The sequence below is a fragment of the Gymnoscopelus braueri genome (genome assembly GCF_963280865.1).
Source record: "Gymnoscopelus braueri genome assembly, chromosome: 17".
In the NCBI taxonomy this organism is placed as follows: Eukaryota; Metazoa; Chordata; class Actinopteri; order Myctophiformes; family Myctophidae; genus Gymnoscopelus; species Gymnoscopelus braueri.
The window spans coordinates 14,915,522-15,140,501 of record NC_137617.1 but is presented as its reverse complement, the minus strand read 5'-3'; the positions used below and the strand labels follow the sequence as shown (position 1 = coordinate 15,140,501).

The window sequence follows — 224,980 nt, the reverse complement described above, 5'->3', positions numbered from 1 at the left end:
TGTCTTTTTTGTGTTAAATATTTCTATATTTTGATAGGCAAGGCGATTTTATTTGTTTAGCACATTTCAGCAACAAGGAAATTCAATGTGCTTTACACAGAACATCAAGCAAAGGAAACACAATTATACAATGACATTAGGATGCGTATAATTAGGACATTAGGATGCGAAGGAACAAAAGAAGTAAAAATAACAGATACTGTACAATTAACAGTGCAGAAGAGAAAGAAAAAGGAAAAACAAAAGTAACTTGTACTTAGTACTTAGTTGTGTTTGTAAGGAAATAGTGGCAGCAGAGCTGCAGTTTTCTGGGAGTTTGTTCCAGCATAAAAAACTGCATACAAACTAATTGCTGCTTCCCCATGTTTATTGTTGGTCTTAGGAACAGAAAGCAGACCTTTCCCAGATGACCTGAGAGATCTGGATGGTTCATGATATCGCACTCTATTGATATTAATCAATGAGAGTGTTTGTTCAGTAACAGGGGTCTTCCTGTTTCTCCAGCTCTTTAGTAACTGTTACTTGACCTTATGAGCCTATATACAATGCGTATAATCTGTTTTGATTATTGTTATAAAGCATTATGGGTTTTTATGCATGCTTAACTATATATATTTGTTCATATTTATTCAGTTGTCCCCGATATCTTGAAATGGATTTGAATTGTTCCTTCCCAAAATAAATTGGACCGTCTGAGGTCAAATTTATCACCTGCGTGGTACAAATCACTATTAGTCAATTTTCACAAATGGTTTCTTATAGGAATTATGATGAGATAATAAATCTATAGCTACTCTGCGTGCATGGTACTCAATTCACTTTTCCAACTTACTAAAGATCAGACTGACAGTGATTTGTTGCCGTTAGCTAATCAACTACGAGGTACTCATGATGCCAAAGGGTTATGGGCCATTTTTGTTGCATCATACTGGGATAATGTTGTTCCCTTTAGTTGTTGTTGGGGGTTTTATCTCTTTACATTTGCACATACCTGTACGTGAAATAAGTCCACCGTTACGAATTAGTCTTGCTCAGGGACACATTGACTCATAGAGGGGGAGGCGGGGGGGACCAGGGACCTTCTGATTCCCAGGCAGCCTCTGCGTTTTGTGTGTGTGTGTGTGTGTGAGTGCGTGCGTGTGTGTGTGTGTGTGCGAACTATTTGGATATTTGAAATTATCTTATATATTTTGTTTGCAAACCTTATGCCACAACAATTCAAAGCACACCGCTTTTTATTATTTTGAAATAATATGATGGGAAGGGAATGGATCTACTGCTCACCCAAAAATGAAGGTGTTGAGAGTAAATTAGGTGAGACAATGTTGTCCTTGTCCTCCCACTGAGTTACATCAGGCTCAAGCCTGATTTATACTTTGTCTTATGTTGTGTGCCACAAATAGCTGATGTACAAGCTCACAATGCATTGTGTCGCAACGCGCTGTGAGCTTGTAGATTGGCCATTTTCTTTGGATCAATAGACCTTCATTCGAGCATGTCTTTGATGAAGGTCTATTGATCCAAAGCGAGGTATATTGACCCATAGCTAGGTAAGATATATTGACCCACAGTTAGGTAAGTAAATTAATTTACCGACAGGTGAGATATATTGACCCATAGCTATGTAACATTTATTGACCCACAGTTAGGTCATATATATTGGCCTACAGTTAAGTAAGATAATTAACCTACAGTTAGGTAAGATATATTGACCTGGCTGCAGTTAGGTAAGATATATTTATACACGGCTAGTTAACCCATTCAATCTGGGAACGATTCTACAAATGTCTTCTAAATCCTAACTGGTTTCTGAAAAACGTATGTTGCTATGTCAGTGGTGCTCAAACTTTTTCATGTCAAGGACCCCCAAAATGATATGTATTTGGCCGTGGACCCCCATCTCAAAATATTTTGTTCCATGGACCCCCCCCCCCCCCCCAGAAGCAAAGATTTGAGTTGCACAAATGTTTGCTTTAAAAAATATATATATTCAAAGGTTTGCAAAAATGTTCATGAAAAAAAAAATAGCCAAAGAAATCTAAAATTACACAGGTTAAGAAATATTGACCCACAGCTATGGTAAATGGACTGCATTAATATAGAGCCTTTCTGACCCTTCAAAGCTCCTCACATTCACCCGATCACACAACCGATGCCGGAGGAAACCATGCAATGCACAAACCTACTCATCGGGGGGGGGCAGTTAGGGGTTCAGTGGCTTGCTCAAGGACACTTCGACACGTAGATTGGTCCATAGATTTATTTTTAATTGACAGCAAGCATAATATGCACAAAATAAATGATTGCACTTTTTTGTCAAAAGGATAACACAAAAAAGCCTGAAGGCCACCTTTGGATTCGGATTCTTAGACGGCCGCCCTACCTCCTGAGCCACTGCCGCTCCTAGGTAAGGTATACTGACCCAAAGATAGGTCTATTAACCCAACACGTTGCATCGTGATGCGCTTTGAGCCTATATTTTTCTTTAGGTCAGTAGACCTTCTTCAAAGCATGTCTCTGATGGAGGTCTATTGACCCATTGGTCAATGGGCCAAACCCATTACCTGGAATTTAGCATTTGATGGAACTCTGCAGACAGCATCACATTTTTCCTTTCTGCAAGACCTTGACTGACTAAGATGGAGGTTTTTCATGCAAAGCTTGCATTACAAAAAAAACAGAGGAGAGCAGCCAGAGGTCAGGGCGGGTCAGGGTCCATAAAGGCCGAAGCTCGGTATAACCAGCCCCTAGGGTGATCCATGGCAAATTAATGGATTGCGTTTATAATATCATATATAATTGATATGCTATGGAACGCAAAAAAGGAAAAACAGGTCCCAAAAAAGGACTTGAAGGATTTTGACTGACACTTGGAATTAAATATTTAGATTTTGGTGGAATTTATGGGAAAGGCTGTTCTTTTCTTCTCTTCTCTTCTCTTCTTTATAATGTTCATAAATAATGTATTATTATTATTATTATTTATTCATACTCACGTCTCAGGAAATATCATGCGTTGTGTGTGATGTTCTTAGGTCTTATGTCTGTAAGTTGTTATCGTTCAGCTTTTATGATTATTATTTATTATTTGCGTCTTTTGTGTGACAGTTTATGTCAGTATGTTTGTCATTATGTGTGTTGGTTTGTACTATACTTTTTAGAAAAAGAAAAACATGCAAAGAAAACATATATTCAAGAAAATATAGAGCCTGTAATGAAGGCGTAAGAAGTCCAGGATAGACAATAATTAAAGTAGATACAAGGTTTATAAGGGCAAAAACTAAACCGCAAACATGTTTTCATTAGTTTCGAGAACATAGTGTAGTGCTTGTTTTTTTGCAGCGTGGGATGGCATTTAGTACATACAGTATGTACGTGTATACGGTCAAAGAGAATGGCTCCCTAAAGCTTATGGAAATGCATTTTCCTGCTTTCTTTTCATATTACCCCCCCTCCCCACACACACACACACACACACACACACACACACACACACACACACACACACACACACACACACACACACACACACACACACACACACACACACACATACACACACATATGATAGATGGTCATGAAAAACTATCAAGAAATAATTCTCACAATCTTTCGTCAAAAGGTGGCGCTATAGCAAAATGCCAACTTTGAACAGGTACAACTCATGCCCTGTTTGACCTACAGCCATGAAACTTCAATACACACATGCGTCTACTCATGATGAACAACTTTCACACTCTGACTTTTGACCTCTGACCTTTAGATCTCCCACCATTTTGAATTATATGAAAAACAGTTAAAACCTATCTCCTCCTGGGATTTTTGAGTAATCTGCACGAAACGTTTTACACATGAACTTTGGACCTATGCCGACAAACAAGCAGCAAAAGATTTTCCATAAGTGAAAAAATGAAGCTTTAATGAGCCAATGAATATTGCAGTTTTATGACAATTATTCATCTGCCCCTAACACATACATGCAGACTCACATTTCTTTGAAACTTTGCGGTAATGTTGAGGGTCATTCCAAATATCACTGAAACCAATCTTACTCCAATTGGTCAAAGGGGGGCGCTATTGAAAATGCAAACTTTAAACAGGCAAAAGTCATGCCTCGTTTGGCCGACAGCCATTAAACCTGCTTACACATGTGCCTTGACTCATGAGGAACACATGTATCACGTTGACCAGTAAGCTCCGCCCTTAGATTGTCCGCAATTTTGAGCAGTTTGAAAAACACTTAAACCCAGGATTTTTCAGCTATTTGCGTGAAACTGTATCATCTGTGTGATCTCCTTTTTCACAGGTTATTGTCTGTTGGTCCAATGGCTTCTCCCTTAAGTGAGTGCCTCATGACTGCAAGGTTGCCGGTTCAAGCCTCACTTGATGCAGACTCATTTAAGTTGAATTGCAAAAAACATGAATGTATCAATGAATACATGTGCAAAGGGTAAAGATAACATGAAATGCTTATTTGAGAGGGTATGTTTTTGCAATGTATGACATACTTCATTCTGAAAATAGCCGATCTACAATCTCAAAACTTTTCAGATAGCAACGTGTTTCTGAGCTTGTAGATCGGCTGCTTTCACTGGTTCACTTTTATCTTCAACAGACAACCTCAGCCTGGACAAAGCTATAGCACTATAGGTAGTGTTTTATTACATTGCTCTCTCACTGTTCACATATGGGATCAGCGCCCCCTGGCGATGATATTACAGAAGCTTCACATTAACTCCCTCGGGCCAATTCCTATTGGCCCGGTGGGCCGTCAGTTGCTTTCCGGAAATCCCTACCCACCGAGGGTACAAAGGACTCGGAAAGCGGAAGTTACGTTCTCTTTCGCTTCTTCTGCCTCGATGAACACAGAGCTACTACAAATCACATTCTACAAACAGTACGAGCCTGCGGGGAATTCGACGATCTCGACAGCGACGAGTCGGTTTCTCAGTCCACCAAGAGTCCCCGGAGCTCGCTACTCTCCCTTTTCTCCTTCCACGGAGTGGAAGACGATTTCTTCGTTTGCAAACAGCGGACGGACGCTACGGCTAGCTTAGCTTAGCCTAGCTTACTCAACACCATGTCTCGGCGTGCTCTTCCCGCCGCTGCTGTTCGCCACGACCGGGGTCCCACCCTGGATTTCCCCCCCCCGTCGACGATGCAGCACCCGTCCTTGTGCCCAGGTACTGGACGAGTGGGACACCCACGACTACTGCATTATTTGTTTGGGTTTCGCCCACGCGGACGTCGCGGCCTACGAGCAGCCCCCGAGGTGCACTGACTGTGCTAGCCTCCACCCTTCGGAGCTCCAGAACCGCCTGATCAAAGCCCAGAGGTTCTACCTCCCCCCGTACCATGTACGAAGATTCCGAGGAGCTCGACGCGGCTCCCAGCCACTACTCGCGCAGACAGCCCGCCGGTTTTACAGCCGGAGAGGAAGTTTTCTCTCGCCGGGCCCGTCCGTCTGCAGCAGCCGGCCCCACCCGGGCCGCGGACCCATCGGATCAGCTTCGCTCTCTCCACGGAGGGGACGGACGCAGACCTGCATTAAAACAACTCGGTCCTCGCTCCCGCTCTCCCGCGAGGGGAGACCAAACAGCGGAACACGGTGGCGGCCATCACCATGCTGGCTCCCACTACTCCTCTCCAGCGAGGAGTGGTTTCTCAGGCGGAGACGAGGGTGAGGACGAGACCCTCACTTCCTACCAGGTACAACATTACGATGACGGTGATTACCAGGTCGTCGACGAGATCGAGGGGGACGGAGAAGTCGTCATCCTGGAAACCACGGACCACGACCTTCCTCTCCCGGCCATCGGCCCACCGCTACCTGCGATCGCCGATGCCGTACCTGCGGTAAGGGAGGAGACGGTTACAACCCAGCCTGAAGGCGCACCTCCCCCACCTGAAAGGAGCGAGGCTACTTTGCTGGAAGTTTACAAGCTAGCCACCGCTAGATGCGGCCTCAGATGGCCCGCGGACGAAGCCGAGGAAGCCCCCTCCAGCGCTTCCGAGTGGCAGGGACTAGGCTCCGTGGAGGAGAAGGTCCCGAAAAAGTGTAAACTTCCCCTGGCAAAGGGCTTCGCTGCTGGCCTCACGGCGTCTTGGAGCTCTCCACTGGCTCCTGACTCCGACCCAAGAAAGCTGCTTTTCGATATTGACTGCGCGGGTGCAGGCGAACTCGGCCTCTCGGCCTTCCCGCCCATGGACCGTAGTTTGGCCACCTTCATGCTACACAGCAATCCGCGTGGCCAGAAAGCCCCCTTCTCTACAGCCAAAGAAATACCGTGCCTCAGCAGCGAAAAGGACGTGGCTGGTTCCGCTGCTACCAGGGCGGTCTACAAAGCAACAACTTCGGGCGCCAGAGCCCTCAACGCTGCTGCTCTGCTGCAGACTCATTTAAGTTGAATTGCAAAAAACATGAATGTATCAATGAATACATGTGCAAAGGGTAAAGATAACATGAAATGCTTATTTGAGAGGGTATGTTTTTGCAATGTATGACATACTTCATTCTGAAAATAGCCGATCTACAATCTCAAAACTTTTCAGATAGCAACGTGTTTCTGAGCTTGTAGATCGGCTGCTTTCACTGGTTCACTTTTATCTTCAACAGACAACCTCAGCCTGGACAAAGCTATAGCACTATAGGTAGTGTTTTATTACATTGCTCTCTCACTGTTCACATATGGGATCAGCGCCCCCTGGCGATGATATTACAGAAGCTTCACATTAACTCCCTCGGGCCAATTCCTATTGGCCCGGTCGGCCGTCAGTTGCTTTCCGGAAATCCCTACCCACCGAGGGTACAAAGGACTCGGAAAGCGGAAGTTACGTTCTCTTTCGCTTCTTCTGCCTCGATGAACACAGAGCTACTACAAATCACATTCTACAAACAGTACAAGCCTGCGGGGAATTCGACGATCTCGACAGCGACGAGTCGGTTTCTCAGTCCACCAAGAGTCCCCGGAGCTCGCTACTCTCCCTTTTCCCCTTCCACGGAGTGGAAGACGATTTCTTCGTTTGCAAACAGCGGACGGACGCTACGGCTAGCTTAGCTTAGCCTAGCTTACTCAACACCATGTCTCGGCGTGCTCTTCCCGCCGCTGCTGTTCGCCACGACCGGGGTCCCACCCTGGATTTCCCCCCCGTCGACGATGCAGCACCCGTCCTTGTGCCCAGGTACTGGACGAGTGGCACACCCACGACTACTGCATTATTTGTTTGGGTTTCGCCCACGCGGACGTCGCGGCCTACGAGCAGCCCCCGAGGTGCACTGACTGTGCTAGCCTCCACCCTTCGGAGCTCCAGAACCGCCTGATCAAAGCCCAGAGGTTCTACCTCCCCCCGTACCATGTACGAAGATTCCGAGGAGCTCGACGCGGCTCCCCGCCACTACTCGCGCAGACAGCCCGCCGGTTTTACAGCCGGAGAGGAAGTTTTCTCTCGCCGGGCCCGTCCGTCTGCAGCAGCCGGCCCCACCCGGGCCGCGGACCCATCGGATCAGCTTCGCTCTCTCCACGGAGGGGACGGACGCAGACCTGCATTAAAACAACTCGGTCCTCGCTCCCGCTCTCCCGCGAGGGGAGACCAAACAGCGGAACACGGTGGCGGCCATCACCATGCTGGCTCCCACTACTCCTCTCCAGCGAGGAGTGGTTTCTCAGGCGGAGACGAGGGTGAGGACGAGACCCTCACTTCCTACCAGGTACAACAGTACGATGACGGTGATTACCAGGTCGTCGACGAGATCGAGGGGGACGGAGAAGTCGTCATCCTGGAAACCACGGACCACGAACTTCCTCTCCCGGCCATCGGCCCACCGCTACCTGCGATCGCCGATGCCGTACCTGCGGTAAGGGAGGAGACGGTTACAACCCAGCCTGAAGGCGCACCTCCCCCACCTGAAAGGAGCGAGGCTACTTTGCTGGAAGTTTACAAGCTAGCCACCGCTAGATGCGGCCTCAGATGGCCCGCGGACGAAGCCGAGGAAGCCCCCTCCAGCGCTTCCGAGTGGCAGGGACTAGGCTCCGTGGAGGAGAAGGTCCCGAAAACGTGTAAACTTCCCCTGGCAAAGGGCTTCGCTGCTGGCCTCACGGCGTCTTGGAGCTCTCCACTGGCTCCTGACTCCGACCCAAGAAAGCTGCTTATCGATATTGACTGCGCGGGTGCAGGCGAACTCGGCCTCTCGGCCTTCCCGCCCATGGACCGTAGTTTGGCCACCTTCATGCTACACAGCAATCCGCGTGGCCAGAAAGCCCCCTTCTCTACAGCCAAAGAAATACCGTGCCTCAGCAGCGAAAAGGACGTGGCTGGTTCCGCTGCTACCAGGGCGGTCTACAAAGCAACAACTTCGGGCGCCAGAGCCCTCAACGCTGCTGCTCTGCTGCAGGGGTCCCTGATGGCTCTCATGACGGAGGTAGGAGACGCCGCCACACCACAACAACTGGCCGAAATGCGGCGCCTCCAACGGGAGATAATGCTCCTTAATAAAAATACTACCGAATGGAACGGTAGAGTCCTGGGGATGTGCGTCATCCACGAGAGAGGACGCTGGCTGGATCACGTCTCTTTCAAAGGCCCGGACGATAAAAAGTACCTCCAGAACCTCAAGGTAACCGCTGGCAACCTCTTCCAAGGCGCCATGGTTTATTTACAGGAAAGCACCGCGACACGCAAAGCCCAGGACGAGGCGGCCCTGTCCTGTTTACAGGCTCCGTCTGGACCATCTCCCTCTAAACCCCAGACCCGTCCCTCGCGGCAGCCAGTGAGAGGCAGACCACAGGTCCGACAGGTTAGTGCGGCTCGCCAGAACCAGTCCCAATCCGCCCCACCCGCTGCTGGCAGAGGCGAACAGCGCGACCGTCGGGACGATGACCGCGAACGCGCTCGCCCCCCCAACACCAGGCCCCAGCAGAGAGGTGCCAACAAGGGTCGCTACTTCAAGCAGGGTAAATGACATTGTCTCGCCCTGCCTAGTGAGCAGGGACAGTTTCTCCCCCGGTTCCCTCTCCCCCCAGACGGGGGATTTTCGCCTGGATTTAATGGCCCGAGGCCCCGATCCACGCTCACCGAGGAAGAGGAGGAGGTCTTCGACGGCGCTAGTGGAGACGGCGTTCGATCGCTCCCGAAGCTCCGCAAAGAAGCACAGACACCCACACCCACATTTTGCAGAACACGATTTTGTGAATGTTTCTGTGTCACCTGTTGTATTTGTTGTTCCAAATGTTGTTGTTATAAAAACAGATTCTGTATTAAACAGCCCAAATATGCAACAAAGCACAACCAATGTACAAATGAGCCACCGCTCACGAGGGACCCCTCACGAGGGGTCCCTGGTGAGCAGTGGACAAGGCAAGATAGCGGGCCTAAACCGTCATCTCTTACACGGGTCACGCCAAAATTTTCCTTGGTCCAAAAATCGCCCCAAGTTAAGACTAGGCCCCAGTGTTACTCTGTCACCAGAGGCGGCCATTTTGGGGCAACACGTGTTGGCACACACAATGGCCGGGAGCAAACACGTGACGCCTTCCAAGATGGCGGCGCACATGAGCCCTCATGTAGCACCAAGCATGCTAACCAGGCTAACAAGCACAGCCAAGCCGAAGGCTCTCAAAATGGCCGCGCATGCGCACTCAAAGGTAACAACAAAAAGTGTTGCCGGGCCAACGAACACAACAAAGATGGCGGCGCCCGTGCGCCCGACACAAATAACAACCCCTCCAAATCCCTTGTCGCTCCGCTTCGAGCGATGGAAAGAATGCGACGCCAACCCTTGGGTGCTTCGTACAATAGCACGGGGGTACAGGCTACAGTTTTCCAGGAAACCACCCATGTCCAACAAAGTATTGTTGTCACAAGCGAGTGGCCAAGCGGCCGTAACGTTACGAGAGGAGATTGCATAACTCTTGCTAAAGAACGCCGTACGGGAAGTACTACCGGGAGAAAGCCGTCTGGGTTTCTACTCAAGATACTTCCTCGTCAAGAAGAAAGGAGGGGGACTACGTCCCATCATGGATCTAAGAGCTCTCAACAGGTATTTGAAAACTTTTCAGTTCAAAATGTTGACGGTAGCGGCGTTGCTACGCACGGTCCGCCAGGGCGACTGGTGGAGCTCAGTAGATCTCAAGGACGCTTATTTTCACATCCCTATCTATCCTCCGCACAGAAAATTTCTGCGCTTCATGTTCGAGGGTCGTGTGTACGAGTACCTGGTCCTCCCTTTCGGGATGTCTCTGAGTCCCAGGGTGTTTGTGAAATGCACTCAGGCAGCGTTAGCTCCCTTGAGGAGGAGGGGTGTCCGCATCGCAACCTACATAGACGACTGGTTGTTGAGCGTGGACTCGCGCCAGGAAGCATGCCACCACACCAATCTGGTGGTGTCGCACCTGACCTCCCTGGGGTTCACGCTGAACCTAGCAAAGTGCGTGCTCACTCCGTCCCATCGGGCTACTTTCATAGGTATCGAGCTAGACGCGATTTCTCTCAGAGCTCGCCTGTCTCAGGAGAGGATAACTTCCTTCCTGAGGTGTCTAGCCATTTTTCAACTGGGCCACAAGGTCCAGTACAGGGTCTGCATGAGGGCGGCGGGACTTATGGCTTCGGCCATCTCCCTAGTACGCCTAGGCAGGCTACACATGAGACCTTTTCAGAGATGGATGGGCTCCCTCAGGATCCCGGCCACTCAGGGCTCTCGCCGCGTGACGGTGTCCGCGGAATGCATGCGGTCCCTCCAGCAATGGAAGGTAGCTTCTTTTCTGTCGGAGGGCGTCCCGGTGGGGAGGGTCATCTCGAGAAAGACGATCACCACCGATGCCAGCCTGACCGGCTGGGGCGCAACATGCGAGGGCCGTACGGCCAGGGGTCTGTGGGACCACAATACGAGGACCGCCCACATCAACTATTTGGAGTTGATGGCAGTTTTTCTGGCAGTGAAACACTTCAAGCCCCACATCGGGGGGTGTCACGTTCTGATCAGGACGGACAATACCACGACCATGGCTTACATCAACAAGCAGGGAGGTTTGAAATCTCCTCCTTTAGATGGTCTGGCGCGGAGGCTGATACTGTGGTGCGACACGCACCTGAAATCAATCAGCGCCTCTCATGTACCTGGACTTCTGAACAGAGGAGCCGATCTTCTGTCCAGGGGCAAGCTTCGCTATTCGGACTGGTCACTGCACCCCGCGGTGGCGGGCCAAATCTGGATCAGATTTGGACGGCCTCAGGTAGACCTTTTTGCATCGAAGGAGAACGCGAAGTGCTCGCTGTTCTTCTCGATGAGCGGTCAGGCCCCGTTGGGCCTGGACGCCCTGGCGCACGAATGGCCAGGGGGGCTGCTGTATGCGTTCCCTCCACTGGAGCTGATCCATCCCACTCTGGAACGGGTCAGGCTCCAGGGCCTGACGGTGTTGCTGGTGGCTCCGGCAGGGGGCACGTGGAGGTCGGAAATAGCTCCCCTGCTATACGAGCAGCCTTGGCCCCTCCCGCTGCGAGAGGACCTGCTACAGCAGGCGGGGGGCGAGATTCATCATCACAGGCCTGCAGACCTAGATCTGTGGGTCTGGCCCGTGAGAGGGAAAATCTGACTGCGACAGGACTGCCACCTAGGGTGGTGGCCACTATTCAGGCCGCTAGGGCACTCTCCACTAGAAACGCTTATGGGGCTAAGTGGAGTGTGTTCGAGGAGTGGTGTCTGGGACGGTCCCCGGTTGTGGTTCCGTTCCAGGCCTCGGTCTATGACGTTTTGATTTTCTTGCAGGATAGATTGGATCTCGGAAATGCTTTCTCCACGATCAAAGTGTACTTGGCGGCCATCTCAGCCAGCCATGCTGGTTTTGATGGGAAAACTGTGGGGAAACAGCCCATGGTGTGCCAGTTCATGAAGGGCGCGTTGCGTGAACATCCTGTCTCACGGTCCTTGTTTCCCACATGGGACTTGGTCCTGGTGCTCGACTCACTCTCTCGTCCTCCTTTTGAACCGTTGGAGACGGTGGAACCAAAGTTCCTCACGTTCAAGACGGTACTCCTGGTTGCGCTGACAACAGCGAAACGGGTGAGCGATATGCATGCTCTTTCGGTGGTTCCGGAGTGCATGAGGTTCGATGGTGATGGCAGTAGGGTTATTCTCAAACCTAACCCGACTTTCGTTCCCAAAAACCACCTAGCGGTGGTTATGCCAACTGAGCTGGTGGCCTTTCATCCGCCTCCTTTTGCCTCAGAAGAGGACAGGAGATTACACTGTCTTTGTCCAGTAAGAGCCCTGCGGCTGTATGTCCAGAGGACTGCGGCCCTGAACCGTCCCAGCCAGCTTTTCGTCTCCCTGGGCCCTGGGGGACTGGCGGTGACTAAGTCCACGCTTTCCCGTTGGATTGTGGAGGCTATTCGCCTGGCGTATGTTAGTAAGGGAGCCCCAGTGCCTGAAGGCCTGAGGGCGCACTCTACTAGGAGTGTATCGACGTCCTGGGCTCTCCTCAAAGGGGTGTCTATTCAGGACATCTGCACAGCAGCGAGTTGGTCGTCTCCATCGACTTTCGCTGTTTTCTACAGCCTGGACGTGGCGTCATCTTCTATGGCGCACGCAGTCCTGGGCGTGGCTTCTACCTGAGGGTGGTTAGGTGCTTAGAACGGACATAGGATCTGTTCATGCCCCCTTGCCTTAGTGTTTGATAGGCCGACCTTTGGGCCTTAGATTAATAAGGCGGACTTCGGTCTGTCAGGGCCCTCCACTAACTAGACAGGCTGTGCCTGGTTTTTAGTTTATGAGGCAGACTACGGTCTGTCAGGGCCCCACTAAAATGTCTTGATCTCTGCCTCAGACCCGGTGGGTCTGTTGGCGCCTGGGTGCCGTGGGCCCCGTCCCCTTAGGGGGCGGGGCCCTGGTACAGGTTGTGGGTATCTTGATTTGCGGTTACATTCAGGGGGTTTATGACTCCCATATGTGAACAGTGAGAGAGCAATGTAATAAAACTATAGGTTACTTGCGTAACCCCGGTTTTATAAATTGCGAACGAGCTGTTCACAAAAACGCCCTTCTTTTTGTTCGGCAGAAGGAAGCTGGTGTGAAAGAGAACGTAACTTCCGCTTTCCGAGTCCTTTGTACCCTCGGTGGGTAGGGATTTCCGGAAAGCGACTGACGGCCCACCGGGCCAATAGGAATTGGCCCGAGGGAGTTAATGTGAAGCTTCTGTAATATCATCGCCAGGGGGGCGCTGATCCCATATGTGAACAGCTCGTTCGCAATTTATCCAATCCAATCCAATCCACTTTATTTATAAAGCACATTTTAAAACTTGTTCAGGGTTAACAAAGTGCTGTACAGAGAAAACCAAATACACTGGGAAAGTTAAAAAAACACAGAGACAAAGCTAAACACAGAAGCAAAAACATAAACAAACGAAGCAAAATAAACACCAGAAAGAAACACATCACTGAAAATATGACGCAGACGTGTCAACAGACAGTGAGACAAAACATAGAGACAAAACGTAGACCACCGAAACACTCAAACAGGGTCAAACGCCGAAGCATAAAGGTGGGACTTAAGGCGAGATTTATAAAACCGGGGTTACGCAAGTAACCTATAGTTGCAGCCTGTCAATCCGAAGGTTGAGGGTTTGATTCCTGTTAATGGCAATAGTTTGAGACGTCCAATCAATCCATTCTGCTTCCATCTCTCTCTCTCTTCAATCTATTCCGTTTCCATGTCTCTCTCTCTCTCATTCACTCGCTTGCAGCTATATTTTATTTTATTATTGACATTTTATACTTACATTTTAGACATTTAGGCTGATGTTCCGATGAGAGCAATTTGGAATTGAAAGTGGTTCTGTTGGGTTTTTATCGTTTTTCATCAATTTAGTCAACAATAGTCCAATATGAGGTTCATGATGATCATGCATGAATTACTTACAGTAGAAGCCTGTAAAGAAATGTGATATTTTGATATTGATCATTCTCTTTGTTCTCTTGTTACTCCAGTCAACATCCCTTCAAATCATTTGATCTATTACATTTAATTTAAAGGTAGGGTAAGTGATATTTATTTTTATTTTTTTGTTAAAAAGGTTAAAGTACTATATTGTGATAGTAATCATTGCTACAGAGCGTTAGTTCGGTCACATGGGTCTCTGCAGCTCTTTAGTAAACAGAATATAATACATTTTCAGGTAGGTGACACATTTTAAGCCAATCAGGAGAGAGCACTGAAAATGTATTTTCTGTTTAATAAAGAGCTGGAGAGACAAGGGAGACTCCTTTAACTGAACAAACACTCTATAGCAATGAGTACATTGAGTACTATCAGAATATAGAGCTATTTAACACTTATTTTAACCAAAGCAAATCACTTACCCTACCTTTAACAAAACAATGTTGGATTATTGGTCAATTATTGTTATAATTTTTTTTCTAGATATCTAGGACATTTCTAGAAATCTCACTTGTTACTGCCTGCTTGCTGTGGACAAAAAGTCCTTGATATCGTTCCTACTGTAAGAAAAGCCTTCATCGCTGAAATGCCACACGATTCATTTTCTTATCAGAAGAGATTGCATTGTTGACATATGGAAACATGTCAAATTATTGCTCGACCCGAGGAGGAAATGTCTGTCCCTTGTTACAGATAACAAGTATAATCTAGTCAGCTGAGAAAGATACATTCTGTGGTATGTTAATTTTACATAAGTGTATAAAATAATCTGTTCCTGCAGTACGAGCCATGGATTCAGGATTTACCTACTGTATGATAACTCCCAATATACTTTTCCAATACTGTATTAAAGTCTGTCATCTGCCTATTCTCCAGGAATGTTTATTTAACCGGACACAAGGAAATGGTACAATCCATGGGTGGTTTAAGGTTAGCCATAAGGTAATTCTCTAACTTGACAGAGCGGACTTGTGTGTTTATTGTATGTTACTTAACTGTACGTCCATAACACTAACTCCAACTCTAATGTGCCAGCTCCACCACTTACATGTTCACCACTTGTCGTTTTACATTGCGACACATGTTCTTAGCAATAATAACAATTACAAAAGAAAGAATTAAGAATAACAAGTGGTAAGGTAAATTATGTGCATTAATTATAGCACACTTTGATTTGCTTTGAAGTTGCTGTGTGTATGGGTCCTACTTCTAAATATTATATACATGTGTGCGCAGTAAGCATCCATTTACATTTACTGCATATTGCATTTGTGTATTTTCCAAATGCAATACACGTATAGAAAATATCAATTTTAAACGCTTATGGTGAATCATATTCTGCACAGGTTCATGTATAATACTGTAGCCTACCTCTGTCCATGAATTATTACTGTGTGAATTAATGCTGTGCTGATGTGTGGAAATATAAGCACACGCTAAGCTCACTGTTTTCAAGAGGAAGAGTCACACATGAAGGAACATGGGGTGTCAGTGTTCAATTTAAAACACAGCACCCCTTGAGTGCTCCAATGTCAAACTTTGGAACAAACATATGTCTGGAAAATGCATTGGCTTTGCGGCACAAGCTTTACATAATGTGTACGTCCGATCCACATGAGTGAAGATGTACAAATCCTTTTGTATTCCCTAAATTCTCCTCTCGTCTCTTCTCATCTTGTCTTCTCTCGTCTCGTCTCCTCTCATCTCCTTGTGTCTCCTCTCCTCCCCATTTCTCCCCTCCCCTTTTCTCCTCTCCTTTTCTCTCCTCAGATATCTTCCTGGACTATGCCTTTTGGCCACCATGAGCCTCAACTCCAGCTCTGAGCCCGGCCTTTTCCTCTCCAACAGCTCTCCTGGAATGAGAGTTCACCCTGACACTGCCATCTTAGCTGTGGGCAACCACCCGGAGTCTGCCATCATAGGTACAATTAAAGGCAATCTTCAATTATGTTAAGAGAAGTGCTACACAGTAAAATCATCAGTATTCATTTAACATTGACAGGTCCATTTGTTTCCATTAACACATTCTGAGTTACAAATGGATAAATAAAATGTTGTATAGACAGTGTATAAGACAGTACACTTAAAACACACTTTTTTTTTTGCACGTTAAACACGTTTAATCTAATCAGAACACAATTACCATTATTTTAGTACATCTTATTAAAGGTGGTTGATTTTCCTGTTTCATGTTCACAATTTTAGGCAGCCCATTCCAGGAGTCCGCCATTTTATCCAGTAGTTCGGGTGGATGGCAGCAGTACAATGACAGCCATGTACCAGGGCAGCGAGGGAACTTCACAATATCGCCAGTCAACGGGACTCTGATGCCCCCAACAAAAGAGTACGACCCTTTAGGAGGGCACACTATATGGCAGGTAACAGTAAGACTACCATGCTGCTTTGAAACAGCTTCATCAGAAAGTGCTTTAAAGATTAAATCCATGATTTTTATGTCCTATCCGGTGTGATTTGAACCTGAGCCTCCCACCAAATTTCATCCACTCAGTCAAGACATTCCCTGCTTGATCAGGGACGATATTGCACTTACATTTTGACCATACTGTAAGTCTTAAAATATTGAACATATGACCACCATACTGATTGATTCAAATTATGTTTTATTTTGTGCTTTTTTGTGTTATCCTGTTCCCCTAAATATTTCACTGTACCTACAGTACATGCCATTTAAATTGTTTTACTAATAAAGTATTCAATCAATTAAAATTGTTTTAACAGAGAACAAGCATTGCACATTTTCTAATCCGTGTGTGTGCATGCATGTTTAATTCTCTACATTGCTTTGCATTTAAAAAATATCTAGACTGTCCCAACATCCCATCTGCAGATACTGCATATGATACTTTCTTTTTCTTCCTCCCTCAGGTGATAATCATCATCTTCCTCACCGGCTCTCTCTCCCTGGTCACCGTTGTGGGCAACATCCTGGTCTTGGTGTCGTTCAAGGTCAACAAGGCGCTGAAAACCGTCAACAACTACTACCTGCTCAGCCTGGCGTTTGCCGACCTGACCATCGGCACGCTGTCCATGAACCTGTACACCACCTACATCATCATGGACCAGTGGGCCCTGGGCCCGGTGGTGTGTGACCTGTGGCTGGCTATCGATTATGTGGCCAGCAACGCCTCGGTGATGAACCTGCTGGTCATCAGCTTCGACAGGTATTTGACTTTACTGCGGGTCGACTATTAGACTGTGGAGCCGCTATGCATCAGACAGCACAGCACCATTGTTTGTTCTGTAACAGTGATTCAGTGGTGGGAGAAGTCCTCAGATATTTTACTTAAATAAGTAAAATAGTAAGTTAAAAGTAAAAGTAGCAATACCACAATATAAAAATACTCTGTTACAAGTAAAAGGCCTGTGTTCAAAATGTTACTTGAGTAAAAGTGCAAAAGTAGGCATCAAAATATACTTAAAGTGCCAAAAGTAAAAGTACTAAAATGTTTGAAAATAGCAGATCTACAAGCTCACAACGAGCTTGTAGATCGGCTATTTTCAAATAGCCTATAAAATAGGGCTGAATTGGTTAATGTATGTTTTATAATATAATAATTTATATCTGCAAACTAGTAACTATTAAAAAAAATAAGTTTTCAAATAATTGTAGTGGAGTAAAAGTACCATATTTGCCTCTGAGATGTAGTGGAGTAGAAGTAAAAGTATTGAAAATTGGAAATACTCCAGTAAAGTAAAAATACCTCAAACTTGTACTTAAGTACAGTACTTGAGTAAATGTACTTAGTTACTTTACACCACTGCAGTGATTTTCAACCTTTATCATTTCAAGCATTAGCCACGGACCAAAACTACACTGTAAAATCCTCAGTGTTTATTCAACTCGGAGAGTGACAAATAAGATAAGAGTCCATTTGGTTCCATTTGTACTCTCTCCGAGGTACAGACCCTGTAAGGGAACCAGTGCTCTTTAAGACAAAAGTTAGTAACCTTTTTAATGTATACAAATTCATAATTAATGTATTAATGAATTAGTGTCTTTGCCATCTGCTGGTTTTAACTCTTTTATTTTGGGTGGCTTATCTGCAATATAAGTGCCATCAGCAGTAACATTGGTGTTATGTATGGGTTTTCAGACCTGCTCATCTCATCTCTGTCTTGTCTCCTTAGATACTTCTCTGTGACCAGGCCGTTGACCTACCGTGCCAAACGGACAACCAAGCGGGCCATGACCATGATCGCTTTGGCCTGGTCCATCTGGGCCCCCGCCATCCTGTTCTGGCAGTACTTTGTGGGCAAGCGGACGGTGCCCCCCGACGACTGCTACATCCAGTTCCTGTCGGAGCCCATCATCACGTTCTGCACAGCCATCGCCGCCTTCTACCTGCCGGTGACCATCATGACCGTCTTGTACTGGAAGATATACCAGGAGACGGAGAACCGCTCCAAAGACTTGGCGGGACTCCGGGGATCCGGGTCGGGCAACCGACACCAGTGTCAGAACCAGGCCAGCGGCGGTAGCCAGGCGGAGTCTTCGGCCATGCTCCCCCAGGCCGCCAGCCCCCGCCGCTGCAGCAGCTATGAACTGAGCCAGGCGGCCGCGGGGAAGAGCCACAAGTCCAAGGCGGAGCTGGTGGGCGGAGGTGGCGGCGGGGGAAGGTGGGGAGGTCTCTGGCTCCGCCTCTCGTCGCTGCTGCCGGGCCGGCATTCGTCCAAGAGGTCCGTCGCCACGATGACGACGACGGTCGGGGAGGCGGAGCACAGCAGCAGCGACAGCTGGAACAACAATGAGACGGGCGCCTCCCTGGACCAGCTGGACTCGGAGGATGAAGCCGAGGGGTCCACCAAGGCCATCTACTCGATCGGCGGGAAGAGTCAAATGTCAGGGGACGAGCCACAGCTGACCTCACCGGGGGACCGGGATGTAGCAGAAGAAGACCTGTTACGGCCGTCTATAGGTTGAAATAATAATACAAATGACAATGCCCTGTCTGTGTAGTATTGTGTGCAGTAGGTCATACTGTATGTCAGTGGTTCTCAAACTTTTTAATTTCAAGGACCCCCAGTTTGACATGCATTAGGCCACAGACCCCCATTTGACACCATTTGTATCTATGGAACCCCAATCTACATTGTAAAATCCTTAGTGTTATTTTAATTCTGGGAGTGTAATGGAACCAAATGGACACCTAAGGGTCCATTTGGTTCCATTTTTACACTCTCACAGTTAAAGGCCTGTAAGGGTCCATTTGGTTCCTAACGATGAATAATTTAACCGGGGACCCCCTGGAACAACCTCAAGGACCCCTGGGGGTCTTTGAGAACCACAGTGATATGTAATAAAATACCTATCTATACGTCTGTTTCTTTTTGTCTAGATGGGAAGAGGTCCGGAAAGGTGAAGAGAAAACGGGACAAAGCCTCGTCGCCGTCCAGCAGAACTCCAACGGGGTCCAAATTGAACACCACCGCCTCTTCAGCCTCCTCCTCCTGGTCCGCCGAGGCCGCCGCGGCGGCCACCGCGGACACCGCCGCGGCCAAGCGCCTCGCCTACAAGACCAAGACGCACACCGTCAACAAGCGCAAGAACGAGAAGAAGGTGAACGAGAAGAAGGCGGCGCAGACGCTCAGCGCCATCCTGCTGGCGTTCATCATCACGTGGACGCCATACAACATCATGGTGCTGGTGAACGCCTTCTGCCAGAACTGCATACCCGCCAAGCTGTGGATGCTGGGCTACTGGCTGTGCTACGTCAACAGCACCATCAACCCCATGTGCTACGCCCTGTGCAACCAGAACTTCCGCACCACCTTCAGGGACATCCTGATGTGCCAGTGGGACAAGAACAAGAAGAAGAACCACAACGTTCAGTTCCATTTACACACTAAATGACTTAAATAACTTTGCGTTTCTAAAGGCAAGTTCAGTTTGTATTGGTTTATCACATATACCTTAGCTGACTGACACAGACTGCATGATGGATTTGAGGGAATTATGATTTTACTGTTGACAGAACAAAGGGAGTTTTTAGAAGTGTTGTGTATTAAAGGAGGAATAAATAAATGTCAAATTGTGAAGTCTCATTCGATATTATTCCTGTGTGGTGTTTCAACTGGCTATTTGGCATCTCTCTATAGTATCTCTTTTTCAATCTCTCACTCTTTCAACACAAGACACGTGGTTCCAATAAGTGGTCCTGCTGATTTACCTCCAAAATAAAGATGTAACTTTCACTGATGTCCTACCAGAAATTCAAATCCAGGTCCACCACTTTAGTGGTCAGATGCTATCACAGGATCTAGCCTAAATGTCTCAGTAGAAGAGCAGGGAGGGAGACCAAATACAACCATTGCATGATTTGTGGTAGTTATATTAACATACTCTACCATACAGATTGGTCAAAATAACAATTTATTCACTCAAAAAAGTTACATAGTGTAGCTTTAAATTGATAGTCACTTGACAGCAGGTTGTAATTTGAAGTTTGAACAGCTATGTCAAACCTGTCATCATGTCAACCAATTCATGGAAGATGTAAAATATCTATAATTTCCTATTATTTCATAAAAATGCCTGTTATCTAGAGACTTTCTAAAAAGAAAAAGAAGAAGAAGCAATTCAGACTCAGATATTGTAAATCCGTTACCATGGTTACCACCACTGATCCAGTAGTGTGGATAATGTGGCTCAGACAGAATGCATTCTGTCTAACCGTCGCTAGATGTCACTGTTCTTTAAAAAATGATGAGCATTATCGTTCTGATTTAGCAAGTAATTTCTCTTGGAACTGTGTTACTGCGACCATATTCATTTACAGCCAAAATCAAATTGTAATTAGACAACACACATACTATTTCAGGTTAATAACCTGTCAGACTAAACGATATATCCAGTGTAATATGGATAAATAAACAAACTACCGAGTTGATAATACATTGAATATTCAAGATGTTAGACACAGGGTTCAAAGTTTGGTACATAGAGCTACAGTAATACCTGGCCATGACATACTTTGTTGCGTGAAAATAGCAAATCTACAGGCTCACACACGTGGTGTGTATGTGTATAACCAGTGGTGTGGTGTAAAGTAACTAAGTAAATGTACTCAAGTACTGTACTTGAGTAAACATTTTAGGTACTTTTACTCTACTGGAGTATTTCCAATTTTCAGTACTTTTACTTGTACTCCACTACATCTCAGAGGCAAATATTGTACTTACTCTACAACAATAATTTGAGAACTTTAGCAGTTACTTAGATTTTGATTATCATTACAAACCATACATTAACCACTTTAGTCCTAAATACATTTCGGCCATTTGAAAATAGCCGATCTACAAGCTCACAATGAGTCACATTTTTCTTTTAAAAAAATTACATTTGAAAACTTGAGAAATGGGATGCATAATAACTTTTGGTACTTTAAAGGGATATTTCACTTTCAAAAAAACTTTTGGTCATTTTATCGTCTACTCAGGCCTTTGTGAGCCCCCCAGACAGTTTTTAAGTTGCTCAATTCAGTATTTAGACAAAAACACCCGTCCTTGGTTCTGGTGACTCACCCTGCCCCCCTAATATGCGAGGGGGCCGTGTTTTTTCAATACATTTTTTCATTTATTAAAAAAAATAAAAAATAAAATTGAAAAAATAAAATACAATAAAAAAATAAAATAAATGAAAAAAATAATAGGAAAAACACGGCCCCCTCACGCATTAGGAGGGCAGGGTGAGTCACCAGAACCAAGGACGGGTGTTTTCGACGATTCTAACATGGTTAAAATGGAGTTTGAAGTTACAATGGGTTTGTATAGGAAGGGGGCGTGTCTGATAAAATGAATATCAAATATATAAATACTGAATCGAGCAACTTAAAAACTGTCTGGGGGGCTCACAAAGGCCTGAGTAGACGATAAAATGACCAAAAGTTTTTTTGAAAGTGAAATATCCCTTTAAGTACATTTTGATGCCAATCCTTTTGTACTTTTACTTAAGTACATTTTGAATTCCGGACTCCCAAATCCGCACAAAACCGCCCAAAAAATCGCGCGCGCGCGCGCCCACCCACAAATGCCCAGGCCCAGCTGCTGCCAGCGTTCTGGCTACGCCCCTGCTCACAACATATAAGGTGCAACACACCGTGTGAAGCTGAACATACATATTTACACATTTTTCTACTAGTTTAATGCGATGCGATCTATGGGTGTGTGACACAACGCTCTGGTCCATCGCGTTATCAGGTGCGGTTTGGCCTTTAGAAGGAGTTCTCCTTAACGCCATGTTACATTCGAGCCGTTGCCGCACACCCCTGGTAGCGCAGGCTTCGTAGCTTCTCGTCTGTAGTCAAAATAAAAAATACACTTTCGCTAATCACCAAAACAAAGACGGTTTTAAGATTTTGAAAGCCTACTTCTCTTAGTGGGAACACTCTGACCCCCCCACGGCCCCACCTCACGTTTAAAATACACTTTTTGGCCAGAAAAGAAAATATTTCACCGGATGGAAAAAAGAATTAGTTACTCCACTGCGCCCCCTACAGATCTGGTCAATGGATTTTTTTTTCTAACGCTATGGACCAGAGGTAGTCCTGTCTTCCCAGTGAGGCCGGAAATGCGAGTGTGTATGCGTGTGTGCGTGGTACTAGCTCTGGTCCATAGCGTTAGAAAAAAAAATCCATTGACCAGATCTGTAGGGGGCACAGTGGAGTAACTAAAATTGTTTTTCCATCCAGTGAAATATTTTCTTTTCTGGCCAAAAAGTGTATTTTAGACGTAAGGTGGGGGGGTCAGAGGGCTCCCACTAAGAGAAGTAGGTTTTCAAAATCTTAAAACCGTCTTTGTTTTGGTGAGTAGCGAAAGTGTATTTTTTATTTTGACTACAGACGAGAAGCTGCGCAGCCTGCGCTACCGGGGGTGTGCGGCAACGGCTCGAAAGTAACATAGCGTTAAGGAGAACTCCTTCTAAAGGCCAAGCCGCACCTGATAACGCGATGGACCAGAGCGATCGCATCGCATTGCATTAAATTAGTAGAAAAAATTGCAGATATGTACATTCTGCTTAGTTCACACGGCGCTGCACCTTCACATGTTGTGACTGAGCTTGTAGATGATTTGCTATTTTTGCGCAACAAAGTATATCCAGTGGTGGAAAAAGTACTCAAATGTTTTACTTAAGTAAAAGTATCAATACTGTCTGCAATGTAGAAATAATATTGTAGGCTACAAGGAAAAGTCCGGAATTCAAAATGCACTTCAGTAAAAGTACAAAAGTATTGGCATCAAAATGTAGCCTACTTAATGTACCAAAAGTTATTATGCATCCCATTTCTGAACCTTTCAAATGTAAAAAAAAAAAAAAAGTGAGGCATTGTGAGCTTGCAGATCGGCTATTTTCAAATGCATGGCTGATTGACTAAAGTGGTTAATGTATGGTTTAATGATAATAAAAATAAGTAACTACTAAAGTTCTCAAATAATTGTTGTAGAGTAAGTACAATATTTGCCTCTGAGATGTAGTGGAGTAGAAGTAAAAGTACTGAAAATTGGAAATACTCCAGGCAGTAAAGTAAAAGTATCTCAACGGTTTACTCAAGTACAGTACTTGTCTTGAGTACATGTACTTAGTTACTTTACACCACTGGTTATACACACATACACACCACGTGTGCGCCTGTAGATTTGCTATTTTCACGCAACATTGGGTGCGTTCGAAAATACAGCACTGAGCGCACTGGCCAATACAAACTAATAGGCGAGTGTGCTCCGGTGCGTAATTTCCGAACGCACCCTAAGTATGTCATGCCCAGCTATTACTGTAGGCTACAGTAGCTCTATGCGGGCGGCCATAGCTGAGTGGCCAGCATATGTGTCGATGAAATGAAATTTGTCCCTGAGCAAGACTCTTAACCCCTAATTGCTCACAGGTTCTCATTGGAAACAAGACCGCAAGGACTTTCATGAACGACCTGTTAAAAGGAATTATCTTATCTTATCTTATGTACCAAACTTTGAACCCTGTGTCTAACATCTTGAATATTCAATGTAGCCTATTATCAACTCGGTGGTTTGTTTATTTATCCATATTACACTGGACATATCGTTTAGTCTGACAGGTTATTAACCTGAAATAGTATTTCAGGTTAATAAGTTCCAAGAGAAATCACTTGCTAAATCAGAACGATAATGCTCATCATTTTTGAAAGAACAGTGACATCTAGCGACAGTTAGGCAGAATGCATTCTGTCTGAACCATATTGTCCATCCTACTGGATCAGTGGTGGTAACCATGGTAACGGATCTACAAACTCTTAGCCTGAATTGCTTCTTCTTCTTGAAATAAAATAAAATACTGCAGTCTCTAGATAACAGGCATTTTTTAAAATGATAGGACATTATAGACATTTTACATCTTCCATGAATTGGTTGACATGACAGGTTTGAAATAGCTGTTCAAACTTCAAATTACAACCTGCTGTCAAGTGACTATCAATTTAAAGCTACACCATGTAACTTTTTTGAGTGAATAAATTGTTATTTTGACCAATCTGTATGGTAGAGTATGTTAATTTAACTACCACAAATCATGCAATGGTTGTATTTGGTCTCCCTCCCTGCTCTTCTACTGAGACATTTAGGCTAGATCCTGTGATAGCATCTGACCACTAAAGTGGTGGACCTGGATTTGAATTTCAGGTAGGACATCAGTGAAAGTTACATCTTTATTTTGGAGGTAAATCAGCAGGACCACTTATTGGAACCACGTGTCTTGTGTTGAAAGAGTGAGAGATTGAAAAAGAGATACTATAGAGATATGCCAAATAGCCAGTTAAAACACCACACAGGAATAATATCGAATGAGACTTCACAATTTGACATTTATTTATTCCTCCTTTAATACACAACACTTCTAAAAACTCCCTTTGTTCTGTCAACAGTAAAATCATAATTCCCTCAAATCCATCATGCAGTCTGTGTCAGTCAGCTAAGGTATGTGATAAACCAATACAAACTGAACTTGCCTTTAGAAACGCAAAGTTAACCATACATGTGTTAAAAATGTAAAAGACGTTGGAAATAAAACGGGCTAATGCCAATCTCAAAGCTGAGGAGGCTGAGAGCTATGTCCAGTTTATGAGAATGTGTGACCTATGTTGGAAATCAGTATTGTGTTTATAACCTACAGTATGTCATTTAAGCCGTGTGTGTGTGTGTGTGTGTGTGTGTGTGTGTGTGTGTGTGTGTGTGTGTGTGTGTGTGTGTGTGTGTGTGTGTGTGTGTGTGTGTGTGTGTGTGTGTGTGTGTGTGTGTCTGTGTGTGTGTGACACCTTTGTGCATATTTGTTCTGGACCCAAATCATATCAATGCACTTCATAGGTTGTCGTGTTTCAAAAATGTAAATAAACCACCAGGTTCTCATAAGTCATTGAAATACCTGAATAAAGAAATATCAGAAATCTATCTGAGTGTGCACTTTTATTTTGTTGCCACTTGATGGCGCTATCATACCATCACTGTTTCCACAGAGCAGAGCTCTGTTTAATTGATCTCAATATTAGATTCAAATTTTTTTCTTGTTTCAACATTTCAACATGATACCTTCATCCCTGGATAAAATGATATTCAAGGCTATACATTTTATTGCAATTCAACTCATCTGCATGTGAAACTTTCAAAGACACAATTGATTTTAAAAAATGACAATAACTTTCTATTGAAACACTGAGTCGCACGCATGATAAACACATCAATTCAAAGTGCACACACTTTATTAAACATCTTTAATAACATGTACTATACTTATAAGTACAAACTCCCTCTGTCAAAGGATAGAATTGGTTCTCATCACAATGTCAGTGCTCACAACGCCATCTAGCAGTAGATGAGCATTCATTTTTCAAAATTGTTCTAAAATAGCAAAAAAAAAATAGCAGCTCTACAAGCGAACAGCCGAGCTTGTAAACCTGCTACTTTCATGTGACGCCATCGTATCTAACAAAGTAGAAAATAGGGGCTGTGGTCACCGGTCATGGTTATATGGACAGTTGTGTTTGATGTCACATGGCAGCAGAGCCATCCAGGTTGAGTTATCTACTACTGCATGAGGGATTTTTGCCTTTTGTTCAATTAGGCAAAATCAGCAGAGCACGAAAATGGAAAGGACTTAAAGAAGCACTAGGGACCTGTAGCTGCAAAGACCGTATAAGACCATTATGATGGTCCTTGTGTGTAAAAAATAACTGCACATGGGCCCTTTATGTGTGCCGACCTATACACACATGCACCCCCCACACGACAGCTATGCAACAAATTCATATTTAACAAACTGGGCTTAATAACACAAATGTACCATACTTTCAATAGCCCTTTCATCTCTGATCATAAACTTAACGAAATACTATAAGTCCATAGGGATAAATCGTTGTTTTTCATCCGTTTTGTCCCTTCATCACTGTCTGGGATTACAGTATGTAACATAGGCCTAAGGAAAGGGCTGAATCATCTGTGGGGTTTTAAAAGTGGAATCCCTGACCTTTAGAGCAGTGCTTCTTAACCTACAGACCATAAGAGACTTAATCCTCTCCCTCTGTATGCCTTGTAGAAAAAGTTGGAGAACCACTGCTCCACTGTGTAATCCTCAGATCAGAAACCGAGCAGAGCAGATCTGCACCACGTCGACAGTATAATGATATTCTCATGTGTTAGGAGACTCCCCACTTTCCATTGATTTCATGCGGGTGGCGTTCTTCTTTTAAATAGTGGATGTGTAGCAACGGTAACAACAGTTCTCACAGAAATTTAACCTCACTGATGTGTTGAAATGACAGAAGAAATTCAGGCTTGCTTTTTTTTTGTTTCAACTGTCCTAATGACTTACAATACCAGCATTACACAGATACAATACGATTTGTTCATAGTTCTGTAGAAACACAAAGAAACACTTTTAGACAAATTCAGATAGCATTCTTCTTATAGTGCTATAATACCAACCCCGACCTGCACTGAAGTGCTGCCAGAAAATTCTTTATTCACCACGAGAGATTTTCTTTAGTTCCGTCGCAGTCATCTCAGTTCATGTCCACTTGACATTTAAGGTGAGCCTGGATCAAATCAGTTCCGCAAGCTCAGCTCATTTAAAAAATCCCCAGGAGTCACAGCGTTTGTGTAACGTGGGATTGTGTGAACTCAACTGAATACGCCGTAGTTGAAGTCGACGCATTCACTTTCAGTGTAGATCAGTTTGATTACGTTTTAGTGTCATATTATAACATGATAAGGCTCCTGTAAGTGTAAAGACAGTCATTTTCACTGACTGACAAAAGGCTACTGCAGCACCCTATTATAAGACCTTTCAAGACAAGGACAAGACAAGAGGCTGAAACACGATGGGTGACACCAAACTCGGACTAATAAAAGCTCTGCCCAAGCCCCTTATTTGTCCTCCTGAAAGGCTATCACACTATTTAGGGGTGCTTTCCATTCACTGCAGCTCAGCATCCTTTTCCTGAATAAACATACAGTATACTGTACTTCCAGCATTTCCTGCAAACGAGCATACAACAAGCTCCACACAGTTCTGATCAGGACATAATCCACCTTTTAAAGCATAAATCCATCCCGTGATCTCCCCTCTCTCTCCACTACAGCGGGTCCTTCTTGCGGAAGGCCACGGCCTGCCTCTGCTGGAACTGAACGTTGTGGTTCTTCTTCTTGTTCTTGTCCCACTGGCACATCAGGATGTCCCTGAAGGTGGTGCGGAAGTTCTGGTTGCACAGGGCGTAGCACATGGGGTTGATGGTGCTGTTGACGTAGCACAGCCAGTAGCCCAGCATCCACAGCTTGGCGGGTATGCAGTTCTGGCAGAAGGCGTTCACCAGCACCATGATGTTGTACGGCGTCCACGTGATGATGAACGCCAGCAGGATGGCGCTGAGCGTCTGCGCCGCCTTCTTCTCGTTCACCTTCTTCTCGTTCTTGCGCTTGTTGACGGCGTGCGTCTTGGTCTTGTAGGCGAGGCGCTTGGCCGCGGCGGTGTCCGCGGTGGCCGCCGCGGCGGCCTCGGTGGACCAGGAGGAGGAGGCTGAAGAGGCGGTGGTGTTCAATTTGGACCCCGTTGGAGTTCTGCTGGACGGCGACGAGGCTTTGTCCCGGTTTCTCTTCACCTTTCCGGACCTCTTCCCATCTAGACAAAAAGAAACAGGCGTATAGATAGGTATTTTATTACATATCACTGTGGTTCTCAAAGACCCCCAGGGGTCCTTGAGGTTGTTCCAGGGGGTCCCCGGTTAAATTATTCATCGTTAGGAACCAAATGGACCCTTACAGGCCTTTAACTGTGAGAGTGTACAAATGGAACCAAATGGACCCTTAGGTGTCCATTTGGTTCCAATTATACACTCCCAGAATTAAAATAACACTAAGGATTTTACAATGTAGATTGGGGTTCCAAATGGTACAAATGGTGTCAAATGGGGGTCTGTGGCCTAATGCATGTCAAACTGGGGGTCCTTGAAATTAAAAAGTTTGAGAACCACTGACATACAGTATGACCTACTGCACACAATACTACACAGACAGGGCATTGTTATTTGTATTATTATTTCAACCTATAGACGGCCGTAACAGGTCTTCTTCTGCTACATCCCGGTCCCCCGGTGAGGTCAGCTGTGGCTCGTCCCCTGACATTTGACTCTTCCCGCCGATCGAGTAGATGGCCTTGGTGGACCCCTCGGCTTCATCCTCCGAGTCCAGCTGGTCCAGGGAGGCGCCCGTCTCATTGTTGTTCCAGCTGTCGCTGCTGCTGTGCTCCGCCTCCCCGACCGTCGTCGTCATCGTGGCGACGGACCTCTTGGACGAATGCCGGCCCGGCAGCAGCGACGAGAGGCGGAGCCAGAGACCTCCCCACCTTCCCCCGCCGCCACCTCCGCCCACCAGCTCCGCCTTGGACTTGTGGCTCTTCCCCGCGGCCGCCTGGCTCAGTTCATAGCTGCTGCAGCGGCGGGGGCTGGCGGCCTGGGGGAGCATGGCCGAAGACTCCGCCTGGCTACCGCCGCTGGCCTGGTTCTGACACTGGTGTCGGTTGCCCGACCCGGATCCCCGGAGTCCCGCCAAGTCTTTGGAGCGGTTCTCCGTCTCCTGGTATATCTTCCAGTACAGGACGGTCATGATGGTCACCGGCAGGTAGAAGGCGGCGATGGCTGTGCAGAACGTGATGATGGGCTCCGACAGGAACTGGATGTAGCAGTCGTCGGGCGGCACCGTCCGCTTGCCCACAAAGTACTGCCAGAACAGGATGGCGGGGGCCCAGAGGATGAACGAGATGGACCAGGCCAAAGCGATCATGGTCATGGCCCGCTTGGTTGTCCGTTTGGCACGGTAGGTCAACGGCCTGGTCACAGAGAAGTATCTAAGGAGACAAGACAGAGATGAGATGAGCAGGTCTGAAAACCCATACATAACACCAATGTTACTGCTGATGGCACTTATATTGCAGATAAGGGGATTGAACTGTCCTGGGGCCACCCAAAATAAAAGAGTTAAAACCAGCAGATGGCAAAGACACTAATTCATTAATACATTAATTATTAATTTGTATACATTAAAAAGGTTACTAACTTTTGTCTTAAAGAGCACTGGTTCCCTTACAGGTTCTGTAACTCGGAGAGAGTACAAATGGAACCAAATGGACTCTTATCTTCTCCGAGTTGAATAAACACTGAGGATTTTACAGTGTAGTTTTGTGTCTATTGCTTGAAATGAAAACGGTTGAGAATTCCTTACAGAACAAACAATGATGCTGTGCTGTCTGATGCGTAGCGGCTCCACAGTCTAACAGTCGACAAGCAGCAAAGTAAAATACCTGTCGAAGCTGATGACCAGCAGGTTCATCACCGAGGCGTTGCTGGCCACATAATCGATAGCCAGCCACAGGTCACACACCACCGGGCCCAGAGCCCACTGGTCCATGATGATGTAGGTGGTGTACAGGTTCATGGACAGCGTGCCGATGGTCAGGTCGGCAAACGCCAGGCTGAGCAGGTAGTAGTTGTTGACGGTTTTCAGCGCCTTGTTGACCTTGAACGACACCAAGACCAGGATGTTGCCCACGACGGTGACCAGGGAGAGAGATCCGGTGAGGAAGATGATGATTATCACCTGAGGGAGGAAGAAAAAGAAAGTATCATATGCAGTATCTGCAGATGGGATGTTGGGACAGTCTAGATATTTTTAAATGCAAAGCAATGTAGAGAATTAAACATGTATGCACACACACAGATTAGAAAATGTGCAATGCTTGTTCTCTGTTAAAACAATTTTAATTGATTGAATACTTTATTAGTAAAACAATTTAAATGGCATGTACTGTAGGTACAGTGAAATATTTAGGGGAACAGGATAACACAAAAAAGTACTAAATAAAACATAATTTGAATCAATCAGTATGATGGTCATATGTTCAATATTTTAAGACTTACAGTATGGTCAAAATGTAAGTGCAATATCGTCCCTGATCAAGCAGGGAATGTCTTGACTGAGTGGATGAAAGTTGGTGGGAGGCTCAGGTTCAAATCACACCGGATAGGACATCAAAATTATGGATTTAATCTTTAAAGCACTTTCTGATGAAGCTGTTTCAAAGCAGCATGGTAGTCTTACTGTTACCTGCCATATAGTGTGCCCTCCTAAAGGGTCGTACTCTTTTGTTGGTGGCATCAGAGTCCCGTTGACTGGCGATATTGTGAAGTTCCCTCGCTGCCCTGGTACATGGCTGTCATTGTACTGCTGCCATCCACCCGAACTACTGGATAAAATGGCGGACTCCTGGAATGGGCTGCCTAAAATTGTTAACAAAATCATGTTCAGATAAGAAATGAAACAGGGAAATCAACCACCTTTAATAAGATGTACTGAAATAATGGTAATTGTGTTCTGATTAGATTAAACGTGTTTAACATGCAAAAAAAAAGTGTGTTTTAAGTGTACTGTCTATACACTGTCTATACAACATTTTATTTATCCATTTGTAACTCAGAATGTGTTAATGGAAACAAATGGACCTGTCAATGTTAAATGAATACTGATGATTTTACTGTGTAGCACTTTTCTTAACATAATTGAAGATTTCCTTTAATTGTACCTATGATGGCAGACTCCGGGTGGTTGCCCACAGCTAAGATGGCAGTGTCAGGGTGAACTCTCATTCCAGGAGAGCTGTTGGAGAGGAAAAGGCCGGGCTCAGAGCTGGAGTTGAGGCTCATGGTGGCCAAAAGGCATAGTCCAAGAAGATATCTGAGGAGAGAAAAGGAGAAGAGAGAAAAGGGGGAGGAGAGAAAAGGGGAGGAGAGGAGACACAAGGAGATGAGAGGAGAGAAGACAAGATGAGAAGAGACGAGAGGAGAATTTAGGGAATACAAAAGGATTTGTACATCTTCACTCATGTGGATCGGACGTACACATTATGTAAAGCTTGTGCCGCAAAGCCAATGCATTTTCCAGACATATGTTTGTTCCAAAGTTTGACATTGGAGCACTCAAGGGGTGCTGTGTTTTAAATTGAACACTGACACCCCGTGTTCCTTCATGTGTGACTCTTCCTCTTGAAAACAGTGAGCTTAGTGTGTGCTTATATTTCCACACATCAGCACAGCATTAATTCACACAGTAATAATTCATGGACAGAGGTAGGCTACAGTATTATACATGAACCTGTGCAGAATATGATTCACCATAAGCGTTTAAAATTGATATTTTCTATACATCTGTGTATCGCATTTGGAAAATACACAAATGCAATATGCATACTGCGCACACATGTATATAATATTTAGAAGTAGGACCCATACACACAGCAACTTCAAAGCAAATCAAAGTGTGCTATGATTAATGCACATAATTTCCCTTACCACTTGTTATTCTTAATTATTTCTTTTGTAATTGTTATTATTGCTTCTGCTGTACAACGTACAGTAGAAGAACATGTGTCGCAATGTAAAACGACAAGTGGTGAACATGTAAGTGGTGGAGCTGACACATTAGAGTTGGAGTTAGTGTTATGGACGTACAGTTAAGTAACATACAATAAACACACAAGTCCGCTCTGTCAAGTTAGAGAATTACCTTATGGCTAACCTTAAACCACCCATGGATTGTACCATTTCCTTGTGTCCGGTTAAATAAACATTCCTGGAGAATAGGCAGATGACAGACTTTAATACAGTATTGGAAAAGTATATTGGGAGTTATCATACAGTAGGTAAATCCTGAATCCACGGCTCGTACTGCAGGAACAGATTATTTTATGCACTTGCACTGTAAAATTAACATACCACAGAACATATCTCTCTCAGCTGACTAGATTATACTTGTTATCTGTAACAAGGGACAGACATTTCCTACTCAGGTCGAGCAATAGTTTGACATGTTTCCATATGTCAACAATGCAATCTCTTCTGATAAGAAAATGAATTGTGTGGCATTTCAGCGAGGCTTTTCTCACAGTGGGAACGATATCAAGGACTGTATTATGTCCACAGCAAGCAGGCAGTAACAAGTGAGATTTCTAGAAATGTCCTAGATATCTAGAAACATTATAATAATAATAATTTACCAATAATCCAACATTGTTTTGTTAAATTAAATGGAACAGATCAAATGATTTGAAGGGATGATGACTGGATTAACAAGAGAACAAAGAGAATGATCAATATCAAAATATCACATTTCTTTACAGGCTTCTAGGTAATTCATGCATGATCATCATGAACCTCATATTGGACTATGGTTGACTAAATTGATGAAAAACGATAAAAACCCAACAAAACCACTTTCAATTCCAAATTGCTCTCATTGGAACATCAGCCTAAATGTAAGTATAAAATGTCAATAATAAAATAAATAAAAACCCTCCTCATTGAATGACCTTTCACAAAAGGTTTAGTATTTGGCCGGGAATGAGTCCATGGTCAGTCTCACAGCATATCCTCTCTTCTGGTGAGACTGCTGACTCTGAAGCCGCGGGGCTGCCAAATGGAACTATAAATAGAAGGAGCATATACGCCAAGTGACAGGGCTCAGGTGAAGTGTGCCAGGTTTACATAAAAGATATCAAAGTCATACACTTTCATTCCTCTATTGTGCAGGGGGGTTGGGGTGGGGGGGGGGGGCAGAGTGAGGGAGTTAGGCAGAGGGAGGGGGGAGAGAGAGAGAGAGAGAGAGAGAGACAGAGACAGAGAGAGAAAGGGAAATGGGCTTGGAATGCACTGACTGGAGAGCAAGAGAAAGGGAGTGAGATGTGTGTGTGTGTGTGTGTGTGTGTGTGTGTGTGTGTGTGTGTGTGTGATGGGGGGTTAAAGATGAATGAATAAATAAAAGCAGTGTGGGTGATGGAAGGCAGAATGGAGGCAGAAGTTTCCTTTCATAGTGGATGAGACAAGTGAAAGTGTGTGTGTGTGTGTGTGTGGGGGGGGGGTAATATGAAAAGAAAGCAGGAAAATGCATTTCCATAAGCTTTAGGGAGCCATTCTCTTTGACCGTATACACGTACATACTGTATGTACTAAATGCCATCCCACGCTGCAACAAAACAAGCACTACACTATGTTCTCGAAACTAATGAAAACAGGTTTGCGGTTTAGTTTTTTCCCTTATAAACCTTGTATCTACTTTAATTCTTGTCTATCCTGGACTTCTTACGCCTTCATTACAGGCTCTATATTTTCTTGAATATATGTTTTCTTTGCATATTTTTCTTTTTCTAAAAAGTATAGTACAAACCAACACACATAATGACAAACATACTGACATAAACTGTCACACAAAAGACGCAAATAATAAATAATAATCATAAAAGCTGAACGATAACAACTTACAGACATAAGACCTAAGAACATCACACACAACGCATGATATTACCTGAGAGTGAGTATGAATAAATAATAATAATAATAATAATACATTATTTATGAACATTATAAAGAAGATAAGAGAAGAAAAGAAAAGAACAGCCTTTCCCATAAATTCAACCAAAATCTAAATATTTAATTCCAAGTGTCAGTCAAAATCCTTCAAGTCCTTTTTTGGGACCTGGTTTTCCTTTTTTTGCGTTCCATAGCATATCAATTATATATGATATTATAAACGCAATCCATTAATTTGCCATGGATCACCCTAGGGGCTGGTTATACCAAGCTTCAGCCTTTATGGACCCTGACCCGCCTTGACCTCTGGCTGCTCTCCTCTGTTTTTTTTAATGCAAGCTTTGCATGAAAAACCTCCATCTTAGTCAGTCAAGGTCTTGCAGAAAGGAAAAATGTGATGCTGTCTGCAGAGTTCCATCAAATGCTAAATTCCAGGTAATGGGTTTGGCCCATTGACCAATGGGTCAATAGACCTCCATCAGAGACATGCTTTGAAGAAGGTCTACTGACCTAAAGAAAAATAGAGGCTCAAAGCGCATCACGATGCAACGTGTTGGATTAATAGACCTATCTTTGGGTCAGTATACCTTACCTAGGAGCGGCAGTGGCTCAGGAGGTAGGTCGGCCGTCTAGGAATCCGAATCCAAAGGTGGCCTTCAGGCTTTTTTGTGTTATCCTTTTGACAAAAAAGTGCAATCATTTATTTTGTGCATATTATGCTTGTTGTCAATAAATGTGTATAAATATATCTTACCTAACTGCAGCCAGGTCAATATATATTACCTAACTGTAGGTTAATTATCTTACTTAACTGTAGGCCAATATATATGACCTAACTGTGGGTCAATAAATGTTACATAGCTATGGGTCAATATATCTTACCTGTCTGTGAATTCATTTACTTACCTAACTGTGGGTCAATGTATCTTACCTAACTGTGGGTCAATGTGTCTTACCTAACTGTGGGTCAATATATCTTACCTAGCTATGGGTCAATATACCTCGCTTTGGATCAATAGACCTTCATCAAAGACATGCTCGAATGAAGGTCTATTGATCCAAAGAAAATGGCCAATCTACAAGCTCACAGCACGCTGCGACACAATGCATTGTGAGCTTGTACATCAGCTATTTGTGGCACACAACATAAGACAAAGTATAAATCAGGCTTGAGCCTGATGTAACTCAGTGGGAGGACAAGGACAACATTGTCTCACCTAATTTACTCTCAACACCTTCATTTTTGGGTGAGCGGTAGATCCATTCCCATCATATTATTTATAGAATCCAAAATAATAAAAAGTAGTGTACTTTGAATTGTTGTGGCATAAGGTTTGCAAACAAAATATATAATTAAAAAATATTTCAAATATCCAAATACTTCGCACACACACACACGCACGCACTCACTCACACACACACACACACACACACACACACACACACACACACACACACACACACACACACACAAAACACAAAACGCAGAGGCTGCCTGGAAATCAGAAGGTCCCTGGTCCCCCCCGCCTCCCCCTCTATGTGTCAATGTGTCCCTGAGCAAGACTAATTCGTAACGGTGGACTTATTTCACGTACAGGTATGTGCAAACTTACAGAGATAAAACCCCCAACAACAACTAAAAGGAACAACATTAGTTATCCCAGTATGATGCAACAAAAATGGCCCATAACCCTTTGGCATCATGAATACCTCGTAGTTGATTAGCTAACGGCAACAAATCACTGTCAGTCTGATCTTTAGTAAGTTGGAAAAGTTAATTGAGTACCATGCACGCAGAGTAGCTATAGACATTGTATATAGGCTCATAAGGTCACGTAACAGTTACTAAAGAGCTGGAGAAACAGGAAGACCCCTGTTACTGAACAAACACTCTTATTGATTAATATCAATAGAGTGTGATATCATGAACCATCCAGATCTCTCAGGTCATCTGGGAAAGGTCTGCTTTCTGTTCCTAAGACCAACAATAAACATGGGGAAGCAGCAATTAGTTTTATGCACCACATATCTGGAACAAACTCCCAGAAAACTGCAGCTCTGTTGCCACTATTTCCTTACAAACACAACTAAGTACTAAGTACAAGTTACTTTTGTTTTTCCTTTTTCTTTCTCTTCTGCACTGTTAATTGTACAGTATCTGTTATTTTTACTTCTTTTGTTCCTTCGCATCCTAATGTCCTAATTATACGCATCCTAATGTCATTGTATAATTGTGTTTCCTTTGCTTGATGTTCTGTGTAAAGCACATTGAATTGCCTTGTTGCTGAAATGTGCTATACAAATAAAATCGCCTTGCCTATCAAAATATAGAGATATTTAACACAAAAAAGGCAGCGTCTTACCTGCTTCAATGTGTAAATCCTAACGTAGGTCTACAGAGACAAGAAGAGGTATGAAGACAGAAAAAAGACAGACTATGTCGCTTCTTCAACGAGGACTGAGACACTTCTGGGTGCAAACCTTCACTTTTATACCAAATGTATGTAAAATCCACAGTGTAAGTTGGACCCTTACTGGGCTTGGACATTATCCTACCTACACTCTTAAATTAACAGCATTGATTTTTACTTTGCGCACACACACCCACCCCCGCCCCACACACACACACACACACCCACCCCCACCCCCACCCACACACACATGCGATCATCCAATCACCAACAGGCACAAACACGTAGGGGTCCTTGAGGGGGTCCCCAGCCAAAGTAGTTAAAGTTGTACAATGCAAATTCACAACTAACGATTTTTAGCAACCTCTGCTGGTCACTACCGTCACTGCATACAATTTCCGTTGTCCTCGATTACCCAGAATTCCATTCGTTTTCACCGGAAGCCGGAAGCGTTTCAAAAAGCGATCTTTTAATTGTTTTATACTATCTACGGATCGTTTCTCTTAGCCAGTGGAGCATTAGTTACCATGAGCTGTGCTTTCTTTTTCTGTTCTTTTTCGATCTTCCAATCCTACATTCTCTTAAAATCAGCGTGAGGTTCCTTTTTGTTATTAGCGCGATAGTTCCTGGCCAAACAGGAAACCGTTGCGGTAGTTCCTGGCCAAACAGGAAACCAGTGCATTTCCACCTCCGTTTTCCGGCCAGATGACGTCATTTCCCCGGGAAAGTCCCCCCAGTCCACGTTCAATATAAAATATATAAATAAAAGGCTTCCGGGGGTGAAATTCATGGAGTGGGTGTTGTGAAACTTTTGCCACTCACAAAAGATATACAATTTAACTTTAGTTTTGTTGAAAACGTTACCTAGTATGCCTTTAACATAGCATCACAATCCTTTTAACCACTTTGTCCATATTGTTCCTGGCACAAAACCTTTTCATTGCTCATAGCACGGCACAAAGTTATAGCTTGTAAATCTGCAATTTCTGAATAGCCAAAGTTAAATTTATGGTTAAAGTGGTTAAAATGATTGTTACGCTATTATCACATACGCACAAACCTACACACAACGGTGCCGGAGGAAAACCATGCAAGGCACCGACCTGCTCATCGGGTGCATTTAGGGGTTCAGTGTCTTGCTCAAGGACACTTCAACACTAATCCATAAGGCAGCCGCTCTACCTCCTTAGGCTGATAAATAAATAAGTTCAACCAAACTGATGTCTCCACAACAAGTATCTCCACAGCAGCCACTATAACGTGGTATACAGTACTGTATGTGTGTATGTACTGTACGTACGTACTGTATGATTGTTAATGGTTGACATCTCTGCAACGGTGCAACCAATATAAAGTTGTGTATTTTCGGTACGTATTCTGATACATACCCACTTAAACACTTTATACTAATAATGAATAATGGTCTGCTAATAATGAATAATGGTTACAAGCTCTTTTTCCCCCCGACCTACGAGCTTGTAGGTCTGCAATGTTTGCCGTGCGACACCATCGTGCCACGTAACATAAATTAGGCTGCAGCTGCACAAGTACTTCTGTCCCTCTTTCAACAGCTGCATTTTAATTGCGGTTAAAAAATTACGTTTTACTGCAGACAGTGGCTGTTGAACAATTCACATCTTCTGCCTAATTTAACACCATAAGTATTAAACAATGGCTGTAGAACATCACTCTAAAACTGGCAGATGCTGCTATAACCATATCAAGGGCTTTATGCTCCCTGCGGTGTCCTAAACTCTACAAAATGTTGGGTTGGTGGCGGGAAGAAAGCAAATCCTGGGGAAATGTGGGTGGGGAAACAAGACTAGGCATCTAAAAGTCCCGTTAGCAACCCCTAGAGGCCGTGCTGTTCCTTACACCCAGCTGGAAATGTTGGCCAAAGGGTGACGCTAGAGCAATGGTTCTCAAGCTTTTTGGGGGACGAGGACCCCCCCTATCCAATATCCAGATCCATAAACGCCCCCTATACGGCCCCCAATTAAAGGTTTCAGCTGTGTCTTGAACATCCTCAAATCCTCAAAATAATTGTATCCATCTATTCGACATTGGTTCTCGAAGTGGGGTCCGGGGACCCCCAGGGGTCCTTGGGGGGATTTCAGGGGGTCCCCAGCAAAAGCAGTTACTGTAGCATCACAAACATTGTAACCACTTTATCCATTTATATGTTGGCTATTCAAAAATAGCAGATATACAAGCTCACAGCGCGTCACTTTGTGCCTTGCTGCAAGCTTGTACATCTGCTATTTTTGAGCAGTTTCGAAAAACCTTGAAAGCGTTTGAATAATCTTGAACAATTTTGCATTTCTCAGATATCTTCTCTTCTTAGGGTCCCTCACACAAACTCTTTTTCAGATGGGGGTCCGTGGCCAAATACATATCAATTTGGGGGTCCCTGACATGAAAAAGGTTGAGAACCACTGGTCTACAACATAGAGACAGAGAAAGAGACAGACAGTACTAGCCGACTAAATATTTAGACTCCATGTGTGATGATAGTGTTGAGTACATACATTCACAGAATGTACAGACATACAGCACAGTGTATTTAAATTGACCTAGCTCAGTGGTTCTCAAACTTAACATTTTCAAGGACCTGTCTGTAACTCTGACAGTGTACAAATGGAACCAAATGGGTCCATTTGGTTCCATTTGCACACTGTCAGAGTTACAGACTTGTAAGGGTCAAATTAGAACCCCTCCTCAAGGAATCTTGTGAGTCCTTGGATCCCACTTTGAGAACCACAGACTTAGCTAGATTTCTAAAATGTTTTAGAGTGAGACTTTTCTGCAGTCAGCGGGGGGGGGAGAGGAATTCAACGTCTGGCAATGTTAAGTAAATATATTAGCACAGCTGAGTACAGTATGACAACCTGCTAATGTTTGTCCTTGCTTCTGAAAATGAATTGATACTTGAATTAATACTTTATATGGCGATTTGCATACTGAGAGCCGAGCTGGTGCAGACAGAGCGGCGCACGTCTGGTCAGCAGAGCCCTTTTGGAGCCTTTTAAGCTTGATGAAAATAAGCCATTCTGTGTGAAAAAGCATTGATGATTTGGCATTCAGAGGCCCATGTGGACCCCCGTGGTTCAGCCAATCTGGAATAGATCAAACCAGATAACATTTTGAAAATTATGGAACAATTTGGAACCAAAAAAAACATTTGGCTTAGATAGAAGACTTGGCTGTAAAATATGTGACTCTATGTGACATTATCCTCTGTAATAACTGCCATGGTGCAATGCCAAACTCTCCAAAAGGCAGCTGGCATACCATTAAAACATTTTATTACAAAAGCCAATATTGCAGGATTACATAATGGCTAGTGTACTGTACCATAGGTGCTATAAAAATAGCTATATCTCATTTATTTTTGATGAGTAGTGTGGGGGCAATACTTTGTTATTCTTAGAAAACAGCACGATTGATTTGATTCGATTTTGGTAAAAGATGTACAAGTATATCAATATATAACAATACAACTTAAACTCAGGACAATGCATTAGCATCGTGGAACACTCGTTACCAATGGGGTCCTCAGCCCCTCATGCATGTACTACATAAGGGGGTGAAACGTACGTACGTCAAGGTGTAGCGAATATGACCACGTTCTCAAGAGTGAATTAGTACCCAACCTCTGGTCCCGGGACCACCAGGGGTCCAAATCGACCCATAGGTCTGAACTCTGAGAGTGTACAAATGAATGTAGTGTACATTTGTAAACTCTCAGAATTTAATAAACACTGAAGATTTTACATTGTAGATTGGGGTCCGAGAGATATATATGTTACAGTATACATATACCGTATATGCATATCAAACTGGGGGTCCTTGAAATTAAAAGGGCTGAGGATCACTGAATTAGTAAATCATCAACTGCTCTGTCATCAAGGGAGATGGTGGGTAACTAAAGAGATAATTTCCCCCTATTGTTCATAATGGCCTTGCCATCTGCCTTAATGCATCTTCACTTTGCCCTGAATGCCCACTGCAGACAAGGATCTCTATAAGACAAAATCATAGTTTGAGAGAAACTATCTCTTTTTATGCAGACTCTAATAATGGCGTGTCTTTAATGTGGATCTCTGACTTCATGTTGATGATGTCATGTTGATGACGTCAGACTTGCCAAAATATGGCAGGATTGCGGTAAGGTGGATCTGAGATTATGAATTCCCAATATGTAAAAAATATTCAGGCCAGAGATTAGTATATCCCAGGTTGGTCTACTGGCAGCATGCAGAAGAAATAAGGTGTTGATGGGTCCAGACTAGAGGTTTGTGAGATTAGTGCCACAAACACACACACAGGCTACCTCTCATTCCATATTCCCTCGAATACACTTTCTTTTCTCTTGTTATTCATTCCATTGTGTTCCTCTCTGCCACATTTTCATCGCCCTCTTTCACTCTGTATTCCAACAATAATAATATCCATCCATGGATCCAGACTTTGTGAGATTAGACAGACAGACACGCACAAATACACACGCACGCACAGCTTGCACCCCATTGGCACCCTATGAAAAATATTTAATTGAACCTTCATTGATCCCCTATATTGAAATTCACTTTTCACCCGATACTTTTAAACACATAGGCCCCAAACACAGACATGCACACAAAGCGTCCCGTCGGTTCACCCCCCCCCCCCCCCCCGCCCCCAGGTGATCACCTGTCATCTGGCCAGGTCGGTCGGTTACCATGGGGACCACAGTGGTGCCACGTCATTGGAATATCAGAAAGTGACAGAAGCACAGCACCTCTGACCCCAGGCTATTTAGATGTCGAAACCTTCCTCGCTTGACCTTATCTTTCTCTCTATGTCTGTCTGTCTCTTTTCTCTCGATAACAGAGAAGTGAAAGCTGACAACACAAGCCAAGTCCTGGTGTAGTCATGGACCTGAATTTCAACAGCGACATTGAGACAACTTTAAGAAGATATCAAGGATTAAAGGAGTTACGTCTCAGCAGGATTTGGAAAACGTATCCATGCATTCATCTTCAGTAAATGAGACTGCTGTAACTGTGTCTATGTAAATACAGCATCGCAGCCTTTGCCCACACCGTTACTTGTATTAATGTACATACATTAGGCTATCTGCGGCGAATGCATTTATAGATGTGTAATACAGTACCTTACTGCACATTCTACTGCATCATTACAGATACACCCATATTCTGCAAATTCACCATTGCTGCTTAAGTGATTTTACCTACAGTAGCCTGGCTCCAGACTATAGACCGCGCCCACTCCACTGAGTCTGATAATCAGGGTTTTACCTGTACTATTGCCAACATAATTTTTTAACTGCTAAAGCGGTTTTACCTGTAGGCTACATGGTGTCAACTTTATCATTTTATTCTCCTTATTTTATTACATCCAGTATTATCACTATTATGATCTATTAATATCGTTGTTATATTGTAATGTTGTTGCACAGTCTTGTGGAAAACGCCACAGCAACATTTCACTTCTTCCTTTTTGTATGACAATTGTCATACATATCAAATAAACCCTCTTGAATCTTGAATCTTTACAGGTCTCCCTAAAAAACTGATCAGACAGCTGCAATGGATTCCAAATCGGGTCCTCACTAATACCAAGAAAGTGAATCATATCAATTCAGTTCTCAGGTCTTTACACTGGCTTCCTATTTTGTCAAATAATAGATTTTCAAAATACTACTGCTGGTTTATAAAGCACTGAATGGGTTTGGGCCAAAGTACATTTCTGATCTTCTGGGGCAGGTCTGCTTTCTGTACCCAGAGTCAAGACTCAAGCGTAAGGTCCAGTTCTTATGCACTGCATACCTGGAAGTAGAAAGGGGCGATCAGTAGAGCGCTAAACTCTCCACCAGGAGACATGCCCTCTCTCCCTCCATCTTACGGTCTGTGTGGTACATGTGATGACAATGTTTTGGGGTTGTGCACGACTATGAAAAGGCATGGGGAGATGGGGGGAATGGATATAATAAATTAAAGGACTGTCATTCCATTATTATAGAGCAGACAGGCTGTATGGAGACAAATCTGTGGACAGAAACCCCTCCAACAGTAGTGTAGAAATGTTGTCATGGCATGTAGAATGAGATGTACACAGCTATGATGTACAGTGGTGGACAGTAACGGAGTAAATGTACTTGAGTACTGTACTTGAGTACAGATTCTGGGGATCTGTACTTTTACTTCTGTACTTTAGTATTCTTTTTAAAAAAAAATACTTATTACTCTTACTTGAGTACATTTCCAAGACAAATATTTAACTTTTACTCAAGTACATTTCTAGGAAGGCTGTAAAGTACTGAGCACTTTTAAGCCCACTCCACATCCATACCAATGATTCGCCATGCAACTCCTTGCAACATGGAACTACGTGCAACTACTTGCAACCATTACCCCCAATGGCAGTTGCAAGGAGTTGCATTGGAGCGGTTGACCTTGAAACGGTTTTGTTGCAAGGAGTTGCGACTAATTGCATTGTTGCGGTTTGGTCTTTAGGGTGGCTGTTTTCTTGTCTTCCCTAAAATGCAATTTGCCACACTTCTGCTCTCACACTGGCCGTGTTTCTGGCTTCCCCCTCTGCTCGCCTCTTTGTTACTTCTTGTATGGGTGTATAGGAGTAAAAGTATTTAGTTCTGGTTCCTCAGTCATTTCTATGTTTTTATAGGTGTTTCTGCAGGCTTTGTATAATGTAGTGGTTCTACAAGCACATCAGGTGGTTTCAGAGAGTTACAAGGTCCTATAAATTCATTGTGAAAACATTACAGCAAAAAAAAATTAAGAAATGTACTTCTACTTTTACTTGTACTTTAAGTATTTTTCAAAGCATGTACTTTGGAATACTTAAGTATATTTAAAAGCAATGACTTTTTTACTCTTACTTGAGTAACATTTTGACTGAGCTACTTTTACTTATAGTGGAGTAAATTTGACCAAGGAGTATCTGTACTCTTACTCAAGTACAGGGGTCGAGTACTTTGTCCACTTCTGATGATGTACAGAATCAGAAAGGTGGCAGACCATGCCATCATGGTGTCAGGAAAGAGCTCTCAGACCTGTGAGAGAAGACAGACAGATTGGTCTCTCAACCCATATGTAACGTTAGATTCAGATCAAATCACCCAAAATATGTTCTTTTCAAATCCAGCATGCTCGTTTGGCAGCTTAACTATGATTTCAAGATGGTGCTACTGTATCAATTTTGGTGCATGCGTTGGTGAATGTTGGCACTCTAAACTGTGTCAAGAGGCTAAAGACTGATTTAAGACAGCTCGGAGACCGGACTGACTTGAATATGCAAAGAAATTAAGACTTGTGATTTGGGGTTTGTTGTCATGTTAATACATTTTGGTGTTAATCTAATTACTGTATTTTTCGTTATCGTATTTGCATGTCTGTGTTTGGCTAGTACCGGTAATTCCCATAAGCCGGAGGTACAGGCGTGTTGTAATTGGGAAATTAGTAGTAGATCCCAGACAGGCAACCGATTGACGTCATGAAGATATGACGCAGATTGGCCTAGTAGTCTGTAAGATTAAAGGCCTTTGCAGACAGGGTGCGATTTTTCGCACGGACAATATCATTTTTTAAATGAACACATGGTTATCAATGACCTCATGCACACCGGCTCCGAATTTACCGTGCGGCGATGCGTTTTTTTCCAATCGAACCGGACGGAATGAATCGAATGTAGCCCTACTTCTGCACACGCACACACACACACACACACACACACACACAATCATCTCTTTAATAACTATTTTCAATTGTATTTAATTTTAAATGTGTTGTTTCTTTTGAAGTTTGTCTTAATGCTTTTAATGTTTTATGTACAGCACTTTGCATTGCCATGTTGTTGAAATGTGCTATAATGTACAAATAAACCAGCCATTCTCCCCTTTCGCCTGTAATGACTTAGTTTTCCCCTTTTATCCAGAGCTACACACACACACACACCGCTCACAACACACAGCTTACCACACATCGCAAGCTTGTAGATGCCGAAAGTTTTCCGAAGGTTTCGCCTATTTATGCCAAATGTTTGCCTATTATGACATGCCCACAATACGGATGCTAGGGTTCATGGGGTTCAAATTCTTCCTAGATGTCAAGTACACAAGACTCTGATTCAAGTACAGAAGTACAGAAGAGTCTCGACTCTACAGAAAAGTCTCGACTCCCACATCCATATAAGCCTGAGGCATTGTTTCTTTGTGTTGAAACTCTAACAAGCAAGGCTACAGCTCACATACAGGGTTACTTATCATGCACACAGCTCTGAGCCTACAGTATCGTTGCTGTCAGGCAGAAACATCTCAACTAACTTTTAAGTTTTTTTCCCCTGTAAATTAATACCCTTCATCATACAAGGGTGTCACGCAAAAATGGCACATCTTTGCTATTTTTAAAAATATTTTCAAAGTGTAAGTGTATGTGTGTGTATGTGGGTTTTATAAATATTTAACCAATGAAATGTATTTAGTCACAAGGCCTTGGACAAGGTTTCCTCCCGACAGCAACTACACTCTCCCACTAGTGGCAACTCTCAAACCCTCAGTATGTTGACACCGTAGTCGAGTCGTTCTTCAAACTTCAAGTTCAACACATTCCTATCCCTAATGGGAAATCAAGTTTGCAGCTGGCATCATGCAACACAACACAAGCAATAAACAAAATATACAGTGCAGGGAATTACACATTGAAATGAGACAACATAATGCGCAGTAGATTTAATATGCCCAGATAGTTGTGTTTAGGCGTGTGTGTGTGTGTGTGTGCGGGCCAGCGTATGTGTGTACTTGTACTGCCATTTGTGTGAGAACTAAATGTCCTCTCAAGGATAGAAAGATGATTAAAATGACAGAAAGTGAGGACATTTTGAAAGCTTGGCATGGGGCCCAAGGTTCTACAGGCCTTCTACAGAGGCATCAGGGAGAGCATCACTGGTTGCATCACTGGGAATTGGACTGACCTCAACCACAAAGCTTTGCAGAAGGTCATGAAAACATCAGTGGATGTGCGTATGTGCCCTCCATCCAGGACACATACGACGAATATCAATATCACCATTGAGTCAAACTTTTGCCTCGATTATGATTAATGAACGATTATAAAAAGAAAGTGATAATAGCAGATCTACAAGCTCACAACGCGTCGCATGACAACTATTTTCACTATTTTTGTACACCACCATTGTACAACGTGAGTGATTATTCATATATTCATACAATTAGATTTTTTTTTATGTTGATTTGAAAAAAATATATATAAAGAGAGAACCCTGCTTCTCGATTATTTGATTAACCTAGATGAGCTAGATGAAGTCGGGTTTATTGGTTCTAAATATCAGTTTCAATATATTTTCGGTTAATTGAACAGCCCTATGTTGTGTGAAGTGAACACAGCCTGTAGGCTTATCAGGCTACATAAATAGCCACAAGGCCACTGGCAGGATCTAAAAAGCTACTTCCCCCGGACAATCAGGCTTATGAACAAACAGACCAGGGAAAAACTTAAGTGGCGGAGTTAACCCTGAAGCAAGCCACTTTGAATATCAAAAACATATGCACACAAGGTTAATGTCCACGTACATACAGTACATACAGAGATAAATGCATAGATATTCATACATACATACTGCGCAATGTGCACATGCACATAGGGTTAACATCTCGATGTAGGAACCAAGCACACAGCACCTACAAGTACCTCAAAGATGCTGTGACCAATGTGATCTATGTTTATTATTATTATAAAAGTGTAGCTCAAAAGACGGCACACATTAAACTGTATACAACAGTGGACAACTGAGAACACATTCTCTAGGGACAAAATAAATATCCACAGACAACAGGACGATAAATCAACAATTCTGATAAACAAACTCACTCATTATAAGCACAACCGCAGCACTTCACTCTCACTGCACCCCACGCTCTCACAGAAGAAGTCGCCCACCTATCACTGTCTACCACAGTTGTTCTTCCTCTCTCTCCCTCTCTCTCTCTTTCTCTCTCTCTCATCTACCCATCTACATGTATCTGTCTCTGACTCACAACTTGCCTCCAACTTGCCTAAATTAAAGGTGTAGGAGTAGGAGACACCAAAAACCTTTTTTTAAGCTGTTAACGGATGTAGAGTTGTTGCTTGTGATAAGACACGTTCTTCATATTATTGCGCATTTGTGGACTGCTACTCTTTTGGATAAATCTGCTTGTTTTCCTTTTCCGGGGGTTGAAAATAAAACAATCTGCACACCTCATTGGATATTTGCCAACTCCTTACTTTTGGTCCCAAGCTACCGTACTGTTTAATGGACACAGTCTCTCCCGTTCATTTTCGAATCTAAAAGAGTATAGACATTCACTCAATTATTGGTTGAGGATGAGGGAGTCGTTGGACTGGGGGCTGTAGTTTAGCTGTCATGGATGATGATTTGCAGACATCCGATACCGATTTAAGTAAACATTTCGGGAGATTTACACTCCTCTCCCGGAGTGTGAGAGATGATGTTCAAATCCGGGACACTTGGGCTCCTGTCCACTTGGAAAACTTCAGGGTAGACATTCCGCTCCCCCACCCACCTCCACTGCTGATCGACCATCTTGCAACGCATCGTCATGTGGTGCATTGAGAGCTTGTCAGCCTCACGAGGCCAGGCCTCCAATCAAAGAAATTAATGGAAAAAGTGAATAGAATGAGCAAGCTACTCACTCGCTAGAATTGTGCCTCACACCGGGTGCAGCTCGTTCTTAAAAAGGTGATGGCAGCCGACACTCTGATTAATGGGCGTGTTGAGCCAGCCGCCATCACATCGCACCCACATAATGCGCCCTGTAAATTGTAAAATTGGCGCGGACACACCCCCAAGGCACAAGTTAAGAGACCCTGCATCATGACGCAACGTTCCGCCATTAAAACAGAGCCTAGAGGATTTAGCTTTCACCCCCCCCCACCACCTCCTCACACACACCTCACACCCACACAGTTCCTCATTCTTCCTTTCTCCTCTCTCGTTGTTATTATGTCTTCCTGTGGCACCTCTCTCTCTATAAATGGTCACAATCAGACGTGATGGCAAATGCAGACAGAAAGAACTGATGGGTAATTTCCTTGGTGTCATCAACCCCCTGAGGAGAGAGCGCGCGCGCGCGCACACACACACACACACACACACACACACACACACACACACACACACACACACACACACACACACACACACACACACACACACACACACACACACACACACACACACACACACACACACACACACACACACACACACACACACACACACACACACACACACACACACACACACACACACACACACACGTTAGGATCCGATATAGTAGCTATTTAAGTTAGGTGAAAATTCTCTCTCTCCCACACGCAGTGTTAAAAAGCTTAGTGCACAATGCACATCATGTACTGTGACAATAGCCTAGGTGTTGGCACCTGCAACAAAAACCATTAATGTGAGCAGACATGATAAAAGAGTTTCTCTAAGTGCATCGTCAGGTTCATTAAAGATTCATCACTCACAGCGAAACACCTCAGTCATGCTGTCTTGCACTAAAGATCCCTTTTTTAACACAAAATGATTTGGTACTGCGGTTACTTGGCCAGTATATTATGTTGGGTGACGTTATATCGGATTCTTTATGCCAGCCGACAACAAATTTCGTCAGCAGATAGAAGTCTGAAACTCCAGCTTCAAGTATGGAGATTATTATTGTTGGAATGCAGAGTGAAAGAGAGAGATGATAATGTGGAGGAGAGGGAAAACAAAGGAATGAATAAAAAGTGGAAAAAGTGTATTCGATCAAATACTGAATGAGAGAGGTAGGTACTGTGTGTTTGTGTTTGTACTGTGTGTTTGTGTGTGTGTGTGTGTGTGTGTGTGTGTGTGTGTGTGTGTGTGTGTGTGCGTGTGTGTGTGTGTGTGTGTGTGTGTGTGTGTGTGTGTGTGTGTGCGCAGCTTCATTTTATGCCTTTACTTAAAATATAAAAAGTTGCAATATATGATTTGCAAGTGAATGTGAAGGAGAACTTCCTAAAAACCCTCCATGAGATTGAAAAGTGACATTCTACAGCCAGAATAAATAACAGGAAAGAATCCAATTCTACAGTAATGTAAAATAGACAACTGAATATATGCAAGGGATAATGAAAGGTGAGCGGGTCATTGTTGAGAAATTGCTGAGGAAATAGTCAGCTATTCATAGTCATTCACTCCACCACAAACCTCAGCGAAAACGTTGAACTTTCCTCAACTTTTTCCACGCGCTCACTCCACCTTCGGCACCGCATAGAGTAGACAATGCACGAAACCTCGAGATTTTCTCAGAACGCGTAACCGGAATTCCGGACATGGTGTGAATTTGGCATAGTCATAATACACACATACGCGCACACACACACACACACACCAAGAATACTCACTCAAATGCCTCAGAACTCGGCTCTCAGTCCTGAATACTAGACCCCGCCAACTCGGCATCATCTGGCTGGATCTCTGCTGTTTATTTTCATCAGTCTCTGACGCGCTTTGACATAATCTGTCTCTGAATTTCTGGCGACAGATACAGTGGTCAAAGTGTGTGCTATCCCTCTCCATTAATTACTTGGCCATCTGGTTCAGTGTTTGTTGTCATTTATGTATTATGTAATAACGACACAGATGAGAAGAGTACACCGTTTATTTTCTGATTGTGTAACAACGGTGCGGAAGAGCAATGAGGGACAGTTACAGACACATCTGTATGTGTACGGATGCTCAATACAAAAAGCAAAACCACATAACGTGACCATTCGTGGCTGTCGGGCGGATACCTCCTATGCCCAAAAGCGTTACTTTTCAGGAAATGGAAAATGGAAGTGTTCTGATGGATCAAATGTAGTTTTTACTTAGTCCCAAGCTCTTGTTAATAGCATCGGTTCAATATTTATAAAACCCACAGCACCCTTAAACACTTTTGTTTACAAAATATTTCAAAAATAGCAAAAATGGCCAATCTACAAGCTCAAAACGCTGTCGCACAGCGACAGCGTTTTGAACTTGTAGATCGACTATTTTTGCTAGATTTGTGTGACACTGTAGTATGACAAGTAGGGCATTAATTTACGAAATAATACAACGAAAACAACAATTTGCAGTCACACAGAAGGACTATCCTCAGCCAGACAGCCAACCATTCTTCAAAACAGTAAATGGTACGTTGCTGACAAGACTGCAGAAATAAAACAATATAAATCACAAGCGCATCGAGTGTCCGATCGATCACACACAATGTTCTGTCTGAACTTGGTTCGGCTAGGTAGAACATCTTGGAGGTGCAGGAACTACGGAACAAAGTAAGGTACTGCATGCCGAAATTCTGAATGACGTCATTTTGTCCTTATTGACCTGCCCTAGCCGAACAAAGTTCATGTTCGGTGAGAGAGAGAGAGAGAGAGAGAGAGAGAGAGAGAGAGAGAGAGAGAGAGAGAGAGAGAGAGAGAGAGAGAGAGAGAGAGAGAGAGAGAGAGAGAGCGAGAGCGAGAGCGAGAGAGTGTGTGTGTGCAGAAACGCTACGAGCTTGAGTACGAAAGCGAGTAAGGGGTTTCTGGGTAGTTCTGATGTGTATAAATAGCGCCAGGTAGATTGGTAAGGGGGCGGAGTAAAGGTGTGTATCCCCGCCTCCTGAACATCTGTTGTTCCAACGCCATTGTGTGTGTGTGTGTGTGTGTGTGTGTGTGTGTGTGTGTGTGTGTGTGTGTGTGTGTGTGCAAAGGCATTTTTAATGGAGTAAAAGTATTTGTATCAAAATGTACTTAAAGTACCAAAAGTAGAAAGTACTCACCATGCAGCATGTCCAATTTCATAAGTTTTCAAATGAATTAAAAACTTTTGAAAATAGCAGATCTACTGTAGATCGCATTGTAGATTTTCAAATGGCCGAAATATAAGGCTGAAGTGGTTAATATGTTTTGTAATAATAATCAAAATCTACGAAGTAACTAGTAACTAAAGCGTTTAAATAATTGTAGTGGAGTAAAAGTATAATATTTGCATCTGAGATGCAGTAGAGTAGAAGTAAATGTACTGAAAATTGGAAATACTCCAGTAAAGTAAAAATACCTCAAAATGTACTGAGTAAATTAACTTTACGTTTTAGTTTTTAACATGACTTTACACCACTGAATGTGAGACGACAAACCAAATAAAAGAGGAAGATCGATCGAGGCACAGAAATAATAAAAGAAAGAGCACAGCGTCAGAACACTTCTCTTTTCTTCAGTGTGCTGTGAAGACGTGAGCCTTAATCAAACACTTTAACCAGATACTGTACATTAAAGTCATAAAGGTAGAAATGGCCGTGGCTTTTCATTCTGAAAGCATTGAGATCCAAGAGGAAGAGGATTACGATGATATCGAGGACAAGACTACTGAAGATGATGTAAAGTATGAGAACGTTGAGACCAAGACTTCAGCTCAGAAACATCCACGGAAGAGGCTGCAGTCTGGTAAGAGAGTAGTAGGCCTTAAATTATATTTGTCTGTGAGGCGCCTAATTGCTTTCTTAAAAGTTTAAATGAGACCAGAGAGACTGGCATTAAATCATTAAGACCTGAGGCCGATTCTACAAATGCCTTCTAAATCGGTAGTTCTCAAACGTTCAAGATTTTTTCAAAAATGTTCAAAAATAGCAGATGTACAAGCTCGCAGCGCGGCACAAAGTGACACGCTGTGAGCTTGTATATCTGCATTTTTTTAATAGCCAACTATAAAATCTAAAATAACATACTTTCCCGGTTTCAATGGGTTAAGTCACACAAGTTGGTATAGAGGAGAGATCAGTTTTAGTATTAGTATTTATACAGCCACAACTACAACTACAAAAAGGCCTAACTAATGAATAGACAACGCCTTTTTACATTAAACGTTACAAAAGGTGACTACATATAGCGGCCGCTTTTACTAAGGCACTTATCAGAGCACTTCTTTTGGCCAAGCAGAGTGCTTTTAAAAGTTGAGAAATTACAATAGTTTAACTTTTTGAGAAATGGGCGTATGACTTGTACCACCTTTTTATCCAGCTGTTTGTGTACATGACGGTACACAAATGCTGCTCGTCTGAGCCAGTGGTTCTCAACCTTTTCAGGCCACGACCCCCCAAAATAATCATATTTGAACTGGGGACCCCCCAAAATAATTATATTTGAACTGGGGACCCCCCACCCTGACAAGCACCCTGACACAGCAGAAGAGTTGAGGTATTAAATTTAGTTTGACTCGGTTCCACAGATAAATATTGTGAAAATAGCCATAAAATAGTCACATGTTTTGCCTATTTCTTATATTATTTTACAATTTGGCCAATGTTTGACCAGTTTTTATAGTAGCCTATAGTTTTTTGTGCAGTAATGGTATTTTTTCTTTTTTTTTGTGCTTAAATTGTCACTTTACTATCAGCTGGGACCCCCCACCCCCCCCCAATCATGTACGTACCCCCCTGGGGGTCCCAACCCACAGGTTGAGAACCACTAGTCCAAGCTGATGGTATCTCTGTGGTCCGCTGTCAGCCACGGAGGCACCCACACCAAACTACCACCATCATCCCTCCTCTTCTTCTGTTCTTTATAACCAGTGGTGGACAGTAATGGAGTAAATGTACTTGAGTACAGATTCTGAGGATCTGTACTTTACATGAGTATTAGTATTTTTGGGCGGTGAAACCGCCCCTATAAGTGAGATTTGGAAAAATGTACAAATATCTTGGGCAGTGAAACCGGCCCTAAAAGTGAGGTTTGGAAATTTGTACAATTATCCTGCGCTGTGATTGGCCAATCACAATCTATTCAGGACTGTGATTGGTCAGTGTCACATGACACATGTGCATAGCCCTATATAAGCAACCATAACTTAAAAAAAACCAAATTATTGTTTTTTTTAAGTTATGGTTTTGTCCATCATAAAGTGTGTTTTACAAAAGATAAATGTATTTATCTTTTGTACATGATTGATCGACTCCATTCAGTATTGTGATTAGCTAGCAAGACACATGCTGACACTAAGTGGCTCTTTCAGATCAAAGCATATATATTGGTTGACTCCATTCAGTATTGTGGTTAGCTAGGAAGACACCGCCCACTTCACACAGGGTGTGATTTTTTTATACTTATTACTCTTACTTGAGTACATTTCCAAGACAAATATTTTACTTTACTTTACTTGCAACTACTTGCAACCATTACCCCCAATGGCAGTTGCAAGGAGTTGCATTGGAGCGGTTGACCTTGAAACGGTTTTGTTGCAAGGAGACTAATTGCATTGTTGCGGTTTGGTCTTTAGGGTGGCTGTTTTCTTGTCTTCCCTAAAATGCAATTGGCCACACTTCTGCTCTCACACTGGCCGTGTTTCTGGCTTCCCCCTCCGCTCGCCTCTTTGATACATCTTGTATGGGTGTATAGAGGAGTAAAAGTATTTAGTTCTGGTTCCTCAGTCATTTCTATGTTTTTATAGGTGTTTCTGCAGGCTTTGTATAATGTAGTGGTTCTACAAGCACATCAGGTGGTTTCAGAGAGTTACAAGGTCCTATAAATTTATTGTGAAAACATTACAGTAATTAATTGATATAAAAATTAAGAAATGTACTTCTACTTTTACTTGTACTTTAAGTATTTTTCAAAGCATGTACTTTGGAATACTTAAGTATATTTAAAAGCAATGACTTTTTTACTCTTACTTGAGTAACATTTTGACTGAGCTACTTTTACTTATAGTGGAGTAAATTTGACCAAGGAGTATCTGTACTCTTACTCAAGTACTGGGGTCGAGTACTTTGTCCACTTCTGTTTATAACAAAAATATATACATAATAAATCTATTATTACCGAATATACAGTAATTACATCATATTTACTATTCATCATGGAGTTGTATTTTCTTAAAGGCAGACCAGACCTATTCATAAATCGGTAATTCATTCACCATTAATACGTTCGTTGTGGTCTGTTCGTTTGACAGTTTGACCATAAAAGATCGCTAAATAATATGCCATGTATGTTGCTCAGTCTTGAATAATCTCACATCTACACCTACTAGTTTAAAACTGTATACATATTCTGTACTTTCCTTATGCTTCTGGCGATCACACAAGACACAACGGCCCTCACACACCCGCTCCCTTCTTCTTCTTTTTTTCATTCTCCCCCCAGCAGAATAAAGCTAAGGCTATAGATATAAATGTGTCTAAACCCATTTAGACCTGAGGCCAATTTTAAATCTAAATCCTAACCTAAGTTTTCTGGAAAAAAAATCAAAAAACTATTTTTGGGTTAGGGTTAAACCATGTTGCTATTGTTGTTGTCGGGTGGAAACCTTGAATGATATATTGCACTTTTACCTTAGCGCTAGGTATACTCTTAGTTGCTTGTTTTAGAAGAGAATGCACTTAAGACTTCTGGTGATCAGTAGCTTCGTTCCCTACCTACTGTATGCTGTATTTACTTATTGTAAGTTTTGGATAAAAGCGTCTGCAAAATGACTAATGTAATGTAATGTATGTCCAAATCCGTTCCTTTTTTATTATTATTTTAAAGCACACATCGTCTTGCATCACGAGGCGTTGTGCACTTGTAGATCTGCAATTTTCACTATTTTTAATTGTTATATACTTTTGTAAGACACTCTTGTATGATGAAGTAGGGCTTTAATTTATGAAAATAATATTCAAATTTGAAACTGACCTTTATGTGCACTCATTTTTGTTATTTTTATATTAGCACATTGCATTCACTTCATCTGCTGTAGTTAAACCATACAATATATTAATATCATATAAACATCACATGTCGCTATCTTCCTTTGGCGTTTTATTTCTAAGATTTACAAAGAATAAAAAAAAACATAAGCCATATATTGCAGCAATATCACTCAGATTATAAACACATCATTGGGGATTCTTAATGCTGTAGTTTTATCTCTAACACTAAAATAGAAATCCTAAACAACTTTCTAACTTTTCAAACAAGATATTAACTGATATTCCTCCCTCCTATTTCTCACGTGTGTGTGTGTGTGTGTGTGTGTGTGTGTGTGTGTGTGTGTGTGTGTGTGTGTGTGTGTGTGTGTGTGTGTGTGTGTGTGTGTGTGTGTGTGTGTGTGTGTGTGTGTGTGTGTGTGTGTGTGTGTGTGTGTGTGTGTGCGCGCGCGCGCGTGCGTGTGTCTCCAGTCAGAAGACGGTACAGACTGGTTGGATTGGGTTTTGGATTGCTTTGTGGTGTTCAAGCTCTGCTCAACATTGGTCTCAGACTCTCTCTCTGTAAGTCAAGTTTCAGAACAGTGTGTTTTATTTCAATGTTCTATATTTCTATGATTCAAAATGTATTCATTTTATTTTCAATATTAGCAAATATGATACCCCATAAAATAAATTAATAGTAGCTGTAGATTTAGTAGTTTGACCCCACTAGGCAGCCATTTGGCTTATAGTTTTCTTTGAGTGAGCCTAAACTCCAACATAATTCAAATGAACTACACAAACCAGAAAACCAGCTGTCATGTCAAAGCTGCCTACAGCCCTGCAAGATAGCATGGGAAATGGATGCGTCTGATGTGTCTCGGCTTGTGTTGGCTACAACAAAAATAGCAGATCTACAAGCTCGCAGCGCAGCACGAAGTAACGGGCTGCGAGCTTGTAGATCTGCTATTTTTGAATAGTCAACGCAAAAATATAAAATGACACAGATGCTTTCCCAGTTTTAATAGGTTAAGAAGGTCAGTTCAGAACAAAGTTGTAAATAAAACTTATCAGTTTGTTTGATTCTCCTTCTTACAGATTCTGAACTGATTAAAGAGAACAACAACCTGGTCAAAGACCTGGACCAGATACAGTCCAGATACAACAACGGAACTGAACAGAAGGACCAGTGTGGTCTAGACCTAGACCACCTACAGTCCAGTTTTGACCATCTACAGTCCAGATACAACAAACTAATTCAACGAAACGACATCAAGAAGATTCTTTGTGGTCAGTGAGACATCAAAGTCGTTGTTTTTTTGTTTAATTGTTATACCATGTTGTTCATCATTTATCATTAATCTAAGCGAATGACAAAAAAGTGACTACGTTTGTTATTTTGTAATTAGAACCACATGGATTTACATTTGCTGGTGGTGTGTGTTATTACATCTCTACTCGGACGACAACCTGGGAGCAGAGCAGACAAAACTGTAGAGACAGACGATCAGACCTGATGGTCATAAACAGCAAAGAAAAGCAGGTGTGTGTGTGTGTGTGTGTGTGTGTGTGTGTGTGTGTGTGTGTGTGTGTGTGTGTGTGTGTGTGTGTGGTAACCTATCTATTGTATAGTTCGTACTTCAGTAACCAGCAGCTTTTCTGTCCAGGACCTTGTGACTGCTGTGAACAGACGTAATTTGTGGCTGGGTTTGACTGACAGAGAGGAGGAAGGAGTGTGGAAATGGGTAGATGGAACGACACTGACCACACCAACGTAAGACTTTACATTCATTATTTTATTATTCATTTAAACTCATCATTATAAACCCATTTCACATACAGGGATTTCATCTTCGTAATACTTTTTTCTTAATGGCATTACATCTTACAATACAATACCAGCCAACCACACTGTCAACACAAGTATACATGTTGTTTATTTCACTATTATGTTAATTTGCATCTAATATCTAGAACATAATTTGAGGTCATGGTTAAATGTAATGTAAATGTTTTGTAATTAATTAAATGTTCCTAGGTACTGGCGCCCTGATGAGCCTAATAACAGTGGAGATGAAGACTGTGTTGAGCTTCAAGGTGGGGGATGGGTCGACAGGTCATGTTTTGCCCTGAACCTTTGCATCTGTGAAATAGTTTTCTAGTGAAATGTTGGTACAACTACAAGATGTCAAATTTGGACAAATTGTACTTTGTACCAATTGAAATGTTATCTTTATTCAGAGGCACCTGCAGGAGGATACCTGCCCTTTTGCACCTGATGCCCAAAGTGCCCTTTAAAATTGTTTAATTAAGACCTGCCCAACACCCATTACATTTTTTAAATAATGCATTTTCTATAATAATCATCATTTATAATTACATTATAAAATACATGAGGTGGCTGCCATCAGTCAGGTTTCAGTTCCAGTTTTCACTGAAGCAGTGACATCATGTTCCCTCCCACCTCGTTATGCTTTACAACTGCAACCACCATGAGACAGACCATGAGACACAGTAAGGAGTTCTATTGTACGTTTAATTGTACGATTCACTGATTTATACTCCCTACCCCATCCATAAATTGTTGCTTTTATACTTAAATGTTTGTGCAGATTACACAAATGACATACAGTATATTCATAAGTGAGTTTTTGTGAGCTTTTCAGAGATGGAATTGTCTCTGTAATTGCTTTCCCCTACTTCCAATCAATGTGATTATTATCTGTCTCCTGGTTGTAGCTGCAAAGTTTAAGACTACATTTTTTTATGTAGCTTATAATATTTCTGCTTTGTCTGCTCAGTGTTGAACTAAACTTATACTTTCTATCAGCACCATACTGGATGAGAAATATAGGCTTTTCTGTAAATGTCCTCTATTCACCTGTTTCCTAGGCTGTGTGTTTTCCACTTCCTGTCGATTTCATTGGATATCATTGGTCATCTGACCAGTTTCATTGGATTAAATTGACAGGAAGTGGAAAACACACAGCCTAGGAAACAGGTGAATAGCCTATTATTGTGTAGATGTAATTGTATTTCACAATGTTGGATCATTCATGCACTGTATTATTTTTCCTATTTTTGTGGTTATTTTCTTTTCTAGCTATTCGATTGTATTGACATATGTATTGGATCTGTTATAATTTCATGTGACATTATGAACTTGAATTGATGTAAATCTGAGTCTTCACCTGTTCTCCATTCCACTCTGTAAGTTCGACCAGTAGAACCGGTCCCAATTCTGGTTGATTGAGTGGTTACACCCTGCTGATCTGCAATGGGTCTCATCTGTGAAACGTTGGTGTTGTCTGTCTCCGTGTCCAAAATAAAATATTGGCATCGGCAGCTACGAATGTGCTAGACACTGCTTGATTTTTCAGTAGTTAGGAATTATGCCATCTACAGTATAACTCTGATGACATCACTGAAACTCACCTGAGCGTGTCAGGTGAGGTGTTAAGCCCTGCCCAGAAAAAAAACTGCTCTCAGCAGGAAATGCCCAAAACAAGGCATTTCCTTCTCTTTAATGCTATTACATTGGCTATTGAAAATAGCAGATCTAAAAAGTTCAAAATGTGTTGTGATGTGATGCATTTTGAGCTTTGAGATCTGCTATTTTCAAAAAATCGTGTGTATGGGGGTCCCTGCCTGGCACGAAATATTTTCAGATCGGGGTCCATGGTCAAATACATACAGTATTAAGTTAGGGTCCTTTAAGGTGGCGCAAAAGTAATGGCGGATTCGGCCAAGCCCCGAAATACCGGTATGTGTGTCTCAAAGAATAGCAAACGACAAGATCAATGATGTCACGACTCAATAAAGAACTGGGAGCAGCAATGGCCGACAGGACCCAGTGGAAAGACGTGGCATCTCGATGAACTAATGTTGCTGGGGACCCCCTGTAACCCCCTCAAGGACCCCTGGGCATTCTCCTAAATAAATAAATAAATAACAAGCAAAGTTGGTTCAGTATGGTACAGTATGCTTCCCTACAGTCTAAAGAGACTCCATCTTTAATAATAAATAACTATGACTATGAATGTTGTTTTATCTTAAGAACTATATTGATATAAAAGTATAATCAATGGTGAGTTATAACAGCATAATGATACTCTAGCTGATGTCCGTGTGAGAATAAAAACCACATGTTCAGACCTGCAGTATAAGACAGACCACATCCTGTTGAAGATGACTCTTAGAATTATTTTTTAAAGTTCCTCTGTTTCTCTGTACTTTTTCTTCTTAGAAACCCAGAGAGAGAGAGAGTGAGAGAGAGAAAGAAAGAGTTTGGAGCAAATCTCACAAACTGCTGGATCGTTTTTTGCACGCTGTCAGTATAGGCCAAGGATATATATTTTTTTTAAATCGGCTTCATGTTCGCCCTATATCAGGGACCCCCAGAAGCAAAGATTTGCGCAAATTGTCACAATTATTTTCAAAAATAGCAGATCTACAAGCCTGTGCGTGCTATGAGCTTATTATCTGCTAATTTTGAATAGCCAAAGAAATCTAAAGTGACGCAGATGCGTTCCCGGTCTTAATGGGTTAAGAAATAATACAAATAACAAAAGATACAAATATTTTACACAGAAGTTTATCTCACTATGTGAGACTGAAAGTGGTCAAGAGGGTGGAGGGTGTGTGGTGGTGTGGGTGGAGGATGGGGTTGAGGAGGGGGAGGGGGAGGAGGTGAATGCACTGCCTCTGCTAAGAGGAAACAACGGGAGGAAGGAGGGGGAGGGGGGTGGATGATATGACAACTCATAATTTCATAAATTAAAGAGCACCCTTCTCTATTGTTAATTCTGTTGCTAAGAGGTGAACCATAACAAATACCTGCAAGATGAATTCAAGTCATGAAGGTAGAAATGGCTGTCGCTTTACATTCTGAAAACATTGAGATCCAAGAGGAAGATGATGATGATGAGGAAGAAGATGACATAATCTATGCAAATGTTGAGACCAAGACTACAGCTCAGCAGAAACATCCACGGAAGATAAGATCTGGTAAGAGATGTTACTACAAATCACAAAAAATATACTGCTAAACTTTTTAAGCAAGAGGTTGAAATACTTTAACTGATCTTTAACTACCTCTTTATTCTCTCTCTGTGTGTGTGTGTGTGTGTGTGTGTGTGTGTGTGCGTGTGCGTGTGCGCACGAGAATCAGAAAAGTGGGCATCTGTCCTTCCAGGACACACTGTCTGCTCTCTGTTCAAGGATGATTTATACCTAGTTGCACACCTGTGTCACACACCGCAAATAGCAGATCTACAAACGCACAACACGTCGCAGCGCGAGGCGTCGTGAGCTTACAGATCTGCCATTTGCGGTGTGTGTGTGACACGACGCGCAGTCAAGTATAAATCACCCTTGAACAGAGAGCTCTGATCGAGACACACGCAGGCCCATTATGCTGTTTATCTGACTGCAACAGAGAGTGTACTCAAGAGACACCGCTTCATGTCTGGTGTGTGTGTGTGTGTGTGTGTGTGTGTGTGTGTGTGTGTGTGTGTGTGTGTGTGTGTGTGTGCCGCGTAATGAAAACAATACTGTGCCATCAACTAATCCAGCAGGCACCTTTCATTATCGGTTTACTGAAACCATCTGCTATATGGAAAGGTGTTTGCCATGTCATTATTGTTAAATAGAATAGGGAATAGTGGCACCTGCGGAACCGGCGTGTGTGCACACATGTACACACACACATAAATGTGCTCGCAGCCGTGCACACACAAACACATTTTAATGTATTAGCTGAGCGGCACAAAGCTCATGCAAAGCGATTGTAATGAGGTCTGCATTTCTATAGTACATTTATCCAAAGTGCTACACAATGCGCGTCACACACACACACACACACACACCCCCCCCCCACACCCCCCCCCCCCCCCCCCCACACACACCCCCCCCCCCCCACACACACACACACACACACACACACACACACACACACACACACACACACACACACACACACACACACACACACACACACACACACACACACACACACACACACACACACACACACACACACACACACGTTGAAGTGGACAGAATATGTAAGCTATCCTCCCAGCCCCTCTATGCTGAGCAGTGGGGTGGGGTTTAAACCAGATGGCTAGAAAAGTGCAGAATGAGTGGGCATGCGAGTCACGAGCCAGAACATAAATAATACATAAAATAAGCAAATGTCGTAATCTTTTAATTAACATCCGGACATCAACGTAACAGGGGCCAGCTCCTGGTTAATTAATTGCCGTAATCGATTTCATTTTCCTCATTATATTCACTGTAGATTGACTGTAAATATGTTCCATACTCCCACTGTGGTGCTGGCTGACACTATACATATATCAGCCTCACATCATTATTAACCATATGTCCATATTACTGGTGATCGATTGTACACTGATACAGTAATTATGCCTATATTTAACGTGGTGGTGGTACACAGACAGACAGATGGACGAACAAACACAGCGGCAATGGGAAAATAATCGATCAGGGTGAATTCCTTTTGTTAAAAGTTCTTTGTTCAAAAGTTCAAGCTCTATAATCATTAACCCATTAAGACCTGAGGCCGATTCTACAAAGGTCTTCTAAATCCCAACAGTTTTCTATATCAGTGGTGCTCAAACTTTTTCATGTCAAGGACCCCCAAAATGATTTGTATTTGGCCGCCAACCCCCATCTTAAAAAAAAATAATCAGGGACCCCCCAGAAGCAAATATTTGAGTTAAAATGTTTGCTTTAAAACAATATAAATTCAAAGATTTGCACACATTTTCACGATTTTTCAAAAATAGCAGATCTACAAGCTCGTAGCGCGGCACTCGGTGATGCGCTATGAGCTTGTAGATCTGCTATTTTTGAATAGCCAAAGTGTAAAATCATGCTTTTTAGCTCAAATCTAAAAATGATCTTGCTGGGTTAGTCTTTTGTTAAAAAAGTCAAAACTCTATAATTATTGCTATAGAGTGTTTGTTCAGTAACAGAGGTCTCCCCAGCTCCATCCACCCACCCGTCCATCCACCTGCTCCACGGGAGAGTTAGGGGTTCAGAATCCTGCTAAAAGACTTTCGCATGAAACAATGAGGAGCCAGGGATCAATCCGTTTCCCACAGCTGAGCCACTGCCGCCCCCTTTGTTTGTCTATCCATCTGTTTGTGTACTGTATTTGTATGTACTTAACGTCACTCTTACACTGGATGACAGCATCACACATTTTTACAAACAAACAATACACACACAATTGCCTTTAGCAGAGTATCCTGTATGCCAGTGGTTTTCAAAGTGGGGTCTGGGGACATTTGAATGGGTCCCCGAACAAAGTTAATTTCACTACAATTCAGTTCAGGTGAAATCACACACACACACATGTGACAGAAAGGAAAAACGATTACAAAAAGAGAGCGAGAGACAGAGAGGGAAGGGGGAAGCAAAAGAGACGAGAGAGCGAAAAAGGAGGGGACAGGAAAACACAGCAGAGAAGAGATGAAGTGAGTGATTTAATGTAAGGGGAGGAAGTAAGGGAAGGATATACGGTACATGTAGAAACCGATAGAGATAGAAAGAGAGAGCGAGAGAGACCAAGATAGAGTGAGTGAAAGAGATAGAGTGAGTGAAAGAGATAGAGAACAGACAGAGAAATTGAGAGAGAAAGAGAGAGAGAGCGAGAGCGAGAGCGAGAGAGAGGGAGAGAGAGAGAGAGAGAGGCAAGGAGGGCCATCAGAACAAAGATACAGAGAGAGAGAGAGAGTCAGAAAGAGAAAAAACAAGAGACAAGAAGAAAAGAGCAAAATGTGCTCTGAGGTTAAGAAACACCTCAGAGATCATTATGAAGGACAGTCGTTAATAAACACGAGACACATCCTATCTGTCACTGTTCTATAAATTCACAAAATCTCTGTGAGTGAGTGAATGTGTCTGTCCTTCACACATCTCGACAACCGCCCGACCGATCAGCTTCAAACTCAGCCCACGTATCGCCAAGGACCTGAGGGAGTACGGTGACCGCCGCAAAGTCAGTCTGATCAGCCATACATGCCCATATATAGGCATATATGGAGAACCAGTTTGTCCAGAACCACCGATCCGACTGATGTGCCCATTATGGGCATGTACCGATGACATCAGGGATCTTTGTATATGGACATAAAAGGGACACGGACAAACAGCGATACAAAGAGCTCCATATGTGGGCATAAAAGTCACACAGGCACTCAGGCAGACAGACGGACAGATACAGAGATCTCCATAATATGCAGTATGGAAATAAAATCTGACAGTGGTTTACTGGTACAAGGGGTATTTCATAACCGGGTGGGGCATGCATTCCCAACTTGCATCGTATTAACCCATTAAGACCAGGAACGCATCTGTCATTTTTTGATTTCTTTGGCTATTCAAAAATAGCAGATCTACAAGCTCATAGCGCGGCACTCTATGAGCTTATAGATCTGCTTTTTTTTTTTTTTTTTTCGTGAAAATGTGCGCAAATATTTGAATATACACTTTTTAAAGCGAACATTTGGAACTCAAATCTTTGCTTCTGGGGGTCCCTGGGACAAAAGGCTTTTGCAAATGTTTGTTTAAAAAATATATATATTCAAAGATTTGCACAAATTTTCACGATAAAAAAAAAATAGCAGATCTACAAGCTCATGGCACGGCACTCGGTGCAGCGCTATTAGCTTGTATATCAGCTATTTTTGAATAGCCAAAGAAATCTTAAAAGTGACACAGATGCGTTCCCGGTCTTCATGGATTAATTATAATAAAACAGCTGGCTGACTTTGTCCATGTGGCTCTCTCCTAGCGTTTGTGCAGAAACAATGGAACTCTTCTGAGCCGCGGGGCCTCTCAACGCTCAATGGCTCTCAAAGGGCCATTCACACAGAGCACTATAACTATAAAAAATATAGTTTTAAAAAAGTAGATTTTTTTATTTGAATCCTGAAAGTGGTGAACGATATTAAAGTTATCTTTATAGTTATAGTTATCATTATAGTTACAGTCCTCAGTGGTGTAATCGACACGGTGATAACAGCGAGAGACGTTGCGGACAAGCCGTAAAATCCAGACTGCTCACCAAAGAGCTGTGTGGAATTTCCCATTATCTCTCCCCCATCCTGACATCAAAGATGAAGACAACAGATCAGGAAAAGGGGGGGGAGAAAGCCAGGCCAACCAAATGGCCACATACACACACACACACACACAACTTCCCCCCTCTCTCTCTCTCACACTCTTTCTCCCTCTTTTTGAGCGCATGGAAAATTATGTTTTCACCACAAAGAAGACATTACACGTGACCTCATGGAGAGACATGTGGACAATAATGGACAATAATGTGAAAATGTAGTACTATGCTGTATTTCCAAATGTATGCCTGGTGTTTAGAAGTGACCGGGGCCTGACCCAAGGGGGGCCCATGGCTGACCTGGGTCATAAAACCACACGGAAGGGTTCTGCTTCCCCTCCCGGTGACTCAGAGTCAGCAAATCCCACAGCAGATAAGGATTTAGCATAGTAATGACATTTGACCACACTTCAAAGACATTTTAGGGTATATAGATCCCACACGAACAACACTCTTTGCTCAAAGCCGCCAAGGGATGAACCACCCCCTGGTTCTCCCATCACCAACCAACCAGCCTTCCTAGGGCTCTTTCAACACGGAACCACCAAGGAGGAGGTCGAGGTCCAGGCCACTGCAACCCGCAGCCGCGGCAAGAGCAGAGACGGATCAGAAGGCCTCCGCTCCACTCATCTCCATCGCACACGCACCCGAGCCGTGAAATGCGCCCTTCTCCAAGAGGACATCACCGCGGTCAACTCGGCGACCCGGCCTCCGCCACCGTCGACGCCAACTCAGTATTACCTTTACACTGAGATTCCCGAACTCTGAGACCACTCGCTAGAACCAGTGCCAAGTTGGGCTTAGAGCGCGACTGTGTACCTTTCTCCCGAAATCCAGAGTCTCCGGACTCAGGCCCCTATCCAGGGTCTAAAGGTGTGTTGAACCATTTTGATTTGTGCATTAATCTTAAGGCGACGTTACTGTGTTTACCAGAGAATATCTGTTATAGTTGAGCATAGCTCAGAAGGTTTTACAATAATGCATCTCCAATACGATTCCTTCTTTTACTCTCTGTGACTTTTTCTCTCTCCTGTTTTCTTATCTCCCCACATTAACTCCATACACAACATAAGTTTCTGTTTCCCAAGCGTTGCTTTATAAATACTTGTAACGGTGAAGTCTGAATAAACCCAATTTTATTGTGACAAGGAAAGTAATGATGTGTGGTGTCTTTTGTCCGACCAGTTAAAATGTATCTCTCTCTGATTAAACAGACATTTATATAAACCTGTCCAAGAACTCACGTTACATTACAGTGACGTAAGATTCAATAATAATAATATATATATATATACCTATATGTATGTATTATTATATTGTAATTGATTCATAAATTATATTTATATGGTTTATGAGCTAATTACGTCCTGTGTTCATATGCTGCGATCTCATCCAGTGTCATGATCATTACAGGTGGTGCCCCGTTATACGAGGCAGGTTTTTGTCTTTAAGCAGAGAGAATACTAGACTGTGTTGACAAATGATACCAAACATCTACGTTTGAAAACAAACGTGGGGAGCAGTAAGAGAAAAAAACCAACAGAACGCGCACCGCGCTTGGATAGGATGTATGTCAGCAAAATTACCGTGCCCTCTTTTTAACTAAACCCTGAGTCCCACTGCAGGCAGTGTGTGCGTCAGGCAATAGAAAAAAAATAGAGTGTTATTTCCCCCCGGAGATAATAAAAGAAAAAGTATTCTTTTAATGTGAGTCCAGCACTCAAAAGGTTGAAAAATATTCTTTTTAAACTAGCTACTTAGAAAGAGCCTTTCCCTTTTAAATTCTGACAAAGTTTTTACCAATGGCCAATTTATGAATAAACACCGACACTCGATGGTAATTAACTCGAGCCGGTAATTATAATAAGAAGAGAAAGCGAGATTAGTTAACACAAATCTAGGCTAAACCAAGGTAAAATTACGTCAAAACTGGACTGAGATTTATTAACTTTTGTAAGCTTGTTATAATCTCTAGTATCCTCTTAGACCGTTTATTAAATCGTCTAGGAGACGAGGATCTCCAAAAGTGAACCGCTACTGTAATGCTTCAGCTCACTTAGAATCCTAAAAAGCTAACAGATCAGATAAAGAAAAAGAAAAATACTCGTACTTTTATTTTTCAAACTGGTCCGTAATTTAACTGGTTTCGTGACGATTGCTGAGTGAAAGACTGGGATCGTGTTTGGCCACAGATAGACTAAGAAGCAAAAGACAGCGACAGAGCTGTGTGTTTTTTTTTCTCTCTGGTCAGAATGCACAGAGCTCATTCACAAATTCTCCAGCAAACGCCATTTTGAATTACGTAAGCAGACCCCGCCCGTTGGCAACGTGACAGCACGTACCACGGACACTAGCAGCTTAGGACTCCTCCTCCACCAACTCTGAGCTCCACAGAGCCAGGGAATTGAGGGAAAGTGGGCTTCCTTTGTGCGGGTACTTCTTGGAGTAACGCTCCAAGTATCACTCACGCTGCACTGTCAATCAAGCGACAGACACCCTTATGAGTTAATAACTATAAGTAAGCCGTTGTTAATTTTGGTATCCTCTGAGACAGTTTAATACAGTCTCATGAGAAGGGGAAATTCGAGTGAATCACTATTATAGCGCTTAATAGTCACTTAGAATCCCAGTAAAAGGCTTACAGATCAGACGAAGAGAAAGAGAATAGCCAAAGTCGTATCTTTCTTCTCTTAAAACTGATCCGTGATTTAACTTGTGCCAAGATTGCTGTCTGAAGGAAATTCGTGTTTCTAACACAAACAGCCACGGGCCCGTACAGCCTGCTGACTGACCCTCTCGTGACAATTCAGTTGGCGCCATTTTGGATTGCGTAAACACACCCCTCCCCCGTTGATAACGTCACAGCACGGGCAGAGGCTTTGTGGAGCTAAGAACTCCACCCCCACTACAGCCGAGCTCCAGTGAGACATTCACTTGAGATAAAGATCTGTTGTGGTGACGTTGTGTGAAGACAGACTGGTATCCAGTGTTATATTTAGAGGTTGTAGCTATGAACGGTGCGTTCGAATCGGCGAGAGTTTGACTGTGAGTTGACAAACAAAACCGGAGTGACAAAAGTTTCATCTGGGTCATTTGATTGACAAATCACAGACAGAGCCTGGTTGATCCAAACCCAACGGACCATATTAATTTTCTGAGTTAAAGTTTGAGCTCGTTTTAAAGTAAAGGGTTAATAAGTTAACTGCTTGATTCGGAAAGTTAATCTTAGTTCAGAATTGGAAACAGATTATTAATTTTTGTTCCTTTGTAAGAAGAAACACAATAAGTCTGAAGATTGCAGAGTATTTTCGGCTATAATTCCCGGAAATTTTTCAATGTTCCGGTTTCTAAAGATACTCTGCAGATTGTTCACGTTTATTCTGAAATTTCTATAAATGGATAGAATTATTTTTTTTAAAAAAAAAATAAAAAAAAAAATTGATTTTTTTTTTTTTTTTTTTTTTTTTTTAGAATTTGGATTAAACAATATTTTTTTTTTTGGATTAATTTTTAGAGATTGAATTTAGTTAAAGTTTAAAAAAAAAAAAAACTTTTTCTCACTTCTCTCTGATTAGTTTTTTCCAGATTTTAAAGAAAGGTTTTGTTTCCTCTCTTCTAATCTCGGTTATTTTGGGGAAAACCCAAAGGAACCTTCAAAGACTTTTCTCTCAATCAAAGATACTTTACTATTCGAACCGAATAAACGTTTATTTAAAAAAATAAAATAAACTAAACTAAGGAACCTGGGATTAATAATCCCTCTTAAATTTGTAGGTCTCAAACAAAGCTAAACACCTCAAAATAATTATCAGGGAAACCTTGTCTCATCTTCACACGGCCTACTAAGTACAATTCCACTGTTACTTCACCAGTATTGCTGCATGTACCACTCCTTCTAGTTTTGTCCAAAGTAATAGCTAACACTAGCTGAACATATTTGGACCAAATACCGAACCCTAGTAGTCGCTCCTTTCGCCCTGTCCATTAAGATGGCCTCTGTGAAACAGGTCGATGAGCTACAGGACAAGGTAAAGGATTTGGAAAGTAAAGCTGCTTTGCTGACAACAGCTGAGCAGGAAATAGTACAGCTAAAAAACCAAATTGCCACGATGGAATTAGCCGTAAAACAAACTCCACCTTCCCCCAGCGCAGGGACTGGACAATCAGGTCCCGCTGACGCGAGGATAATTCAGCTAGAAACAGAGGCGCTCGACCTTCAAGACCGCCTCTCTGAAGGACAATTAGTGAAAACTAGACTAACCCAAGCACTCCTGGATGTTCAAACTGATAACACTGACTTTCAAAGTCAAATTAGCGACCTGCGGAATGACGTAAACGTCGCCCAGGGTACGGTAACTGTCAGAGAACGCCTCATGGGGTCCTTAAGGGCGGAAATACATGGTTTTACACAGGAAAGGCAGGCATGGCATAAATACATCTCAGAAACGGACACTCTAATTGCAAAATTGAGACATGATCTGGAAGTCTCCACACACCAGGTCACTAGCCTAAAAATTGAAAGCCAAATTGCCAGCCATGACTTGACTAGACTAGCACATAGGGACACTGTTCTCCCGCCAGGGAGAGAAGTACTTCCCCCGTCAGGCGGAGCCCCGGCTTCCCTACCGGGGATACACCCTATGTACACTAGCCCAGGTCACGCTCTGCTAAATGGTAGTCAAACCTTTCCAAATACGGGGAGCCACCCTCCACCCTCTGTAACACCAACTGTCCAAAGGTATGAGGCGCCTCTCCCCTCCGGGCAAGCCGGCCTGAGCCTGCCGGGGCAAACCCAGCCAGTGCCACACGGTACAGGTACTCCCCCAAGGTCAGGAAACGGAACGGTGTCACCACGCGCTAACCCAGCCGGTCAACACCTAACCACTGACGATCTGAAAAAACTTGCTAAATTTATCCCACGCTTTAACCCCACAACAGATGGGGACGTGGATACCTACACCTATTTGGAGGACATTGACTACCATTTAGAAGAATATGCCCCTGTCACGTCTGAAACCAAATTAAGACTCATTACGCTAACCTCCAACCGAGAGGTCAGCAGTTTTGTTAGACGGCAGACAGAACAAACCCGCCAAGACTGGCAGGCTATACGTGCGGCAATTATCGAGGAATTTGCCGACCACCAAAGCAAGAGTGGTATTACCGCCGCCATAGGAGTTCACCACTCAAAGGACGAACCTATTAACGTATACTATGCAAAACTGCGTAGAGCGTACTTTGGCGATCAAAATCTACCCAATATGGAAGAAAACGAATACTTTAAAGCCTTGTTCTTAAGTAATTTGCATCCTTCCATTAAAAAGCAAATTCCCCTTGGGGTCGAACCGAGACATACGCAAGCTAACAAGCTCCGCAACCTGGCCCGAGAAGCGTTCGATAGAGATCGCACTAAACCCCAAGCCCATACGGTATGCCCAATAGAAAGCCTTGAACTTGAGGGGGGGCACCCTCGCACAGACAGGTCCAACAACGGACCGAGTGACTACCCCTCACATCAAGAGCAAAACGATTGGGAACAATATGAAACGCAAGACGACCGTGGTCAGTATAGGAGAAGCGACCGCCAGTCTCCCTCCTGGAGCCGACCTCGCTCCCCCTCATACGACCGCGATCGTCCCTCCTCCCAAGATCGTAGTCCAGACCGCGGTCGCTCGCTCTCACGGTATAACTCTGGGACAAGACCTGGATTCCCTGAGTTGGTACAACAGCTCCCAGCTGAAGTCCCCAGAGAATCACGATGGCAAAGCCCAGCCCGTGACGACAAGAATTTGAGAGAACCTAATCACTTTGTTCCAACGTATGCTTCATATGACACCACTTCACAATAGTTCGTGTTTCATCTAAAACATAAGGGGGGTCCGGTATATTTTTAACTTTTTGCGCATAGGTTTCTCAAACTTTGTGTCAAATGTTGAAAAATGGTTTACATTATCATTCATAAAACGTGACCAACCTAAGGGGGGGGCACGATGATACATACGTCAGGGTTACCACGCCAGACGTGGTGGCCCACAATGACAGCAACCCCGACCTGTATCTTGACACCAACACGGCCCAAGCCTGTTGGAAGTAGGACTACCTTCCCACCACAAGGTGGGATGACCGCCGTGTGTGTTGTATTTTGTTTTGAAAAAAAAAAAAAAAAAACCTTTATATACATTTTGCTTTGGCATTTTATTCTTACACTTTTATAGACATTTTTCTTTTGCATTTTAGTTTACTTTAAGTCAAAGGTAATTTTGGGTGCAATACCCGCCCAAACGGGCTCTTGTTTTACTGTTATAAAAATCCCAGCATGCGATCTTCCCCTTTCCTCCGGAAAGGCAAGCAAACTAAAACTTTAGCGCATACTGAGTGTGGCCCTACTCAAAACCACCTGTTAGGTTTCAAAGAAAACCCTGTAGGTTCAGTTAGATGTTGGGCTAATGTCTCATTGGCACTATGTTTTTGTTTTTTTATTCTTTCTCTGTTTTTCTCTTCTACTGGGCCCCCATAGAGATTCAGAACCCCATGTAATACCCTGTAAACACTGGCCTTGGCCAGAGTTAACTCCCCCGGTTCTAGGACACAGACGGTCCTGATATCAGCATGGTTTTATTGATTTCTTTTTGGCCCCATTAGAACCTTCTTAGCCAACAGCCAAGCCCGGCGGGCTAAGAACCCCATAGAGAAAGAACACCTTCTTTTCCCTCTCTCTCTCTCTGTCCTTTCACCTCTGTGCCTTTACGTAGGATGCATGCCACTAGACTATAGCAGTGTCGCCTTAGGGTTATTGCCAAGTCTAATGGTGGCCGCCCTAGAAGGCCAGATGGAATGTGTGCCACGCTGTGTGTTCTCTCCCTGTTATCCAGTCGCTGAAATTCTGGTACGCCAGCAGAAGACCCTGGACCTGCGGTCCGACCTTCGCTGGCCTAAATGGGGGTTTGTAATCGACACGGTGATAACAGCGAGAGACGTTGCGGACAAGCCGTAAAATCCAGACTGCTCACCAAAGAGCTGTGTGGAATTTCCCATTATCTCTCCCCCATCCTGACATCAAAGATGAAGACAACAGATCAGGAAAAGGGGGGGGAGAAAGCCAGGCCAACCAAATGGCCACATACACACACACACACACACAACTTCCCCCCTCTCTCTCTCTCACACTCTTTCTCCCTCTTTTTGAGCGCATGGAAAATTATGTTTTCACCACAAAGAAGACATTACACGTGACCTCATGGAGAGACATGTGGACAATAATGGACAATAATGTGAAAATGTAGTACTATGCTGTATTTCCAAATGTATGCCTGGTGTTTAGAAGTGACCGGGGCCTGACCCAAGGGGGGCCCATGGCTGACCTGGGTCATAAAACCACACGGAAGGGTTCTGCTTCCCCTCCCGGTGACTCAGAGTCAGCAAATCCCACAGCAGATAAGGATTTAGCATAGTAATGACATTTGACCACACTTCAAAGACATTTTAGGGTATATAGATCCCACACGAACAACACTCTTTGCTCAAAGCCGCCAAGGGATGAACCACCCCCTGGTTCTCCCATCACCAACCAACCAGCCTTCCTAGGGCTCTTTCAACACGGAACCACCAAGGAGGAGGTCGAGGTCCAGGCCACTGCAACCCGCAGCCGCGGCAAGAGCAGAGACGGATCAGAAGGCCTCCGCTCCACTCATCTCCATCGCACACGCACCCGAGCCGTGAAATGCGCCCTTCTCCAAGAGGACATCACCGCGGTCAACTCGGCGACCCGGCCTCCGCCACCGTCGACGCCAACTCAGTATTACCTTTACACTGAGATTCCCGAACTCTGAGACCACTCGCTAGAACCAGTGCCAAGTTGGGCTTAGAGCGCGACTGTGTACCTTTCTCCCGAAATCCAGAGTCTCCGGACTCAGGCCCCTATCCAGGGTCTAAAGGTGTGTTGAACCATTTTGATTTGTGCATTAATCTTAAGGCGACGTTACTGTGTTTACCAGAGAATATCTGTTATAGTTGAGCATAGCTCAGAAGGTTTTACAATAATGCATCTCCAATACGATTCCTTCTTTTACTCTCTGTGACTTTTTCTCTCTCCTGTTTTCTTATCTCCCCACATTAACTCCATACACAACATAAGTTTCTGTTTCCCAAGCGTTGCTTTATAAATACTTGTAACGGTGAAGTCTGAATAAACCCAATTTTATTGTGACAAGGAAAGTAATGATGTGTGGTGTCTTTTGTCCGACCAGTTAAAATGTATCTCTCTCTGATTAAACAGACATTTATATAAACCTGTCCAAGAACTCACGTTACATTACAGTGACGTAAGATTCAATAATAATAATATATATATATATACCTATATGTATGTATTATTATATTGTAATTGATTCATAAATTATATTTATATGGTTTATGAGCTAATTACGTCCTGTGTTCATATGCTGCGATCTCATCCAGTGTCATGATCATTACAGTGGGAACGGCTCCCTTTACTCTTCTGAGTGAATTGATGGGGATTACAACAGCTGGTCTTTCATCATGGTACACGCAGAGGCCCCGCTGTGTAGCAGCAGTCTGCTCCACAAAGTCATGAGTGCACACATCCCGGGCACTGCAAGGCAAGGCACCAGTGGTGGAAAAAGTACTCAAATTAGACCTGGAACCCTGTTACGTAACTATACCTTTCAAGCCGGGAACCCCTTTTGGGGTTGTTGTTGCTATGTACAGTATATAGCAATATTTTATATATATATATATATATATATATATATATATATATATATATATATATATATATATATATATATATATATATATATATTTAATAAATATTAAAAGTTTTTCAGAAGGTCAGGATTTAGAAAGTGTTTTTAGAATCGGCCTCAGGTCTAAATGGATTAAGTAAAAGTACAGCAATGAAATACTCTGTTACAAGTAAAAGTTCGGAATTCAAAATGCACTTGAGTAAAACTGCAAAAGTATTGGTATCAAAATGTACTTAAAGTACCAAAAGTAGAACATTTCACAACTTTTCAAATGTAGAAAATGTATACAAATCTTTTGAAAATAGCCGATCTGCAAGCTCACAATGTGTCACAATTGTAGATCGGCTATTTTCAAATGGCCGAAATGAATAGGGCTGAAGTGGTTAATGTATGTTTTGTAATAATCATAAAAATCTACAAAGTAACTAGTAACTACAGTTTTCAAATAATTGTATTGGACTAAAAGTATAATATTTGCCTCTGAGGTGTAGTGGAGTAGAAGTAAAAGTGCAGAAAATTGGAAATACTCCAGCAAAGTAAAAATACCTCAAAATTGTAAGTACAGTACTTGAGTAAATGTACTTTACACCACTGAAGCCAAGGCACACATATTTTCCCTGTCTTGGAAATAAAAGTCTCGCGCTTGAAAGGAAAAACCTCAACTAAATCAGATAAAAAACAAAATTGACCATTCTGTCAGCAGATTTGTTACATGGCTTTATTTATGATAAACACTGCTATCCATCTATCTATCTATCCTACAAAAGTCAAATCCTCTTCATTTAACTCCGGAGTGGACCCGAAGGGGGGGCCATGACCATCTATCAATCTATCTATCATTCATCCATCTATCATCCGTCTGGAGAGTCGGAGAGAGAGAGAGAGAGATGAGGGCATGTCTGACGCCCCAGACAGCAGACAGGAAACAAAGTGGAGCGGAGGGAATCAAGTGATGAAGGTTAAGAGTCTGTACTGATTGCTCAACATCACTGGCATTCAGTTCATCCAAGCCCCAGGCATCCCGCCGGCACCCATTAAGGCCTGAGGCTTTCAGTAGTTCTCAAACTTTTTCGTGCCAAGGACCCCCAAATTGATGTATATTTGGCCGCGGACCCCCATCTGAAAATGTTTTGTGCCAGGGACCCCCAGAAGGGAAGATTTGTGTTGAAACTAAATCTAAATTATTCAAAACTTTTCAAACACTTTCAAAATTTGGCAAATTCTTTTAAAAAATAGCAGATTTACAAGCTCGCTGCATGGCATAAAGTGACGCGCTGTGAGCTTGTATATCTGCTATTTTTGGACAGCCAATGCTAAAATCTAAAATGACACCGATGTGTTCATGGTTTTAATGGGTTAACCATATGAAGCTATTCAAAAATAGCAGATATACACGCTCATTAAAGCGAACATTTGCAAAATATTTTGTTCCAGGGACCCCAGGAGCAAAGATTTGAGTTACAAATGCTCGCTTTAAAAAATATATATTCAAATATTTGCACACATTTTCAAAAATAGATCTATAAGCTCATAGCGCGGCACTCAGAACTCTGCCACTGTCATCTCTAAAAAGCTTTAAAACATTTGCATTCTGAGTTGGCATTAACTTAGACAAACAGATCTTGAAAGCCAATACACAGTTAGGATAAAAACGCAACAAAGCCAGAGGATTTTCAAGTATTTGCAAATAGCGAGTACAACATCTGATTGATAAGATGGTAGAGCCAAACGTTGTCACGTTTATCAAGGAGCATGATTGCCTCAAAATCAGCCCCACAAACACACCACAGGTACAGGTCCCATAACTGATACAGAAACACAAACAAACACTGAAGTTAGTTTCACAAATGATCAAATGATTATGCTATTGCGCACAATGCAAAAGTAATCATAACAAGATGACAAAGTCTTAGATGACACAAACCTAAGCAAGCAAATACACACATCATTGTAACCTGCTGCAACAAACAGTTCCAAATTGTGCACAGCAAGTCATTGCATTTCATTTCTTTGCCACAAAAGTATAAAAATCTGTGTGATTAAAAAAAGATGAATATCAAACTGAATATCAAACTGCTCGGCGGTAGCTTATATTCAATTCAATACTTTATTTCAGACCATGGGGAGATCCATATCACAATAAAAAAAACAGCACAATAAAAAAGAACATATAAATCTATTATATATGCAATAGAAGGAACTCAATTTATTATTTCAAAAGTTTAAAAGCATGAAAATTAGATCTCATTTCAAAGCATTTCCCCTTTGTAAAAGCCCTTGTTTGTTCCAACCTTTCACAGATCTAATGAGAGTATGCCCCTTGACCACCTACAAAGCCGTTTGTGCAGACTGGAAGTAATTAAATGGGTGACAGAGTCAGGACCTATAAGCCTCTCCCAATTCCAGTCTAGGTTCTTATGGCTGACGTTGATGTCATGCCAGTCATAGAAGCCTGTGACATTTCCAAAGTGTGAAAATGCTGTTCTTATGAGAACGACAGCGTAGGTAGGGCGTGTCAACCTGACATGATAGCTGAGTTTCCCCGCTGTTATTCGGGACTAAAGATACCTATTCATTCACTCTTCTAAATGGCAAAGCACTTTACAAGTGTGTGTTACATTCACGCAACACCATTCACGCGCACATTCACAGACTGACAGGGGAGGAAACCATGTAAGGCACCAACCTGCTCATCAAGAGGAGCAGTTATGGGTCGAAGAGCCGCAAACACCTTCCGATTTCAAGGACAGCCAACTCCTGAGACACTGCCGGCTCTTTTGTCCTTACGCGAACCATACACACACTTTCCGGCTCTTCTGTCCTCATGTGAACCGGCATATACAAAACAGAGGCAAGTGCAGAGACCGCGTTGCACGTACGCACGTCTCTCAGTGTGCCTATTAGCAAGGAGGCAGGTCCGCCTTGTCCCGCAGCGAGCTGGCCGTTACGGGTGACTACGTGACGACGTGCACAGAGACGGGGGATTTTTATATTAATGTGTTGAGGCAGAGGGGTGCTGGGGGGACAAGGAGGACGCGAGGCACAAAGGGAAACGGAATGAAAGGCCATAATCGCCTCCTGTGCAACAACTAACCCAACAGTAATTGCGACCAGCATGACAAATCTGCTGCCTGTTGCCTGTGTGCGTGTGTGTGTGTGTGTGTGTATGTGTGTGCATGTGTGTCATTGCGTTTTTCTTTCATCATTTGAATGATTAATGTGCATTTGAAAAATCCAGAGATAGCACTGCATGGTCCCAAAGGCCATTACACGGCTACATTCAAGGGGTTTATTCCTGAGTGACAATAACACTCAGGAATTTGTTGTTGTGTTCCGTATGTAATGTGTCCACTCGCTTTGGACAGCGGCCGTTCAGGCAAAACAGGCGATGGAGGGAAGTGAGGACAGAGGAGGGCAACAGACAGTAGGAAAGGCCAGAGAGGGGCAACATGGTGGTGCAGTGGTCAGCACTGTTTGTCTCACAGCAAGAAGGTCCCAGGTTCAAACCCTGGCAGGTGGGTCATTTCTGTGGGCAGTTTGCATGTTCTCACCATGTTTGTGTTGGGTTCCTGCTAGTCTCGCGTAGCCAGACAACTATTCCACAATCTCCGAATGCTATATAGAGTCTGGAACTACACCTCCCGAAATCCGAGAGAGGAAGCTGGCACAAAATACATTTTAAAATATATTTACATTTCTGCTTAGCTGAAAGCTATATATGCTGAGAGAGAGAGAGAGAGAGAGAGAGAGAGAGAGAGAGAGAGAGAGAGAGAGAGAGAGAGAGAGAGAGAGAGAGAGAGAGAGAGAGAGAGAGAGAGAAGCGGAGGTAAGGAAGCGGAGGTAAGGAAGCAGAGGAGGATTTAGGAGGGTATAAACAGAGGTTGAGGAGCCAGGAAAGGTAGAGAAGTGAAGAAGAAAAAGAGGGAGGTAAGGGAGTAAGGAACACTTGGCACCAATTTGACCATACTTTATTCTTTTATAATAGGAATGCTAATCTGTGATTGGCAGACTATTTTGCATATATGCAAAAAGCTTTTTGTTTTGATGAACTGTGAAAAGAATTTATTTCCTATTATGTTTTAATGTTGGTATGGTGCTAATTAATCCAATTATGGCTTGCTGTTAATGTTTTCTAAGCTTTCTGTCAAGATGTAATTGTGTATAAAGACTGGTTTATTAAAATTAAAATAATCTTTTATATCACATTTCTGCAAGTCCATGTGTAATAGAACCTCTTGATTAATCTTCATTGATCCTCCATTAAAGATAAAACCAAATGGGCAAACGGCACAATACAGACACACACGTGTGAGCCTGAATTTCCCTCCGGGGATCATCAAAGGTTTATCTTATCTTATTAGATCTTAAAGTTCAATTCAGCCCCACTGGGAAAATGTTAATAATGAATTAAAACAGTGGAGCATGGACTTAAAATCACATGATTAACCTTTTAAATGTAGAAATGGGTCTTTAATGAATATGGACTATAAAAGGCAGATTAGCAGGCATTATTCAACATAATCTTCATATAATTTGTCCTCAATAAAGCTCATTATAAGATGTCTACTCGCTCTGTGTCTCAGAGGTGGGGTATGGACAGTCCAGAAAAACATGCTTACCACGCTACCAGTGACATCATTGGTAGGCAGGTTTGGTCTTTAAAAAAAATATATACTCTTTTATTTGCATTTTACATGAATACAAGAACAACAGCTTCTATTTAAGGTTCCATGTTAGCTTTCCTGGGAAGGCAAAGCCGTATAGTTTCCATTAGTTTGGAATCCCCATCGGTGATACATTTATTTCAGTAAGTAACACTTTATTGCTGCTAGAATATGTTCAAATACCTCTTGTGTCATGTAAAATGTCATGAATCTATAGCCTTCTGGCATTCTTTATCTGTCTCTGCTCAATGGACAGCAGTGACAGTTGTCAAGATCCATTTTGGAGGATGCAGCGTCTCTGTCATGCTATAATAGGTGATTTAAATAAAGAACATAACTGAGAATGAGCATGTGAAGTTGTGGCTTGGACATTCATGAGGAGACATTGCTGAAGGAAGATGTGATTATTTTTATGCCCAAAATGGCAGTTTCATCCATCAAATCTCATTTGATCACATTATTAATGCTGCTAATGGTCATACACTGTCCCGCACACTTTTCCTCAGCAGAAGATTGTTTACGTCTCCTCTAAATGAATCATTTGAACAACAACGCGTCTAGCTGAAGCACATCTTGCTCAGAGAGAGACAGAGAAATCGAAAAGCCCCCGACACACTGGAGGCATCAGTTGAACGCGTCAAAACCATAGAGTTATAAAAGAACTAGAGTGGTAACCGGAAGTTCCCAGCCCATTCACTTCTATGGAGTTGCTCGCCCAGCGCATACTCCCATTTCCCCCCCTCTTCCGTGTTTCTGGACGATGAAGTCGTGGGATCCTTTCGCTTCATATAGTTATGTCTCGCATGTGCAGTGGTGTCACCTGCGTGCGCAACTCTGTGAGAAAGCTCGTGAGTCGAGCCCATTGGTCGAAACCGTTTTCATTCGTTCATGGATAGGGCCCCAGCTGCACTTCCAGAGTCGGCCACCAGGAGACTCGAGCTTCCCTTTTCCCCCTCAGGCTTGGTCAAAACCAGTTGACAGAGCGCCTCTCAGAGCTCCGTTCTATTTTGGAGGGTCGACGCGTGACACAGACCCTCTGAAATAAGTTGGAGCAACGCAGAAAGGTAACCTCTTTTTATTTTTTCTCTTGATGCGTGTCAGCGACGCTTGGATGCGAGGTGTCAATGATGCTTAAGGGTGTAACAGCCTGAAGACAGACAAAGAGAGTGCGACAGAGTGAGACACAGAAAGCAGATGTCAGACACAGCTTTTGAGCTCATCCTCCATTTCCTGTAAAGGACACATCGACACAGACAGGAATAAAATGTCAACTAAGCCACACAATGTTTTCTCTCCGATGTCACCTTGCCCTTTTTAAAACCAATGTCATGTCTTTTCCATTTCAACACTTAGCTCGAGACAACACGCAGTTCTTATTATCTCAATAGGGGTTGAAGCGACTCTGGCACACAAACCCCAGTGAGCATTTCAAACGTGCGTGCCCAATCTATATCTGCTGCCAGTAATACATTTAATGCATGCTCCGCAGCCAAATGCATTTTAAGAGTGTAATAGAGTGTGAGCACAAATTGGAGTTCTCTAATTAGAGCAAGTGACTTTAAGGTGGGAAGGGCAGCCCAAGTACTTCAATCAATAGTATTTTAGTCTGCAGGATAAGGCTGAGCACAATGGACAACCTTTGTCTATAGGTTAAAGAGTGCTTAGAGTGGTTAAATACCAATTACCCAAATATCGATGTTGTGACAATATTGTAGGGATGAGTATTGTCACTTTCACAAAAGAATTACACAAGAGATTACATTTTTGGAGATTTTTTATTCTTACATTTTTATCCCACGATTTTTGTAACCCTATTTTTTACACCCAGTGCCAATTGTCTATGTAATCCTGGGCACTACCTTCCCTCTGCAAACCTAGGGAGGCCAGGGCCAAGCTCATGCCTCCTTCAATGCATGAGAGCCAACTGACCTTCTTGTCACCTGACAGGGGAGAGTTTCCCTGGTTGGACGTAGCGCGTGGAAGGAACACGTTATTCCAACCAGTTCCCTTCCCCTCCATCAGGCGCCCCGGCTGGCCAGGGGGAGGCAGTATAGTGACCAGGATTACTGCATGTTTTTGTGAGGGTACCTACCCTAGGAGACACGGGGAGAACATGCAAACTCCACACAGAAAGGCCCTTTCGCCAACCCCACCTAGGGTATGGGCACTGATGATGCGGAGGAGAGAACACACCCCCAGCGCCCACAGCGTCCCCTGCGGGAATCGAACCCAGGACCTTCTAGCTGTGAGGCGACAGCACTACCGACTGTGCCACCGTGCCCCCTTGAGATTGGGAGATTTTTTATGAATTATCATCAGAATTGCCTCTATAATGGCATGGGTAAAGGCAAATAACAAAACAGCAAGAACAGAACAGCAAGAAGATCAAATTGCATCACTTTACTGTAATTCAGCCTTTAATTCAACCTGCCGCATCACGGTATTACAATATCCAAAATCCCAGAACGATATCATCTCATGATACCGATAATATTGTGACCTGCCCCACTGCAGGGCACACATATGACCCCTGCAACAACCAGCGAGAGATAAAGCATGTCCCAGGTCAGTGTTTTTGAGCAACAGATTTTGAACTCCTGCCTGCTCTTTGATCCATCTATAAATTCTACAAATATCTGTACAGTATGTGTGTGTGCGTGCGTACCCGTCTGTGGCTGCAGCTTTAGCCTACACATATGGTATGACTCATATTCATATTGATATTCATATTGATGACATTGTTGCCCACGAATGACCGGTTCTGTACTGCACTAGTGGACTGCAGTGTCAGTTAAATCGTCTCTGTTGGGGGGAAACATCATATGTCCAACTTTTCAGGATTTAAATTCAAAAATAGCAAAAGTAACAGATCTACAAGCTCATACTTTTGTGTGACGCTGTAGTATGATCAAGTAGGGCATTAATTTACGAAAAAAAACACAAAAAGTTAAAGGTATCATGACATTCATTTTCACTTTTTTTATTTTCAATGTTTTATTTGGGGTTTTATGACCTCAATTACACCCAAAAAACCTGAACTTAGAACATTCAGTGGATTTTCTGTGGTCTGGGGTTTTCTGAATAATTAGGCTGAAAAGTAATCTGAGCTTGGCCCTTCGACAGTGAGGTCACAGTCGATTAATCCCGCCCACTCTCCTCCTCGCCCCTACCCTCCCCTATTCTTTCCTTTGGGGGGGGGGCGGAGCAGAGGCGATGATTGACAGGCAAAATCCCTCACCAGCGACACCCGCAGGCAAAGATTTCTTTTTTCATTGCAGTTGAAAAGGCTTTAGAAATGTGAGAGAAAAACACCTGCCATGGATCACTGGAATGGAATTTTGATTGATGACATTGTTGCCCACGAATGACCGGTTCTGTACTGCACTAGTGGACTGCAGTGTCAGTTAAATCGTCTCTGTTGGGGGGAAACATCATATGTCCAACTTTTCAGGATTTAAATTCAAAAATAGCAAAAGTAACAGATCTACAAGCTCATACTTTTGTGTGACGCTGTAGTATGATCAAGTAGGGCATTAATTTACGAAAAAAAACACAAAAAGTTAAAGGTATCATGACATTCATTTTCACTTTTTTTATTTTCAATGTTTTATTTGGGGTTTTATGACCTCAATTACACCCAAAAAACCTGAACTTAGAACATTCAGTGGATTTTCTGTGGTCTGGGGTTTTCTGAATAATTAGGCTGAAAAGTAATCTGAGCTTGGCCCTTCGACAGTGAGGTCACAGTCGATTAATCCCGCCCACTCTCCTCCTCGCCCCTACCCTCCCCTATTCTTTCCTTTGGGGGGGGGGCGGAGCAGAGGCGATGATTGACAGGCAAAATCCCTCACCAGCGATACCCGCAGGCAAAGATTTCTTTTTTCATTGCAGTTGAAAAGGCTTTAGAAATGTGAGAGAAAAACACCTGCCATGGATCACTGGAATGGAATTTTCACTTAAAACTTTTTGTACACTTTTGAAGGACCAGGACAAAGACTTTGAATGTGGTGTAAAAGTGAATGTCATTAAACCTTTAAAATATGGAGATGAGGTTTCTGCCCGACAGCAAGATGGAGAGCAAAGATACTTTGGTTTTGGGGTATTTGTCACTGCACATAAGTTGAAATGTGTCCTCTGCCTTTCCCCATCCTAACTAGTAGGAGCAGTGGGTGCCATTAATGAATACAGTGCCCTGTACATTCATTACTCTCAACCTGGCGTCCCTATTTTGAGCATGTAATTATATCCCATTTCAAACATATTCAAAACATTTCCCGAAAATAGCAGATCTACAAGCTCAACCACACTCAGCATGACAACATATTGTGAGCTTGTAGATCAAGCTTAAGAGGTTATGGCTACTGTCCCGCATCAAGTAGGAACAAGCAGTGACGTGTATGGCGTTCAACCTCTCTCTGAAAGTGCTTCAAGTGGGCTGAAGGCACATTTTGACATAATACTGTAAATTCAGCAAGTGAAATATAAGTGTTCCAGACCGGGACAGCCTCCATTCTCTGCAGATATTCCAAAGAGACTACCCTGTATATTAACAACGTCAGCAATCTTTCTTTCTTTGTGTAAGCACGGGAGCGTTGGGGAGCTTCTCGAGAGGAAGAATTGTGCAGTCGTGAGATGAAGCACATTTCCCCGTTGCCAGTGGTGTAAAGTAAATAAGTACATTTACTCAAGTACTGTACTTAAGTTCACTTTTGAGATTTTTTTTACTTTACTGGAGGATTTCCCATTTTCAATACTTTTACTACTACTCCACTACATCTCAGAGGCAAATATTATACTTTTACTCCACTATAATTATTTGAAAACTTTAGTTACTAGTTACTTTGCAGATATACATTATTATATTATAAAACACACATTAACCACTTTAGCCCTATTTTATACATAGGCTATTTGAAAATAGCCGATCTACAAGCTCACAACGCGTTGTGCGCTTGTAAATCTGCTATTTTCAAACATTTTAGTACTTTTACTTTTGGTACTTTAAGTATATTTTGATGCCAATACTTCTGTACCTTTCCTTTAACTTGTAACAGAGTACTTCTACATTGTGGTATTGATACTTTTACTTGAAATGTCAGTACTTTTTCCTCCACTGCCCGTTGCTCAAACCTGCAGAGGCACTCCAGAAAACAAATTATTTCCCGGTGCTCCGTCTTTTTTTTGTAATTTAATTTCGGAAGGCATTTATTATTGCGTTGTTGTGCATGTATTATTTCAGTTGTGGAATACTTTGTCCACAAAGCATCATCAGTATCACCTATTAAATCTCTTCATACATCATTCAGTTCTCATTTTATCATCATCTGTCCATTGTTTTGGCTGACTTGATTACACTGTTTATCCATGTTATTATTTGATCTTTAGTTTTTCCACCAGCATCCAGTCTTTATCTTAATTGTCTTGTTTCCCATATTGTTTCATCTATTCTCTTTTCAGTTCTTAATCTTATAGTTAGTTGCATTTTAAACCCCGCTAACGGCAGGGCTATAATTATGGTGAAGTTGGTCGACCTGTCCAACCCTTTGATCCAAACACGATACTGTATCTCTGAAACTACTGGCTGGATTAACATGGAATTTGATGTGGCTGGATTAAAAACGTTCCGGGCACCTAGGCTACAATGTAGCCTGACAGTGTGCCGCGGCGCGGGTTCGACTCCCGATCCCGACGGCCTTTGCTGCGTGTCACTCCCCATCTCACTCTCCCAATTTCCTGTCAGCCTACTGTCCTATCGATAATAAAGGCCTTTTTGGGCAAAAAGCCCCAAAATAAATCTAAAAAGTAAATAAAAAAATAAGCACTGCAATTAGTCCCCAAAATGTGCAACGCCAAGGATCCCTGTCCCGTTCGGGTGATTATAAAAAGAAACGACTTTGTTGACACAATGATAGGTTTAACGTGTTCAGTAAAAGTGAAGTAAAGTGAAAAGTGAAATTTAAACACTGAAAGACTCTCTCAGCTTCAGTCTCGGCAGGCTCTCTCTCGCCCAGCGACCTCTGACATCACTCAGACATAACCGTAAACAAACCCGATACGCCCATATATAGGCAGGACCACGGCCACGTCACTCTGACTCAGATATAACCATAAACAAACCCGATACACCCATATATAGGCAGGACCACACGTCACTATGACTCAGACATAACCATAACGTAGGTGTGAGGGCCGCGTAGCAGCCCGAACCTCTAGTACACACACACACACACACACACACACACACACACACACACACACACACACACACACACACACACACACACACACACACACACACACACACACACACACACACACACACACACACACACACACAGTGTGTCTGCCTTTGTTTCCCTAGTCTGTAACTGTGCCTCCGCCTGTCTGTCTGTCTCTATCTGTCTGTACCATAAGGTGTACATTTAGAAGCACGCATGCACACACACATACACACGGTGCCATTCAACAACAAGCAGGAGTGATTATTGATGATTCCATCAGCAACTCTGATCCTGCTGCGCTCGCGTGTGTGTGCGTGTGCGTTTCTGTGTGACTGTGTGTGTGCGTGTGCGTTTCTGTGTGACTGTGTGTGTGTGTGTGTGTGTGTGTGTGTGTGTGTGTGTGTGTGCGTGCGTGCGTGCGTGCGTGCGTGCGTGCGTGCGTGCGTGCGTGCGTGCGTGCGTGAGTAAGTGTGTGCCCGTTTGTCTGCCTGTGCATACAAACGGAGAAATCATCAATCACAGTCTGGCACAATTGAATCGCACGCGTGCAAACGCACGCACACACACCTGATCACATGACATTCACGCCTGTCCAGACAGTTTGATTGTCAGGTGTTATTTCAGTTTTCACATTTTGTCCTTTGTCAGGCATTTAAATGAAGCTCTTATCCGGTGGGAGCGTGCAGTGACTGAGCGAGCGTGGCATGGTCCAGCGGGCGGGGCACATTTTGACAGAAGAGATCACGCCAACCTGGCGAAGATGGCTCTCAAGCCGTGACGGTTTTGTGAGACACTTGAACAAGGTGTTATGTGGGTATTATTGGACAGATGGTGGACTGTAAAATATTGAAAATAATAATCATATGAGATTCCATTTGCTCAGCATCCACTGTTGCGAGTAGCCAGAAGCACTACTCGTTGCGAATGCGACATGTTGTGGCCTTCTATATCTGCTATTTTTGGCAAAGAGATTTGGTGTAGAGGGAAACAAGGAGGGGACGAAGTATAGACCCATGGGGGTCAATGCAAACCCTAACATACGTTAGGGTTTAAGTGGTTAATTTGACCCACAGCTGTAGACAGTAAAATCTGGAGTGTTAAGTTGACCCACTAGTACCCAAAAGGGTACATTTTTACACTTTCAGAGCTAAACTAACACTCTGGATTTTACCGTCTACACAGAGCTTCACAGGCCAAGGTCTTATCCAAGGTAAGTGAAAGAGGGAAAGTGAATGGGATATGTATTCAAAGGAGAGGGAGAGAGAGTTATAGAACGAGGGGGCACAAAAAAAATCAAATTAAGCAGTGCAAACTGTGCTAAATAGAAGACTATTCAACAGCAATGAGAGCTGGAAGTCATCTGTTCTCCTGGGAGATAGAGAGAGAGCGAGAGAGAGAGAGGGAGAGAGAGAGAGAGGGGGGAGCTTACCTTGAAGGAGTGGACAAGATAAGTGGAAGATAACGAAAGACAAAGAGAGGCAAGTGAAAACTGTAAGACAGATAAAATGGAAGAGAGATAAAGTCATAAAGGGTGAAGGGATAGATACGCTTTCTTATTTCTCCAACGTCACCCTTCACCCATTGTTCACATTTCATGAGGAGGGGAAAGAAGAGAGAGGAGAGAGGAGAGAGAGAGAGAGTTCACATTCCATGTGAACAATGAAATCCCGATTCACTTAATGGAAGACACGCTAGCATGACTGCAGGGAGAAGAGAGACAACACATAATCTTACATCTTATCTTATCTTACATCAGTCAATGGAGAGCTCTATTTGTGTGTTGGTGCGTTTGGGTTCCACAGCACACCAGTTGTCCAACTGCCTACAAACAAACAGGGCACACATATTGCTCATGGCTCTGGGCTTTGAACTAGCTACTATTATCCCTTTTGATTTGCATGCAATTTGTACACTTTGCAATAAAACAGTCAATATTGGTGGGGTGTAGGGGTGTGTGGTTATGGGGGGCCGGTCAGGTAGGAAGGAGATGGGAAGATGTGGGGTATGCACTTTGGTATGATCTTGAATGTGCATGTTAGCGAAGGTGCAGGCCGAAGGACAGAACACTCAGCAAAACAGATTTGTAGAACATCTGGAGGATATGAGCAATCGTTGCTTGTTCAGTAACAGGTGTCTCTCCATCTCTTTAGTAAACAGGAAACACATTTTCATGTCGGGATATTTGATCCCGATTTGATCAATTTGAGAGATGGGGAGATCTCTGTTTCCGAACAAACACTCTTATCTCTTAAAGGGATGGTAAGTGATATTTTTTGGTAAACATTTGTTCTTGTTAAAAAGGTTAAAGTACTATATTCGGATAGTAATCATTGCTACAGAGCGTTTGTTCGGTCACATGGGTCTCTCCAGCTCTTTACTAAACAGAATATAGTACATTTTCAGGTCGGTGACAACATTTAAACCAATCAGGAGAGAGTACTGAAAATGCATTTTCTGTTTAATAAATAGCTGGAGAGACATGGGAGACTCCTTTTTACTGAACAAACACTCTATAGCCATGAGTACTATCAGAATATAGAGCTATTTAACACTTATTTTAACCAAAGTAAATCACTTACCCTACCTTTAAGCTATAGCAATGACTACTATCAGAATATCCTATTAGAGAAACCTCTGTCAGTCAGTCAGTCACAGACACGACAGACCGCCTGTCCCCCGCACGGTTCTCCTCATTGGGTTGAGCAATTGATCTAAACTTGCACACAGGCATGCTCCATTAGCATATGCACAAAATGACGATGCCCGTTTTTCACTTTCCCAAAATGTAAGCTGTTTATTAGCGTTTGTTCAGCCTATGGGATCTGTCGCCATGGTTACAGCCCGCAAGATATGTGATGATCATCTCTAGCCGCTGGCTACACACTGCCGTTGGCTACACACTGCCAGTCTGCCACACAGAGAGAACGCTGGAACACACGCTGCACACTTTAATTTAGGGCCCGTGTCCACACACGCTGCGTTTTATGAGCGGGAGGACGCTTTGGATATCATCTTCAGATCACTAAAACGCAGATTGACACGAGCGATGTTCGAATCCAGGTTGCGTTATTAGCATATAGCTTAGCTCAAACAGCTTAAACATCAACTTCTCACGGTTGTACGTGGCAACGATTCCACATCGGGTCGCGAATGACCGGGTTGTCACACACACACACACACACACACACACACACACACACACACACACACACACACACACACACACACACACACACACACACACACACACACACACACACACACACACACACACACACACACACACACACACACACACACACACACACACACACACACACACACACACACACACACACGCATTTGCTGGGGGTCCGCGACGACCTGCCTCACGGTGCGGCACCATGTGCTGCACCGTGTGTGTGTGTGTGTCGGAGCTACTGTATAGGCAGAGATTGAGTCATAGGAACACACGCCTTGCCCATCCGTTACTCAAATTCGGCAAATACTTTGAGTGCGCACATCCCGAGGTATGGACTAGAGCAGCTTATGTTTGTTTTGTTTTCTCAGTTATTTTATTGACTTTTTCATCCCCATTTCCCCCTATTTAATCACTGGGAATTCAATTCAATTCAGCTTTGCTGGCATGAGAAAACATACAGTAAGTTTACATTGCTAAAGCAACTGTCCATCTGTACTGTAACCCCCCCTTCCCTCAGGGAGGGTACCGCATGTCTCCTCCAATACACATAATGCACCAGATGCTTCTTTTCACTTGACAGTGAAGAGCTTCACAGAGAGGTTCACACTATCTCCCCCAGACCAGTGGCGTACCCACTGTAGAGGCAAAAAAAAAATCTCGCCTGTCCTAAATGTAATTCCTGGGGACGCTACTGCCCCAGACCCCCTCCCCACTGAACAGATGCCCCCCCGACCAACCGGTAGGAGTCGCTAGTGCAGGGACAAATCATTTGCCGCCATTATTTGAATCCTGGTCTCTGCGGTGGCTGGCGAGTGTTTAACTTTTCCGCCACCCAGATGCCCCCTTTATTGATTTAACTTTGACTATGCTGCTCAAAGTGCCTACCCCCCCCCACACTCCCCACTCCCCCCGGGTATTCCGTCCGTCTAATGCTCGACGTTAGAGGACCAATTGGGTTTGTGCAGGCACTGATCCCCAGACCAGCTGGGCAAATCTGTGCCGGAGAAAGTAAACAAGCAGTTCTATCTCTTCCCTCGGCAACTGCTGCTGAAGTGGCCTTGAGCAAAGTACTTCACTTAACCCTGGGCAGTAATGCTGAGAGAGAGAGAGAGATCCTGAGAGAGCAGTAATGGAAAATGTACAGTATATTGATGCTAATTTTTTTTAATAATTATTCACGTGGTTCTGGGATATAATAATAAAATAAAATAAAACTGAGGGGTAAATATGTGTGGGATTCCAAGATGTGATCACTGTGAAAAAGCGGAATAAATCAGTAGCTACTTACGTTAAAACATTGTACTTCCCCTCAGGGTACAGGACTCATTCACTTTGATGGAAGGTGGTAAACACTCAGCAAATATTTGAAACCGACAGAAACCTCGCCAATTCCAACTCTCAATTCATTCTGATTGGATTAAGCAAAGATCTCATTTCCACCGGTAATGTCCTCAAAATGAGGAATGGAAATCCGTTTGCCCTGAAATTACCGGCGCTCACAAGCTGTCATGGAAAAGTGATGCGGGTGATGATTAGGGTTATGAAACACTTCAGCTCATGTTGCTCGCCACTAATTGGATGTGTCTGGTAAGGGGTTTTGGACAATGCCTCAAGGAAATAAATCACACCACACACACTCATATAGTACGTACTTGTACGCACACACACACCCTGACGCACACACCCAAACACACACAAAATGTGATATGAGCATGTGCTGTATACCTAGCCGCAGTGGTGTAAAGTAACTAAGTACATGTACTCAAGTACTGTACTTAAGTACACTTTTGAGAAATGTTTACTTTACTGGAGTATTTCCCATTTTCAATACTTTTACTTCTACTCCACTACACCTCAGAGGCAAATATTGTACTTTTACTCAACTACAATTATTTGACAGCTTTAGTCACTAGTTACTTTGCAGATTTAGATGATTATCACAAAACATACATTAACCACTTCAGCCCTATATACATTTCGGCCATTTGAAAATAGCTAATCTACAAGCTCACAATGCGTCGCGATGTGACGCATTGTGAGCTTATAGATCTGCTATTTTCAAAAGATTTTTATACATTATTAACTTGTGAAATGGGACATTCTGCACAAAGAGTACTTTTACTTTTGGTACTTTAAGTATATTTCAATGCCAATACTTTTGTACTTTTACTCAAGTACATTTTGAGTATTTCTACACTGCAGTATTGATACTTTTACTTAAGTAAAAGATGCAAGTACTTTTTCCACCACTGCCTAGCCATATGCCGAAACATGTAATTACGCAGTCTTTTGTGAGGTATTTATTTGGTTTTGATTTGGTTTCAGGTATCATTTCTTTGTCTTTGTGAACAGTGGGCTCTGGAATGTTGACCACATGGAAAGAGAGTGCCGTGCCTGGTTTCCTGCCTCATTAGGCCAGTGATTATCAACCTTTTGAATTTCAAGGACCCCCCCTTTTATATCGTCTCTGTCGGATGGAAACCTCATATGTCCAAAACTGTTTCTGTTCAGGATTCAAATTCAAAAATTGCAAAAGAAGCAGATCTACAAGCTCAAAACATGTTTAGATCTTGTGGATCTGCTCATTTTGATACTTTTGTGTGATGCTGTAGTGGGATCAAGTAGGGCATTACGAAAAAACACAAAAAGTTTGAATATGGAGATAAGAGCTTTCGGCCAGACAGCAACAAGCAACTTTATTAGGCCAGACTATTTAATAGGATTGTTACCTCTGCGACCCCAATCCACACTGTAAAAACCTCTGTGTTCATTTAACTCTGAGAGTTACACACCTGTAAGGGTCCATTTGGTTCCCAACTGTCAATCATTTAGCTGGGGACCCCCTGGAACCTCCTCATGAGGGCCCCTAGACCCCACGTTGAGAACCAGTGATTTAACCAATTATCTGATGTTTTGGTTTATAAGCCTTCTGATGAGACTGCTCTTGTTCTCACAACTCTGTCAATTATTTCAGTAGCAACTCTACTTTTCTTTTCTTTTTTAAGTAATCTCAAAAAAGCCCTTTTTGTTTAGTGTTAATGTAATTCTGAAAGTGTTTTCGGCCATTCGAAAATAGCCGAACTACAAGCTCACAATGCGTGGCGATGCAACGCATTGTGAGCTTGTAGATCTGCTATTTTCTAAATATTTTTCTACATTTTCTACATTTGAAAGTTGTGAAATGGGACATTCTGCATAATGAGTCCTTTCTACTTTTGGTACTTTAAGTACATTTTGATTCCAGTACTTTTGTACTTTTACTCAAGTAAATTCCGCACTTTTACTTTTGACAGAGTATTTCTACATTGCAGTATTGATATTTTTACTTAAGTAAAAAAAAATCGTTCTTTTTCCACCGCTGGTTCTACAAACAGAAAGCATGCTCAGCAAAAGTTCCCCTGGATTCATAAAGGTTAAACAAAAATAAATCCACTATATTTATAACTGTCAATTCTTCAAATATCTACGTTAATATCTAAGTTCCTAGCTGTGGCTAGCCTCGTAAAAAAGAAAGAAAGAAAGAAAGCACCCTCCACTAACAACATGAAACCAGAGCTTCAACATGATCTAGATTCTAGAAAATAAAAAACTATATAAAATTGCCACTTTTACCAGGGTTGAACGCTTTGCTCCCATGCTTCAGTAGAGTGTAGTTCACCATTATGATTTATTGAGGTCAGCACTGTGAAGCCAACCCTCATACCAGGAGCCCTGCATGAGCATTTCATTCACACCACCCACACATATCACACATGTCTCCCTTTGTCCAATGACCGTTACACGATGCCAGACAGGGAATAAGGAATCTTTTTACAGTTTAAATTGGAATCAGTTAGATTCAGAGCATTTATATTGAACCCATCACCTAAGCTTCCATTTTGTTCTGAACTGCTGGTCTCACGTCAGCAACTGAATTTAGTTTTACCCTAAAATTTACCTCAAACCACAATAAAAATGTTTTACCATTAGAACCTCAAAACTTTAGAGGTTCTAGACTACAGTGGTTCTCAGAGTGGGGTCCGGGGACCCCCAGAAGTCCTTGAGAGGGTTCAAGAGGGTTTCCCAGCTAAATTAGTTGACATAGCATCAACTAATTGTATTTAACCCATTAAGACCTGGAACGCATTTTATTATTACACTTTGGCTATTCAAAAATAGCAGATATACAAGCTCATAGCGCGGCACCAAGTGCCGCGCTACGAGCTTGTAGATCTGCTATTTTAGAAAAACTGTGAAAATGTGTGCAAATCTTTGAATATATGTATTCTTTTAAAGCGAACATTTTGAACTAAAATCTTTGCTTCTGGGGGTCCCTAGAACAAAATATTTTGAGATGGGGGGTCCGCGGCCAAATACATAACATTTTGGGGGTCCTTGACAATTATGTAAAAGTTTGAGAACCACTGATATAGAAACTTTTTAGAAAACTGTTGGGACTTAGAAGACTTGTAGAGTCGGCATCAGGTCTTAATGGGTTAATCTAATGCTCTACTGCGATGCATGCGTGGGCGGACCACATCAGAAACATGGACCTCTATACGTGGGGCCTCCCACGGGTCACAGCAGGGGCAGAGAGAGAAGGACGAGGCTGGCTGGGCACTGCGTCAGGCACCCGGAACCGGCGGCGAGCAAACTGACACGGTTCCCCTCCAAGGCGCGCAGCTAGGAGGCGAAAGAGGTGCACCACCTACGCAGACACACTGAAGCGCGACAGCGGAGCTAAAAACACTGCAGAGCTCAAGACCTTCATGCTCCACAGGAGGATGTGGAGGGCAGCGCTTCAGGAGTCCCGAGTTGGTGTTGGATAGTCCGCACGAAAAAAAACATAAGAGGGGCTAAACGGGTTCTTTGTACAACAGCGGTGATAAATAGCACTAAATAGCACTTCAACCATCCTAAAGAACTGCTGAAGAACAAATATCTTGTGTGTGTGGCACCATGGCTTATAGATGTTAAAGAGACCACTTTGTAATTGCTGCCACCTACCCACCCACCCACACACACTTCGTGAGCCAACCTGCATAGAACAATTGCAACAAACTGCTTTGTCCACATATTTTAAAACTGCTATCTAAAGCCAATATACTCAACAAATAAAACTGGAGTATCATTATTGTCCGCCCTAACAACCATCTTTCTCCCACAGTCCCATCTCCCTTGTCTCCCAAAACAGTACCTTGTGCAGAAAATAATTATAAATAAACATATTTGTCTAGTTTTATAACTCATTTGTTTTTAGTTTGAGCTAAAGGTATTCATTTAATAGTGTTAAATGCATTAATGTTGGATAATCAATGCAGGGGGAAGGAAAGTGAAGGACGAACCATTGAATTACCATGATGAATTAATTACCAGTTACCATAACCGCAATGTCAATGTTTACTTCAACTAATTAACCTTCACCTCAAACACAACACATGCATGTGTGATGTGCACACACACACACACACACACACACACACACACACGTCAGAGAGGTGAAGCTTATTGATGCTGTCTGTCTCCTGTGTGTGTTTGATGATCATGACCCAATGATTCAAACGTTTCATAAACAAATCATCATAAGCAAGTCTGTTTGAATTGCAGATGCTTTAAGCAAACACCACAACGATGTGTGTGCGAACACACACAGGAATAGTGTAGAGGCTGTCATAAATGGGCTTTTCTGTGAGTACTTCAGAGAGAGAGAGAGAGAGAGAGAGAGAGAGAGAGAGAGAGAGAGAGAGAGAGAGAGAGAGAAGAGAGAGAGAGAGAGAGAGAGTCAGAGAGAGAGAAGAGAGAAACGAGACGAGAGAAGAGAGAGGGAGAGGTATGGAATGTTGAATGAAGAGAACATTTGAGAAAAAGGGAATTGGGAGGCTGGGCGATATGACAACTTTGCCTCGATTATGATTAATGAACGATTATAGAAAATAAAAAAAACAGCAGATCTACAGATCTTTAGATCTTATATTTTCGCTACTTTTGTACAAAGTATAATATAATACAGGGGTTATGTCGTTAATCAGACTAATCCATTTAGTTGATTATAAAAGATCTATTAGAATTGATATGTAATAAATGAATAAAAAACTAGAGAACAAGATTAGAGGTTTCTAAATGGCGTTTTTGATATATTTTCATTAACTGTCCAGCTCCAGAGTGTAATAACATAGCCGAGAGAGAGAGAGAGAGAGAGAGAGAGAAAGAGAGAGAGAGAGAGAGAGAGAGAGAGAGAGAGAGAGAGAGAGAGAGAGAGAGAGAGAGAGAGAGAGAGAGAGAGAGAGAGAGAGAGAGAGAGAGAGAGAGAGAGAGAATATAATGCTAATTGCACAGAGCATTTGAGAAAGAGGGAATTGGACATTGTAGAGATTGATGGAGATAGATGAGTGAAAAGTAAAGTGTGAATGAGTGAGTGAAGTACCAAGTCAAATCCTCAAGTGTTGATCTATCCGTTTGTAACTCCAAAGAGTGTATATAAATATCTGACCCTTACAGGTCCATTTGATTACATTTATACACTCTTTGGATACATGTGCTGTGTGTGGGTGTTGACAGCGGGGGAGTAAATAATAATGTGTCATCTGAGCAGAAATGTTTGTTCAGAATTGGGTCTGGGAGGTGGACGTTTGGCAAACAGGAACATTAGATAATAACGGGTGCGAGAAGACATTGCGTGCGTGCAGAACGGCAAGTATAAGACGCCAACCTAGTGCCGAAAATACCTTTCAAATCCCATGACTTGGAGAGCTAAATCCTAGACCTCGATGCACAACAGAAGCAGTCGGTGGTGGAAAGAGTACTCACATTTTTTACTTAAGTAAAAGTATCAATACTGCAATGTAGAAGTACTCTGTTACAAGTAAAAGTCCGGAATTCAACATTTACTTGAGTAAAAGTAAAAAAGTATTCGTATCAAAATGTACTTAAAGTACCAAAAGTAAAAATAGGCTGCTCATTATACATCATTTCACGTTTTTAAATGTATAAAATGTATATAAAAAATTGCAGATCTACAAGCTCACAATGCGTCACATGTGAGCTTGTAGATCGGCTATTTTCAAATGGCCGAAATGTATATAGGGTTGAAGTGGTTACTGTATGTTTTGTAATAATAAAATAATCAAAATCTAGAAAGTAACCAATAACTAAAACTGAGATGTAGTGGAGTAGAAGTAAAAGTATGGAAAATTGGAAATACTCCAGTAAAGTAAAAGCACCTCAAAATTGTACTTAAGTACAGTACTTGAGTAAATATACTTCGTACGTCACATAACACGTACACGACTACAGGTGGGTTTTTCAGTGTGTGTGTGTGCACGCTCTCAACATTGCAGATACAGGAAGGGTTAGAGTAGGGCAAGAGAGCACACAGAAGAAAGGAACACAACAAAAACTAGAAAAAGTGCTCCTCGGAGCACAGGTCTCCGCCAGGTCAGGTAGGATAGTGTGGGGCAGCAATGTCGGGAATTCGCCAATCAGGCTGGAATGTGAAAAATCAGGCGGATCGGACGGATCCGTCTTGATCAGTTGACTATAGAGATCATGTGTACCGATTTGCGTGATGTTTGGATTAAATCTGTCAGGAGTAATATAAAAAAATAGTTTTATATAAGTTGGCCTCCTGGTGGCGCTATAATAGGGCAATATTGAAAGGGTGGCATTTGTTCATCAACGTAGTGCAAATGTGCGTGCGAAGTTTCACCGCAATCGGACCCTGCGTTCATAATTTGCAACATTTTGTTCAAAACGGGCCACTCCTGCAAACTTTAGATGTCAATCTTAGCCAATCAGGATGGAATATGAAAAGTCTAACAGATCCGTCTTGATCACATGACTATAGAGATCATGTCTACCGATTTGCGTGAAATTTTGATAAAATGTGAAGGAATATGATAAAATGTGTTTTAAATAAGTCGGCCTCCTGGTGGCGCTATAAAATTGCAAATGTGAAAAATGCAGGGCAAAGGTTTTTCCCTAACCTCTAGGGAGTGCATATACAAAGTTTGACACAGATTGGTGCAGTTATAGGTAAAAACAGTAATCGGGATGTTATAGCGCCACCATGAGGCTGATTTGAAAATGTTCAAGTGGCATTTCTTCCTTGGCCTAGTGAGAATGCGTGCAAAATTTCACGGAAATTGCATGCTGTGTTCATGATTTGAGGGATTTTGTTCAAAACGGAGCACTCCTGCAAACTTTGGAAGCCATTTTTAGCCAATCAGGATAGAATATGAAAAATCTGAAAGACCAGTTTTGTGTAATGACTATAGAGATACTGTGTACCGATTTGCGTGACGATTGGGCAAAATCTGTAGGAGTACTGTCAAAAAATGTGTTTTGCAAAAAGCGGCCTCCTGGTGGCGCTATAACAGGCCCATGTGAAAATTTGGGGCAAAGGTTCTGAATTGGCATCCAGGGAGTGTGTGTGCACAGTTTCGCTGCGATCAAGCCAACGGTGCCGGAGATTACCTGTTCACAGACGGACACACACACACATGGACACACACACGGACGGACGGACGGACGGATGGACGGACGGACGGACGGACGGACGGACAGGGTGCAAAACATACTCTCTCGCCATGCCTTTCGGCCTGGCGGAGACAATAAAAAAGATAAAAGAAGTACACAAAGTCATATAAGGTGCATTATTAAAAAAAAATCAACGATAGATGGCACTACTGAAGGCAGAAATGCTTCTCGTGCAGGTGGAAAACATATCCTTATATCCAGCATAATATAGAAATGGCAGCAGGTATATAACATAACAGTTTCATGCTCATGGTTAAACTGACATGGTTTAAAGACATAAAAACAAGAAATGACAAAGTCATAATATACCCGCTTGCGGCAGGCTTTTTGTGCCCCAATCTGCAGCACAAAATGTAAAAGTTGTCATTAAAATAAAATCTCAGCCATTCGAATGCAACAAAAATAACTCCACAGAGGTTCATTGGTTGGCTACCAATATAATGTGTGTGTGTGTGTGTGTGTGTGTGTGTGTGTGTGTGTGTGTGTGTGTGTGTGTGTGTGTGTGTGTGTGTGTGTGTGTGTGTGTGTGTGTACAATATCAATGATAGTGAAAATAATTGATCTACAATCTCACAGATCTGCTATTTTCACCAGCTGATATAGTTACTTCATAATGTAGCCTACCCTTAGCCAAGTCAAAACTACAGTGTTTCACTTAGAAATGTATGAACAACAAAAATGAAGACACACACACACCCAGGAGGACTGGTTGATAGTGTTGTATGCATTGTTCCTGGACAAAAGACCGGTGGTGACCAGTTAGTATTCATTTATGTATGAAAGAAATAAACTATTTTCACAATAAACTAAGTGAGTCCATAGAATACAGGTAGCGTAAGGGCAGTCATGTTAAAAACATCAACAGTGGGGGAAAAAGTACTGTAATGTTTTACTTAAGTAAAAGTGTCAATACTGCAATGTAACCCTAACCCTTTATAAAAGTGAAGCTGACAACTTGTCTTTTGATTTCACTGTTTGAAACAGCTAGGCTTGAGTTGTAATGCATAACTGCAAGTTTGCCCTTTTCACTACTGGCTTACATGAAAGAAAAACCCAAATGGGTCCATTTGGTTTCATTAATATCTTTTGTAAATGAAGTATTCAATAAAACGTCATAATAAAAAATAGCAGATCTACAAGCTCACAAGGCGGCGATGCGTTGTGAGCTTGTAGATCTGCTTTTTTCTGATAAAATGCAGCTGATTTTAGCGTCATACCTTACATGAAAAATTTTGCTACAGTAACCGTAGTGTGTATTCATTCATGTGTAAACAGGGCAGTCATGTTAAAAACAGCAACAGTGGTGGGAGAAGTACTCGTACTAGTGTTGCCATGTATACTAATTACAAGCGACCTTGTTTTCTGTGAAGTTGCTTGTAAATGTAGGTAGTTGCTTTTTATTTGTTATTATTTTGTTGTGAGCTTGTCGATCGGCTATTTCCAAGTCGTCTATTATCAAATAGCCGATGCATATAGGTTTAAGGTGCTGATGTAGCCTAATAGTCACTTAAATCGTTGGGCTTGTTTTCATTGAGCTGGTTGCTTATTTTTCTCTCAAAATCTGGCAACCATGTCATTGTTTAAACCAACGAAGAAGAAAATGGCGGAAGCGATCCTCTTTTCCAAGGCCCGTGTGAAAGACAGTATTATGTTGAGAAAATATAAAGTCATTACAGCACCATAACAGGGTTAATACATTTTATTTTGGGATGTACAATACATGAAAATTACGAGAGTAATAACGCGACTTGCGTCGATAACTAATGGGGAGCGGACATTAGCGCGCTTGGCTAAAAACAGTTAGTTAGTAACATCATACAAGCTAACTATTAGCCAAATTCGGCTAGCGTTTGGAGGACTGCATAGTCCCATAGCTTGGGAGGACGAGGCCGCCCGTTCAGAGTATGGGAAAGTATCCCATTGGCTTTAACGACAGCCAATGACGCAAATCTGTCGAACAAATCTGTCGAATGCAAATGAACCTGTCGAATGCAAATCTGTCGAATGTCATAGGTCTGCCTCTTCATAGACCCGCAGCTTCCAGCAAGCGGGTAAAAACAACAACAGAACAGCAGGTACTAAAAAACAAATCAAGTAGCAGCAGATGTAATCACAGTTTCGTGTGCATGGTTAAACTGACATGGTTAAAGAAGAAGAACATGGCAATATAGCAGCGGGCATTGAAATGCAATTCATTTCAACGTTGACGGGCAAAAACCTTGTATGTCCAAAACTTTTCAGGAAATGGAAAAAGGAACCTGTTCTAATGAATCCAATGTAGTTCTTATTTAGTCTGTACATTATTTTCATCTGTTCAATATCTATAAAACTCAGACATTTAACAGCAACAATGTATGTGACAAAGTAGGGCATTCATTTACGAATGTACGAAAAAACATACAAAGTTGAAATATGAAGATACAAGGTTTCCGCCCGACAGCGACAAATTGCTATCTAGAGTACAGTCCCAAAAGACACACTGCCTCACAATTGAGCCTTGTCACTCCTTTCACTGATAGGCACACTATGGGGTGGCGTTTCTAACAACATTCAGCCTGGCACATATTGTCCTTTTGGCTGGACCAGGGAGGACAACAAAACACCAATGTCACTGACGAAGTTGAAGTTATATTATTATTGGCCAGCCGGATGGCCTTAAAACGACCTAGCCAATCACAGAGCAATCGTCCCTCCAGGCTACGGGATTTAGTCTATCCTATAATCACTGATATGTCCGGCTGCCCTAGCAAGAATCTACCCTATATCATAGGGTGTGTGTGTGTGTGTGTGTGTGTGTGTGTGTGTGTGTGTGTGTGTGTGTGTGTGTGTGTGTGTGTGTGTGTGTGTGTGTGTGTGTGTGTGTGTGTGTGTGTGTGTGTGTGACACCACTGGACAAATTAGCACCAAATGTCTTGTGCACACTGCCAGTAGGCCAAGAAAGTAAATCCCAGAATCCCAGATATTGTGAATATTTCCTTTAGTGATCAAATATTGTTCACATTTTGTGAATTCATAACCTCAGATCCACCGTCCTCCAGTCCCTGCAGGACTGATATCTTCACATACATAGGACCACAATGGAAACAAGTCCCCAGGACCTTTTTGTGTTATCCTTTTAGGCTAAATGTCTGACTGTACCTCGTGCTGTTTACATTTCTGACTAATAATGTATTCGATCAATCAATCAATATTCAATAACAATGACAGAATCAACATGACATCATAGATCCTCAGGGAAGCCACGCCGTTATTGTCTCCGCCAGGCCGAAGGCATGGCGAGAGAGTACGTTTTACCCCCTGTCTGTCCGTCCGTCCGTCCGTGTGTCCGTCCTTCCGTCCTGTCCTGTCCGTGTGTTAGCAGGCAGCTAATCTCAGGCACCGTTGGCCCGGTCGCTGCGAAACTGTGCACACACACACACTCCCTGGATGCCAATTCAGAACCTCTGCCCCAAATTTTTCACATGGGCCGCAAATCGGTACACAGTATCTCTATAGTCATGTCATCAAGACGGATCTGTCCGATATTTCATATTCCATCCAGATTGGCTAAGGTTGGCTTCCAAAGTTTGCAGGATTGGTCCGTTTTGAACAAAATGTCTCAAATCATGAACACAGCGTGCGATTTCCGTGAAAACTTGCACACACATTCCCACTAGGCCGAGGAAGAAATGCCACCCTTTTCACATTGGCCTGTTATAGCGCCACCAGGTGGCCACAATAACCTACCTGACCTGGCGGAGACCTGTGCTCCGAGGAGCACTTTTTCTAGTTGGAACCATTTTATTTTTTTCTGTGAGCATGCAGCCAGAGTAAAGCCTGATTTATACATTGTTGTCTATCTATTAGCTCACAATGCATTGTGAGCTAGTAGACCAGCAATCTATTTTTTTTTATTACAACTGACAACTAACTATAAATCAAGCTTAAATCGATCTGTCGGTTTGTTGGTCCAAACAATTTCAAGCATAAACCGAGAGCTGGCTGAATTATGCCCTTGTTTACATATCTTCTAAAAGTTTGAAGTTAGCAATCAAGACTCATGAAAACAGCAATGGTGAACTCAGAGGAGGTGAGGCAAGGTCGTCATAATAGAGACAGATGGGACAAAATTAGCATTGCTTTCCTGCAGCAGAGTAACTTTTAAGCAAATGTTCAGTCCCACTTCTGACTATTAATAAACTTTCTATAAAAAGGGAAAGCAGGAACTGTTAAGTGGAAAAATGTTTTGTGAACAACTGTGACAGTATGTTTCCTTCCCATTTTAACTTGTGAGTTTGGGGGAATAAAGCGAAAAACAAACACAGGTCTTCGCCAGGCCAGGTGGTAGAAGTCAATCTTAGCCAATCAGGATGAAATATGAAAAATCTTTAATTTTTTCCATAGAAATGTCCTTAAATATTTATATAAATTATTTTCATGACCATAAAACATTTGATTTTGTGTCAAAAAATATATTTAATTATATTATATACTATATTTAATAAATGCCCTTTTTTCAAATATTGTTGGACACAGAATCAATGTTTCAGGTCATGATTCACTAGGAGTTTAAAAGAATAACCGCACAACACAACAGCTTTGCTCCTCAGTGTTTCGTTTACTTAAAACACATTACAGGGTACACAATTTTTCGGCCACAGTTGGCCTTCATCAGGTGTTTTGAACATGATTCACTAGGAGCTTGGATGGCTCTACAACAGTACAATGTGAAAAGGGTGGCATTTCTTTCTCTGCCTAGTGGTAAAATGGTGCATTTATATAGCGCTTTTATCCAAAGCGCTTTACATAGATTGATTGACATTCACACATTTATACACCGATGGCGGAGGAAACCATGCAAGGCACCAACCTGCTCGTCAGGAGCAATTAGGGGTTCAGTGTCTTGCTCAAGGAGACTTTGACATTAACTCTGGGGGCGCACGGGATTGAACTGGAAACCTTGCAGTTACCATCTGGCCGCTCTACCGGCAACTCTACCCCTGAGCCACTGCCGCCCACATGGGAATGTGTGTGAAAAGTTTCACGGCAATCAGACGCTGCGTTCATGATTTGAATCATTTTGTTCAAAACGAGCCACTCCTGCAAACTTTAGATGCCAATCTTAGCCAATCAGGATGGATTATGTAAAATCGGACAGATACATCGTGATCACCTCCAGAGACTTTGATTGTAAAGCTGAGAATCAACACCACAACTAGCTCTATTAGCACTGAAAACTCTCATTCAACTTGGAGTCTTTAATATGACTCATATTTAATGTAACTATATTTTACTTTTGGGTTAAATTCTAGAAGGGTGACAATGACTCTGAGAAACAATATGACAACATCGCCACAAAACAAGAATATTCTTGTTTTTTTTTTTACTATGAAGCGTTTTGATGCCGTTCTTTGACATGGCACAGATTCAGTTTCACTGCAGTGTGCAGTTGCGGAACATGCTGGTGGAATAATGACAATTCTCACACAGCTTCATTATAACCTGGAGCGTTTGTGATTGCCATTGTGTAATTCAATTCCAGAATGTCACCCAAACCTTGGTGCCATAATGACAAAAACAACAGGGAGATATTCTTATGCTATCAAACCACAGGAAAATCATGGCTAGAATGAATCTTCTTACTGTTTTATAATTGTTGTAGCCACATAGTTTTTGTCTCTGCCTGCAATGTTGCTACAATACATCTGTATTGTAAGTGCATATAACAATAGAACACCTTGAATACTTTGAACCTTGAGATTCTACAGACCAACAGATAAAAAGTTGTTTTTTTCTTTTTTTTCTGTCAATGTTTCAGACCCAAGGTCCATATGAAAGACATAGTACAAACTAGAACTAGGCTCTCCTCGGAGCCAGGTCAGGTAGGTTATTGTGGGCCAGCAATGTTCTGAATACGTCAATCAGGATGGAATATGAACATTTTTACAGATCCGTCTTGATCACTTGACTATAGTGATAATGTGTACCAATTTGCGTGATGACGGACAGACGGACAGGGTGCAAAACAGTCTCTGCAACAAAAAGACAAACAACTAGAAAAAGTGCTCCTCGGAGCACAGGTCTCCGCCAGGTCAGGTAGGTTATTGTGGCCTCCTGGTGGTGCTATAATAGGCCAATGTGAAAAGGGTGCCATTTCTTCTTAGGCCTTGCACGGCAATCGGACACTGCATTCATGATTTGAGGCATTTGATCAAAAAAATAGTTTTGCTAAATTAGACCTGCTGGTGGCGCTATAACAGGCCAATGTTTAAAGGGTGGCATTTGCTCCTCAACATAGTGTGAATGTGCGTGAAAAGAATGATTTGCAGCATTTTGTTCAAAACAAGCCACTACTGCAAACTTTAGATGTCAATCTTAGCCAATCGGGATGGAATATGAAAAATAAAACACATCCGTCTTGATCACATGACTATAGAGATCATGTGTACCGATTTGCGTGAAATTTGGATAAAATCGGAAGGAGTAATGTAAAGAAATATGTTTAACATAAGTCGGCCCCCTGGGGGCGCTATAAAAGGCAGATGTGAAAAATGCAGGGCAAAGGTTTTTCCTTGACCTCTAGGGAGTGCGCTTACAAAGTTTTACACAGATCGGTGCAGTTATAGGTAAAAACACGAATCGGCCTGTTATAGCGCCACCATGAGGCTGATTTGAAAATGTGTGAAAAAAGTGGCATTTTTTGAAAAAAGTGGCATTTTTTCCTCGGCATAGGGGAAATATGCATGCAATATTTCAAGGAAATTGCATGCTGTGTTCATGATTTGAGGCATTTTGTTCAAAACGGAGCACTCCTGCAAACTTTGGAAGCCATTTTTTGCTAATCAGGATGGAATATGAAAAATCCGAAAGACATGTTTTGTTTAATGATCTGTAGGAGTACTGTCAAAAAATATGTTTTGCACAAATCAGCCACCTGGTGGCGCTATAAAAGGGCCATGTGAAAAAATTGGGGCAGAGGTTCTGCTGTGGCATCAAGGGAGTGTGTGTGCACAGTTTTACTGCGAGCAAGCCAACGGTGCCGGAGATTAGCTGTCCACAGACAGAATGACGGACGGACGGACGGACAGGGGGCAAAACATACTCTCTCGCCATGCCTTTCGGCCTGGCGGAGACAATAAAAACATGAAAGCAGTCCTACCTACAGACAGTCCACATAAGATGTTTACAGTCTATAGAGACTACAATACCTCATACATGAATTTTATCCATCAGGTTTCTTAAGAGAACTTGACAGGTAGGCACTCCCAAGTTAAACAGCTGGCTGGCGCTGTGCCATCTTGATACTTGCAACAGCAGCCGCAAAGCGTCATTAAAAAACACCTTCAGCTTCTGCATGTTGCTAATCCTGTAGTTACCCCACAGGTGAGCAGTATATATCGGCATACAAAATGCAGAGAAACCTTAACATCAGAGGAGCACTTATACAATTTCCATACCATTATGTTTGCCTGGGCGTACAATTTGCAACATTGTTGTTGTGTTTTACAGACAGAGCAGAGCACACAGAATTTACACCACACAACTTCCATTTGAACAAAGGGAGTGCCGTATTGTGTTCATGTTTGAATCTATTATCCATTTTAGCTATATTTGTTTTACTACCCGTTTTACCCGTCTCACTCAGATCAGTTAACACAGGGAAGCTGTCTGAACCATCCCTAAAACATCCGGGACAACGCTCCACACATCCCAGACTCTTCTCCCTTCTGGCTCCAAAACTGTGGAACAAACTGGCCATTGCATTTAGAACTGCAGACTGACTCCCAATTGTCCACCGTAATCTGAAGAAGACTCAAGACTCAAGACTCACCTCTTCAGACTCCACCTTAGCCCATAGCACTTGACCTAGCCTTGACGACCATGCAGTCGTATGCAAAGGTAATTTAGATAGCATGTTATTTAGACAGATGCTAGGTTCATTTATTGACCTGGCATCTTATAGTTTCAATGAGCAGATACATTTTTATATTATACTGTTTAGACTGATTTGATGTACACGTTTACCTTGCTAAAAGTCACTCTAGATAAAGAGTCTCCCATTTATTAATCTAAACACTTTGCACAGAGCATTTTATTTTATGAATACATTTTATTCATCGATAGATGTTTTGCCTTATTGATATGCGTCTGGTTTCAAAGGCCTGCACAGGCTCACTCTCTGCCTCTCCCCATCTTCCTCTCTCTCTGGCACATCCCATAGTTTGGATTGCTCTGCAATGGGCTAGATTCTTGTTAGGGCAACCGGCCATGTCAGTGATAGACTAAATCCCATAGCCTGGAGGGACGATTGCTCTATGATTGGCTAGGTTGTTTTAAGACCAACTGGCTGACCAATGCTGCAACTTCATCAGTCAGTGACATTGGTGTTGTGCTGGCCTCACTGTTGTGGTCAATAAAGGGGTAGAATTGATTGGACTAATTCAGTGGTGTTGAGGGAGTTCCAAATTGACCCTTACAGATCCGTAACTCAGAGTTAAACCTGATCTCTGGGCCGATCAGGTGTGCATAAGACCTGTGGTCCTTGAAATTAAAAAGTTTGAGAACCACTGGACTCTTCACTTCGATTTCTCCACTTTGATGCATGTGGAGAGAGAGAGAGAGAGAGAGAGAGAGAGAGAGAGACGAGAGACAGAGAGACAGAGAGAGAGAGAGAGAGAGAGAGAGAGAGAGAGAGACCGCAGAAAGATTTCCATGAACACGAGCCTAAAACTATGCCCAGATGTAAAGTATGAAATATGTATTCATCATGATGGTTTATTTATTCTTCCACTGGCAACATGACACAGAGATGATTAGAGCAAAGGGCTGGCAGGACCTAAATGAGTGTGTATGTGTGTGTGTGCATGTGTGCATGTGCGTGTGTGTGTGTCCGTATGTGCATTCATGTGCGTGTGATATTTGAATATTCATGTTATTAAAATTCAGCATCGTGTGTACTCACCCAGCTGTGTGTTAACAATCTGCATAAAAAATATTTATGAATGCACATTCTGTCATTGTGCGTGTTGGTGCATGAACAAATGTGTGCAAATGCGCACGCACGCACACATGCATGCATGCATGCACACACTTTTTTTTCCAGTCCAGACACCATATTTGGTCAGGTCCAGTCAGAAGGATCCATAGTCAGTTGCTGTGCTGTACTCAGTTATACAACCTCATCCACTGCAACCTTATGCACCATACTGTTTTACATTACAACCTCATCCACTGCAACCTTATGCACCATACTGTTTTACATTACAACCTCATCCACTGCAACCTTACGTACCATACTGTTTTACATTACAACCTCATCCACTGCAACCTTATGCACCATACTGTTTTACATTACAACCTCATCCACTGCAACCTTATGCACCATACGGTTTTACATTACAACCTCATCCACTGCTTACGTACCATACTGTTTTACATTACAACCTCATCCACTGCAACCTTATGCACCATACTGTTTTACATTACAACCTCATCCACTGCAACCTTATGCACCATACGGTTTTACATTAATCCACTGCAACCTTATGCACCATACTGTTTTACATCCTCATTCACTGCAACCTAACCCTAATCAGAGCCCCATTGACCTCCATTATACAAAGTTAAATATTTAAAATGTGAAAAAATAAATAGTGGAGGTACTTCTGTTGCCTACTGGCAGTGTGCATTAAAAGTTTGGTGTTGAATAGCCCAGCGGTTTTGCGAGGTTAGCTGCAAACGCACACACGCACGCACGCACGCACACACGCACACACGCACGCACGCACGCACGCGGCCAACCTCTTGCTCTCACGCCATAAAGACAGATTGAATAATGCACTGCCAAAAAAAGAGAAAGAGATCATTATGAAAACTGTATCCGAAGGATCAAAACAAAAGGTTTGAAATGAGCCTTCTCATAATTGCATTGCACTTATCGTCAGTGGGTGAAATGTAGCCTGCCCTTCAAAAAATAAAAAAATAAAAAAGGATTTTGCTAGTTTGTTCTGAAAAGCTAAACTAAAGAGTAAAATAATAAAACTGGATTAAACTAGATCAAACACATAATTGAGTAAAACTCATTGGCCTCTCTACTTAGGGTGTAATTGCCCAGCCCTTGAGTTTAGGGCTGGTCGAAAATACTGATATTTAGAACCAATAACAGACTTAATCTTCCTCATGTAAGTTAATTGAATAATCTAGAAGCAGAATAATTTTAATTTCTTATATGTCAACATAACATAGATCTAATCAACCACTTAAGCTTGTTTTTGTTGTTTTTTAACAACGGTGCATACATCGAGGAAGGTTTGAAATAATTGTGATGTTGATTTCAAGTCACATCGCCCAGCCCTACTTGAGTTTGCATCCCAGAGGCATTTGGGGTCTTATTCATTCACACCTGTGACAGGCAGTATGGACAAACACTGTATGGGTCTGTGCGTCTGTGTCATTCACACAGGTCCATTCAACACCAGTGTCCCGGCCAAGCTGCTGTGTAAGCAACTCCGGCCTGAATTATAGCAACGAGGCCTTGTTAAATCATCCAGCGTAGACTGTGTGTGGAATGGATAACCGTCATACAGAGCCTATAATCGGCACACACACACAAATACACATGCACGCTCTCACTGACTAGAGTCGCCATCTGAATGTCAAGTACACTATCTAATTTACAAAGGCCTGCAGCAGCAGACAATGCGAGGACAGGGCCACATAAGGACACTGTGTGTGTGTGTGTGTGTGTGTGTGTGTGTGTGTGTGTGTGTGTGTGTGTGTGTGTGTGTGTGTGTGTGTGTGTGTGTGTGTGTGTGTGTGTGTGTGTGTGTGTGTGTGTGTGTGTGTGTGTGTGTGTACTGCAGGTGTTTCGTAAGTGTCTAGCCTGGGGATGTACTTCTAAAAGTTATGTTTGAAAATAGATTGACCGGCAGTCATACTCTGAGGGACACCAGAGTACCTCTCTGTTATTTGGATGTTTCTGACCGCCTGTCTGCCCGCCTGTATCCTCTACACCCGTTTCTCTCTCTCGGTCTCTCATTCATTCATACATTCTAAAATGTATGTATGTATGTTTTGTCTGGTGTCTCTCTGCCTCTCTCCAATTGATGTCACTCACTCAGGAATCAGTGAATTACAGAGAAACAGCTTCTTTTGCCATGCTCCCTTTGTCTGTGTGATTCTGCACTCAGGATCCACTACTAATCTTGTACAAACTATAGGTCAGTTCCAAGCAGAAGCCATGTCGGTTCAAGAACATCTTCCATGATTCCAAGCACACATTGTGTAGATTTCAATTGTACCAAAGAACACATGATCAATGCCACGAGATACATGGAAATATTCAAATGAAATCCGTAGGCAAATTTGGTGAGATTTCCTCAGTCTAGGTGGCTGAGGGCAGCTTTGCGCTGGGGGAACGACATGAGCAATGTGCACGACGTTTGTGTGCAACATAATCCACCTTTTAAACCAATCATTAAACTGCTTTTCCCGCACAGCCACAAGCCGTTGACTAATGGGTTGGACGACGTGAACAAGGTGTTGAAAAGCTTTTGCTTGAGACTGACAGGCGAACCCAGTAGGCTACTTTAAGAAATAGGGAGGCCACGGCTCATGTCCATGGTGCTGACTGACTGAATGATTGTGGTTTCACTACTAATAGATTAAACACTGTTGAATAATACCCATTGCATTATCATCCAAGCCTTAGCCTAGATATTCGTATAGTATTATTTTATATAATTTATTTGCCTCCTGGTTACATGGTTACGATGTTTCAAAGGCACACAATTCATCTTAAAATACACTGTAATTAAAGAGCGGTCTATTAAAAATGCAACGTTGCCTGGAGGTCTTCTAACTCCTATTAGAGTATACGTGATTGTCCGTTCATGTCCCCCACTACGTGGTACAATCCGGCACCCCTGGTCAAATCCACTGGTCCCATTGCATTGCTGATTCTGGCATAGATTAGCATAGCCTGTAAAGAATAGATGACATCACTCATACAGGCTATACTAATTAAAGCCAGAATCATCAAACGTCTTCCACAGAATCATCAATGTCTTCCACACGGGGCCTTCCATCTTGGGTTCCGGGGCAACATAAAGCCATGGATACATTTCCATGAGAAAGATAGATTTGTTTGTGGTACCCTTGCAAAATATCACACACGTATACTACAAACCAATTTTCCAAACAACATACAGTATCAACACAACTTCTAGCACAAAAAAATATTAAATGACTGTAAGTCTGTAATTTGAGTGCAAGTGTATTTTGTTGATTATAAATAATAACCGTTGGTATGTACTTATTTTATTCTCCTACATTGTCATCTCTAAACGAGGGCTCTTTCCATTAATGTGTTCTAAGACAAGTTGAATGAATGAACTACTTAATGAGATCAAAATGAAAATATGAAAACAACTGTCAACATTGTGTTATTTGAACTCCGGCTGTCTTGCGTATCGGCAAACAGTCCCTGAGGACTGGAGGCTGACTGCATGTGTTCTGCTGGGCTGCTCAGTAGAAGCCAGCATTATGGAAATGAATGACTCTGAAGCTTGGACGTTGCAGTAAAACAACACGGATACTTCAACCGTACAAGAGGTTACATTATCGTTGCTGTCGGGCAGAAACCTTCTATCTCCATATTTCATCTTTTTGCGTTTTCTTTTCATAAAATGAATGCCCAATTTTTATTTGCATTTTATTTGTTGAATGACACAATGTCCCCCAAAAGTTCACAACATTTTTGGGGAGGGATTTCCACCTCTAATATCATGCCGGGTTTAAAGTGGTTTAGTCTGTGTGTGGGTTTTATAAATATTTAGCCAATGGAAAGTATTAACAAGAGCTTGTGACTATAAATAATAACTACATTGGAACACAGGTTCTTTTTTCCATTTCCTGAACACTTAACAGTTTTGGACATACAAGGTTTCCACCCAAAAGTGACAATAGGGTTCAAGGTTGTACTTTATTGTTACATCTTGTGTACAGGTACATAAGAGTAAAACTTATTTTGGTTTGGCTTCCTTCAGACAATGCAGCAGCATAGATAATGAATAACAGAATAATGTAAGAATGAAGAAATCGTAAAAAGATTTAAAGAAAAGAAAGAGTGCAAAAAAAGAGCAGAAAGAGAATAAAATAGAGTATCATCAAATGTACATGTGCATAAAAACTTGGTATATTGTATACACCAACAGATTTTTTTCCAAGTAGCTGCCACCTAACTTTGTGTAAACAACTTCACAGTATATTCTATATGTAGCAAATATAGCAAATTAGGTAGGTGCAGTTCAAGCAAGGGGGGGGGGGGGCAGGTTAGCATTTCCCTTAGCCCTGGTTCGTACTGGTTCTTGTCAGATCGTGCATGTACCTGATTGCACGTGTGGAAAGAAGCAGTCTATTGCTAGTAGCCTCGAGACTGCGTAGCCGTTTTCCATGCGGCAACATCTCAAACAGTCTGTGGTTGGGATGGTTTAGATCTTTGACGATTCTTCGAGCTTTGCTGACACAGCGTTCGTCGTACAGGGCTTGGATGGTGGGTGGGGGTGGGGGGGGGGGGAGATCACATCCGCCGATGCGTTCGGCTGTCCGCACAACCCTCTGCATCACCTGCGGTTGAGGTCGGTTTGCAGCTGCCGTACCAGGCAGGGAAGCAGCCAGTCAGGATGCTCTCTGTGGTGCCTCTGTTAGAAAGCTCTCAGAACTTTTGGACCCGTGCCAGATTTCTTCAGTTTTCTGAAAAAGCAGAGGCGTTGTTGTTGTGCTTTCTTCACCGCTCGCTCTGTCTGCACTGCCCAGGTGAGATCTTCAGTGACAGTGAATGTGCACCCCCAGGAATTTGAACTCTGAATATGCAGTAGAACAATATACAGTAGAACAAACAAACAACAGACAAGATTTGTGTCATTCACCAAAATGCAAATCATTCCACGTTGTTTCGATCTGTTGGGTTTCCTTTTTGTGTGCGCTGCATATTCAAAATATCTTAACACAAAGCTGACTTTGTGGGAAACGTGGTCATCGTGCAGACATCTGCAGATTATGTTTAGTTTCTAGAGACGCCACAAGCCTTCAGAAAAGTCCAGACAATGAATTCCAACTCTGTGATGGATTCACATCTAGATCAGAGGTGCACTCCTGGAAGTCACCAACTTCAAAACACTATAACTTCAACTGCCTCTCAACCAGTGGTGGAAGAAGTACTCAGATATTTTTTTTAAGTAGCAATACCACAATATAAAAATACTCTGTTACAAGTAAAAGGCCTGTGTTCAAAATGTTACTTGAGTGAAAGTACAAACGTATTGGCATCAAAATATACTTGAAGTACCAAAAGTAAAAGTACTAATGTTTGAAAATAGCAGATCTACAAGCTCACAACGCGTCGCGATGCGACGCGTTGTGAGCTTGTAGATCGGCTATTTTCAAATAGCCTATGTATAAAATAGGACTAAAGTGGTTAATGAACGTTTTATAATATAGTAATTTATATCTGCAAAGTAACTAGTAACTCAAGTTTTCAAATAATTGTTGTGGAGCAAAAGTACAATATTTGCCTCCGAGATGTAGTGGAGTAGAAGTAAAAGTATTGCAAATGGGAAATACTCCGGTAAAGTAAAAAATACCTCAGAATTGTACTTAAGTACGGTACTTGAGTAAATGTACTTAGTTACTTTCCATCACTGCCTCTCAACCAACCTACGTAACTTGTCTGATAAAATCAGACTAAAATGAGTGAAACACTGGATGTTCTCCAGACAATTCCTCCAGTCTTCCAGGAGCAAGCTTGTGACATCAGCTCAGCTAGCACTTAGTAACAAATACTGTAGTGCTTGTGTAATGGCCAGATTTGCATAAGCTAGCTCACAACCATTATGTCATTGTTATTGTGTTCTCAAAAAACATTTAAATGTAAAAGGACCCCCCATAACTCTGAGAGTGCACAGATGGAATTGGTATACTCTCAAGAGTTACAGACTGGTCAGGGTCCATTTGGAACCCCGACAGTCCCTGGACCACACTTTGAGAACCATCGTTATTGGTCTGTGATTAGAATTAATGTGATTAAAACCGCACACACACACACACACACACACACACACACACACACACACACACACACACACACACACACACACACACACACACACACACACACACACACACACACACACACACACACACACACACACACACACACACACACACACACACACACACACACACACACACACACACACACACACACTTGAGGGATGCTACATTGGCACCACATGTTTTGTTAAGTTTCTTGTAAATATATACACTAAACTTTGACCTTGAACCTTGATGTTTGAAAAAAACTAAAGTGCAGATCCTGAACTGTCAGTTCTGCTACTGTCAGTAACTGTGAGTTATTGCTGTGAGAGACAGACAGACACAAACGATAAGAATACACCATCTCCACGGGACACAGGTGTGAAAATCAGTCGGTAAAGAGTGAATGAGAGAGGAAGGCAAACAGATGGGTGACAGGGCCACCTGAGCCGTGGTCTGTCCTCGCTGTGACTTTCTAGTGTTTTATCTCTCGCAGGCACCTTCCCCGAAAGAGAGAGACACACACACACACACACACACACGAAAAGTTGTGAATGCTGCCTCGACATTAAAAGAGAATTAAAGTTTTCTCCAAGCTGCTGTGTGCTTGAAGTGAACTACAAAGCCACGTTTCACAATGAATCAGGACTTAATACCTACTGTATGATTGAAGTGTTCTAGAATGCCTCTGTGTGTGTGGTCAGCATTCTTTAGTAAATTCTACCTGGCAGAATGATTAATGACACAGGGAACTTGGATACAGAACAAACAGAGATGCTGCGTGTGTGTGCTTGCGCGCGTGCGTCCATAGGCATGTGTACATAACAATGTGCACACCTTTATAACCTACATACCAACCAGCGCGTTTGTGCACGTGTGCCCGCGCTTATATTTCAAAATATACCAACTATCAGCAAATTGATATTGCAAGCTTCAACGCTAAGATAAGAAATTAAAATTAAGCCAAATGTTTACTTCATAGCATGGCGTCACTCAGTGAAAATGTCCAATTTTCAAACTAACAATGGGTATGAATTGGGCTTTGAGCCCTCATTATTTCTCACTTACTTCTTCATATCTCTCTCGCTCCATTTCTCTTAATATAGTTCTCTGTCTATCTGTGTCTCTCTCTTCCTCTGAGTCACTTTCATGTTTTTGTTCAATATGTGCGTCTTTTATCTCACTTTTCTCTGTCTTTCTTCGTCTATTTGACGTCCCCGGCGCATCTTGTTTGCTTCCGTCTCGTTCTGTCTGACTGCCTTGTCGGGTTTTCTCTCCATCTGTTCATCTGACAGTCAGAGGAGAAATAGAACCTCAAAGGAGCAGATAAAACAGGATAAAGGTTAATTTGTCTGCTTCATCGCATGACCGGGATTTTCATTTTAAACCCGACATCGCGGCAAGAATCAAGGTTCTTTCTAGATTATAAAGCCTGAGTTGTGAGCTTGTAGATGGCTTATTCTCTGTGTGCGACACCGGCACGCAACTAAGTATAATCAGGCTTTATAGAGCAGTGGTGGAAAGTAACTAAGTACATTTATTCAAGTACTGTACTTACGTAAAATTTTCAATACTTTCACTTCTACGCAAATATTGTACTTTTACTCCACTACAATTATTTGAAAACTTTAGTTACTAGTTACTTTGCAGATATATATCATTATGTTATGAAACGAAAAAATGAAAAAAAAATTAACCACTTTAGCCATATTTAAAATTTGAAAATAGCCGATCTACAAGCTCACAACGTGTCGAATCGCAATGCGTTGTGAGCTTGTACATCTGCCATTTTCAAACATTTTAGTACTTTTACTTGTGGTACTTTATGTATATTTTGATGCCAATACTTTTGTACTTTTACTCAAGTAACATTTTGAGCACAGGCCTTTTACTTGTAACGGAGTATTTTTATATATTGTGGTATTGCTACTTTTACTCAAGTAAAATATCAGAGTACTTTTTCCACCACTGTTATAAAGTAGCAGTAGGCCTAAAGACTGCAGCGACTGGACATCATGAACGGCCCCGGTAGGACTCACACAAACGCAGACAAACAAGAAGCAGCTGGCGATGACAGGCAAAAAAAACGGATACACACACAAAGAGAGAAAATATAGAGACAGGGAAGGTGAGGCAAGAACGGGGGGGGGGGGGGAGAGAGAGAGAGAGAGAGAGAGAGAGAGAATGTGAAGAATGGTTTAAATGCTCCATGGCCACACTGCCAGATAAGGGAATGTGAACAGTGTGTTTCTGTCTGCTATGAAACACACACACACATACTGTACTATATGAATGACTTTAACCAGTGGGCCTCCACTGCAGTCAAATCTATCTTTCTCTCCAATCTTTTCTCTTTTTTTGTATATACCAGGGTCAGATACAGAGAGAGAATGAGAGAGAAAGGACAGGAGGGGGGCGGTTGAGAAAGGAGAAATGAGAGCCCTACAGCCAATCTTTCAACTGTGGATAGACAGAGAGCAGCCCTTCTTTGTAAAAGCTGCAATCTGGAACTTATTTTAATGAATAAAATGTTATTTTGACTGTGTGGTCAAGTATGTTGATACAATAGAACTAGTACATTTGCAGTGGTTGGAGGTGGTCTATCCAGCTCTTCTATTGAGAAGAGCAGTGTCGATGTGTCTTTGAGCAAAACACTGAACCCTAACAGCTCCAGATAAGCTGTTGGGAGCCAACCAGTCAACCGTATGTGACGGCACAGGTTGGTGCCATGCATGGTTTCCTCTGCTGGTTGATGTGTGAACAGGTGAATATAATGCACATTGTAAAGTACTTTGGATAAAGGCGCTATATAAATGCACCATTTTCATTTACCATTTACTACAAGAGAGTTCAGTCTTAGCTCTCTGGTAGAAATGTCATCCCGTGTGGAAGACTTGGTTTCGAATGTCAGGAAGACACTCCAATTAGATGGTTTCAAAACATAAATCTCACAGATTGCAGCTTTAACTTTGTGCACGAATGCACGCTGTGGCATCCAGCTCACTGGGCAGAGCCCAGGAACACAGAGTACTGTATGGTGTGGGAAGGCTGATAATGTCCCGCTCAGTTATGGAAGACCTGGAGAGAGAACAGGTGAACAGGATCAGCAATAGGCTCTATGCACAGCAGCCATACTGGAAATAAATCCTCTTCCTTACTTCCTTCATTAGGTGTTACCAATGACAATTATGAAGGCTCTGTTCCATTCTGGTCAAACAGAGTCAGGGTGCTGATATTGTGCATGTTGGCTCACTGGAAACACTCTGCTACACCAGTGGGTCTCGAATTGGGGTCCAAGGACCCTCATGGTTCCTTGAGGGGGTTCCAAATGGCCCCTTATGGGTCGGTAACCTATTGTGAGGCCCTATTTTAGGCTGATTACTCTGTTCACCAGACAGAGTGAAAGGTGGTTGTTAAGTAGGAGACCCTCAGTGAGGGAGAAACAGAGTAAAAAGAGGAGGAGGTCGACGTTGAAGATTGTTGGAAAGGATATTTGACTGACTAACTGTAAATTGACTGTTCAGTGTTTCCCTTTTGGTACTGAACGGACAAAGGCAAGGTGAACCCGCCAAGGGTTGGACTGCAGCAGTATATAGGAAATTGGACAACGGAGCGGAACCAAACGAACGGTCGTAAGTCTGTCAGCCATTTCCCAATCTGGGAACCCATCGCCAACTGAAAATGAAAAACAGCGCCCTCTGCTGTTTGTTCTATGTCTGTTGGCTCTGGGCGGAAGAAAACGTAACGCCAGTGCACAAGGAAACCGGGGTTTAGGTCTGCCTTCAGCTTTCACTTCCGGTGGGTGCCACTATGTTTTCATTCCCACTAAGAATATTTCTACACGGAACACTAACACCACTTCTCCCAGAGAACATGGATCGTTTTGGTTATAAGCCCACTTGTTTCTATGATGAAAGAGTAAGTTAAAATGTGAATATCTTTCCGTGGTTTTGTCTGCTCCGCGGACGCTATTGTTAAATTAGTTTGGGTTTGTTTCGAGGGGGAAAGATCGACGGACATGTGAATCCCGCCCACTACATTTGATTGGGTAAAGCGCGGCCTGCTTCCTGATCTGAAGGCACGCCCACTTGTAGCCCAGTGTGTACATGTTATGACGAGCCTTCACGACAGATTCCAACGCAGTGCAGAATCTGTTCTTGAGAGATTAGCCATTTCCTGACTCCCCCAAGCCCTTCTCCCCAACACCTTGGTTGAATAAAAATCCTGTTGTTTTGAATCTTAAAACTCTGTCTGCCTCTCATTCCCCATGGCCAGGTACACACACACACACGCACTCACACACACACGCACACAAGATATGATACCTACAGCAGTTTGTAAATTGGAAGTGTTATCAGACCCTGAGGAATATGGACAAATAAAGCCTTGTTTATCCTCTAGTGTCCTTGGTGTAAGACAGCAAGAAGAAAGTTTGAAATGTATTATTACCATTCCCTCCTGGAGTGACGGTAATAATGAATTTAGCTACCTGCAATATCTGAAACCGGCTGAAAACAAACAGAGGCAGAGTAACATTTTCCTAAAACCTACTTATGTGCCACGAAGTTGATGATGATGTGTTTATGTTCATGTGCATTATCAGAATCGGAAGCCCTTTTATATTCACCAAGCAAGGTTTCACAAACAAGGAATTGAAGTACACAGCAAGAACCATCGGGTCCATTAAAGGGATAGTTCACCCAAAATTGTTCTTATTTTCTATCGATTAAAAACCTCATGAAGCCTTGAATTCATGGATTCTTTTTTGTTTTTGTCGCATTCCTAAACCAATAATTTTATGACCGGTGGAGTCTCCTGTAGGAGATTCAATGGAGATTCTTTGTGTCTCCTACCAGAACTGTTGCCAGCCATCAAATTATTGGCTTAGGAATGCGACAAAAAACAAAAAATATCCATGAATTCAAGTCTCCATGGGGTGACTAATCGATAGAAAAAAAGTCATTTGGGGGGTGAACTATCCCTTTAATGTAAACTTTTTCACTCTCAGAGTTCAAATACTGTAGGGCTTAAAATAGTTAAGCCCTACAGTATGTCCTTCATCGTAGGACAAATAGCATTAATAGCCAATCTTGTGAAGATGTTGTGCCACGGACCCCCATAAGAGAACATTTGTGTTTTTTCCCCGGACGATTTTTCAAAATCTTTTAAAAATTGCCGATTGTACAAGCTCACGACACATCAACATTGTGAGCTTGTACATCGGCGTTTTTTTTATACCTGGGACGCATCTGTGTCATTTTTTTATTTGAGCTAAAAAGCATTATTTTACACTTTGGCTATTCAAAAATAGCAGATATACAAGCCGCGCTATGAGCTTGTATATCTGCTATTTTTCGAGATTTTTTTTCAAATCTTGCAAATGTATATATTTTTAAAGCGAACATTTGTAACTCAAATCTTTGCTTCTGGGGGTCCCTGGAACAAAATATTTTGAGATGGGGGTCCGCGGCCAAATACAGTTTGAAAACCACTGACATAGCAACATACGTTTTTTCAAAAAACTGTTACGATTTAGATGACATTTTGTAGAATCGGAACCTCAGGCCTTAATGGGTTAATAGCCTAAGTATAAAATAGGATTCAAGTGGTTTAGTTGGGGACCCCCTGGGACCCCACTTTGAGAACCACTGACATACAGTACACATCCATTTGATATGTGAAACACTGCAAACCCCAGCCAGCTTTATACTCTGTGTAAGCTGGTCTTAAAACCTCATGTAAAATGGTCCACTGCTTTCAACACATTTTGTTTAGGTGGAAATTAATAACACAATAACGCATTTGCAAACATAATCAAAAATTAAGAGTAGAACTGCAAAATGCTCTGGCGGCCAGCGGGCTAATGCATTCCAGTACATTAACTCATTTATATGGAGACTCTCAGGCAAAAAAGAAAAAGAAAAAAAGCAACAGTTGTTTATTCCACTTTGCATAATGGAGCTGGTGCTTAGGCAGGTGTGAAGTAAACATTGAATATTGCTTTCTCAAAAACATCCCCTACTATGAATATTTTGTTAAATCCTTATTTTCAATCCCTGCGGATTTGCCGTGAAGCGATGGATGGATGGATGGAGAATAGAGGGATAGATGGATGGAATAGGGGAGGGGGGAGGCAAAGACCGGCTTTAATGGAAGAGAGCAAACTTGGGTGCACTTACTCTACATAATAATTCTCCATCCCAAAAGGTAATGGGACCCTTTCACGTACATTTTCCCTCTCTATTGAAGCCAACCACCCCCACCCTCAGACGCACGTACTCACTCGCGTGCGCGCACACACACACACACACACACACACACACACACACACACACACACACACACACACACACACACACACACACACACACACACACACACACACACACACACACACACACACACACACACACACACACACACACACACACACACACACACACACACACACACAAAATGGTTACCATTGTACTTGATGCCACCTATGTTCTGCAATGCTGTTCAAACCTCAAGCCACAGACTCATAAAAAGGGAGCACACTCTGGCACGCACGTACGTAGGCACGTGCGCGCACGCAAGCACGCACTACCTTCACTGCTTATCACGCTCTCCGTTTCTGTACCACTGTTAGAGTTCATTCTTTAAAGATTCATAGATGCATTGGATGCATTTTCATTCCCGTGTTGGATTTAGCACACGCTGGTAAATTATTCTGTAGTTGGCTCATTTCAGTCAGTTCTGCTTCAGTGAGTTGCACATCACTCCAATGTCAACATGTACAGTAACGCTTTGATTATTGTTTCAAGGGTTTCTTTTACAAAAGATCGGTGAAATGAACATTCCCCCTGCAACCTAAAGAAATGATCCTACCAAATGTACTCTCAGGTATCAACCATAAATGGCCCAGGTCTGCTTGCGTTCACAAAGCAAAGCAATCATTATAGATTGACTGTAACACCAAATACAAGTTACTGTAACCAGCTACAGTATGTACAGTACATGACCTGTTTTTATTTTAGGACCATACCTACGACATGTCCATTTCCTTCATAGTCATTAACCATCTAACTACTTAAACACTATATACTTCGTTGACCGGGGTCCCCAAGGGTTTGTACTTGGCCCCCTCCACCAAATGTGAGCTTATACTGTAGATCGGCTATTTTCACCAAATGTTTGCCTATTCTCACCGAATGGTCACCTATTATAACATGGCCAGAAAGGGTACGAATTATCCATCATTATACATCAAATAGCGAAAATAGCCAAACGTTGGCCTATATTCGCAGAAAGCTCTCCAATCACATTGACGTGGTTAAAACGTCAACGAACGTACCTGAATAACTGAATAAATGTTGGCCAAATATCATTGCGCACAAGTCCAAATCACTCCTCGCTTTAAAATGCATTAAATGCAACAATAAGGCATTTAATGCCCCTTATTGTTAGCCTGAGCATTGGCCAGACTGATAACGTGGATTCACTCTAACGTTCCTCCCCGGTATCAGCCTGGACTTGGGCCCATAGGGAGCGAGTATGAGAAATCAGAAAATGATCGGGCCAATCAGTGACTGCGTTTCAACTGCTGTCCGTACAACAGTGAAAAGCATCAAAAAATCATTTTCTGATTTCTCATACTCGCTCCCTATATGGGCCGAAGTCCAGACTGATACCGGGGAGGAACGCATTATCAGTCTGGCCAATACCAGGCTACCTTATTGTATGGTTAAGTGGTTAGGGCGCGTGCCACATGCTCTTGAGTCCCCGGTTCGATTCCCTGCAGGCCAGACCATTTGCTGCATGTCACTCTCCAACTCTTGGTCAGCAAAAAAATGCAATAACATAACTTTGACAAAATATAAAGTTTGCCGTGTTGGATTATCCATCTCAAGCAAGTTCCAAGTCTCTGCAAATTGATATTCATATAGAGCAGAAATTAATTGAATTCAGTGGCTTCCTTCAAGAACAAACAAACCACACATCTTCGCTGTTGGGCAGAAAGCTTATATCTCCATAAAAGTATATGCTGTGCCTCTCAAATAAACAAATACTACTATTACTGGGACAGCAATGGGTGGGTCTGCCCTGAACGATTTTATATTTCAACCTTGTGGGCATGTTGAAATGTGAACGTTAATATGAAAGTGTGTGTCCTTACAGATTATATTCAAGCAAATGTGAACATTTGTGCATGAGTTTGGATGAGGAACTTTGCTGTTGGCACAACTTCTACAGTATATGAATAGACAGTCTGCGGGTAGCCCAGAGGGGCAAGACTCAAGAGCACACAACATAAAAGAGGAGCAATCAAACAACATCAAACTAATCCCAGCAAAGCACTTCAGAGCGAAATGCATTGCCGGAAGGCTGGCTGACCGAAGACAAATTCACTGCCCGTTTCAATTTGGAGGCAGCGAGGCATTGCACGGTGCAGCATGCTATAGGTGGTGAATTTGACTGAAGAGGACAATCACACGGTCTCTCTCTCTCTGTCCTTGTCCCCATCTCCCTCAATCTGCAGTATGTCTCTATCCACTGCAAAGCCCTTTGCAAATTCTGAATGAATGCTTTAAGCTCCTGCCCCGGACCAATCCAAAAGCTCTCAAACAGATGAAAAGAAGTATACCGTCACAGTGCGACATGAACACTCATAACGAACTGGGGTGCAAAAACTTAACTTAACCGAAGCAATAGGGTACTTCAGCATCGCTGAGTGTCTTCACCAAGAGATCCTCACGTACTCCATTGATTTACCTTAACCACTTAACCCTTGAGACTTGGTAAAACTGGACCTGAGTTGGCTCACTTGGACCGTTTTTTCCCCCGTCTACATCAGGGGTCTTCAACAGGGGGTCCGGGACCCCTAGGGGGTCCTCAGAGTTACTACAGGGGGGGCTGCCAAATCTTTGTCTGATAGGATTATTTTTTTGACATTAACCACTTGAACCCTAGCATCCCTTTTCTGAGGAGAACTTTAGCCAAAAATAGCAGATCTACAAGCTCACAACGCCTAGCACTGCGAGGCGTTGTGAGCTTGTAGATCAGCTATTTTTGCAGAGGTTTGGTGTAGAGGGAAAAAAGAGCAGACCAAGTAGGGAAAAAAAAGTTTAATCTGAAACACAATTTTCTACAATATAGAGGGGGTCCCTGCTTCATCTCTCTCTCAGCTAGGGGGTCCTTGGCCTGAAACACGTTAAAGACCCCTGGTGTACACCAAATGTATTCTACAAGCTCACAACCCATCGCAACAGGTTGTAAAATGGCTATTTTTGACTATAATGTTCCCCCCAGAATTTGGATGCTGGGGTTCAGGTGGTTAACTGAAGCAAGGGGGGGATTTGAGTGCCTTCACCGAGAGACCGTCACGTACGGCATCGATCACATTCACCTTAAAGGTTAGGACTTACCAATGTGTGAAGAGAATGTCGTGATGAATTCACCTCTGGTCACCGTGCAGCCCGAGCTTTCTGCGGAGCGGGAACGTGGCGGCGGCAGCGCTCAACTGGATCATTTCGCAGAGAAACTTCAGAAAAAGCGAAAGAAAAGCAAACAGAGCAATCAGAGCGCCATTAGCAAAGGCAGACGTGTTTTAGTTGATATATACGGCGACTTCTCCGAGACCGTATAAGGAGAACTTCTCCGGTGTCATACAATTATATTACCACCTGTACCGTAGCCCATGTGAAATGGGATCTGCACATTACACCACCTCAGAGGAAGTGAAATTCACTCCGACTCGACTAATGAAGGCTTATTCAAACACCCTGCCGTCTCCGTGCTGATTATACACATTAATGAACACTTCCTGGTGAATGTGAGTTTGGTCAATTATTTTTTTATTAGCAGTATATGAGAATACATGTCTCAGTGGTTGGTGCATTACACTGAATACATTTATGTACAACTATTAACGACACAATTATTTACAACTACTCAAAATGTACAACATACAAGGTATGCTGAAATGGCAAGAAACTATATACAGCATGCAATAAACACTATAGCAATATATTAGCACAATATGCAATATAGTTTACTGTACATCCTATATATATGGCAATATACAGTGTGCTTGTACAGGCTGGTTTAGCAGTGTAGGTAGATTAATAAATAAAATGCTGATTATTGCAAATGTTAAAGTCCTAGTTCCAGGATTTTGTCAGTGGGGCGCAGTGGGGGTGTTTGTGAGCCTCACTGCCATAGGGGGAAAACTGCTGGCGTGTTGCAAGGAAGTGATTTTGATGGACCGGTACCTCTCGCTGGAGGTTGACTTTTTAACCCATTAAGACCTGAGGCCGATTCTACAAAATGTCTTCTAAATCCTAACATTGTGTTACTATGTCAGTGGTTCTCAAACTTTTTCATGTCAAGGACCCCAAAATGTATATGTATTTGGCCACGGACCCCCATCTCAATATTTTGTTCCAGGGACCCCCAGAAGCAAACATTTGAGTTACAAATGTTCGTTAAAAATGTATATATATTCAAAGATTTGCACAAATTTTAAAGATTTCTCAAAAATAGCAGATCTACAAGCTCATATCTGCTATTTTTGTATAGCCGAAGTGTAAAATAATGCTTTTTAGCTCAAATCAAAAAATGACACAGATGCTTCTTCAGGGAGAGGTGGTGAAAGGGGGTGAAAGGACTCAGCCATAATGTTCCTGCTGGCTTCTCAGTCCAGGATTGGTGCAGGTCCTGTAGAGCATACCAGGGGGTCCCCAGCAAAACTAGTTAATATGGCGTCACAATCATTTTAACCACTTTAACCATATTTTATACTTTGGCTATTCAAAAAGAGCAGATATACAAGCTCATAGCGTGACGAGCTTGTAGATCTGCTATTTTTGAAAAATCCCTGGCACAAAATATTTTTGAGATGGGGTGGTCCGCAGCCAAATATATATCATTTTGGGGGTCCTTGACATGAAAAAGTTTGAGAACCACTGCTGTAGAGACGGCAGGTCCTGGAGAAGTGCAGGTCAAGGCGAGATGCAGGTCCTGGATGATCCTGGAGTGGTGTACAGTAGGTCCTGGAAGTTTTACAGGTCCTGGTAGAGACAGCAGGTTGCAACCGATGACCCTCTCAGCTGACTGGATGAATCATGTTTATCTTCCTCTCCGCTGACTTCAAAGGATGATGGCACGGTGGTTAGCACTGTTGCCTCATGGCAAAAAGGTCCAGGGGTTCCGACACAACTGGGGCCTGTCTGCATGGAGTTTGTACGTTCTCCCCCATGCCATGTTCACATGGGTTTCCTTCCATAGCAAAACACATGCATGTCAGGTACACACTCCTATAAGGCTGGGGACAGTGTCATGGCTGCCCTCTGTTCTTAATAGCTAGGATGGGTTAAACGCTGAGGACGAATCCCCCCACGGGGATCAATAAAATATGACCTAGCTTTACTGACCCACAATCTGTGCACATCATCTGAAATGAAATGAAATATTTATTGGATTAGTCATATTATTATTATTGTAATATTGTGGTCCTTCAAAGCTCCTAGAGCAGGTCATACAGTTGGTCCTGCAGGCCCCCTGCAGTGGTGTGTGTGTGTGTGTGTGTGTGTGTGTGTGTGTGTGTGTGTGTGTGTGTGTGTGTGTGTGTGTGTGTGTGTGTGTTTTACTATACTTGTGAGGGCCAAATGTCCCTACAAGTACAGTAGAATTTGAGAAATAAGGACAGTTGTCCTGGTCCTCACAAGACAAAATGATTGTTTTATGGTTAAACAAGATTTGGGCAGTTAGGCTTACAATTATTAAACGATTCAGGATGGGATGAGGGTTAGGATTAGACAATTAGAGGTTAGGTTTAAGGGTAAGGGTTGGAGTGCTGCCTGATTTATAAGCCTCAAAGCTTGTAGATTGGCTATTTTCATCTTTTTGGCCAAGAAATCGGCCTAAAATCACCCTCTGAAAATGTTGATGTCCTGACAAGTACATTCAATACAAACTTGTGTGTGTCCGCCACATTGTCCCAGTGGGCATTCTGTTTTTAATCAACACACACACACACACACACACACACACACACACACACACACACACACACACACACACACACACACACACACACACACACACACACACACACACACACACACACACACACACACACACACACACACACACACACACACACACACACACACACACACACACAGAGAGTATTCAACCTGCTGGTAAGAAATGTCATTATTCGGCTATGAAATCAGATAAGGCTCCTTATCTGTCCCGCTCTCTCTCATAGTATGTTATTATATATTATACAGTATATTGTCTCTGTCGGGTGGAAACCTCATATGTCCAAAACCTTTCAGGATTCAAATTAGAAAGTAGAAAAAGCAGCAGATCTACAAGCTCAAAGCGCGTTTCGAGCTTGCATATCTGCTACTTTTGATACTTTTATGTGACGCTGTAGTATGATCGAGAAGGGCGTTAATTTATGAAAAAAAACACACAAAAAATTAATATGGAGATAAGAGGTTTCCATGAGGAGACATCAGCAGTGCAGAGCACTGACAGGTCAGCAAAAAGCATTACCACAAAAAACATAGACAATGTCGAGATTGAACGTAAAAACTGAATGTTTTCTGCCTTTATTGATAGATACAGTAGACTGCAAAGGCCGTCGGGATCGGGATTCGAACCCGTGACACGCTGTCAGGCTGCATTAGCAGCCTAGGTTCCCGGACCGCTACGCCAGCTGTCCGGGCCAATCGATTATAATAATACAAAATAATTAAAACGAAATCGGTAATCGACAATTTAACACCATAATCAATTAATAGATTTTGACACGTAATTATAGGCGAAAGGTTTTGTCTTTCTCCTGTCTTTCTCCATCTCTCCGTCAATTCCAGCCCTCTCCTACTCCCTCTGGTTGCCTGGCTTCTTGATCAGCCTCGTGTTGTCTGATGCCCCCACCTCGCCGTTACATCTCACTTTCTCGTTGCCAGGCTTCCAGACATCAGCGCTACTCTGCCCTGAGCGCTCACTCTCTCTCTCTCTCTCTCTCTCTTTCCCTCTCCCGTCTATCTCTCTCTTCCCACCCTACATCCAAGTGTCAATGTTTCCCCCACTCTGCTCAGTTGAGCTGAAATGAGTTGAAAAGCTCCTTTCTGAAACACATGTAGCCGCAGGAACAGGCTTCTCTCGCTCTCTCTAAGAGTGAGCTCAAAGCCGTGATAGGTTATCAGGAGAGACTAACAACTTACTGTATGTAGCAGTAGTTTTCAAACTGCTCAAAAAGGCTCAGTGCTCAGCTCTAATAATAATAATAGTAATAATATTAAATGTTTGCCTATAATTACATGCCCGGAATGGGGACACCAGGTTGAAAGGTTAGAATATAATGTATTAAAGTACTGACTAACTTTTTGTATAGTTATGATTTTAAATAGTTGTATAATGTTAATAATAATGCGTGTTTGTCACAAAATCCCAAGAGTGCCCGTCGTTATGTAAGTTTGTCACAAAATCCCGGTGGCACACTGTTTGGGAACCGCTGAAGTACAGACTCGGGCACCACTCTGCTCACGTCTCCCTCTCTGTCTGAGAAGACACTCAAACACACGGAACACCAATAAAACAAAGCCATTAAAAACACATCTATGGTATTAAGCTAAGTGAACTCATGACATTAAATTGAGGGACTGAGTGATAACCCCCACCCCCTCGCAATAACAAATACTTTTCTTGCTCATGGCCCATTCATCTGTGTCAATAACCAAAACAATTCAATCAGAGTATTGCACTTGGTCGTAACCTGCCCTCTACAAAAGAGAATTTATGAGCCATGTTTAATACCCTCTATCCCCAGTCTACCTACACCACACTGCCAGATTTGTGTGTGTGTGTGTGTGTGTGTGTGTGTGTGTGTGTGTGTGTGTGTGTGTGTGTGTGTGTGTGTGTGTGTGTGTGTGTGTGTGTGTGTGTGTGCGGGCTACTTCCCATGTTCAAAAGTATATTTGTGTGCGTGCGTGTGCGTGCATGCATGAGTGTATGTAGCTATTAAGCCAAATGACTTTGCATAGCCTTGCGATGATCACATAATAATGTAGGTAATAATGGCTGAAATTGAAAGTTAAGCTATGCAATCTCATCCATCGGCTCAGAGCACAGAAAAGACTCTTTCAAATGTAATCTTTTAAATATGACTGCTAAATCACAGATCACCTGCTTAAACTTGTAATCGTCATTGAAATCCCTGTGATCCCTGTGAAGTGATCAAAGTCAGTTACCCGTGTTGTTTAACCACATTAACCCCGGTGTCTCCATTTTTAGCACATTTCTGATGCGTTAAAAGATCGTCTCCCCCTCATTTAAAAAAAAAATAGACGATCTACAGTACAAGCTCACAACGCGTTGCGGTGCAATGCGTTGAGAGCTTGTAGATCAGCTATTTTCACTATCGGTCGTACAACGTATATAGGGCTGAAGTGGTAAATGATGTTTTTCAGCAGAAGCAATGTATGCACAACATGAACGTGTTTGCATTTTGCATTTGTTGGAACGAAATGAAATATGGCCTTAATATCCATTTCCCAGACCCCCATTGAGCTTCTGACACACAGATGGAATCAGCTCCCGGGAGAAGACATGTGTTTCGTGCGCTCTTGTACGAGTGAGAGTATGACTCACAATCAATGACCGGGAGGCACGGCGACAGAGACAAAGGGGGGACGAGAGAATGGAGGAAGAGGAAGAGGAAGAGCCAGAGACAGGAACGACTAGACTCCCAGCGGGAGAGTGAGACGAAGGTCGCGCAGCTTTTCTATCATCTCGACACGACTGATAGAAAATAAATAAACAACGCGGCTCATGAAGTGGCTGTAAATTAAACACTTGTAGGTGTTCAGTTACAGTGCAATACTGTACTGCACTTAGATGAAGGAAAGCAGCAGTCCAGGGATGGGCAACTCACTGAAAATATATCGAAACTGGCTAAAAGGTTAAAGCACTACATTCTGATAGTAATCATTGCTATGGAGAGTTTGTTCTCTCCAGCTCTTTAATAAACAGATACATCTCTGATGGGTTGCCAATTTCAGCCAATCAGGAAAGAGTACCCATTTAAACACCTTCAATTTTGCAGCGTTCCAGTTCCAAATTTGTCTGCTCATTTCTTTGTGTCATCACTTCCAGTTAAACTTTAATCTGCATCCTGTGTGAGTTACTGTATATCTCCTGATTGGTTAAAATTGGTATCCTGACCTGAAATGCATTTACCGTTTACTAAAGAGCTGGAGAGATGCAACATGTTGTGAACTTGTAGATCTGCTATTATAACGAAGTAAATAATCGTTCATTAATCGTATTTGAGGCAAAAGTTTGAAATAATCATACTGCTGCAACGTGTGTGTAAGCTTGTAGAGCGGCTATTTTCAACTATAGGATACTTAATGTAGAGCGAAAACAGAAAAGACACACATAAAAAGGGTTTATGTGGTTACGGTGAAGTCACTTCATTCCTGCTCATCAAGAGCAGAGGATGGCACCATGCATCACTTTCTCTTACACACACACTCTCTCTCCCGACAACTAATTCTCTCACTCTCGGTTTTCCTCCAGGTATCGCCCTCTCTCCCCCATCGCTCTCCCTCTCCCTCCAAGCCCCCCCCCCACCCTCTCCACCCCCACACACACACTTACAGTGTGTGTGGCCTGTAGCCCTCGCCGTATTAATTGATGTTTCCCTTGTCGACACGCACTGTTGAGCACAGCATCAGAATGTTGCCAAGGCACTCTCCGCTTCTTAACACAAATGTGTGTGTGTAATCACAGGCCCTTCTGAACATGAATGTATGTGTATGTGTATGTGTATGTGTGTGTGTGTGTGTGTGTGTGTGTGTGTGTGTGTGTGTGTGTGTGTGTGTACACTGTACACTCACATGTGTGCGTGCCGTATAATCACAGCCACTTCTAAAATACAAGTGTGTATGTGTGTGTGTGTGTGTGTGTGTGCGCGCGCACGCACGCAAGCAGCTGTGCATAGTGTAATATTTATGTGCACTCAGAGTCAAAGAATATTAACAACACAGAACAAAGTGATAAAAATACATATTGTTTGGGAGAGACGGAGGAGAAAAAAAAATTGTCTAAGAAGCTTATGAAACATCTCACCCAACAGACAGATACTTGACACGGTAAAATCTCAGATGGAGCATATGAAAGAAATCGATTACTGAACAAACAATAACTAGATCCTGTACAGTACTCAGGCTTAACTGGCGCAATGAAGTCTGAAATCCTCCGCATCGGAAAGAGAAGCATTTTATTTGCCAAGTACAACATCGTGCCAAGGTTTCTGTGGGTGGCACCAGTGCAGAAACGCTGTATTAATATGGTGAATACAGTACAAAATACCAAACAGAAACCCAGGACCTGACAATCAGTGCTGAAACACCACGGGGGGGCATGGAAGAGACATACAGTATCGCTCTACATATGCATTCAACCTTAAGTCAATATGTGCAGTTTCCCCCATAGGCTATAATATATCATACATAAACATGGACCATTTTCCCAAACCATAACTGTACTTCGTTGACCAGGGTCCCCAGAGGGCCGGGCTCCTTTTTTTCCCTCTACACCAAATGTCTATGTCGAGCAGTGGTGTAAAGTAACTAAGTACATTTACTCATGTACTGTACTTAAGTACAATTTTGAGGTACTTTTACTTTACTGGAGTATTTCCAATTGTCTATACTTTCACTTCTACTCCACTACATCTCAAAGGCAAATATTGTACTTTTACTCCACTACAATTATTTGAAAACTTTAGTTACTAGTTACTTTGCAGATATAAATTATTACATTACAAAACATACATTAACCACCTTAGCTTTGTTTTATACATAGGCTATTTGAAAATAGCCGATCTACAAGCTCACAACGTGTTGCAACGCGACGCGTTGTGAGCTTGTAGATCTGCTATTTTCAAACATTTTAGTACTTTTACTTTTGGTAATTTAAGTCCATTTTGATACCAATACTTTTGTACTTTTACTCAAATACATTTTTAATTCTGAGCTTTTACTTGTAACAGAGTACTTCTACATTGCAGTATTGATACTTTTACTTATTTGAGTACTTTTTCCACCACTGATGTCGAGAATAGCGCTGTATATAGGCTCACAACGACGTATTGTGAGCTTGTAGATCTGCCAATGCCCCCCCCCGCCCCAACCCAACTGAAATAAACTGAATGGGACTGGACATGATGTAAGTGCACTTTTGAAATGCACAACAGCACTTTATTATACTGTGCTGGTAACTTTTTAAAGGATTGCATCATGGCACTTTATATAATATATGTACTGTGCTAGTAACTCTGCAAGATGAATTGCATGTCATCCATAATGTTTTTTTTTTATGTTTGTCGTCGTGTTTTAGATTTTGTCCGTTTATGATGCTTTGTAGATGGTTTGTTGTTTCATGTTGCACTGCAAGTGACTGAGGGGGAGCGGTATTTCATATTCTTTATACAGGGAAATTGACAGATAAAGTGATTCTCATTATTTTTACCAAATGTTTGCCCCAAAATAGGGACACTAGGGTTCATGTGGTTATAATGGCTTAAAAGGTAACAAGCAGAACGGTTACGCGGTAGCTATGAAGCAAGCAGAGTGTGTTCAGGCAGAATTCAGTCCTTTTTTTCCTTTGTTCAATGTTTGAAAGACAAAAGGCAACAAAAAAAAACGGCAACAAAAAAAGCAGTCACCCTGTCTGATGTACTGCTAATTACATGATGGCAGCCTTTGTTTGCATCGTACATAAGAAACAAAGAGGAGCGGGTGATGTGACTCACAAGTCATTCATGGACAAAAAAAACAACCAAAGCCTGAATCATTATTGGTTATTGAGGGGGCGGACGGACGTTTGCCGGGCCATGTGCTGCGTTTCCCTGGCTCACGCATGTTACTGCGCTGCGATAGCCATCTCCTAGCTACAGGCTGGTTAATTAAAACTAAAGATTATGGGAGGTCAGGGATCGTTGACTTCAAACCCTCCGGACAAACTAAAATGGCAGCGTGAGATTGACAGGCGGCGGAGGAGAGGAGCGCGTAGGAAAAACACAGGGCCAAACGCAAGGAAAACAGGAACAGAGATAAAACTAATTAGGAGAGCCCCAGAGTCTTTTCTAAACATATAACATGACAGGGAATGGTAAATAAATACCTGCCCCACACACAGGCTGTGCGGCGCGGCTCGGCCGTGTGACACGGGATCTAACATGATAAGAAAAGGACAGCGAGACTTTTTTCCCACACTGTCACATGTGTCACGTCTGCTCGGTGGTGTAAAGTAACTGACTACATTTACTCAAGTACATGTACTTAAGTACAATTTTGAGGTATTTTTACTTTACTGGAGTATTTCCAATTTTCTGTACTTTTACTCCACTACATCTCAGAGGCAAATATTGTACTTTTACTCCACTACAACAATTTGAAAACTTTACTTACTAGTTACTTTGCAGATACAAATTATTACATTATAAAACATACAACCACTTTAGCCCTATTCTATACCTAGGCAATTTGAAAATAGACTATCTACAAGCTCACAACGCGTCGCGGTGCGACGCGTTGTGAGCTTGTAGATCTGCTATTTTCAAACATTTTAGTACTTTTACTTTTGGCACTTTAAGTACATTTTGATACCAATACCTTTACACTTTTACTCAAGTACATTTTGAATTCCGGACTTTTACTTGTAACGGAGTACTTCTACATTGCAGTATTGATACTTTACTTAAGTAAACAATGTGAGTATTTTCCACCACTGCTGTCTTCCACCACTGCTGGAGTCTTGCAATCCATCATGTCACCGTGTGGAACAAACCACCGTTTGGCCTTGGTGAAACATTCTGGCTGTGAAAGCAAGCTTATATGAGAAGCAGCAGAAAAGGGATAAGTGAATGTCAGAGTATACATTTCTGCACATAGGTGAAATGTGTCCTCTGCATTTACCCATCCTATAGCCATTAGGAGCAGTGGGCGGTAATGGTTTCAGTGTCTTGCTCAGGGACACGTCTTTGACACACAGACTGGGCGGACCGGGGGACCTTCTGTTATGACCCCCCGCATACTGCATGCATACCGAATGCAGTTCAAAGTTACAGCAATGTACACCATGCCTCCATTACAAGGATGTTACAATTGTGAGCCCCTACGGGCAGTGGTGTAAAGTAACTAAGTACATTTACTCAAGTACTGTACTTAAGTACAATTTTGAGGTACTTTTACTTGACTGGAGTATTTCCAATTGTCTATACTTTTACTTCTACTCCACTACATCTCAGAGGCAAATATTGTACTTTTTCTCCACTACCATTATTGTCTCCGCCGAAGGTGGAGAATATGTTTTCGCTTTGTGTGAGCAAACATTGTTAGCCAAGCTAACATTGGGCAAGCTCCACGTGACACGTGTCAATTTGTTGACACCAATGCCTCTGATTGGCTAGAGGGACGCGTGACGAAATAAAATTCTATAAATAGGTGTGTCACTTCAAAAAGCCCCTACTTTTTGAAGTGAGGTAAAACAGGATCAATCAGACTTGATTGGAACAGTACCTTCAGTAAGTCCAAGTCACCCGTCTGTGCGTGTGTGTTTCCCTCTGAGAACACCTAACATTGGTCAAGCAAAGGCGCAGAAGGCCAAAGCTAAGAAAGCATACTCATCTACAATTGTAACGTAGAAGAGGACTAGAGTTGAAATGATCCCACAACAAAGCCGAACTCTTAATACGTGTCAATATGTTGACATCAATGTCTCTGATTGGCTAGAGGGACGCATGACGAAATACAATCCTATAATAAAAATATAATTTATATATATATATATATATAATTTATATATATATTTATATAATTGCTATAGTCTGCTGGCGGAGACTTGTGCTCCGAGGAGCACATTTTCTAGTTTGAAAACTTTAATTACTAGTTACTTTTAGTTTGCAGATATAAATTATTACATTATAAAACATACATTAACCACTTTAGCCCTATTTTATACCTCGGCTATTTGAAAATAGCCGATCTACAAGCTCACAACGCATCGCATCGCGACGCGTTGTGAGCTTGTAGATCTGCCATTTTGAAACATTTTTGTACTTTTACTTTGGGTACTTTAAGTACATTTTGATGCCAATACTTTTGTACTTTTACTCAAGTAAATTTTACTTGTAACAGAGTATTTCTATATTGCAGTATTGGTACTTTTCCATAAGTAAATAATTTGAGTACTTTTTCCACCACTGCAGCAATGTACACCATGCATCCATTACAAGGACGTTAAAATTGCAAGCCCCTACGGGTCACTATGCTATTCTCTTTTTCTCTCTTAAGAGTCCCTCCTTTTTTCCTCAAGGAGATACTGTAGAGCAACGGAACACAATCACATGTCTTTTCTTTCTCTTTATTGTCCTTGTCACGGTTTTTAATAGTTACTTATTATTCATATATGCATATATATGCCTGAAGAAGGTTGATCGAGTGCACACAGAGTGTGTGGGTGTTCTTGATACATGTCTACTCCACCAACGCATTAGACATTTTATTCAGGTGTGCAAGAGACTTTTCTCAAAAGGTATCCAAGTATTAAGTTGTTGTGGTTAAATTGCCGTTATAGAAAGGCACACTGACACAAACCTCCTTCACACACACACAGACAACCCACAACCTCTGCGGTGGTGGGCAGATACTTTACCAGTGTGCCAGGAGTAGCTTAACACCAGTGCAGTCTTAAGGAGACACTAGAGGGACTTTTTGGACTCAACATAGTATCTGAACCTACCATTTTAACAAAGCATTTGGTTAGCTTTTTAAGCCGGTTTAATAACCCTGTCTCTCCTTTTTAATCTTGTTTTAAACATGTTTTAATCCTGTTTTAGACTTTTTGTTTTTTTTAATCTGTTTTATTATGTACTGTAGCACTTTGAGGTTTGTTTCAAATGTAAAGTGCAATACAAATAAAATGTATTATTATTATTATTATTATTGATCTGTAGCATTATTCAATTTGTTTAATCTCCATCTCATGTGCGTTTTGGTCATTATTTTCACAACAATGTACGTAGCCCAGTGCATGCGTACAACCGGTGACTTCAAATCCAATATCTGTGGTTTAAACCATTCAAACCGGGAACGCATCCGTGTCATTTTAGATTCAAAAATAGCAGATATACAAGCTCATATACTACATATGAGCTTGTACATCTGCTATTTTAAAAAAATATATATATATATTTAATTTTTAACATTTGTGCAAATCTTTGAGTAGTACATATATTTTTTTTAAATCTTTGCTTGGGGGGTCCCTAGAACAATATATTTTGAGATGGGGGTCCACGGCGAAATACATATATGACTTTGGGGGTCGTTGACAAGAAAAAAGTTTGAGAACCACTGATATTATAGCAACATAAGTTTTTTCAAAAAATCCCAAGCAAAGATTTGAGTTAAAAAAATTCGCTTTGAAAATACATAAAGATTTGCAAACATTTTCACGATCTTTCAAAAAATAGCAGATCTAAATGCTTGTATATCTGCTATTTTTTTAGCAGCCAAAGAAATCTTAAAATGACACATGACATGCTTTCCCGGTCTTAATGGGTTAATGGAGATTTGTGAGGCTCCAGCTTATGTTTCTATGCCATGCATATACTGCATAACATAGTGGCTTGATTCCGAGAACGCAGCAGAGCTTCATTTACGAACCATCTACAGTTACGCCACGGTTTCAGGCAGCGATATTCCAACACTTCAGCTCTGGCCAACTATAGCTTTAAATCAAGGCTCCTTCCTACCGGGACCTTCTTGGTGCTGCCCACTCACTGGTGCATGAATAATAACGCTGAGCATTTTTGGTGAGATTGGAAAGTGCCTGACGATATATTGGGCAGAGCTGCTGCTGTGACAGCTCTATTCATTTTCTGATCGCACCTTTATTTTCCCGGCGCTTTCAGCGTCTCTCCTCTCCAAAAAGAAAAGTGAGGCTGGAGAAGCAGTCTACTGAAGGATAAGAATTTGCATGGCACTCCAATACGCCCCAAATGCTACTAATTATGTGAAAGATAGATATCGGGGCATAGAAGAATGCATGACATATCAGAGCACAATATACTATTGAATCCCGCAGCGCTCGTTTTACCATGGATCATGGATGCCAATGAAAATTGACCGTACAAAAAGAAAATAGATATTGATACATAGTAATTACAGTAAAGTACCTGATTAGATACTTGTGCTTCACAGCTAATTTGATCAACAGTTGTCTTACCCGTACCGGTTTATCTGAGGCTGAGAGCAAGGGTCATTGATTAAATCAACAACAATGGGTAAGGATATTTGGTAGGCGTATGAACACTTCATAGACAATCAATTATCAGATATTAAAGGAGAATTCCGGACGATTTAACACTGGTTGCTTGTTTCCAGATTCTGGCAACACGAGTTGCCAGGTTCTGGAAGAAACAAGCAACCAGTGTTAAATCGTTCGCCATTGACGGCAGCCTCGCAGATAGTTTCAACGCATGTTTGACTATCATGAGACTCTACTATGAATACTAGTAGTGAAAAAAACAACTTTGCGTCGGTTATAATAGACGAATTTCCCTTAGCCACGCGCTCCCATTATGACAACGGAGGGGGTTTAAAAAATGACGACAGGGGAATATATGAAAAAAAAGAACGCTACTTTTCACATCGGTAGGTGAGTAACGAGACATCAAAGATAACACTTAATTTGTCCGGAATTCTCCTTTAAATAGGATTCAATCTACTTGTTAGCACAAATTATAACATACTTCCTCTTCATTCAACAGAAATGAATCTTCACTGCTAACACTTGAAGTGTAATAACCATGAATTAATCAAAAATCGATTCTATAGAATCTATTCAGACTGTTAATACTGGCCTTTCAACCACCTTATTTAGATACAATTATTTCTTTGAGATATTAGAACATGGAGAGAGAGAACACAGACAGGTTGGGTCTCTTCACCTATACACACACAACATATTTAACGTTAAAATCAGTAGGGCCATCCCAATCAAATCACCCAAAACATGTTATTTCCAAATCCAGCATGCTCGTGCGGCAACTGTACAATTTGTACCGTGATTTCAATAAGTCAGTGTATCAGGCTATATTAATTATATATTACATGTATTTTGGTGGTAGAATGCGCACAATACCTATGCCTCTATTTCTACTTATACAGGACAACAGTATATACCTGACCAGCTCAGGCACAGAGGGCCTGGTCTGACGTTAACGCCATCCTTTTACTGTCATGTAATGTTATTCCATTTTGATTAGTAGTACTCGCCATACTCTACCACTTATTCTGTACATTCTGTACTGTTCTCTGACCTTATACTTGAATCTTTGTTTCATCCTCAACCCATTTTGGGCGGGAACCCCTATTTGTAACTATACCTTTCAGGACCCTTTTGGGGTTCCTGTTGCTATGTACAGTATATAGCAACTTACATTTGTTGTAATTTTTTAATAAATATTTGAAGTTTTTCAGAAAACTTAGGTCAGGATTTAGAAGGCGCTTTTAGAATCGGCCTCAGGTCTATGTGGTGATGCTGATGATTACAGCATCTGTCTGTCTGTCTGTCTGTCTGTCGGCTGACAATATTAATCTCCTGGCAGAGATGAATAAAGTATCATAAAAAAAAGACGAGAAGTCCCGTTCAGTATAAAATGTAGAAATAAATCTCAAAAGTCACAAAGTCTGTCTCCTAACACCTACCGCTCTTCAGGGGTATCAGATTGAGATAGCTCTTGCCTTTATTAAAAGTCCCACGAGTTGCCCAAGCATGCCCTCAAGAGCCACATCCATATCTGCGGCAGACATGACATTTTGTTCCTGATTAGTTCTATCTGGAGGGGAAGGGGTTCTTGTAGTCCAAAACAAGGCATCCGTGTCACATCAGGACACAGATGCCTTCCTTGTGCCCCACATTGAATCCAAAACTAGATTTGCCAGCCAGGTTAAAAGGTACTTATCTATGGATTACACAGTGATTGGACATGATTCATTATAAGCTAATATGCCTTGACTGTGCAAACTGCAAACTATGTTCAGATTTGCTCAACATCAGTAATATGATTAGAGCAAAAACAATGCCATTCGCCCTACTTCAAGGCCTGAACACTAGGTTAATCAAACAAAATAATATATAGATTTTTTATCACAATAGATTTACCGGTAGTAGACCTCTCTAGCTTCCCCACCACAATAAGCCTATCTAAGTCCTATAATTCAATAATCGTTTTAGGTGTAGGCCTATTTTTTGAATTATGAACAGTTTCTGAACCACAAGGCAAGAAGACAAATGCACTGAAATGTCCAGACTAATTTGCATTCCTGAGAGCTTAGCAAAATAAGCAACATCATATCCTATAGTAGGCAAACATTTGGCAAGCTCACGTTGTGATGCCTTGTGATCTTATAGTTTGGTTATTTTTGTTGAGTTGAAAAACAAATATATAAATACAATTTCCACAAATTAATAGAAAATAGATCTACAAGCTCACAACGCATCGCTTGGCAACTTGTCAAAGTATGAAATATGGCTCAAGGGTACTTTATAATTGGCATTATTAAATCTAAAAAATAAACTTACAGAGTGATAAGAGTGAGAACATGTTTTAGAGGCAATTTTTTGCACAGATATGAACACTTCCCGTCATGTGCCTTGGGATTTTTGACTTGCCCTTCTAGAGTGCCTTGGGCGCAAAAAGTTTGAAAACCACTGTACTAGGCTACACTTCAACAAATAACGCAAAAAGAACAGGACCTACCGCCAGCACTGAAAAATAAGAACAAGAAACATGTAGCAGATGTTACAAAGGCACAGCATAAATCATCTGCCTGAAAGGTGGGTTTTTGTTGTATGTCCTTGAGCTGATTCTGGTTCCCAACTGTGGTGAACAAAGTGATTCTGATGCACTGTTATATTACTTACTATTACTTTTTACCATATTATTCCAGTAGATTACATTAAAATTGCTTCATGTATACATTAAATTGTTGCTGTCGGGCAGAAACCTCTTATCTCCAACTTTTTTTTTCTTTTTTCGTAAATTAATGATCTTGATCATACTACAGCGTCACACAAAAGTATCAAAAGTAGCAGATCTACAAGCTGTAGATCTGCTACTTTTGCTGTTTTAGAATTTGAATCCTGAAAAGTAACAGTTTTTGACATAAGGGGTTTCCACCCGACAGAGACGATATTTATGTTCTATTGACCGTAGTCACAGTTCTGCCTAAAAACGTATTACAACTTGTAGTGTCCTGGATGTTTAATGTTATTAACACAACTTACATTTTATACCAAACATACAGTATGACACTATAGTATATCGTCACTGTTGGAAAGAAACCGCTTATCTGCCTCCATATTTTAACTTGTTTATGTTTTTTCATAAATGAATGTCCCACTTCATCATACTATAGTGTCACACAAAAAGTAGCAAAAATAGCCAATCTACAAGCTCAAAACGCAACGCTACGCAGTTTGAGCTTGTAGATCAGCTATTTTTTTATTTGAATCCTGAAAAGTTTTGGACATACAGTATGGGGGTTTTCCACACGACAGCAGTGATATGTAACATAACATTATGTGACACATTCTGATACAGTCTGACCTGTTAGAATGAACAGATAGATGATAGCCTAGTTGTATGATATTGGCAGTATTAGTATGATATTGGCAGTATTAGTGTTGTATGTCCCAGACAGAATTTCCACAATGTAATTAAGGATGAACAATTTTGACATTGTGTGATGTCGTAGAATTTCTCATACAAAGACCTATATAGGGCTTCAGATTCAGATTTCCCAAATCGACTGTCTCACATTGACAATAGTTAAAGCTAGGGATTTTATTTAACCATTGTCAGAGACAGACAGTTATACAACAGGCAATTTTTCAAAACTGAATGGGCTTCCATGTTGTGTAACAGCTACCAACACCAAAAAAAGTAAAACAAAGTGAAGGATATTATTTGTGTTTACAGAAATTGCTACCTTTTGTGGAGCAATGATTGCAGCAATTGCACAGGTTCCATGTGTTTTCATACCAGGGAAACAATCACTCTCTGCTAGACGACAGTATGTGCAGACAGTTTTGTAGAAGAATGGCTGGAGAGACATATCAGCTCCTTTTGGAGATTAGCCAACCCATATTGTCTGCTTCTGTGAAGACGAGACAAGGTTGTTTTTTTTCTTCACTTCTTTTTCTTTCCCTTTTCTTTGCTTAGTTTTTTCAAGGTAACGCATTCCCCAGCACAGTGGTTCTCAAAGTGGACTCCCTGGGGCCCTTGGGGGGGGGGGGGGGGGGGGGGGGAGTTGATATAGCATCAATAATGTTAACCCTTTTATCCATAAGTTGGCTATTCAAAAATAGCAGATGTAAAAGCTTGTACATCTGCCATTTTTGAAAAAATGTAAAGTGAATAATTGTTTTAACAAATCTTCTATTATGGATGTCCCTGGAACAAAACATTTTCAGATGGCGGTCCGCGGCCAAATACATTTTCGATGTATTTGTCAATTTGGGGGTCCTTGACATGAAAAGGTTTGAGAACAACTGCCCTGGCATACATCGGCTGATGCAGGTCATAGTTTCGTCACGCAGGTAGTTTGAACACGCATTCTGACGGGTGGATAATCACATTTTTCCTTTTCCATGTGATAACCTCCTAGGTGATGAGCAACACACTGTGCAAGCGCGGCACACCTTTAGGCACAGTTACTCTGGTAGTGATCGCGGTCTCCACAGATACAGAACTAGAAAAGGGCTCCTCTGAGTTAATATCTCTGCCTGGTTGAATCATCAGAATCAACTTTATTGTCAAATCACAGGTTTACAGGTGTAAGACAGTGGGTGAAATTTGTTTTTGTGCAAGCTCTACATCGTTTTTGTTACTTCCATAAGAGAAAGGGAAGAAGGAGAAGAAGAAGAAGAATTAAAAACAGAGCAAATTATCAACATATTTACATAATATAGTACCAGATATATCCAGTGTGGTAAGTACCTGAGGTGAGACATAAAGGTGCGTGAACATAGCAGCAGATATATACTGTACATGATATGCTATGGATGTTAGATAAGGTGCGAGAAAAAACAACAGTCATAAAAGGGATTAAGGTGTCAGGGCATGTCGACTGCATAGTCCACATAAGGTAACAAACTGAGGTATAAGAGTGAGTCGAGTTCCCTAGCCACAATTTTGTAAGTCATGGGTCGCAAGTTGGGGCGGAAGGCATGGCCTGTATGGGAAGTTGCGTCATGATCCATGATGATTATGTTTTTGATAGTACAGCCTACGGTTCAAGAGTTATAGGCCACAAAGCGACAAGTGCCAGTGTGACACCATGAGGCCAATCTGAAAAGCAGTTGGACAGGGGCGAAAACATAATCTCTGCCGGCGCCCAGCATGGCAGAGCTAATGACAATATAAGAATGGGGAGGGAGGGAGAGACACACACACACACACACACACACACACACACACACACACACACACACACACACACACACACACACACACACACACACACACACACACACACACACACACACACACACACACACACACACACACACACACACACACACACACACACACACACACACACACACACACACACACACACACACACACACACACACACACACAAAAGAGAGTTAGAGACAAACAAAAGACTGCTTTCACTATGGCTGTGCCTTACATCAACTGTAATAGCACTTTAGCATTTGAGCTGAGCATGCATGAGAAGGAGCACTCTTAATAACAGTCTTTGGCCAACACACATTTGCTTTTTTTTTATCCATTTAGCTGATGCTCTGATGTGACGACTGAGCTAGTCAGGTTCAGTATTCTTTTCCAAGGACACATTGGACAGTGCATGCGACTGTTGATGGGTGCATTGGCTGCACAGAGATGGCCAGTGTGACCATGATGGTGAGACTGTAATATCTCACCAAGAAGACAGTTTGACCCTCAACAATACAGCATGTGTAGTCGTGTAAAAAGCTATCGGTAGCAACACTTGTGCTACGGGTATGTCCTGACCAGTGACTATAAGAGCATACTGACATTGAGATCTAACAAGTCTTATAATTCAGTAACTCATTTTTCTAAATATAATAAGACAAAAGTATTAGTAGAACATTTGCTACTGTTGACGTTGAAGTTAATTATAGCAAGGTAGGTAACCTTTGTCCGAGCATACTGGATATCACTTCTATATTACAATATTTATGGACCAAACATTGATTATTTCAATATTGGCTTTTTCTTTAAACATCCTTACTTATACTGTAGTATTTGACAGCATTGTGATAAGTTCTAAAGATATTTTATTTAATAGAAGAAAATAATTTGTTAAAAGATTTTTTTTAAATAAGAATATTTCATATATAATGATTTTCATGTTTATTAAACAATATTGATCATATATTTAAATAATGGATTGAAAGACTAAGTAATCATTTATTTTTCCAAAATGAATATATAGCGTTTGGAAAGATACCAGATCCACATGGGAATGGTGTGGCTTTAATGTGGATCTTGGAATTCATCTATGACATTATTATCTATGACTTATGACTCCAAACGTACGCAAGGTTTCAGCATGATCACAGCCCCATTGACTCGCATTATAAAATGTAAGTTAAAGAAAGAAAGAAATGTGGCGCTGATCGGCCCAGTGGTTTGCGAGATTAGCACACACAGCCAGATGGAGACCGACCGTCCATTTAGGACCCCAATGGAAACAAGGACTTTTTTGGACAGACCTTTTAGACAAAGTATTATAAATGTAATTGTGCCGTTTACATTTTTTGCCTAATAAAATATTCAATCAATCAATCAAACTCTTATAGACGGCTAGACTCCTGCAGAGCCGCGCCATTAAAAAGAACAAGCCAGTAAAGGGGAGCAGCGAAGAGGGAGGGGAGTGGGAAGCTTCAGCCTAATTTGTGATTCGCCAATCGATTTTGGGGAGAGACACCGTCGAGCGACAAAGCATAAATAGGCTTTACAGCCGTGTGTTTTCTTTTACGGAAATGCACCATGAACTGAAGCCAAATTAGCATTTACAGCACAGCTTAAGATTGTTGTGCCACAGGCAGCGACCAAATTGCAATTAAAACGCCTCCGTTATGCAGAGACCATGAATCATGCAACTTAATTCTCAAAGAGTAGAAGACGTATTTACCATGCTGGTGTTACTGTTGGCTGTCCGTGAGAGATGGGGGACTATCTAAAAAGTCCAGATGCTTTCTGAGAGGAAATTAAACAACTATAAAGCTTACACTGAAGTCAGTTATACTTCATCATACAACGTTGTCCTGTGCTGAAAATGGCTGATCTACAAGCTCACAATGTGGGCATAACAGGGACAGAGGCAGACGGTTTCAATGGGGACCCGCCAACGGGCATTGTTCACGACTTGCATCATTACCGCGTAAGCCGCCAGGACGGACGTGAGTTCACAGTGACCTTGACCGACCACCTATTTTATCCTATTAGGCATTTGTATGAAAAGTGTCATAATTAGCTGATTAATTCTTCAGTTATGGACAAAAACTGTTTTGTGAGGTCACAGTTACTTTGACATTTGATTGCCAAAATCGAATACGTTTGCCTGAAGGCATTCCTGAGATATCGCGTTCGGGAGAATGTGAATGACCCAAATAAATAAATGTGTCTGGCCACAGTTGTCAAACAAAAAGGGAGCACAATGCATGCTGAAATTTTTAGTGATTGATAGTTCACCTCAAAAAAATCAATTGATTAGTCACAAAAACAAAAGTCATTTTGGGGTTGAACTATCCCTTTAACCCAGCAGCAACATACCTACAGTAACTCAATGGGCAGAGACCATTCAGTTATCACTCAACTTTACTTTCGACACTACAATGAAGTCCACATATACTGACAATGACCTTTTTCTCCATTTAAAATCATGAAGAAAGCCTTCATGAAGTTGAATACAACTCTCAAATAAGAAATATTTGCACAGAAGGTCATATTTCCGTGCAGTTTGTGTGCGCAGGAGTTCCATTTCTATTTTATTCTCAATTAAAAGAAAATATACATCGTCCCTGTCGGGTAGAAACCTCAAATGTCCAAAACGGTTACTTTTCAGGATTCAATTTCAAAAGTAGCGCCCAAAATTATGTGCATAAAGGCTGCGCCACCCCCCCCCCCCATCTAAAAAATACTACTAATAATAAATATATATATAATTATTATTATATATTTTTTTTTTTGTGAACATCTTTAACTCAAATCATTGCTTCTGGAGGTCCCTGGCATAAAGTATTTTGCCAAAGTATAAAATATGGTTAAAAAGTGGCTAAAATGATTGTGACGCTATATTAACTAATTTAGCAAGGACCCCACTTTGAGAACCAATGGTCTAAGACATTTCTATGTCGTATGACTCCAAATTTGGGCAAGGATTCAGCCCAATCAGAGCCCCATTGACTTCATTACATGGTAATTAAATATTTCAAAAAATATAAGTGTATGTGAAAAAAAAGAAAGGAAATAAAACTACTGGCAGTGTGCACACGACATTTGCCGCTGATCGGTCCAGTTGTTTGCTAGATTAACTCCAGACAAGACAGACAGACAGACAGTCAGTAGACAGACAGACAGACAGACAGACCCCTCTTCCAGACAGAGAGTAGTCTCCTCAGAGCCATGCCATAATAAAAACTGTCGTGTGGAAACTGTTGATAATGTTCTACAACACTAAAAGCATGTCATGAGCAGCTCATCAAGTACCATTTTTATTGTATAAATGTGACATATCATTATCAACTGATCAGATGGTTGCAGAGCATAGGGTAAGGAGACCAGGTCGTGAACTTGGTAAAACACATCAATAAGTAAACTTTTAAAGTATAGGACAGATTTTTTTTTCTTTCCTCTTCCTTATTAGAATTCCCTCTACAGAACACTTTTGGCAAGAGGCACACTGTGAGACATTTTGATTGGTTAGAAAGTTGCGGCAGTCAGCGCTCACCGAAAGCAACTGATGTCAAAGTTTAAAAGTCTGTATGTTTAGCTTGCTGCGTGTGTAGCCACATTATTTGCTTTGCCAGCGCCTTCAGATGCTGAGGGACAGAGCGCCAAAGAATTGAACATCAGCGTATATTGTGGCATATCAACATCAAAGACCTGAGGCTAGGTCTTTTTCTGTCTGTTGTTGTACCGCTCTGAATGCTGACCTTAACACGTTCCGGGAACGCGTCTGTGTCATTTTAGATTTCTTTGGCTATTCAAAAATAGCAGATATACAATCTGCTATTTTTGAAAAATCTTATATTCTTTTAAAGCAAACATTTGAACTCAAATCTTTGCTTCTGGGAGGTCCCTGGAACTAAATATTTTGAGATGGGGGTCTGTGGCCAAATACATATCATTGTTGTTGTTTGGTTGCTATATCAGTGGTGCACCAACTTTTTCCATGTCAAGGACCCCCAAAATTATATGTAGAAGACCCCCCATCTCAAAATATTTTGTTCCAGGGACCCCCAGAAGTAAATATTGGAGTTAAAAATGTGTTTAAAAATATATATTCAAAGATTTGCACAAATTGTCAAGCTTTCTCAAAAATAGCAGATCTACAAGCTCATAGCGCGGCACTGAGCTTGTATATCTGCTATTTTTTTAATAGACAAATAAATCTGAAAATGACACAAATGCATTCCCGGTCTAAATGGATTAAAACACATACTGTAAGTCCTTACTGTTAATGTATCCATTTGTTACAAAGAGTGCACAAATGCAACAAAATGGATGGGTGGGTTCCGGGAAGGCTAGCACTAATGTGATGTCATCATACGTAACCTGGTTTAGGAGTGGTGTGGCTGTGGCCCCTCCCATCCAACATGCATGGCTAAACAAAATGACCTCAACCCCTGCAATTAAGAGAAATAGGCAACTGGGTCCCCCAGGGGTCTATCTAGAAAGAGAATGTGATGTCACCTCATTGAAGAAAACCTCTCAAGATGGCACCACCTGTCCATTGAACTCCATTGAACGGTTCCTCAAGCTATATACTTGGTCCCCTCCTGATTTCCGTTTACACCAAATCTCTTCGCCAATGCCCACAAGTGTGCTAGACAGTGTTCATGTGGTTAACTTAAACTCTCTTTCTGTCTGTCTGTCTATCCCTCCCTCCCTCTCTCTCATCTCTCCCTTTCTCCCCTCGAAAATGAATGAATTGAATTAACACTGAGGATTTTGCTGTGTAACAACCACACAGACATGCACGCCACACGCACGTCACTTCTACCGTCTTTTATATTCTGATGGTATCCTCAGCCATCAGTGGAAGTGGCAGACTATTAAAACACTTCAACTTCACAATCGATATCGATGTCACACCAAATGGCTCTAGTATTAGTGTCATCGCTTGACGACATCAAGTTGAGTTGATAAATGAGTGTTTGCATGCCTGAGTATGTAATTTTGTCAGTTTGTGTGTGTATGTGTGTGTCAGCATGCATCTGTCTGTGTGTGTGTACTGCCGTGTGTATGTGAGCACGCGCGTGCCTGTGTATCATCACAGTGAAGAGCTCCCTGACCTTGTATTGCAGAATAATCAGTCCCTTGCCAGCTAACTATTGATTTAAGTTCCATTACAGCAACATTATACAGTAGTTCAAGATTCTCACACAGAGCGAAAGCTGAAATCATATAATTACTTGAATGGGTTTAAAAGACACAATAAACCTATTAACTGCGAACGAGTGGCTCACATTTTCACCTTGTTAAACATTTTTTGGAGTCCTGAATTGATCTGCGCACATCGTCTTATATTTGTGCTATGGATGCACTTCAGCGATTGCGAAATTGCTGAAGTAGGGGGAAAGTGCTCTGTGCATTAGATTAGACAGGGGGGGGGGGAAACTGTATATGGTTTTGTGATAATGCTGTGTCAACTTTATATGACCTCCACCAGTGAACGGGACCTCCTGATGATTTCATATGCAAAAAAATCCTAACTGTGAATTTAACTCTGAGACACCTCATGGACCTGTACAGGTCCATTTGGTGACATTTGTACAGTCTCAGAGTTACAAATGGGTAAATGAAAACTTTATTGTGTACAAAGTCAAGTAGATTAGGCAAGTTCTTCTGCGAAAGTGTGTGTTTAACAGAGGGCGAGAAACACATTTAACACATTGGGTGCCAAAACCGTATATCTCCGGTTTTGTAAATAGTCGCGTTGAGCAGGGGCGTAGCCAGAACGCTGGCAGCAGCTGGGCCTGGGCATTTGTGGGTGGGCACTCACGCACGCGTGCGCAGCGCGCGTGCGTGAGTGCCATGCGTGCGCGCCCGCGGTTTTGTGCGGATTGGGTGAATATATTAGGGTGAATGTATATTTTTTTTTTTAAAAAACATTTTGGGCCTGGGCCTGGGTGGGCCCAGGCCTACCTATGCCCACCCGTGGCTACGGCCCTGGCGTTGAGTGCCAAAACCAGAGATCTACGTGAAGAGATTTATTTATTTATTTTTCCACGTGGGGCCCTCTAACGCAACTTTGGAATGATTCACGAAGCTTTAAAGAAGGAGAGGACGGAAGTGGATCCATGCCAAAAAAACAACCTCCCGTTCCTTGAGAAAAAGCTTCATATCTCCATCTGAATTTTAACATGGTGGAAACGAGCCGTTTTCGATGGGTGATCACTCTGCAATGGAGGATCGCGTTAGAAATATGATTGTTCCAGGCGTTAGTCGGGACCCTCGACCATTGTGCACGCAGCTTTTGTTTACATCCGCGTCCACGTCGTGGCGTGTACAGCCGTAAACAGCGCGGCGTAAACGGTAAGAATGCCGGCACCAGATGTACCCTATTTTAATAAACCACTGGCACCCCAAGTGTTAATACAAAACTGAAGCCATGGCCCAATATTGCCGGGTGCTCCAACGAACACAACATGCATGGGAAGCCAGAAGGAAATCGTGTCATTGTCACTGCACCTAGTGGCTAGTGCCCCTAAAGCCCTACTAGAACCCAACCTCTATATGCACTACCACACCATCACCACCGGGTCAGTGGGCCTGTGTTTAGACCCTTCCCTGAGACTGAGAGGTCTGCGGTGCAATACCCAGCCGGGTCATAACGTAGACATAGAAATAGCACCCAATGCCTCCTTGCTTGGCATTCAGCATCAAGGGTTAGATTGGGCTACATCCCTGAGACCAGGGGGTATACTACCACCAGGGTTGCCAGATCTGTTTATTATAATTTCCCCGCAAGATTTTATTCGAAAATAGCCGATCTACAAGCTCACAACGCGTCGCGAGCTTGTAGATCTGCTATTTTCAAATAGCTGATGTACATGTTAAAGTACTCATGTGGTCCATAGTCGCTTCTTTTGGGCTGGTTTTCCTAGACCTGGTTGCTTGTTTCTCTCACAGAATCTGGCAACACTGACTACCACTATCAAGCTATCAATACTATACTACTAATATCAATCCTATACTATCAAGCTGCCCCATGCTAGAGATAGTCTCACCGCTGGTTCCCAAGGCTACTTAACCATACAATCTATGGTGTTCCGCCCTAGCATCACCCCTTATAGAATGGCTGTAATTCCACCAGATTAGTTTAATCTATCCTATTTATTCAGCTAATAATGATTTGCGAAGGCATTCAAACTCATTAGACGTCTTTTATTCTCTGCATTTGTATTCTACTCCACGTGAGCCTCAGGAGGAAATTCCACACTCTGCACTGCTCAGAAATAAATGTGTGCACTTCTGGCCTGCTTTCACAACATTCCCATGCACTGTCTGTCACACTTATTCAGATCTTTAATTAAGAGCTACGTCAAATCAATGTGTTTTTTTCACTTATGAGAAAACATAAAATGGAATGGGATAAACGCACATGCTGGCACCGGTGGTGCTGTATTCTTTTAAAGTGAGAACAGAAACCTCCCATTTCAATTGAAGTGTTTAACATCAAGTCAAGTGGCAGTCAGAGATGATGACAGCGAGAATTGGTCTTAAATGGGCTGATTCGCTCTGTTTGTTTTCAATTACAGCAGGAGAGGAGAGAGGAAAGCCAAATTTGGTTAACTTCATGTTGAAAGTCTCATACTCGAGTAGTATAGGTCTAAATATGGAACGCTCTGATGTAACCCCCCCCAACCCCCTGGAGGAGGAAACGAGAGATTCTACTGGTTAATTTGGAGGCAGGCCAGCCAATAGAATTTAAAGCTGTTGTGAACTGCTGTATCAACAGCATGGAAATGGGACAGTTGGTCAATAGATCCCTTCAAATAATCTGAAATAATATTTCCTGCAGGTCTGTTCACTGTGCCTTTATATAGCAAACGGAGCTAACCTTTAACGTAGGCCGTGTTTGCTTTCCTCTCAAATTGCCAAAGTACCTCATGGACTCGCATGGAAAGAAAAAAGACAGCAGTTTCCACAGAGATCAAACTGACAGCATACGGTCACCTCAATCTCCTCTGTTGAAGTGGAAAATACACCAACCTCAGATGACATGCTGGGCTTATAAATCTATTATCCATCATGTTAAATTGTTGTAGGCTGTCCTAGAAAGTGGCTGCCGGCTATTCTGAGGCAGCAAGAAGGGTAGGGCAGAGGACGTGTGTGTGTGTGTGTGTGTGTGTGTGTGTGTGTGTGTGTGTGTGAGAGACTATACTTGTGAGTGCCAAATGTTCCCACAAGTATAGTAGAATTAGACATTGTGAGGACAATGAAATTATTGTTTTATGTTAAAAATATATATTTTTTTAGGCTTACAATTAGATTGTAAAAGATTCAAGCTGGGGTTACGGTTAGGGATTAGACATTTATAGATTTGTTTTAGGGTTGTGGTTAGAGTTATGCCTGACTGATACTTGCACATCGGTTTCACACATCACAAATAGCAGATCTACAAGCTCACAATGCGATGCGTCGTGAGCTTGTACTGTAGATGGGTTATTTTCGATGCACGACATCAACTCAGTCTTGAGGGTTAAAAAAATAAAAAAAGGGTAAAAATGGCATATATTAAATTGCCATCCTAAAATGTTGATGCCCTCACAAGTATAGTAATGTTGTGTGCGAGTGTGTGTGTGTGTGTGTGTGTGTGTGTGTGTGTGTGTGTGTGTGTGTGTGTGTGTGTGTGTGTGTGTGTGTGTGTGTGTGTGTGTGTGTGTGTGTGTGTGTGTGTGTGTGTGGGGGTGTGTGTGTGTGTGTGTGTGTGTAACTGAATTAGCAGGTGAAGCATTCATTTGCATGACTGTCTTGCCCATGGTTCCCTTACTTACATCATTATATGGCAATAGACTGGAATAGAGATTTCAAACTTGCACAGCTCCACACAGTCACACCGCCAGCTGCCCAGTACAACCACAACAAGCTCTGTCCCAATTCAGGGGCTGTGCACTTTGAAGGTTGCATTTGAAGGTTGATTACAAAACAAAACAAAAAGCACCAAACAGGAACCTAACACGAGCGTCCCAATTAATTCGACGAAAAATTGTGAACATTCTGCAAAGAGATTTGGTGTATAGAGGGAAAAAGATGGGGGACCTGTATAGACACTGCTCAACAGTATACGGTTTAAAGCGGTCAAGCCACTACCCTGGTTTCAAGCATCAGGGAAACATGAACCAATAGGTACCACGAAATCAGTCTCTAATCTCATCCAACAGAAATATCAGTGGCCAACACATTTCAGCCCTCTAGCCATTCAACCACATTACATTTCAGTGATAACAGATTGCATGTAACCAGAGTGTGGGGGGGAGCAGGTTGTTTGTGTCTGCTGCGCCACACCTCAAAGTCTTCTCGGAAGATGCAACACGCTACCCCAACACGCCGACACAAGACCACAGATGCATCATTAGGAACAACACCAGGTGTCACAGGACAGTATCAAAGAACAGATTGTTCTCTCACTCACAAGGAGCTTCAAATGGCCGGACAGAGCAGATGGTGCTCGGAGTCCTGGAGTGGTTCCAAGCAGAGAAGAGAGAACCCGGGATGTGAAGAGAAACTTTAAATTGATAGAAAGCCACTGTGCCGTCAGGCCCGTGGATATATACTGTAGTGGCGTTCAGTCAGTTCACTTTGTGGATTGGCCCCGGATTGATTTGATATTTGTTCATAGATTGCTGAAAGTAATTTATTACCCCGCCCTTAATTTGCACACACATAACTTCTGCAGTATGTTTGGGCGAAAGGAGCATTTGAGGACCTAAGGGCAACTCGACAGCAGATGTTGAGAGAGGGAGAATTTCTCCTTAGCTCGCTCCTGCCCAGATTTTTCATGCCATGGTCCATCAAACTGACCACATTCTGGTTGAAAGACCACTTCTATCAGCCTTAAATTAGAACTGTCTGTGGACTGATATGATCCATCCAACCAAGTCACTCTTCATCTTAATGATTATGCTACACACAGTATATGAACGATATTCAATAACAATATTCTATAACTGGCACAATAGTGATCTGATTCACGGGTGTGTTCTGTGAAGTTTTATAGTCACAATCTGTACCTCTCAAATTGCTAAAATCAATAAAGTCAGTGTCCTACGAGGAAAAAGTGAAGTAAGAAGCATTTGTCCTCAATGCGTTACAAATGTGCACACGTGTGTGTGTGTGTGTGTGTGTGTGTGTGTGTGTGTGTGTGTGTGTGTGTGTGTGTGTGTGTGTGTATATAGAAGTCTGCGACAGGTCTGAATGCACAGCACTGCAGAACACAGATGGCATCAAGTATGTGACAGTGCTCATTAAAACGAAATCACAGTTACAGGATGACAACAACATCCCAAATGAGACACCGACATTGTTTTTCCTTTTCCGAATCGTGGTGCTCTTTCTGTTCATTTTAATGGAGATTAATGTGGTGGACAAATGCTTTTAAACATCAAAATTGATCATCTGGTTATTTATTTTTTACCATTGCAGTGGGAAGAGTTTCTGTAAAATCTCCTGTGCCTAATTAAAACCATTTGGAGGTGCCATCATTCAGTTCCGTTAGTTGGTCCAATATAGTTTTATGCTATAATCCCTCCAATAAAACTTGGAAACAGATGGTAAGACACCCACAGTATAAACCTGACTGCATTAAAGCTGAACATATGAGGTTTGTACGGTACTACAGATACATACAGTCAGTAAGAACCACTGACGACCACTCCATGCCTTGCCGGAGTTTCTAAGATTGTTTCTTGGCATGGTGACGCCTAACAGTGCAGCATCAGCAGTTTTACTTTTAAGCCTTTCTTTACCGAGTTGACCCTGATGTACCGCTCCATCAATACCTTGCTTCATATTCATACAGTTCACAGTAGAATCCTTAGTGTTAATTTAACTCTGAAGAGTGCACAAATGAACCCTGATGAGGGTCCATTTGGTTCCATTTTTCCGCACACATTTGTGTTCACATAATGTGAACAGATGATAGTCTTCAAGAGACAATAAAGTGGCCGCTCACACTGGTAGCCAAAGTGCCAATGTTTTATTCTGGACGCAGAGTAATAAAAAACAACGTTTCGGCAGTTAACTGCCTTCTTCAAGTGGTGTAAAGTAACTCAGTACATTTACTTAAGTACTGTACTTAAGTACAATGTTGAGGTATTTTTACTTTACTAGAGTATTTCCACTACATCTCTAAGGAAAATATTGTACCTTTACTCGACTACAATTATTTGAAAACTTTAGTTACTAGTTACTTTTTAGATTTAGATTTGTATTACTAAAATAGCAGATCTACAAGCTCACAACGCGTCTCGTTGTGAGCTTGTAGATCTGCTATTTTCAAAAGAATATATACATTTTGAAAACTTGAAATGGGACATTCTGCATGATGAGTACTTTTACTTTTGGTACTTTAAGTACATTTTGATGCCAATACTTTTGTACTTTTACTCAAGTAAATTTAGAATTCCTGACTTTTACTTGTAACAGTATTTCTACATGCAGTATAGATACTTTTACTTAAGTAAGAAAAAATTGTACTTTTTCCACCCCTGCCTTCTTCAGGGAATGTGTGTGTATTCACATAATGTGAACAACACACATAATAAGCCTTCCAAGATGAGCATTGCTCATTCATTTTCCCCGCTCACAGTCAGACTGTTCCCGGCTGCCCAGCTAATCATAACAGCTACCCTGAGGTCATAAGCTTATCTTACATGCAAGCATATACAGACCGGGAAGTCTAGCCGATCACGACTGCATTTTAAATCATCTTTAATCAATACAAATCTAATAATAAAGGGGGATAAAGAGGATTTCTGCCCAATAACTTATTACAAATGGCATGGTTTGGTGCATGAGACTGCCCATGGTGGATCCATGCTCCCAGTGGGACAGCAAAATATATAAAATAACAACACAAAACTGATCATGTGACAATCAGAGGTGTGCACCTATACCTACAGTACAGTATACAGCTCAAGATTACTGCCTAATAAATACACAAATATACATTACATTGTGTACAGCAGAACACCAAGATATCAGGAACATCAGGTACAATGAAGCATTTCAAATAGGTCAAAAATAATAATTTGACAAAGAGAGCCAAAAGGTGGATATACACAGACATAACAACTCAAGAATGTCAAAATACCAAATTTGTTGCTGGTGTACACACACTACTAGCATGGCACATCGACATAAAACAACAACAGTGACTCTCTCCCACTAAGACTGTCTCTCTCCCCAACAAGAATGCAATGCTTTACAAGCAACAATGTTTTAAAATCAACAGTACATTGAACCTTTGCAATAAAACAATAGGGCTTGACAGCATTTCATAAGCCCAGGCTTAAGGAACTGTTTCCATCACAGACCAGGGAATCCTTCCGTTTAAGAGAAAACATTCAAACCAACTAAGCTGAGGTTCATGAATCTCTCACACCTGATAATCCACAAAAAAAGATCCTTGAAATTGTGAAAATATTAACACTCACTTTCTCCTCGATGGATACATTTATTTTATTAGCGAGGAAATGCATCATCACAGCCAGTCTGTCATTATGTCTCTTAGGTGCCTCATTAATGCAAATTCCAAATCAGCACGCTGCTACAGAAAAGCTTTCTAGTGTACTGGTTGTTATTGTTTGGGGTGTTAATAGTGGCTTTTACAATGTTATGACCAATGCTGTGCATTATATATTTGTGTAGTACATATTATGATTATATGTCATAATATATGATAGGATTTTATAGCTAATTAAATGATAAACCATGCCATTTTTTATATTGTACAGGCTCGATTCTGGCACTCTTCCTAACTGGTACAATGAAACGCATTTTGCTTTATAGTGGTATTGTGAAACTACCAGTGAGCAATGGTTTGACTGCAAATGCATACTAAACCATTGAACTATTAGTAAAAAACTTGAGCCATATTATTTTTATAATCAAAATAGCTAATCTACAAGCTCACCACGCTTCACCATGCCATGACTTGTGAGCTTGTAGATACTTTTTTTTACTTCTGACATTTTTGGAAAATGTATGAATACATTTACACAAACTTGTTCATTTATACAAACTTGAAAATGTTCTCCTATCATGACATGCCCAAAATAGGGACATCAGGTTGAAGAGGTTCATCATAATAGGGGAGAGAGTCAGAGCAGGGCTGGTTGGCAACATTGGTTGTCAGTTGCACAAGGTCGAAGACACAAAAATGTCATCAGACATCAGAATGCTTGCATTCTTGACCTGCCTGCCCTATGATAAATCATCTGAAAGTCACTGTTTAACTTATTTGGTGAGGGCACAATTTCAGTTATGCATGACACCGTGTACCAGCCTGAATGCTATTTATCAATTTACCACAGAGCAGAGGGAAAAGACTAAGTGCTGCTGCAACAGTCCCCTGTCTGTCTCCAGAACACATCTGCCCAAGGTAACAATCATGTGGCTGTTAGTTTGTTTATTTTCTGGAGATGAAATATGTTGGACAAATGCTTTTAAAACACAACAAAATTGATCATCTGATACATTTTCAGTGGAGATAATGACAGTTTGGATAGGCTACTACGGTACAGCCTGGTGTGAATGTTGAAGTCAGTGTGTCTGTTAATTATCCACACTGACGAGCCATAATCCACAATGACAGATTTAATACAATGACATTAAAGACAACTCCATAGCTTTGCGATACAAATCAAAATTAGGAGATTGTGTCGACTTAACTTCAATAATAACGTCGTTTATAAATTCATTAGTATTGATCTAGCCTATACATTCACTGAAAGGAGACATGACAGTGATATCCACCTCGGGTTCTCAACGAGCCCATATTCTCCTATGCCAGTGGTCCGGGGACCACCAGTGACAGTCGTCCTTGAGGGGGTTCCAGGTGGTCCCCCAGCTAAATGATGGAGAGTTGGTATGGACCCTTGTAGATCTTTAACTCTTGAAAGCGTCAAATGAAACCAAATGGACCCTTACGAGTCAATTTGGTTGCATTTCACGAGTTTCAAGAGTTAAATGATTGTTAAACATCTGCATTACTTAATTTACAAGAAGTCTACACAATTAGAGAATGTAGAAGAATTGTTATTTTTGACCAACGTTTGCCTGTTATCTCTCCTATGGTACCAACATCAATACAGGATGGAATTGTGGACAAAATCTTATCCAACGACAACAGAATATTGGGTTCTGACTCAGAGAGTCTAAATCTCATCAAACGGTGGTCCGTGGCTCAGATGCCGAATAAATAATGGACCTTGAAAAGGAAAAAGGTTCAAAAACCACTGTCCCATATGCCATTACTTAAGGTGGATTGATTAAGCGCACTTACAGTTGGTATACCGACTGTAAGTGCGCTTAATCAATCCACCTTAAGACTTAAGTATACGTATAAGTGCGTGGGGTTCTAGCTGCCTTCGGACACGGAGTCAAGAGCCCCGAATAAAAACTGACCAAAACACTGTGGAGGCGTCCAAAAACACCTGATAAAACAATATAATAATAGTCTATAATAATTCACTACTCACCGGTTCTTCTTCTTATTCCTCCATATTCATTATGGGGAGGAGGTGGTTGTGGAGAGTTTTCTTTTCCCCCGGCTTTTCTTCTGTCTTTCTCTCTTTTTAGCCAAAAGCAATCAAACCAGCACCGTCAACGTCTTTATGCACCTCCATAAAACACAGTTATCATGTCATATCCCCATGTCCTCGGTTCAGTCAGCTATATACGGACAGCCACAGCCTCTATGAAACCACTCGGCAAACAACAGATAACTTGCCAAAAACTCAACCACAATATATAGGAGAGTCAGACGGACTCTCTCCACGACTCCACCGCTGCTGAGTGCAGTTTGAATGGACCAGACCGCTTATAGTGACAACAGGAGCAGTCCTCCTATAAAGTGAATGACAATCACCCGGGAGCCCCACAACCAGTGTTGCCATGTCCGCTTATTATAAGCGACTGTGGGCTTGCTTCTAAACATTGGTAGTTGCGGTTTTTTGGGCTTGTTTTCAAAGGGTGGTTACTTGGTCTTGCTTCCAATTGTTTTTTGTTTTTTTTATTGTTTCAACCAGTTCTCAAACATTTGCATGTCAAGGACGGCTACTAGGCTAGTGTATGTATTTCTCCAATCTCCGCACAGATCTTTTTGAAAATAGCAGATCTACAAGCTCACAACGCGTCGCATCGCGACGCCTTGTGAGCTTGTAGATCGGCTATTTTCAAATAGTCAGAAGGCGCTCATGTGGCCGTCCGCCCGCTTAAGTCGCTTCTTTTGGCCTTGTTTTCATAGACCTGGCTGCTTATTTCTCTCACAAAATCTGGCAACGGTGCCCACAGCCGGTGCGCTTACGGTCGAGCTGTGATTGGACCAGACCGACGTGACGCAGCATACACAGGGCGCAGCAGGTGGCACAGAACCAGACATCATCAGTCACTCAGTACTAGACCATTTTTATTAATCTGTTTCTTCTTTTTACAACTTTATCATTTTTCTTTTGATAAAACTGATTTTAATTAATAAAAGCGTTAGTTTTACTAATCTGTATAGTATGGCAGCCTGAGACAGAGTAATATGTTAATGTAACTAGCAGTAGGCCTACATCTGCAGCCGTGTTTGGAACTTGGAGGTGGTCTCCCTACTCAATTCCATTCAGAAATGTAGACCCTGGTGTGGGGTAGGGCCGGGTAGGGCACATACTGTACAAATAGGCTAGCCCCGCCTGAAGCTCATGAGTGCAAAATATGACCCGTGTACAAGGCAGGGGAATGCCACTTGCATTTTTAGGATATTGGTAGAAACGTGTGGTCTCTTCTTATGCGGGAGATCCCATTCGAATCCAGGGCCATTCGTTGTGAATGTGGATTGCAGCTTTTATTAATCGATTGTCCATTGTTCGCTTGTAACGGACTGTCTTCATGGAAATCAATGTTTACACACTCCCGGCATTGTTAGAGAGTCACCCTGTGTCAGAAACGAGTTGTGGTCTAAACTAAAACCCCGACCAAAATCACTCTCTCAGGGATTTGCTGCTTATGGCTAGCCTAGTCTTAATAAATTACAGTAAAAGGCCATTAAAGTAACCTACTTTTGGCAACACAAAACATTAAGAGCATTAACTGTGCAAAGTTACAATAACACAGATAAGAGAATAATATAGCCTACAGTTTATCGCAGTCGCATATTCTTCGATTAATTGTTCAATTCTTCAATTAATAGGCCACACACATGGACCCCAAATTATGGAAACAAGCCATAGTGCTTTTGGGTTTTAATCCTTTTAGCAGATCTGTATTGAACTGTAGCTTTACTTTCTGTGATATTTTTGTCAAACTGTTGATAAAGTATTCAATTAATCAATCAATCAGTTAGTCTCCTTTATCTCTGGTGAATAGCCTACGTCATAAACCTCGGGTGCCACAGGGCTTCATCCTTGCGCTGTGGGTGCCCTCTCGAGTCGGCCCTCTCCCGTACCACGCTGCCCCCAAATCTCACTACTCGCGTAGCCTACGGCAGCACACATAGGACGCGCGGGAGCCACGGACAGCAGTGGTGGAAAATGTAATCAAATATTTTACTTAAGTAAAAGTACCAATACTGCAATGTAGAAATACTCTGTTACAAGTGGCCTAAACGTTCGGAATTAAAAATGTACTTGAGTAAAAGTACAAAAGTATTGGTATCAAAATGTACTTAAAGTATCAAAGGTAAAAGTACTCGTTATGCAGAATGTCCCGTTTCACAAGTTTTCAAATTTATAAAATTAATAAAAATCCTTTGAAAATAGCAGATCTACAAGCTCACAATGCACAATGTGGTTGATGGTTAATGTATGTTTTGTAATAATAAATCAAAATCTACAAAGTAACTAGTAACTAAAGTTTTCAAATAATTGTAGTGTAGTGGAGTAAAAGTATTTGCCTCTCAAATGTATTGGAAATTGGAAATACTCAAGTAAAGCAAAAATAAGTCAAAATTGTACTTAAGTACAGTAGGCTTGAGTACATGTACTTTCACCACTGCATATTAGGCCCTACTCTACTGTATGGCAGGATTCATGCATTAGAGTAGGCAAAGTGGTGTATCTTGTTATTATGACTCAAAGGTGGTGTAAATTATTTAATTTTTTTTTTTTTAAACAAAACGTTTTGTTTGTTAAAAAGTTAAAGTTCTATAGCCTAATCATTGCTATAGACTAGAGTCTAGACTCAGTCTAGTCACTAGACTGAGTGTTTGTTCAGTAGAACAGTGGTCTCCCCGTGGAACCCATCTCTTCTCCAGAGCTCTCTAGTAAACAGATAATAGGCTACATTTTCAGGTGGAACACCTGCTTCATCCAGACAGGAGAGAGAACTCATTAACCGGCTTCCATTTTATAGTGTTCCAGTTCCAATTTTGGCGTCTAATTTTTTGCTTCATCACTTCCAATTTCACTTGTTTATCCTGGCTGTATCCTGACTATCCTGACTGATTGGATAAAATTGGTATCCAGAACTGAAAATGTATCTTCAGTTTATTAAAGAGATAGAGAGACCCCTTTTCTTTATTAGAAAGTTTTCTCAAAGATTGTCAAAAGAGGTTCAAAGTAAACTCCAATGGAATCTCCGCCTGACTGATTCATAACAGCATAACTAGTCTACTCTCTAATAATTCAGTGTTTTCCCAACCTGTGGTTCGGGCCAAAATTCTAGCCTTTCCAAAGGAATTTGCCCTTTGCCCTTGGGCCTTTCAGAGTTGTTAGTTCCAACTGTAGGCCTATATTGCATTCAGAAATTCCCCTCCACCAATCTGCAAAACTCTACTTTGAATGAAAAATGGGAATCTATTCTGATATGCTCCATGGACCTTATGCTTTTGAAAGATGGCAAACAACAAAGAGAATGTTTTCAAGAAGAATTGTTGAAACTGGAATCTACTATAAAACACGCAGTAAAACCCTCAGTGTTAATTTAACTCTGAATGTAAAAGTGGACCCAAATTGACCCGTAAGGCTCACTGAATAAAATATTCTCATACAGGTTAAACTATTGATAGTAATTTCAATTTGCATAGTCTAGAAGTCCACACACACACAGCACTAAGTGGTAGCGTGCACACTAAAAATCATTCTCTTCCAGGGCAATTCACAAAATGTCTGTGTCTGTCCGTCTCCAATTTATGCCCATGTACGTCATCAACACTCTGTCACCAGTTTGTGACGACATCAGGGGCCCCCTGTATATCCACATTGGTCGATGGGTCGTATGTTAGTGGTTGCCACACTTGGGTATGACAACGGGTACAACAATGGGTGACGTCATAACTTGTTACGGACATTTACTCACATTCTCTTGTACTTTGGCTTGAAAAATGACTGTGCTGATATATAATCTTTCCGATTCGCACATATCTCGCAAATGAGAGTTTAATACTTGCACTGTAGAGCCCTGCAAATGAGATGAGAGTGACATTGATGAGATTCACCTCCCCGCTTGCGTTGATGATGATCAAGGAGTTGTTCTGGCCTGAGGCCTTCTCTGCCAGGAAATTCTCAAAGAGTGGCACAGGGACCGTGGCACAGCCTCTTGGGGACCACGGTGACAAAAAGATCATTGTCAATGAGGCACTCCATGTGGCTGCCAGCAGCGATGACAGTGACAGATGATCTGTGGAGGATGACAAGCTATTGTCCTCCTGGATGTGGCTTGCGATAGATATGTTCCCATACTTGCAGTAAGGGCATACTGTGGCGCCAGTGGCATTTGCAACAGTGATGTTGAAAGCAGACAAGACCTTTCTGGATCCTGAAGGGCGGGGGGAGAACAGAGTGAAAGAGAGTTAACGGTGGAGGAGAGATAAAGAAGAGTGACAGAAATTTGGAGGGAGCAAGAGAGGGTGTATAAGGAGAGAAAGAAAACACTCAAAACAGTGAGAAATAGGCCCGGGCGGCTGGTGTAGCCGTCTGGGCACCTAGGCTGGTGGATTACCAGCCTAGGTGACAGTGTGACCCGGGTTCAAGTCCCGATCCAGACGACCTTTGCTGCGTGTCACCCCCCCCCATCTCTCTCCCCATTTCCTGTCTGTCTACTATATACCTATCAATAAAGGCAGAAAAAGCCCCCAAAATATCTTAAAAAACTAAACAAAACAGTCAGAAATAGTTGATGAGGTGAGAAAGAATAATTCCAAGCAATGACCACTTTCGACCAGAATTTTTGTCTGTGATGACATGCTCAAAATAGGAACGCAAGTTGACAGTGCCTAAACAATGCCTCATTTTGTAGCTCCAATCCTGTATTCAATATAAAGTATTCAGTATTCAATAATAAAACTAGAAAAAGTGCTCCTCGGAGCACAGGTCTCCGCCAGGTCAGGTAGGTTATTGTGGCCTCCTGGTGGCGCTATAATAGGCCAATGTGAAAAGGGTGCCATTTCTTTTTAGGCCTTGCATGGCAATAGGACACTGCATTCATGATTTGAGGCATTTTGTTCAAAAAATGTGTTTTGCTAATTTAGACCTGCTGGTGGCGCTATAACAGGCCAATGTTAAAAGGGTAGCATTTGTTCCTCAACATAGTGTGAATGTGCGTGCAAAGTTTGACCGCAATCGGACGGTGCGTTCATGATTTACGGCATTTTATTTACAACAAGCCACTACTGCAAACTTTAGATGTGAATCTTAGCCAATCAGGATGGAATAGGAAAAACAGATCCGGCTTGATCACATGACTATAGAGATCATGTGTACCGATTTGCGTGAAATTTGGATAAAATCGGAAGGAGTAATATAAAGAAATATGTTTTACATAAGTCGGCCTCCTGGTGGCGCTATAAAAGGCAAAAGTGAAAAATGCAAGGCAAAGGTTTTTCCTTGACCTCTAGGGAGTGCGCATACAGAGTTTTACACAGATCGGTGCAGTTATAGGTAAAACACAAATGGGCCTGTTATAGCGCCACCATGAGGCTGATTTGAAAATTTTCAAGTGGCATTTCTTCCTCGGCCTAATGGGAATGTGCGTGCAAAATGTCATGGAAATTGCATGCTGTGTTCATGATTTGAGGCATTTTGTTCAAAACTGAGCACTCCTACAAACTTTAGAAGCCATTTTTAGCCAATCAAGATGGAATATGAAAAATCTGAAGGCGCTATAACAGGCCTATGTGAAAAATGTGGGGCAGAGGTTCTGCTCTGGCATCCAGGGAGTGTGTGTGCACAGTTTGGCTGCGATCAAGCCAACGGTGCCGGAGATTAGCTGTACACAAAATGACAGAATGACACACGGACGGACGGACGGACGGACAGGGGGTAAAACATACTCTCAAACAAACACAAACAGACAAAAAGAATCAAAATGCTAAAAGCTCCCTTACCAGCAAAGTCCATTAGTTATACATGAGCCCATTATCTATATTGTAATTGGACACAGATCGCACCTTTTTGGCAAAAAATATTCCTTTGTGCAGATAAAATTTGGACATGTCTGTGTGTGTGTGTGTGTGTGTGTGTGTGTGTGTGTGTGTGTGTGTGTGTGTGTGTGTGTGTGTGTGTGTGTGTGTGTGTGTGTGTGTGTGTGTGTGTTTTCTCTCCATGCGGACTATCCAGATTCATTACAAACTGTATCATCACCACTGCATATTATACTCGGGGATCAGTTGGCTTTCTCTTTTCACAATTTTGCTTAGTCATTGGCAGGTTTTAGTTTTGTTGCCAATTATTTTCACCCAATTTAGTTGTTATGCCAATTAACCCTCCCTACAACACATGAATGTGTTGCCACTGTTGTTGTAACTTGTACCCTACTGGCTCACTTGCAAGCGAGGAGCCTCCACTAGATGTACAGTAGCGCCTCTAACCTACCCCCCCCTCTAACCTACCCCCCTGGTGACAAAGACTGCCCTCCCCACCCGGCTTCCCTCCAGATGCTCTGCAAGCCAAAAGCACCGGGGTGGATAAGAGCCCCTAGATTCCGTGATGGTGGACAGATAATTTACCCCAGTAACACTCGAGCACCCTGTCACTGGTTTTTATGTAAGGCCATTCTTGGTAGACGGAACTGTTATTTTTATCATCTTATTAGCTTGAAAATGTGACATTTATGGTGTACTATATCTCAGGGCATTGTGCTTGTGACTAAAGTTCATCCTGAGTTGGGTAAGAATATATTTTTCTCCAATTCAGCTTGGAATAGCCTGCAGGAGGATGTTAAACTTCAGGACCTAGTCTTATTTAATTCAAACTTATTGTAAAGTCTTTGGTATCGGGCTGATTGATAACTGCCAATTGTTTTCGATTGTTGGTTGCACTTAAATGCACATAATTAATGAGTGTTTATATTGTAAGCCAGGTAAAGTGATGTTAACTTAAATTAGTCTAATTGAAATAAAGGTTAAATAGATTAAAACTATATGTGTTTGATTTCCTCAAACATAGAATTCCTAATACCTGTAACCCTCATCAGTATGCCTAATAACCACAACCCTTATCTTAAATAGAATGAGGAAAATGTCCTCACTTCCCATGCTTTCTATCGTAAATTGTGACACAATTGAGTACAAATATAAAGAGTGCACGCACGCACGTATACACGGACACACACACACACACACACACACGCACACACAAATCTGCAAACATGATTATTTTCTCTCGACCCAGTCCCTAGGATAAAACAGTAACATTAATCAAACAATTATTGCAGTCAGTTTTCTAGCTGCTCTCCACACTGATTTGCAACCTTGACCAACAGTCCATTAATCACATGTGTCAGTGAATGACACGTCACATTTACAATGTCATTCAAGTTCACTCATGCTTCACCTACGTCCCTAACTACCCTTGTGGGAATGCTTCTCTGTGTAGGGCTCTGTGAGTGAGAGAGAGGGAGCGCATGTGCGTGTGCGAGTGCACGTGTGTGGGAGCGAGAGAGAGAGAGAGAGAGCGAGAGAGAGATTTGCACGTTGCAATGGTTGCAGTATGGATTCTTTCAGGGGTGCTGCACCCCAAAAAGAAATGTGCACTCTACTGAGCACACCTTTCTAGCTTAGCAATGCAACATCCTGTCTGAGTTCTCTATCCTGATTGGATAAAATTGGTATCCTGACCTGAAAATACATTTTCTGCATAATAAAGAGAGACATGGAGACTCCTGTTACTGAACAAAATATAGCAATGAGTACAATCAAAATATAGAGCTATTTAACCCTTATTTCAACCGAAGAAAATCACTTACCCTACCTTTAAGGATGTCAAACTTATCATAAGATATGTTTTATTTCGTTAACACTGCCCCACGTATATGACTGACCACAATTACATGACTGGACACACCCATTGCCACTAAGTACCAACTGCCACCTTTTGGGTTGCAACCTCTTTCACTATGTTTCACATTGTTACTGTTGTTTTTTGTAAAAGGTCTTCCATTGCAAAAGCTCTGAAGGGTTCAATTTGTCGTTTAATCATCATCACGATGCCTATGACTTCCATTTAGTATTCCAGAATCAAATAATCTGCCTATATTATGCCAGATGACTAGAATCACTGATCTATTAACCACATGAACCTTAGCATCCCTATTCTGGACATTTCATCATATTTGGCAGCTCACAATTAATTGCTTTGCAGCAAAGACATTTGGCATCATTAACTGAAAGGTGTTAAATAGCCTACTTGTTCAAACAGTATAATATTTTTTTAACAAATCATGTTGTCATGGTGTTAGACTAGTTATTAGTAATTGATTAAAAGTATTATAAATCTAATAATCTAAAACATAGAATAATATTAATGTGTTAATTGCTATCCCAAATGCTGCATATTCTACCACAGTAAAGTGTTCTGTTTCATATTTGTCCATTTACTCACAATGTACCCTGCACCTCGAAGCAGCTCTGTAGGCTACAGTTGTAAATTATAAATCCCTTTTTATGTTTACACACACACACACACACACACACACACACACACACACACACACACACACACACACACACACACACACACACACACACACACACACACACACACACACACACACACACACACACACACACACACACACACACACACACACACACACACGATTTACTCTGAGGAGCTCCACAGGAGAATTCGGGACTTTTTCTTAGTTTCAGTCGTAAATGGTTTTTTGTGTCCTGCAATGTGGATATTTTTTGCTATTTTTTAAATAGAATTTTGTTGTATATATATTTTAAATAATAGTAAAAGGTTTTAGTTGTTTCCCTCGCCTATTCATGGCCAATATATACTGTAGATGTCAGGTTGAAAGTGGTAAACACTTCGCAATTTCAGTTTAGTGACAGATTCTTTCAAGGGAAATAGCATGAAAAATATCCTTAACATGCGTTTAATCTGGTATTTTCTTTAAAAGAAATCAGAAACTTGTGTGTCTCTGTCTACACAAGTTATAAATTATAACTAGAGAACGGCATTACCTAAATTAGCCAATGGTTTCAAGATATGTGATTTGTGATCTGGATGAAGATATAAATAACTTCAAAGACTACTGTTCACACAAATGCAATGCACAAATGCAAGAGTCTGCCAAAAAATACACACTGCGCGCACACACACACACACACACACACACACACACACACACACACACACACACACACACACACACACACACACACACACACACACACACACACACACACACACACACACACACACACACACACACACACACACACACACACACACAATTAAGTGTACATTTCAATAAGCCTTCGGCTACTTGGGATGAGCTTCAAACTATTGCTTATGCTAATGACTGCGATAATTTCCTAAAACCTACCAAATTTCAGTCAAGATTAGTTTATATATCTAACAAACATATCTACATATCATATGGATGTACAGTACACTACACAACTTTGACAGATGCTTGTTAAGGGACAAAATACTTAATAGTCACTCATTGTTGATAGACTGTACATATATTAATGTATATTTATTCACATAATCATTGTTGACAGACTGTACATGTATTCATTCACATGTATATATACAGAGGTTATTGCTCCTCCTGGTTCAGTTGATTGTCTGAGGGAAGTAGCTACTGGTCATGTAGCTGTGGAACCACTTATCGTGTTCTGTTCTGGCCCCACAGTGGTGGAATGAACTCTCCACTGATGTCAGGACAGCAGAGTCACTGCCCATCTTTCGCAGCAGGCTGAAAACCCACCTCTTCAGGAAACACTACCCTTCCTCTTCGCCTTGCCTACTTAACTAGTTGTACGAACTCTTGCTTTATTATTGTATTGTTTTATTGTCTCCGCCAGGCCGAAAGGCATGGCGAGAGAGTATGTTTTTCCCCCTGTCCGTCCGTCCGTCCGTGTGTCCGTGTGTCCGTCCGTCTGTGACCAGCTAATCTCCGGCACCGTTGGCTTGATCGCAGCGAAACTGTGCACACACACTCCCTGGATGCCAATTCAGAACCTCTGCCCCTCATGGGTCTTTTATAGCGCCACCAGGAGGCCGATTTGTGCAAAACATATTTTTTGACAGTACTCCTACAGATTCTGTCCAAAAATCACGCAAATCGGTACACAGTATCTCTATTGTCATGGACGGGTCTTTCAGATTTTTCATATTCCATCCTGATTGGCTAAACATGTCTTCCAAAGTTTGCAGGAGTGCTCCGTTTTGAACAAAATGCCTCAAATCATGAACACAGCATGCAATTTCCATGAAATTTTGCACGCACATTCCCATTAGGGAAGAAATGCCATTTGAAAATGTTCAAATCGGCCTCATGGTGGCGCTATAACAGGCCGATTCATGTTTTTACCTATAACTGCACCGATCTGTGTAAAACTTTGTATGCACACTCCCTAAAAGTCAAGGAAAAACCTTTGCCCTGCATTTTTCACATCTGCCTTTTATAGCGCCACCAGGAGGCCGACTTATGTAAAACACATTATTTTATACTACTACTTCCAATTGTATCCAAATTTCACGCAAATCCGTACACATGATCTCTATAGTCATGTGATCAAGACGGATGTGTTAGATTTTTCATATTCCATCCTGATTGGCTAAGATTGACATCAAAAATGTGCATTATTGGCTTATTTTTAACAAAATTCCGCAAATCATGAACGGTCAAACTCTGCACGCACATTCACACTATGTTGAGGAACAAATGCCACCCTTTTAACATTGGCCTGTTATAGCGCCACCAGCAGGTCTAATTTAGCAAAACAAATGTTTTTAACAAAATGCCTCAAATCATGAATGCAGTCAGTGTCCGATTGTCGTGCAAGGCCTAAGAAGAAATGGCACCCGTTTCACATTGGCCTATTATAGCGCCACCAGGAGGCCACAATAGCCTACCTGACCTGGCGGAGACCTGTGCTCCGAGGAGCACTTTTTCTAGTTGGATCTTGTTTAGTCGATACACTTATTTGTTTTAGCTCTTGCTCATTTGATTTAGCTATTTGTCTCATCTGTTTAAGAAAGTAGGTAGCCCATACCCTAGGTGGGGTTGGCGAAAGGGCCTACTCTGTGTGGAGTTCGCATGTTCTTCCCGTGTCTCTCAGGGTAGTTAATACCCTCACAAAAACATGTAGTAATCCTGGTCACTATACTGCCTCCCCCTGGTCAGCCGGGGCGCCTGATGGAGGGGAAGGGAACTGGTTGGAATAACGTGTTCCTTCCACGCGCTACGTCCAACCAGGGAAACTCCCCCCTGTCAGGTGACAAGAAGGTCAGTTGGCTCTCATGCATTGAAGGAGGCATGAGCTCGGCCCTGGCCTCCCTTGGCTGGTGAGGGGAGGGTAGTGCCCAGGATCACTTAGCAAATTGGCACCGGGTGAAAAAAGGGTTACAAAAATCGAGGGATACAAATTATAATTAAAAGAAAGTAGGTAGCTGATATATTTCACTTTTACCTTAGCGCTAGGTATACACTTGGTTGCTTGTTTTAGCAGAAAATGCACTTAGGACTTCTGGTGATTAGTAGTTTTGTTCCCTACCTATGTTGAATGCACTTATTGTAAGTCGCTTTGGATAAAAGCGTCTGCTAAATGACTGTAATGTAATGTAATGTAATGTAATCATGTCTATGGTCGTGGTGGTTAGGATCTTTGATAAGCCCACAGGCTTTGCTGACAAAGCATGTGTTGTATTTGTCCTGGATGGAGGGAAGCTCACATCCACTGATACGCTGGGCTGTCCACATGATACTCTGCAATGAATTTGCATTAGGCCTTTGAGCGTCACTGTATCGATGATAAAACGTGCCTTGTTATTGTCTCCGCCAGGCCAAAAGGCATGGCGAGAGAGTATGTTTTGCCCCCTGTCCGTCCGTCCGTCTGTCCGTCCGTCCGTCCGTCCGTCCGTCCGTCCGTCCGTCCGTCCGTCCGTCCGTCCGTCCGTCCGTCCGTCCGTCCGTCCGTCCGTCCGTCCGTCCCGTCCGTCCGTCCGTCTGCGAGCGACTAATCTCCGCCACCGTTGGCCTGGTCGCTGTGAAACTGCGCACACACACTCCCTGGATGCTACAGCAGAACCTCTGCCCCACATTTTTCAGATCAGCCTGTCATACCGCCACCATGAGGCCGACTTTTGCGAAACACATTTTTGGATATTAGGCTACTCCTCCAGATTTTGTCCAAACAACACGCAAATCGGTACACAGTATCTCTATAGTCATGTGATCAACACGGATCTGTCCGATTTACTATATTCCATCCTGATTGGCTAAGATTGGCTTCCAAAGTTTGCAGGATTGGTTCGTTTTGAACAAAATGCCTCAAATCATGAACGCAGCATGCGATTTCCGTGAAATTTTCCACATAGATTCCCACTTGGCCCAGAAAGAAATGCCACTTGAAAACTTTCAAACCAGCCTCATGGTAGCGCTATAACAGGCCGATTAACGTTTTTACCTATAACTGCACTGATCTGCGTGATCACGCACACTCCCTAGAGGTCAAGGAAAAACCTTTGCCCTGCATTTTTTACATATGCCTGTTAGAGCGCCACCAGGAGGCTGACTTTTGTTTTTGCTCTTACTCCTTCAGATTCTGTCCAAAAATCATGCAAATCGGTACACAATATCTCTATAGTCATGTGATCAAGATGGATGTGTCCAATATTTCATATTCCGTCCTACTTGGCTAACATTAGCTTCCAAAGTTTGCAGGATAGGTCCGTTTTGAACAAAATTCCTCAAATCATGAACGCAGTGTGCGATTTCCGTGAAATCTTGCACGCACATTCCCACTAGGCCGAGGAGGAAATGCCCCCCTTTTCACATTGGCCTGTTAAAGCGCCACCAGCAGGCCTAATTTAGCAGGTCTAATTTTTCGAACAAAATGCCTCAAATCATGAATGCAGTGTCCGATTACTGTGAAAGGGCTAAGAAGAAATGGCACCCTTTTCACATTGGCCTATTATAGCACCACCAGGAGGCCATAATAACCTACCTGACCTGGCGGAGACTTTTTTTCTAGTTTTTCACCTGAATCCCATGTGCCATTTCCCATTCAGGGTAGTTTAACACCCTCTTCTCTAAAAGTCTGTCCAGGACACAGTTGAGAACCACCCACCCACCCCCACCCCCACACACACACACACACACACACACACACACACACACACACACACACACACACACACACACACACAGTCTCTTAATTGGCTGCGTTCCAATTACGGCTTTGACCTTGCACCCTTTAGGAACTCTATCCTAATATGGGCATGCAGATTATCCAGCCCTCAGCCAGACAGGGGCTTCATTTGAGGGATAGAGGTGAGTGAGTGGCAAAAAGGAAATGCTAACTGTACAAACTCCCTAAGAAAACACTTATTCCGCTTGTTGAAAATAATTTACTGGGGTACGGCTTTGGTAATTCACCATGTCATGTCTACACAATTCAGTGCTAGTCACCATTCCTCAAACCTTGCATCAAAGCAGTTTGCTGTGCGGTTTAATTTATGTGTATCTTCCTGAGGCTAGTCAGCGATGAATCAACGCAGGTGTTGCCAATTAGTTGGTTTGTGCAGCCTCAGTATTAACAGCTGCATGTGGTTAATTCAATTTCTTTGAATGTCTTTGATGGTTGACATACATGTGCAAAATATGATATGTTGCCTGTACTAGGTATTGCTTATAACTCATTACCTTTAATACACTTGTATTCAGAATATAGAAATTAGTTTTTAAACCTTTGAAGCATGCAAGTTGCAACCAGCATTACATTTGAATGCCATAGTCATAACCACATGAACCCTATAGGGTCTCTATTCTGGGGGTGGACATTTGGCAAAAATACCAGATCTACAAGCTCACAAAGCGTCCTCCTATACAGTATATAGGGTGTAAGTGGTTAAGTTTAGTCACGATTCAAGATCATTTATTTGTCACTCGCTCATACAAGTACAAGCATACATAAGTGCAAGCAGTAAAATGTTGTCACATAGCGCTTGAATACCATATGAATATTTGTCTTTGTTTTGCACTGTAATGTTGCACTGAAGGAGAGGTCCTGTTTTTGTGCCATGCGTTCCTTTTCTACTAATGCTAAACACATTTGTTGACATCTTCCTGACTCCACTTGTTGGAACAAAACTAATTTAGATAGAGGATGTGTACATGCATAGGAAGTATGATTACTTGCATCTGTCATCCAACTGCATGGAGACAGATTATCCATCCAACCATACACCGTTTGCTCACATTTGAGTACATACTACATCATGAGATCATGATTACTATTCCCACAGTGCTTTTCGTCTAGATGAAAAATGTAGCATTAAGAAATTAGTCCATACAGTATCTTTCCCCCTCTCCCCCTTGTTCCCTACCACTCATGGGGGAAAAAAGCTCAAAAGAAATTATACCTTCTGTCTTGTGTTAAGGTTACTCTGTGTTGATTTTCAATTTAACCATTCAAATTGGCATAATTATTCTTCACAGATACTAACGACAAGCTGGAGTTCAGTTTCTTGCTCAAGGACACTTTGAGGCAATGCCAGGGGGACCCGGCCGGGATCAGACCGGTAACCTTTCAGTTCCCAGACTGATGCCCTCCCTCCTGAGCCCCATTTAAATCATTGCCAGGCAATAATCATTGCACTAATTGTAATGGAGATACAATTATTAGTACATCAATGTTAGGAATAGGTGATCCAGAGGTGAAGTGCCTTGACGCTATCTTAATGGTTTGTGAAATTCTTTGTGAAATGCAGAAGCATCTCCCTGAGACGTTCTGGAGTCTGGACATATATATTACTCATTTGTTTTGTGTAAAGGGAAAGCTTATACTGGCTTTACAGGTATACTTGCTGATATCGGCTTTATCTGTTTCTTATGTGTCTGTCTCTCTCCATGTGTGACACACATGTGACACGCATGCACGCACACTCCTTAAGTGGTGGGGTTTGGCGGGTTGGAGGTGCTTGGTGAATTCTTCAGAAGCTCTCCTGACCATACAAGGACAAATAAATTGGTCGCCATTAGTGTTTGTTGAATTATGTCAAGGGGATGGCCTTCCATAACCTCAAAAGACAAGCACAAAATACAGTCTGTGTGCGTGTGTGTGTGTGTGTGTGTGTGTGTGTGTGTGTGTGTGTGTGTGTGTGTGTGTGTGTGTGTGTGTGTCTCCGACACACACTAATTCATAGGGGCCAATTAGGCCTGAGGCAGTCCTTAGACAAACTGTGCAGTTGTTTCATGGCGATTACTGAAATAGTCCGTACAGCAATAACATCCGACCTCGACAGATTGTTTATTTTGGCTCATTTTATTATAACCCAACCAAGTATTCCATTAATCAGCCTCTCATCTAGCTGTTCACTGAGGCAGCCTCTGTGGTGGCGTGCAGCAGGCCTCTTTATAACCACTTGAACCCTAGCATACCTATTCTGGGGTGAACATTCCGTGAAAATAGCAAATCTACAAGCTCACAATTTTTTGGTGTAGAAGAAGTGGACTAAGTACAGAGCCCTGAGGGGCTCCGGTCAACTAACTATGTGCTGTGCATGTTCGGTGGTTCTCTGCCATTCGATTCAGATTTAGACCTACAGTATATGCCTGCCTTTTATACTTCTGTTCAGTATTGTTCTTTACTATTCTAGTGGTTAAAATCACTAGCAATACGATTCAACAGCACAACTGGTAGCACTAGCACCTACAGTATATGTAACACTTGCATGTTTGATATAAAAAGCTGCTAAAAAGTGATGTCTCTCACCTTCATAATAGACTGTGATTCTATATCTGCTGCTATTTATTGTCTCCGCCAGGCCGAAAGGCATGGCGAGAGAGTATGTTTTTCCCCCTGTCCGTCCGTCGGTCCGTCCGTGTGTCCGTCCGTCCGTCTGTGACCAGCGAATCTCCGGCACCGTTGTCTTGATCACAGCGAAACTGTGCACACACACTCCCTGGATGCCAATTCAGAGCCTCTGCCCCAAATTTTTCTCATGGGCCTTTTATAGCGCCACCAGGAGGCCGATTTGTGCAAAACATATCTTTTGACAGTACTCCTACAGATTTTGTCCAAAAATCACGCAAATCGGTACACAGTATCTCTATAGTCATTAAACAAAACTGGTCTTTCAGATTTCTCATATTCCATCCTGATTGGCTAAAAATGTCTTCCAAAGTTTGCAGGAGTGCTCCGTTTTGAACAAAATGCCTCAAATCATGAACACAGCATGCAATTTCCGTGAAATTTTGCACGCACATTTCCATTAGGCCGAGGAAGAACTATCATTTGAATTTTTTCAAATCAGCCTCATGGTGGCGCAATAACAGGCCGATTCGTGTTTTTACCTATAACTCACCGATCTGTGTAAAACTTTGTATACACACTCCCTAGAGGTCAAGGAAAAATCTTTGCCCTGCATTTTATAGCGCCACCAGGAGGCCGACTTGTGTAAAACACATTCTTTTATACTACTCCTTCCAATTTTATCCAAATTTCACGCAAATCGGTACACATGATCTCTATAGTCATGTGATCACGACGAATGTGTTTGATTTTTCATATTCCATATACTGATTGGCTAAGATTGACATCTAAAGTTTGTATTATTGGCTTGTTTTGAACAAAATTCCGCAAATCATGAACGCACCGTCCGATTGCGGTCAAACTTTGCACGCACCTTCACACTATGTTCAGGAACAAATGCCACCCTTTTACCATTGGCCTGTTATAGCGCCACCAGCAGGTCTAATTTAGGGAAACAAATGTTTTGAACAAAATGCCTCAAATCATGACTGCAGTGTCCGATTGTCGTGCAAGGCCTAAGAAGAAATGGCACCCTTTTCACGTTGGCCTATTATAGCGCCACCAGGGGGCCACTATAGCCTACCTGACCTGGCGGAGACCTGTGCTCCGAGGAGCACTTTTTCTAGTTTCTGCTGCAGCTGTTTTACTACTTGCACAAGAAGCATATTCATTTCCATGCACCTTATGTATATTTTAGTTTTGCTACATTGCTCTCTCGTTGTTCACATATGGAAACAGCGCCCTCTGGCGATGATATAGAAGCTTCACATTCACTCCCTCAGGGCCAAACCCTTTTTGGCCCGATGGGTCTTCCGTCGCTTTCCGGTAATCCCCTCCCGAAGGTATTATAGGAGACCGGAATGCGGAAGTCGTTCTCTTGGCTTCCTTCTGCATACGGTGAAGGAGCTTCACGACAAATCTACAATAGAACGAGATCTGCGGGTCATCAAAACTCTAGAGCGACTGGTCGGATTCTCGGTCCACAGAGTTCCCCAGACCTCCTTCTCTCCCTCCTATCCCCGCTGTGCTTTTCCGGATGAGGAAAACACAGCATTCTACGGACGTTAAACTAACCAGACTAGTTACCTTGGCTAGCTAGCCTTTAGCTTAGCCTGGCCTCTAGCTTGCTCAGTGGCTTTGGCCTAGTCTAGCCTAGCCTAGCCACCTACGTCCTTTACGATGGCTCGACGAGAGCTCAACACTACCGCCGATGTCCACGACCGGGGAGCCAGCGTGGATCTTTCCCCCCCCCCGGCGACGACGCGACACCCGTTCCTGCTCACAGCCCCTGGATGAGTTGGACACTCAGTCTACCATGACGCACGCGCCATCGTGGACCACCAGGCTCAGTTCTCGCCACCTTCCCTTAGGCTCCCCAGCCCTGGAAGAAGCCGCGACACACACTTCAGCGTACAGATCTGGCTGAATGTGCATGCCTATGTGTTTCCTTTTGTTTGTGTGGCTCGAAATGTTTTTCCATGACAAAGTAAGTGTCTGTGTAATTAAAAAGCAACTCGAGACCGGAGACGCCGCCATACCAGCGCTAGCTGAGATGCGACGCCTCACACAGGAGATCTTTCTCAACAAATACTCCACAGGATGGGCTGGTAGAGTACTCGGTTTTGTGCGTCACCCACGGAAGGGTACGGTGGTTCACCACAGATCCGGCAGGTAGGTCCAGTTGCTTTTCCCAGTCTTCCTCCGCCCCACCCGCTGCCAACCAGAGGCGAGCAGCGCGACCGGAGGGACAGCGACCGCCTCCCCGCCTTCCAAATCCCACCAAAGAGAGGCCCCCCTCCTCCCAGACGGGGGTTTTGCACCTGGATAAAGTGGCCGGATAAAGAAGAGATCTTCACCAGAGCTGGCAGACGCGACGGAGGATCGCTCGCCAAGCACCGAAAGAAAGAAGATTGAAAAACACACACACACACACACATGCCAGAGCGGATTGTCTGACTGTGCATGCCTTAAAGGAAAAATGTTTTGCAAGATACACACACACATGCCAGAGCAGATCGTCTGACTGTGTATGCTATAAAGAAAATTTTGCAACACACACACACACACACACACACACACACACACACACACACACACACACACACACACACACACACACACACACACACACACACACACACACACACACACACACACACACACACACACACACACACACAGGCCAGAGCAGATTTCCTGAGTGTGCATGCTATTGTGTCTCCTGCTGTTATTGTTGTCAATGTGTGAAGAGGAGGAGATCCTCACCGGAGCTAACGGCGACAGAAAGTTGCGCCCGAGCCCCGAGTTACAAAACAACGTGAATGTGCATGCACTTGTGCGACACGCACACACATATCAGGGTACAAGTTTACATGACGTGCATGCCTCTGTGCCCCCCTGCTGTTGTTTGCTCGATTTGTTTTGTCATGACCAAGGTTTGTGTATTAAAAACATGGAATCGCAACGAAATACAGCAAAGTCTTCACTGGAGCCAGCGGAAAGGCGAAGGATTGTTCCTCTAGCCCCTGGAAGAAGTCCCGACACACACACTCCAGAAGTACAAGTTACTTGAACGTGCATGTATCTGTGTCCGATGTTATTGTTGCTCAGAATGTTTTTTTCTATGACAAGTGTTTGTGTATTAAGAAACAAATTGCAACAAGTAAGTTTTACATCTGAAATGAAAATGAGCCAACGATCATCATCCAACGGTTGGTGATCGTTGGACGGAACGTAGGCATAGTGACGGGCCTAAACCGTCACATGCTACACGGGTCACGTCAAAATTTTCCTTGGTCCACCAAAAAAGAGCCGTAAGGTAAGACTTAGGCCCAAACGTTGTCGTATTGTCGGCGGAGGTGGCCAAAATGGCTGCCTCCATTGGAAAACACGTGCCAAAACAAAAATTGGCCGTGGGCAAACACGTGGCACCTTCGAAAATAGCGACGCACCCGAGCCCACATGTTACAACAAGCACGGTTGCCGGGCCAACGAGTACAGCCAAGATGGCGGCTCTCAAAATGGCCGCGCACACACACACAGATGTAACAACAAACATGGTTGCCGGGCCAACGAGTACAGCCAAGATGGCGGCTCGCGTACGCCCGACATTAATAACAACCCCTCCAAATCCTTTGTCACTCCGCATCGAGCGATGCAAAGAATGCAACGCCGACCCCTGGGTGCTTCATATGAGAGCACGGGGGTACAGGCCGCAGTTTCCACAAAACCACCCATGTCCAACAGAGCTTTGTTGTCACACACGAGTGGACAGTTAATAGTGATGTGTCGGTTATGATCGATTCTTTCACAAGAACTAGTGCCTGACGTGAACGAACGGACACTCTTCACTCTTTGGAACCGTTACGTTCACGATTTCGTTCATGCCCCCCAGCACACCGCACACATGACAGGCGGATTGGTTAACTCCTCCGGCGACTGTGCATTGTGCAGTCATGTTAGTGGGATCAGATGCACATGGTTGCATGCACATAGTAGCCCCTTACTCAAAATTGAGTAAAATGGCACTGGGACCGGAAGCGCTACCGAACTTGAACGAATCATTGAACGAATCGTTTGAACGAATCTTTGAACGAATCTTTGAACGAATCTTTGAACGAATCTTTGAACGAATCTTTGGTCATTGCCGTGAACGTGAATTAAATCGTTCGTTCACTCAAATGAACTGTTGGCGGTTTGAACGATTCATTAAACGAATCTTTTGAACAAATCATTGCCGTGAACGTGAATTAAATCGTTCGTTCACTGAAATGAACTGTTTGGCGGTACATACTGCTTTTTCAACCAGACCACCCATGTCCAACAGAGCACTGTTGTTACACGCTAGTGGTCAAGCGGCGTTGACGTTGCGAGAGGAGACTGCCTCCCTTTTACGCAAGAACGCCGTAAGGACAGTGTCACCAGGAGAAAGCCGGCTCGTTTTCTACTCGAGATACTTCCTGGTCAAGAAGAAAGGGGGGGGGGGGGCTACGTCCTATCTTGAATCTAAGAGCTCACTAGATCTCAAGGACGCCCTTCTCCACATCCCTATCTACCCTCCGCACAGGAAAATCCTGCGCTTCGAGTTCGAGGGTCATGTGTACAGGTACCTGGTCCTCGCGTTTGAAATGTCTTGAGTCCCAGGATGTTCATGAAATGCACTCAAGCGATAGCTCCTCTGAGACAGAGGGGAGTCCGCATCGCAACCTACATAGAACAATTGGTTGCTGAGTACGGACTCGCGTTCAGGATGCATGTCATCACCATAGACGGGTGGTGTCGCACCTGACCTCCCGGGGATTCACACTGAACTGCGAGATGTGCACGAAGTGTGTGCTCACCCAGTCCCATCACGCTACCTTATAGGTATCGCACTGGATGCGGACTCTCTGGTTGGGCTCCCTCAGGTTTTTTTGCCGTGTGACAGTGTCCGCGGCATGCATGCAGTCCCTCCAACAAGGGAAAGTAGTTTCTTTCCTGTCGGAGGGCGTCCCTGTAGGGAGGATCATCTCAAGAATGACGATCGCCACCGATGACAGCCTCACAGGGTGGGTCACCACCTTCGGGGGCCGGACGGCCAGGGCTCTGTGGAACCGCAGCATGAGGACAGCATACATTAACTGCTTGGAGTTGATGGCAGTCCTTTTTTGGCGGTAAAACACTTTGAGCCCCACATCAGTGGACGTCACGTTCAGGTCAGGACGGACAATGCCACGACCATGGCCTGTACCAACAAACAAGGAGGTCCGAGATCTCCTGCCTTGAACAGTCTGGCACGGAGGTTTGATTTTGTGGTGCTACGCACACTTGGAATCAATCAGCGCCTCTCATGTACTTTACCTTCTGAACAGGGGTACCGATCCTCTGTCCAGAGGCGAGACTTTTATTCAGATTGGTTTCCGCACCGGGGTCGCGGACCTGATCTGGACCTAGTTGCCGCGGAGGAGAACGCAGATTGCTCGCTGTTCCTCTCAAATGAGAGAGCAGGCTCCGCTGGACCTGGACGCCCCGGCGCACGAATGGCCGGGGGGGCTGCCTTATGCGTGCCCTCCGCTGGAACTGATCCACCCCACTCCGGAACGGATCAGACTCCAAGGCTTGGTGGCGTTGCTGGTGGCTCCGGTATGGGGCTCTTGGAGATCGGGGAGATCTCCCCTCCTCTACGAGCAACCTTGGCGAAACCTTTCATCCCAGACCCGCAGAAATAGAATTGTGGGTCTGGCCCGTGGAGGGAAAACTTGACTGCGACTGGTTTTCCACCTAGAATGGTGGCTACCAATGGGGTATCGTTCAGGTTCGGCTCGCTCAAATAACTAGTTCCTTGCCGTGAATGTGAACGAGTTCGTTCTTTTTCTGGGACAGTTACGTTCACACTATAGTGCATGCCCCCATCCCCTTCCCCCGCTATAGGACGGGAGGTTGGGCTGTACGTGCGTCGTGCGACGTAGAAAACAAAAACGCTCCCACGAGGGCGTTTTTACACTAGACAATTGAACTATTCATTGCCGTGAACGTGGACAAAGTCGTTCGTTCGCTGAAATGACTGTTTTTCCACCACTAGCGGATACTATTCAGGCCGCTAGGGCACACTCCACTAGGTCTCTCCACGGGACAATGTAGGGCGTGTGCGAGGAATGGTATCTGGGACGGTCCCCGGCTGTGCGTGGTTCCGCTCCAGGTTTCGGTCACAGACGTCCTGATCTTCCTACAGGATAGGTATGATCTGGGAAACGTTTTCTCCACGATCGAAGGGTACCTGGCGGCTATCTCAGTGAGCCACGGTTGGCTTCGAGGGGAAAACCGCGTAAAACAGCCCCTTGTGGGCCAGTTCATGAAGTGCGCTGCGTGCACATCCTGTCTCAAGGTACCTGTTCGCCGCGTTGGGACTTGGTCCTGGTGCTCGACTCACTCGCTCGTCCTCCTTTTGAGCCGTTGAAGACGGAGGAACCAAAGTTCCTCACGTTCAAAACGGTACTCCTGGTTGCGCTGTTGACAGCGGAACGGGTGAGCGATATTCGTGCCCTCTCGGTGACTCCAGAGTGCATGAGGTTCGCTGGGGGTGACGGTAGGATTGTCTTCAAACCCAACCCGGAGTTTGTCCCCAAGACTACCTAGCAGTGGTTAAAGCCTACTGAGGTGGTGGCTTTTCACCTGCCTCCGGTTGCCCGGAGGAGGATCGGAGGCTGCACTGTCTCTGGCCAGTGAAGGCCCTGGGGGTGTATGTCCGGAGGACTGTGGCCCAGAACCGACCCAGCCGGTTGTTCGTTTCTTTGGGGCCCCGGTCACGGGGAAGGCGGTGGCTTAGTCAACGCCTTCCCGGTGGATTTTTGGATGCTATTCGCCTGGCATACACTAGTAGCGGAGCCCCAGTGCCTGACGGCCTGAGAGCGCACTCTACTAGGGGTGTGTCGACGTCCTGGGCCCTCTGCAGAGGTGTGTTTTTCAGGACGCCTACACGGCAGCAAGTTAGTCGTCTACCTCGACTTTCGCTGCTCTCTTTGGCCTGGACGTGGCAGCGCCCTCCATGGCGCACGCAGTCCTGGGCGCGGTTTCCACCTGACGGTGGGGTAGATGCATGGAACAGACGTAAGGTCGGTTCATGCCCTTGTGCCTCCTAGTGTTGACGTCCTGGGCCCTCTGCAGAGGCGTGTCTTTCAGGACGTCTACATGACAGCGAGTTGGTAGTCTCCTTGACTTTCGCTGTTTTTCTAGCCTGGACGTGGCGGTGTCTTCCTCGGCGCTCGCAGTCCTGGGTGTGGCTTCCACCTGAAGGTGGGTAGGTGCATAGAACGGATGTAGGATCTGTTCATGCCCTTGTGCTTAGTATGTCATAGGCCGAAGTCCGGGCCTTAGGTCAGTAAGGCGGACTTCGGTCTGTTAGGGCCCTCCACTAAGATGGACAGGCTGTGCATGTTTTTTAGATCTTAGGGCTGACAATGGGTTGTCAGGGCCCTACTTTCCTGATCCTTGCCTCAGACCCGGTGGGTCTGATGGCGTCTGGGTGCTGAGGGCCACGCCCCTGGGGGGGCGGGGCCCTGGCGCCCGGTACTGGGGCAGGTATTGTGGTATCTCGATTTGTAGATACATTCCAGGGGTTTATATCTCCCATATGTGAACAACGAGAGAGCAATGTAGCAAAACTAAGGGTTACTTCCGTAACCCCGGTTTTGTAAATTGCGAACGAGTTGTTCACAGAAACACCCTTCTTTTTGCTTCACCGTAGGCAGAAGGAAGCTGGTGTATCAAGAGAACGACTTCCGCATTCTGGTCTCCTATAATACCTTTGGGAGGGGATTACCGGAAAGCGACGGAAGACCCATCGGGCCAAAAAGGGTTTGGCCCTGAGGGAGTGAATGAGAAGCTTCTATATCATCGCCAGAGGGCGCTGTTTCCATATGTGAACAACTCGTTCGCAATTTACAAAACCGGGGTTACGGAAGTAACCCTTAGTTATTTATTTATTTGACTTAATTGTTTCCCTTGTATTTTTCCTCTATTATTTACCCTTATGACTCTTTTTCTGAAACTTTTTTTTCTGTAAAAGCTGTGAACTTTTTTTACCCACTCTTATACACCGGTAAAATAAAGCTGTCATAATAAAGTTGAAGTTGTTTATATATAATTATATGCTGGCAAGCATTGGACTTGAGGTTGAGGTTTGTGAGTGGGAAGGTTTACTTTCCCTGATTCAGCAGTGTTCCTTGTTAGCATGAGTTTATGAGTTTATAGGATCCCCATTAGCTGGTGCATAACAACAGCTAATCTTCCTGGGGTCCACAAATAACATAAAAATCACACCCAGTGTGAAGTGAGCGGTGCTATTTATGAATTTCATCATGCATCTCGGTAGCCAATCACAGCACGTCCTGCGAAGTGACGTGCTTACATTTTTGTCTCCGCCGAAGGTGGAGAATATGTTTTCGCTTTGTGTGAGCAAACATTGTTAGCCAAGCTAACATTGGGCAAGCTCCACGTGACACGTGTCAATTTGTTGACACCAATGCCTCTGATTGGCTAGAGGAACGCGTGACGAAATAAAATTCTATAAATAGGTGTGTCACTTCAAAAAGCCTCTACTTTTTGAAGTGAGGTAAAACAGGATCAATCAGACTTGATTGGAACAGTACCTTCAGTAAGTCCAAGTCACCCGTCTGTGCGTGTGTGTTTCCCTCTGAGAACACCTAACATTGGTCAAGCAAAGGCGCAGAAGGCCAAAGCTAAGAAAGCATACTCATCTACAATTGTAACGTAGAAGAGGACTAGAGTTGAAATGATCCCACAACAAAGCCGAACTCTTAATACGTGTCAATATGTTGACATCAATGTCTCTGATTGGCTAGAGGGACGCATGACGAAATACAATCCTATAATAAAAAGGTGTATCACTTCAAAAAGCCGTTTACGTTTTTGAAGCGAGGTAAGACAGGATCAATCAGTCTTGATTGGAACAGTATCTTCTAGTCCAAATCACCCGTCCGTGCGTGTGTGTGTCCCTTTGAGAACACCTGACATTGGTCAAGCAAAGGCGCAGAAGGCCAAAGCTAAGAAAGCATACTCATCTACAACAGTAACACAGAAGAGGACTAGAGTTGAATTGATCCCACAACAAGACCGAAATCTTAATACGTATTAATATGTTGACACCAATGCCTTTGATTGGCTAGAGGAATGCATGACGAAATACAATTCTATAAATAGGTGTGTCACTTCAAAAAACCGTTTACGTTTTTGAAGCGAGGTAAGACAGGATCAATCAGTCTTGATTGGAACAGTATCTTCTAGTCCAAATCACCCGTCCGTGCGTGTGTGTGTCCCTCTGAGAACACCTAACATTGGTCAAACAAAGGCGCAGAAGGCCAAAGCTGATCAAACACACCAATCAACTGCTGAAACTGTTCAAGACAATGAAGATGAAGAAGACAGACAAGTATTTGAACAAACCAGTCAATTATGACGACTCCCATATGATAGATTGCTTCAATGTAAACAGAGCATTGCTTCAATTAAACAGAGCTAAGAATCATAAAGAAAGAATGAAATTAATCAGAGACAAAAAATCGCTAAATGACAAAAGACGAAGACTAGCCATGAATGCTTACAATATGACACAGCAAAGATTGCTACAATCTCTGGAAGAAAAAGTAGAAGAGTCTGAAGAGAACATCGAAAGGAAAAAAAGGAACTGGTCAGAGTATTTAAATAATGAAAGACAACATCAACAAGCACATAACACGAGTAAGAAGAAACGATACAGATCACAAGAATTAGAAGTTAATGAAGCTGCTCTCGCATTCTTAAAGAAGATGTCCGAAAGTGGACCCAATTATGTCTGTGGTTCCTGTGAAAGAATGCTCTACAGAGAATCAGTGGCAGAGTTTAAACCTGGAAATTATACAGGAACGATAGATATTGTAAGTCTCCTAGGCAAAAACCCAACTGCAATCAAGCAAAACAACACTTGGATGTGCCACACGTGTCATCGGGCCATTAAACTTGGGAAACTCCCTACACAGGCTTGGGCTAACAACTTATTACTCGACCCAATACCCCGAGAACTGCAGGACTTGCACCCGTTAGAAGAAAGGTTGATAAGTCAACGTATTGCCTTCATGAAACTTGTTGGCTTGCCAAGAGGCAGACAAAAGGCAATCCATGGTAATGCAGTCAATGTGCCATCTAACCTAGACACTATTATCAAATTATTGCCAAGACTTCCTGAAACTGCGGAGGTTGTTCCCTTAAAACTAAAACGAAAATTGGCTTACAAGGGACACTATATACATGAATATGTGCGGCCAAAAAAGGTGCTTGACGCCCTAAACTGGCTAAAGAAAAACAATCCTCTATACAACGACATTGACATCTGCAATGACTGGGAGGTCCGCTGGATCGAAGAAAATAGTGAATTGTGGGAAGCGATGACAACCATACCACAAGAACCTTACCCAAACAAGAATGAAACCACCTCTGCAACTTCATCTATAACCTATATAGAACATTTATACAAGAAATTAGAAGATTATGTTAAGTACAATGAACTGACCATCCTTGATGTACCTAAAGATGGCAATTGTTTTTATCATGCTGTAGCAACCACCCTTGAGATAGCAGGTATACAAACTATCACAGGTGCTGACATGCGCACACAATTGGTTACCTTTCTAGAAAACCCAGTGATCCAGAAAGACTATATGCAATTTCTCGTATTGCCTAATGCTGAAGAATATCCAATTGATTCACCTGAGATCATATTCCAACAGCAGCAAGAAATGAAATTGATCATTGAAAAGATACGCAAAAACGATTGGGCCGACAACATTGCAATAAATGCTGTGGTAAACATGCTGAATATCAACATACTCATCTACAATAGCAACACAGAAAATGACTATAGAGTTGAATTGACCCCAAAACAAGGCAGAAGTCCTAATACTGTAACAATTGGCAGAAGTCCTAATACTGTAACAATTTGTGTCTCCTACCGGATACATTAGCCGGTAGGAGACAGGAATCCAATTATTAGCTTAGGAATGCGACAAAAACACAAATAAATCCATGGATTCAAGGCTTCATGGGGTGTGCAATTGATAGAAAATAAGTCATTTTTTGGGTGAACTACTCCTTTAAGCCTTCAGATTTGATCCAAATTTCACGCAAATCGGTACACATGATCTCTATAGCCATGTGATCAAGACGGATCTGTTTGATTTTTCATATTCCATCCTGATTGGCTAAGATTGACATTGACACAATGTTTACAGGAGTGGCCCGTTTTGAACAAAATGCCGCAAATCATGAACGCACCGTCCGATTGCGTTGAAACTTTGAACACACATTTGCACTACGTTGAGGAACAAATGCCACCCTTTTAACATTGGCCTGTTATAGCGTCACCAGCAGGTCAAATGTAGCAAAACACATTTTTACAACAAAATGCCTCAAATCATGCATGCAGTGTCCGATTGCTGTGCAAGGCCTAGGAAGAAATGGCACCCTTTTCACATTGGCCTATTATAGCACCACCAGGAGGCCACAATAACCTACCTGACCTGGCGGAGACCTGTGCTCCGAGGAGCACTTTTTCTAGTTTACATTATTATTAATTTCATCATGCGTCTCTCTAGCCAATCACAGCGCGTCTGCAAAGTTTGAAGTTAATTTCATCATGTGTCTCGCTAGCCAATCACAGTACCTCCTGCAAAGCTTAGCCTATGGGCGTGTTTTCCTAGCCTGGTAAACCCTCCCTCCGGATATTTCATTTCCATTTGATTTCAGGAGTGAGTCTGGCCTGATCGCCCATTCTGCAATATTGGCTGTGGGCTGGAGTTGGGCGGGAGTAATACCGTTGACTGACAACCCCTTCAGCCAATGATCGTTTTTCCCCTTCAGCCAATCAGCAGTTCACCAGACTAATGTGACGCAACGGGACTTTTGAGACGGCCATGCCCAAAATGGGTTGCCTTATTCGGATACATGCGTGTCACTGCCCGCCCCTACCGGTTCTCTAAATTTTTTGTTTTAAATAGGCTCTGTCATGATTAATTGACCACATATATGAAGTTAAACAACTAAATTCTATCCAAACGATATCTTATAAGTAAATTCCGTGCCTCAAAATAGAAGTTTGAGAGCTTTTTGAAGTAAAAAAACAGCGGAGAAAATAGCGGACAGAAAAGATGGCTGCCGTTCGTGTTTTGTCGGCTGCATTCAGGCTGCACTCGGTGCCATTCGGGCTCACTCGAACTCGCCACCTGATTGGCCAACTGTCGCTGTCAATCACAGAACGATGTGCGACGACGCTGATAGGCTCGTCCATTTGGTGTACACAGCCAATATTGCAGAATGGGCGATCAGGCCAGACTCACTCCTGAAATCAAATGGAAATGAGATTTCCGGAGGGAGGGTTTACCAGGCTAGTGTTTTCCACAGCATGGCGTCACAGCGAAAGACAAATTTTCATGACGGAAAGAAAAACTTTCACCACGGATGGGTCCTAAACCCTCTTATAGGAGCGGTTGCACCGCTCAAAAACATGACATTCGACAGTACATGGTGGATTTAGTTTTATTTGTCACATACTGTGCATTTATACTTTTACAACTTGGAGTGGAATGCTTGGTAATGTACTTCAGTAACCATATAATACATCTATCTTGTTCAAGGGAAGAAGAATGGCTCTATAAGCCAGGAAAAAGAAAATCTAAGAGATACAGTACTTGATCAAGCAGCTACTGCAATGGAGAGAGGAATCCATGTGCAGTGTGTGTTCCTGAAACTGTTATAATTTTATAATACTATTGAATGTCATAAATGGTCCGAAAACCATGAAATATAACTAGAAAAAGTGCTCCTCGGAGCACAGGTGTCCGCCAGGTCAGGTAGGTTATTGTGGCCTCCTGGTGGCGCTATAATAGGCCAATGTGAAAAGGGTGCCATTTCTTATTAGGCCTTCCACGGCAATCGGACACTGCATTCATGGCTTGAGGCATTTTGTGCAAAAAAAAATGTTTTGCTAAATTAGACCTGCTGGTGGCGCTATAACAGGCCAATGTTAAAAGGGTGGCATTTGTTCCTCAACATAGTGTGAAGGTGCGTGCAAAGTTTGACCGCAATCGGACGGTGCGTTCATGATTTGCGGAGTTTTGTTCAAAACAAGCCACTACTGCAAACTTTAGATGTCAATCTTAGCCAATGAGAATGGATTATGAAAAATCAAACACATCCGTCTTGATCACATGACTATGGAGATCATGTGTACCGATTTGCGTGAAATTTGGATAAAATCGGAGGGAGTAATATAAAAGAAATATGTTTTACGTAAGTCGGCCTCCTGGTGGCGCTATAAAAGGCAGATGTGAAAAATGCAGGGCAAAGGTTTTTCCTTGACCTCTAGGGAGTGCGCATACAAAGTTTTACACAGATCGGTGCAGTTATAGGTACAAACATGAATCCGCCTGTTATAGCGCCACCATGAGGCTGATTTGAAAATGTTCAAGTGCCATTTCTTCCTCGGCATAGTGGAAATATGCGTGCAAAATTTCACGGAAATTGCGTGCTGTGTTCATGATTTGAGGCATTTTGTTCAAAACGGAGTACTCCTGAAAACGTTGGAAGCCATTTTTAGCCAATCAGGATGGAATATGAAAAATCTGAAAGAAGGGTTTCGTTTAATGACTATAGAGATACTGTGTACCAATTTGCGGGATTTTTGGACAAAATATGTAGGAGTACTGTCAAAAAATATGTTTTGCACAAATTGGCCTCCTGGTGGCGCTATAAAAGGCCCATGTGAAAAATGTAGGGCAGAAGTTCGGAATTGGCATCCAGGGAGTGCGTGTGCTCAGTTTCGCTGCGATCAAGGCAACGGTGGCAGAGAGTAGCTGGTCACAGACGGATGGACGGACGGACGGACGGACACACGGACGGACGGCCTGGCGGAGACAATAAAGAATATATCGATGCAAGCACGTGATTTTTTTTTTTTAATTGAATGCATGTTTCTGAGCAAATGTCTACACTAACCGAAATCCTAAGAGCAGCTATTGAAAATGTACTAGCACAATAAGTGCAAATGCATTAGCTTGCTAATTGCTAATTATTATCTACTGTAAGTAATTACTGTAGGCCATACATTGCCTTTCTGACAAAAGCGACACATTGTGCAATGACTCACTAACCAGCTTCATTCCAACGGCATCTGTGACTGTGCTGATATTCGATAGTCAATATACCAGAGAGCGCCACATGCAGCTTCAGATTAATGCTCATTATGAAGTCCTCTGAGAACCTCCCTCCGTCTGCCTCGTTTGTCTATGAAAGATAATACCGAATGTGGGATTATGCATGGATTACATTTTCCTCCCACAGTTTACCACTTCACACTCTGCACTGGTCAAGAACTGCTACTGAAAGTGTCAAGCGGAAGTAAATATTTCTATATGCTTACAACTTTCAATGCATAGCGTGGTTTCAAATTGCTAAATTACAAAAAAATATATATGGTATAGTATAGAGTACAAACAAGTTTGTACTCTATAGCATCATTTTATGGTCTAAATGAATTGCATAGATGAATCATTATGAAAAGAATCATTAGTCACAGTTTAGAGGGGAGTATCAGTAGAACTGACAAAGCCACTTGGATGAGTGGCAAAACATTAAAAGTTTTCAAATGCACAAGGCAACCCATTACCAGAGGGTGTGTTCACACAAAGTATGTGCAGACTTGGGACCGCGCAGCCTGACTACAGATCCTGTTTTAATTAAAGCTTAGTCTACATGGCCCAGCCGAGCTTGGTCTGCTGCTGGCTATGAGCTTAAATCAAAGTCCTAACTATAGTATACACCATTTAGTCAGCTCTATCTCTCTCGCTACCCTGACAACCATCCAACAACCAGTAAAGCCACGGCCATCCCTCTTCATAGGCTATGTGCCAAAATGCTAATAAACAGCTTAAATCTGGGGAAAAGTGAAAACGATGATTGGCTTCATCGCTGCATATGCCAAATGCCCATGTGCAGTTTCGATCTTTTTTTAATAAAGGCTGCATATAAATTTAGAGTAGACAGTTATTTTTTACCAATTTTTAGTGGTTATTCTAATGAATCGTCCCCATATCAGTGGTTTGCCACTATACCTACCAGTGAGGAGCCCCCATCGGGAGGGCGTAGTGCCTACTTCTCCCGTTCAACACCCCCGCTAACAGGCACCACCCCAGCCTGTAGCAGTCGCTAGTGCAGCGATAAAGGTTGCCCTGCCGGGCCGGCATCCCTCCCCCAAACATGGCCAATTGTGTTCGTGCAGACGCACAGCAAGCAGGATGCAGCGCAGTGGATCTGAACCCCTAGACTCCGTGGTGATGGACAGATACTTTACCCCTGCTCCACCCGAGCACCCTGGCTTGTTTTTAAATGTGCTCCATAAATAAACTTGACAACACTTCCAGAAGGCTCAACAATGAATTCTGGTGACTCAGAACCACACCATCTGCATTCACTCTCGGGCCCTCTTCTCACATAAAATGTGATGAACAGTATTTGAAGTCTATTGTGGTGTGCCAGTCAGTCCAGTGATTTGAACTTGTAAAGTTCTGACCACAAGCCTGTAGGTCCGACCTTTGATCATAAATTATTGTTTTTGGATCCTGTATGCCCTGTCAATAAAAAATGGTGGAGTAAATATATCCATAGCCTAAGTAGTGATTTACATAGGCTACCTGAGGTAAGCAGACATGTGAGATTCCGTAGCTTTGCAAAACTTGGAATAGCCATAATGATTTGTGACATTTGCACAACAGAACAAAAAACAAACTACAAAAAATGAGGGGAAACAAAACAGTTCCAACACAATATGTCAGGCAATCCATTGTGCGTGTGTAATGTGTTTTCTGACAGCTGTTGACTCAAGGTTAGTGTGCATACCGTTTGTGTTTCGTTTGGAGAAACGAATGGTTACCATGTGTTTCTGTGCGGTAAATTACTGATCAACTTTCATCACAGAACTTTGGCAATTCAAACCTCAAACAATTGAAGGGTTAGTGTTGAAAGTACAATTATTGTCTTTCACTGAACATATTGCGTAGTTTGTAGAAATATCCTTACCATCTGAGGCTAAATAATACCAGAAGTTGGCATTGTGTGGAACAGTAGATGAAGATTATAGAGGGCCTTAAGTATAAATACTTTAAGAATAGCATTAATTTATATTTTGAAGTAGCCCAACTTGACAACTTGTACGTCAATACAACCACACGATAAAAAAACAAATAGGTAAAAATAAGTTTTAAAGTTTAGTCTGAGTTTTAAAGCCAAGTTTAGTCTGACTTGTCTATTGTATGTCATACAGGCTTGCACTGAGTTGTGTCACTGGCAGGGCTGTCCCTAGGTTTTTCATTGCCCCAAGCAAGAATCTCCGTGGGGGCCCTCTGTTTTAACAATTTAAAATGTATATCGGCCTGTGGCTCTGGACTAAACTGGTTCAACCATAATGGTGTTGCATATCGACAGCATACTGTGATAGACAAGCATTGTGCGTTACCCAATGGCCAATCTGGGAACCCAGAACCAAATGAGAAGGAAAAACAGCGCCCTCTGCTGTTTGTACTATCTCACTTGGCTCTGGGACAATGACGACGTAGCACCCGTGCGCAAGGAAACCGGGGTTTTGGTCTGCCTTCAGCGTTTCACTTCCGGTGGTGCGACTATGTTTTCATTCCCACTAACAATATTTCTACACGGAACACTAACACCACTTCTCCCAGAGAACATGGATCGTTTTGGTTATAAGCCCACTTGTTTCTATGATGAAAGAGCAAGTTAAAATGTGAATATCTTTTCGTGGTTTTGTCTGCTCCACGGACGCTATTGTTAAATTAGTTTTGGTTGGTTTCGAGTGGGGAAGGATCGGCGGACACGTAAATCCCGCCCACTACATTTGATTGGGTAAAGCGCGGCCTGCTTCCTGATCTGAAGGCACGCCCACTTGTAGCCCAGTGTGTACACGTTATGACGAACCTTCACGACAGATTCCAACGCAGAGCAGAATCTGTTCTTGAGAGATTACCCAATGGCCAATACCCAAGAAGCGCGCGCACACACACACACACACACACACACACACACACACACACACACACACACACACACACACACACACACACACACACACACACACACACACACACACACACACACACACACACACACACACACACACACACACACACACACGCAAAAAGGGCATCATTCAATTCAAAGAAAGTTAAGATGCCTGTATGCTCCCAGAGTAGTCACCGTGATAAAGACCAGACATATTACAATGTCCCAATTGTCCCATGGTGCCAACTCAGCTGGGCAGGACTTCTCAGAATGCCTCAGGGCCCACATACGTTTTATTGCTGTTTATTGTGCTGTCATTGATATTTGCTACAGTGAATGCATTATGGGGATTAATGTGTTACAATGTTTTATGTCCTATCTATCCTTCATTTCAGCTGTTATGTTGCAATAAATAAGTAGGAAACCATGGGTGATAGGGGTAGTTGCTGCAAGCTCCCCCCCCCCCCCCCCTTCAGTTGCTCAAGAGGTGAGCATTGTTAGAGCTGTTTGTATGCAAACACTGGAATGTCCTTTTAAAAAAAAAATTACGTTTGGTATAATCATCGAACCTCTCAGGTTCTCAAAGGATGAATGTTTGCGACGAGCCACTCAAATAACAGAAACAAAGGTTATACATCACAGGAAATTGATTAAAAGCTGAGTAAGTACCTTTCGCGGGCAACAAACATCACTATTGTGACAAACCTGGAATAACGTTGCTTTAAACAGAATAATTGATGCTTGCAGAGACAAAAGCTGTGTGCGCAGCAATCAAATGTTGAGTTTTAATTTTTCATGTCAACGTTATGAATGAAGTTTGAAATATGAAGTACGGCCCTAGTATATATTGATGGAGAAAAAGTTGGCACGCTGTCTCATTTTGAATTCAACAACGCTGAAACAGCTCACTGACCTTTAGAGAAGGCATGCAGTTCAGAGAGGGCATGTAATGCAGGGCATTTCTGAACTTCATGAAGGGTCAGTACACAGTCAAATCCAGAATGTTAATATAACTCTTGAGAGTGCACAAATGGAGCCAAATGGACCCGTACATTTGGTTCCATTTGTGCACTCTCAGAGTTATATTAACACTCTTTTACATTGTAGACGTTGTGCCGCAGAAAACCCGAAGAGGTCAAATCAGGATGCAGCGTCATCCTCAAACATGTCAGTTCAGCACCCAGATGGTTTCAAGGGGTGTCTGTTTGCCTTGAACCTTATTGCTGGTCTGGACTACGGCTGCGACCATCAATTATTTTCATCACGATTATTCTCGATACAATTTTCTGATTATAGAATGACTAATAGAATCATCAAGAAGACCATTTTTTATATAAACAAATCCATGCAAAAAAATTCGACTAAATTGATTAGACTGATTGTCGTGGGTGTGTATGTGTATGTGTATGTGTGTGTGTGTGTGTGTGTGTGTGTGTGTGTGTGTGTGTGTGTGTGTGTGTGTGTGTGTGTGTGTGTGTGTGTGTGTGTGTGTGTGTGTCTGAGACTGTGAAGCAGGCAGGGAGGGTGTTGCTGAAAAAGAGTATTCATGCTCAGCAAACCTCCCCTGGCTAAATAAAGGGTTCAAAAAATGTATTTGTATGGATTCACACTGTAGGATGAATAATTTATTTTCTACTCCATCCTGTACTATTCTGCTCATTACTGACAGGAACCCGGCAATGAACCCATTCAGATACTCTGATGGTCTGTCAGGGCTCATATCTTGCAGCAACAAACACAATGTGGAAGACCTCTCCGTGTCGTGTGTCGTGTGTGTGTGTGTGTGTGTGTGTGTGTGTGTGTGTGTGTGTGTGTGTGTGTGTGTGTGTGTGTGTGTGTGTGTGTGTGTGTGTGTGTGTGTGTGTGTGTGTGTGTGTGTGTGTGTGTGTGTGTGTGCGTGCGTGTGTGCGTGTGTGCGCGCGTGTGTGTGTGTGTGCGCGTGCGTGCGCGTGTGTGTGCGTTCATCATAAACAGCCTATGAATGAACAAGCACTCATGCTTTTATGTGGCTGGTAGGAAGCATGAGGGGGAGGAACACACAGCGACAGAGCGTTCCAGGAGAGAGTACTAGGGAGTGAGACTGTAGCAGCAGGTGTTCCTAATCTAGCGTTACACCAATGGTGCAACCCAACTATGCAAGTTCGTGTCAGTGACCACCAGTTAACATAAAACAAACAGTGTTTATATGCCGCTTTTTATCTGCTGGTAGCTATAATGATGTTTGTTCAACTGTTCTGCAGGCACGCTCTTTCTCTTGAACTTTTTTCCCTCAACAATGCTGCATTGTGTCTGGAGAACAACCGCCCACTGTCACACTGGATCCCCTAATTCAATGGTTCTCAAACTTTTACATTTCAAGGTCTCCCCACAGTCTTGTAAGGGTCAAGTGTCCCAAACAGTGGGTCGGGACCCAGTTTTGTGTTGCAGACACGTTTGTATTCGGGAGTAAATGTCACTTGTTTTATGTTTCCTAAAATGTTATTTTTAATCATTATTTCAAAAGCTTTCAAAAGCTTATACAAAAAGTCACAACTCGTTGCGATGCGACACGTTGTGAGCTGTAGATCGGCTATTTACACAATTAAATAGGACCATCATAATATATTTTTGTACGTTTGGGATCCACTGCCCTAATTCCACCTCCAACCACTGTTTATGTGCTAGCTATATTGGATTAACATACTTTACCATACAGATTGGTTACAATAACATCTGATTAAATTATTCATTAACTATTAAAATAAGTTTCTGATTCCAGCTTTAATTTCATCCACTTACCTCACAAAAAGCATTCCAATGTCATGGTGCAGCATGCAAGCCAAGTGAAAACGAGCTTGCTACTGCAGGACGGAGACTCACAGCAAAGGCTTGAGTGATGATGATACTGTTTTTTCAGTCAATTAAGTTATTTTTTCCCCCCTGACTGACCGAATAACTGAAAGAGATAAAGATCACAATCAGCAATGGGCGGCCACAGTTGAATGGGTAGAGAGGTAGAAGTGTCCCTGAGCAAAAACGCTGACGGCCCCCAACATTTAAGATGGGTATAGATGCAGAGGACAATTTCACATAATATGTGCAAATGTACAGTGACAAAGAAAACCCCAAAAGGAGTGGAGACTGAATTATAAACCCTATACTTAGTTGACTTGGGTCCTACAAGTCCACTAGTATTTCCCTTTTCAAATCTCTTCTCTTGTGTTGCCTTTTGTGAGCTTGTAGATCTGCTATTTTTGCAGAATCTTCACCCCCAGAATAGGGATGCTAGGGATAGCTACGGTGAAAGAACTGTCAGAGAAATGGGCATGAACAGAGAAAATAAGTTTGTTGTCCAAGATGTGATGACTTATTTGATCACTTTACCACCTTCTCAGGATCACCACTGACACTGTTAGATCAAACAGACCATCATAAGGATGATGGTGATGATGATGAACTGCCATTGTACTAAATTAAATAGGCTGTTGAATATTATGAAGTACTATATAAAACACTGATCTGCATGGCATAGATATATATATATTTTTTGTTATTGGATTTATCTATGTAATATCCAATGTTCCTGCCCTAAATCTATGTTAAACAAGCAGCACGCAGCACGTTAAGGGATAAAGGTGGCCTTGACCTTTATAAATTCAGGCCTTTAGCTTTTAATGACTTGGCTTTTGGAATAAATAAACAAACTGCTCCGAAACCAAAGAGACATCTAGGAAATCACAACATTCCCAGAAAGACAGACTTCTACCCAGAATTTGAACCCGGTTTCCTGCGCAAGTGCTGACATTTTTACTATTGAGCTAATAGAGCCTGCCTGCTTGCTCAGGGGATAAATTGAATCTTGACCCATCAGGTCAAAATCCGTGTCAGATGCTGTGTCTAGGTGAGACATGACCTTTGACACGATCTAAATGTCTCAATAGAAGCGCAAGGAGACAAAATACACAGTACTCTTTGGACAAATTTACATTTTATTCATTAAGAAAAGTTACATAGTGTCGCTTTAATTTGGACACTTTCACCTTATAGGCTGTGTCATTCGCTGCATTCTGTTACTGACGTCAATAATAACTATGCATGATGGTTGAAGATTATTCTGCATCATTTTAACAATGTTTCGTGTGACATACCAAGCCGGAGGGAACTCATTTAAATGGCCAGCTGGCCCCAATTGCTAGAGGGCACCTTACTGATCGAGGCATTGCTTGATTTCTTTTTTTTTTTTTTCATTACCAGATATCTGCTTGAGGAAGAGTTATTGCTCTCGAAATGTGTTGCCGAGTAGTCTGCGAGATTTTAAGCCACTTGTTTGTTCTTTTTCCTAAACTAAAAGTTGTAAAATAGCTAATAGCTAAAAGGCATTAAAACCATTTTTGCACCATGCAGTGGTCTACCTCCTCTATTGTTTTCGCATCATCATTGTAGGAACAGCAACAATATAACAACAACAACAAAAGTGGTGTATACCCCTGCTCTAATACCTATGTTGTTGGGTTGATGCATACTACAGTAGCTACTGTACAGTAGGGCTAGTCGTTCAAAGCACAAGAGCAAGTATAAGAGAGGAAAGTGCATCTATATTGTAGACCAAATGGAGGACCCGTTTAAATTCTCTTAAAAAAAGAGGAACTGGAATCCCAATTTGACCCTGTCGAAGGTCTGCATTCAAGAAGGCCTTCTCTGCATCCAGGGAGCAGGCCAACACAGGGTCCATCCATACTGTCTGCACTTTTCCACATAAGATGCAGAAGCCTTCTCTGCTGAAGATCCTCCCTGAACAAATCCCACTTGGTCTGGGTATGTTATGGTAGGGAGTATAGTGTCATACTATACTCCCATTATTATAGTGCAGTATCTTCCTATATACAGTACTGTATATTACCCAGTGAGATACGGTAGGTCTGTAATTGACACATTGTTGGGCGTCTTTACCCTTTTGGTATTTTAGAGTAACTGTTGGCCTACTCGGAAACGATGCAAGTCTGGAACGATGCAATTTGGGAACGCATGCTACATCCAGGTTACGCAACACCCGTTGTACTTGTTTGTACCCAGTGTGGTACACATTACCATAGTATGAGGCTATTCTATGACATCAGTACTATGATGTCATACTGATCGGATCTCCCTATATGGGTATAAGAGGGACACAGACAGACCTACCAGACGCATCACTTGCGTCTCCCATATGTAGTTGATCGGTTTTGTGCATTTATGCATAACATTTCACACAGCAACAATAGTGTGAATATTGATCAACTCTTGCTCTGTAAATGAATGGAGTAAAAGGCCACCACTTATATTGGTACAACAGCACAAATGTGACTGTGGACACAGACAGACAAACCCACAGACAGACAGACAGACAGACAGATACCTGCTTCAATGCTTCTGGACAACCGCCAGTACAATCGAATTCCCACTTGGCACAACTCATCTCCGGGTCATCAGTGACACACACGGCAAGTTTGAAGTCAGTCACACAGGCCGAGTTATAGCCGACACACACACACACACACACACACACACAGACAGGTTTTTTTTAATTAAGATTACCTGATAGATAACACCTGTTCTCATGCTGTGCGGGAGCAATTCCCTCTTTGTCAGGTATTATGAATTAAAGTCTAGTCAAAACATCACTAAACTGTTTATAGAAGTCAGATGGATAGCCATCATTCCGAGGGGCACAAGTATATAAAGCAATGAAGGGTATAACTCCTGATAGAAGCCACCTCATTTATCCCTCTCCTCTCTGTAATCAGTTCATTTCAAACACTGAATATAGAGGAAATTATATTTCAACGCTAGGGTCAATCAAATAGTGAGGGTTAATCCTTCAGCAAAATGTGCTCAGCAGGTTTGATGGCAATCTGCCCAATAGATTGTTACGATATTGTATCGTCATTGTGTATGTATTGTAAGTGGACGTTTTGGCCCAAGGGTGGTGCAAGAGGAAAGTCCATGATGGGGTCACCAATAAATCAGTAAGGTTCATCCTCCAGGGACCATCAATGTGCTTCAGCAAATGTCATGGAAATCTGGCCATTAGATTTTGAGATATCTTGGGGGGAAGAGGAAAATGTTGGCCTAAGGGTGGCGCTAGAGGAAAGGCCATCACGCCAACCGCAGAAAAGTTTTTCAAGTTGCAGTTGATAAAGTACAGAAGCCATTAAGAGCTTTCACATAAAAGTATAAAGGCTGCCTAAAACATACAGTGATAAAACTACCACTCTCCTTCACTTCACTTTAAAGCCTGATTTATACTTTGTCATTTGATGGCGTCACAGACTGAAAATAGCAAATCTATAAGCTCACAACGTGTTGTGGAGCTATCCACAACGCCATTGTATGACCCAACGTATACAGTATTAGGCATTACTCTGCTTTTGATACTGGTATGCAGCAGATATCATATTTTGCCATAATGTACAAGGTGTACTGTAGCTGTGCTTATGTATTCTGTAGGTCTTGCTGTACTCTATGTGCTGCCCCTTGAATCACCCGAACTTTTTCCACAGGAGACTTCACCATTTTGGACTGTGCTGAAAGTGTTCCTCCAATTTCAGCAGTTTCCTCCGGTGATGTGAGATTGTAATGATCCCATTAGTCCTATATCTAGAAGATCTCTTATTACAGAAGGGCTATATTATCATAGCTATGATCAGTAATTAGCTCTATACTGAAAATACACATCTCTACTACAATAAACCACATGCAGAACGTTGTTTTCATAAATCCCATTCAGATGCCAGATTGGAAAATGGACAGATTTATAAAAATGTCCAGGAAAATTTACGTGATTTTGTACCCAAATGGTTTAGCCTACATCTAGAACTGCTGTGAACTACTTACCCTATTATACTTTCTTGACTGGGGTCCCCCAGGGCTCTATATTTGGCCCTTCTTTTTTCCCCACTACAACAATCTTTTCACCGAAAATAGATGATCCACAAGCTCACAACGCTGGAGATCTGCTGTTTTTGCCAAATGTTTTTTTAGCCAATGTTCACAGATCACAACTATTATGACATGCCCAGAATAGGGACGCTAGGGTTCATTTGGTTAAAATATTCATTTTAGGCATAGCAAGGCGATGTAATGTATACAGTACTGTGCGTCATTCCAAACTTTAGTCTCATCATCATTTTGTCTAGTAAGATGCAAGTTTTTCCAACAAGTATTCTTGCCATGTTTTTCCAGTATATCGTCTCTGTCGGGTGGAAATGTCCAAAACTGCTACTTTTCAGGATTCAAATTCAAAAATAGCAAAAGTAGCAGATCTACAAGCTCAAAACTCGCCGCTTCGCACCACGTTTCGAGCTTACAGATCTGCTACTTTTAATACTTTTGTGTGACGCTGTACTATGATCAAGTAGGTCGTTCATTTACGAAAGAAAATATGGAAATAGGAGGTTTCTGCTCGACAGCAATGATATATGGAGTTTACCAATTACCATCTCTTCAATGACCGGTTCATACTGCTAACAAAGTGGTTCACGTACATCATTTTGATAGATACTTTATAATGCAGACAATGTGCCACATACTTGAATTGAAACATAATTCAAAGTCAGTAGATAATAATCTCACTTCATATATTTTTCATTCCGTTTTAGACAACGATGTATGCCATCCTCAGTTGTTTATTATCACAGTAAAACATTTCCATATAGTATCAGCTTATGGCTTTTAAAACAAAGTCACCTTGTCTATTATGCATGGGTTCAATTCACTGGGGGCATTCTGCAGTATGTGTGGGTGTGAGTCAGAGGCTGTGTATTTGCATTCAGGTGTGTATGTGTGTGGGGGTCATATAATAATTAATTCAAAATATGAACACAGGTACACAAACATACTGTACACATGTGCATAACAAAATATACATCCAACTAAAAGCTGCCATTTTGTTGGTTGGTCGTGACTGAGTTGAATTTGTTGCATGGGAATATAGTTTCAAGAACCTAATAAAAAATTCTCTATGAAGATACTTGTGATTGCGGTATGACATTTTACATTTGAAATTACATTTTGAAAGAATGAGGGCACACAGTGAAATATGGTTTATCTGTGGAAGTGCGGTCTTGAAATGTATATAAAAAACACCAACAGAAATGCCAGATATAAGACATCCCACTTTAGAGTCACTTTCTTTGAAGTACTAAAACAACATTATTTAGGGGGTGTATGTATCATTTGACTCTGTGCCAAAGTGCAATAGTAAATAAAAAATCACACCCTGTGTGAAGTGGGCGGTGTCTTCCTAGCTAACCACAATACTGAATGGAGTCAACCAATATATATGCTTTGATCTGAAAGAGCCACTTAGTGTCAGCATGTGTCTTGCTAGCTAATCACAATACTGAATGGAGTCGATCAATCATGTACAATCATGTAAAACACACTTTATGATGGACAAAACCATAACTTAAAAAAAACAATAATTTGGTTTTTTTTAAGTTATGGTTGCTTATATAGGGCTATGCACATGTGTCATGTGACACTGGCCAATCACATAGGGCTATGCACATGTGTCATGTGACACTGGCCAATCACAGTCCTGAATAGATTGTGATTGGCCAATCACAGCGCAGGATAATTCTACAAACTTTTAGGGCCGGTTTCACTGCCCAAGATATTTGTACATTTTTCCAAATCTCACTTATAGGGGCGGTTTCACCGCCCAAAAAGTAATTCATAACTTTTTGTATAATAGTATATATATTGCATGACATGTACAGTACAGTAGTGCATGTGGCACAGCAGCAGCAGACGCTACAGTACCTCTTTAAGAACTGAACAGCCAGTGCTCAGCTGAACGTGAACACGAGGCCCAATTAAATTACATTTCCTCATTAACTTTTGCATTGAATATTTAGAAAGTGTCAAGATAAACAGGAGCTTATTCCTCTTCAGCAGAGCAGAAATGATCAGAGGACAGTAGGAAGGTATAGGAGGGAGGGAGAAGCTTCTGCTAGAGGCTGCTTTACTGTCTCTGTTTTCATTGGAAGACTTCAATCTCACAGCGTTTGGTCATAGTCTGAAATCGAGGAAAGACAAATCGATAGTATACTCACTGTACTGTGTGACTACACTGGTTTAGGGCTGCAGCAGTGAATGAATTTAATCCATTATAAAAAAATCTCAATAATCAAAAAAAATACTAAATTAATAATATATCCCAATTTTGGGCAAGTCATTATAGTCAAAAGGTTTTAAAATGTAGAAATGTTTTGAAAATAGCAGATCTACAAGCTCATAACACACCACAATGTGATGCATTGTGAGTTTGTAGATTGACAATTTTCACTATTTTTGCACAGGAACATTATACAGCAAAAATATTTTTTTTTAAATCACACTTTTAGATTATTCGATTAATTGAAAATGTAATCGATAGAATAACCGCTAAGAAAATAATGTCTAGTTTCAGCCCTACAGCTGGCTTAAGGCTTAAGCCTTGAATTATCATTGTCACACCACCCTTTTCACAAGTGTTACTCGATACAAATTACATTATGTAGTCTATCTGTCACACTGCCTAACATTTACACTACACATTTCTTCACCTTGCAATTATATACATATTGTCAGGGTAGAGATCTGCCATTTTTGCAGACTGTTTGCTGGGCTGTCCGTATTCTGCCCCAGAATACGTCCCATTGTTGTGCCATTGTTTAGATCAATGGTAAAATAAACCAAAAAGACCCCTCCAACAAAATGCCTAACTGCTGTATCCACACACACACTTTCTGTCCTGTGATGTAGAGAGCGCTCTTCTGGTACCTCACTCACCTCACTAATTACACAAAGTCTTTGTGTGTTGCCTTAAAAGGATCCCTGGCTAATAAGCCAAGTATGCCTTAATACATTATAATTGCCCTCTATAACTAAAATGTTACATTAAAAACACCTTAAATATTTTTGTTATTTTAGAAATAATTGATGAAATTGATGATGTCATTTATCCATGCGTGATCCAGCCCTATGGAATGTTATTAGCATGTCCTAATAAAAAACAACTTAACACTTCCTACCGTTAATATGAGCATCAAAACTATATTTTAAATATGTTTTTATTTGCATTGTATTTCAAAAAAAATCCATAGGGCTGTACCACACATGGACAAATGACATCATCAACCTGCGACGGGTGTTGTCCCCCTTCGGTAAAAGATGAACCATTTCTAAAATAAATACAATATTTAAGGTGTTTTTCATTTTTTATTTTAGTTATAGAGGGCAATTATAATGCATTAAGGCATATTTGCCTTATTAGCTAGGGATACTTTTAAGAAACCGTTAATCGGCACTGCAGACTTCTACAATTAAGGTCTTTTAACAAACATCTGCTAACGAGGTGTTGCTACTGTAGCTGGAGCCTGGTTTCCACAATACCATGGATGGATGCTTCCTCTAACTCATTAAGACCTGAGGCCGATTCTACAAATGCCTTCTAAATCAGTAGTGCTCACACTTTCAAGTTTTTTCTAAAATGATCAAAAATAGCAGATGTACAAGCTAAAATGACACAGATGCTTTCCCGGTTTTAGTGGGCTAATGTGTGCGAGTGAAAAGCACAGTGTGGGCGGTAGCCATGAGAGGTAGCTATGGGCCTTTCATCACTGAGAAACACTATCATACAGAGAGGCTAATAATCATGGAGCTGAAACGTTTCGTTTCCCATGTGTTCCTGGCCTAGCATGATGCTGAGGCATTAATGTCAGGTGTTTGTATGAAGAGAAGGCACGGTGCAGCAGGGTAAAAATACATTATCTAGTGTAGAGGAATTATGGTAAATTACACCGTATATTATTATTATGTTGTTCACCTTTGACTCTATGATATTCACATGGTCAGAACATAATCATGAGGCCAGAGGTGAAACAACATAATTACAATAAAAGGTGTAATTCTCCCATAACATATCATAGTCAAAGGGGAAAAACATAACAATATGAGGTGTAATTCTACCATAGAAAGGCATACTTCCCACATCATTGATGCCCAACATGTAACATATTCTCATGGACAATCTGCTCCTTTCTGAAGATCTGTCATCTCATACCGGCTATTTTCCATGGGAAGTTAAAGGGATAGTTCACGCAACACATCGTTTTTTTTGTATCGATTAGTCACCTTGAATTCATGGATTTTTTGTTTTTGTCGCATTCCTAATTGGCTTAGGAATGCGACAAAAACAAAAAAAATATCCATGAATTCAAGTCTCCATGGGGTGACTAATCGTTAGGAAAAAAAATATTTTGGGTATGATCTATCCCTTTAAGCTTGGAATTTCAATAAAAAAAACTGTGAACATAATTGGGGAGAAAACACACATTCAGCAATAGTGGCGTCAGGACCCCGAGTGTATTAGGACCCAAATGCAGGAACTCAGAGCTCAAAGTAAAGGCAGGAAACCAAGGAGGACAGTTTAACGATGATTTTACTGAAATTAATAACAACAAAAGGTACACCTCACAGGGCGAAACTCAGGACACAGGGGACTACACGGAAACTCATGGGTAGCAAATACAATACAATGATCCAGCCCAGATTGCAGTCACAGACAGTGTTAAATGGTCTCTGGGGCTCGTTAGCCAACTAGGCACGGCTGACACCCGCAGGTGAGTCCACTCTAGGCAATCAGAGTCCAAAGAGGAGAGGGGAGGGGCTGGGGAGCTCAGGGAGGAAGACACACTAACTGGGCAAAGTCACCACAGGGCAAGGGCACAGTACACAGGGCAGAGGCAGAGGCAAGCAGCGCAGGTGCAGATCGTGACAAGTAGGTCATAGGCTATGCTAGTACTGTGCCAATTTATGCCAAATAATTGCTAGAAGATTGGAGCTCAGCTGAAAAATCAATTAACACCAAACCCAGGCAATGCTATAACAGAGTTCATGTTCACCAGGGAACTAGAAAAGACCTTTTAAGTTGATTTGCTTTGCTTCATTGACTGTTAGATAAGCAACCAGAGAACTGGGCTTGTGTCTTTAAGAACTTTCAACCCTGTCTTGGGCACGTCACTATAGGTGAAATTTGTAAAAAATAAAATCATAAAAATCATGAAAAAAAAACTAAGATAGCAGATATTGTAGATTTTTCTGCGTCGTTTGTTTGAGATGCCAGACACCTGGCTACCGCACACTGAGGGAGGGTCATGCATGCATGTGCATGTGCGTTTGAGCAGTCAGTCTGTCAGTCGGTCAGACAGACAACATTGGGCCCGATTCACTAAGCAGTTTACGCCCATATTTTGAACGTACGGCATTTACGAAAATTCCTACATTAGTAGTCTGATTCATCAATCTATTTCTGTCTGTGTATTTTGCGGGAGGTCCGCTCTTTGTCACGTCTGCTCCGAGGATGACTTACATGGGATCAAAGCTTGCGTATGTCTTTAGAATGCTTCATTCTTCATGCAAAATAGCGCCAAACCTCAAATAAAATATTTACGTGCCCAACACACAAAAAAAGAAAGAAAAAATATCTATTGCTTCTATGCATATTATAGACACATGACATGATGCAAATTCAACCGCTTTTAATTTCTTTTCAGTTGACGCATTTAGAGCTGAATTATTAGTTCCCTCGGCGTGTTTGCCGTTTCTGCAACCGTGGCCACAGTTTTGCTATTGGGCTTTAAGTTTCATGCCAACTCCATCGCGCTATTAATTTATAATATTGACCACATCAGTGATCACATGAACGCAGTCTTACCTTGATGAGGATACAGCATGGATAAAATCATCAGTAATCAATAAAGCTCTGATAAAAAACATTCGGATATACTGCTGATTCCAGAATCATCTTTTTACCTCGGCTAAGGTGAGTGAGCAATTGTTCAGTAGAAAGGGCTTATAATATATCCTTGCCAAGTTTTATTAGCCTTTGGTTGTGAGGTGAGGTTGAACTTTATAAATTAACTTCTTATTCTCATTACACGCTATTACTTTATGACGATTATGACACATTGAGGATAGACAACACAACCATATTTGGGCGTAGCTGCATTGGGAACTCCTTATATGGTTATGGCCGAGTCATAGTGACATGAGCGTGACAACGTGGTGCACTGGTCTGCCGGTCCTCCCTTAAGCCAATTTTAATTCTAAAATAAGACTTGTCATATCTGACCTGTGCAATTTTTTATATTACATTTTATGTTCCAATCAATGTTCAATGCCAAAAACACAATTAAATCGTTAATCGCAATTATTTGTATGACAGTTACAATCATCAACTTAAAATTGTGTAATCACTGACAGCCCTACATGTCTCATAGTGACTTCACAACAGTGAAGGGAACACAGTGTTAAACTGTCAGTTGCACACTTCCACTCCAGGACCCCTGGCCAGCCCTCCCTCTCTCTCTCTCTCTCCACCACCATTTGCACTGATCAGCTCTCACCATAATTGCCTGGCACAGCAAGACTCTGCTTCACACCTGCAGCCAGCCATCACTTACAACAGGGAGAGAGAGACTGTGTGCGTGTCTGTGACGTGAGAGAGAGAGAGAGAGAGAGAGAGAGAGAGAGAGAGAGAGAGAGAGAGAGAGAGCGCGAGAGAGATGGAGGAACAGAGAAAAGACAAAAAAGGAGGATGAAAGGAAGCTGACAGAAAGGAGACTGTCACTGCCTCATGTTGATTCCAAAGGGTCAAAAAAAGAGAAAAAAGAAAAGAGAAACTAGATGGGACAGCTGTTTCCGTGGCAACCGTGGAGTATTACTGGATGGCAGAGGAGGGTGGGGTGGGGTTGTGTAGGAGGGGAAACGGCTACTATGGAGAAAGGCAGCTTCCAGGTAAAACGTGATGGTACTGAGAACTGAGTGGACTTTTCTTAACCACTTAAACCCCATACGTTGAGCGGACTCCCTAATACTAGTGTCTTTTCCGTTTTCACTCTAAATTAAATATCTTCTCTGAAAATACATGATCTATGATGTTTCCACCTGACAGAGAAGATATATACTTTTTCTTCCAAAATGTTCAAATATTCTAAAATAGCTCATCTACAAGCTCACAAACACACTCAAACACTTCACATAAGTTCTACACTGTATAATTGTAAAGATGTTTTCATTTCTACATTGTCCTAGCAGCATTACAGTGTTGTATTAAGAATTTGGGAGCTGGTGCAGTGTGTGACTTATCACTCTCTCAGTAAGAATACAGCAGGGAGCCCATTGGCTCCAATTAAGTGAGCTCAATTACAAAGAACCTACTGATTACAGTTGATTTAGCTGTGTGTTCTTAGCTATACAGTAATGGTTTTATTTTGCCCATTCAGACACTATCTAGTCTATCAATGGTCTGCTTTTCATTTAGTCTCATAACATTCCATTAACTATACACTGGCTATGATATATTTTTAAGTTGTTTCTTCAAGATTTCTGCGCTGGATCAGACACACATACACGCACGCACACACGCACGCACGCATGCACGCACGCATGCACGCACACTGACACACTGACACACACACATCTGACACTGTCTCCGTGGGGGTGATTCCTAAGCCGGGAAGAAGCCACAAATATGTCTAGAACAGATGTCATGGTGACAGAACACAAACACACAGAGTGCAGTGTTGCCATGTCTGCTTATTATAAGCGACTTTGGGCTTGTTTTTCTATAAAGTCGCTTGTAAATATTGGTAGTTGCGGGTTGCGTTCTTTTGGGCATGTTTCTAACGTTTCTAAAGTGTAGTTTCCTAATGTTGTTTAAACCAGTGGTTCTCAAACATTTTCATGTCAAGGACCAACACATTAATATTTGGCTACAGACCCCCATCTGAAAATATGTTGTGCCAGGGAACCCCATACAAGATGTGTGTTGTTAAAATGTTTCAAAAAATATTCCAAATACTTATATTTATATTTTTGAAAATAGCAGATCTACAAGCTCGGTGCGTCTTGTAACGCGTTGTGAGCTTGTAGATCTGCTATTTTCAAATAGTTGATGGGTTCAAGTGTTACACTTGCTTGTTTTGGGCTTGTTTTCGTAGACCTGGACGCTTATTTCTCTCGCAAAAATCTGGCAACGCTTACAGAGTGTGATATGAACAATGAGACAAAAGCACAGAAGGAAGAGACAGATGCAAGGAATGAAGCGAAGGAAAGAATGGAAGGAAGGGAAAAAAGGGAGGATGAAATGGTTGCGTGCTAATGATGGAAGCGAGGTACAACAGTACCTGATGAGAGATCCTCCCCTCTCCATTTAGTTCTGCACGTTGATGATGATGAACAAAACATCATGGGGTCTTTGCTCTGTTGTACATTTCCTCCATAAACGATACACACACTTTAATATCCTCAGTGTAAAGAGACCCGTAACGGTCCATTTAAATGTTATGGGGAAAATAAATGATTTTTCCACAAAGGGTGGCTGAAGGATTGACAAAGTTTATCAAGAGATGATCATCAAAGCAGGGCCCAGCAGCCTAGCTGGCTTTGCTAGACCAAAGCTGCCAAGTCCTCTCTCTCCTAAGGACATGGCATCTTAGACACCTTTTATACCCAAAGACATCTTCTCTAAATGGTGTGGACTGAGAGACATTACAATAAAGATAGTTATGCTGACTCAGGTTCAGAATGAGAATAGCAGAAGTGCTTGACTACAAAGGGAACAACTGTTGAGGTCTGTGACAAGACCTGCTGTGAAGCTGAACACACTACAGTCCAAATAGAATCAACAGAGATGATTTCGAACAGATAATGTGCACATTTGGCATTCTATAAATTCCTTAACAACTTGAACAGTGTACACACAGTTGGGAACAACAGGGAGGCTAATTAACAACACTGAATAAATTGATGCCATTTGTTTTGACATGCCTGATCATGAAGACATCACATTTTAGGGAGTATTTGCAGATACGGCACTAATAGTTCCAAGCATGATGGCAGGCGCGATATAAATTAACAAATGATTTCCTACTGTTACCTCACACTTTGCCATGGGTGAAATGCCATTTGGAATCAATGTGAAATAATTGCATTCTAAATGACATTTACTGATGTAATGTTGATTAGACTATGATTATGGAGCCTGGATGAACACGTCAGCCTAAATGTTCCTTTTATAATTACTTTCACATCAATGTTCGTCTCCCCATGCGTCCCGCCGTGATCAATTATGATAAGTCTTATTGGATGTAGCCTAGGCCTGCATGGCACCTCCATGGATATAATGGAATATGAAATGTAACGTATCCTGCAGATATCCGGCATATTGTAAAAATGTTACCCTAGATAGTCACACGTGCATGGAGAAATGATCTATACACTTATTAATATTAATACTGATTCATATGATTCATACAAATACTGTGTTGGATAATGAGCATTGTTGCCCCATGCCAGCTGCTTAGTGACCAACACAAGATTGTAAATGGGCAGTCTGCTGCTGCCAGCACGCCTTGCCCTCTGCTGTGAGCAATATTCTCCAAGGCTCTGCCAGAACATTTCGTAACACTCCAGTCCAGAGGAGTGTTAAAATAGCCTGAGGGGCCGAAGAGCCAACGGATCGGAAGCCAAGAGATAACTGTAGTAGTGCAGTGGATGTCAGTGTTTCATTGTATAGTTCTAAACATGCTCAATATGACCGTTGATTGTGAACTGACATGCACCCTGTTCTGAATTGTCAGTGTGATTGTCAGAGAGATAAGGAAATTACATTAGAGAGATAAAGACAAGAAGAGATGAGGACATGGAATTAGTTGAGATTGATACACTTGACACTTGAACCCTACAGTAGCATCCCTTTTCTGGACATCATGTTCAATTACGTCATAATTGAACATGGGTGGGGGGGTGGGGTCATCAGAAATATCCGATCCACAAGTTCACAAGCTCGCTTATTGTCAGAGAAAATATTGAGTAGAGGAAAAAAAGAAAAAAGGAGGGTAAGTATAGACTCCTGGGGGACACAGCACAGGTCAATGAAGACGTAGTTTAAGTGATTAAAATGATGAAGAGTTCCGTGGAGGTTAAGTTTATGTGTCAGAACATTATATTCTTCAAAATAAATAGCCTATAAATACATAACTATTTAAGGTAACTTTAAGCAGTTTAATGTTTAAATGAACGAGGGCTAGTAGACTGTAGCAAACTTATAGACAAAGTCAGCGAGAAGTGTTTTGATTTCTCTTACCTTGACATGAATTGGAAACCTTGATTTAACTCCAGGTATTAATCCACCATGGGCGCACAGCAAGGTCTCCATTTATCCAAGATCAACATCTGTTTTTACGTCTGGAGATTCCCGTTCAGGACAGGCTTCAGACGTGCCGCCTCAGGAGACTTGGCTCAGATCTGAACCCATTTGATTTGGTGTTAGGAACCTGTTGCGACCGCATGCCCTAATGCCCTTGACCCCAGGCAGGGTTCAAACCCACAACCATCCACACTAAAGGCATGTGCTCTACCCACTACACTGGGGCAGTCCTTATTTATCAAAGATAGCAATGTTAACATAATGGGACATACTAAAGTGCATTACATGGAAACCATTAAAAACAAAAGTTGGTGACATTTATGCTTACTTGGACAATGTGTTCTGTGTCTACAACGGTGGCTTTCCTTTGTGTAGCTAGTAGACTGACATGCAGTATGTGATAGCATTAGCTCAGTGACCCCAGGTATTATACCCCAGATTATAAATGTACAGCATTTAAATTTTAGGCAATTCTAGTTATATGTCTGTTATCTTTGACATAAACAAGGATACTTCTACAGTAAGTAATCTGTGGGTGAGCACAGATTGTCTCCATTCCTAACCAGGCCTCTTGTTGTCAATCAGTGTCCTGATTTCTGTGATGATAGCAGGTGTGGCCAATTAAATTATTGTTTTATTGTTTTATTATCTCAAAAATGGCCACCAACCCACCCAGAAAGGCTCAGCAGAAGTTTATTTTTCTGTCCTCTTTCAACATAGGAAAGAACAATTATATCTGATAACATAATGCATGATTCCACAAATATATGAGCCATTGAGCCCTCTTCCAAAAATGTTTACTTCATGATGATGATAATGATGATAATAGCCTTGTATGTCATATTCTGATCTGTAGTAACATAAGTCATGCTCTGGTGGCTCGTTAATATTGATGATATACACAAGCAAATGATTCTGTATAGTGTATAGATAAGAATACAAAGACTGAGGCAATTAATGAAGAACTTGAACAAATGCATTCACATCACATCACACACACACACACGCACACACGCACGCACGCACGCACGCGCACACACACACACACACACACACGCACGCACACACATAAAAGATAAAGAAATGGAGAGACATGCATGTCTGCACAACATGCATGGATGGGTAGATATGTCCATCATATGTAGCTGCAGTTGGTTCAGTTTCCAATCTATTTTATTCATGAGGCTCTGGTTCAGAACTCATAACATTGCAGGATGGATTACTGTATGTGTACTTGGACAACATTTCATCAAGATACTATTTAAAATATTTAAAGGTCTAAGGGACAGTTCATTTTGTATTGCCCGATGTTTACAGACCCACAGAAGCCCCATGGTAGTATCTGTATAATATTATGGTCTGAATCTAAAGCATCAGAATTCATTAGCTGTATTATGGGGCAGCCAGTGTTCTATAATGTATGTGTTTCACCAAAACTTCATCAGCCTCAATTGTCAGCATCAGTCTTCCATAAATAATACCACTTGTTGTATTAATATACCTTATTTTATGAAAACATTGATTTGGCATTGATCCGTCTTACCTCACACCTCTCAACAGTTAGCAGACCAGTACCCCACCATACAATGTACCTGTCATCATCAAATTATGTAAATGAGCAGTATGCAGACCGTATAGGGTAGATCCAGAATTGAACTTGTAGTGTGATATGAGAGCAGTGTGGTGGTATTTAAGTTGATGTACATACTTTAGGTACATAAATGCAATTTTATGTTGCAGATCTAACCAGCCACTTAAACAGCAATCACATGTTTTCCAATTAATTACAAATGTTTCACTGGGGCTTGCAGTGTTCAATGTACACGTGTAGGCCTTGAGTTTAATAGGAGCCCAGCATTCCCTTCGCGGCAAAAGGCTTACGTGAAATGGTTTTTAAATCTAATCGAACTGCCCAAAGCTATGTGACCAACAGCATGTGAATTCTTGAATCGTGTGGCATTTTGATTGCACTACTCCTGCAAGAATATTCTCCTCTACACAAGTTAATAAATATGTTCTTTTTATTTCCAAAAACATGCAAATCCATTATTTTCTCTTGTTCTCAATCCCTCTTACACAGTTATCTCGCTCTCACATACACACAGAAGTAGCCGAGTAATCAATAGGTCTATATGTATGCACTACTGTGTGGTAAATTAAATAACCACCCGCCCCTCAAAGATAAATGTGAGCTTTGGGGAAAAAAACTAAATAGAACAAAAATATAAATTAACAGAAAAACAAAATTATTCTTGACATGAGTAAAACACCACTTACTTATTGAGTTATCCAGACGGATGCCTGATAAGTGTTATTGCAATGGTTTTACATTAGTCACTCAGTGCAAGAAAGGAAAACACAGACAAAATAAGACAAAGGTCTGGCATAAAGAGCATGACATCTGCATGATATAGTGAGCTCAATGGAATACATAGCCCGATAATTAACATGATTCCGCAATCCCTAAAGCTATTCCAACTAAGTTCATTTGAATTCTTACATGGTTGGGCTTGCAAGGTTAGCACAACATTGTTCAAGCAGCCCACATTGTATTGACTGCGTCTTTAAAAAGCCAATGTGATGCCATACACAGTGAAATCCTTACGCCTCGTTTCCACTCAACTCTGTGATCTCTCCTTAATTCCGTTTAGTTCATTAATTTCTATGGGAACCTCATTCCGTTTCTTTCCTGGACAGAATTTTCTTTCTTTTTGTACCGATTTTGGAGTGACTATTTTGCATTGAGTACAGTGCCAGGAAACAAGCAGAATACGCTATTTCAGTCAATTCAGTTGCTTGACTGTATTAATAATAATATTTCATCAATAGAGTGCTTTTCAGGGTACTCAGCTGCACTTTACATTAATTCAAAATTATCATTTTGATACATCCGTACAAAATTATGCATTTTCTTGCATTTAACAGTTGAGGGAATCTTGCGTATCACACACAGTTCAATGGAAACGAGGCGTTAGTGTTAATTTAACTCAGAAGAGAGTACAAATGGAACCAAAAGGACCCTTACGGGTCCATTTGGTTCCATTTGTACACTCTTCCGAGTTAAAGGACCACCGGGAATTTGACTGCGTATCTGTACAAGAGTCACTATCTCGTAAACTTACATGTAACGCAAACATGCTGCATCCTCACTCAACATTAAGATCAAGTGACATACTAACTTAACACCAAAACCTCAGTGCGTTTTTTAAATTCCTTAATAACTTTATTTGCAAATAAATTGTCATCTTTTAATCCGAGAGACAAAAACGAAGCAGGCTTTTGTTTGTTACATTGTCACTTTTACAATGGTCTATCATTTCCAGTACTCTCCCTGAAGGGCTATTGCTTGAGCTTAAACCAACATGAAACCTAAATAAATAAAGTGTTTATTTTTTTTACTTATAGTATATTAAAACACAGATGGTTAAATAAGGGAAAAGCAGGTAACCAGATTATTTTTCTTTGTAGGGATGCATTCTTGGCCAGTGACTTAAAGATTTTAAAATGTACAATGAAGCCCACAACACTTGAATACAATATTAGAGAGAAATCTTAAATAATCTTAAATAATCCTAGAAAAACAATTTGTGTGTGACATAGATCATCTTGCGTCTTTTATTTCTTAAACTTGGTCATTAAACTTGCATAATAAACATGCAATGAAACATTTTTTTAAATATATATTTTTTTTAGATCTTTTTTTGTTTTGTTTTTGGAGAATGTGTATATAAAGAGAGTAACTCTGTTTGCTGTATTGCATAAGAGCATCACCGAAATCAAAACTGGAAAAAACTAAACAAAAAACAAAACAAAAAAAAACAATACAGACCTCAGACATGAATAATCCATATTTCAAAGGGTTTCTTGAACACGCACTAATGCCATTTCAACATTTGTCACTTTCGAACATTCATTTAACTCCTTAAAACCACCGTGTCACCAAATGGATGCCAGGCAGGGCACAAAAACCCACATACTGTATGGAGAACGCCCCTCATGGAAATGTATGTAATGTAATGTCCCGTTTTTATTACACCTTTTAATGTCCCTGGCCTGATTTACTTTGCCTGTGTGCAGAGGTGGACTTCATTATATGTAAATGTAAACCATTTCAAAAATGGATAATTTCGTATTCAGGTCTGCATCGAAAACTGCTTAAGAAACAATGAAGAGGTGTCAGTCGGTCTCCTCGTGAAAAAGCCAACAACAAAGTCCTGAGGGACGCATACAGTAGTTCTCTTTCCCATGCCTTCCGCTGTCCCTTCATCTCTCTGTCTATGTCTAAACCCATCTGTCTATCATCCGCTGCTTTTCTTAAGCCTGGGTTGTACTTGGTTGCGCATCATGTCGTGCACCGAAGATATCTACAACACGTTGAGAGCTTGTGGATCTGCTATCTTCAGTGGACGACACCGGCACGCAACTAAGTTTAAATCAGGCTTTATACACATGCACGCACACATTTTCTCTTGCGCTCTCACTCTCTCTCTCTCTCTCTCTCGCTCTCTCTCACACACACACACACACACACACAGACACACAGAAACGCACGCACTCACACCCAGCCACGCGATTCTGAAGTATTCGCCCTGGTCTTCAATTGTTGGTTGTATATAGCATATATACTGTATATACATAATATATATGTGTGTGTGAAGCTTTCTGACATTCCTCGCTCTTTCTCCAGCTTGCATAGCTCAACCCTGGCTTAGTAAGGCACTGATTCCTCCGCTATCCCCTCCCTATCCGTCCATCTGTCCTATTCATTTAGCCTGCCCTTTTGAAGGAGCCCGTCAATACACAGTAGTGGCATGTACAGTACGTGCATGCAACATGCGGTGTACACACATACTCAACACACAAACTTGCAAGCACGGCTTCTTAGTCCAGCCTTCGGTCAAAGACTAAAGAAATTCCTTAGAATCATCGTGACTGGCCGACAGTTTTCGCACGCCATCATCGGCATCACGGTTGTGTTCGTCTTCGGTCCTTGTCCATCCGCCGAGTGTCCATCAACATCCCCCCCACCCACCCCACCCAAAACAAAGGATACAATCATCACCGCCTGCTCCTCTTCCTCCACTCTTACATCCTCCTTGCATCCCTCCTTCCTTCCTCGACTCCCTCCGTCCCATACGTACTTAATGTCTTTGTTGTTGTTGTTTTTTTTGCTCGTCAGTGTGAATCTATTCGAAAGCAAGACGTAGAGCAAGGTGAAGCACGTGTTAGGTCATCATCTGGACCGACAACCCCCTCTTGAGTGCCTCGAGTCAACATTATACGGCGCGTAATCATTAGGTTATCTGTTATGTACAAAGTCTTTGAAGCATTCCGAACGAAATGGACCGGACGTTAAAGAGCTCGGGTGGGAGCGGGTAGGGGTGCAAGGACTATAAGTGGCAGTTGGGAGGTGAATGTAGAACTTGAGCCGGGGGGAGAAAAAGGCTATGGGAGGGAGGGAGGGAGGGGGGGGGTAATGGTTATGGCTATAGCGCAGGAGCTTGGTTTGTTTGTGCAACGCAACAGGGTTGGGAACTCTTAAGGGGATAAAGGTTATTTCGGAAACTGTAGCTCTTGTGGCTCTTGGGAGGTGTGCATGGGACTTTGAGAAGGTCTGTCCTTGATGCGTGTGATCTCATAGTAGGCTGGAACAGCGACAGGGGGGGTGGGGAGGGGGTGTCGGGCAGAAAGCCAAAGGCTTGGATGCTTGAGACCAGAACATGGGTTCAAGACCGAACCGATGACCGCTCACAAAAAGGAAGGAACCATAAGGGAGAGGGGACTTGGACCAGACTGTTAATGTTCAGGGGCTTGATTGAGAGGAGGGGGGGGTGAGAAGAGAATGGAGGAGGGCCACGGAGGGGAAGTTTAGATTATAGTATGAAAGAGAAGAAAACACAGAGTCTGTTGCTCGGCGGTTGGGCTCAGTTGAGCTGATCCTCGTACTGTTTCCGGAAACAGTCACCGGCGGGGAAGAACTCCCAGCAACGCTCCTGGTACATCTTCCACACGTACGACTCCTGAGCAAGAGAGAGAGAGCAAAAGTGAGAGACAAAGCGAGATGAAGTTTTTTATTAACATTTCCACAGTGTGACTAACAGCAATGGTATGATAGGTTTACATTTCTAAGATGAGCAACATTATAAACAAGCATTAGTTTGGTTCTAGCCTAAAGGGCGAGAGTGGGTGGACAAATACAGTACAGAGGTGTGGGTGACGAGAGAAGGGAGAGAGAGAGACATGGAGAGCGGAGAGTTTGTTTGTTGAGTGTTCATTAACTTAATGTGAGTCAGATTGTGAATGGTCACTGAAAGTGAAACGATACATAAATGGTTATTAAATGAGATACCTGGCCTGTGTGCTCTGTTTCGTCTTTGTTGATGAGATACATCACAAAAAATCTGTAACACACATAATAAACACAATATTACACAATCCCACTAACAATATCAATTGTTGGGCATTTAGTAGATACAGCACTGTATTCCACATCCTACCTTACTATACACACACGCACGCACGCACGCGCCATGATTTCAACTCTACAGTGCATCCAATTATCCACAGCTGTATACACACACACACACACACACACACACACACACACACACACACACACACACACACACACACACACACACACACACACACACACACACACACACACACACACACACCATGAGTTCAACTTTCCATCCACTAATCCTCAGAGACGTCACGTTCACACAGCAGCTGCACTGACATCCAATAATCCACAGACACACACACACACGCACAGCGGTTGTACTCACAGGTAGTTGGCGAGGTTGTGCTCCTGTAATGTGTGTGTTTCAAAGCCATGCGGGACGGTGTCAAAGTAGTCGTTGCCTATCCCACAGATAAAGCATTTGGTCTGCAAAGGAAAAACACATTGCATGTTCATATCTGCTCCGATGAACATTTGTTTGTGTGTGTGTGTGTGTGTGTGCGTGTGTGTATATGCGTGTGTATGTGCGTGCGTGTGTGTACGCATGGACGCGTGTGTGTTTGTGTATTCACCTCCATGTCTTCTTTCACCTGCTCCTGCTGATCTCTCAGCTCTCCAAACGCATCAATTATCAAACCTGGTCAACAAACAAAGTCACGGTCAACACAATGTTGTTTTTCTTCATTTTAATGTATTTTTTACCTTTAACTACTTAGACCCCAGCATCCGTATTGTGGGAAAACTTTCGCAGAAAATAGCAGATCGACAAGCTTACAACGCGTGGCAGCGTGACGCGTTGTAAGCTTTTACAACGATCGCTATTTTCAGCAAAAGCTTTCACCACAATAACAGAAAACAGAAAAGACCTGAGGGACTCTGTGGTTAAGGTAAGGTCACTTCCCAATTCCGTGTGTATTGTTGTCTCTTGTCACCGCTAACTGCTACAACTCCTACAACCATGTTTCTGCTCGATACGCATGACATCAAGGCCGCTTCTTTTCACCTTATAGTGATAGAGTTTCACTGGGAAGATGTAACGCATGCAGAGGAACAAGCTCCCCACCGGAAAGGCCACTGAACAGCGACCGACCTGTAGGGGTCGCTAGTGCAGCGACAGTACAATTGTGTTCGTTGGAATGCACAGCCGAGCCAGAGGCACAGCTGAGGAATCAAACCCCCCTACGCCACCCGAGCACCTTTGTTGTTTACATTTATACTGTAATCTACTACCTTATGGCACTCTCAGCCTTCTAACCTTTTCAATGTAAATACAGAAATGCTTATTGCTTTAATGAGGAGAGGAAACATGTGTATCATGTCTTTATATGTCGTTGCTGTCGGGGAAAAAACTCTTATTTTTAAAAACTTTTTGTGCTTTTTTTTTTATCATACTACAGCGTCACACAAAAGCAGATCCAAGCAACTTTTGCTATTTTTGAATTTGAATCCTGAAAAGTAACAGTTTGGGACATTTTGAGCTTTCCACCCGACATTCATGTGTATCACCTTCAAAACCATCTCCTCAATCTGGGGGACACAGTCTCCACATTAAAAAACTAAACAAACAACTAAACAAACAATGAGAAAAAACACACACAGCATTTTCATTGGCTTTTGTGTACACCCCCCCCCCCCCCCCCTCACCCTGAATGATGGCCAGGAGGATGACGATGACGAAGAAGAAGAAGGTGATGTCGAAGATGATGCGGTAGATCTCATACTCGTCTCCCGCCGGGTCCTCGATCTGGTCCCCGATCCCACCGCCTGCGCGTACGCCCACGTACATGTGGAACATGTAGCACTGTGTGTGTATGTTTTGGGGAGGGGGGGGGGGCAGGGCATTGTAGGAGATAGAGAAGCAAAATGTAACAATGGTTATGTTATTTTTTATTTTCTCTTTAGCCAATACAACTCTACCATGGCTGATCTCAGCAGATAACTTGCACAGAAACAGGTTGAACATAGCCTGATTATCAGACTGAAGCTGCGTGGAGCCTACATCTGACGTCTACATCTCACAGCTTGATTTAGCAGATATTCGCTGATTGGCTTGTCGTTAGACCCACCCCCACCTCCGACTCTCATTGGACAATACATTTTTGTACCAAATAAATACTAGGTTCACATTACAACACCAGACCAAGAGAGGCAGTTCACTCAGAGAGTGAGATGGTCTGGAACCAGGCTAGGTTGAACAGTGTTTCAGAACCAGAATCGGCTTCATTGTCACATCACAGGTTTACAGGTGTAAAGAAGTGGATGATTTTTTTTTTGGTACATTTGTAGTTTTCAGGAAACGGAGGAAGAATAGAGCTAGAAAGGAGAGCAAAATAAATCTGTGATGGGGATGCACAGTGAACAGTGTTTGGGTATAGCGCATTGTTGAGCACATAATCGCAACATTCCTCCAGTTCGATTATAGCCGGACACTGGAATTTTGTGACTTTCTCTACACTGTAAATAAAGTAAAAAGAAAATGCCCCAAAATGTTTTTTAAGCAACAGCATTTGATAATGAATCTGATGGTTTGTTTCAGCCTGCTTCGGTGCCAGAGTGCGGTTCATGCCCCACAGGACAGTATACCGGGAAAGTCTACAATACAATGCCATCGTGTCACCATCTCTGTCAGATTTACTGTGTCTGACTGAAGAGGACGAGAAACAGACCCCTAATGTTATCGGATGGCTTTCATAGATGTAATGCTTTCCACCAAAACCCTGTTTTTTGGGAAGCTACAGTAATGCTCTCGATGTGTGCATGTTTCAATGTGTGCATGTTTGTGTTTACAGTAGGGGATTTAATCAATCCCTGCACCTCATCTGGTCAAGCAAATAAATATTGTCACCGCAGGGCAAAGAGAGAGAGGGGGGAGAGAGAGAGAGAGAGAGAGAGAGAGAGAGAGAGAGAGAGAGAGAGATTCAAAGTGGCAGAAAGAGATTCAAAGTGGCAGAAAGGGATTGCGGTACAGAAAAAAAAAAAAGTTGAGAACAGAGAAAGAGAGAGAGCTGAAGGGAGGTTAAAAGAGAGATCAAGTCAGATGAAAAGTGACAGAGAGACAGATATCAGAATGTAACCCTCTCATCCCACTGTGAGTGTCATTGTGAGGGATTTATGCACAACAAGCAAGAGAGGGAAGCCCCCCCCAAAAAAGAAGCTCCCCAAGCGCTCTCATCCCGGCAAAGTCATGTTTTCATTCATCCCTCCATGGGTCTCTGGCCCGGGCTAAGCCCTTGTCACCTTCCTGTAGAGTGGGAAGGGATTGTCTGTTTAGCCACCCGACCGCTCCTTAATAGGAAACAAGACATGTCTATGGAATGCCATGGCTGGCTGGATATATGGGATTAATGCGCACGTGCGCGTATGTGCGTGTGCATGTGCGTGTGTGTGTGTGTGTATGCATGTGCGCCAGAAGGAAGAGATGGCAGGTGGGGGTTGATGATGGCAGTGTCCCTCTATCATCCAGAAATCTCAGGTGGACACACACACACGCACACGCACACGCACGCACACAAAATACCCTTATATAGTGTTCCTTTATTGCATGAAAAAGTCACCATCATCCACTTGTCTTTTCATCTCCTCTCTGTCTGTCTGTCTGTCTGTCTGTCTGTCTGTCTGTCTGTCTGTCTGTCTGTCTGTCTGAGGTTGGCTCTCAGATGCCACTCTCCAATCTCTTCCTTCCTAGCACAACACATTACTTCTTTCCATTCTCAACCTCTCAGCTATGAATCAATGGCTGTCCATTTGTTTTTCAGTCGTTCAAGTGAATAGAGCGTAAAGACAATAAGTGCTACAAAGCAACTAGGATACCAGGTAGACATCAAACCCAGCATCTGTCTAAATAACATGCCATCATATGTAGCATCTGCATATCATACCGTAACTAGCACCAATCAAAATAGGTAACAAGTACAAGTACAAGTACAAGTGATACAAAGGAATAATGAGGGCTAGGGGATGGGTAGAGTCTGAAGAGATGAGTTTTCACACAGTGGGAGTCAAATGTTGCACACAGAAATGTTCTCCAGTAGATTTTATGCAAAATAAAACAAATCCAACTTACAGAATTGATTCAGATATCTATCACCTTGATGATGATGACTGCCTCCCCCCCCTGGATGCCTAGCTAAGGAATAGGTTACACAATGATTGACATAATGGGGCAGCGGTGGCCTAAAGGTTAGAGGAGTGAGTTTGTAACCAAAAGGTTGCCGGATTGATTCCCTGGACCGGAAAAAAATTATCCGGGTGGGGAAGTGAATGGCCACCACTTACAGTAGGTGGCCAGTGACTTTGGCCAGTTTCACTTTTAAAACCTTTGCATCATGCATGTCACAGAATGCGATGCGTTTTGTTGATATAACAAGTTTGTTCATATTGAGTCCTATCCACAAATCCACCATTTAACTTTAAATTATCAAAACCATAACCATTGGTCACGCGCTCCAAGCAGGAGGAAGGAAAATGGCCAAAGTCACTGGCCACCTACTGTACCCCTCCCCCAACACCGCTGAAGTGCCCTTGAGCAAGGATCTGAGTAAAATCTCTGAGTACAATCTCCAGGGTGATTTGTTTATTTTTGTACTGGGTTGTACTGGGCAGCTCCCAGGTTTTAATGTGTGTGTGTTTGTGTGAGTGTGAAGCAGGGCATTCCTGAAAAGGATAATTTGTTCTCAGCTAACCTTCCCTGGGTAAGTAAAGGTAATGAAACAGAAAGTACTGTATCATTCCAAAAGTCTGACCAGTTCCATTTAAGGCCTTTGGCCTCACCACAGTGAAAGGCAATCAATTCTGTCTTATATAAATATGAGCATATAATAGCAAGCAAACCCATTCATACTGGCAACTGTAATCACTGTATTGATAAACATTTATTGATCCCCGGAAGGAAACTCAGAGTTGGGACACTCTCCTATACCGCCAACAACACAGGAAAAACAATACCGGGGTTAATTGGTTCATATTCTTGGCTGGTCGTTAAACAAAGATTCGCATTTGATCTCAATTAACACCCGGATAATTACACCACACTCCTCCAGCCAATCACACAGGCTGACTGTTAAGTGTTAACGACTGTCACAGTATCCGGGGTAATTAGACCTCAGAGAGACAATGATTAATTAGGAAAGTTCCTTAACGAGGTGCATTCATTGGAGCACCTTCGTTAGCGAGGACAAATACAAGCCATGGAGAGAAAGAAGACACAAACGCTGTTGTCTGGCATTGGAATGTTCCACGTGATTAAAATATGATAGGGGGTTTTGTCAATTAACCCATTAAGACCGGGAACACATCTGTGTAACAACTTAAACCAGTGGTGAGACTATGAGCTTGTAGATCTGCAAAAAAATAATAATCGTGAAAATGTTTCCAAATCTTTGAATATATATATTTTTTAACTCAAATATTTGCTTCTGGGGGTCCCTGGAACAACATATTTTGAGATGGGGGTCCGCGGCCAAATACATATCATTTTGGGGGTCCTTGACATGAAAAAGTTTGAGAACCACTGATATAGCAACATAAGTTTAAAAAGAAAAACTGTTAGGATTTAGAAGACATTTGTCTTCCAGAAGCAAAGATAAAATGTTCGCTTTAAAAAAATATATATATTCAAAGATTTGCACTAATTTTCACGTTTTTTTTTTTTTTTTAATGACACACAGATGCTTCCCCGATCTTAACGGGTTAAGTTAAATGAGAATACTCGTGCTAAAGCATAATTGGCATATGCTGTTTCTTGATCCATTATGGGCCAGTGAAAAGGGTATAAGGACAGAGCAAGAGGCACATCTCACTGAAAGTGTGAACAGAGAAACAGTGACGAGGACAAATCTCTAGGTTAATCTTGCAACACTGTTTCCTGGCAGGAGAAAGATTTTATAATTTGGAACTGTAAATCATATTTTGTCTTTGGGAAGTCTTCTCTAAACTATGTTGTGAAATCTATTTTGGTGCTGGCAAGTGGCGAGCAAAAAGAATGCCTTGAAAACTTAAGAGGGCATTTGTGCCGGTAAAGATAACAAGTTTAACAATTTATCCGACTCAATTCATTCAAAATGTATTTACCCCAGAACCACGCTGCTGAGCCAATTCAAACACCGACATTTAACAAGATTAAAAAAGAAAAATAACTCATGCTCAAGGCCTGACCCCTAGAGGAGCTCCTATTCAACTAAACAGCCATTCTGCTTATGGTTTTAATTGAAGATCTATCTTGAGAGATTATCATGCGTACTAACTGGCTGAGCTGCCAGGCACCCTGTCATCGGGCACTCAGGCATGTGCCATGTGGCCTCTTGCACACTAGGATGTACACTGCTGAACACTGACATATGTGCTTGTTAGCCCAGAGTGCCTTGTCAGTCGCTCTGGATAAGAGCATCTGCTTAAAGGAGAAATCCGGACATTTTAAGTGTTATCTTTGATGTGTCGTTACTCACCTACCGACGTAAAAAGTGGCGTTGTAGAGTCTCATGATAGTCAAACATGCGCTGAAAGTTCCTGAGAGGCTACCGCTAATGCCGAACGATTTAACACTGGTTGCTTGTTTCTCTACCTGGCAACACCAAGTTGCCAGGTTCTGGGAGAGAAACAAGCAACTAGCGTTAGCTCGTTCGGCATTAGCGGTAGCCTCTCAGGAACTTTCAGCGCATGTTTGACTATCATGAGACTCTACAATGAGTAGTAGTAGAGAAAAAAATAACTTTGCATCGGTTATAATAGACGAATTTCCCTAAGCCACGCGCTCCCATTATGCCAACGGAGAGGGTTGAAAAAATGACGACAGGGGAATCTCTGGTAATACATATAATTTTGGGGTCCTTGACATGAAAAAGATTGAGCACCACTGATACAGAAACAAAGGTATTTCAGAATACTGTTGGGATTTAGGAGACATGTAGAATCGGCTTCAGGTCTTAATGGGTTCATCTTAAATAAACTCACCTAAACCTAACTAGCGGCTCATATGGTACAGTAGATTTACATGCTGACGTCTTTTACTCACGGTCAACATGTCGTCACACTTCATGTCCGGCGATTCTCCGTCTTCACCTTTGTTGTAGAACTTCCTGAAGAAGTTGAAGGCCACTACCGTGTAGAGGTACACCACCACCGCCAGGAGGCCTACTGTCAATACCAACTGAAACAGAAAGCAGGTTTGCTAGTTTAGTTCTTTTTTTTTTAAAGGCTTGCTTTTAGTTTAGTTTTTATTCGTTTTAGTGTTAGTCTTCCGTTTTTAGAGTAGCTCGGCATGTACGTAGATAGGCTATTTTCACTATTTGTGAAGGTTTTGACAACAGGGCTCGTTGGCACAGCTAAAATATTGGAAGATAAGATGTAGGAAAAATGGACAAAGGACATTTTCTCTGTGATTTTAGTTAGTGTTGTAAGAACACAATACAGTTTCAGTTAGTCATATTTTGTTTTCAATTCTAGTTTTCCACTGTTAACACCAACTGACAGAGAGAGGCAATGACTACCAGTATTCTAAAAGGGCCAAGGCACTATGCATGGATTCAAGTTTCAATCATTTGGATTCCATACAGTCAACATGTCTCTCTCTAAAGGATGATTATATAATACCGGTACTTGGTTGTGTGCTGGTGTCACACACTGAAATTAGCCATTTACACCTGGAACACCTATGCATTATTATACCTTTCAAGCCAAGAACACCTCTGGGTGTAGTTGTTGCAGTATATAGCAACATTATATTCTTTAAATATATACTTTGTCAGGCAAAATATACGTGTGCCTGACAGAAAATATTTTGACTGAGAATGTTTTGTCCTGACACCCACACCTTCTTCACACAGTAAGGATTAATTCAATAAATGTGTGTGTTTTGCAGGTGATGTAGTGTTTTGTTTGGGGGGGGGCATGTCTCTAATTGTGTAAAAATTTTAATTGTTGAAAAGGTGTCCGTAGACTTAATGACCTGAGTTAGAAAACACATTTTGCTCTTTAAACGGCTAGAAATATCTAGGCGTAACTGTATGCCATTCACTTAGCTCACTCCATAAGGAGAATTACATAAAACTAATTGAAAAGATTCAACTAGATCTTCAGAGATGGAATAAGCTTCCTCTTTCAGTTGTGGGTCGTATCGAAACCATTAAAATGAACATACTACCAGGTCTCCTTTTTTCCCACAGACTCTCCCCCTTTTTTTGCCCAAATCGTTTTTTAATTCACTTGACAAAATGTTATCTACTTTTATATGCCCATATAAAAGTAGATAACATTTTGTCAAGTGAATTAAAAAGCGATAATAAGTCTCCTAGGATCACAAAAGCTACTCCTCAAAGACCCAAACAAGATGGTGGGCTTGCCTTGATGGTGGCAAACATTTTAATGATGAAGAAGTGGTATTACTCCCCCGAGATCATCTGGTGCGATATGGAGGCTAAGACCACATCCTCCCTTCCAGCATTACTCTTTGCTCCTCTACCAACACGTTATTCCCAGTATACCAGGCAATAACCCAGTAGTTCTCTCTTCATTCAAAATTTGGAATCAGTTTAGACAACACTTTGAGTTGAAATCCCCTTCAGTCCTTATGCCCATATGCAATAACCACCTGTTCTTACCCTCTGGTTTGGATTCGACCTACAATAAGTGGAAGGAGAAGGGCCATGTCTCTTTCAGTAATATATACAGCGATGGTTTATCTAGTTCCTTGGGAGATCTCACTACTAAACTGGATATGAAAAACCTTAGTTTGTTCCTTGCAAGTACTTGTTTTAAACTCTTCTAGTTTACCTGAGAAAACCTTATTAGAGACCATAATATCCGTATCAGATTCCCTGTTTAACATTAATTTTAATCAATTTACAGTGCTCTTATATCCTTTAGGATATAAGAGCAGTTCTGCAGTTCTGGCATTCTCTGTGACTCCCTGTCCTCTAAAAGCCATCTTTGGTGTGTCTCCTGTAGTGGGCAGATTTAACAGATTCCAGGCCGACTTGGTTGCTTTGGCTTCCCTCATAGCCAGATGCTGTATATTGCTCCACTGGAAGAGCCCTAACCCTCCCAGTGTGTCATCATGGGTAAAGGACTTGTCAACGTTTCTCCATTTGAAAAAAAATTAAACACGTGGTTAGAGGTTCGTCGAAAAACGTTTACAGAACCCGGTACCCATTTCTTTTGTACATGAATTCCTTAACCACAATTTAATTAAGGATTATTATTTTTATCTTTGTATTTATTTTATTCTACTCTGTTATCACCATTATTACTGTTTTATTTATTTATTATTATTTAATAATTTGTTTCTTATTTGCATGAGTTCACTAATTTATTCTACTCCCCCCTGGACATGGGTGGGTGGGAGGGAGGGTTTGTTTTGGTGTATAGTGGTTGTTTTTTGTCTCTTTTTTGTTGTGTTTTTTTTTTTTTTTTCCTCTGTTCTGTTTGTGGTCATGAATGACCACAAACCTTTTCAAATGGAAAAAAGCTAATAAAAAAGAAAAGCCATTTTGCACTGCAACTGTGTATCTGCTGACCTGTTTGCCGTTGTGCGTGACAGAAGAGAGGATGGTGCGGAGCGTCTTGAAGCCCATAGCGATGTCCAGCAGGTGGGCAGCAAAGAAGAAGTTGTTGTAGTGACCCAGGATAGACATGGTCATATACCAGGCTAGATACAAGAAGGACTGGAGAGAGAGAGAGAGAGAGAGAGAGAGAGAGAGAGAGAGAGAGAGAGAGAGAGAGAGAGAAAGAACAGGAGGAGTGTAAGGCAAGAGGAATATAATGTTGCTGTTGGGTAGAAACCAAAGTATCTCCATATTTCAACATTTTTTTCATAAATGAATACCCTAGTAGGTAGCAGAACTAGCCGATCTACAAGCATACGTCGCCATGCGAAGCATTGTGAGCTTGTAGATCTGCTATTGTTTCTTAAATGTGAAAGTGGTTAAGTGCGTCTGTGTGTTTTAGAAATATTGAACCAAAGTGTTAATTTCAAAAGAAAAAGTTTTACCCCAAAGTATTAACCAAAGTATTAACAAGAGTTTGGCACTAAATAAAACTACATTGGATCCAATGGAACACAGTTTTGGACATACAAGGTTTCCACCTGACAGTGACTATAAGGGTGTTTTTATATTAAGTAGATGAATGGGTAGAGAGGCTGTCTGGGAATGGGAAAGTAGCCGGTTCTACCCTTGACCTGAGACACTTAACCCCTTAATGTACCCTCCCCCATGGGGACCAGAAAGTACTCCCTTTACCAATTGCTTCATACTGCGCAAGAGTACATAAAAAAGTTATTGCAAAGATTGAACATTTCCAGCATCTGCTGTTTCACAGATAAAAAAAACATGGGAATATGTGATGAGCTACAGAATTTATAAATTAAAACAATATGATCATTGGCAGCACTGAATATATGAGCAGTAGAGGAGGATATCATTTCATCCACCATCCACGGTACAGTGGGGATGCTCCAAAACTCACTTACCACTTTCACTATTAAACCAAAGCGGTTTAAATTACACCTCCATTACCAGCCCAAGTAGTTCGTGCATAGAATAGATAGCAGCCACAACGCAAACATACCAGTATGTGGTAATGTATTAGTTTGCGGCCCTGTTTATTATGCAATTATTTAGGTACTACAGATCATATATATTCTTACATTATCTGTGAATACAACCCCCAGTTTCCAGATCTGATACTTGACGTCGATGGAGTTCAGTCTGTTGACAGAGGAGAGAGACTGCTTTAGTCGACACGTTCCCACCACACATGCACACAATTGAAATGGGCTTTGTTCAGACTGCAGGCGAACCCGGTTTGTTTCTCAAATCTGATCTTTAGGACCGACTGTCCACACTGTTATTCGCAAGTGATCAGATCGGATTTGTGTTTTCAGACATTGTCAACCTACTATATCTGCATTCGTTGCTGTGATAACGATGTTAACGACATAGGCGTGATGTGTCGCTTCACGACACATTGTGAGCTTGTGGATCAGCGATCTTTGGTGAGTGACTATTGTACAACAATGTATACATCAGTCTAAGACGGTTCTTTAGAAATGAGGAATGTGGTTCAAATCTGATTGGCAAAAAAGTGTTTCCATGTGTATTTCATATCAAATCAATCTCATTCCAATCTGGATAGGCCAAAAATCTGATTTGGTCTGAACATAGCCATAGATATGGCAATGCATCTACAGTACATAATTATGTGTTTATCTGTGCATGCCTTTCCACATCTACTCCATATCTACTGTACCTACATCTTACGCGCACGCACACACACGCACACACGCACACACACACACACACACACGTCACAGGACTCGCCACATCTCCGGAGGCTTCTAATTGGCTGTTACTGCCATCTTCTGACTGGTAGAAGTTACCCAAGTGTTAATTTCCAACCTCATCCAGCTCATATCCCCAGCACTCCACAACTTTCTCACGTTAACCGTCTTCGACATTGCCTTATTTGAAGTTAACTTTTTTCTCGGAGCCTTAATCAGATGAGCTTACATAGGAGCACGGAGGTCCTGCAGGCAGTGACCTGGAAATACCAGCCAGTGTCCAAACGATCCTCTGTTCCAACCAAACCCACGCAGAGTCTGTGTAGGTTTGAGTGTGCCAAAATTATGCATGTTTCCACGCTCTCCAGAGTGTTCTTTTGAGCCGTCTCAAAATGTCTCTTTTCATCATTTCTTCATTTACTTGCGCACACGCGCACACAGTGGTGGAAGAAGTACTCACATTTTTATCTTAAAGTAAAAGTACCGACACCACAATATAGAAATAATAATATATTACAAGTAAAAGTATTCACATTTAGCTTGAGTAAAAGTAAAAAAGTATTGGCATCAAATTGTACCAAAAGTAAAAGTACTCATTATGCAGAAAGTCCCATTTCAGGTTTCAAAATGTATAGGAACATCTTTTGAAAAAAGCATATCTACAAGCTCACAATGCATCGCAGAGCGCGGCGTTGTGAGTTTGTAGATCGTCTATTTTAAAATAGCTGAAGTACAAAATAGGGCTTAGTTGGTTAATGTATGTTTTGTTTTAATAATATAATCCAATAATCCAAATCTGCAAAGTAACTAGTACTTGAGTAAATGTACTTAGTTACTTTACACCACTGCCCCACACGTGCACGCATGCACGCACACGCACACGCACACACGCGCCGTACTCACACGGCAGCCAGAGAGCTGTCCTTCTTAGGTTTCCTCTTCTCGTGAGAGTCGCTGAAGTCCAGGGCAGCCTTGTCCATCCCCAGGAGCTCACTGATGCGGTCGTGGCCATAGAACTCACCGTACTTATCCATCACCTGGGGATTCACAATTAAACGTGTGGGTAAGGTAATGACTCCTCTATGCCAGTGGTTTCCAAACGGTTGGTGTGCTGTGCCACCCAGGTTTGGAATAGTCTAACCCCTTCCCTCAAAGTGCAGTTCGCTGGGCTCATTTAAAACAGCCCTGAAAATTCACCTTTCAGGAGGCCAAAAAAGGAGGTAGTACTATTTTCCAGTTAGACAGACGACCCCCCCCCCCCTGTTCTTGTACATATAGCGTTTTATAAATTTTTTCCCCCTATTTTATTATTTGTTTGTACCGGTACACGTAGTGTTCTTTTTCTGTTTTTTTTAAATTGATATTTGAACTGTGGTGCCACTATATATGTCTATGAATTGAATACCAAGGACCTCATTGGAAACGAGACCGCAAGGACTTTTATGAACGGACCTTTTAGACAAAGTATTTTAAATGTAACTGAGCCGTTTTACATTTTTTTGGCTAATAAAATATCCAATCAATCAATCAAAACCTATAATGACATGCACAAGGTACACCAGATTGAAAGTGGTTAAAAGACATACAGTATTGTTTTACAGTAGGTTATAAAAGTTGCCTCTGTGCTGGGAAACAAGTGTGCACAAAGTACTGATATAGTAAATAAAAACATACTTTTGTATATAATTGTATATATGGCAATAATAATGTGTGGTTATCCCAAAATCCCAAGACCAGTGGTGGAAAAAGTACTCACATGTTTTACTTAAGTAAAAGTATCAATACTGCAATGTAAAAATACTCAGGAATTCAAAATGTACTTGAGTAAAAGTATAAAAGTATTGGCATCAAATTGTACTTAAAGTACCAAAAGTTAAAGTACTCATTATGCAGAATGTCCCATTACAAGTTTTGAAAATTATAAAAATCTTTTGAAAATAGCAGATCTACAAGCTCACAATGCGTCACAATGCGACGCATTGTGAGCTTGTAGATCGGCTATTTTCAAATGGCTGAAATGTATATAGGGCTGAAGTGGTTAATGTATGTTTTGTAATAATAATCAAAATCTACAAAGTAACTAAAGTTTTCAAATAATTGTCGTGGAGTAAAAGTACAATATTTGCCTCTGAGATGTAGTGGAGTACTTGAGTACACTGCCCAAGACACACGTGGACACGTGGTCTCACACAGCACAACAGTGTGCCTCGGTAGAACCATTTTGGAACCACTGCTGTAGCATCCAGAATGCAGCATTATGCAGCCTTTGTATGGAAAACTTCTGTAAAGGTCCTTACATGCCAGGATTGTTTTGTGTGTGCGATTAATTCGCCTGAAAATATATTTTTTATTTGGAACAAGGCAGCTTTTTGAGCTTCCGCACCGTGAATAAAGGCAACGACCTGCCTGAATGAGGCATCAACTATATGAATCATTCTGATGCAAAATATTTGCCGGCACGGCGAGTAATAAAAGGTCATTTTTGCATAAAATGATTATAAATGTAGAATTGTTTAATTTCCTCTTGATTCCTTAGTTTTTCATTTCCTCCATCCAATGATTTTATGGAAATTGCATTATCTGGACATAATCACCATGCAATTTTGAGCTGCCACTGTCAATAAGGTCTGAAAACAGCATTCCATAAATGAGTCAAGGCCTATATTCAGTTGCGTGCTGGTGTCGCACAGAGAAAATAGACGATTTACAAGCTCACAACGCTTGGCAGCGTGACGTGTTGTGGGCTTTTGATTCGTCTACTTTCGGTGCGCAACAGGATGCGCCACCGAGTATGAATCAAGCATTATGCAATTGGTCCCAGATGATCAATTATTATCAAACCAAAAGCTGTTCTCCCCATATGCTTGTAATCACAGAGACATGTGCAGCCTGACTAACATTCCTCACTGGAGAGCCCCACGCTAAAAGAAATGTTTACATTGTAATCAGTCTATGTAATCTGTTTCATTAATCACGTTCATTGTGTAATCTGATTATGCTGTTAAGAAACACGATTCATGTTATCACACGCCTCTGTGTTTTTCCTAATTTCACAACTAATCCAAGTTGCTCCGTTAGTTACCACTTGCTTTAGAATCTGATCACTGAATCATGTTACTGTGCATAGTTACAGTCTACTACTGTAACTCAACCATAGCTTAGTGGGTAGAGAGGCCACCCCGAGTGCTCATCATGACTAACAAAGCTCCCCCCTTTTGAAATTGTGGTTCATTTTTCTAATTCAATTGGTTCGTGACTGATCTACATAACGGCAGCTAAAACAATTGGTCCCAGACCATGAGTTATTGTCAAATCAAAAGCCGTTTCTCCCCATACAGCATGTGTGCAATCACATCAGTGCTAATGATAGCCACACTCCCCATTTGCTCTCAACACAGCAGAGAGACTACCGGAGGTTAAATTATTCTCATGTTGAAGGTCAACTTCGGACGAGGTTTTGATGTGCTGTGGTTTTGGTGTAGAACACAGTGGTCTCTCTGGGAGATGTTTAATCCATGCATGTTATCTTAATATCTCCTGGGGTTACATGTCATCATTGTCTCCTCCAGGAGGGCAGAGAATCTTGCGATTACCTCTATCTGTCTGTCTGTCTGTGTGTGTCTGTCCGCAGCTAATCTCGCAAACTACTAGGCCAATTAGCACGCTGCTATAGCAGCCGAAGGACCTCAACCTGAATATTTTTCTAATTAGTTAATGACAACTACAATGACAACATCCTAAACATCCCTCCAGGCTATCATATAAGCATCCACAAGGCTATGGAGTGGAACTAGCCGTGCAGCCGCAAGCTGTCCATCCGGCAAATGGGATGTACACTACTGTACTAGCCAATTGGACGCTCCCTTCGGCTGCAGCCCAGCAACAATACTTGCATTGTAGGTGATAATCCATGAATGTAAAAAAACATTTTATATATTTAGCAGGGAGCCTCTTAGTTACACCGACGTTGTTCTTTTGAAGCAATGTTACTCCTATTGGTGAAGATTATAGAGATCACAACAAGCAGAGGGGAAGAGATTAGTTTATTTCATAAGTTGTGCAGTAGACCGCTGTAAGGAGTGCAAAACACATGTAGAGGACTAGTCGTTTCATGCCGGTCCCTTTAGTTTTTATGTATTATTTTATTTATTTATTTAATAGACTGACTGATAAGCTGGTTAGTGTGCCTTGGCTTCCTGGTCTAACTACTTTATAATTTTTATGTCAATTTGGACAGATATGGGGGCCGCTGTCATTTAAAATTCCAGGCTGATTTGTATTTCCTGTCCGCCCCTATACAAATATAATTGACACGAGCCATTAAAAATCAGCATCCTTTATCAGAACCCTCCCCCCATTGCGCCTTGTGCCTTTTCATACACAAGCCTACAGTACGTGTAACTGCTCATCACATGCCCCCCACACACACAAAGACGGAGGTAGGGCGTTCCTCCTGGCAGAGATTTGCGCTTTACTGAGCGCACCTTTTTAGTATTTCCATACAAAACCAAAGAAATTGACCACATGAATCCCTACTCTGGGCATGTCATAGGCGAACATTCAGCTCAAATTCACCCAAAATAGCAGATCTACCAGCTCACAACGCATGTAGATCAGCTATTTTCAGCAAAGGGATTTAATGTCAAAATATTAAAGCTTACCTTCCTCTTCACAAACTTATCCCAGTAGTTGTTAGGGAAAGATCTGAAAAACAAAAACAAAAAGACTAATGAATCAATCGTTTGGAGTGACTGGTATAGGGTAATGAGATGAATACATATTCATGTAATATTAGCTTCAGACTTGGTTCTGTATTAAGGAAACTTCATCTAACAATATTGTTCAGGCTCTCAAAACACATCTAGATCAACTCGTATTCAAACAAATACGAAATGATAGCTTGCCAATATGTGCAGCACTTTCACGTTTCACGGTTTAATATATTATTTGATATAAATTAGTGTTGATGTATTTAACATGCACAGCCCTGGAAGAGTAAAACAGACTACGATTTTTTTGCAACTGCCATTTCACTTAGATCTGATCAGAAACTAGTAAAATAGTATCCATGTAACATTCCGTCTATTATTGTCTATTATTGCATGTGTTTAGTCCAGTAAAAACATCATAAAAACAAATGGCATTTTAAAGATCAATGCCATGATTTTTCAGTGGGCTATAATAATCAGCCAGGTACAATAAGAGTTTCACATTCACATCAGCAACAGGGAATTACAAATGCAGTCATTAATTCACAGTGGCAATACAAAAATTAACCTACCCAACCATCAACCCTGTATTAATCCACCCACCCCCGCATATCTATCCATCCCTCTCTCCATCCGTCCATGCATCCTTTCTTTTCAAATTGTAATTTAAATAGTGACATTTACCCAACTGTGATGCGGGGCATTGCCCATCAACACATCCTACTTTTTAAATAACACTTTTAGATTCAGAGCAAGAGGGCAAGTATGACTGCAATAACTCCATTACCTTGTAGCTGTAAAAAGTCACATTCTCTGGAATAAAATCCACCTTATTATTTTGACTGACAATGATACAAAAATAGTCTAAAAATGGCAGATTATTATGATGAGCACTGAGGTT

The 224,980-nt window shown here is 42.2% G+C and overlaps 4 protein-coding genes across 5 annotated transcripts in view; 2 read left to right on the top strand and 2 right to left on the bottom strand.

Annotated features, from left to right (window-relative positions):
* Positions 1-16,183: 16,183 nt before the first annotated feature.
* Positions 16,184-19,802, top strand: LOC308104995 (muscarinic acetylcholine receptor M3-like; the record flags this gene model as incomplete). The annotated part of the gene is made up of 4 exons (XM_080455630.1): positions 16,184-16,308; positions 16,817-17,112; positions 18,080-18,867; positions 19,288-19,802. Exons 1-4 carry the CDS (start codon positions 16,258-16,260, stop codon positions 19,800-19,802), a joined length of 1,650 nt encoding a protein of 549 aa, XP_080311756.1. The 5' UTR covers positions 16,184-16,257.
* A 5,359-nt stretch (positions 19,803-25,161) lies between these two features.
* Positions 25,162-151,884, bottom strand: LOC308104882 (muscarinic acetylcholine receptor M3-like). 2 transcript variants are annotated; one of them, XM_080455479.1, is made up of 8 exons: positions 151,605-151,884; positions 118,955-119,070; positions 34,412-34,495; positions 31,041-31,192; positions 30,566-30,738; positions 29,763-30,058; positions 28,510-29,309; positions 25,162-28,085 (listed from the first exon to the last, which is right to left on the bottom strand). In XM_080455479.1, the coding sequence occupies exons 4-8, from the start codon at positions 31,159-31,161 to the stop codon at positions 27,544-27,546; spliced, it is 1,932 nt and encodes a 643-aa protein (XP_080311605.1). In that variant the 5' UTR covers positions 31,162-31,192; positions 34,412-34,495; positions 118,955-119,070; positions 151,605-151,884; the 3' UTR covers positions 25,162-27,543. The 2 variants fall into 2 exon arrangements, with proteins under 2 accessions (XP_080311605.1, XP_080311604.1); XM_080455478.1 differs by lacking the exons at positions 34,412-34,495; positions 118,955-119,070; positions 151,605-151,884 and adding an exon at positions 32,021-32,084.
* Positions 50,611-56,865, top strand: LOC308104994 (uncharacterized protein; the record flags this gene model as incomplete). Its single annotated transcript, XM_080455629.1, has 6 exons — positions 50,611-50,764; positions 54,475-54,564; positions 55,081-55,272; positions 55,392-55,525; positions 55,650-55,756; positions 56,021-56,865. The coding sequence occupies 6 exons, from the start codon at positions 50,611-50,613 to the stop codon at positions 56,142-56,144; spliced, it is 801 nt and encodes a 266-aa protein (XP_080311755.1). The 3' UTR covers positions 56,145-56,865.
* A 55,488-nt stretch (positions 151,885-207,372) lies between the features above and the next one.
* Positions 207,373-224,980, bottom strand: part of ryr2a (ryanodine receptor 2a (cardiac)) — a gene marked incomplete at its 5' end in the record, with an annotated part of 269,110 nt that continues 251,502 nt past the window's right edge. The window contains 10 exons of the mRNA XM_080455627.1: positions 207,373-207,652; positions 207,982-208,033; positions 208,424-208,524; positions 208,671-208,735; positions 209,743-209,899; positions 215,108-215,242; positions 217,608-217,754; positions 218,738-218,798; positions 220,274-220,407; positions 224,032-224,074. Of these exons, the coding sequence (XP_080311753.1) occupies positions 207,557-207,652; positions 207,982-208,033; positions 208,424-208,524; positions 208,671-208,735; positions 209,743-209,899; positions 215,108-215,242; positions 217,608-217,754; positions 218,738-218,798; positions 220,274-220,407; positions 224,032-224,074 (991 nt within the window). The 3' untranslated portion in view covers positions 207,373-207,556. The remainder of the gene's footprint in view (positions 207,653-207,981; positions 208,034-208,423; positions 208,525-208,670; positions 208,736-209,742; positions 209,900-215,107; positions 215,243-217,607; positions 217,755-218,737; positions 218,799-220,273; positions 220,408-224,031; positions 224,075-224,980) is intronic.

What these genes read in the sequence shown, in the direction of transcription:
- LOC308104882 (XM_080455478.1), bottom strand. Translation starts at nt 32,058, where the DNA reads ATGGTACAATCCATGGGTGGTTTAAGGTTAGCCATAAG. An exon ending in CCCGGAGTCTGCCATCATAG is followed by an intron (nt 30,739 to 31,040) that starts GTACAATTAAAG and finishes TAACAATTTTAG; the next exon opens with GCAGCCCATTCCAGGAGTCC. An exon ending in CCTGTTACGGCCGTCTATAG is followed by an intron (nt 28,086 to 28,509) that starts GTTGAAATAATA and finishes CTTTTTGTCTAG; the next exon opens with ATGGGAAGAGGTCCGGAAAG.